The sequence below is a fragment of the Xenopus tropicalis genome, chromosome 8 (genome assembly GCF_000004195.4).
Source record: "Xenopus tropicalis strain Nigerian chromosome 8, UCB_Xtro_10.0, whole genome shotgun sequence".
In the NCBI taxonomy this organism is placed as follows: domain Eukaryota; kingdom Metazoa; phylum Chordata; class Amphibia; order Anura; family Pipidae; genus Xenopus; species Xenopus tropicalis.
In genome coordinates, this window is record NC_030684.2 from 86,903,008 (window position 1) to 87,151,916 (window position 248,909).

General features: G+C 39.1%; 5 protein-coding genes across 11 annotated transcripts; 1 reads left to right on the forward strand and 4 right to left on the reverse strand.

The window, feature by feature from the left end:
• Window positions 1-8,156: 8,156 nt before the first annotated feature.
• On the reverse strand, window positions 8,157-60,143 carry rps6ka5 (ribosomal protein S6 kinase, 90kDa, polypeptide 5). Its single transcript, XM_002933224.5, has 17 exons — window positions 59,731-60,143; window positions 40,334-40,405; window positions 37,947-38,165; window positions 32,165-32,280; window positions 23,234-23,341; window positions 21,712-21,795; window positions 21,410-21,513; window positions 20,879-21,029; window positions 20,418-20,579; window positions 18,711-18,836; window positions 18,233-18,366; window positions 17,167-17,260; window positions 15,903-16,073; window positions 15,262-15,453; window positions 14,200-14,359; window positions 13,889-14,052; window positions 8,157-9,544 (listed from the first exon to the last, which is right to left on the reverse strand). The coding sequence occupies exons 1-17, from the start codon at window positions 59,786-59,788 to the stop codon at window positions 9,305-9,307; spliced, it is 2,355 nt and encodes a 784-aa protein (XP_002933270.1). The 5' UTR covers window positions 59,789-60,143; the 3' UTR covers window positions 8,157-9,304.
• An 18,499-nt stretch (window positions 60,144-78,642) lies between these two features.
• dglucy (D-glutamate cyclase) lies at window positions 78,643-108,194 on the forward strand. Of its 3 annotated transcripts, none has more exons than XM_031890451.1 (14): window positions 78,643-78,741; window positions 79,812-79,881; window positions 89,065-89,176; window positions 91,920-92,073; window positions 92,164-92,362; window positions 93,420-93,570; window positions 95,827-95,949; window positions 98,055-98,252; window positions 100,028-100,288; window positions 101,407-101,506; window positions 104,327-104,475; window positions 105,391-105,510; window positions 105,660-105,811; window positions 107,076-107,429. In XM_031890451.1, exons 3-14 carry the CDS (start codon window positions 89,074-89,076, stop codon window positions 107,214-107,216), a joined length of 1,851 nt encoding a protein of 616 aa, XP_031746311.1. In that variant the 5' UTR covers window positions 78,643-78,741; window positions 79,812-79,881; window positions 89,065-89,073; the 3' UTR covers window positions 107,217-107,429.
• Window positions 108,195-108,244: 50 nt separating this feature from the next.
• On the reverse strand, window positions 108,245-117,921 carry gpr68 (G protein-coupled receptor 68). The gene is made up of 2 exons (XM_002933225.5): window positions 116,573-117,921; window positions 108,245-109,572 (listed from the first exon to the last, which is right to left on the reverse strand). The coding sequence occupies exon 2, from the start codon at window positions 109,473-109,475 to the stop codon at window positions 108,405-108,407; it is 1,071 nt and encodes a 356-aa protein (XP_002933271.2). The 5' UTR covers window positions 109,476-109,572; window positions 116,573-117,921; the 3' UTR covers window positions 108,245-108,404.
• A 4,291-nt stretch (window positions 117,922-122,212) lies between these two features.
• ccdc88c (coiled-coil domain containing 88C) lies at window positions 122,213-190,626 on the reverse strand. Of its 4 annotated transcripts, none has more exons than XM_004917066.4 (31): window positions 190,608-190,626; window positions 186,604-186,704; window positions 180,528-180,636; window positions 152,145-152,214; window positions 151,136-151,194; window positions 150,375-150,458; window positions 149,271-149,411; window positions 148,693-148,877; window positions 148,441-148,522; window positions 147,486-147,644; window positions 146,077-146,223; window positions 145,674-145,818; window positions 145,088-145,269; window positions 144,680-144,817; window positions 143,530-144,600; window positions 143,167-143,294; window positions 142,371-142,512; window positions 141,633-141,800; window positions 139,429-139,590; window positions 138,770-139,047; window positions 137,781-137,924; window positions 137,169-137,355; window positions 136,571-136,716; window positions 135,309-135,398; window positions 134,814-135,046; window positions 130,506-130,697; window positions 129,911-129,979; window positions 129,519-129,587; window positions 128,871-129,142; window positions 128,134-128,355; window positions 122,213-125,982 (listed from the first exon to the last, which is right to left on the reverse strand). In XM_004917066.4, the coding sequence occupies exons 2-31, from the start codon at window positions 186,648-186,650 to the stop codon at window positions 125,041-125,043; spliced, it is 6,063 nt and encodes a 2,020-aa protein (XP_004917123.2). In that variant the 5' UTR covers window positions 186,651-186,704; window positions 190,608-190,626; the 3' UTR covers window positions 122,213-125,040. The 4 variants fall into 4 exon arrangements, with proteins under 4 accessions (XP_004917123.2, XP_002933247.3, XP_004917124.2 ...); XM_002933201.4 differs by lacking the exon at window positions 190,608-190,626 and adding an exon at window positions 190,060-190,601; XM_004917067.3 differs by lacking the exons at window positions 128,134-128,355; window positions 190,608-190,626 and adding an exon at window positions 190,060-190,601.
• A 13,875-nt stretch (window positions 190,627-204,501) lies between these two features.
• ppp4r3a (protein phosphatase 4 regulatory subunit 3A) lies at window positions 204,502-229,051 on the reverse strand. 2 transcript variants are annotated; one of them, XM_004917068.4, is made up of 15 exons: window positions 227,864-229,051; window positions 223,221-223,276; window positions 222,831-222,929; window positions 220,349-220,966; window positions 215,709-215,786; window positions 214,809-214,925; window positions 214,229-214,327; window positions 211,775-211,906; window positions 210,643-210,745; window positions 210,008-210,166; window positions 208,422-208,591; window positions 208,175-208,317; window positions 207,527-207,717; window positions 206,064-206,290; window positions 204,502-205,375 (listed from the first exon to the last, which is right to left on the reverse strand). In XM_004917068.4, the coding sequence occupies exons 1-15, from the start codon at window positions 228,003-228,005 to the stop codon at window positions 205,259-205,261; spliced, it is 2,451 nt and encodes an 816-aa protein (XP_004917125.1). In that variant the 5' UTR covers window positions 228,006-229,051; the 3' UTR covers window positions 204,502-205,258. The 2 variants fall into 2 exon arrangements, with proteins under 2 accessions (XP_004917125.1, XP_002933248.1); XM_002933202.5 differs by having other exon boundaries at window positions 214,229-214,345; window positions 227,864-229,050.
• Window positions 229,052-248,909: the final 19,858 nt, after the last annotated feature.

A 248,909-nucleotide genomic window follows, 5' to 3' on the forward strand; every position in this document is an offset into this window, starting at 1 on the left:
TTGAAAAGCTTGATATGAAATACCATGTTGTAAGCAAATGCATGGAAACATTTTTATACAGTTTAAGAAACTATTAAACTGCAGTTTTATGCAACAGCACAGTAAAATACGTGTCTGTTGTACTATGATGAATGATGTATAATATATACAGTATAAAGACACCGTCTCTGAGCACTGGATCAAGCTGACTAAATAGCATTAAAGTAAGAATATTGTGGTAATGTATGGTGAGGATAGGTTTATATACCCCTACAGAGAAATACATTCATACAATTGTTTGGGTCTAAATTGCAATATTAACTGATATTGCTACTTTTTAAAATGATAATACGGCACATTAAATATCCAGAATAATAAAGTATTTCCATGAAAGTGAAGGAAAATTATTATGTAAATATATTAACATGTAGCAGTTATAAATGTGCAGGATTGAAAATACCCAGAGGGAAGTCTGCTACAATTATAACATTTTGGGGTAAACAACAAATGCAGTATTAATTTTTTAAAAAAGCAATAAACTGCCCCTACTCCAAGATGAGGCCTGACTGATGCATTGTGAATGTTCTCGAGAGAGAAAATGTAGGTTAAATAATTGTAAAAACTTAATCAAACTGTGCTAGATTCAGCAAAACATTTTTAAGTGCAATACAAAAACCCCTTTCCATTATTACACTAACTATTCTATAGCAGAAGGCTATAAAGCTTACACACCAGTGGGGCTGTTAACTTTTCTTTCTATCCCTTATTTCCCCAACCGGGCAGTTCATTATGTGTAGTGAGAGGGGAAAGCTTTATTAAAAGGAGTGTACGAAGACATAATAAAGTTCGGTTCTCTTTAAATTTTTTTGCTGGATGAACACAAACTTCCCATTTAATAACTGCTGCATAGTTCCCATATTCATGGCAAGGTCATGTGCCCCTCTTAGTGCTTTTAATAACAATATCAACTCTAGTAATTGTGTTAACAGAAAGTCACCAAAGTTAATATGGTTATTAAAGAAAACTTTGTAAGCACTAAGATGGGCAATATTACCTAAAAGTAGGAATTTTGCAGCAACTATTAAAGTAGAACCTTGTGATCATCCAGCAAAAAAGAGTTAAAAAGAACTGGACTTTATTACGTTATAATAAACTCATTTTTATCATGGATTTTGCCAACTTTTTTTTATGATGTTTCCCCTTTTTCCTACAGATAATTTACCAAATTGGGGATAGAAGAAATAAAAGGTTAACAGCATCACTAGTGTCTTAGTTACCTTTGGTTCTTTATAGCCTTAGGGTTAAAGTGCAAAAACAATGGAAAATAATTTTTATGTTGCATTTAAGGTCAAAGACAAATGGGGTGATCTGTCACCACAATTTTAAAAAAAAATGTAGTCGCAGGGACTAATGGATATAGCGCTATAACAATGCCCATGGAATATTTCAGATGTGGCAACTAGTGCGTTCACATATAGAATTAGCTGTTGCGGTGATTAGGTTCTTAAATTTGGACTCTGAATTAACTTTTAAATGGTTTGTTATGCAAGCCTTACTTTGGGAAAATGCATCAGTCAAGCCTCATACTGAATTAAACACTGATAATGTACTTTTGCTTGTTTTTTCTGACAAAGAAAGGTTTCATAATAGCACAATACATCGAGAAATCTTTCCTGCCTAACTACATTGTGCAGTCTCTCTTTTTTTATATCAGTGATTAAATGGGACGCTGCCATACATCCAGGAACCAAGCACTTTTCTATTTTTCATAGAATAAAGGGAGTGTGACTTTGCTACAGAAAGAAAGCCATGTGTAGCTTGTGATGTTCGATAAGCTATTATAGGTATATGAGAGTCCTTTGCAAAGTTACCAAGGAAAGCAACAAACTGCAATACAATAATAAAGCGAAAAATAGCCAAAAAGCACTCCAATTATTTCTGTCTAGAAAAATGTGGGTGTTCACACTTCACCACATTAAAATAAGGTCTATTTTACTAAAGTTATTGCATTAATTTCTATTAACTCAAATGTTGTGTTGCCATAACATTATTGTATTACATATGCAGGATTCACAGAAATTTGATGGAATTCACGGGGATCAATCACACTGGCACATACATTTGCCATATTGATTGATTCAATAAATAGTTTTATCATTCTCCAAGCCTTCAGGACTCGTTATTCCAGAACAGCCAAATTAAAATGGTTTGGGATATTGAATCCCATAAGTCTATGATCAATTTTAGATAATTATTAATATTGGTCAAAATGTATTGATTTAAGGCTTTATAGGTAGATAAATCACATTGCTAAATGATGATAAATCATCATTTTTTGGACTATAAATTCCCACAATTACTATGAATTGAATCATGTTTTCTTTGATAAATCACCACCTATTTCCAAGCTCTTTCTTACGTCTCAATCAGTACCATGAAGAGCGATCGAATGAAACTGTCTGTATACAAAGCAAGTTAGCCACTTTTCAGTTTACTGCTCAACTTCTGTTTAAACCAGTGGAGGTATAAGAAACTGGGGTGGGATACATTTGCCGATGGGGGGACAACACCCTGTGGTTTCAAAGAGTTTTCATGACAAAGTTTAGTTATGTGCACTTTGCAAACAGTCGTGTAAATTTCCATGTTATAAGAGTGTGAGAAAAAGCCATACCAGACTTCATTCAACATATCAGCTATTGTTACATCTACTGTTGATAAAGAACAAATGAGCAGAACATTCACATGGCTCAGGTTTAGACACTGACCATTTAGGAAGTAAATATTCTCCATTCATGCCAAAAAAAATAGATTAGGGGCTTTTTGCCTGCCACAGTTCTCCCCTGTAAACATACTTGTGCTTGTGTCAGATGAAAATCACATGACAAGGCCATTCCTGGCATCTGCAACATTCCCCCAGAACACAATTAAAAGAGAAGGCAATTTTGTGCAGAAAAACTGTGATGGACAAAACTCCAGAGGTTCAACAGTTGATGGTAACTGAGCTGGTTATAAATTAACAATGTAAAACTTTTCTATTGGGTTTATTTAATTCATTGTAATCCAAAGGACGGGAAAAACCCTGAAAATCCCCAGGTTTCAAGCATTTTATATAGCAAATCCCACACTTGTATATAAATTGTAAAAAACATCATGCTGGTATTTTACATATAGATTTTTTTTTGTTTCAATGAAAACTGTTGGATCGACAAGACATCAGTTTCTCTGGCTGTGTAGCATGCAAATAGGCTTTAAGCTCAGAAAGGCAAAACAAAATCCCTTTTTGGTTTCATGTAGTCTACAATATTTGCATTAAAAATACAAGTAATGGGCTTTGCATATATGTAGTAAAATGCAAAGCACTCAAGTTTTATCAAATATGAAAAAAATATTTGGTTTTAACATTTTTAGGATAATACACTTAATACATTTAACATTTACGAAGTATTGTCAAAATGGCCACAGAAACAATATTTATCTTGGGCATTCAACAACACCAATTCTAGTAATGCTTGGGGAAGAGGAGTTAATAAAATAGCCCCACAAATGATACCTTCTGATCCCCTTAAGACTCATAACACACACACATATAAACAAATATTTATAAAACAATTTTTTTTTTTTACCCCCAATTTTTGCAAACTCAGGTTTTATGTGGGAATGACCTTATTACACTGCAATTTTAGCTGTAACTATATCACTGTGTCTGAAGAGACACCTTTCTTGTGATGATAAAATTATATCCTGAAATTTATAGCAACATTTAGTCATATATGATAATGTATTTTGCAGTGCTTATTTGCAGTGGTGTGATGAGATACTTGTATATTTTATTAAATGGGCGAGTGTGCAAGAATGTCAGAGACTGTGTAAAAGCCCAGGTGTGTGCAAATATAAAGCATATATTAGACATAACATATATTTGCAATGCAAACATATAGGAATGAACTGAAATTGACTGTGGCAAGGATAAGCTAAAGATCAGACAGTAATTAAGCTGAACGTTTAATGCTTCCACTAGTATTTTTTTTTTAATACCTTCTTAGTATTTTTAAGAACTTTCTTATAATACAAAAGTAAATTATATAATGTACTACTGCCACTTGTCAGATACTTAAAGAAATGGACAATTAATGCAGATGGGGGCAAGATGATTTTGAAGATGCTTTTCTGTGCGTTAAAGAATTGAGAACCATATTTCATGGGCCAAAGGATAGGCTGGTAAATGACCACCAGGCCATGTCAGGGAGCATTATGACAGGCTAAAGAGGTGAAGCTGCTTCTTACTTTCTGCCTAAACAAATGGAAAACCTGTATGGTGGCCTGTATGGCCATTTGCATTGGAGAGGATTGGCAAGTGTGTAGCAATTGTAAGACAGTCTGACTGGCCCTGATTTTAAACTATTTTTGATTCAATATGTAAAACAAATCTGTCCAGATCCAAAACAGGCTTTAAATGTATCCATGCTTCATTATCTGCAGGATGAAACAGAGTGCCAATTTCGAGTTATGACTGGCTGTGGAATTTTAGATCCCCTGATGCACTAGTGGTTGAATGAAAGCAAATCCCACCAACATCTTGCAGAAAGCCTTTCCAGTGTAGCCAGGCTGCTATTGCAGAAAAGAAAGGACCAATTTCATCATAACGGCCATGATTCCAGAATTAGATAAATGAAATGTTGGTCAGGCAAGTGAACATACACTTTTGGCCATATACAAAAGCTTTCTTGAGTATATCAAGATGCAAGAAATATAGACAGCAGAAGTTATAAACAAATGCATGTTATGAAAACTTTGGCTGTAAAATGAAGACAACCTTAAATGCATATGCAACTGCTGCTTACACGAATATCTATTTTAAATCTTACTATCCCAAAACTTGAGATAAATATTTATCCTGTGGATTAGAAAGGAACATATTGCTAGATTACCCAAGAGGGTTAGTTTGCAATAAACTGGCTGCTAATGATTACAAATATTTGCAGGCTTTTAAACAATTTGGATAATCATAGTGATCAGGAAGAATCCAGATTTAAAAACTCTGAGATCCTGAGACCACTGCATTGTGGGACAAACCTATGGCTAAATGCATGTGCACTCAATAGGACAAACATTCTTTCCTGTCTGAGGTCACATTATACTATATATTATAAAGCAGGGATCTCCAACCTTTTGTACCCGTGAGCCACATTCAAACTGAAAAGGTGTTAGGGAGCAACACAAGCATGAAAAAAGTTCCTGGGTGTACAAATAAGAGCTATCATTGGCTATTTGGTAGCCTTCATGTGGACTGGCAGCCTACAGAAGGCTCTGTTTGGCATTACACTTGGTTTATATGCAACCAAGACTTGCCTCCAAGCCAGAAATACAAAAATAAGCACCTGCTTTGAAGCCACTGGGAGCAACATCCAAGAGGTTGGTGAGAAACATGTTGCTCACAAGCCACTGGTTGGGGACCACTGCTTTAAAGGGACAATATATGACTACATAAGCCACTGCTAAACATGGGCATAATTCATACAACTTGTGGTGAAAATTTACTCTGCCTGTTCTTTTTTTTATTTTATTTTGCCACTGTCAAGTTATTAGGTGGTTCATAAGCTTTGTATAAACAAATCCTTTGAGAAAAGTTGCACCTCACTGTACAGGACTTTCCTGTGCACTGGTAATTTACTACGCAAACAGCACCTTGGAAGAACCAGAAAGTGCTAAAGTGAACTTGTTTTTTTTACTTCTTAGTAAAAGAAATAAGCCATATTGATTGATCTTGTATTGACAAAGGATGTATACTCCCACTTTAGATCTGTGGTGTTTTGACTACAGCTTTTCCCCCTCCAAACTAAATGTGGTGTCAGAAAATCCCAGTCTATCTGGCACACTGATGGCAACAGAAATCACATAAAAAAGTTAACATGAGTCTGATTCTACATTATCATGTAATTCTAATAAATTTAAGCAAGAAACAGTGACACACAGGTGTTTTTGACAGTAGAAAAATCTCTGCTTATCAGCTAGAATTAACAAAAAAACATTTTTTGTTTTAAAATTCTAAAACCTCCAGAACACACTGGCACCAGTAATGAAGTTTCTATTTAACTGTATTTAAATCAGTGTATTTAAATAAGCTCCACTTATCTGTTAATTTGAAAATAGAATGATGAATGCTAAACAGGTTTTTTGATATAAAGAGGACAGAAATAAAAGAGCTACAGAAAGTACACTTCAAATGGGACCAACAATACCCTAGGGCCCAGCAAAGCTATATTTAATACAGCTCCATATGCAAAATGGCCCTTGATATGAAATAGGACAATTACATTGATGTGTTACAAAAAACTACTCTACAGCACAGGGAAAGGGACATTTGTAAGCAGTACACTAGTATGTTTTTTGACAAAACTTGAATTTACAGCATATATGGGTGTGACACTATACAAACAGCTCTTTAGCTGACACAGGGACATTTAATCCAGCTGCTTCTGATCTGTGACAGCGAACCCTCAATTTGTTCCATTTATTTCTCACCAAGTTGAAGAAACCAAAGTGCAATGTAGTGTACTGAGGGCAGTTCTGTATGTGGCAGTATTTAGGAAATAGAACACAATAAGCCTTAAGTCAATTATGCCTGCTCTAGAGGAAAATAGATCTCATTACCATGAGTAGCATGCATTTCCTTGGATTAAATTGGTGGGTCACCTTTGAGTTAACGTTTAGTATGTTACAGAATTACCAATTCTGATCAACTTTATCAAATGGGGGTTGCTAACCCCAGCAGCCAAAAACTATTGCTCTGTAAGGTTAAAATGTTATTGTTAGTGTCACTTTTTATAACTTGTTTTTCTTTTTCAGGTCCTCTCCTAATCATATATCAGTCTCTCATTCAAACCACTCCTTGGTTGCTAAGGTAATTTGGACCACCCTAGCAACCAGATAGATGCTGAAACTCCAAACTGTAAAGATGCTGAACAAAGAGTGAAATAACTAAAAAATTACAAATAATGAATAATAAAGACCAATTCCAAATTGTCTCAAAATATTACTCTCTACATCATATTAATAGTTAATTCAAAGTTGAACAACCCATTTAAGGTGTATAAAAACGCCCATTTAACAAAAGTAGTTTTAAACACTAACCAAGTATTTAAGTATGAACTGCACTAGTCAAAACCATTCCCTTCCTTTTCCCTATTTTATGGACATTATGGCAAAACGGTTATTATAGATGAGAGAAGTTACCACACACACTTTACATGACCTTAAACGCAGGTCATGTAAAGTATAAAAGATTCCTGTGCCTATGGATTATGCATCAGAAATGTTTCTTATACAGTGCTAGCTGCTCAAAGCTTCAATTATGTCCCAGAAGCTACTTACACTTAACAAGTAACTGTCACTTGCCTAGGCTATTAAATACCCGAAATACTCAAGCCTTAACAATTTACAAAATAAATCAAGACTAAAAAGCACATTCACAGCTGCCAGTCCAAATACAAAACTCCCAACAAAGTACTTCATCTGACTCTCGGGTTATAAAAGAATGAATAGAAAATAACCCTTTAAAGAAGGGTATGTGTTCCCTCTAAAAGTGCCATGTCTTTGAAGCGATCCACACAAAGACAATGTTACTTATTTGTATATATTTCTTCCAAATATAGATACAACATTAAAAAACCACAAATTGTGGCTTTGTAGAAAAGTGAGTCAAATCTCAAAATAGAGATTACTAAAAGATTCAATAACTTTGCATAGACAATATTAATTTCCTCTGCAGCAAAGCTATTCACAAGGTACACTGGAACCCATAAGGTACTTTTTTGTTGCACCAAAGAAGAATAACAGTGTTTGTTATACTAAAGCAATAATGTAATCAGACAATACAAATAAATAAATGTGGACGAATGTTTTCCTACAGACCTGCAGATCTGTTGTGCATGACATATGCATCATGTTATGTGGCTATGGTACAGCAGCTTCCTCCAACATTTATGTGGTGTACCTTTTTGAGGGCCTGTGACATCATAATATGAAAATAATTGAAATTGACATACTATACATCTGTCCACTGGGAGCAAAAAAATATTTCTCTGGAGCAGAAGTCCTGCTTTTATTGCAGTATCCTATTGGTTATGCAATTGCATATATTTTGTATCTGTTTCAATTAAACATGACCTCGGCTCAAGAACCCTAAAGTGAAAGTATTTCCCATTACAAATGTATTTTTGTTCCAATAAATTACACATTGATCACATATAATAGGGGATTTCCATATTTTGTTATTGACCCTCTAACAAATCTGCAATAAAGATTGCTAAGTTATCTATGAAGCTAAATGTTTTACGTTCCCGCTATTATTCCCATTACAATACAAAAACTACTGGACTTTAATATGTACAAAAGAAACATGATCTAAACCTCCCTTAGTAAAAAGTGCCTTTTTTGAAGGAAAAAAATAAATAAATCGTTATTGAAACTCACAGTGCAAGGTTATAAAAAGAAAAATACAACTGTAATATTTGTAAAATAAAAAAAAAAAGCATAAAATGCATATATGTTCAGAAAAGGGTTTCAGCTGATATGCCCATTGTTTTATATCATAGAATCACTGCAACCTCTTCTGTAAGAACAGGGCATTAAAAAGAAAATTAATATAAAACAGTATATTTTAAATTGCTTTCAGGCAGTAGAATATGTGATCTTTTATAAATATGACTTTTGTATCTAGAGCTGTTATAGCGGACCCACCAAAGAATAAAAGAACATAGTAGACACCACTCAACTTTGAGCAGTTTTCTCTTTGTGAAATCAAGGACTTTTCAATGTACTATTAAAAGGGGCAAAATAAATAAATAGGATATTGCCACCTGTTACAGTATATTATATTTTCTCAAAGATATAATAAATGACAGTTAAAATATGGCATCTAAACAGAAGCCACAAGTGAGCTTGACAATCGCTCTTAATAGGCCATACAAACCTCAGCACTGCAATAAGGGGCTGCACTGGCAGCAAAGTGGTTATATAAGGCAAAAAGTACGATTGTTCACAGCAGCCCTTGGTGGACAAAACTTTAAGGTGTTTCCTTCTTGCCTGGCAGAAAGGTCAGGGAAGGTGTTCAGTACCAAACCCATAACATAAGCTTCTATATCAGCCACAACAATTCTGCCAAAACCCCTGCACTATGAAGGGTTCCTAAGAAACACCAGGAAACTGATACAAATTGGATCACCTATTACTTGGGAACATTCAGAACATGCTGTGTATTGCAGCTTGTTGAACATATTTTTCCCCAAGAATGTGTTTTGTTAAAATCAGAGGATTGCCTCCTTTTCTAGTCTGCAAACTGGAAGATGGCCTCTGGGTTATTGCTCTCAGAAGGATTAGCTGGCTGCAACATTTTTGCAGGTGAAGTTTTGCCATGCGAGTGGGAGGAGGAGGAGTGTGAACTCTCACTAGAGCTGCTTCGTGTTTCTGTACTTGTGCTTGTCTTCTTCATCTTCCTGCGCTTTGCCAGTGGTGCTTTGTCTACATTCTGGAGACGAAATCCTTCTCGCTTGTACTTGTTAAATGCCTAAGGAGACAGAATCTTAGCTGTAAGAAACAGTAAAAGAATTTGGATGCAACACAAAACTCCAGGGCTGCTATAAGCTTGCCCTAACTGGCAAGGCAGATACGCTATTCATTGAGTTTTTAATATAGATAGTTAAGGGTGAAGACACACTGAGGTACTAATAGCAGCTACTTTTTCATGGCTACTAAACTCCAGAAAATACCCTGCCATAGACAATACTGGGAATAGACTCTGTTAAAACACACATAGAGATAGTTATCAGTAAAGCATAGTCTATTTTATTAGCCACGTCAAGTAGCTGCTACTAGTAGCTCCATGTGCCTTCACCCTAGGGGCCTAATCAGAGTTAGATGCAAAGGATAGGACCATGTTGGGTGACCTAATTTAGTGAACTTTACTAAACTGGTCAGAAACCTTTTGACTGTAGTTTAGGGGCAAAGACACACAGAGCTACTAGTAGCAGCTACTGGCTACTAAAATAGACAATGCTGATCATTTACGGATTACTGAGAATTGCCTCTGCTAAAACACACAAAGAGACAGTTTTGTCTATGGAAGGGTATTTTCTGGAGTTTAGTAGCCATGAAAAAGTAGCTGCTACTAGTAGCTCAGTGTGTCTTCACCCTTAGACCTCCTGCTTATGGTGGGTGCAAACCCCCACAACATTTTCCTATAAAAATATGAAAATGACACTTTAAAGGAGAAGGAGCGGTAAAAACTAAGTAAGCTTCATCAGAAAGGTCTATGTAAATACAGCCATAAGCACTTACAGTAATGCTGCACTGAGTCCTCTATCAAAAGAAACACAGGATTTCTTGTCTCTCTTTTTGTAAACATGATGTTCCACTGTCTGACTTTCTCTCTCAGAAACAGCCTTAATTCCCATGGCCAGAGTCTGCGTAGCTCTCTCCTGCTCCCCCTCCTACTAGAATGCATCTCAGCTATAACGGCTAGAGCTTCAGGCAGGAAGCTACCTAAAATGGCAGCTGCTATCTTAAGCAAACGGAGAAAGCTTATAAAGCTATTTACTCATGTATGTTAATGGTTTCTGCAGAATAAATATATTGTTCTAGTTGGCACTACTGTGGCAAAGCTATTGGCAGTAAAATTCTAAAATGACTTTCCTTCTCCTTTTATACAGGTAAAGAATGTATTATCCGAAATGCTTAGGACATGGAGTTTTCCAGGTAGGGATTTTGGATCCCCATGCTTTAAGTCTGCTTAAAATCATTCAAACATTAAATAATAGGATTAAAAGATTATTAGTTAGGATTTATAATCGCTTAGTTAGGATCAAGTACAAGGTACTGATTTATTACTACAGAGAAAAATGAAATCACTTTTAAAAAATTAGGATTCTTTGTTTAAAATTGACTCTATGGGAGATGTCCTTCCCGTAACTTTGAGCCTTCTGGATAAGGGGTATATCTTTATAAGATTTTTTTTACTCAATTTGCTGTTAAGGGTTTGTGCCATGAAAGTAGTTTGTACCAGGGCTGTGGAGTCGGAGGCAATTTTGGGTACCTGGAGTCGGAGTCGGCAAAAAATGAACTTAGCTCTAAGGTTTGCCAGTGGTGGGGACCAAGTTGAAGTCCAAGGGGGACAGGCACTACAGGCATGTGCCTCTACTGCCTACCCCTAGTTCCAACCCTGTTAAATATTGTTCCATCATAATGCTCACGTGGACAGAACAATATTAACACAAATTGCAGTGTGTTAGTAAATGGATCACATTGCAGACAAAAAAAAATATATACTGACGACTGTTCTCCCTGGTCTAACTTCACATCCCGTATATGGTTAATAGTTCTCTTCCAATGATGTTGGTAGAACTAATGTAACAATCAGCTACTTTCCATGTAGTAAATTATAAAATTATAATAAATTCTGGAGCCTCGGTAAGGTCAAATCTATCAGCAGTGTGTATTGTTTATATGAATGTAAATATATGGACCCTAAAGTCCAAAGTAGTTAAAGGAGAAGGAAAGGCTAATAAAAAGTTAATCTCAAGCTGCAGGCATACCTTCAGTTGTCTCAATAGTGCCCTTAAGTCTCCCCATATTTCTCCCGTTTAGATGATCAGAAGCCAAACAGGAAGAAAAACCACTGAGCTGTGTAAAGAAAGTTCCCATAATACCTTACTCCTGCACAGACACCAAGACCAAGTGAACATGCTCAGTTAGTTAGAATATGAGTCAGCTTCCTGCTGATTGGTTCAGATCCACATTTCTAAGGGGGGGGAGTGAGTTCTTAGCACTGTTGAGGGAGGGGGGAGCAGCAGAGAGCAGGAAGCAGAAAGCTTTGTGTCTCTGGCAGAGGAAAAAACAGACACAAGTAATCTTTTTACAGAGAAGTCAGTGCAGCGTTTCTGTGAGTGCTTATGGCTGTATTTACATAGACCTTTCTGATAAAACTTACTTAGTTTTTACCTTTCTTTCTCCTTTAAACAACTGCATCAAAAGAAGCACTCTAATTACAAACTGTTTTAAAAGCTTGCAGGAAGTGACCTAATAAAACCTGGGGGAAGAGACTTAAGTACAAACTGTTTAAGAAGCCTGCAGGTAGTTTTATTGATTTGGAAGTCTGAGGAAGTGCAGTGAACTACAAGAAACACTTTAGGCTTTGATATGTTTTATGTATTTGTAACTGACTGTGATTATTATTAGAAATAAGTAAATATATTTGAAGGTGTGGGCTTAGGTCAAGTATGCAGAAAACTCCTTAACGGCACCTTTGGTAACCAGTGAATCAGCCGCAGAGAGAGAGGCACACTGGTGGGACTACAGGCAGTCAGAGGAGGATATAGCCTGGAGTGGGAACATGAAAGAAGGAGCAAGAGGCTAAACACTAATTATATTCACAAAAGTTGAACAGGAGAACTGTTTTTCTTTGTGCAAGAATGAGATAATCACACTGTAAGTAGAATTTAACTTGTGTGGGGATAAGCTTATAACGGTACTTCACAACTTGACCCATTTTACCATTAGGCTGACTCAGGAGACAGTGCCTCCTCAAACTGCTTATATTCACGGTTGAAACAGAATGATGGAGAAAATCAATATCTGAAATGCTTATCATCTGAAAATCTAAGCAGCTCTTAATTTAAGTGGGTCCTGGTGCACCACAGAACTTCACTATCTGGGCTATTATATTCTTTTTTTATATGCTGGTGGTAAAGTAAATAGCCTTTTTTAACCAGTCAATATGTAGAAAGAGGCTGATTGTTACATCAACTCTACCAACATTACTGTGAAAGAACTATTAACCATATACAGGATCTAAAGTTAGACCATGGAGCACAGTCTCAAGTACAGGTATGGGACCTGTTATCCAGAATGGGGTTTTCCGGATAAGGGATCTTTCCGTAATTTGGATCCATAACTTAAGTCTACTATAAATCAATTAAATATTGAATAAACCCAATAGGATTTTTTTATTGAATAAATATTGAATAAACCCAAAGGATTAATTATGTTTTAGTTGGGATCAAGTTCAAGGCACTGTTTTATTATTACAGAGAAAATGGAAACCTTTTTTAAAAATTAGAATTATTTGCTTGTAAGGGAGTCTATGGGAGATGGCCTTTCTGTAATTCTGAACTTTCTGGATAATGGGTTTCCGGATAAGGGATCCCATACCTGTATAAGATTTTCTCTGAATAGCTACAGGCTTTTGCAAACTGGCCTAAATAACAAGTTATAATCTGGATAGTAGTGGCACTCTGGGTCAATCACCAACCCTCTGAAAAAGTTTCACCTCCGATTACAGTCAATTAGATATTCCTAACATGTGCACAATTACTGCTTCACAATGCAGATAGGTGAGTTTTTGTAAGTGATATTTGCAACTGTGTTTCTTTATTACCAGGGATTACAAACAAATTAAAAAAAAAATGTTGGTACAGGTATAGGACCTGTTATCCAGAATGCTCAGGACTGAGGCATTACAGATAAGGGATCTTTATGTAATTTGGATCTCCATACTTTTAGTAAGTATGCTAAAAAATCATTTAATCATCATTTTAACTCAATAGGATTGTTTTGCCACCAATAAGGTTTGTAATATCTTGGTTTGGATAAGGTACAAGCTGCTGTTTTATTATTACAGAGAAAAAGGAAATCATTTTTAAAAATTAGAATTATTTTCTTATAATGGAGTCTATGGGAGATGGCCTTTACATAATTTGGAACTTTCTGGATAATGGGTTTCCGGATAACAGATCCCATATCTGTATTGAAATACAAATATATTGCCTAGTACACCATAGGCCTTAGAACAGAACTACAGCTAATTATTTCTCTTGATTTATGTATCATGTTCTTACTAACCATTTGAGCGACTTACATGAAATGTAGCTTTCACATGTGTGTGTACAGAAGCCCCTGCTGAACCCAGAATATCTGGTGTCATAAGTGGGTTGGAAGAAAGCTGGCTGCCATCTTGGAGCCACTCATTGTATCTTAACGTTGACATCTTAATTCGTTTATTAGGATCCACAGTGAGAAGCCCTAAAGGTAAAATACAATGAAATCGGCAACATATATATTACAATGCGTAATCTTAATCCAATGTAAGTAGCCATGAAACATTCAGCAGCTCATCCACCAAAACCATGTTTCAATCCAAAAGTTCATTTTGGAAGGCTATTATTTTACCTTGTATCAAGTCTTTGGCCTCCTGGGACACATTTGTCCAAGCTTCACCCTCACATGAGAAATCACCTTGTTTTATTTTCTTCATTATATCTTCAGCACTTGTACATTGCAGGGTCTTTCCGTGACACTGGAAGGGCACTTGACCTGACAGCATGGTATACTACCAGAAGAAGTAACAATTTACACAAATATTACAACCCTTATTTCAATGGATGATCGACTAGATGAAATGGGCCTATCGACAAACTACGTTGCCTTTAGAGAGACAGAAACTGTGTGTGCGCAAGGAAAGGGGACGAAACAATTTTTTGCAGGGGGGCCACGGCCCCTGGTTTAATGCCATTAACAGGACATCCGTGTTGGTGGCCTAGGAAGAGGAGAACTGTTTTAAATTGCATCTGTAAGGCATAGGGCAATAGATCAATAGATCAGGCTGAAAAAAAAGAGATATGTCCATCAAGTTCAACCTTTTTGCCTAAGTGAAACCTGCATAACTGCAAGTTGATCCCCATCTGCAGCCTCTCAAATTTGCCTCAGTTGGGGGAAAGAACTTCTTCCCGACTCATTAGGGCAATCAGATCAGTGTTTGAATCAACTTTGTACTTAAGAGTTTATTTTTAGTTGGTATTTTCTCACTTTCTAAAAAACACCATCCAATACTTTTGCCAAACTATTTAATGAATCTGCTAATACAACAGCCTTGGGATGAAATATCCACAACTTTACAAGAAATCTTTACAGAGGCACTTTATAAATACATGTTTATAGTATAATAATACTACATATGTATATAAGAAACACAGTTCTTTGAAACAGACAGCTGTTCATTCTTGTTTAAGTACATAAGTAAAACCTGAATTATAGAGAGCTATGAGAAATGTCATTTTGCAACATACAGTATAGTTTTCAATTGCTAGATACACCACAAGAGGCTAAAATGGATGGTGAAATCATATGTTGCCCTTTTCCAAGGTGTGCAATTTGTGTGTGAGTGCCTTCATGCATCCCCTGAATCCCTTAACTCAAGAGTAAAGGACAAAAGTTAAAGCATAACAATCTCACCAGAATGACTCCCAGGCTCCACAAATCACATGATTCATCATAGCCGTTTTCATTTAAAAGTTCAGGTGCAGCATAATGAAGAGTAAAACATGGCGTTTTCAGTGGCTGATTGTCAGGTGGCTTTAATCGGGCAAACCCAAAATCTATAATTTTTATCTCAGAGTTATCACTTTCATCGGTGAATAGAAAATTCTGAAAAAGATAAAAGAAACTCTCTTACCAGCTGATCATACTTAAGGTGGCCATACATGGGCAGATTTGAGCTGCAGTCCTTCAGACTGATTCGGCAGCTTATCTGCCAGGGTATGGGCATCCCTGACAGGTCTACCTGATTGGTATCTGGCCTAAAATTGCCCAGATCTCGATCGGGGAGGTTTGATTCTCCATCGGATCGGGGGCCGAAGCGGCTTGTTGATTTAGTCCCCGATCCAACGGTGCCTTTGCCCACCATTGTAATTCAATAGTTTGGCCTTTTTGGCCAAGGATATAGGCAATCATTTTTAAGGCCAGCTTATTCTCACCAAAATCTACTTCAAGTGCTTGTTTAATTTTTTTCATTAGTAGCATATAATGGTTTTCCAAAAAAATATTTTTCTCTTTAACTTTAGTAGATCAATGGTCAACAGTTAGTGATAACATACCTCAGGTTTCAGATCTCTATGGACTACTCCAACATCGTGCATATGACTGACAGCTGAGACAAGTCTGCGCATGATATGGCTTGCTTCTGTCTCACTAAATAATTTCTTTTTCTTGATGCGTTCAAACAATTCGCCTCCTTTCAGTAACTCCATTACTAAGAATGTGTGAAGCTGCAAACAAAGCAATATTTCTGTTAGTAAATCAAAAACAAAAATATTAAATAATTCACAACATACTGAAATGTACCATTTTGCTTTATGGCAACTGGTGGGTGTCTGGAATCACATGAATTTCCTTTAATTGCAATGGAAATCACCTGGACCTGTGCATTGCACTCATTGGTCAGGGGATTGTTGATTGAAACAATGTTTAATGCATTTTCAATCAAATGACCCATGAATACTGCCTGGGTCTATGCAACTCCATTGACATGAATGGAAAGCAATTAGAGGTGTTGCCACCTACCCAGAATCAATGCATGTGCCATTGCCCTATGTCAAAAGGATAATTATGTGGCATAATCTGAATTATGGCAACAACTAAAAATAAATATTACAAATTTTAGACTGTTATTTACTTTTTTTAGACAATTAACGCTATTTTTTTAAAATATTGACAAAGTTGTGATTGTTTTTCCTTACTACATTTATAATTACAGGTATGGGATCCCTTATCTGGAAACCCATTATCCAGAAAGTTCCGAATTAAGGAAAGGCCATCTCCCATTCTAAATTTTAAAAATGATTCTTTTTTCCCTTTAATAATAAAACAGTACCTTGTACTTGATCCTAAGATATAATTAATCCTTCTTGGAGGCAAAACAAGCCTATTGGGTTTATTCAATATTTAAATGATTTTAAGCAGACTTAAGTTATGGAGATCCAAATTATGGAAAGATCCCTTATCCGAAAAACCCAGGTCCCGAGCTTTCTGGATAACAGGTCCCATACCTGTACAATAATTTAGAAGCATATACACTATCTATTTCTATTAACCTCTCAACTAGGAATGCTATTCTTGTTGGTCTATAAAGTATGTCTCGACCAAAGCAAGCATTGTGGCTGCCTCACACATCAGTGCAAATATGCAGATATTATTCCTACATAATGTGCTATGTTCTCATACTTTCGGTTTGTAAGATAATGCCTACTATTAAACAGAGTATATTTACCCTTTTTTGTGCTGTCATTTAATATCAACATAGGAGAGCAGAGTTTTTTAATTTGTAAAAATATTTATGTATAAATAAATGTTATCAGGTACCTGATCGTGGAAAACATCACACAATTTGACTATATTTGGGTGACTCTGACATAGCTTCATGGCTGCAATTTCTCTCTGAGTGTTGCTTTCCATACTAGGGACAAAGAAAAGAGTAAAAAGGTTATGTGCTGGAAAATGATAAGTTGCCAAAGAAAAGCAGATATTTCCCCGATATGCCCACCTAAGGTAAGCAATATCGAGTTAAATGAATAGTTTGGCCCTGGGGCAAAACGATGGAGATAGGAGCAAGGACCACATAAATGAGCAGATGTGGTCCCCGATCAAACCTGCCCCATCTACGACCGATATCTGGCCAAATATCGTCCGGTCAGGTAGGGCTGTGGGGGGTCCCTTTATACGGGCAGATAAGATGCCGAATCAGTCTAAAGGACTTGAATCAGCAGCATAACTCTGCCCATGTATGGTCACCCTTACACAGGAATCTAAATCCACTGTATTCTATAGAGCATATCTGCTATGTAACCTGTACTTCTTCTCCTTTTTCAGATTGGATGGCTACCCCATGGCTACACAGCTGCTTATTTATATAAATTATAATAGCATTTCTAAAGCAACCACACCAGTGGTACAAGTGCAGGGCAACAGTACATCAAAATTGAATTACTGGAGCTCACACAATATCCAATTAAATGAATTCAGAAAAGAACAAACAACAAGATCATGTGCAATGATAAAGTGAGCAGCAAAGGTGCACAACTGCATTGCATATACCCCAAATTAAAAGAAACCATAACCGCTGATTGGGATTCAGTGTAATGGGGAGCAATCCGGAGCTTTTTGTTGAATTTCCTCTGTTTGTACATGACCTGCTTGAGAGTGGACAAGTGGAGACCAAACTCTTTAGAAATTGTTTTGTTATGTTTTCCAGCCTGGAGAGCATCAAAAACTTGTTTTTCCAGAGGTTTTAAAGTGTTCAGGCATTTATATCTGTTATGTAAACAAAGCCCCAATGTATGAATTTCCTGCCAAACCCAATTTTTGACTAAATGATATTTTAAATGTACAGACTAAATGAAGATTACAACAGCAATATATTATTACCCACCGTTTGCTGACGATTTTCACTGCATACTCTTGGTTTGTTTTTTTATGCAAGCATTTGCGGCATATGGAAAAACTTCCCTCACCCAGTGGTTTGTCTTTGAGATCCAGTTCATAATGCTGATAAAAAGGAGAGTCCTGCCACAAAATTCATGGCATGCGTATCAGAAGTAAGCACTCAGAACAACCCCACCGCCCACCACCACCACAATGCAGAATATATCTGCACATACCACTTTGGGAAATAAAAACAAAATAATAATTTATTCTGCTGTTTAATTTTATTTGGAATTCTATAAGAGGAAGACATATTACAACATTCCTTGTTTTGTTAAAGATGCAATATTATGGCACTTGTATTTTCACCAGGTTATAGTTAGCTATCTTGCCTTTATACCCCTTAAAATAGAAGCAAGAATAGCTAGCAACTTCAGATCCTTCAAGTAATAAAATGCTTTTAGTGCAAAAAACAAACAATATACCTTCATCATTGCACTTCTTGCTATAGATGTAGTGCCAGGACGTTCAATCCCCAAATGGTACTGCAAGGGATCTGCTATAGCAGCATTGGGCCTAAACAGGATAGAAGGTGCTACAAAAGAATAGCCCTGTAAAGAAAAAAAGAGACATATTTGATTATATATATATATATTATATATATATATTTACAGGACCAAGATGTTAAGCAGACAGAACGTATTTATTTTGCAGTATATTTGGATATATGTGTGTGTGTATATATATATATATATATATATATATATATATATATATATATATATATATATAGATATATATATATATATATATATATGCCAATTTTATTTATTTAAGTTTTACCAACTTAAAAATGTTTTTTACACCTGCTGTTGTGTTTTAATTTGTATCAGCTTTAAATTCCTTATAAACTAAATCTGCAAAAGTTTTCCGCTTCATAATTATGGTAGCACAAATTACAGACCCACGGAGCAGCCATGTTTGTTCCCCTCTTCCAGGTTTTAATTTAAATGCTTCCCAAGTGAATAAATATGCCCAATCAAAAACCTGCAACGTCCCTTCTGCTTTCTGCTGGTGTGTGACAAGAAGCAGGCAGACAGGCACGGATAAGCTTAAGCTGCCCTGCTATTTAAATTCTTCATGTGAAGAGCAGAGAGGGGGGGAAGCCCTTTGAAGCAGGCAGGCAATGGAAAGGTCAAGCCTGCCTGCTAACTAGTTCACAATGCAATGCGATGCAAGGGAGGGAGGGGGAACTCTTTGAAGCAAATCCTCCCAGTTTATGATGTAGTCCTTTTGACAGATTGAGAAGCTACTGTCTGGTTTCCAGACAGTCGGGTTCAGGATCTTCAGTAGTATTTATGTAGAGAAACAGGACTTTTAGGAAAAAACAGTCAGCATGACCTATTTGGAAGTAGGTTCATATTTTTATAAGACATTTTTTGGTGTCAGTATTACTATAAATGAGAAGGAAAGGCTAAGTCACTGGGGGGTGCCAAAATGTTGAGCAACCTCTCCCCCCAGCAATTTTAAACGCTTACCTCTTACCTCAGGCTGGTGCTCCTGTGAGAAAAAAACTGCACCAGCCTGGGGTACCTGCAAGCAAGTGTCTCCTCTTCTTTCTTCTGTCTTCGCGTGCGCAGTGGAGTAAAAAGCCGATCTTTAACAAAAAAAAGTCAGCTTTTTCATGCTACTGCGCCGGTCCTAGGATTCAGAAGAAAGAAGGAAGAGGAAACACTTGCTGCAGCTACCCCAGGCTGGTGCGGTTTTCTCCTAACAGAAGCATCCCCCAGAGTAAATGGTACAAGAGACTAAAGTCACTGTGGGTGCCTAATATTTTGGAACCCTCCAATAATTTTTATCTTTCCTTCTCCTTTAACAACTAGCAGTATAACATCAATAGGGGCATATTTATTAAAATTTGAGATCACTTCTAATTAAGTAATTAGTAAGTAAGTAAGTGTGATCAAACAAGAAAAGTTCAAGTTTAATGATTATTTTTTTCCTGTGATCAAATTCTGAAAAAACAAAAATTCTCTTAATAAATCTGTGTTAATAAACCTGAAAGTATAAATTTCAAATCAGAAGAGCACAGGTAGTTTCTGATGTTATGCACAGATTTTAATTTTTTAAATTTGGGGGAAAAAAACTGGTTGCAATCACCTGCATTCTGATTTGTACATCCAGTCACTTACCTGAAATATCCTGTCTGCGTTCATAGGCAAAGCAGCAGGGGAGTATGTGGGATCCATCTCTGTAAATTCCTCTGCAAAATTTCCAACATCCAATTCATCTTTAATTATGGGTTTAAATGGTGCAGGTATTTTTTTAGCAGCCAAGTCATCCCAATTAAAACTCTGCAAAGAGATAAAGAAGAACTCCAAATAGCCAAAGGCTCAGCATGACTGGAGAATTTTTTTTAAAAATATTCTACTTCTTTCCTGTTTTACTGTACACTGTGGCGTAAGGTATTACACAGCAGGCACTGCAAAATCTACAAATAATGGTTTTACAATAGCAAAGCGTTGCTCCACAATTAAGCCACATGGGAATGAAAAGCAGCCTCAACTTTACACGGATCAAGCTTTGGTGCTACAAAGGAAGGTATTACAGTTTTATTTAGATTGCTTTTTTTTTTTTTTTAATTGGTCCTCACCTTAAAGAAGGGATGCTTTTTTATTTCATCGCATCCATCTGGTCCACATCCCAATCGCTTCTTGGGATCCTTTAATAAAAGGCACCGAATTATATCTTTCACAGCTTCACTCATTTCTTGAGGATAAGGGGGTTCACTTTTTAATATCCTCCTGTATCAAAACAAAATAGCTCAAATAACATCTGCTTCAGGAATAAAGAGCTGATCCAAATACTCAAGTAATAGCAAGCATGCTACAAGAGTAATGGCAAGCAAGCTATTTGTTTTTATTCTGTAATTAATCACTGTAGCAATACATCAACAGTTGCCACTAATTGTCCTATTGTCTAATAGGAATCATCATATGGCCATAGGCAATGGGATTTCAAGTGACTTAATTAGAAACCATTCAAGTTTTTATTAAGGTTCTCGTACACCAATTTCCAGTCATAAAAAGCAGCGTCTGTGTGCCATAATTTGAAAACACACATATTTCCTAAGTTCTTCCTTTTATGAACATAACAGGTCTTTGCAACAGTTTTTTCATCTTACCTAGAAATTTCAGCCTGAGAATTTTTCTCTCCATCAACAGTAAAAGGGGATGCTCCAGTCAATAACTCATACATTAGGACACCTAAACTCCACCAGTCTACCGCCTGCAATATATCAAAGTATTCATCAGCTATTTGCATCAGCTACTGCTTGTACAGAAGTAGAAAGATACAAAGAAATTTGTACTTACAGGTATTAGGAACAAAATGGGACATTGTTTCTGTTGATAAATGCAAGCATCACAATAAAAGGAAACAGGTCCAAAATTAAATATATATGCATTAATCTGGATGGTAAAATACCTTGTCATGTCCTGAATCACCTCCTTTGACAATCTCTGGTGCCATATACTCTATAGTCCCGCAAAAAGAATATGCCCTTTCATTCTAAAAGTAAATAAAAAATTTGCTTTTAAAAATACATACATTTTAAGAATCAGTAAGATATACTGAATCATAGTTCCTGCTTCTTACATGGGGACATGTACTCCATGTATACAATTTTTAAAGTAGAACTAGGTTGTTTTACTATACAGTGTTGAATGCACAAGTAATGCTATATAAATAAAAACAAATATATACTTGACATGTAGCCAGGTATTGTTGCATAAAAGCAAAGCTTATCATTACATCTCAATGTAAAAAGCAGCATCTACTGCTTAAACACTTTTAACATCATTTTTTATATATACTCATGCTGGAATTTGTTTTTGAAATCTCAATTTTTTCATCCACTGGTTTGAAAGGGTGACACAAGGTCAAAAGTGTTGATAATAATAGAATAAATTATAGATTTATTAATAACGCATGTAGTTCTTTATAACAGATGATTTAACGGATCATGATGCATTCAGACAGATTTACAAATATGCCATTTTTATTTTAAACCATTTTGCACCATTTTTGAGGTGAACATTATTTATACAATTGTATATACAAGCACCCATAGTTTCCAAATGGTTAGAAGTATGAGCATCAAACATGTCTTCACAGACAAGGCACTTATGCAATTTATGACAGGGTGCAGCCAGACTATCTAGAAAGCAAAGGCAGAGTGGAGTGCATTGCCTACAACTACCACAAAGGAAAAGGTAAATACACAGAGTGCAGCAAAAGAAACCTCAGATATGGAAAATTATTGACCTACCTATATACAAGGCCCTTCATATTCTTAACTATGTTTTCCCCTAAATGATGAGCTAAGAAGACTCTAACCTTAACAGAGCGCTCCCAGACACAAACCAAGGACATAGACAAGTGGGACCATCACAGGCCTTTCTAAAATACTAAAAGTTGATTACCAAAAGTATCCAGACCTTTTCCAGTCCAAAACCAAGTGTATTAGTATAATGTTGGTCCTCCTTTTGCTGTTATAACAGCCTCTAATCTTCTGGAAAGTCTTTCCATTAGATGTTAGTATATGATGTTGGATTAGACCTGGCTCACAGCTGATATTTCAATTCATCCCACAGGTGTTTACAACATAAAAACATGTCGTTTTTATGGTGAACTACAGTTTAGAACTTGGCAGCAAGTGTTTAAACTGAGGACACAAAATTTTAGGCGGAGAGTCCAGATACTTTTAGCCATATAATGTGATCCAACTCCTATCATTAATATGTAATATATCAAGGGGTACCAAAACTAACAAGGCCCAAAAGATATTATGGCTGCAATAAATATTGGCTACAATAGACAATGAAAAACAAAATTATAAGCATAAACAATAAATACAATACATTATGTAATAGTGATTGATTATGTGTAAATGTGGTACATTAAAAGACTGTACTGCCTAATCAAAACAGAGATAAAATAAACTTACTTCATCAGACAGAAACTCTTTACTAAGTCCAAAATCTGTTAACACCACGTGTCCACTGGAGTCTAGAAGTATGTTCTCAAGTTTTATATCCCGGTAGATTATTCCAAGCTGTAAAAACAATTTATTAAGTATTTTACGTGGTTTCAGACAGATATCAAGCTGCTGCAAAAATCATGCAAACAAAATATATTATATAGGGGGGTGCCCTAGGCAACCCGGTCGGCCACTTCACCCCCTTGCGTAAAGACAAGCGGCGGGAGCAATGACAAGGGACTAGGGGTGCCCTTGGAAGGTGCCTCTTCTGCCTACCCCTAGTTCTGGCCCTGTTAAAGATAACTTTTATGTCATGCCAGGCACCATATGGCCCGGACCTGGCAAAGGGTTAACCCCTATCACCATCTAGTCTCCTGCAGAGACCCTTAATTAAAGAGGCATTTAGAGGCTGCGGGAAGGGGGCAACTCCAACAGAGGGAGCAGACTATCTGTATCCAGCCATTTGGTGGGCGGGAAACCTGGGGCTATTGCTTTCTTTGATCTATGATCAAACAGGCCAACCGGGGACCCAGAGCAGCAGGGGGGGTGCAGCTATCAGAAAATATGGATTATAGAAAAGGATCCATATCTCCGCTGCTTTAGGGTCCACATCCTCCTAAATCACATAGGATTTATGAGGAGGCCCCAGGCTTCCCTATGATACCAAACAGGGACAGCATATACCCCTCTCTGAGCAGGGATGGGTTCTGGGGGACTGGGACATGAGTCACCCCCCCATGTTTGGTATCATTTTGATCGCCCCCATATGGGTTACGACAAGCCCCTATTGTCATAATAATATTGGGTACTGGCAAGTACCAATATTATATGACCAGAAACTGGCAGAAGTATAGCTCTCTACAGGGGGAGGTCCTGTGACACACCCCTGGGCACTCCCTCCTCATGAATACAGTAATGAGGGAGGGTCCCAGCAGTAGGATAAAAAAGGGCACAGACCCAGGTGCCAGCTAACTCATATTTTGGGGCATCCATGTTCTTTTGGATTGTGAGTTCACTATTCCTAAACTATGGCCTCAAGAGGGCACAAGATCCCGGTAATGTTTCTCTGTGTTTTTATCCCCTTTTATTTTATTTACTGTTTGTACATGTCTCTTTTGTAATATCCTTTTAATGCACTGTTTACTTTTGTAATATTAAATATAAAATTTGATAAGTTCTGTCCTTCGGCTCTATATCAATTCCCATGTACCTTGTACATGCTCAGGCCTAAAGGGGTACTAATTGTTTGGCTGTGTAGATGCTAATTAGTTAGTGGACTGTCAGTAGGGCAGTGTGTATGTAAATTAACCGTAGTTGCTGGTGTGTGTGTGTGTGTGTGTGTGTGGAAGTAGTAGAACTATCCCTCCCTGCAGTAGGAAAGTTGTGTGTGATATATTTGAGTAACTACAGTAGGTTTCTATCGCCTGTTAATGATAGATGGTGGCAGCGAATAGTTGTATTTGGGTCGGTGGTGTGTTTGGGGGTGCTTGATGTTAGTCTAACTTGTGTGAAAGTTGACTGAGTGTAACCCCCTTGTTCCCCGTCCCGGTGTCAGGCGCGTCTGTGAGTGGCGTCTTCCTGACAATTGGTGGCAGCAGTGGGATAGTTCTACTACTTCCACACACACCAGCAACTACGGTTAATTTACATACACACTGCCCTACTGACAGTCCACTAGCTAATTAGCATCTACACAGCCAAACAATTAGTACCCCTTTAGGCCTGAGCAGTCATACAAGGTACATGGGAATTGATATAGAGCCGAAGGACAGAACTTATCAAATTTTATATTTAATATTACAAAAGTAAACAGTGCATTAAAAGGATATTACAAAAGAGACATGTACAAACAGTAAATAAAATAAAAGGGGATAAAAACACAGAGAAACGTTACCGGGATCTTGTGCCCTCTTGAGGCCATAGTTTAGGAATAGTGAACTCACAATCCAAAAGAACATGGATGCCCCAAAATATGAGTTAGCTGGCACCTGGGTCTGTGCCCTTTTTTATCCTACTGCTGGGACCCTCCCTCATTACTGTATTCATGAGGAGGGAGTGCCCAGGGGTGTGTCACAGGACCTCCCCCTGTAGAGAGCTATACTTCTCCTGCCAGTTTCTGGTCATATAATATTGGTACTTGCCAGTACCCAATATTATTATGACAATAGGGGCTTGTCGTAACCCATATGGGGGCGATCAAAATGATACCAAACATGGGGGGGTGACTCATGTCCCAGTCCCCCAGAACCCATCCCTGCTCAGAGAGGGGTATGGGCTGCCCCTGTTTGGTATCATAGGGAAGCCTGGAGCCTCCTCATAAATCCTATGTGATTTAGGAGGATGTGGACCCTAAAGCAGTGGAGATATGGATCCATTTCTATAATCCATATTTTCTGATAGCTGCACCTCCCCTGCTGCTCTGGGTCCCCGGTTGGCCTGTTTGATCATAGATCAAAGAAAGCAATAGCCCCAGGTTTCCCGCCCACCAAATGGCTGGATACAGATAGTCTGCTCCCTCTGTTGGAGTTGCCCCCTTCCCGCAGCCTCTAAATGCCTCTTTAATTAAGGGTCTCTGCAGGAGACTAGATGGTGATAGGGGTTAACCCTTTGCCAGGTCTGGGCCATATGGTGCCTGGCATGACATTTTAGTATGTTATATTATGCCCTATTCTTAGCATTGTTTTAAATGGTCTTCATTTTTATAGTTCTTTATATATTTGCCTTCTGTTTTTTTCAGCTCTACAACAGGGGTAACCAGCAACCAAAAAAATATTGCTCTGTTAGACAATTTTGTTATATTTTATTGCTTCAGTCACTTTATTCAGTCACTTTCTCTTCATGTTCCTGTCTGTTATCCAATCCATTATCTAGTTGCTAAGGTAAAATAGACCCTAGCAACCCTACACCTGCTGAAATTTCAAACTGGAGTGCTGCATGACAAAAAAGTTATGTGCAGGTATGGGATCCCTCATCCGGAAACCTGTTATCCAGAAAGCTAATAGACTCCATTTCAATCAAATAATTCAGAATTTTAAAACTGATTTCCGTTTTCTCTGTAGTATTAAAACAGAACCTTGTAATTGATCCCAACTAAGAACTGGATGCAAAACAATCCTATTGGGTTTAATTAATGTTTTATTAATTTTTTAGTAGACTTAAGGTATAGAGATCCAAATTACGGAAAGACCCCTTATCCGGAATACCCTTGGTCTCAAGCATTCTGGATAACAGATCCTATACCTGTAATTAAAAACACACAAACAATATACCATGAAGACAAGCTGCAAAATATTTCATTGTCTGCAATATACAAAGTTAATTCAAAGGTACAATACCCTTATCGACTGTTTGATTTTTTATCTTGCTGCAAAGGTAGCAGAGCGTACTTGTTATTAGGAAAGCCACAGAAAGTGTTTTATAGCATCATGAAACCACCAAGGGTGCTATAGTGTTGGGAAACATTTTGCAGAAGACTGTATGCACTATAGAATGTCACCTGGTCACCTGATAAGAGTTTGGAATACTGTGGCAACCCCAATTCTCTCAAAACATGGGTGGCTCTACAGTACATCAACAACCATGTTTAACACCATGGAATGAAATTTGCATTTGCTTTCTGTGAATAAACTCCCTGAGACTGGCACAAAAATGTAATTTTGTCCCCTGCTCAAAAGTAATGGCTTATGTTCACTATACAACACTGTGGGGCAGATTTATCAAAACTCATCCATGTTCTGTTAGTTCCTATGGGAGTTTTAGAAGCGTTTATCAATGGGTGAAAGTTAAAGTTAATAAATTGATAAGTTGATAAATGCACTTCAAAAATCCCACAGAAATTAACAGAACATGGGTGAATTCTTATGTATTAAGCTCTTAACTCCCATTTGGTTAATCTGCCTCTATGTATTTGTTCTGGGTACTGGCAAATTTATTTCAGGCCCTGTAAAGATAGTTCTAATACTGCATGTTATGCTATCTTAACACTGGTTTTAGGTCATCATTCTGTGGTTTTTAATATATGATGTTAAGTGTTTCTCATAGTTGCTAAACTTAAACTTGCAGCTAAGGTTCCTCTTTCTTTATAAAGTATCTTCCTTTGGCATACACATGATTAAATACCATTAAAGGACATGTAAACCCCACAAACAAAAAATTAATCAGTGGACAGCCTCTTTGAAATCTTTCAATACCTGCCACACTGGTTGTCCAGAGGTTAATAGTAATGCTGCAGTGTCCCCTTTATCACTCAGGGGGGAATTCACAAAAGTGGTGATATTGAGACAAAATAAAAGTGGAGATAGATTTGTCGGATTTTCCACCTAATTCACAAACCTCTATCTCCACTTTTGTGAATTTGTCTTTTAAACAGACAGTTTTCATATTTTGTCATTTTCCCGACATTTGTTTTATGAACTTGCCTTTAGCTGTTAGTAAATGTGTTGGTGCCCCCAAACCCAGTCCCACAGCTACAGGAGCGTTGGGGGAAGGATTTTACAAGCAGGATTTTGCATTTCCTATGCCATTTGTCATTTCACTTTGGGGGCATTTCCTGAGGGGTAATTTTAGTTTGTCCAGGGAAACTATACATCATTTTTTTCAGGACAAGCTGGGCTTTCATATGGTTTCTATATTTCTGTGTAATTCCACTTCTGTAATGAGATTTAAGGGTCTAAATACAGTCTTCTTTAGCCCCTACTCATTACTGGTCAGCAGCAATCCGGCCCACACACCAACATGCCCGGTGACAAAGGGCCCAACAGGACTAGGACCCATCGAGTTTTTATCCGGTGCCCTGTTGGGCCAGTCCAACCCTGTACCCCAATATCCCAGTTTGGGTGCCAGTGTGTATGTGCTGTTTGCTGATCACCAAGATGGCTGCTGGGAACAGGTGGGGCCAATGCTGTCAGGCAGCTCTGTAGTTCTGGACATGCTATGGGGGCACAGATAAGTTGGGGCAAAAGTCAGTGAAGTGATTAAAGAGGGGGCACTGCTGCTGAAACTAAAAATTTGCCTGGGAGGATTTACTTTTCCTTTTAATAAAAATGTTTACAATATATTCACATAAAATGTTATTATTGCCTCATTGATTAAGCTAAAACTATAAAACTAGCATAATCATGCAAATGTAAGGTAAAAACTTTTTTTTTTTGCACCTATTGTTCTAGGGTTAGACAGAAACGTGTCCCCTAACAATAGGCTGCTTATCCCCATTAATATGTTAATGATCCCCCCATGGGGCCCCTACCTTAGGTGTGAAATGGAGACTGGGAGAAACCAAACAAAACAGAAGAGCTTACAATTGGTCTGACAGAGTCACACTGAGCTTTACTCCATTTTGAAAATGTCGGGTGTGTATGCTGCTTGCAGATTTAAAGTAACTGATTATGTATCAGAGGAAAAATGGCTACAGGGTGAATTCTGCTATTTGCTTAATGAAAATGTGATAGTGCTGGCAAGTGGAGGGGATATATGCAGTACAAATGGTGCCATTTGGGTGGGGGAGACGTGCCCAACTGATATACACTGTAGGCAAATGTAGGCTTTACATGTCCTTTAACTCAAACTCTTAGGGGCTGATTCATCAGAGTACGAGTTTGAATCCCGAAATGGGTAAAATTCGGATTAGATACGATAATTTCTGAGGATCACACATATCACGAAATTGCTTATGAAAAAATCGTATTAGTCACAATAATATCGTATTGTTGATCCAAAAGTCACAACATTTTCGTATCCGATTGTACGGCGGGAAAACCTTTCTGACTTTGATCCTTCTGTGCATGTTTTGGAAGCCTCCCATAGGACTCAATGGCACTCTGCAGCTCCAACCTGGCCCAAGGAAAGTCACGATACCGAAGCTTGAATGAATCAGAAACTTTCGTACTCGGCGCGACAAATACGATTTTGTCGCACAAATTGTTGTGCTTTTTGTTGCAAAGTACGAAAGAGTTGCGCAAATTAACGGAAATAGTCGCAAAAAATACACACAGTACGAAAGCTTAAAAAAATAAGTTTTTTTTGTATTTGGAAGCGATCGTACTTTGATAAATGAGCCCCTTAGATTACCCTATGTTTCTTTAAATGACACAAATACAAACTGTACTATTTACAGTCTTTTAGAATGTGTTTAGTTTCTTAAGTTGTTTTAGAAGTTCAGAAACTAATGTTTTCATTTTCACACAATGTATACAGAGTCTTGATCAATTTTGTAATTTTAATTGGGATCATTGTACTGCATAAAGATGTTATAACTGCACACGGTGACTTAAAGGAGAACTATACCCCCAGAATGAATACTTAACCAAAGGTTAATTGATATTATGTTAAGTGACCTATTAAAGAATCCTGCCAAACTCAAATATCCTGTATTTATCAGTAAAAATTGCCCTTTTAAATCCTTTCCCTTGATCCACCATTTAGTGATGGGCTGTGTGCTCCCTCAGAGATTACATGACCAGAAATAATGCAGCTTTAACTGTAACAGGAAGAAGTGTGGAAGCAAAAGGCAGAATTCTGTCCAATAACTGGCTGATATGGCCTAGCATGTATATGTGCTTTGACTTGTTTTTGTGCATTGTGAATCCTATGATTTTAATTCTTAAAATGGAAATTTTCTATTTAGGGGTACCCAAGACTCCTTGCAGTAGCTCTAAGCCCTGAGCCACCATGCCAATTAACCACAACAAAACCTTAAATGGGTGATTAAATGTATATGGGCTATTGCCTAATTACAGGATTTGGTCAAACTTTGAAGCCTTCACAAGATTCTACACCAGACTAAATATTAATATATTTCATATTTCCATATATTTTATATTAACTATGGGTGAACCTAGATTTGCCTTAAAAAGTCATGACAACTTCTCTGCAATTTTGCATTCCTATATAGTTGTAAAAGTAGTTAAAAAGAAGAACTAAAAAAAGCCCCGCTCACCTCTCTCTTCCCGCACAGTCTATTACATAGAAAAGTGTCCCTATTTAAAACCTTGAGCTAAAAATGCAGAGCAGTGCAGGGAAGCTCCAGGTGGCATCTTCCGACCATTCAGGTCTCTTCAGTGGCATGTAGCCTGTCGGAGTATGCACAGTTGAGGTGGATTCCTGACGAGCCCCAACTGTGCATGCTCCTGAAGGCTCTGTGTAAGCGAAGAGACCCAAAGAATATCAGAATGGACAGAAGATGATGCCTCAGAATTCAGCTGCAGTGTTTTTTTATCTCAGGTTTCTCAGGTTTTCAAATAGGGGCACCTTTCTATGTAATAGATTGTGTGTGGAGGGAGAGGTGAGCCGATGGAGGGCAGTTGAGGGGGGCTTTTTTATGTAGGGGTTTAGTTCTACTTTGATATTACTTTGGTTAATGGTGCATTTTAATCCCCCTTAATTGCAGAACAAATAAAAACCTTGCTGTCTGCCACAGATGTCTTCCCATTGACATAAATGTTAAAGAAGAAAACCTTTATTTAATCTTTAAAATTACTCTGAACCAGTGCTGTCCAACTTCTGTGGTACCAAGGGCCAGAATTTTTCTGGCCTACATGGCAGAGGGCCGATAATGGAAGCCAGTTTTGACCACTTCCCTTTTTTAAGCTGTACCTACTTCAAACCACATCCATGTTATCACAAGAGCTTTTAAGACCATGCCCACACTAATGGCGGTAGCATAGCGAAAACCCAAATGGTTGGTGCTCACTGTAGCAATATCAATTTTAATTCATATGTGAAATAATTATATTATGTCATATTAAGACACACCCGTAAATCCATATGCCCCCTCCTGCCCTGTGGATAGTACAGCAACCCCCAGCATATAATTACACACCTTACAAACCATATAATGACTATCTCCAAATGCTTACAAACTTCCAAAACAAACCCCTGCCAGGTTCACCTCCCACAGGCAGCATAGGGCAGGCAGAATATGGCACACACAAGCAGCATGCAGTGACACAATGCTGGCACTGCTCCTACAGTCTGCCTAAAGTGTGAACAGGAGAACAATGTGGGTGCTTACAGTCTGAGCCTTGGGTGTGAACAATTCAGGGATTAAAAGGAATTAACAGTACAGGGGATTACATGGTTAAACAATACAGGGGTTTACCGCCTGAATCTGAGGTGAGAACCATGCAGGGGGCCAGTTAATCTCAGTACTGATACCATTTAAAGCTTACAAAGAGGTAAGCAGTCTCAGCAGCCAGACAGGAAGGGGGGCGGGCCGCCAGTTGGAAGCACTGCTCTAAACAATCCCCAGAATAAAATACCTTAGTCCCTCCATTCATTCTGATCTGGTTTCTAATTTATAAGATGAAATCTTCAGATCCTTTACACTTCTTCCTGGTACAGTTTGAAGCCCCAACCCTTTTCAGCTCTCCTCAGCTCTTCGACTACTCAAAGAGTAGAGCCTTCTATGCATGCCTGACAGAGAAGCAGCTTTCTGGGAATGCACAGAGAAGCAGAAGCCAATGTGCAACAGCAGCAGCTATTTTTCTGTGCCTGTACATAACTGCCTGACTCACTGTGCATTTCCAAAAGCTTCTTCTCTGTCAGGCATGCACAGAAAGCATTCCTCTTCAACTACCCTGTAGTGGAAGAGATCCGAACAGGAAGAGGGGGCAGAGCTTCACACTGTACCAGTAAGTACAAGAAAGGATCTGGAGATTTCAACTTTTAAATCAGAAACCAGATCAAGCTAAATGCAGGGACAAAGGTATGTTATTCTGAAGGGTTGTTTAGAGTAATAGTAAAAAAATAGATAGAAAAAAGGGTTACTTTTTCTTTAAGTACTGGAGCATCACATGTCACAGCTCTAATAGGGTTATGTAATAAAAAGCACTCATTTTGCAATGAAAGCAGTAACCCATGACAACCAATCAGCAGTGTACATAAATGTGCAAAAAATATTACCTTATGTAAATGTTCAAGTGCCAGAACAATTTCACCAATATATACCAGCACCTCATTTTCAGTGAACTTCTCTCTCTGGGATAAATGAGTGAAGAGCTCTCCACCATTAATATAATCTGTAAGGCAATAATTAAGACACATGTAATACTTCCAAACCCTGATCCACAAAAATGATTATATATTACAATAATAATTTAAAGAAAAACTAAGCTGAATATGGTTAATTTGTTTTCATTTATTTTCACTTACATTACCATATAAGTCCCAGATATTGCAAATTATAGCCTATGGCAGACAGTTTTGGCTATCAGTTAAACTAACTGGAAAAGACTGCAGTCAAAATACTCCCATCCTTCTGGTTTCTACTTTAGTAAAAATAAATGCAAAACAAAGGGAAAGATGTGGAGGTGACAGGCACCCCTTCAATGGGAAACTCTTGCTTCTGTCTTTCTCAGTGGAGGTCTCACTGCCACAAATCATGACTATTTAAAGAGGTAGTTCACCTTAAGATTAACTAAAAAGTAACAATAAAACTGTAGCCTTACAGGGCAACAGTTTTTTGGCTGCTGGGGTCGGAGATCCCCATATGAAAATTGGAATGAGGTAGAAGAGGAGGGTAAATAATGCAAAAACATTAAAAATAAAATAAAAACGATGATGACCATTTGCGAAATTTGCTAGGAATAGGACATTCTTTAACATACTAAAAGTTAACTTAAAGGTGACCCACTCCTTTAATAATGCTGTAACCTGTAGTTCAGAGCAGCTGCATTAATGAGTTTAAATAACTGAGTGCACCAGAAATGTTTGCCAGAGTTACACTACAACACATAAATCCTCATAAATGGTGTGTTTTCTCCACGCCGTGACATAAGCTACAGATATGTCTCATGAACTACTGGTAAGGATTAAAATATCAACGTTATTACCTCAAGCCAGTAGGACTTAAAGATGTTGTTCACCTTCAGGTTAACTTTTAGTATGTTATAGAATGACCTATTCCTAGCAACTTTTCCATTGGTTTTCACGTTTTATTTCCTATAGTTTTTTTTTTTTTTTAATTATTTGGCTTCCTCTTCTGACTCTTTCCAGCTTTCAAATGGGGGAGACTGACCCTAGCAGCCAAAAATCTATTTCTCTGTGAGGCTAAAATGATAGTCAGTTTTTATATATACTTATCTTTTTATTTAGACCCTCTCCTATTTGTAATCCACTCTCTTTCAAACAACTGCCTGGTTGCTAGGTTAAATTGGACCTTAGCAACCAGATAACTGCTGAAATTCCAAACCAGACAGCTGCTGCACAAAAAGCTAGATATTCAAAACCACAACTTATAAAAAATGAAGACTACAAATTGTCTCAGAATATCATTCTCTGCATCATAATAAAAGTTAACTCAAAGGTGAATAACCCCTTTATCTACCCATGTTTTTTGGCTTGATGTTTTTACTGAAAAGGAAGTAAAATGTAAACTGTAACAGCTTAACAGTGCTCAAAAATATTCCCACACACAATTAAGCCATGGACACGACCACTGGTTGTAGGAAAGATCATTCTACTACTGTCAAGAGCCGAATCGTCAGATATGCAGGCAAAATTCATTACTATCTATCTGACTATTAAAAATTAATGTTAGAATGTTTGGGTGCCTTCAAAGGGGCCTGATCAAAATTTTCAGTCCTGCCTGATTGACGAGAAATAATGGACTCACACAACTTAGTTACTAAACAACCAGATCTTATAGAAGTATGGCCACAACAAAGCAAGGCAAGTTGGCCTTTAAGTGCTTCCATCCAGTCTTTAAAATAAAGTGCATAACAGATGACTGCACCAGAATAATGTTAGGTAAGTCAGAACTGTTCCAGAATGAATTAGGTCACTTGCTGACATTTTTGTTTTTGGGAACAGGCCTGACCAACAGGGGTACTTGCAATTCTTTTATTATTAGTAGTTAATTTTATTACAATCCAGAATTTGGTAGTTAGTTACATTAGTTCCACCTTCTCCTTTACTTTTTCTATTTCCTTTGCTATATCACAGGGCTCTCTAACTTTTTATTAAACACCACGGTTTCGATGTGCCAAAAGGCTTCCTATTTAGCAAACAAAATGGCGTGGAGACTGTAAAAGTTAAAGAGATAGGTCTCTAAGCCAAAGTCCATATTTATCTAAATATATGTAAACACTAAACCTTTACAGAGCAGTTCCTGCATATTTCCTCCAAAAGCATTTAGCCAAAATATTTAAAGAATTCTCTGGAAGTGATAAAATCCCCCAACCCCCTACCCTTCCCCAGTAACAATTATTGCAATGAAAAATATCTCTTGCCGAAACACATTTCTTTTGTGCAGCCTTTTACAATCCTAGTGAGGTAGACATAAACTAAACCTGCGCATCAGGTTACAGAATGTCAATTTACTATCAGGGAATGTGGGACATTTTCAGTTAACATGTAATTAAAACAAGCCAGTTGGAAGCAGATTTGGTTGAGTGTACTTTTAACACTGAAACCTATCAATATATGAATTCATCCATTGGCAGATGAAATGTTTAAATCGTCTTGATCAAAGAACAGACCATATGCATAGTAAATGGGTATAGGTCATGTAGTTACAGGATTAGTATGTATATGGCCATCTTTACCAAAAGCTTTATACTGTGTGTATAATGTTTAGTCAGCGGACACACTGAGCATGCGCCATCACATGCCCTAAAATGACAGTATGCATAACAAATTATTCTTAAAGTAAGGGGCACACCAGTCTTTACTTGTTCACTGTCTGAGTTATGCCTTAACTTAAGTCTTTTATTTGTTTTTTGGTTTTTTTTTAATTGTATGACCTCATAAATTAAATGAAAATAAACTGAATAAAATTCAGAGCAAACAAGTATGCTTTATTGTAAATATGATACTAATATTGAGCTTTTCCTATGAGTAGGGAGCTGCTACCCAGCTGAATCAATGCAAAATATGCAGGGAACATTCTTTCTGTAACTAGTGTTCAAAATGCCTTTTTTTAAATGCGCTGTAAAAAAAGATTAGTTGCAAGATGCATATACCTGTATGTAGAATATACAATGGTATCTTATTAATAATATCTTTTTTTTACACTAAAAATGTTGGTGGGTAAAGATCATATGCACGCACTTCTAGCACAAGCAGGGTCCATGAGATGAATCACACAGTTCCTTTGTGCACAAATAAATTTAAATAAAATGTTTTTGTTCAAATTAATATACATTAATGACATTTGAAGACTACGTATGAACAGAGTAACCAAATATTTTCTGTTTAGCAGCTGATAAATAAAGCGAGAATAATTGGTAAAACGTATGTTACAGGCAATCTCCCTTAAGTATCTATTCTATGTAATACAATCTCCACTCTCCAGTCAATTCAGTCTAAGGTGACAATTTTCCAAAAGATAAAGCTAAATATATATTCTGACTATGCCTAGAGCCAACACCTTCTTTCAACAGAAAAATAAACAGGCATTGTGATAACACAGTCACTGTCAGCTTCACTGCTATCTGGGTCACTTCCCATCTGAGAAGAGGAACCTAGCTCCTTTCTTTTACATTTTGCCATTGTATAACTACTTTGATCTTTATCCATAACAATGTTAACAAGAGAACTACCGTACCTTACTCTTAGAACACTGCTCATGTATAAAAACAATTATATATAAAAAGGCCAATCAATCACATCACAACAACTAGGGATGCACCGAATCCAGGATTCGGTTCGCTATTCGGCCTTTTTCGGCAGAATTTGGATTCGGCCAAATCCATGGTCCTGGCCAAACCGAATCTTAAAAATCACATGACTTTTTGTCACATAAACACGAATGTAGAAATTTTTTTGCTGCGCACTGACATTTAACCCTTTCAAATCCTAATTATCATATGCTAATTAGGATTTGGTTCGGTGTTTTAAGATTGGTTCGGGGGTTTGGCTGAATCTGAAAATCTGGATTCGGTGCATCCCTAACAACAACATGAATAGAGGCTGTCAAAACAAAGACCACATCAACAATGCTTTCATCGCTAAATCAATCAGGTAGGCCCATTGGAGTGCCCCATACATGGGCAGATAAGCTGCTGATCTGGACTAAAGGTGGCCATACACGAGCAGATCCGCTCGCTTGGCGATGTCGCCAAGCGAGCGGATCTTCCCCCGATATCCCCACCTACGGGTGGGCGATATCGGGGAGCATTTAGGTAAAAAAAATAATAATACGATCATTTGGCCCTGGGGCCAAACGATCGGATTATGTGGGCGGCAATGGAGCAGTCGGATCGGGGACCGCATCAACGAGCCGATGCGGTCCCCGATCCGACCAGATTTTCTAACCTGGCCGATCGAGATCTGGCCAATTTCAGGCCAGATATCGGTCGGCCAGGCCGCTCTGCTCTCCCCATACACGGGCCGATTAGCTGCCGAATCGGTCCAAGGGACCGATATCGGCAGCTATAGTCGGCCCGTGTATGGCCACCTTAAAGGAGCTGAATTGGCAGATGAAATCTGCCTGTGTATGGCCACATTAAGCTAACTTCCCAAAATTACTTCATAAACTTAATAACAGACAGCTAGTATTTATAACTCAGTCATCCCCCCCCCTCAGTCATCATAAGCAACATGTTGCTCACCAACTCCTTGGATGTTGCTCCCAGTGATCTTAATGCACATGATTATTTTTGAATTACTGGCTTGTAGACTAGTTTTAGTTGCAACAAAACCAGGTGTACTGCCAAACAGACCGTCATGTAGACTGCCAGTCCACACAGGGGCTACCAGATAGCCAATTACAGCCTTTATTTGGCACCCCAGGGAAATTTTTTATTGCTTGTGTTGCTCCCCAAATCTTTTTACGTTTAATAGTGGCTTGCCAGTAAAAAAAGGTTGGGGACCCCTGTTTTAACCTATGTAAAAATAAAAAAAATGATACTATAAAGGAAAAAGCAGTACAAGATTATCTAGCCAGATGTGTCCATTTAAACGTGTCCATTTAAATAACTGCAGTCATTGCAGTGATTACAGAATGTTACTATATTGCAGTCAAGGCCAATACAGTTACATTCTGGAATCACTTACCCTGACAACTGTCCTGTAAATGGAATGTCCTTATATACATAAGCATGCACTAATATATTAGAATTCTAGGAAAAAACTGCAGAAAGCAGCTTGCAAAAGACAGTGCTAGAGTTCTGTGGAAACACATGTGCTGTAATGGGAGGGAAGCTCATTCTTTCACTTCTTCCCAAACTTGCTTAAGAACAAAATGTTCTTAGTGGAAGGCCTTCTGCCACACCCATTCCTAATCCTCATTCTACTCGCAAAGTAGCAGAAACTGGCTTCTTCTTATATACATTTAGAGCATAACATAATGGTTCAATTTTGGGCCTGAACTCATCCCCTACTGGCCCCTATGAGTATCACCTGAAAGCCCATACACAATCACTTGTCTCGATTCTTGCCTGCCTACACAGCAGTACACATTCAGAAAACCTGAAGAGTGCCGAGACTGGCAATAATTGGGCATTTATAAAAGGCTACAAATGAGGGTGATATCAGCTCCATGATCATAGATTACTAATAATGGGCAGGTAAAATACCTAATTTTATTTACATAACCATTAGATCATCCCAAAACCTAAAATGCAGTCTACTCTTGACAAGCAGGCATCTGAAGTGCACACATACTGCAGTATACTGTTTATATAACATTTATAAATACACACATTCACATATATTAAATTATGCTTTTCAAGCTGAGTCTTACCCAAAATGAGATGAAGTTTTGTGTCTGTCTGAAAAGCATAATGAAGTGTAACAAGGAAAGGCGATTGCCTTATATGTTCCAACACTTGTCGTTCTGTTCTTGTGTGTTCTGCCGTCTTTGCTTTTTGGATGATAGTTGCCTTTTTTAATACTTTCATTGCATAAAGCTTCCCAGAGTCATGGCCGCTGATTTTTCGCACCAGAAATACTTTGCCATATGCTGTATGCATTAACAGAGGGAAAAAACACACAACTTTAGTCCCATGGTATTTAAAAAAAAGTAATAGGCAATCTATATCACCCACTGCCCAGATACCTGAAATGTTACTTTTTTTCCTACTTAAATGGGACCTGTCGCCCTAAGAAATAATTCCAAATTTATTACTATTGTGTTTGTCAAGCAAAATAAATTTCACTTAAACTATATAAATAAAAAACTTGTTTGCTTCAATCTTGGAATTACACAATCATAACATGCAGGATGGTGCCATTTTGTGGACATAAATATTTGTATCATGCCCAAATCTTGTTTTTGTGATAGAATGGAGGACCAGATGCCCATGCACCGGCTACACAATTAGTGAGAAGTGAAGTGACTCCTATACAAGGTGCTGAATGGAAAGTGAAATGGTCTGCCCCTCATTTATGCCTAAGGTATAGGCAGGGTAGGACATGTATGATTTTTAAATAATAATAATGGGAATGGATGTGTTAATGAAAAAAAGGAATTTGGGTTTCATGTTCAATTTAAAAATATTTTTTTTATGTCTGGGTGACAGGTTCCCTTTAAACCTTTGCTCCAGTACAGAAGGTGCACAATTTCTGAATGATATCACTGCAAACCAAAGGCTGAACCAGTGGTTCAAGTGGTGGGGGACAGCAGGAATTACAATATTTCAGATATTACAAAACTATTGCAATAAACTGCTATGATCAGGTTTGTTATCTTGTTTTCAGCTAATGGGTTCTGACTAACTGTTTAAAGAAACTGCATGTCCTGTTCTGTTAAATTGCTGTATTACTGTATACACATACAGCAATTACTCATTATAATGCAATGATACAGTATCCTCCAAAAATATTTAGACCCTTGATATTTGACCTAATACATTCTTTGTTTAAATTTTGTTCTTGATAATTTTATTGCAACAGAAACTCAAAAATGTTTTTTTTTTTTTTTGGTCTGGCACAGTTTTGTAATACAGTAGTTTGTTTACATAATTATAAAATCCATATACATTAATACCCAGATAGATTTGAAGCTTTTATTGCTACACAGGTTGCTTTACAAAATATTAGCATAGTCACATTAAAACTAATTTTTAATTTCAGTGTTTTCAAATAATAAAAAAAACCCACAAATACAAGTATATTGTAGAAATGATACCTAAAAATACATTGCAAGCTTTTGGAGCTCTAAGGCTTGCAATGTATTTTCATTGTTAGCCAATATAGGTATAATTTCTATCTATTTTTTTTTTTATTATTTTTGAAACTGGCTAACACGGTACTGCAGGTTTTGTATAGTGTTTTTAAATAAAATATATCAGAGGCCAACATTTGAGTGTGAAATTTGTTATTCTGTAAAATAGAAAAAAAAAATTCCCATCAAAGTGGTAGCAATAAACACATTTGGAGTTATATAATAACCTGTGCAAAGTTTACAGGTCTAGTGTAAAACCAATCAGGAGATAGCAATTACAGGTCAGGTGTTTCAAATAAAACATCTTATCGTTTGCTTTGGGTTACTGCATCTATGCAAGCTCTGTGCCTTTTCATATGGAGGCTGGACTCTAATGATAAACTCTAGTAGTGAACAATTGGAAGTTATGGGAAGTTCATTTAATTTTGGTTTGTTTGGGTATATCAGCTGCTACACATTATTTTTAATAATAATAGACCCTTATTAAAGGGTCTGCTGACTTGATTACTAGTTATTATAAATCATGCAGGTTTGATTTCTAAAACTGTCTGCTTAAATTTGAAACAGGAAGAACACCCAGAGTATTGTGCAACGCAACCCTACAAGGAAAAAAACTTAGTGATCTATTTTACTGGGGATGCCTAATATTTTGGCATCCCCCTAGTGAAATAGATTTTACGTATTCATTTTAAGTGTTGTGGTTTCCCTTTTCAAAGGAATAAACAAGCTGATACGTGCAAAACTATAAAAAAATAAAAAATCAAAAAATAAAAGTCTGCAACATACAGCCTTAGTGACAGAATAGTTAAACCACAAATAGAAGCTAGTAGCTGCTGTTTATAAAAGAGTAGTAGACAACTGACCGGGTGCAGGTAAAAAATACATGTATAGGAAAAAGGTACTCTGCAAATTACTCCACAAAAAATGTTTTTAAATAATATCTGTTGGATGTTTTGGGCTCTTACCTCCGGTTCCAAGGACTTTCAATAGTTCAAAGTTTTCAAGGCCAACTTTTTCTGTGTGTCCTGTTAAGTTTGCTATAAAACATTTAAAACATATTTGTCAAACTCTATTATCATTATAAGTAACAAGTATTGATGAATCAGAATCATCAAATGGAAACATTTTTCTAAAAAGTAGAGTGCTCCCAGGACCTAATGTTGATTTGAAATCTGAATCAGGATACACATCAGGCCTACAGTAGCCTGTTCCTGCTAAGCACATGGTCGTTTCTAAAATGTAAGTTCTTCAACTTGCGACCTATGTACATTGCTCCAAAGGTATTTTTTTTCCTCCCATGATCACCAGCAATGGTGAGTTTCACATATTGTTTTTTAGATAAATATTTCCATAGTATCTGGCACACAACGAAGAGTGTAAAACATTCTACAATAAAATTGTAAGGGTTCATAACCAATATAGTTTGTGAGGGAAGCAATACAGAAAATTATGGAAAAAAAAAAGTTTTCTTTTTATGAACAATTAGAGGGACCTTGAAAAAAGAAAGTGAAAGCCCTGGATTGTACATTAGTTTTTATTAAACAAATGCAAGGGCAGGGCAATAAATAAAAGTTAGTGTGCCTTTAAGACTTATCCATCAGTATGTAAAAAAATTACATTAATGGAAAAATGCTGTGCAATGTAAACAATTATTCCTCTGTGCGAATATTTTTTCCTGGGTGCGTAATAGTTATATAGGGTTTAAGTTCAACCCTTTCCAAGTAAACCCCAGCACGCACACATAGACCCATCCCGACCTATCTATGCACTCACATAAACTATATATACCAACATAAATACTTAACAGAATCTGCCATTACGACTTCACTCGGCATTCCACAACCTCACTGTAAAAACCACCTACGCTGCTTCAAATGAAAGTCCAGTTTCTCTAATTTAAAGGGGTGGCCTCTGGTGCGCTGGTTGTTTTTATGGGAAAAAAAAACCATCCCCTATCTGCCTATAATGCCTCCTAATGTACTTATACAGAGTAATCATGTCCCTTCGCAAGCGCCTTTTTTCCAGAGCAAACAACCCAAACTTGACAGTCTAACCTCATAGTTTAAATCTCCCATCCCCTTTCCCAGTTTAGGTGCACATCTCTGCATTCTCTCCAGCTCATTAATATCCTTCTTAAGGACTAGAGCCCAAAACTGCACTGCAACCTTATAGACCTATAAAGAGACAGTCAGCTTGGTCCTGTGTTAATGAAAAGATCATTTAAAAATCTTAACGTGTATGGCCAGCTTCATTCTCTCATTAAGTTTGCACTTTTCCAAAATTTGCACACCAAAATTGCTAAAGCAGAAATAGCTGATTAGTTTGCACTTTTCCCTACATCATCACAGGCCATGGTGGGAAAAAAGGAACTCATCCCACTTTTTAATGTTGTTTCAAACAAATATCTATGCTTTTAGGGCTGTGGCAGACGGGGAGATAAGCCGTCCACAACAAATCTCCCCGAAAATGGCATACGCAGAGAAGTTGCCTTGAGAGGTAACTTTACATTTTTGCCAGTGGAATGGCATTTCGGGGAGATTAGTCGCGGGCAACTAATCTTGCTTCATGGGAGGGAATCTAAAGATACACTACAGGGTCAGCAAACCTGTCTCGTGAATTAAAAAAAAAAAAAAACAACAATTACATATAATCTGATAGAACCAGCTGGTATCCCTACTGCAAGCTAAATTGCCAGTACTTGAGTGCTGAATCTATGAATTCATCCAAATGATACATTTGCAGTATTGGGGAGGCTGGGTATTCTGTCAGATATCTAATATATGCAACAGCAAAAAAATCCAGTAGAACACTGAAGATGCAAGCCGTGAAAAAATTGTATTTTATTTGCCCAAGTACATATAAACAAGCAAAGAGCAACGTTTCGGGACCCTCCGGACCCTTTCTCAAGCTCGAGAAAGGGTCCGGAGGGTCCCGAAACGTTGCAAGCAAAGAGCAACGTTTCGGGACCCTCCGGACCCGTTGGATATTGACCCCCATGCAAGGTGAGGTTCTTCCAGTATTTGCACCTGATACCCGTTTGGGTAAGTTAACAGAGGGTTGAGCTCCCTAATACTGCTATAGATATCTAATATATGGACAGGGAATAAAGACAATTACTAGGCCTGTCTACAGTTGTTAGTGCTGGGCGGTATACCGGCAAAAACCGATCACCGTTTTTTTTTTTGAAACCGATATGAATTTTCTACATACCCCCATACCGGTGTGCGTGAATACTTCCGGGTGCGCACGTGACGTCAGCGCGCACACTCTACAAAAGCGCCATCGCTAGGACGCATTCAGAGTCGGATACCAATGTGAGCTGTCGGGGGGGTGCCTGGCAAGTAATTTATATTTTATGTGGAGGGGATGGGGGGTGTTATTTATGTGGAGGGGATGGGGGGGTGTTATTTATGTGAAGGGGATGGGGGGGTGTTTGGGGTGGGGTAGGGGGGGGTGTGTGCGGATGGGGGGGTGTTTGGGGTGGGGTGGGGGGGTGTGTGCGGATGGGGGGGTGTTTGGGGTGGGGTGGGGGGGGGTGTGTGCGGATGGGGGGGTGCGTGCGGATGGGGGGGTGTTTGGGGTGGGGTGGGGGGGTGCGTGCGGATGGGGGGGTGTTTGGGGTGGGGGGGGTGCGTGCGGATGGGGGGGTGTTTGGGGTGGGGGGGTGCGTGCGGATGGGGGGGTGGGGGGGTGGTGTGCGGATGGGGGGTGTTTGGGGTGGGGTGGGGGGGTTGTGTGCGGATGGGGGGGTGTTTGGGGTGGGGTGGGGGGTGTGTGTGCGGATGGGGGGGTGTTTGGGGTGGGGTGGGGTGGGGGGTGCGTGCAGGTGGGCTGCGTGCGGGTGTTTGGGGTGGTCACCTAATCATGCATGGGGAAAAAAAAAATACCGTCAAATACCGTGATACCGATATAATTTTGAAAAATACCGTGATATAAATTTTTGGTCATACCGCCCAGCACTAACAGTTGTATCACCAATACTAAAGATAAGGAGCCCTCCTGTTCCTCAAGTGATTACTATTACTGAGCAAAGCCCCACACAGAGGACACACCAACTAAAACTCCACAAGATGTGTATTTTGCTCTTGTATTAAAGGGAAGTAATCAAAGAAGTATCAAAAGTATCAAAGAAAGAGGCAGCTGGCGCACTTCAGAATATACACTTACAGTGTCCTGACTAGGCAGTTTTAGCCAGGCGCATTGCCTGGCTAATTGCCCCCGCTGCCTGGCTTCTCTCTATCCCCGCTCTGCCCTCAGGTTGCACACATAGCTGTATTTTGTGTGTTGAAGACAATAGGACTGTGCAATGTTTGCTAGAGCACACAGTCCTATTGGTGTGTATAAAAAAAACAGTAATTTTAGCACAGGAGGGGTTTTTAGAGGCACTTATATTTATTTTTTTCCCCCTCATCCAATGCAATTTTTTCTAAGCCAGATCTTTTTTCTTTTTTTTTGGGGGGGGGGGGGGGGGGAGAACACTAACTTAAGGGAGACACTCATAAGAGATGTATGTATGTATGTATGTATGTACGTACATCAGTGATGTAGAGGATAAAACCACTGCCCACAAAAAAGTTCAGTACTAGCCAATCAGCAAGACTTACATCATTAGTTGCTAAGGCCTCTGAATTGAGTACTTTCTGGATCTAACCATATATGTTGCCTAATAGAAGTAAAAATAACAGTGTCAAAGTGTGTGTAAGGAGAATATTAAGAGCATTTTATAAATATGCTTATTCATTTAACTCATGTGGTATGAAAGAGTTAAGCAAAAATATCCACTTTCTTTTTTTCAGAACAGAGGTATTGATTTCACCTCCCTAAAATGTAAGAATGTTCTGGAGAATCCAGATATTTTTAAACCAGCACAAGCCCCACCAGGACATTCATGCAAATGCCTAATGACTGAGGTTTGCTCTTTTACCCTTGTGGTATCACATGGAAACTTCTTACAGTGTATTACATGTACATGTTAAATAATATATAATCACCTCAGTTTTGTGGAAGTATGAATCCTATGGCTTTTACCAAATCTATTCCATGTGTGTTCGGTTCATGTGTCTGCAAGTCACAATTGCTACATTGCAGGGACTTGGAAATACTGGTATTGGAGAAATTACTGTCTTGGGTGCCCTGCTAAAACATGTCTTTGTGTCTCAGCAGAATGGGATTTGGAGTTAAAATATGCCAGTGTTTCCATGGAACAACTGACAGCTGGCCACTGATTGCTATAGGTTCTCTGCTCTCCAGCAGAGAAATCATTATTATTAAAACATAGATTATTTTGTTGGCTATGTACGGTCCTATAATATGCTTTTCTAATCAATGTTTTATTATAGCCCAAGCCTGTCAGCTTTTAGATAATTCCTATGCATGTATTTTAAAAGTTTCCAACTCAGAAACATTTTAAGCTTACTAAATTCATCCACTGGTATTGCTTTATCAAGTGGGTAATGGCTGTCATAATATAAAACTATAAGTTGGGAGATGTTGGTTAAAAAAAATAAAATAACGTCACCCACACTATAGAGGTCAGAAGAATATTATATTGATTAATATTTAATGAAATGAGGAATTCATGTGAAAACTAAGATCATCCTATTTTCAGGAAAATTCGATCATCTATGAATCTGTAACAAAAGGTCAGGTAGTAAAGACAGTTACCGGACAGTTACCATTAGAGTCCACACAGTACCATTACAGCCTGTGTTTTAATGATATGCAAGTTACTAGACGGGTTTGGGGAGGAAGGTTGAAGCGATGCAGAAAAATGTGAGTTTGGAAACACAAGAGGTAAAGTGTGCCAATTGCAGCCTTTTTGAACTTTGCGTGTATGTTAACATTTAACTGTAATCCACTGTATTAATACCTACTACTTTTTTCTTAAAGAGGTGACTCACCTTTAATATATTATAGAATTTCCTATTACTAGCAACTTTGTGATTGGTCTTCATTATTTATTTTTTTATAGTTTCTGAATTATTAGCCTTCTTCTTCTACATCTATCTAAATTTAAAATGGGGGTCACTGAACCCCGCAGCTAATAAACTATTGTCTTTTGCGCTTAAAATTTTATTATTGTTACTTTTTATTTAGGCCCCCTCCTACTCATATCAGCCTAGTTGCTAAGGTAAAGAACACCCTAAAAACCAGATACGTCTCAGAATAATATCATCATACTAAAAGTTAATTTAAATGTTTACAAACCCTTATAAAAGGTAAATTACACCTTTAGAACGAATAGCTACTCACCTAATAGTATATATCATATTAAATGGCCTATTAAAATATCTTACCAAACTGGAATATAAATATCAGTAAATATTGCCCTTTTACGTCTTTTCCCTTGAGCCACCGTTTTGAGAGGGTCTGTGTGCTCCCTCAGAGACCCAGAAATTAAGCAGCTCTAAATGTAACAGGAAGAAGTTGTGGGCAGGGTCAGACTGGGCTGGCAGGGCACCGGGAAAAAAAACAAAACAGTGGGCCCTGGCCCTCATGACCCCCACAGCCCCCGGCCTTTCTCCGCTGGTAACTGCCGGCGCATCTCCCCTTCAGCATGGCTACGAGGAGGAAGTGCAGTACGCGGTGGGGGTTTGACATTGTGTAGGAGCTGCATAGGAGTTCACGACTGAGGTTTGGGGCCCCCAGGCAGCAACCCTGGTGCTCCCCGGGTACCCCAGTCTGACCCCAAGAGTGGGGGTAAGAAACAACTCTGTCAATTAACTGGCTGATGTGACCTAAGATGTAAATGTGCCCTTGGTTTGTTTGTGGGCTCCGTGAATCCCAAAGGGCCCTGGTTACTTAAAATGGCAATTTTATATTAAGAATTACCCAATGGCACATGCTACTAAAAGAGTATATTTTAATAAAAATGGTTTATTTAGATGTGCTTTACATATATTTTTTTTATAGAGTCCTACATTGTTCAGGTGTAATTCTTTAAGCCACATTCTAAAATATAAAAATGCTACAAAATAAAATTTTACAGAAAAATTAAAAAAAAAAAACAAATATAGTAACTTACTTCTTAAGCAGTTTTACACTGAACATCACTGGACACACAACGAAGAGGTGTTGGGGCAAAATTTGTTCATCTATTGTATTTATTTAGAAAGCAGTTTGTATTGCCTCTCGCTAAATGAATCTCTGGCACTTCATAAACAAGCATTGGTCAGGAAAACAAACTTCTAGGGGCATCCCTCTTTTTGGCAATGGTAAATGGTTCATTATTCTTAACTACTCAAACATCTTGATAATTTAATCATGTGCCTACTCGGAAATTTAAGTAAGTGGGATGAATGTTCTTATAGCCAGTAAAATATCTATGAGTTTTAGATGGTGTTAAGCTGGTTATAACTCTGCTTTCGTTGTTTGTGTTATTACATAACAGAATATTTCTAGAACAACTTCCTTTCCAGCTGTTACACACAGCATCATGTCCCTAAAAAAGCAACTGTGCAAGATGAACACACAAGCACTTTGACAGAGTGACAAAAAAATACCAATAAGGAAGCAGAAATAAATTAACTTCCTAAACATATGTTGATTATAAAAATGACTAACAATTATAGGGCCTAATTTACTAATAACCCAGATGCAAATGCTAACAAATGAAGGGATATAACCCACCCCCTTAGTGCTCAATAAAAAAACACTTATATCTGTAGCATACCTGCACTCTGTAAAGGATAATCGAGAGGATGAGGTAAGGTGTAGCACAGAAAGGCATCCTTACTGCTGCCTATTGCCTACCATACAGCAGCAGGGAATCAGAGTACTTTCTCCCACTGCAGGGACAATTCCCATACTGGAAGTGTGTTAAAATCTGTAGATTCTTCTTGATATGTGGAGAAGAAAGTATAATATTGATGTTTTACAAAGCTATTTAATGTTTCAATAAAAGCTTAATATTTATGCTGTAACACAACACTGGATGCTCACCAAAGCAGATGAGCAGAAAATCTCCTTTCTTTGACAGACTAGTTTGTGAACTTACAGGCTGCTGGGTGCATTGTACTTACCAGACCTTACATGCAACACAAAGGACTGTGAGAAGAAGGTATAGTCAACTGCATTCACATGACCATGAAGCAGCTTATATAGCCGAGTCTAGACAACGGGTAGCCAGACAACAGCCTTGGGTGCAGCAGGAGGAAACATTTACAGAAGTGCAGTTAAGCCAGCCAGCCGGACCTGTGAATGCACAGTAAGTGGTTCTCTATAGGGCTGCACTGTCCTTTTATTTAAAGCATTTGCTACTTTGTACAGGGCAAGTTTAAAGTTATTCCAAAGCACAGATGCTTTTAATCCAACGGAACTGCCCAACACACAGGAAGCATGTTTGGCTGGCATGTGATTGATGTTACTAAGCATACTGGGACTCTTAAAAGGTTGAGAAGCCCTCTGTTCGGTGCCAGCAATGAGAGGCTGCACAGAATGGAGGTGTTTGTACCAGAACAGAAGAAGTGTGGGACAGCAGAAAAAGTGAGTTGAGGGAATGGGAAGGGTACTGAATACAAGAGAAATTAGGAACTGGTAGAAAAAATAGGAATTACTTTTAGGTATACCCGCTTGGCAGGGGATTTCCCAAGGCAATTTCTGGGGCTGCTGCTGCCTGAGTAGAATTGTCTCGTGTCACTACCACTAAAGGAAAACCCTCCTTTTACTGTTGACATTTACCATCCACCATGCAGAGCCTCTAATAAGTGAATTAATACTTTTGGTTCAGGTCAACTAGCATATATCCATGCTGACAGTAATTAGATTTGTTTGTTTTTAAATTTTCTTTTTTAGTAGCCATAGACGTGGCCATACAGTGGCCAATCCAGTACAATATCTGAACTGTCAACCAGTGGACCAGACAGGCAAATGCAGTACAATTGGCCATACATGCACGTGGCAACCTTTTACCCCAAGAAATACTTCATAGGAAGTAAAGAGCCACTGCAGTATTGCTTATTACAAGGGACCTCACCAAATGGACAAAAAAATCAGGTTATATGAAATATACCTTATAAAAGACAAATGAGAGGTGAAATGATAATAAATCATGATAATAAAGATTGGGAGACATTTATTTAAAAAATCGGTCCAACAATATCCCTCTGTTATTTATTAGGAATTCACTGGAAATATTCAAAGGAATGGGACAGACAGATATCTAAGGAGACATTTATTAAAAAAAGCTATTAATAAAAGGATGATAAAAAGGATGATATTAATTCATTTAATTTTGTTGTGTACCTTCTGAGTGAAAATGTGAGCCACAGTATACTAGGAAGCAGGGTCAGGAAAGGTAGCAGGGAAACTTCTGTTGGGCCGTGCCCACCTATATCAGAATACTCATTAACTCTTATTTTAAACAAAGAACTTTAAAATAGAGTCCCTCATGGAGCCCATTTTTGAAACCCCAGACTGGCAAACCGCATTTTTACTCGAATTGACCCACTAACTGACCCACAACTGCCTTATCCGCAACCCATTGATCACCATTAAACAGGAAATGCTGTTTATGCAAGCCGGAAGGGACATCATCAGAAGTGGGCAGTTATACGAGTAAAATAGATAATATACAGTGGATATAAAAAGTCTACACAGCCCTGGTAAAATGTCAGGTTCCTGTGCTGTTAAAAAATGAGACAAAGATAAATCATTTCAGAACTTTTTCCACCTTTAATGTGACCTATAAACTGTACCACTGAATTGAAAAACAAACTGAAATCTTTTAGGTGGAGGGAAGAAAACCAAAAAAACTAAAATAATGTGGTTGCATAAGTGTGCACACCCTCTTCTAACTGGGGAAGTAGCTGTGTTCAGAATTGAACAATCACATTCAAAATCATGTTAGGCTGATGCCACATGCGGCATAGGGTTGATTTTTTCGGCAAGCGGAAAAACGCTTGCCGAAAATTCAGCCATACGCCTGCTAGTTGTGCCTGCACCCGAATGAATGGGATACGCTCGGGTGCAGGCACATGTAGCCGATATACGCACGAAAACGTGAGAGAATGCAAAGTCTCGCATTTTCATGCGTATATCGGCTACATGTGCCAGCACCCGAGCGTATCCCATTCATTCGGGTGCAGGCACAAGTAGCAGGCGTAGGGCTGAATTTTCGGCAAGCGTTTTTCCGCTTGCCGAAAAAATCAGCCCTACGCCGCATGTGGCATCAGCCTTAAATAGGAGTCAGCATACACCGGCCATCATTTAAAGTGACTCTAATTAACCCCAAATACAGTTCAGCTGCTCTAGTTGGTCTTTCCTGACATTTTTTAGTCGCATCCCACAGCAAAACCCATAGTCCACAGAGAGCTTTTAAAGCATCAGAGGGATCTCATTGTTAAAAAATATCAGGCAGGTGAAGGGTACAAAAGAATTTCCAAGGCATTAGATATACTATGGAACACAGTGAAGACAGTCATCATCAAGTGGAGAAAATATGGCACAACAGTGACATTACCAAGAGCTGGACGTCCCTCCAAAATTGATGAAAAGATGAGAAGAAGGTTACCAAGAGGCCTACAGCAACATTAAAGGAGCTGCAGGAATATCTGGCAAGTACTGGCTGTGTGGTACATGTGACAACAATCTCCCCGTATTCTTCATATGTCTGGGCTATGGGGGAGAGTGGCAAGACAAAAGCCTTTTCTTATGAAGAAAAACATCCAAGCCAGGCTACATTTTGCAAAAACACATCTGAAGTCTCCCAAAAGCATGTGGGAAAAGGTGTTATGGTCTGATGAAACCAAGGTTGAACTTTTTGGCCGTAATTCCAAAAAATATGTTTGCCGCAAAAACAATCCTGCACATCACCAAAAGAACACCATATCCACAGTAAGCATGGTGGTGGCATACCCAAAAAGACTGAGTGCTGTCATAAAATCAAAAGGTGCTTCAACAAAGTATTAGTTTAAGGGTGTGCACACTTATGCAACCACATTATTTCAGTTTTTTTGGTTTTCTTCCCTCCACCTAAAAGATTTCAGTTTGTTTTTCAATTGAGTGGTACGGTTTATAGGTCACATTAAAGGTGGAAAAAGTTCTGAAATGATTTATCTTTGTCTCATTTTTGTACAGCACAGGAACCTGACATTTTATCAGGGGTGTGTAGACTTTTTATATCCACTGTAGGTAATATAACAAATATGGATAAGACCTGCAACCTGACCTGCCAACCCACATCTATGGCTGCATCTGAAAACCCTACCCGCTGCAGGACTCTACTCTAAAAAACCTATTCCATTTTGCATTTTACATTAAAGGGTTGTAGCAGTGGGCCCCAGCTAGGCTCTAGGAGCTCCAGTACAACACTACTGGAAAAGCTCTCTGCCCTAATTAGGTATTTTTAGTCAGCACTCACCACTCCAAAAGTTTGTATCTAGGTGTCCACACATCAGCCCCATCAGGTGATACATAGTATTCACAGCACCTTCTCAGAAAAATGATTTAAAAAGCCTTTATTGCTCACATTTGGTTTCAATCTCTAATAAACAGCACATTTCAGGCTTTCACACAGCCTTTTTTAAAGCTCTCTGCCCTATCAAAATTAGGATAACATAAGTGTCAAATTAAAAAGGGTGGAGCTGTAAAAAACAAAAACTGTTACTGTTTTATGTTTACTAATAACAGAAAAATGGTCCTGTTGCATTAAGATCAGAAAATCTAAAAAAGCGACTAACATACATTAATTCATAAAGGGTACGAATAAAAAAACTACATTTCTTGCACAGCCATTCCCTTGTACTTAAAATGATGCAGTGACAGCCATTTATCAAATGTGTGACTCCAGTGTGCTTTAAAAAAGAAGGTTTCAACAAGTACTACTGTAAAGCACAGTATCCCAAAACCCAGAACAAATGCCAAAGTCCCAGTCTAAACTCACTTTTCTGCCTATAGCAGCCGCCTTTCACTTCAGAAGGAGCCCTTCGCTACTTCACTTCAGAAGGAGCCCTTCCACCAGGACTTAATGTAGGCAATCATTCGGGGCAGGCAAGGGAACCTAAGAGTTTATCAGAGTACAGGGAGAGGAGAAAAAGTCACAAACAGGCCGAGGTCTAAACCGTACTAGCAGCGAGGTACAAAATCAGGATCCAAAAAGCATAGTCAAAGAACAGGCAAAAGGGTCAGTACAGGCAGCAATCATCAAGTTTAGGCAGAAGTCAAAAGACAGAAATCAAGCAGGAAAACCCACCCAGGAACTACAAAACTGAGTCTACGTTTGGGCAGTGAAAAAATTGGCAAGGCGTCTGTAAATATTTGAACGCCAAAATAAAGCAAACCAGGCTGGCATCCCCACCGCCCCATTCGACCACCAGGTATTGTTACAACTACTTTCTGTATATGTGTGTGTTTATTCTTTAAAAGGCAACATTAACACATATCATCAGCCTTTTTTAGGAAATAATGGTGAAATGAGTGAATTTCACACAGAAATGAAAATGTAGTATAAGCTTCATCATGCTGAATTACAAATTTTTTCAAATTTGAATTAGAAATTAGAATAGCCACTCTTAGCATCTGTCTTTTTTCATTCTCACTTCATGTAGGAGTTGAAGTCAGATTTTGATTGACAGATCTAATACAGCCCTTTGGAGGGGTGCTCCCTCTGCCTAAAAAATGTATTACTCACGTTTTCACAATAACCGACTTAGACTCACATATCCTGTCATTCTACATGCAGGATGTGTCACGGAATCAGTTATTTTAGATTTTGTTTGTGCTTGAATCAGTTGAGTCAGCTCTAATGAATCTGCTAGGAAAGGGTGTCCCCCCTAAAACATATATACATATATTAGATATGTCAATGAAAATCTGACTCCTGCACGAAGAGAGAATGAAGAAAGACAAACTATGGGGGGAGAGTGAATAACTTGAATAGTTCAGAACCAGTACAGAATTTCTTATTGAATAGTACCAATTTTATTTAGAAAGTTCCTATTTCAGTATATGAAGCTTATATTAAATTTCATTTTCAAAGTAATTTGCATTTATTACATTTTTCTGGATTGTTACATTCCTGTGACTATTGATAAACTATTTTATATTTATGCTTAGATTATAAACTCTACAGGGCAGGGACCTCCTTCCTACTGTGTCTCATACCACATGGCACTTATTCCCTGTGTATTTATACAGTGGCTTGTAATTGTTATTTATTTGTAAAAAATGTTTGGAATCATGTATGATTTTCGTTCCACTTCTCACGTGTACACCACTTTGTATTGGTCTTTCACGAGGAATTCCAATAAAATTGATTCATGTTTGTGGCTGTAATGTGACAAAATGTGGAAAAGTTCAAGGGGGCCGAATACTTTTGCAAGCCACTGTATTTATTTATTATAACACTTTTCCTCCCTGTGTGTAATTTTTTATTTTGTAAGATTGCACAGCACTGCGTACCCTTGTGGCGCTTTATAAATAAAGTTATACATACATACATATTTCTATGAGTGCAAAAGTAAAAGACTCTCAAGACCAGAACACATGTGGGACTTAAATCAATATAAGAAGATTATTATTATGACTTGAATAATCTTTTGTTATATGTATAGGACTGTTTCTTGGCAATTATCTAACTCTAACAACAACATGAACTCTGTGGTAGTTGGAGAATGCATGAGAGTAATGGCAGGCACAGAGAAACACCTCTGAGTACACAGTTTACTCCATGGTTTGCCTAGAAATCTAAAGAGACACAACACACATCAGGATTGATGTGAAATAAAGCTTCTTTTTAACCACAGTCATTGGTGTTCGGAGTGCGTGTTCATAGGTTACCGTGCCTCTGACTAAGTCTTCCCTTGCTACGAGTGTGGGGTTCTGCACCTGGACCAATGGATCAGTATGGTAAGTGGCCATGAAAATTTTATGTTTTGACTAATTGGTGAAGAAAGGGCTCCCCCTAAGTAAAGGGTCCAGGGCAAGCAACCCAGGACAACCATATAGAGTAGTGAGTGAAGCTTTCAAAGAATTGCCATTTTAAGTTTAGAATGTTATATTGTGTTGCATCTTTTAATGTGAAACAAATTATGAAAGGAGATGAAAATCAAAAAGAAGAAAAGGCTAAATCACTGGGGGTTGCCAAATTTTAGGCACCCCCCTGTGATTGTAATAGCTTACCCTGGCCGATGCTCCGCTTAGGAGAAAACTACACTGGCCCAGGATATATGCGAGCATTCCTCTTCCTCCTGTCCTCTTTCTTTAGAATGATGGGGCTGAAGCATGTGCAGTTGACGGTAAAAGCCCGCTTTTTTTTTTTTACTCTACTGCGCATGTGCAAAGAAAGAAAGCATGAAGAAGGATCGTTAGCTTGCATATGGGTTTGAGGTAAGTGATTACAATCACTGGAGAGTGTGCCTAACATTTTGGCACCCCCCCCCCCTCCCCAGAGATTTAGCCTTTACTTCTTCTTTAAAGCTTACTTGTGACAGATTTGACTGTACTTTAGCAAAAATATTATATACATATGTCTACTACAAGCAAAAGAGTTACTTCTGGAGACCAAGTTTTTGTGATGAATCAACTGTTTTTAAAATGAATTTATGTGAAAATGATTAAATCACTCCGAAGCTGCTAAAAGTACAGAATGTTGTGCTGGATGCCAAAAAACAGGTCAGATTAATATAGGAAACCATAACATATACAAAGATGAAGTGATAAAAAGGAGGGGGCAAAATTTTTATCAGATGAGTCAGAAAACAACTCAAACCATCTTGAAAAGTAAATGTGTTTGTATACAAATCCACTAAAAAACAAGCATATTAGTAGTAGTGTTACTGTAGCAAACACACAAGTTTTACCAGTGCAGGGCCACTGTACATTATATTTTAATTATTTTAAAAAAACTTTAATTCTTTGGTGTTACGGTTTCTTTAAGGTGCAAGACAAAAAATTCAATGGATTCATTACATTAAAAAGTATATAACAGACTGTATTAAAGGAGAAGGAAATGCATTTTGGCATTTTATTATCACAATAGTGCAAGCTAAAACGCTATACTTAATCTGCAGAAAGCATTACCATACCCAGCCTTAGAAGCTCCCTCTGTTTAAGATAGCAGCTGCCATTTTAGCTTGGTCTCGGTAGCTTCCATGCTGCAGCAATAGAGGCTTGTAGCTCAGATTACACAGCACAGTTGAGAGGGGGGAGCAAGAGATGATTGGAGGGGGAAGAGGAAAAAGGAGGGGGGGAGGTAGAGAGGATAAAAACTGAGCAGACTTGTTCCTTTTCCTGAAGGATTTTTTTAAGAGCAGGAGGTCTGACACAGAAGAACATGTATACACTAAATACAACAAGAAATCCTTTTCTTTTGATAGAGGACTTGGTGCAGCTTTTCTGTAAGTGTTTATGGCTTTTTTTTTTTTTTTTTACATAGACCTTTCTGACTAAGCTTATTTAGTTTTTACGTTTCTTTCTCCTTTAAGGATACTGCACTGTCAACAGTTAACAGAGGGGCTGGAAAAAAGGGAGACATTTAAAAACAAAACAAAATATTAAAAATAAGAATATTCTAGCCCAAGATTTGAAAACACTACTGAAAATACTATAAAATACAGAAACATTTCATTATTACTTAAATAAAAATTTAAGTAATTTTCAGCTTCAGCTGTTACAGTTCACAAAATATGATGCTTATTGATTTGCACCTAGACGTTGATCAATTGATTTTATTGGAAATTAAAAGAAATGATTCTTAATGTAATTTAAAAATGATTTTACCTAAGGGGTCTTTCCATAATTTGGATCTTTATACCTTAAGTCTACTAAGAAATCAATAAAATATTAATTAAACCCAATAGGATTATTTTACATCCGGTAGGGATTAATTATATCTTAGTTGGGATCAAATACAAAGCACTGTTTTATTTTTACAGAAAAAAAGGAAATCAGTTTTCAAAATCTGAATTATTTCATTAAAATGGGGTCTATGGGAGACAGGCTTCCCGTAATTCGGGCTTTCTGGATATCAGGTATATCAAAGGATTCCATACCTTTATTACCATTTTTTTAAAATTTGAGCATCTTAAACCATTTCATCCACTGCACCCACTTTCCTGAGCAGGAAGGATTTTCTTAATCTGTTTATAGAGTGGTCCAAGTCCTCTCTTGGCTTCAATCATAATCCCTCACTTGCCTTCTTGGCACACAGCTAGCAGTTACACTTTCACTGCTTAAAAAAAAAGTCAGAACACTGCTACTCTGCCACAAAAACAAATTCTGTATCTGGAGATATAAGGTCACATGGGCACAATGTACTCTGAAATTTCTGTATCCAAATGTACAAAAGTTGGGTAATGCAGAAAGTGACAGAAATTAACGCTCTGGAACCTTTTAATATACCTTTAATATACAGGGGCTGATTCACCAAAGGTTGTTAACACTTAACACATAGTTTTATGCGTTAAAAAGTGTTTGTTAATTAAGTAACGATTCATCAAAGTAATTTTGCATGCGTTACTACTCATATCGCATGAGCAAAATCTCAATTATCGCAAAGCATTATGTCCATCACATTGTGATAATTATCTAATAGAAATAATACTAATGCATAATTCACAGACAAATTTTAAGCGTTAAAAGAATGGAAAATCGCGATAATCAGTGCTAATATTAACACCTCCTAGGTGTGGGCGTTACTCAAAAAACCTTGCGGTTTGGGAGCGTTTGTGAAGACATCATGAAGTTTGCAGTCCGATTTTTGTTGGATTGTGAAGAAGAGAATGAAGTATGTAAATGTCTTAGAGTGATGCATCCTCAAGTTTTCAGGGAACCTGTCATTTTCAGAATGGCAGTTTTCAGAAAGTAACGTAATATTTTTAACGCATTTTTTCAGCCTTTAGTGTGAAATTCAATATAATTTGGTCAATATGGTCATTTAGCTTCAATTTGCAAAACGTTTCTGTTTGGACCATTTCATCCTAATATAAATATACGTTTTGGGGAAAACCCCAAAAAGTTTATTTTGCCGAAAATCTACCAAAATCTTTAAATTAGTATAAAAATAAAATGATTTCAATAACATATCCACTCTATTACTGAAAGCTATTTCAGTTCCCAATAATTGCAACATAATATTTTCTGATACCTTGTAAATAGCCTATTCTATTTCTTTAAAAAAATGCCAAAAGAGAAACAAAATATCTACATAGGTCTCCTTCTGTGTTCTTCCAGTTGAGCACAATGTGTGGTTGTTTCTCTCTGTACTACTATACATCAAATTTACAACTTTGCATCCTCTAATTATAAGAAAAGTTCCATCACTATTATGATGGCAAAGATTAAGGCTCAGATTATGAGGAATGTAAAATGCAGCATACACACTTTCACAACTTCCCTAGTTCACAACTACACTGTGATGGTAACATAGGTCCTAACCCGTATGTTGGCATGAAAATCTGCCAACAGGCCAAGAATTTAAGGAGCCACACATAAAAAGGATTTGTTGACCTTGATCAACTGTCCATGATTATCTGCATCTGAGGGCAGTGACTTGTGATTGAAATTCCAACAATTATAGATTGAGAATTGGTTTGCAGGAAGCAAATTAATAATATCTCTATGTCTAACAGCATATGCACTTGTTGAAGTACAGAAGAAGACTACACACAAATATAGGTTAGGGGAAGGATGCCAATGAATCAGACACAGGATAAGGAAGTATTCCAATAACACACAAACAGGCTAAGGGGAGGTGCCAGTATACACAGTGTGAGATATGTATGCCACTAAAACACAAGGGAAAGATGACAATAACACACAGAGGGGGGATGCCCATGACATATATGCACTAGCTTAAATTGAGATGACAATAGCATATATGCACTGGCTAAGGAAGGAAAGCCAGTATTATATACAAACAGAATAAGTAAGACTGGCTATAAGACACACATGATGAAAAAAAAGATATCAATATAAAAATAAAACACTTGCAGGCTGAGGAAGAAATAGCAAAACACGCATATGGGCTGAGCAAGAGGCAGCAACACATGTATACAGGCTGAGGGAAAGGTAGCAATACACGTATACAGGCTGAGCAAGAGGCAGCAACACATATACAGGCTAAAAGAAAGGCAGCAACACAAACATACAGGCTAAGAGGAAACAGACTGACCAAAAGACAGCAACACACATATACAGGCTGAAGGAAAGGAAGCAACACACACATACAGGCTCAGGGAAAGACAGCAACACACACATACAGGCTCAGGGAAAGACAGCAACACACACATACAGGCTCAGGGAAAGACAGCAACACACACATACAGGCTCAGGGAAAGACAGCAACACACACATACAGGTTTAGGGAAAGACAGCAACACACACATACAGGCTCAGAGAAAGGCAGCAACACACGTATACAGACTGAGGGATAGGCAGTAACACACACTTATAGGCTAAGGGGAAAGGCAGCAACACACACATACAGGCTAAGGGGAAAGGCAGCAACACACACATACAGGCTCAGGGAAAGACAGCAACACACACATACAGGCTCAGGGAAAGACAGCAACACATGTATACAGACTGAGGGATAGGCAGCAACACACACTTATAGGCTAAAGGAAATGCAGCAACACAAACATGTAGGCTAAGGGGAAAGACAGCAACACACACATACAGGCTCAGGGAAAGACAGCAACACACACATACAGGTTTAGGGAAAGACAGCAACACACACATACAGGCTCAGAGAAAGGCAGCAACACACGTATACAGACTGAGGGATAGGCAGTAACACACACTTATAGGCTAAGGGGAAAGGCAGCAACACACACATACAGGCTCAGGGAAAGACAGCAACACACACATACAGGCTCAGGGAAAGACAGCAACACACACATACAGGCTCAGGGAAAGACAGCAACACACACATACAGGCTCAGGGAAAGACAGCAACACACACATACAGGCTCAGGGAAAGACAGCAACACACACATACAGGCTCAGGGAAAGACAGCAACACACACATACAGGCTCAGGGAAAGGCAGCAACACACACATACAGGCTCAGGGAAAGGCAGCAACACACACATACAGGCTCAGGGAAAGGCAGCAACACATGTATACAGACTGAGGGATAGGCAGCAACACACACTTACAGGCTAAAGGAAAGGCAGCAACACAAACATGCAGGCTAAGGGGAAAGGCAGCAACACACACATACAGGCTGACCGAAAGACAGGAACACACATACAGGCTGAGGGGAAAGGCAGCAACACATATACAGGCTGAGTGACACAAATATAAACGTAAAGAGGCCGCAATATACACACACACACATACATGTAGAGAGAGAGAGTGCAAGCAACATAAACAAGTTTGATGGAGAGACATCAACAGACATACATAAGGGCTGAGAAAGAGGCAGAAACACATACAGTCAGGAGAGATAGCAATGTGCCCACAGAGGGGGAAACAAAAAACCACACAATCACACAGAATGAATAAGTAACAGCAACACACACACAGCCTGAAGGAAAGACATACATACACACACATAAGAGCTTAGGGAGAGACCAAAATTTACACATAGGCTAAATGAAAGAAAGCAATACATTCATGCACATCGGCTGAGGGATGGGAATCAATACACACACGCACAAACACGATAAAGAGAAAGCAATCTATACACACAGGCTTCGTAAGAAAAAGTTATTCAAACACAAACAGGCGGTGTGAAATACAGCAATACAGACAGTGTGAGAGAGATACACAACACACTTATATGCAGGTTAAGGGAGGGGCAGCAATACACACAGGCTGAGAAGAAGACAGCAACAAACACACATGCATACAGGATAAGAGGCAGCAATACACACAAACACACACACAGGCTAAAGTACAGAGCAATATATGCACAAAGACTGAAGGACAGACAAAAACACAAACATAAAACTAAAAAGAAAAAGAGCCATTTGACAGGCCCAGGTAGACACAAAAATAACACAAATCCAGCCTGAATGAGAGGCAGCACTACACCCAGACAACACACAGAGCTGTGAGGTTACAGCCATAACACAGAGGGGTGAGGGAACGGCAGCAATATTCACATACAGGGGAGGGACAGCAATAATACACACGGTGCTGCGGTGTTACCAACACACACACACAGAAGGCGGAATGCCAAACACACATACAGGCAGGGGAAGGATGCTAATAAGACATTCACAGATGCAGTACTGCATATAACACACTCGAACTTTCTATAAGAGGTCAAGGGACGGATACAACACTCTTACATAACACATCTCTTCTAAACAGAGGTTGTCAGTAACATTCTACGACTGACGACTGCCTCAGGAAGTCACAAAACATAATTTAGATGACTAATATATAACTTCCCAGGTCCCCTTTGGACGCTTACCTGTCCGCAGTTCGTGCTTCACAGTGAGCAGGTCACCTTCCTGTGAGGGCCCTTCCATGTCCTGTCAAGGCGTGAACCCCAAGATAAGCACCTTGCGTATGTACAGTTTATCTATTGCTATGGTTGACGCTTGCCTGCTTATACACTTCCTACAGTGTGCCGCTCATCACCTTGCACTCCCCTGCCCTTCCAAACCCTGAGCCAACCCGATACAGCCCTCCACTCCGTTCCACTACGGCACGGAGCAACCCAGCGCCCTTCCAGGGGGCTCTACCTAACTTGCCCTGGCATCAACGACCTTATTGGTTAATGCGAAGACAGAAGGTGGAGCTAGGCGCACCCGTACCCCGGAGATTCCCTTCCCAGCAAACTCCAAGGTTGTAACAGAGTAGGGGCGGATCCCCGGCCTAACAACACTTCCAAGCCAGAGCTTCACTGACTGGAGCTATGTAGAAGCACCGCCTATTCACTCTATTCTGATTGGATTTCCCATATAGTCTATGTATACAAGAGTTCCCGCCTTTTCTTTTAACCCAAGGTGTTGGTGAGGATTCTGTATGCGTTGTAAGTGTTTTCTGTAACTGTAGTGTTTAACCCTTTAAGTGCCAGCCGAATTCGTCATTTCAGTTCCCCCCAGTGCCAGACATTTTGTAAACATTCTGTGCTCTCTCAATGTAGGGGCTTTTACTGGGGGCAGGGTTAAGTTTAGGTAGGCAAACTATATATTGTTTTTTTCAGGAGAACCTGAGCTTTCCAAATCTACCTGAGTTTTTGTGTATTTCCACTTCTGGAACAAGATTTAGAGCTTGAAATACAAAAAAAAAAAAGAAAAATGCTATTTTTCATGATATAAGGATTTCTACCAGAAACATATTTTATTTTATGGACAAAAATTCAACTGATTTGGAAAGCCTCATGTCTCCCGAACGTGCCAATACCTGATATGTATAGTTTTATTGAGATTTCTGACTTCTATAGATCAAAAACTCCCAGCAGTAAATTACTAAATTTTCAAAGCATTACAGCAGAATACGGCATACTTTACATTCCAAAGCCAAAAATCCTGGAACATTAGGTTTACCCAAGGAAACCATACATTTTTGAAAACTACACATTCTGACGAATCCGTAATGGGTAACTATGTCTTCCAACTCCTAAGTACCAAACAGCAATGCTTTACTGAATTTAGCATTTTCTATAAAAAATTATGAAAATTCTAAAAAATCACCTCAAATCTTCCACTTTCAAGCACCTTATCTCCCACATAACATTAGGTACCAAGAAAACACACCCTAAATATGAAAGCCAGGGGTCCACTGAACGGTTTGATGCCCATTGTGCATAGGATCACCGATGTATCTGGCATTTAGAAACCCCAAAAGGAAGTTAGTACATACAAATTGCCCAGGAGATCTCTTTTGCTACTGAAAATTCAATACATTTACTGCATTTTCTGTGGGGTAAAAACACAAAAAATACATTGACCCCCCAAAACCATATATTTTTGGAAAGTACACATTCGGACGAATTCAAAATTGGTACCCATGTCTTTCTACTCCAAACTACAGAGTCGCAATGCTTTCCCAAAATTGCCAGTTTTGATGAAATACCTAAAAATCACATCAAATCTTCCACTTTCAAGCACCTTATCTCCCAGATAACATTAGGTACCAAAAGAACAAACGCTAAATATGAAAGCCAAGGGTCCGCTGAACAGTTTGATGCCCATTGTGCATAGGATCACCAATGTATCTGGCATTTAGAGACCCCATAAGGAAGTTAGTGCATACAAATTGCCCAGGAGATCTCTTTAGCTACTGAAAATTCAACACACGTACTGCATTTTCTGTGGGGTAAAAACACAAAAAAATACATTGACCCCCCAAAACCATATATTTTTGGAAAGTACACATTCAGGCGAATTCAAAATTGGTACCCATGTCTTTCTACTCCAAACTACAGAGTCGCAGTGCTTTCCCAAAATTGCTAGTTTTGGTGAAATACCTGAAAATCACATCAAATCTTCCACTTTCAAGCACCTTATCTCCCACATAACATTAGGTACCAAGAAAACACACCCTAAATATGAAAGCCAAGGGTCCGCTGAACAGTTTGATGCCCATTGTGCATAGGATCAGCACTGTATCTGGCATTTAGAGACCCCATAAGGACGTCAGTGCATAGAGATTGCCCCAGAGGTCTCTTTAGCTACTGAAAATTCAACACGTTTACTGCATTTTCTGTGGGGTAAAAACACAAAAAAATACATTGACCCCCCAAAACCATATATTTTTGGAAAGTACACATTCGGGCGAATTCAAAATTGGTACCCATGTCTTTCTACTCCAAACTACAGAGTCGCAGTGCTTTCCCAAAATTGCTAGTTTTGGTGAAATACCTGAAAATCACATCAAATCTTCCACTTTCAAGCACCTTATCTCCCACATAACATTAGGTACCAAGAAAACACACCCTAAATATGAAAGCTAAGGGTCCACTGAACAGTTTGATGCCCATTGTGCATAGGATCACTGATGTATCTGGCATTTAGAGACCCCAAAAGTAAGTTAGTGCATAGAGATTGCCCCAGAGGTCTCTTTAGCTACTGAAAATTCAACACATTTACTGCATTTTCTGTGGGGTAAAAACACAAAAAAATACATTGACCCCCCAAAACCATATATTTTTGGAAAGTACACATTCGGGCGAATTCAAAATTGGTACCCATGTCTTTCTACTCCAAACTACAGAGTCGCAGTGCTTTCCCAAAATTGCTAGTTTTGGTGAAATACCTGAAAATCACATCAAATCTTCCACTTTCAAGCACCTTATCTCCCACATAACATTAGGTACCAAGAAAACACACCCTAAATATGAAAGCCAAGGGTCCACTGAACAGTTTGATGCCCATTGTGCATAGGATCACTGATGTATCTGGCATTTAGAGACCCCAAAAGGAAGTTAGTGCATAGAGATTGCCCCAGAGGTCTCTTTAGCTACTGAAAATTCAACACATTTACTGCATTTTCTGTGGGGTAAAAACACAAAAAAATACATTGACCCCCCAAAACCATATATTTTTGGAAAGTACACATTCGGGCGAATTCAAAATTGGTACCCATGTCTTTCTACTCCAAACTACAGAGTCGCAGTGCTTTCCCAAAATTGCTAGTTTTGGTGAAATACCTGAAAATCACATCAAATCTTCCACTTTCAAGCACCTTATCTCCCACATAACATTAGGTACCAAGAAAACACACCCTAAATATGAAAGCTAAGGGTCCACTGAACAGTTTGATGCCCATTGTGCATAGGATCACTGATGTATCTGGCATTTAGAGACCCCAAAAGGAAGTTAGTGCATAGAGATTGCCCCAGAGGTCTCTTTAGCTACTGAAAATTCAACACATTTACTGCATTTTCTGTGGGGTAAAAACACAAAAAAATACATTGACCCCCCAAAACCATATATTTTTGGAAAGTACACATTCGGGCGAATTCAAAATTGGTACCCATGTCTTTCTACTCCAAACTACAGAGTCGCAGTGCTTTCCCAAAATTGCTAGTTTTGGTGAAATACCTGAAAATCACATCAAATCTTCCACTTTCAAGCACCTTATCTCCCACATAACATTAGGTACCAAGAAAACACACCCTAAATATGAAAGCCAAGGGTCCGCTGAACAGTTTGATGCCCATTGTGCATAGGATCACCACTGTATCTGGCATTTAGAGACCCCATAAGGAAGTTAGTGCATAGAGATTGCCCCAGAGGTCTCTTTAGCTACTGAAAATTCAACACGTTTACTGCATTTTCTGTGGGGTAAAAACACAAAAAAATACATTGACCCCCCAAAACCATATATTTTTGGAAAGTACACATTCGGGCGAATTCAAAATTGGTACCCATGTCTTTCTACTCCAAACTACAGAGTCGCAGTGCTTTCCCAAAATTGCTAGTTTTGGTGAAATACCTGAAAATCACATCAAATCTTCCACTTTCAAGCACCTTATCTCCCACATAACATTAGGTACCAAGAAAACACACCCTAAATATGAAAGCCAAGGGTCCGCTGAACAGTTTGATGCCCATTGTGCATAGGATCACCACTGTATCTGGCATTTAGAGACCCCATAAGGAAGTTAGTGCATAGAGATTGCCCCAGAGGTCTCTTTAGCTACTGAAAATTCAACACATTTACTGCATTTTCTGTGGGGTAAAAACACAAAAAAATACATTGACCCCCCAAAACCATATATTTTTGGAAAGTACACATTCGGGCGAATTCAAAATTGGTACCCATGTCTTTCTACTCCAAACTACAGAGTCGCAGTGCTTTCCCAAAATTGCTAGTTTTGGTGAAATACCTGAAAATCACATCAAATCTTCCACTTTCAAGCACCTTATCTCCCACATAACATTAGGTACCAAGAAAACACACCCTAAATATGAAAGCCAAGGGTCCACTGAACAGTTTGATGCCCATTGTGCATAGGATCACTGATGTATCTGGCATTTAGAGACCCCAAAAGGAAGTTAGTGCATACAAAGTGTATATACTGCAATATAAGCTACCGGCATGTGCATTATGCGGCATAAGACCCCCTAACAGTTAGGAGACTCTAGAAAACCATATATTTTCCGAAAGTACACATTCTGACAAAACAAAAATGGGTAAATACATCTTTCTACTGCAAACTACCACACTACAAAGCTATGCTAAACAGAACGGTTTTTATGACATTTCTGAAAATTGTCACAAAGCTTGCATTTTACCCCATTATGTATCCCCACATTTTGTACCGTATCAACATAAAACATTCTAAATATGAACGCCATGGGTCTACTGAACAGTTTGATGCCCTATATGCATAGATTTACCAAACTATGTGGGGTACAGGGGCACCCAAGCAAAAATAGTGCATATGAATTTTCACATAAGACGCTCTGGCTCATGCAGTTTTTGCACCCGGTATGTGTATTATGCGGCATAAGATCCCCTAACAGTACAGAGACCCTAGAAAACCATATATTTTCCGAAAGTACACATTCTGACAAAACAAAAATGGGTAAATACATCTTTCTACTGCAAACTACCAAACTACAAAGCTATGCTAAACAGAACGGTTTTTATGACATTTCTGAAAATTGTCACAAAGCTTGCATTTTACCCCATTATGTATCCCCACATTTTGTACCGTATCAACATAAAACATTCTAAATATGAACGCCATGGGTCTACTGAACAGTTTGATGCCCTATATGCATAGATTTACCAAACTATGTGGGGTACAGGGGCACCCAAGTAAAAATAGTGCATATGAATTTTCACATAAGACGCTCCGGCTCATGCAGTTTTTGCACCAGGTATGTGTATTATGCGGCATAAGATCCCCTAACAGTACAGAGACCCTAGAAAACCATATATTTTCCGAAAGTACACATTCTGACAAAACAAAAATGAGTAAATACATCTTTCTACTGCAAACTACCAAACTTCAAAGCTATGCTAAACAGAACGGTTTTTATGACATTTCTGAAAATTGTCACAAAGCTTGCATTTTACCCCATTATGTACCCCCACATTTTGTACCGTATCAACATAAAACATTCTAAATATGAACGCCAGGGGCCTACTGAACAGTTTGATGCCCTATATGCATAGATTTACCAAACTATGTGGGGTACAGGGGCACCCAAGTAAAAATAGTGCATATGAATTTTCACATAAGACGCTCCGGCTCATGCAGTTTTTGCACCAGGTATGTGTATTATGCGGCATAAGATCCCCTAACAGTACAGAGACCCTAGAAAACCATATATTTTCCGAAAGTACACATTCTGACAAAACAAAAATGGGTAAATACATCTTTCTACTGCAAACTACCAAACTACAAAGCTATGCTAAACAGAACGGTTTTTATGACATTTCTGAAAATTGTCACAAAGCTTGCATTTTACCCCATTATGTACCCCCACATTTTGTACCGTATCAACATAAAACATTCTAAATATGAACGCCAGGGGCCTACTGAACAGTTTGATGCCCTATATGCATAGATTTACCAAACTATGTGGGGTACAGGGGCACCCAAGTAAAAATAGTGCATATGAATTTTCACATAAGACGCTCCGGCTCATGCAGTTTTTGCACCCGGTATGTGTATTATGCGGCATAAGATCCCCTAACAGTACAGAGACCCTAGAAAACCATATATTTTCCGAAAGTACACATTCTGACAAAACACAAATGGGTAAATACATCTTTCTACTGCAAACTACCAAACTACAAAGCTATGCTAAACAGAACGGTTTTTATGACATTTCTGAAAATTGTCACAAAGCTTGCATTTTACCCCATTATGTACCCCCACATTTAGTAACGTATCAACATAAAACATTCTAACTATGAACGCCAGGGGTCTACTGAACAGTTTGATGCCCAATATGAATAGATTTACCAAACTATGTGGGGTACAGAGGATGCCAAATTGAAATACAGCAGACAAAATGTCCATGTGCAAAGACAAGTAACAAAGAACAATGTAAAAAGCCCTAAAATTGATAAAAATAAAAAAGAAATCACTAAAATCATTTTTTTTTTTTTGCCTAATAATATCTGCAGGCAGAATAACAGTTTGAGTATTTTGGCTTGGGCAAATAAGTTTTACAGACAAAGTCAAGCGAACAACAACTATGCATAACTGAAAATGCTATAAAATGGCTAAACATGCAGTAAAAAACCCAAAAATGCACCAAAATCACAGAACATGTAGTAGAAACACCAAAATAATACACAAAAGGTATTGCGCAGTGCGGTTAGCGAATACGCTATCCGCAAAGGCAATAAAACATTTTTTTCAGGCAAGAATAAAAACGATGCGATAGAAAAAAAAAAAAAAATACAAAATTACATAAGTGTGTAAGTGAGTGTGTACACATGGTAAAATGTGTTTTTTGTGCATGTGTGTGAGTGTGGAAGTGAGTGTGCAAGTAAGTATGTGTAAGTGTAACTGTTCTGAATGTGTGAAACCCAACAACTACCCAAAATGTATGTGTTTGTGTGTAAGTGTGAGTATAAGTGTGTATTAGTGTATTATGTGTGTGTATGTGTGTTTTTTTACACTTACCTGGGACAAGCAGGCACAGACATCGTGTGAAGGTGGGAGGAAGGACCCAGGAGACGCTGCAGCTTCTTTCTGCGACGCCGATCCGGTGAGTATGAGAAGGGGGGCCAGGGGGGAGGGAAGGGAGAGCAGGAAATGTCAGGCACGCATAGACAGCGTGTCCTGACATTTCCTATGGGGCCCCTGGGCGATCGCGCCCCAGGGGCCACTCGTTCCCCACCTCTGACTTGTGTCTGGAGGCTGGGGAACGAGCGGGGAGCGAAGAAGCGGCTTGAAAAGCCGCTTCTCCGCTCCCAAACCCGGAAGTGCCCCAGGACGTAGAATCTACGTTCTGTGGCACTTTGGTCCTTTAGTACCCAGGACGTAGATTCTACGTCCTGTGGCACTAAAAAGGTTAATTATTTTGTTCAATGTTTTTTCAAGGAAGAGTGCTAAATAAAACTGGTAAACAAGCCTTTCTTTCTAAACAATACACCCTGCAGCAAAGACAACATAGTATTCAAACATAATTGTATGGGATTTAATAATATTTCTCAATGCTTTGATTATATATGTGCAACCATTGATCTCTTGATGGTAAAACATACTCTTGGAAAACTCAGGCTTTCTAAACCTATTTGGTATATTTAAATATAGATTACCCAAGCACAGTTTCTGTCTTGTGGGCTATGCCACAGCAGCACATGATTTTTTGGCAACCAGGTCTCCACTTTATATTATTTCCATATAATTATTCAATTTCCATACCTCCCAACATTTGAAAAATGAAAAGAGGGACAAAAAGAATTGGCGCGCGCAGCAATTTTTTTGATCACGCCCCCTTTTGTGGCCACGCCCCAATTACCACACCCCATTTTAAAAAAAATACCCCTTTTATATAGATCAAATGGCGGCGCAGACGAAAATGTGCTATACCCTCATACTGAACGACCTAAGGAAAACAATATAGCAACTCCTACATTAAAATACAAGTATAAAGAGAAGGCAGTCAGTTATAAGTGAGTTATAAATAAGTACCAGTTTTGCCCCCCCCATACACAGTAGCCCCCCCATACACAGTAGTCCCCCCATGCACAGTAGCCCCCTATACACAGTAGCCCCCTATACACAGTAGCCCCCCTATACACAGTGCCCCCATACACAGTAGCCCCCATACACAGTAGCCCCCGCGAAAAGCGGGACAGTTGGGGGGTATGAATTTCATACCTCCCAACATTTGAAGAAATGGTGCAACTAACATGGTGGAAAAAATCTGACCACACCCATTCTTGTGACCACACCCCCTAAGTACCACTCTTATTTTACAAAATTTGGTAGGTTATGTAGTTTGAACACATTTTGGGGTCTTGTTTTATGTATTTTTACAGTTTTGCTAATGAAAGTGAAATTGCCCTTTAAGAGGCAAGTCTCAGTTCCCCCAGGAGACATGTTTAGCTTATTAGTTACAATTGCATCTAAGTGCAGGTATTAAGTATTCTGGGCTCTCTGCCAAAGCCTACTTATCTAATTAAGTTTGAGAAACCTTGTATATTTTTTGGTGTTTAGTGCAGGAGATCAAAGGGAAATGAGGGACTTTTTAATAAGAATCCAAGACCACGTGCTGAGCTGTTAAAATTGTGACTGTCTAGCGAAAATTGTGACTGTCTAGCGAAAATTGTGACAGTTGGGGGGTATTCTCTAAGTATCTTAAAAACCCAAACTATATTTGGCATATGGCAGAAGTCTTGGCCTAATCAATAATAGGCAATGATTACAAAGCGCTTTTCCACTTGCCGAAAATATATGCACTACGTCTCGTCTGGCATTAGCCTAAAAAGTAAAGCCCACAAAATAGTTTTATTGAGTAATAATAGCAGATGCTAGGAGCTCATTAATGGCTATGACGTATGCAGCAGTTTGATAGCTGCTACTTGTGGAGAAGTTTCAACCCCCTGTAACATGCTCCAAAACATAAACTATTATTACTGAAACCTTATCTTGTGGCGCCTATCCACTAGCCAAGAAGTAAACAAAGCCAACTTTGGGATATAATAAAGGTGGATCAACTAGTTTTTATTTGTTATAAATGGTTCCATTCTAAGCAATGTTTTCAATGGGCCTTAATGTTTCGATACCTAAAATATCACAAAAATAAATGCATACAAAATGAAGACAAATTACAGATTATATTAGAATACTATTATCTACACCAGTGCTGTCCAACTGGCAACATGTCAGATTCAGGTTGTAATCCCCCTGCATTGTTTAAACATGTAGTCCACTGTACTGTGCACACCTTTTAATCTCTGCATACACCTCTGGCTCAGTCTGTGTGTATGGCACACACAGGCAGCATAGGGCAGACAGAATATGGCGCACACACAGGCAGCATAGGACAGGCAGAGTATGTGCACACACAGGCAGCATAGGGCAGGCAGAGTATGGCGCACACACAGGCAACTAAGGGCAGGCTGAGTATGGCACACTCAGGCAGCATAGGGCAAGCAGAGTATGGCACAAATATGCTATGTGCTATCCACAGAGGGGAAGGAGGCATATGGATTTAAGGGTGTGTCTTAATATGACATAATAGAATTCTTTCTCATATGAATGATGGTTGATATCCCTGCAGTGAGGACCACGCATTTGGGTTTTTGCTGCGCTACCACCATTGTGATAACATGGGTGTGGTTTGAAGTGGGTGCAGTTTAAAAAAGGGGAGTGGTCAAAACTTCCTTCCATTAGCGGCCCTCCACCATGTATGTTAGAGAAATTCTGGCCCTCGGCACCACAGAATTTGGACAGCACTGATCTACACCATCCTAAAAGTTAAAGGGGTGGTTCATTTTAAATAACTTTAATATGTTATAGAATGCCCTGTTCTTAGAAACTTTGCAATTAGTCTTCATTATTTATTATAGTTTTTGAAATATTTGCCTTCCTCCTCTACATCTTTCCATGTTATTGTTACTGTTTATTGCTTATCTTTACAGTCAGTCCCTCTCCTATTCATATTGCAGTCTCTCATTCTAACCACTGCCCAGAGATTCTGAAGAAAAAGTGAAAAGCGTAAAAAATTAAAACAACTGTGCATTGTCACAGAATATGAATGTCTATGTCATACTGAGAGTTAATTTAAAGGTGAATAAACCCTTTAATTGTAAGAAACTACAGCCTTAGATCAACTTTTAGCATCTCAGACAGTTCTACCTGTTTGGCCATACACCCACAGCTTGATCAATTTTAGTTCAATCTGAATCAGGCTTTCAGTGGATATGCTGAAAAAAAAATGTGCTGGACTGCTAATTTTTTACACACACTGAGGACTATTTACTTGAATTATAGACTATATTTTTTCAAAATTCTTCAGTAGAATTTATTGTTTTTCTCATACAGTGGAGGAAATAATTATTTGACCCCTCACTGATTTTGTAAGTTTGTCCAATGACAAAGAAATGAAAAGTCTCAGAACAGTATCATTTCAATGGTAGGTTTATTTTAACAGTGGCAGATAGCACATCAAAAGGAAAATCGAAAAAATAACTTTAAATAAAAGATAGCAACTGATTTGCATTTCATTGAGTGAAATAAGTTTTTGAACCCACTTAGTGGAAAAACCCTTGTTTGCAAGCACAGAGGTCAAACGTTTCTTGTAATTGATGACCAAGTTTGCGCACATTTTAGGAGGAATGTTGGTCCACTCCTCTTTGCAGATCATCTCTAAATCCCTAAGGTTTCGAGGCTGTCTCTGTGCAACTCTGAGCTTGAGCTCCCTCCATAGGTTTTCTATTGGATTAAGGTCCGGAGACTGACTAGGCCACTCCATGACCTTAATGTGCTTCTTCTTGAGCCACTCCTTTGTTGCCTTTGCTGTATGTTTTGGGTCATTGTCGTGCTGGAACACCCATCCACGACCCATTTTCAGTTTCCTGGCAGAGGGAAGGAGGTTGTCGTTCAGGATTTCACGATACATGGCTCCGTCCATTTTCCCGTTAATGCGAATAAGTTGTCCTGTGCCCTTAGCAGAAAAACACCCCCAAAGCAAAATGTTTCCACCCCCATGCTTGACAGTGGGGACGGTGTTTTGGGGGTCATAGGCAGCATTTTTCTTCCTCCAAACACAGCGAGTTGAGTTAATGCCAAAGAGCTCTATTTTGGTCTCATCAGACCACAGCACCTTCTCCCAGTCACTCACAGAATCATTCAGGTGTTCATTGGCAAACTTCAGACGGGCCTGCACATGTGCCTTCTTGAGCAGGGGGACCTTGCGAGCCCTGCAGGATTTTAATCCATTGCGGTATAATGTGTTTCCAATGGTTTTCTTGGTGACTGTGGTCCCTGCTAATTTGAGGTCATTAACTAACTCCTCCCGTGTAGTTCTAGGATGCTTTTTCACCTTTCTCAGAATCATTGACACCCCACGAGGTGAGATCTTGCGTGGAGCCCCAGAGCGAGGTCGATTGATGGTCATTTTGTGCTCCTTCCATTTTCGAACAATCGCACCAACAGTTGTCACCTTCTCTCCCAGCTTCTTGCTAATGGTTTTGTAGCCCATTCCAGCCTTGTGCAGGTCTACAATTTTGTCTCTGACATCCTTGGACAGCTCTTTGGTCTTTCCCATGTTGGAGAGTTTGGAGTCTGCTTGATTGATTGATTGATTCTGTGGACAGGTGTCTTTTATACAGGTGACTAGTTAAGACAGGTGTCCTTAATGAGGTTGACTAATTGAGTAGAAGTGTCTAACCACTCTGTGGGAGCCAGAACTCTTAATGGTTGGTAGGGGTTCAAAAACTTATTTCACTCAATGAAATGCAAATCAGTTGCTATCTTTTATTTAAAGTTATTTTTTCGATTTTCCTTTTGATGTGCTATCTGCCACTGTTAAAATAAACCTACCATTGAAATGATACTGTTCTGAGACTTTTCATTTCTTTGTCATTGGACAAACTTACAAAATCAGTGAGGGGTCAAATAATTATTTCCTCCACTGTATATGTGTTATTAACAATTATTATGTGTACATGGAACTAGTCAACATTTTAACTGGGCCTATTGGCAGAGACAATACTTTAAAAAAAAGAGATAGGGCTGCAAATAAGCAGCCAAGAAGAAGAAGAAGCAGCTATGAATTTGTATGAATAGGTTACCAATTAAGGCCAAGGATATCTGGTGCATTTGGGCTGTAAACACAAAAAAAGGTATGCTTCTGTTGAAGAAAACCTAATAACTCTAAAAGCTGGATGGATAAATGGACCAACCTGTCTGTGAGGAGTACACCATCAGTGGCCAGAACATTTAATGGAGTTGGAGAACCAATTCTTTTTTCTTTTCCCTACGTAATATGTTGTTTCTGTGCAGTTTAATATTTAATTACCCTTACCTAGTTTTCAGCTGGTGGCTCAAATAATTACTGACACATTATTGTTTCTTTTATGCACTGATAACAAGCAGCATTAAACACAGCACTGCTGGTCTGCACCACATTCATAATACAACAATGCCCTTTTTAATAGCCTAATTTTCCATATTTTCTTAGTACCATTGAGGGAATGATCCGTCAATAACGCATTTGTTAGAAAATGTTTATAACTGATTATAACACACTTTTTAGGTCAAATGTATAATACATAATCCAAGAAACATCCATTATAAGAGTAGTATGGCATTACCAGCACTTAATGAAGGCATTTATCAAATGGACCACCAAACACGTAGGGACAGATCACTAATTTGCCAACTATAAAGCTGCTATAAAATACTTTTTTTTATGTATTTGTTGTTTTTATTGTTTACATTTAAATAGAGTAAAAGGTATGAAGAGATATTCTTGTCAATTTCTCTGTCTACAGTTAGGTCTATAAATATTTGGACAGAAACAACTCAGATGCAGTTGAAGTGCAGACTTTTAGCTTTAATTCAGTGGGGTGAACCAAACGATTGCAGAAAAATGTGAGGCCACTAAAGCATTTTTTTAACACAATCCTTTCAATTCAGGGGCTCAAAAGTAAATTAACAAATTAAATAACTGGAAATAAAATGTTCATTTCTAATACTTGGTTGAAAACCCTTTGCTGGCAATGACAGCCTAAAATCTTGAACTCATGGACATCACCAGATGCTGGGTTTCCTTCTTTTTAATGCTCTGCCAGGCCTTTACTGCAGTGAATTGAACAGAACCAAAATTAGAAAAAAAAGTCCAAATATTTATTGACCTAACTGTACATAGAGAGTTATATTTGATATGTCAGATTTGGTTTGCTAATCAGCTCAGGAAGTCTGTATAAAAATATATATCTGTACTTTTGGTGCTAAGGATGATTTCCTCCATTCTAATAATTTGTCCTGTTTAACATCAATTGAGAGAAAGTACAATTTTATATTTCTATTTCCTAGGCACTTATTACATAGGTGCAGTGAGCTAGTGGGGCTTATTCATTAAAAATTACCAAAACATGTGCAATTTGCAATTTGCTAACTTGGGAGACTCACATAGTGGCCACAGGAGATTGTGTAAATAGTTGTCTGGTGATATACAACTGTATAGATACCTTTACTGAGCAAGGCTTATTAAGTGGATGAGAAATCCCTGGGAATGTGCTGAGGAAAAAAGAGTGCTAATAAAGTTAGAGAAGCATCCCAAATAAGCATAACAAACTGACATAATAAAGGCAAAAATATAACATGATACATCCATTGTCCAAAAAGCCTAAAATACCACTTTATAATAACACTTATGCCAGAGAGGATGGAGGTTGCTTTTTTAATAATCATTATGTTGGTTATACTGGCTTTCAGCTGAGAGACTGAAAGGAAAGGAATAAACCAATATTTTGCAATAAGTTGTTTGGCTGCTGTGAACAGATGATTAATTTGCTAGAGTTTTTGTTTATATTAGGTATCTGTGCATTTAATATGGCCTTCCAGGGATCATTTCTCAAATGCATATGTATAATGGATCCAAGAGGCCAGAAATGTTAGGTAAGGGGGCACTGCCATCATACATGGCCTATCATACCCTACATTTCGCAATTCCTAAAAAAAAAAAAAACAGGATTATTTTGGAAACATTTTTTGTAAACTTTAGGCTAATGCCACACCATGCGTATGGTGTATATTTTCAGCAAGCCGAAAAACACTTGCCAAAAATATGCGCCATACACTCCTACCTGTGCCTGCAACCGAATGAATGGAATATGCTCGGGTGCAGGCACAACTAGTCGCATTTTCACACATTTTTATGCAGATATCGTCTGCACCCGAGTATATTCCATTCATTGGGTGCAGGCACAGGTAGAAGCAAATAGGGTGTATGGTGCGTATTTTCGGCAAACATTTTTCGGCTAGCTGAAAATATACGCCATACGCATGGTGTGGCATTAGACTTATGGAAACAAAGTAATATCAGGTTAAAATTTTTAAGAGATTGCTACCTGACTCGGATTAATTAAACATTTATTAATTCCATCCCAAATGATTCATTGTTTGGCCCAGTTCCTGTTCCTAGCACCTGATATAAGATGGGGAGTATTGGCACCCTTTAACTGCCAAACACATACCCTATATAATATTTTTGTAAGACCAAGAAAATAATTTTGTCCAATTTGTCCAATTTTCGCACATCAGATATTATTGTGGTTACTCCAAATTTGTGTTTTAATTAATGGGCCTCTTAGGGCAGATTTATCAAAATGTAAGTTTAAAGCTTAATGCTATGACTGTTACAGAAATGAAATTGTACAAAAAGCATATTTGTAAAGCTCAATTTGTCTTGAAAAAAGATACATTGTCTTCCCAGGTAAACTAAAAGTACCCCCCAGAAAAAGACCAAAATGTGTCAAAAACTGCTTGGCAATAAAAGTATGCAACTGACCAAATCAGCTAGCATTGGAAGGGTTAAGGACGATATAGCAAAGAAATTAAGCCTTTTGAGTAAGGGGAAGGGACACATGTATGTATGTATGTATAACTTTATTTATAAAGTGCCACAAGGGTACGCAGCGCTGTACAGTCTTACAGAATACAAAATTACACACAGGGAGGACAAGTGTTATAATAAATAAATATAATAAATATATATAAATGCACAGAGAATAAGTGCCATGTGGTATGAGACATAGTAGGAAGGAGGTCCCTGCCCTGTAGAGCTTACAATCTAAGTGGTTGGGTAACATACAGGCACAAACTGGAAGGTAAGGGTGCACCAGGTATGGGCATTTGCCCTTAAGCGCAGGACTGGGCAAAATAATGTTTTAGTGCTCCAGAAGGTAACAGCTGAGCTTTTTCTTAAAGAGAGTGGGTGAGTTTTCCCTACGGAGGGATTCAGGGATAGAGTTCCATATGAATTCAAAACCAGAACAGGTAGGTAAAGAGACTTCTAGATTTTAGTAGGGATACAGCCGAATACCACCCGGACCCTAATTTGTATATGCATGTGATTTTAAGGATTCGGTTCAGCAAGGAACTTGGATTTGTCTGGATCCAAATCCTGCTGGAAAAGGCTGAATCCTCTTTAAAAGGGGTTATATTTTTGCTTGACAGCCTCCCAGGTAATTCTTCCAATGATATTATATAAATCAGTAACATACCATTATTACATTCCTTGTTTGGACACAGAGTTATATCCCCCTGTGACTTTATTACATAAATTAGTTCCCTTATCCTGCTCTTAATTAAGAGTCTTCAAAGTACAAACATACACAGAAGGGGGTTGTAGGAGCACTCCAAGGCTAAATAGAGTATACAAATACAATGGAAGAGCGCCTGATCTGGCCAAATTAACTACAAGCATACAAAAAAGAGAGTTTTCATCAAATTTTCATCAAGTGTTTCATAAGTAAATTGTCTATGCTAGTGCACGTATTTACAACAAGTTACAAAATGATGTTCATAAGATTGGTAAGATTGGTAAGCCACCATACCCCGTATGGTTGTCCTATCTATTTGCCTCTGGTCATATTTTTCAAAGGCTGGCACTCCCGTGCACAGTAGCCATTTTTGACCTGGGGGCCGGTTTGAGTCAGTGGGCTTAGTCCACCCCCATGCCTTCAGCTTTTATAGAGAGAGATTGCCAAGACCACAGCTTGGTTCTACAGGCTTAATCCTCCCCCACTTGTGGCTTGTAAAGGAAAAGACTGCCCATTAACCAACACCCATTTTTTTAAAGGCATAAGACCACCATTTAAGGGACGGGTGTGGGGGTGCTGCACCCACATGGAAGTTTGTCCATTCTTCCTGCAGAATAACTCTGCTAAAATACATAGATACACAGAAGGGGATTGTGGGAGCACTCCAAGGCTAAATAGAGTATACAAATACAAGGGAAGTGCGACTGATCTGGCCAAATTAACTACAAGCATACAAAATAGAGAGGGGGATTGATCAATGCACATTCCCTGGTCCCCTGTTTCATTAGTAAATTGTCTAGTGCATGTATTTACAAAAAACAGGGGTTTTTAGTTATCTTCTTAAAGGAGAAGGAAAAGCTAATCAAGAGTTAATCTCAAGCTGCAAGCATACCTTCAGTTGTCTCAATAGTGCCCTTAAGTCTCCCCATATTTCTCCAGTTCAGATGATCAGAAGCCAAACAGGAAGAAAAAACGCTGAGCTGTGTAAAGAAAGTTCCCATAATGCCTCACTCCTGCACAGACACCCAGACCAAGTGAACATGCTCAGTTAGTAAGACTATGGGGCAGATTTATCAAAACACGAGTTTGAATCCAGAATGGGAAAAATTCGGATTGGAAACTAAAATTTCTGAAGATCGCAAATATCAAGAAAATGCTTACGAAAAAATCGTATTAGTCACGATAATATGGTATTGGCGATCCGAAAGTCACAAAATTTTCGTACCGAACGATTGTAAACAACGGCAAAACCGATCCGATTTTTTCACACTAAAAATACAGAAAAGTCGCAGATGCATTGAAAAAGTCGCGGAAAATACTATTGGACCGATCGAGCGAACGCTCGGAGCGTTCGTGGATAAGTAAATGTGCCCCTATGAGTCAGCTTCCTGCTGATTGGCTCAGATCCACATTCCTAGGGGGGGGGGGGAGTGAGTTCTTAGCATTCTTGAGGGAGGGGGGGGAGCAGGAAAGAGCAGAAAGCAAAGAGCTGCGTGTCTCTGGCAGAGGAAGACAGACACAAGTAATCATTTGACAGGGAACTCAGTACAGCGTTTCTGTGAGTGCTTATGGCTGTATTTACATAGACCTGTCTGATAAAGCTTACTTAGTTTTTACCTTTCCTTCTCCTTTAAAGGAGAAGGAAAAGTACAGTCACTTAGGGGTGCCCAAATTTTAGGCAGCCCCCAGTGATTGTAATCACTTACCTTATACTCTGGACTGGTGCTCCTGTTAGGAGCACCAGGAAAACCCCACCAACCCAGGGTAGCTTCTTCTGTCTTTGTGCCACTTATGCATGCGCAGTAGAGCGAAGAGCCGGACGTTAACCAAAAAGTCGGCTTTTTCATTCTAGTGTTCATGTGCTGACCCCGGTATTCAGAAGAGGGATGAGAGAAGGAAGAGGACCGCTCTTTCGCAGCTACCCTGGGCTGGTGCAGTTTTCTCCTAACAGGAGTACCAACCCGGGTATAAGGTAAGCGATTCAATCACTGGTGTGTGCCTAACATTTTCAGGATCATCAGGATGTGCAGTGTGCATCTGGGCCCTGACAGAGCTAAGCTTTGCATGCTGGTGTTGTTCCCTGAACCGAGTTCTGGATATTTTTATTTGATTAAACGGTCTATTTTACCTCATAATACTTAACGGCTGAATCCTGCAAATGATTAACACTCCGTAATCTATCCATCATCTTTTGGGATACAAACAGTTTCCCTCTATCCCTATATATAGCAAATTAGCCCCTGATGTGCCAGTGTGATTACTACAGCAAATGCATAAGCTGCATATTAACCAGAGACATGCCAGTACAATCTCTAAAAAATGGCCAATGGCACTCCACAAACTCCAGGTTAACCATTAAGATAACTAAAATGGCCAATAAACAAATGCCAATAAGATGAATGTAGAAATGGATAAATTGAAAGAAAATTTAATTATAAGCATCTTTCAAATATACATAAATTGTTTGCACTGATTTTAAAGTTATTTGTAAATTTAATTGCTACTGATAATAGTATATGTCTGTCCCTTTCTGTTGTTCGGTTTGCCGATTCTTAAAACAATGTAGTTAAAGACAGTTGATTAACATACCTATGAAAAAGCATGCAAGGTATTGTGAGAACTAGAGCATTGGCTGAAGGAGAGCTACATTGTTTCAAGAGTCAGAACAAGAAGTGCAAAAGGAACATACACATACTGCTTTAAGATGTAATTATGTTTACATTTAACTTTAGAACCACTTACATTAGTAATTAATATATACCTGGGTTTCATCTTCATGTAGGATTGCCACCTTTCTGGTGGAATATTACAGGCATGCAGAGGTTCGGGTGGCAAATGGGTTTTAATGGCAGGGACAAGTAGCAGAATATATCAGGGGGACAAAAATGAACAGGTACTCCTTTCTCCCTCAGCTTTCTCCAGTCTGTTATCAGATAACTTGTAGCTAAATCAGGTGGCGGGGGTGTAAGATTTTTGTGTTTCATTTTCAAAAAGGTACCAGTGATCCACTCCTTTAAAGCGGCAATAGGTGGCCTTGGGCAGACAGCAACCCTATCTGCATGAATTTTGTAATCCGTGTCTGCTTGGGTTTCATGCCCTATTTCCAAAAAGCAGGCTTCATTTAATTCTGATGAGTCTGACCCTAATACGTGGGAGCGCACAACTATACACTGAACGGACGCGCCAGTTGCAGTTATTCATATAGATAAATACATTCTGTGCCCAATGGCATGCTGGGACGGCAAGGCAGTGATCTCACAAGATGGCCGATTCTTGGCAGGTTTGTGTTAAACTCTACACTGAAGGTTTAAAGCACCACTCATATTCTTGTTAAGTAGGAACCTTTACTTGCCTTATGCAGGTCAAAATATGTCAGCCTGACAACATGGTGTATGTTGCGGGTATTTCAGAGTAAGGTCAGAGGACGAGTAATGTGTTCTTTAAGCTACAGCCCAAAGGGGCGGGGAATGGTGATCCTGCTGCGCTGCTCATAGACTTTGCAAGGGTGAACTTCAATGTGATCGTGAAGTGCCCCACACGCTGATCTGGTATGCTACCTTTTTCTTCTATGTTGTGTAGCAGCCAAACTTTAATTTGTAAGGAATACGGAAACAAGCCTCAGTATTAAACCTTATAGAACCTGGTTGCACAAAGCAGATTTTGTACTGCAGGCTTTCTGAAATAGGTGAATAATGAATGAGATTAAACAGTGTTATAGACTGTTCGCTGTTTTTGAGGCTTATGTTGTTTTTATCTTGTTTTGATTGTTGTGATTATTGTGCAGCTGTCCCAGAATTAAAGAGAAGCAAGCTGCAACTTAAAATTTTACCTAATTCAAAAAAATTCTAAGCAACTTTCCAGTATACTAATTATTACATTAAACATTTTCTGTGCTTTTAAACTTTTTTGTAAATTAAACTCCATTTGCAGTTGAAAGCAGTATTTGGCTTTCTGCATTTCTGGGTCTGACTGAAATAACAGATGTTAGCTCTTCTTTAGCCAAGAGTCAATTTCCCACAATGCTTTCCATGTTTGTTAACAGGTCTGTTAAATGGAATATTTATACCCACACATAATGTAAAATTTCCCTCACATTGAACTTGAATTGTTACTTTTAGTTCATTGAGTTAAGGGAAGGCAATCAACATAAACTATACCTGTTTGGAAGCAGTTAATGTCATGTGTGCTCTGCATACACTAAACAATTCTTGTGTATGCCCAATTGCACACAAATAAGTGGGAACACTACACTCCCTATATGATCTTCAAGAGCAAGAACTGACTGCGTAAGAGGAAGATTGACCAGTGCTGTAAAAGGTCTCTAAATGCTATTTTTATTTTTTTTTATAGGGATAAGACTCAACAGAAACATCCAGGTGTTGGGAGAAAAATATCATTATAACACTTTTTCATCATCCAGGTATTTTCTTTATTCTTTGAACCTTGTATGATATAATCTAGTCTTAGAACAACCTCAAGGATGATCCTTCCATGGAGTAAAAAGTCCATTTAACAGGAGGCATAACTTGGAACTTTGGTACACGATGTGTTGGTTTTCATTCCTTGAAAGTATGTAGGTGGTGGTCTGGAATTGCTCTTTCAGCACCTTGATTAACAAACTGTCAGATTCTTTACTCTATGCACTTTATGAATATATCTCTGCAAAATGCAGAGAGAACTGTTTTTATGGAGCACACGCAGAGACTTGCAGCAATTCAGCATAATGTAGGGCAAGGTGTCTGAGTGCAAAAAACATGATGGTTTGTGCCCATTTTTGCACTTTGTCCCCTGTCCAGCATTTTTTTAATTGACCCCTATAGTTTTTTAAAACTGCACGAAAAAGACAATTTGTGCAGACACAGCTATAAAGAAATTGGAGGGAACACTGGTGACAAGTGCTCCTTGTACGGTGCAGACAAACCAAATCCAAATCCTTATTTGTCATGTCAGAATTATTCCGTTTTGTTGCTTGTGATCAATATGCACAAGCAAATGGGGGGTTGGCTTTTGGGTAGTTGGCCAAATCATTGTGGAAAATTAAATCTACCCAAAAAATGATGAACAGTGAAACCTTAATTTTACATACTGCTATTTTAAGTTTTCCTGCATTTTACATTGTTTTTTTGTGGTCCCACCAATTTATGATGCATTTCGATGGGTGCTTTTCCCAGTTTTTACATGTTTTCTCGGATTTTACATAATAATTTTGTCCTAATGTTAAAAAATGTCTGTTTGTCCTTTATGAATTTTAATATTAGTTAAATAAAGAGGTTTAAAATACTAACCAGCTGCATACTTTGCCATGTTTTTGTCTGTAAATAGTCAATTCCAGTTAAGGTGGATATGTAAAATCGGAGCTGTGGTCCTTGATCCAACAGAAAAATCAAGCCTACCCGAAATCTGGACAAGTTTTGGCCAGATATCGGTCAGGGAGGCCTGCCCGTGTATGGCCACCTTTAGTCTGCACCCCATACAGTCATGCACAAATCATTTTTTGCTTTAGGTTGTGCATGTAACTGTCACAGAGGTCTTGCAAATGCTGTTCCCATGTGTAACATTAATGCTGCACTGCTTAACCCCTTGTCACTAACACATTAAGGGGCTCATTTATCAAAGTACGATCGCTTCTGAATACAAAAAGATTGTATTTTTCGTACTTTGCGACAAAATCTTATTTGTCGTGCCGAGTACTAAAGTTTAGGATTCATTCAAGCTTCGGTATCGTGACTTTCCTTGGGCCAGGTTGGAGGTGCAGAGTGCCATTAAGTACTATGGGAGGCTTCCAAAAACAAAATGTTTCAGCCAGCACAACAAGTAAAGTGCAAGCAGGGCTTAGCCCCTGCGTGTTTATTCAAAAAGCAACGTTGCGGGGGCGTACCCCTTCGTCAGGCATGGGGTATGCCCCCGAAACGTTGCTTTTTGAATAAACACGCAGGGGCTAAGCCCTGCTTGCACTTTACTTGTTGTGCTGGCTGAAATATTTTGACCGGACTGTGTGGAGAGTGCCGACTCTCTAGGCTGTGCACCAAGTAGTAATTCTCTGGAGGAGGTAAGGGTGTGCTGGTGTAAATATTTTTCCAATTGTAAGGCTTCCAAAAACATGCACAGAAGGATCAAAGTCAGAAAGTTTTTCCCAGCGTTTACGATTATTTTGATGTGTTAATTTGTGTGACAATATCAAAAAGTCACAGTTTTCATGTTTTTTTGTGTGTCTTTTTTCATTCATGCTTTTTTAAAATCAGATTTTTTAATAAATTATTAGACATTTGTGGTTTTAGTGGAAATGAGTTTAGTCGTGGTTTAAAAAAATCTCTAAAACCATGAAAATACGACTGTGGATAAATCTGCCCCTTAGAGGGCCAGATTCATTAAAGTACGAAGTACTACTTTTCCCAGTAGTCAAGGTTAGTGCCAGACTGAAAAGTGTTGTTAAAGATGAAACCTGGCTGATGTATTGCCTTTTAGACTAAAAAGTGGGATTTCATGTTAGTTTTAGTTAAAGCCATCTCTGTAGGGCACATTTGGTTTGATGTTTGATGATATGACATTTTAGAACAACATCTGCACGTTTAGGTATATACTGAACATGTTTTGAGCATTTGCACATTACTCTGGAGGAGTCCTTAGTTGCTGTTGTACTGTACTAAGAATGTCATGAAAACATTCAGGCACACACAAAAATCATCAGGCCTGATGCTTCAAACTTAATTTGTTAATACAGGCAACCATACAAAAGGAAGTCAAGCAGGGCTTTGTTTTATTTGTTCTACAGCAGAAACTTTCATGCCATATGTGCCATGTAAATGATTTAATTCTAATTTCATAGGACATGTGCCTCTGTTACAGACTGTAATATAAGGAAGCCCATAGACTGCTAGTAAAAACATTTTAGGTGAAATAGAGAAGCCCTGGCAACCCTGGTTTTCACTGACGCCCTTTTGGGACCCCGGGCTTTGTGCTGCGGGGGAAGACATGGATTCACTGCCAAGGTTGATACATAAACGCGGTACAAAGGGGATCAAAGCAACGTCAGAGTGACGCAAAGGGTAAAGGGCTGGCAGTTAGCTAAGCCTTGTTAGGGTTAGCTAAGGTCTTAGCTAAGGTCTGGATACTCAGCCAGCTTGGGGAATGAAAACAAACAAGAGCACACTGTTTATGTTTGAATTTACGTGGTGTCAGCGTGTCCATTGATGTCATGACGCATCACCAAAACTACTGCACATGCGCCAACGAGCGGCTCACAAGAGGAGGCCGGGGACCGGTGCACTGGCAGGTAAGAGTGCGTAACGGTCTCCCAGCACTCGTGACAGCCTCTAACTTAACAAGGCACACAAAAAGCTGAGAAGAAATTCTATGATTCCTGAAAATTTAAAAAAAAATCCTGCTGCAGTAGTATTAACATAGCAGGAATCTAGCTTTATTTCACAAGTTAAGATATACAGCTGTGATCACAATAATGTGAATCACTGGTAGAAAAGCATATGCATTTTTATTAGGTACCAGTCACTTATTGTGACTTGGGAAGCCTGCATTTTTGGTAGTTGATATGACTTACACATATATACTCCTTTTAGTCATATACATCAATATTACCCTACTAAAAGCCTTATGAGTGCATCATATAGTGCTATTAGCCATGTTGGCATAAGGTTGTTAGCAAAATAAATATTTAAATCTCATACCAGAGCTAGATAGAAAAGAACTACATACAACCTTGTCATTGCAGAACCAGAAAAGCCAACAGACTTTTTTCATCTGGTCTGAGACATATTTGATTGTTTGTAAAGCAGCATATTTATCATAGAATGAGATTTGTGTTGGACCAATGAGAAATTGGTCCTCTCTTTTATAGGGGATGAGACTCTCTACAAATCCCACCAACCCTCAATGTTGAATGATATTGAGAAGATATCTGCTGCCTACTCCTGTCAGACCACTTCTTCCCAGTCTCTATATAGTGAATAATCTACTCCCTATTGTAAAATATAAGGCCTTTAGCCTTGTGCTTTTTATAATGGTCCTGGAATTCTGAGGTGACTTCTAATATCCTCATATTTTACAATGGGGGTACATAATTTATTATAATGCACAAGTTTCAGTAAGTCGTGACAGAAATGACATCAATATATATATATATATATATATATATATATATATATATATATATATATATATAGTGATGTCCGCTTGCAGAAATATCTGCCCTACGCCTCTTCTGGCATTAGCCTAACTACAAGCTGTCTTTGACCTAAGAGTAAGCTGGGTGCGAAGAGCTGATAAAAAAAAAAAAAATAAGGCTTTGTCCCACGGAGTGAGTTAGTCATCCGCAATAGATCTCTGCTACCGTGGGCGACTAACTGCTCCAAAATGCCTTTCCACAGGTCGCGTGAAGTTGCCTGCAAAAGGAAACTTCTAGCGAATTCAGAAAACTGAAGCCATGCATAGGCATTTCCACCACCGAATCCTATTGTTGCATGTGGAAAGGCATATTACATAGTTACATAGTTACATAGGGTTGAAAAAAGACCAGTGTCCATCAAGTTCAACCCATCCAAGTAAACCCAGCACACACAACCCACACCTACCAATCTATACACTCACATACATAAACTATAAATACAACCACTATTACTAACTGTAGATATTAGTATCACAATAGCCTTGGATATTCTGATTGTTCAAGAACTCATCCAGGCCCCTCTTAAAGGCATTAACAGAATCTGCCATTACCACATCACTAGGAAGGGCATTCCACAACCTCACTGCCCTCACCGTGAAAAACCACCTACGCTGCTTCAAATGGAAGCTCCGTTCCTCTAAAGGGGTGACCTCTGGTGCGTTGATTGTTTTTATGGGAAAAAAGAACATCCCCCATCTGCCTATAATCCCCTCTAATGTACTTGTACAGAGTAATCATGTCCCCTCGCAAGCGCCTCTTTTCCAGAGAAAACAACCCCAACCTCGACAGTCTCACCTCAGAGTTTAAATCTTCCATCCCCTTAACCAGTTTAGTTGCACGTCTCTGCACTCTCTCCAGCTCACTAATATCCTTCTTAAGGACTGGAGCCCAAAACTGCACCGCATACTCAAGGTGAGGCCTTACCAGGGACCTATAAAGGGGCAAAATTATGTTCTCATCCCTTGAGTCAATGCCCTTTTTTTATACAAGACAGCACTTTATTTGCTTTAGTAGCCACAGAATGACACTGCCTGGAATTAGACAACTTGTTATCAACAAAAACCCCTAGATCCTTCTCCATTAAGGATACCCCCAACACACTACCATTCAGTAGATAGTTCGCGTATATTATTCCTACCAAAATGCATAACTTTGCACTTATCAACATTGAACCTCATTTTCCAGTTTGCTGCCCAGTTTTCCAATTTTGTCAAATCGCTCTGCAAAGCGGCAGCATCCTGCATGGAACTTATAGTTTTGCACAATTTTGTGTCATCAGCAAAAATAGAAACAGTACTGTCTATGCCCACCTCCAGGTCATTAATAAACAAGTTAAAAAGCAAAGGACCGAGGACTGACCCCTGCGGTACTCCACTAACCACACTGGTCCAATTAGAAAATGTTCCATTTACCACCACTCTTTGTACTCTATCCTTCAGCCAGTTCTCTATCCAATTACAAATATTATGTTCTAGGCCAATATTCCTTAATTTGATCATTAACCTTCTGTGAGGTACTGTATCAAACGCTTTAGCAAAGTCCAAGTAGATGACATCAACTGCCATTCCAGCATCGAGGTTCCCACTCACCTCCTCATAAAAGGCGACTAAATTAGTCTGGCAAGATCTGTTACGCATAAAACCGTACTGGCACAAACTAATAGTATTGTGAACTGCAATGTATTCAAGTACCCTATCCCTTATTACCCCTTCCAAAATTTTTCCTACTACTGATGTCAGACTAACAGGCCTATAGTTTTCAGGCTGAGAACGGGATCCCTTTTTAAATAACGGCACCACATTAGCAATCCGCCAGTCTCTCGGCACCATGGCAGACCTCAATGAATCCTGAAAAATTAAGTGAAGAGGTTTGGCAATCACAGCGCTCAGCTCATTTAATACCCTGGGATGAATCCCATCCGGTCCTGGACCTTTGTTTACCTTTACATGTTCAAGTCTCTTTTGAATTTCCTCCTGAGTGACCCATGCGTCAGTAGCTAAATTACTAGAACTGGGCATATTAAAAGGGAAGCCTTCATTATCTGGCTCCTCAGATGTATAGACAGATGAAAAATAAGAGTTCAAAATTTCAGCTTTTTCCCCGTTCTCATCAACCAACTTACCCCACCGTGATAATAAGGTTCCCACCCCTTCTTGCTTCATTTTTTTACTATTCACATAATTAAAAAATAATTTTGGATTATTTTTACTCCTAACTGCAATATCCCTTTCCATTTCTATTTTAGCTTGCTTGATAGCTTTTTTGCATGCTTTATTTGCTTCCTTATACGTGATGAAAGTTTCTGCTGTCCCAGCTAACTTGAATGCCCTAAAAGCGGTAGCCCATGGTAGCAAAGATCTATAGAGGCAGACTAACTCACTCTGAGGGACATTAGCCTAAAATACTGTGTGTGTAGAATAAGCTGGGTGTGGCTGAGTGAAGAACTGATAAAAACCCTAAACGTGAGCATATTGTGGCAACTTAGCTTGCTCCACTGAGTAATCAGATGTCTGAACTCTATTTAATAAAACACAAGCATATATTTGTCTGGAAACTCGTGTACCTGTATCTTGTCTATGGAAAACATGATGGCGCTACTGCCATTAGTGAATCAGTGATTCCCACCACAGTATGAAATGTATAACATTTTGAACAAAGCATCTCCCAGGGTTTGCAGACCATCATATAATTACTTGGTAAAGCTCTACAACAAAATCTAATAGTTGGTTTTGTAGTAAAGGGTATATTACTGAGGCATAATATATAAAACATATTATTACACTTTATCTGCACATTGCCCTTGTGTTACTTCTGAGTAATATTGTTAATAATCAGTAACTTTAACTACCCTAACTGTGTAAGATCTTTGCTGAGATCTTTGGTATATCTATTTAATAAGCTTGTTAAAAATTGACAGTTATAAGTAACCTTCTCTGAAGTGAAGAAATAGCAGATCATCTGTCACTTCCAACGTTCTTGCAATGGAGTACTCTACGGAGAAGTTTCAGGTAGGAAATAGACTAAATGGTCCACTAAACCAAATGGTTCACTAAAATTGAACCATTTGATTAAACTCCCAAGAGCAGGCACAAACATTACACATTGTTTTCAGCCACAATTACAATTTTAACTTTTAAACTTCGTTTTAGCTAAGATACAAACTTTACAGCATGAAAGCCTCTTAAAGGAGAAGGAAAGGCTAAGTCACACCCCCAAGTGACTTTAATGGCTTACCTTGTACCCCGGGCTGGTGCCCCTGTTAGGAGAAAACCGCACCAGCCCGGGGCACCTGCAGCTAGCTCTTCCTTCTGCCGTATGCAAAATCCCTGGGTCTGCGCATGCGCATTAGAGTGAAAAGCTGACTTTGTTGTTAAAGTTCAGCTTTTCACTCTACTGCGCATGCACAAGCGCGCCAACAAGGAAGGGGAAACGCTCGCAGCTAACCTGGGCTGGTGCTGTTCTGTCTTAACAGGGGCACCAGCCCGGGGTACAAGATAAGCGATTAAAGTCACTTGGGGGTGCCTAACATTTTGGCACCCCCAAGTGACTTAGCCTTTCCTTCTCCTTTAAAAGTTCTTAAATGGAGCTCAGAGACTTGCAGCGATATGCAATATTTTAAACCAAGAAGGCACTGTGCAAAGTACTAAAAATGTGAGATTAAGCCTTATTTTTTTTTTTTTATTTTGCACTTTGCACACCACCTTCCTGCTTGTAAATTGCCCCATTTATATACAGATTTATAAACATTCTGATTTTTGTGGTTTTATAGTTTTTTTGTTTTGTTTTTTAAACTTATTTCCACTTAAACCACATCATGTATAGTCATTTGTGAAAAGATCCAAACTGAAAAACCACGAAAAAACACAAGAAAAAAGCGTATTCGTATTGTCGTATAAATGGAACTGTCAAAATCTGAAATCCTCTAAAAACCCCAAAGCAAAGAAAGATCTTCCAGGAGTACAAGGGATACATGCTATTGACTTCTACATGATCTGGACAGATGGCATATTTTTTTCTTTCGGATTTTAAATTGCGGATAAATTACAATTGTATTTTGGCGAAAAAAAAACTATGAATCATGAAAAAAAAAAAATGATCGTTCGTAAATGCCCCGTAGGTGTTAGTACAACATCCAGTATGTTGTGAGTTGCCTGACCCTACCAGTTGACCATGCATTTCAGATACACTACTGTGGCAGTTTGTGCCATGTAGCAATCCTGTTGCTGCTGTGTTTTACACTATCCCATCAAAACCATTTTGTACAGAGCCCATTCACAGGTCACTGACTTGAGTATAATGGCAAAAGCCAAAAAAAAAAAGTAGATTGAAAATGTTGTCAATATTTTTTCAATCTTAAATATACAATTACCATCAACCTTTAATCTTTGCAGGATTTTTAAACTTGCCAAATTATTTTGTGTATTTATATGCTTTTACAGCAGGATTAATTGGGACCTATAAGGTAAAATATGCCATACATAAAATGAGGAAGCATGAAACTGGTATATTGCTCGTGATCACTTTATAGAAAACTCCATAGTGTAAACAGGAATTGTAAACTAGAATTTGCATCTGCCATTGTTATAACCAAAACTAATAATGTTATACAAGATCACCTTAAATAGGAAAGTAAGGTGACTTTGAAAATGGGATATGTGCCCAGTAAAGCCAAATTGCCATGTTTTGTATATTGTAGTGTCTTTCATGAGCGTGATTTAAACTGTATGTTATTAAAATTATTTGTGAATTTAAAATTGTGTGTGATACACTGTATAGACAGTGGCTATCTGTAACAGGGGTGAAGATGTATAACTATTATTATTAGTTGGTTTTTCATGCATTTGCAGGCTGTGCATCTACAATTAAGTCAGTATCTGCTATTAAAGACCTAAGAGTGGCAAGATTCAATACCATATTTATAACTATGTGATATTTATTACCATGGAATTTGCAGTGTCATCAAAATAGACCACAAGGATTCTGGGAATAAATTCCTTAAGGCTGCTAAAAAAATCCCATTTACATGGGTTTATCCTATAGGGTAAAGCTCACCCACTGGGTTTTTGAAGCAAAAGCCAGAATAAACCTGATCAGATTCCCAACTAAAGACCGGTTTCACCCTTCTTGGGGCTCATCAGTGTAGTGCAGGGTTTTCTGAACAGCTTAGGTAAAGCCAGGAGTGGGGATTCACAAACTAGTGAAAAGGGTTGAGGAGACCACCTCATGCGTATGCAAATAGACTTTAAGGCTCCTAAAAAAATCCCATTTACATGGGTTTATCCTATAGGCTACGGCTCGTCATCTAAAAAATTGTTGTTTTTTACTGAAAAGAATGTTCGGGTTGATAGAAAAGCATCTTTATATTGTCATATATCTGTATAATATACGACTAATTTAGCTCTTTCTGCTTTTGCTTGCTTGAAGGTTCCTGATATGTATTGTCTGCAAAGACTTTCCACCTTAGCCCCATCAATAGCACGTGGGTTAATACGGTACAACAAAATTTCCCTCAGAAATACTTCTGGAATGTCCTCAGGTAAGACTTTTCATTGTTCTTAATTCTTGCATAGTATAATTCTACAAAGGGCTCTGCATAGAAGTGTACGTGCAGTCTGTCCTTGTCCTGAAGAACTTCAATAAAAATCTGTGCCTGAAATTCCCAAAGATTCTTACAGAGTTGCTTCTACAGAAATTGTAGAATGAACCATTTGTTCTCTCTTTGCTAGTTCTGATTGTGGTAGAGAAACCCACAACTTTCTCTGATGGCAGCATTTAAACATGTATTATCTGGCTATCAAGAAAAGGTGATGTTTGTCCCATGCACTTTTGCTATGGATGCATTAAAGTATAATTCCCCACAAATCATTACAGTTAGACTTGCACTCTGATTTCGACTACCCAAGATGTACAACAGACCAATAAGTGCTTACTGAACATGCAGTAACCATCGCCAGAAAACACTGAGCATATATAATACTGCCAACGCCCTAGAGCAGTGCTGTCCAACTTCTTTGGTACTGAGGGACTAAATTTTTGTGGCCTAAATAGTGGAGGGCCGATAATGGAGGGCAGTTTTGACCACGCCTTTTTTTAAAACTGCACCCACTTCAAACCACACCCATGTTATCTCAAAAGACCATATCCACATTAATGGTGGTAGCGCAGCAAAAACCCAAATGGTTGGTGCTCTCTGCAGGGATATCAACCTTTATTCATATGTGAAAGAAGTGTATTATGTCATATAAAGACACACCCTTAAATCCATATAGCTCTCCTGTGGATAGCACAGCAACCCCCAGCACAAATTACACACCTTAGGGACCATATAATGACTATTTACAAATGCTAACAAACTCCCAGAACAAACCCCTGCCAGATTCACCTTCCACATGTAGCATAGGGCAGGCAGAGTGTGGCACACACAGGTAGCATAGGGCAGGCAGAGTATGGCACATACAGGCAGCATATGGCAGGCAGAGTATGGCACATACAGGCAGCATATGGCAGGCAGAGTATGGCACATACAGGCAGCATATGGCAGGCAGAGTATGGCACACACAGGCAGCATAGGGTAGGCAGAGTATGGCACACACAGGCAGCATAGGTCAGGCAGAGTATGGCACACACAGGCAGCATAGGGCAGGCAGAGTATGGCCCACACAGAGGGCATAGGGCAGGCAGAGTATGGCCCACACAGAGGGCATAGGGCAGGCAGAGTATGGCCCACACAGAGGGCATAGGGCAGGCAGAGTATGGCTCACACAGAGGGCATCGGGCAGGCAGAGTATGGCCCACACAGAGGGCATAGGGCAGGCAGAGTATGGCACACACATAGCAGCATAGGTGTGAATAGACACACATTGGGCACTTACAGTCTGAGCCTGAGTTGTGAACAATGCAGAGATTAAAAAGTGAACAATACAGTGGTTTACAGCCTGAATTTGAGGTGTGAAACATGCAGGGGGGCAGTTAATCTCAGTACTGATACCATTTAAAGCTCACACAAAGGTAAGCAGTCACAGCAGCGGCCCATGGGCTGCCAGTTGGACAGCACTGCCCTAGAGAAAGCTGATTGAAAATATATGTATATGTGGGACAAATTGATATGTCTCCTGTGTCTTGTCTGCTGTTGTAAATCTTATTCATCGTTTAGATTTATTTAATGGCCTAAGACAGTGATTGTTATACTTAAGATGATCTCTGGTTTTATTAATTCTTATTTCTGAGTGGGGTTTGCCTTTTTAATGGTGTTGGTAAAGCTTAAAAAGAAAAGAATATTTTATACAGATGCCAATTCTGTAATACACTGGAGCTATTTCATATGCCAGTATGAAAATTGTTATTTATCCTTCTAATGATAATTAGAGGTACACTCTTAGGAGTACATGTTTTCTATTTTCTTGAACTGTGTTATCAGTTATAAGAGAATAGGAACCATTTTGTGTTTTTGTGCAGCATTGAGAGGATTAGCATAAATTAACAGAACATAAATTTAGCAGGTACAGAAATGTGTGAGTTTCAGTAGTGTGAACATATATTATGTTGAACCCTTAACATTTTTTAAAAACAGAAAATAGATCTGACAGGAACATTGTCTTTTCTGCACCATAAAGGGAAAAAATACCCACTTTTTTTACACAAACTAATTCAGGTAGGTTTATGTAAAAACATGTGCATAAACACTATATGAATTAGGGATGTGCTGAATCCACTTTTTGGCATTTATTTTACACAGACATACCTGATTCCACAGACCGAAAGAAAACCATAATAATCTGCCTGTGTAGAAGTGGCAAACTCCCCCCCCACTTTAGTGTCAAGAGTGATCACCCCCTCTCTCACCTTGTTCCATTTAGAAGTGATGGATTTTGGTACTTAAAGACCCTCAGCTTTCCATAGAATCTTTGTTCCACCCATTATGGAAAAAGAGTGAGTTAAGTCTCAGAATTCTTCACTTCACAATGGAACAATGAAAGGGAGTGATTACTCTGTCAGTCTAATGGATGATGGAACATTTTTTTTCAATCTGTAGATTCTGGTATGTAAGTATTAAAAACATACATTGAGTTCAGATTATGTTTATGTGCCTTTTCTTTTAAACAGAACTGAATGAGCCAATGTGAAAAAGTGGGGTATATTTTACCTTTTTAATGAGGTTTAGATATGTTGTCGTTAGCAAGTCTTCAAAATTGCCTGAAAATCTATTGTGTGAGCAGCATTCAGTATTGAATAGTTTCAACAATGCAAATCTAGTCACAACATCAATGATTTTCCTTTAGGGTATAACCAGGCCAACATTGTGATTTTGCACAAATCCTTAGCAGATGATTTTGAGAAATTCTGTAATGCTAATAGTGGTCCTCTCCCTCTGCTGTATCGGAGTGCACCAGGGGAATGGAAGTGCCCTCTTCTGAGCAAAGACTCAGATATAAGGTAAGTGCCCTTTCAGATCTGTAAATATGGTTGTGCTATTTCAGGTTATTTGGCATGAAATCTTACTACATATTTGATTTTGTTATTTAGAACAGACTGTCTACAGTATAGAAAATATGAAAATGGTGTTTTCTCTGGAAATCTCAACAGTTTGGAGAGTTACACTGAACAATTGAGAGACATGGTGACATTTTATTTAGGCTGTAGTTTCTCATTTGAGAATGAAGTGCAGAAGCATGGAATTCCTATAAGAAATGTGGAACAGCAATGCAACGTGAGCATGTACAGGGTAAGAATTAAGCCATCAGGAAAGCACTTAATTTTTTGCTTATATAACCAATATGAACTGTCATCGCTACAAATTTGCTTTCTATTTTTTTTTTTTTTAAATGTAAGTTTTAAAAATGAATTAACCTTTTCTATCAAGTTTCAAGCAGCAGCTTGATACACTGCCTGTTCTCTAAACTGTTACAGTTAGAGACATTAGATCACATTACGATGCATCAGATAACCAGGCTCGCCATCCTTACTTATACACCACCTCTCTTTGATATCACTGGAAGGGGTGGGGAAGACGTGAGTATATAAATAAGGGTTTGCCTCCAGAAAGACTCTTAGGGAGCTGAGGCTGGTTGGGACCTAGAAGAAAGTTCAGCCCCGTAACCCACCGAAAGAGCAGTACAAGCCCAAACCCAGTACTCCCACAGGTCTCACAGACATATTCAACAGTAGTTCACATATTTGGCAGCAGCTTTAGTCCATAGTGAGCTTTACTAATGTCTGTCACTGAGCTGTTGTTACAAGTAATACATTATTTGATGACATTTTTCTCATTTTGCCAATAAATGTATCAACCGATAAATAAAATGTTAACTATTTAAAGGGTTGTCAACAACGCTTACTAAGCTTATATTAAAAGGAAGGCATTAAAACTAAGGGGCTGAAAGGTCATGGGAATGTGCACTTGGAGGTTCACGTGTTGTTGGATGAGTTTACTGGACCTTTGAATCCGTAAATAAATCCGCCCCAATTAATTTTTAAAACCTAAAATGACTACAAATAGAAAAAAGAATTTAACTGTATAAATGTATGTATAAAATATATTTATATTTATTTTATATTTTTTTTTGTAATTTCCTATGTAAATAAAAAGAAAAAAAAAACACCAACATTAATGATTGGTTGCAAATGGCCTGAGAATACCACGTTGTACAGCTATAAATCAATTTTAACTGAACTTAACTTTTATTCTTTACTTCAGCACTCTGCAGTTTCTGTTCTGTTACATATTTCCTGACTATAAGTCCCTACCTCTATCTGAAAAAACTAATTTGGTCTTTGCACAGACTGCTGTACCGTGCATTGGAATGGGCAGATTCTCATGTAATCTGGTGGTCACTATGAGGCCAGTTCCTCAGGATAAACTGAATGCAGTAGTTAAAATAACTCATCCCATGAAAGAGTGCCATGGAGCTCCAGTTCACATTGGCAGTCCAGGTTAGTGGTCTCACTGTTGTTGTTTTTTTTTTTTTTTTTTTAATGATTTTATTTTTGCATTTTATAAACAAGTTCAAACACAAACCAATCATACACCTCCAGTTTAATTCCAGTAGTGGAGAATTGACTGTGCGTGGAATGTTTAGGTTGACAATACCGAAAAGTAAATCTTTTGTAATTCGCAATTGGACATTTGGATACCAGTCTTGTAGGTATTTGACCCCTGTTCGTGCCCACCATTGACAAGTGTTGGAGACCCAGCTTATGGTGTGTGTGGGAAATATATCACTACTCCTTTAGATAGCAAAGGATTTTGAGCCATAGTCCAGGCCTTTAAAGGAACAGTAACACCAAAAAAATGAAAGTGTATAAAAGTAATTACAATATAATGTACTGTTGCCCTGCACTGGTACAACTGGTGTGTTTGCATCAGAAAGACTACTATAGTTTATATAAGTAAGCTGCTGTGTAGCCATGGGGGCAGCCATTCAAAGGAGAAAAGGCACAGGTTACTTAGCAGATAACAGATAAACCCCCATTATATGGGGCTTATCTACTAGTTATCTGCTATGTAGCCTGTGCCTTTTCTCCTTTTTTCCAGCTTGAATGGCTGCCCCCATGGCTACACAGCAGCTTATTTATATAGTAGCTTTTCTGTAGCAAAAACATCAGTTTTTGCAGAGCAACAGCACATTATATTTTAATTACTTTAAAACACTTTAATTTTTTAAAGTTACTGTTCCTTTAAGGTAGTTATCATAGAAGTAGTAATAGACTGGTGAGCCTCACTACCCCTATATGGTAAAAGCATTTTCAGGTAGCCTAGAACTGATTGGTATATGGTGATTCAAATCACCAGTGGACAGTGCTATCAGTGAAACATCTGGTTAAGCAAGATCTTGGTGTATATTGATCTTTGTTAAACTGATTATGGGGGATTTATTTTTCTATATAAATGAGATGATCGGTGAATTACACTGTTTAAAGAAGGATTAAGGCAGCCAGCGGGACGTATTTCTTAGGGGCGAAGACAAGTGGGGCAGTTTTAAAAAGTCATGGTGACTAATTGGCAGGCCACAAACCATGCACGATTAGTTGCGGCAACTTGTATATTACTCTATGGCAGTTAGTTTGTCACCATTAGTCACCGGTACCAAATTTTAAAAAAATTGTTGCCTCACTAATCGCTCCATGAGTCTTCGCCCTAAGACATATAAGAGTGAAGACACACAGAGCTACTTAGTAGCAGCTACTTGTCACAGCTACTAAGCACAAGAAAATCTAATGCTAACTAGATGCAGTAATAGAAAAAGTTTCATTGTGTGCTCCTCTGTCAACTTTATTTACCTTTGCAGTGTTGGTTAAGACAGTGGTGAATCCAGCTCTAGAATAGCGCAATGTCAGTTACGGTTATCCAGCCAAGTCTCAGCTTTTAGGGATGCACCGAATGCAGCCTTTTTCAGGAGGATTTGGATTTGGCTGAATCCATGCCTCTGGCCAAATCGAGTTCCTAAAATTGTGTGATTTTTTTTTTTTGCTACATTAACACGAAACTTGAAAAAGGTGCGTGATTGTCTTTAACCCTTCCTTATCCTAATTTGCATATCCAAAATTCGGATTCGGTTTGGTATTCGTTGGCATCTTTCACAAAGGATTCGGGGTTTGGCCAGCGCTGGATTTCTTTTTTGAGAGCCAACAGGCCATCCCCATTCTCCGCCCCCCTCAGTATCAGGGCATTCGGTAGCTTTTTAATTAATTCAGTATGTTGGTCTCCTTCATTGCCCTTGGATAGGCCCAGAATATGGACATTGTTGTGACTTGCCTCTGTAGTGCGTGTATCTTCCACTTTGCCAAGATGATGCTCTTCTTCATTCATGCAGTCCCAGAATTTATCCATATCACCCCCCCCCCAAGGAGAGAAATACCTGCTTGTAGTTCCACTTTAATGTAATCCATCTTTAGGCAAAGCACAGTTTTCAGCTAACGGATGGCTTCCAGCACTTCTGCCAAGTCCAGGGACACCTCCGGAGCTTGTTGCAGTCTGGGGGTAGCGTTTTCCCCCATTTTCAGAGGCACGGTGGTGCAGGTAGTATCTTGGGCAAGAAAAATGCATACTAATCTCCAAGCTTGTATGTATTGAAATAAATGTCATTTAATTATTTAAATAAATTGAAATGTTTGCGTTAAAAAATATACATAATAAGCATTTTAGATCACATTTAATGCACACTTTTAATGAATACCCCATTTGCATAGGCTTTCTGGGAATAAAAGACCTTCAGAAAACAGACTATGGAGACCCTGTGCAACTTCATCCTGGAGATATCCCTGTATTTTGGGCATGTGGAGTAACCGGAGCTGAGGCAGTGAGTAGTTGCAGTATGTATCGTCATCTTTATTTCTTAAATAACTTTTACAGCAGAATAGTGTTTACTACAAGGGAAATAACTTCACCAGTAAAAACCTATGTTATTTCTCTTTATATATGATAAGAAATTCCAGGGAGATTTCCTTGTTATAAAGAGTGCCATATACTATCCCATTGAAATGGCCATAACCCAGTGATATAATAGCACCCCCCTTAACCATTAAGGAACACCCCATTCTGCTTCTTGTGATTAAGATTATGAACACAATGGTTATGCTTTAGCAGATGACAAGATGCTGGTAGCCAAGCTTCAGATTGCTGTAAATCCATTATTTCCAAAACAAAATAGCTTCAGTATAAAAGGAGTTCAGTAATGCCTCTACAGACAGTAAGCCCTTTTACTTTGGTGAATATTGTAAACTCTACAATAAAATGCCTTAATGTCTGTCTGCAGTCTTTTGTACACTCAAGGCCAGGGGTAAACAATACTTGGTACTTTTACCCTGTACCTCAGTATCCTGCTTATGGCCACATGTAGTGATTTCTTACTGGGGGGGTTCCAGTTCCAAAAAAGTGGCCTCAAAGTAGGTGCTTATATTTAAATTCCTGACTTGGAGGCAAGTTTTAGTTACATAAAAAATAGTTGTACTGATAAAAACAGAGCATCCTGTAGGCTGCCAGTCCACATAGGAGCTACCAAATAGCCAATCACAACCCTTAATTGGCACCCTCATGAACATTTGTCATGCTTGTGTTGCTCCCCAACTCTTTTCACATTTGAGTGTGGCTCATGGGTAAAAAAAAGTTTGGGGATCCCTGCTCTGAAGTGCTATGCTTCCATTTGACTTATTTCTGTTTGACTCACGTTGCAGTCATTAGAGGCCTTGGGCACAGACTTTGCTGATCTCAACAGAACTGTTGCTTCTGCTGTCACATGTGTCTGTGAGAACAAAGGCTTTTATCATCTGAACTATAAGTATAAAATATAGTATCAGTACTGCAAAGTTAAAAAGTTGTAATCTCTACATTTAGAAGCAAGAGTTTACATTAAACTTTTAATCTGCTGGTGTAGATATGTACTAGTGGCGGCTACTATATATATCCACTGGTGTACTTTCCTGCTACATGTTGGTCTGGCCTGTGTGTGATACCAGCAAATGGATGGTACACAAACAATTTAAAGATGACATTCCTGGGTAATTTACTTTGTATCTTAAAATTACAGTATTGTCATTACTACTGGCCTGATTGAAGGTAGTTAAACAAATCAAAAAAGGAAAATCCAGAACAGCACAAAACTCCACCGTGCTTTTTCACAGCTGGTGCACGTTTTCTTAGTGGCAACATATCACAATGTCAACTATGCATATAGTAAACAGCATTTCCTTTTTATAGACTAAATAACAGTGCCATCTTTTGGTAACAATGTATAATTACATAAAACCTTGTAACTTATAGATACAAAAGTATATTTTTCAAACATATTGTTTCTCTTACTAGCATCCAAAAACCCAATGGCAAGTATCTGTTAAAAAAAAAAAAAAAAAAAAAACCCAATTAAAATCCAGTATGCCTGTATATCTTATGCCCTATTTCTTATAAGGCAATTTTTCAGTAAATGTAATACTGCCTTATATGTAGCATTGGTGGGAGGGAAGTAGGGTCCACAGGTGTGGTTGGTTGGGGGTTCCCATGGGTGTGGGTGGTGATGGAGTCACAGGCCTCAAGGTACTCAACTGACTATACATTAAAATTTGTTACTCTAAATATGTAGGCATCTTTATGTATATAAATATATTTTTAGGAACATGCAAATCCCATCTGGTTATTGTGCAGAGTCTGTCTACTAATAACAAAGAACAAAATGTGTGGATTGACCACAATAACCTTTTGCAAAATGCACTTTTCTGCAATTGCAGAAAAGAGCTAAATGTAACAAGCAATAGCATTTATATTCTGTTCTCAGGTCTTTTGCATTGTCATGACCAATGACAGCCCCTACCCAGTTATTCTTACAGGAATTATTAACAGTTTTCACCAATATAATATCAGTTTGGAGTTTAATCTGAAGAAGGCAATGACAAAAGTGACAGCAGTATTTTCTTTTTGTTAACAGAATCCTCCTTGGCTTTTACTCACTCTCCTGGCTGTATGTTTATTACGGATATCAAAAATGAGAAGGCAGATTCCAGTCAAGCTTCTGATATCCCAAAAGTTCTTCAGATCTCATCCAGTCCTGCACATTATAGCCTTGTCTCACTACACACAGCAGAAAAAATTGATGAACTAGAGAATGCAGTTGCAGTTGATCCTGGTAAGATTTAAACACACTTTTAAAGGAGTCTAATTGAATCTATTGAATGCTCAAATAATGCAAGCAAAAAGTACATGTAGACAGACCAGCACCCTTGCTTCCACAACTACATAACAAACAAAACAAAATGTAATGACATGAACTTAAACTTGTATGTACCCAATGTATTTGAAGCAGGAGAAGATACAAGAGCTCAGGGTAGAACTACTACAACTGCTGTAACATTTTAGTCTGGCTATCTTGCAGCTGTAAGGCAAATTCTACTACTACTATCCTTCTACTGGTGAGCCCTATTTAAGAGGCCCATAGTATTCACCAAATTATAGTTTATTTAGTCTCTAAACCTATAAAGGGCCTTTAAACTGCCCCTGCTGCTGCACGTGACGTGCGCGCCGATGGCTGGAGAGGTAATATGGGCTGTCTTTGCAGGAGCAAAGGGGGGGGGGTGCGCGCGCGCGACGTGACGTGCGTGCGCGACGGATAATAAAACCGGTACCACTAAATGAACTAATAATCATTTTAAATAAAGCCAGCATAATGCAATCATAATACTTATAATCTAAGTCATTGGCAAAATATAGCACAGCCACTGATCCTATTATGAGATACAGGACATCATATAAATTTGATAACAACTCCTTAGAATCTCCAGATACCTTGTAGCAAATCTGACCTGTTTCACTTCACCAAAAAATTACCAAAAAAAATGTACAAAACACATTGAAGTCAAAGGGTGTTTTTCAAGTTACTTAAAATTACATTTTCTTTTCATTATGCAAAAACGGTTTTTTTATTCTTTGGGTAGACATTCCCTTTAGGGTAACATACTATTTTATTCATCTTAAAGGAGAAGGAAAGGTAAAAACTAAGTAAGCTTTATCAGAAAGGTCTATGTAAATACAGCCATAAGCACTTACAGAAACGCTGCACTTCTATCAAAAGAAACACAGGATGTCTTTATTTTCTTTTTTGTAAACATGTTTTTTGGTATCTGACTTCCTCTCTCAGAAAAATCCTTCATTCCCATGGGCCAGAGTCTGGTAGTTCTTTCTTCTCTCCCTTCTCCTGCTCCCCCCCCCTCCCTCAAGAATGCTAAGAACTCCCTCCTCCCCTTTAGGAATGTGTGATCTGAGCTATAAGGGCTAGAGCTATACAGCAGGAAGCCATGAACACCAAGCTAAAATGGCAGCTGAAATCTTAAGAAAACAGAGAAAGCTTCTAGGGGTCTTTACTCAGGTATAATAAAGTTTTCTGTAGAATAAATAGTGTTCTAGGTGGCACTAATCTATTGGCAGTAAAATGCCAAAATGACTTTCCTTCTCCTTTAAATAGATTGTAAAGTATATAATATATTTACATAAACAATGCAGAAAAACAGCACTGACGGGATTTGCTGAATCAATCTTCCAAAGGTTTATTTTGCTCAGCGTTTCGGTCCCTCACTGGGGCCTTCGTTAAGTCAAACAGTGTCTGTGGGGGACCGAAACGTTGACCAAAATAAACCTTTGGAAGATTGATTCAAAACATCCTGAGTGCCATTCTTTTGCATTGCTTATGTTGTTTTTCAGGTCAGGCACCCAGGTAAAAACTGTTGGTGTGCACCTTACTTTTCTTTAAATATATACACCTATATAGCATACTGTAGCATATATTTACATAATAAATGTAAAACATAGCTTGTACAAATGAGTGGGGGTTGCCATTTTGCTTGCCTCAACATGCAATATACACACAAATGCACATTTTTCCTAAATATGCTTTACACTCTTTTGCAGGCAACAGGGGAATAAAGCACCTGCTTATTAAGGATGAGCTGCTGAAGTCCAGTCTTTCTTTGTCTCATGCCAAATCCATCCTTATAACCACAGGGTTTCCTACCCACTTGCAGCACCAGCCCCCGGAAGAGACAGATGGCCATCCAGGAGCCATTGCCATGGTGGCTATGTTGCAAGCCCTGGGCAAACAAGTTGCCATAGTAACCGACGAACGAGCTTTAGATCTAAACAAAGCTATCCTTAATGGTGCTATTCATCAAGGTACAGTCAGAAGGTGCTTAAACAGATAGTAGACCTGAAAATTATGAACTGTTTATTACAGGTTAATATTAATTTATACAAGGTCAACTTGTGTAAATCTGACCATAGTTCAGTACAAGCAGATCTAGGCATGATGGCTAAAATGAACATTTTGTAGAAATACCAAGTGCTTTGTAGAGTGGAGAAAAAACATTGCACGTCAGAAAAAAATATGGTAAAAGATACAAATGAGCACCCTCTAATGGATCAACTTAAGAATGGCACTTCATGTATATATTGAAATATAGGGTTCATTCTTTGTTTTTCACAGTGGTACAGAAACAATGGTATATCCTGCCTGGAGAATGAATCCACAAATACAAAGCTGCTTTGTTAGTTGATCAGAAAATCTTGTACATTTTTAGATTCTATAACTTAGTAATGCGCTAGGGCGAAAAATCTCCTGAAAATGCCTTGTGCTTGCCTAACCTACAGATGATCTGCAAGTCAAATACATTACTTGTAGCAATACTTACCGTATGGATTTACAGCTTTAAGACAGATTTTTCCCGTTATTAAACCAAATCGGTGCAAGTAATGAGCTTTACCTGCAGTGATATGAAATTTAGGCAAGGGGAAGGCATTTTCGGGAAATTGGTTGCCCACAGTAGCGCGCATTTACTGCGAGTGAAAAATGAATCTGCCGGGACTTAATCATTCTCAGTGCCTTCTTGCAAATTTTCTGTTTAGGCCAGATTACTGCATGTAATATGTTTTACATGTACTGATCTGACTGTTAGTAAAGGGAAAGGCATTTTCAGGAGATTTAGCCGCAGTAAAGCAGATTTCCAGTGGGCAATAAATCTTTTCATGTGCCATTACCTTAAGAGCCCAGTAATTCTGGCCCTGGAAATTTCAAGCCAGTCATAATCCTTGAGGCATTTATTGTAGTTACAGCTCCTTTTTAATTCTGAAAAAAAAAATGATTTCACATTTTACATTCTGAAATTGTGAGACAAGCTGTACTTGCATTCCTAGCTCAGACTCTAGGTTGATACATTCCAAATGTAGAGCTAAATTTTGTGGGATGAAAAGTGTTCCTACTTCTAATACGTGCTTTATGTTTTGTTTTGTATAAGGAATACTCAAGCATAATGTGCCTTTGCTACATTACAAAGAGGACAGTGCAGACTCGGCACTGAACTTTCTGTGTGAAAATGGAAATCCAGAAAAACCCAGGTCAGAAACCACAACCTATCTATGTTTCTGTGCATGTATGCATAGATACCAGCAGTGCAGGTCTTGCGGGGCCCCCTACACAAGGTGTTACCAGCTGGTACAGGGTCCCAGGGCTGGATGGGCAAATAGTCCCTACCTCTTTTTCTGCGACTGATATTTTAACCCTGCCTTTTCACCTCTTTTTCTTGTTCCATTGGCCCTCAACGTTGATGGCATACTGTGAATTTTGGCCCCTCAAGCACACTTTACACAGTGAAAGACAATGCGTACCCGGGAATAGCAGTATGAATGCAGTGTCCACTTTGTGTTTAATGTCCCAGAACACATAGCAGCATTATCAGGCAATCATTGTTGGGGCTGGGCTTGACCGCTTTAGGTGCTTATTCCCCCTGGTACAGGGCCCAGTAGGTCCAGTTGGCCTAAGGCCGGCCTTGGATAGTAGTTCCAGAAATCAAACTCGTATTCCTATACTATGCAAAAGCCAGACAATCCGTCCTGTAGGGGGGAGGTTAATGGTTACAACTCAAGGGGCTCATTTATTGCTGGGGTTTTGAAAGCCAATATATTGTTAATATGAAATATTGGGCCCCATATGTTCATTTGTATGAGGCTTCTAATAGGCTTAGAAGGCTTTCTAATAGGCTTTCTAATAGACCCCCTTTTTGAGTACATAAAAACATTGTTTCTATAACTGGGAGAGATGGGACTGCAGCATTCAGGGACAAGTCTACAATATACTTACTGGTTATTCCATTTCAAATTGCGGAACAGATGCAGACTGGAGAAAGTACTGAAACAGGGTTAGGTTGAAAAAATGCCTGCAGGGAAGCTGTCTCTGGAGCTGAAGGCGCCTGCAGGGAAGCTGTCTCTGGAGCTGAAGGCGCCTGCAGGGAAGCTGTCTCTGGAGCTGAAGGCGCCTGGCGGGAAGCTGTCTCTGGAGCTGAAGGCGCCTGGCGGGAAGCTGTCTCTGGAGCTGAAGGCGCCTGGCGGGAAGCTGTCTCTGGAGCTGAAGGCGCCTGGCGGGAAGCTGTCTCTGGAGCTGAAGGCGCCTGGAGGGAAGCTGTCTCTGGAGCTGAAGGCGCCTGGAGGGAAGCTGTCTCTGGAGCTGAAGGCGCCTGGAGGGAAGCTGTCTCTGGAGCTGAAGGCGCCTGGAGGGAAGCTGTCTCTGGAGCTGAAGGCGCCTGGAGGGAAGCTGTCTCTGGAGCTGAAGGCGCCTGGAGGGAAGCTGTCTCTGGAGCTGACAGCTCCTGGAGGGAAGCTGTCTCTGGAGGTGAAGGTGCCTGGAGGGAAGCCATCTCTGGAGGTGAAGGCGCCTGGAGGGAAGCTGTCTCTGGATCTGAAGGGGCCTGGTGGGAATCTTTGGAGCTGAAGCAGGCACAGGTTTGGGAGCCGGCACAGGAACTGGAGGCAGCGGCTGCAACTAGGGAGCCAGCACAGGAACTGCAGACAGAGGCTGCTGCTAGGGAGCTGGCACAGGAACTGGAGACAGCGGCTGCTGCTGGGGAGCTGGCACAGGGACTGGAAGCAGGGGCTGCAACTGGGGAGTCGGCACAGGAACTGTAGACAGTGGCTGCTGCTGGGGAGCCGGCACATTTAGCAATAAATCAACACTGTATACATTGGATACATTCTCACTCTATTTTGTACCCTTACACGCAAACCAAGTATCAGCCCCAAGTGGCATCAGCCTAATTCTGTCTTTATATTTCAATTATATTTATTAACATTTTTAAAGAATTAAATACATAAAGAGAAATATAAAATCCCACCATTGTAACAGAAATGTTTGCAAATCAGCATGTTACATTTAAAACATTATTCAGTGTTTTTATATTGTACATTCTCCAATGCCAGTGGGATCAGTAGCATATATCAACTAACACAGAAAGGAAACAAGAAAAAAAGAAGAGAAAAGGAACCACAGGAACGGAAAGGAGGGGAGAAAGGAAAGAAGGAAGAAGCAAAAGTGTGCCATCAAAGTGTCGCACTTACACTACACATGGGGGCAGATTTACTAATCCACGAATGGATCAAAAGCGTCCGAATGCGTTTTTTTTCGTAATGATCAGTATTTTGCGATTTTTTTTTTTCGTCGCCATCGTGACTTTTTCATAAATTCACGCAAGTCGTAACGGCTACGAAAAAGTTTCAACAATTTGCGCAAGTCGTAACGGCTACGAAAAAGTCGCGACGGTGACGAAAAAAACGCAAAGATTACGAAAAAGTCGCAAAATGTTCGTTTCCAATCCGATTTTTTCCCATTCGGGATTCGGATTCGTATAATTATAGAGCGAACTCAATCAGAAGTCCTCTAATAAGCTAAAGCGGAACTATCAAATCAGTGCGGATGGCGATAGTAAATCCATGGATCCCAAACCTTTGTAAATTGTTGTGGCATTGGCTTTTTAATGTCTGAGAGATCACAGAGATCAGTTTTTTCAAGTTTTGAATCATTTTGCAAGGTTTTTTACCTAGCTCTGAACTAGATGGAGAGCAGACAGTGGAGTGGGGTATTTAAGTCTTTTGGGCAAGGTTTTTCCTCTGTCACTACCTACGGGGGTTGCTACCAGTAGTTATACTGCCGGGGGAATAGCCAGCCAAGGATAATTACAGTATGTGTGGGCAAGAATTTTCCTTTAACCATTCATTTGTTTCCTCTTACGCTATCAATTTCTGTACTGGCTTTGGCTTTAATTGCAATGCAACTCCAAGTACCGAAGCTAGTCTTGTTCTTAGGAGGTACTTAAATGTTATGAGAAATCGGTCTGAAATATGTTTATTTATTTAAAAAGCCATTTCTGCTTCTCTTCATTTTTAAAGGTTTGATCACCTGGTGGCAATTGAACGCTCTGGGAGGGCAAGTGACGGAAACTATTATAATGCCAGGAAAATAAATATCAAACACTTGGTGGATCCCATTGATAATCTCTTCCTGGCAGCTCAGAGTATTGAAGGAATTACTACAACAGGTAGGAACTAAGCAAATGTGTATGCCTTTCTTTTTCTCTAGGTAGAAGGAATTATGTTTTTAATTTTTAAATCTTATTGATAGTAGATGTGACAAAATACAAAGAACTCCATGTAATTATTTTATTAAATTATTGCTAAGGATACTTCTTTTAAACACAGCTAGAGGCAAAGGGAACAAGGGGGTTCTGTGGTTAATGCCTGAGCAGGTACAAAATAGCGACCTCCATAAATCCTCAGGTTTTACTTGTGATATTGAAATATTATTGTGCCCATAAACTTGAAAACGTTATACTAGCTTCACTCTTTAAATGCCAAATTTTATATACAAATCTTTCTCTCTCTCTCTCTCTCTCTCTATCTATATATATATATATATATATATATATATATAACAAAAATCCATATGTTTGTAATACATAGTTAGTTACAAAATGTACAGACTAGAAAAGAGATAAAAAAAAGCAAGAACATTCATGTTCTTGGCACATTGATAAATTGTGGATGAGGAACATATATCTCTTGTTCTCTCTGTTACTCATAAAGAAATCTGTATGAAACATTATTGTTATGGTACAGTATATGATGCTTAAGTTAAGGTCACAGTGATCATTAACCTTAAGTTATAGTGCAATTTCCAATTTTTCTTCAGTTTTGGGATTATTAACCAAAATCTTTTTCTGTGACAAGTTAAAATTTGTGCTTATTTTTAGTGAATTTATGAACCCCTTGATTCAGTATTTATTTGTGAAAACTTGAAAGATTCAGCAATTTACTTCTAATACAATATTTATATAAAACTGAGATTAGAAAGCGCACAAAAAAAAAGTAAATTACAACCTTAAAGTACAGAAATACACAGGGATGTTGAGAATTACTGTACTGCTAAGAGTTAACTTAGATGTGTCTCTTTTAAGGAATTGGCGATGGTGGAAATGAGCTTGGAATGGGAAAAGTCAAAGAGGCTGTTAAAAAGCACATAACAAATGGTGATACCATTGCATGTGACATAGCAGCAGACTTTGCTATTATAGCTGGTAAGTATTGTACATTTCCAATAAGCTTTTGTATACAAAGAGGCACAAAGAAATGTTGATTTGTTCCATATAGCAGAATTACAGATAAAAACTAAACAGTGAATACAAATCTTGTCCAACTCTTGAATCCAAAATGTCTTATTTTGTAGGAGTGTCTAACTGGGGGGGCTATGCAGTAGCATGCGCCTTGTACCTATTAAACAACTGTGAAATTCATGAGCGATACCTGCGAAAAGCAGTTGGATTTCCCAGGAATACAGAGGGAAACTATTTGGCATCTTCACTGCCTGCTGTTAAAAAGGTAACACTTATGTAAAATCATGCTTAGAAACCATATATATATATATATATAATATGTATATATGTGTGTATGTATGTCATAAAACAAGGCACTCACAACTTAATATTCAAATTTATTTAATACACCACCAGCATTTCAGAAGTAAAGGTAAAATCTAAGTAATAGAAAGGTCTATGTAAATACAACCATAAGCACTCACAGAAGTGAGTCACAGAGTCCTCTATCAAAAGAAACACAGGATTTCTTGTCTTCTTTTATGTAAACGTGTTCTTTGGTATCAGACTTCCTCTTGTTTAGTGCTCCTTCAGGTTTGGAGTCTGCACAGCTGTCTCCCTCCCTTTTTTTGCTCCCCGTCCCATAAGAGTTCTTAAAATTTACTACTCCCCCTTTACTTCTCCTTTAAGACCTTCCTTTTTACCTTTATTGTCTTTGGACTTTTTTAGCCTATACTGTTTATTCTCTAATTAAACTATAGCACTATGATCATATTTTCTTGCTAAGCTATCACTAGTAAATGTATTATTCACTTATAAATGATCTCCTAGCCAGTATTTCTACACTTTCGCTGCCACTTTCAGGGGAAGGAGTATAAGGTTTGAGTTTTCTAACATGGTTTCTAGCTTGACAAAGGTCTCAATGAAGACAGAAACGTTGGTATATTAAATAAACTTTTTTTTTTTTTTACAGTGATATTAAAAGGATTCTGTCATGATTTGTATGGTATACTTTTTATTTCTAAATTACACTGTTTACACAGCAAATAATTCACTCTACCATTTAAAATGTTAATCTTGAACCAACAAATGTATTTTTTTAGTTGTAATATTGGTGTGTAGGCAGCCATCTTAGTGCATTGTGCCTGGGAGTTGGGAGCTGCTATCTCTGTTTTCCCATAACAGTATTCCTTTAAGTCCGGTGAGTGCTTTGCTTTATGTGATAATACATATGCCCTGTTTTTTGCTACGTGCATCCTTGCAGCACCCCAAGCTTGTGAATAGGATCTATAATCCAAAATACAGATAAGGGATCCTTCTTTAACTTGGATCACCATACAATAAGTCAGCTAAAAGTCATGTAAAAATTAAATAAACCTAGTAAGATTGTTTTGCCACCAATATGGATTTACTCAGCTTAGTTAGGCTCTAGCATAAGTACTATTTTATTATTAGAGAAAAAAATAAGTCCTTTTCAAATTTAAATTGTATATATGTGGCTTTACATATGCTCGTATCTTGAACAAACCTTCTGACTTTCTTTTGTACAGGAAGAAAATCTTCTAAGTTTACTGGTTGCACAGGGAGTCCGTAGTGGGAAGACTGGCAATCTTGCTATGGAAGTTGATGGTCTCCCCTTTTATAACACTCATTCAGACATGATTCAGAGACTCTTGGCTCTTACCATGTGATCTAAATTCAGGCATCGCAGGTTTCAAAACAAAGGTTTTGCAGCATTTGACACAACACAAACTCCATAATTTAATGTTGGTAACTCTAAAATATTTTACACACATGACAGCATTGGCAAGCCTTATATTTTATTTCCATAATTGTTGAGATCCCTGATAAGGTTGAAAGCTTTGTAATTAAGCCACTATTAAAGAATGTGTTTATATACTGTATATTATATGTGTGTGTTTGTATATGTAGGAACCACACTCCAAAAGAAGTGCAGTAGCAAATGTATGCATGTAATACAAAATGGCACTGCAGTTTAGAGTAACATTAGAAAGGAACTCCTTGGGCAGGAAATTAAAGATAAGTAAAAATATGTATAAAAATTCCAGTCCTTCTTTTAAGGGTACATTTATTAAAATGTGAAAATAGAGCTTGCAACAGTGAAATTCCACTATTCCACAATTCTCTTTTCACTTGTGTGGGATTCCTGAGGACATATTTATCAAAGTGTAAAAAAAAGAGTCATTCCTAAAAATTCCATAGTGAGTGTATAGAAAAGGTGGAATTTCACTGTGGCGGAAAGTGATAGGCTCTATTTTAACTTTGATAAATTGCCAGTGGAAATGCATACATGTTGCTTTGTTTTTCCAAAGTCCGCTTGCAGGCAACTTTGCACGACTTCAGAAAAACTAAGCGACGCACATACCTTTCTACAGGTGATTTACTTCATTGCTGGTGGAAAGGCATTTCAGAGAGAGTCGCCTGTATCGAGGGCAACTAATCTTTTCGTGGGGCATATACTAAAGCTATCAAACCTGTTTTGAACACCACCAAAGAATCCGTTATCAGCCATATGTATGAAATTCTATGTATTTACTATCCTTACAGTACCCACTGTTTTGGTATTAAAGTGAATGATTATGACTATAGTCATAAACCGGTATCTGCTTATTTAACTACCTTACTAAATAAATCCATTCAGAACTGTATTTGAAAAACATTAATAAAATAATTTTATTTTAATAATAAACACAGCTGAATTTGAAAGAGACATAAAAACTAACGCTATGTGCCCTGCACACATTAAATATGTACTTCGGGTAATTGTCTCTTGTACTTTTCTGTGACCCTGGGAAAAACATGTTGAAGTTTGCCCTGTGGTGTAGATATACCCTTCCAGCTAGAACTTCTTCAGTATCCTAAACTGAGTGCTTGGTGCTTGGAAACTTCTTCTCACGTAGCTCCACAGGCTCAATCTCAAATGGTACTTGTGTTGCAGTGTAGGTCTCTGCACTGTTTAATTGCTGTGGTTCCTTCTGTTTATCTTTGAGGCAACCTAAACTTGTCATGCAGGAACTTTTTAATTTAATAAAGTCTTTGTAAGTGTTTTCGCTGGCAAAACAGTATAACACTGGATCTGCAACACAGTTGAGGCTGGTAAGTAGCAGTGAAAAGTGGTAAACATTAAATATTTTAACGGCAAAGAAACAATTTCTTTCAAAAAAACTTCGGATGACCACAAGTATATGGTATGGTCCAAAGCATACTAAGAAGATGATAACAGTGCTTAGAACCAGCTGCTTGACTTGAAGTTTTTTCTTTATCTGGGCACCTTTGCTGTTTCCAACCTCTCTAAAGATGCAGCAGTAGGAAAACAGCAGGAGAATTATTGGAAAAAGGAACCCAGCAAAGAAGCGATAGTAATTTATATTGTGCTCCCAAGGTTTAATCGGATAATGTTCAAAACATACTATATGGCTTTCTGGATCTTCGCTGACTTCTCCATGTATGAAGAAAATGTAGCTCGTCATTATTTCCTTGAGCCAAATAATCATGCTAACGACAAGAGCTGCCTTCATTGTCCTCAGTTTGTGGAACCTGAAAGGATGAACCAAGGCAAGGTAACGGTCTACTGAGATACAGCAGAGAAATCCAATGCTAATGTATATATTCTCATACAACAGAATGCCACAGATCCTGCACATTGTCTCATTATATGTCCAGTTATCTTGCTGCAAAACATACTGAAGCCAGAAGGGCAGAGAGAAAATATAAAGAAGGTCAGCCACTGTTAAGTTGCACAGGTATATACCAAGTTCATTCTTGGCTTTTATTTGTAAATATCCATAATACAATGACAAGCAGTTTGCAGGCAGACCGACACCAAGTACAGCAACATACACCACAGGGAACAGAGTTTGTCGTAGAGTGTGGTCAACTATACAGAAAGTCAGATTGCTCTCAGGATCATCATCTGTGCTGTTTTCCATGTCACAGTTTAGAAAGTCTGATCTTTTTGTAGCCTTTAGCTGCCATGTTCTTTCTCTTTATTCCTGTGTCTCTGAAATGTCATCAGTTACAGTATACCTGCCAATGTAACCAAGTAGATGTAAGTTTTTCTTAGAATAGATAAGGAGCATGTTTATTAATGCTGGAGACTAACATCACAGGTGATATTGCCCACAACAACCAATCTGATCTTTGCTTTTGTTTTCTAACAATTTTTGTATTATTCTCTTACCCAAGCCCTCTGATTGTCCTTGAATGCCAGTTATGATGTTATGGAGAGCCAAGGCATTACCTAGTTGGATATAGAGCCACTGGACTGTTTAAGAGATGCTAGTAGTCACAAAGGACCCTGGGGCAGCTCAGGCTTTGTGTCCATAGCAGGACTGCAATTTTTCATCTGATAGGGAACAGACAAAATTCAGAGGCTCTAAGAAGCAAAATAAAATGACTGCTTTTGGGTATAGCTCCAGATACAAAGAGACTTGGCGCATTGACTTGTGCATTATTCTACCTGGCGTTGCTTGAAAAAAAATGTTATATTATTACAGACTTAATTGGTCAATTTGTACCATGCCAGACTGCCAGTAGTTTATGAGGACTCTTTAAGTCCCCATAGTAGGAGTGTTTGTTGTATTAGAATCCCTTTATTCTTTGCCTTATAAATGTTCATGGTTCCACATTGTGTGTAATTTTCACATGTTAATGTTTTATTTTCAAATGAGGCCCATCCAGGATAAACCATTTGGACTATAAAATGTGCCAGGCTTCCCAGTTTCTAAGGAGGATTTCCAGGTTTGTCTGAATCATACTGACTACAATTTATTAAATGTTCTGACTACACCATCACAGCTTTCATTTTCAGCTTTATTACTAAAGTGTTGCTTTTCCTGCATAGAAATGTACTTTCATGTCATGTTTCCATCCAACTTGGAATTTTCCATAGCAAATAGGAAACAGTACATAATCCTATTGTCTCTAATAAGTAACCTGGGTGAACCAGCAGCCAGGCAAAACACAGGCCTTGTAACTATAATATTTCAAACAGCAGAAACAGCAAACATGAAAAGATAGCGTGAAACAGCAAGTCAGGAAACCAAGGGGATTACTGAGAAAATGATGTTGTTAACTGCAGATTGCATGCCCTGGGGGATTTAGGAAATCCTGCAAAGGGCCAGTTTTAGGTAGTGAGGTATTCAGGTCAGCATGGAAAGAGCTGCTACAGCTCCATTTGAGGTCTGGCCACCTTCTGCATATGCCCCTTCCGAAGTCAGTACCTCTGGTGGGAAACAAATTAAACAATGCAACGTTGTTACTGTGATCTGTATCTAGAGTTTCCTTCTGGCTGGTAAAGATGATGCTTGTTGCCAATGTTATTAATATGGGAAAAAAAGCTAAAAGTGTAGGAAGGCCAGTTTTTTTTTTTTTTTTTAGGAAAGGTGGCAACACTATCTATATCAGTTGCTTTGGCTGGATTCTGGCTGTCTCTATTTAGGACTAGAGCTGGGTATAGATGCTCATGCCAGTGGTGAAACACTGTTTGGCCACACACACTGCTATCACAATTATTCAACTGAGGTCCTGAGACAATCGTCAGTCTCACAAGTATCTGGATCAAGCAAAGGGCCACATTATCCATTTGGCTAATGATCTTGTGTGCATGCTGATACAAAGCAAATTCTGATTGAAATCAGATGTATTAGACAAAGGGTGTATTTACTTTTTTTGTCTACTTCACTGCATGAAATGGTACAGATATGGGACCTATTATCCAGAATGCTCGGGACTTTTTTTCTGGATAAGGGATCTTTCTGTAATTTGGTTCTCCATAACTTAGGTCTGCTAAAAATCATTTAAATATTGAATAAACCCGATAGGATTGTTTTGCCTCCAATACGGATTAATTCTATCTTAGTTGGGATCAAGTACAAGGTACTGTTTTATTATTACAGGGAAAAAGGAATCATTTTTAAAAATAAGAATTATTTGCTTATAATGGAGTCTGTGGGAAATGGCCTTCTGTTTCCGGATAAGGGATCCCATACCTGTATATCTTTTATTTTTGTTGAATAAGTGATTGTAGAGTTTATTGATCTATAACCTTTATCTTTATATACTGTTTGAATAAGGTTCAGATATTAATACATCCACTTATGTTAAAAAAAGAAACTTTATATAGGTTGTACCTTTTTACATGACTGTAAAAATATCTGATTTTACCTGGTGTTAGAGTTACACACTGAATTAGCTGAGCCTTTGTGCGGAGTAACTTCCAGCAAACATCCCCATAACTTAACAAAGCTGGAGACAACTGTATATGCAATTTAAAGCAAGATTTAATGCTGAAAATAACAAACAAAATTGCAAATATTTAGTACAAAGAGGAGGCAGAGGCAAGACGGCAGGCAAAGTCCAAGTAACAGGCATAGGGTCAAATCAGAGCATTGGGAAACAAGGATAGAATAGACTTATAGGGACTCAGGATTCAAGTGCAGGGAAAGATCACAATCAGCCATTGCATGGGACATTGTGCAAATAGCTGCAGGCCTTTTGACCTGTGGGCTACACATAGGGGCTGATTTACTAATCCACGAATGGTCCGAAGGCATCCGAATGCGTTTTTTTCGTAATGATCAGTATTTTGCGATTTTTTCGTAGCCGTTACGACTGTTCCGCAAATTGTCGCGACTTTTTCGTAGCGTTACGACTTGCGCAAATTGTCGTGACTTTTTCGTAGCCTTCGCGCCGAGTACGAAAGTTTCGGATTCATTCAAGCTTCAGTATCGTGACTTTTCTTGGGCCAGGTTGGAGCTGCAGAGTGCCATTGAGTCCTATGGGAGGCTTCCAAAATCATGCAAAGTTTGAAAGTTTTGCCCGCCGTTTACGAGCGCTCAATACGAAAAAGTTGAGACAATATACGAGCAAATTGTAACGGCTACGAAAAAGTCGCGACAATTTACGAAAAAGTCGTAACGGCTACGAAAAAATCTCAAATACGAAAAAGTTGCAAAATGTTCGTTTCCGATCCGAATTTTTCCCATTCGGATTCGAATTTGTGGATTAATAAATCAGCCCCTTAGAATGGAGTGCAGCTTGTGTTAGGCCGTGCTCCGTTTCTAAAGGGGCAGGGAGTAGGAGCTAGTAGCCATCCACCACTAACTTGTCATTGGTTAACACCTATAACAGGATCTATTAGGGATGTACTAAATTCTGGATTCGGCTGAATCTAAGTGTCTAGGTGAACCTAATCTGAACTCTTTAAAATCACGTAGCTTTTGGTCACACGGTTAAGAAATTTGCCAAAATCATCCCAAATCATTGCCTCTTTCATTGGTCGCCGCCAGGATCAATTTACTCTAGCCTAGAATAGTATGTTTAAAATGGGTAAACGCAGGAGATCTCTTCTCTTTGTATGAATTCTGTGGTTCTGTGTTAAAATTTTTTAATGGTGAGCACAACTGTCCCTTTTTTTTGCTAAAGCTTATTGAGGAGCAGGGGCCAGCTCCATGTTGTAGCTTCCACCCTTCCCAGCTACTGTCAGGTGATCCCAATAAAAGGGCAGCCATTTAGGAGTGTTAACCTTGGAAAACAAGTTGCAGGTAAAACTTAGTCCCTGTGAAAAATGTATAATGACCTAACCGAATTCTAAATGAATTGAAAGTTTGTGTAGGACTGGCCAGACCAGGGATAACGTTGTCTTAGTTGGCCAGCTTGAATATATTACAATATATGGACAAACTTATTTTCATCAGCTGATGAAGGGGCATGCCCCCAAAACATTGTTGTATTTTGTTTGACTCATTAAACACGAGGAGTTAGTCAAAAAACACTTGCCGAAAATATGCCCCATATGCTCCTACCTGTGCCTGCCCCCGAATGAATGGAATACGCTCGGGTACAGGCACATGTAACTGAAATCCGCATAAAAACAGGAGACTTTGCATTCTCTCACATTTTTATGCGGATATCAGCTACATGTGCCTGCACCCGAGCGTATTCCATTCATTCGGGGGCAGGCACAGGTAGGAGCATATGGGGCATATTTTCGGCAAGTGTTTTTTGGCTTGCTGAAAATATACGCCATACACATGAGGGCTGATTCACTAAGGTGGGTTAAAACGAGCGCTATTTATAGCATGTGGTAAAAATTTTATCGCGTCTTATTTTTTGCGTCTTAATGCTCGATTCACCAAAAGGATATTTGCGTTAATTTAGACGCGATGCTGTTTGCGTTATTTAAGTCGCAAAGACTATTTTCATGCGATATTTGACGCAGCGTGCAACTTGTTGCGTGCACGCCATATTAGCCATACACACCATTACGTTCGTAAAACTATTTTCTTTTCAGAAAATGACCATTTCCCTGCAAACTGGAGGCTGCATCACTCTAGGGCCAACACATACTTGAATAAATCCCACTGCAAAGTCCATTTTGTGTTGCCAAAAGCTCATTAACTGTACTTTTCTATAATTACCGCCTGCCCCAAGTAGGTGTTAATTTTCACACAGACAAATGCGATATTTAGCACTCTCAGTGTTTGTGAATCATGCATTAGTATTATTTCTGTGCGAGAAATAACGCAATGCAAAAAAGCATGCAAAAACGCTTATTGCACTTTAGCTTTATGCTAACCTTTCCTTTGAAACGTGTGTATAAGACAAACACAATTGTTAGTCTGACCAGTGCTTGCAGATGTGTCCCCATTTAGTCAGGGTTTAGTCTTCGCCCAGGTCTGAATGTGTTAGCTAATTCTTGATCTCTGCTTGAAGGTCTGATAATGAAGAATTTCACTTGCACATTAATGAATGGCGAGTCAATAGCAGCAGCCACTTAGCAGCCTGGCCACATACACAGCAGCTTGCTCAAGGAGTATTAGTTTGCAAGCAGCAATTTAACCCCTTTAACTGCTGGCAGGTCGTTGCTAGACCGTGAGGCAAAGTTTATAGCTTCCCTAATTGGCATTTTTTCCTTCTTATTAACATTATACAGACAGGACCATATTAATTAAAGTGAAGGAAACAGTATAGGCTCTTCCCATTGTGCACAAACGATATGTGTGCATGAGAATGTTTGTGTTTTTTATATTAAAACAAAGCAGGTCTGATTTAAAGAAGTTTGTTCACCTTTATATTAACAATTTGCATTTGGTATTTATTTTTTATTTGTGGCTTTTGGAATTATTTAGCTTTATGTTCAACAACTCTCCATTTTGGAATTTTAGTAGCTATTTGGTTTCTAGGGTACAAATTACCCTAGCAACCAGGCAGTGGTACAAATGAGAAACTGAAATACAAATAGGAGAGGGTCTGATTAGAAAGATAAATAAAAAAACAACAATGAAATTGTAGCTTCAAAGAGCAATAGTCTTTTGGCTGCTGGGGTCAGTAACCCCCATCTGAAAGCTGGAAAGTGGCAAATGAAGAAGGCAAATAATTAAAAAACTGGCCATTCTGTAACATATTAGTTACATGCTAAAAGGTAAATCACCTTTTCATTATGAAGAGATTTTGGTGGCGCACATTTTAGAAGATAAAAAAAACCCAACACTGAGATAAATAGATATGAAATGATACACAGCAATGTGTCTCTACAAATAAGTACCAAAAGCACACAAGACTCCTGTCTCATTGGTTTCTACTGAAATTGGGGCTGTAATGTACAGATTTTCATGACAGGTAATGGAAAAGCCAAAAAAAAAAAAAATGAAATGACCACAACTGAACCCCAGACAATGTCACACACAACCAAAGGTTTGTTCTTTTAATCTCCAACGTAACTGTGTCATTTTCTGTGCCTGTGTGCCCTGCTATTGAACAAAATGAAAACTAGACCCATTGATGGTCCATTCCAGTGCATGTATTAAGTTATTAACAATATTTTCTCTATTTAAATAACTAAACGTTCTATGTAAATAGTGCTCATACTGTGGGCTAGATTCACTTCCATGAAAAAAATCCATCTTATGGTTTATTTCATTAAAACTTAGTAAAAGTCTGTGGGGAACTTACAATTAAATTAGCAAATGCATATATCATGGAAGTGAATGTGACCCTATGCCAGTGCTATATAAATAATAAACAGCAAAACACCAATATCTGAAATAGAATAACTTTGAACTTTAGCTTCTCCCAGAACCGCAGAGTAAATATGTAGCTATGGAATCTTTTAGGTTCGGATTTGGTTTGTCTGAGCTCTAGGACTGGAACTCTGGATTCAGAGTGTGCCTCTTCCTTACACATCCTGGATCAGTGTAAAGAACATCATCTTAAAAAACTGTCATTTACTCAGGTTTTGCAAACAAGAAGTTGGTTACATTTCTTTTATGGTTAAACCATATATACCAATGTCCCTTTTTGACTTTGTTAGGAATAGCCGGCATGCAGAGCTGTTTGAGTTTGATAGAAAGTCTCTACTACAGCAAGTGGATTGCACGTTGGGACAAATATCTACCAAGAATCTAAGATGGGCTCTGCTGCCCATACACTCCAAATTTTTTCAAGTGTAACAGTATTAAGAATAAAATACAATAATGACAACTATTAAAAATCTCTAATAGATTTATAAATGAATGTGACCTAATATGTTATATGTATAAGACATGTGCTTTTAATGCCGGCTAAGGGAGGCAAGGCTTGCTACATTCCTTACTTCCAGCAGTGCCTTAGCACCATGGCTCAGAGATTAAAATGCCAGGAAAACATAACAAAATTGTTGCCTTAGTGTTCTGCAAAGCTGCTCAAGCAAAATCATAGATCTGCATTCCACTGAATGATTAATACATTATATACTGGTAGAAAACTATTTTCAAATACAATAACCTTCATCTTATTCTAATTTTCAATAAACTGCTCTGATTACATGTGCCTGTGTCTCTCATGTATAAATAAATGCTGGCAGACAAGTTGTGCCTCACAGTTGTACCAATTTACCCAGCACCTTTGCATCATCTTTTGCCAATAGAGGTTTATGAGAATTCTGCAGCTTTCGCTTCTCTAGTTCCCATTCCAAAATCCCTCTTTATGAATGGTTCACCCAGTGGCTCTATTGTAATAAATAATGGGAGATCAGGGGGCCACTAACCTCAGCTGGGAGCAGCAGATAACCTTCGTATTCTCAAAAGCCTTGAAATTGTGCAAATACAATCCACAAACGTCCTTGTATCGTCTGTTCCAGCCCACAACTTTCTATCCATCCCCTTACACAGGTACCAAGTGTTTCCACTGCAGTCTTCTAGCTTCCTGCTCAGTTCCTTTCTGCTCCTCCCCTGGATAATGCATATGCCATGGATACATTCTATAAATCCCTGTGTAGGTAAACAGACAGGGAATGTCTACATTTTAATGTTAATATATCTCTAGAAAGATGGATTATTACATCTGCCTGGGTTCACCAAAGCAAATCCCTCAAGCTAATAGGATTTAATGTGGTGGGAGTTAATCACAGAGACATTTTGTTGCTACATAATGTTTATTGATTCCAATACTATGGGTTTTGTTGACAAAGATAAAAATAAAGGTTAGGTTTAATAGAAAAGCAGATGCATTTTTCCCAGTTAAAACCTAATACATTGACTAAAATCATGCATCTCACTGCAGCTTTGTTTTAAAAAAGGATTGTAACCCATGCCAATTCATCCTCTTTACTGTGTCACTCAGTGTAAAAGCAAACTCTTACTCCCAGTAATATAGTCTGGAAACTTATTTATCATGCTGTTTAAAAAGTGGAGTGAAGCATTACAGGTGATGTTGCCCAGGGCAACCAATCAGCAATTAGATTTTTTTTCCCCCCTCCCTTTTAGCCTTACCCCATGTTAACTCTTCTGTCCGCTTGTAAAAAAGATGGCTGTGCATTCTACTGTGGAGCAGAGAGTGAGAGAGCCAAGCAGTGTGGCAGCACAAGGAAAAAAATATATCTTTTTTTTATTGGTATTCTGTTTGTGCAAGTGCAGTTAATGCTTTACATTTATCCATTGGGCATTTTTCAGAGATTTCACTGGTATGTTTGGGATTAATGAAGTGCTCACTGGCCATTTCTACAAGGATTATATTGCCACATCTGGAGTTAATATGCCGATTAGCCATTTTCTGTAGTAATTATACTGGCATGTCTGGGTTATGTATTTGGTAAAATGGGTGTGGTATTTAGGGTGTGGCTAGAAAGTGGCATGGTCAAAATAAGCACACAGCATATCTTACTGTTGCTCTTTCTAGTTTTCACATGTTGGAAGGCATGCCCGAGTAGTCTCTCTCCCACAGCAGCCACTCCTAAATCCAATGCTCATAAAGGTGAGGTGTTGATTGTATTAGCATGATTGGAGCTTTGAGGTGTTAGTAAACCGTCCAGGGAGAGGGGCCAAAACAGCATGTTACGTGGCAGACAATAGTGGGCTTATTTATCAGTTTTTATTTGTGAATTCCAAATTTTTTTTTTTCAAATAAACTCACATTTTGAATGCTTGCTTACTTGATAATATGGAAAACTCGTTTAAATAAGGAATCTTTAATATCTTGAATTTGTAAGTTTACAAACCCAAAAAATTGCGAAAATAAATAAAATCTTGGAAATATGGCTTGACTTTGCCTCGGACAACTCCCATTGACTTCTACATGAACTCGCAAGTTTTTAGATGCCGAAGTTTTACATTCCAGTTTTCAGGTTTTTTCCTTAATAAATACCAAACATTCAAGTTTTTGAACTATAATTCAAATTGTGTGAGTTTTACTGCAAAACGCATATATTCAAGCTTTGTTTTTCCATTTTCAAATATATGGTTTCTGTAACTCCTCTTTCGGACCAGTCATTCTCCCTGTTCAGAATGTGAAACTGGCAGTCTTCAAACATTTTCCTTTAGATCAGGGATCCCCAACCTTTTTACCCGTGAGCCACATTCAAATGTGAAAAGAGTTGGGGAGCAACACAAGCATGAAAAAGTTTCTGAGGGTGCCAAATATGGGCTGTAAATGGCTATTTGGTAGCCCCTAAGTGGACTGGCAGCCTGTAGGAGGTTATGTTTGTCAGTGCACCTGGTTTTTATCCAGTTAAAACTTGCCTTCAAGCCTAGAATTCAAAAATAAGCATGTGTTTTAAGGCCACCGGAAGCAGCATCCAAGGGGCTGGGGAGCAACATGTTGCTCACAAAACACTGGTTGGGGATCACTGCTTTAGATGTAGGTACACAGCTAAGTCCTGACCAGAGGAGCTGGCTCTCCTGTGCTGCGCCATATGCTGGTGTAACTGTTGGTTTCTCCCACATACAATTCAGAGCACCCCTCACTGTACTGTACTGTATACACCAGGGGTGGGCAAACTATGGCCCGCGGGCCACATCCGGCCCCTTGGCCTTTTTAATCCGGCCCGCCGCCGACGCCAAGTCTCATCACGCGAGACTTGGTGTCATTGGCGGGCCGGAATTAAACAGACTAAGGGGGCGTAACGCTGGCCTGGCCCTGCCCCGGGGGTAAGTAAATGTGGCCCGCGAGCCAAAAAGTTTGCCCACCCCTGGTATACACAGTGTTACTCATATGCTTTGAGATTGGGTCTTTTGGGTGAACCAGTTGCTACCTCAGGGGCCCACAAAGGGATTATTATTGCTAGAGGGGGGACCTACCAATAATTCCAGCCCTGAGTATGCTTAGCTTGCATTCCTATCATTTATGCTAGCAACTTCTAAAAGAACAAGCCAAGTGCAGTTAGAAAATGTTAAGAACAGGACTCTCCAGTGTCTCGCTCTCTGTGCAAAGATTTCATTTCAGCCTGGGGAGTTGCTGCTGACATGGGAAGGCCAACTCCCTAGCGTAGGACAAGAGGGCTGGGTCAACTCATAAAATATTTGTCCCCATTTTGCTTATCTTCAGGGGAAGGAATACTTATATAGCCTACTTACCTTACAATGTCAGACATAGTTGATATTATTGTATAAAGTCATTTATTAGGGGATCTTGTACATTATAAATTCCAAAAGATGTTTAGTTTACTCCAAGCAAGACATAGGAGAGGCACGCATTATTTTTATGGTTCCTAGCAGCTTACTCTGAGACTGTATAGGCAGACACCACATCAGGCATTCAGGTAACAGGGGCATCAATTTATGATTCAAAGAAAAAGTTGTATGGACACAGGTTTAATATGAAATCATACAGTGTTGCTTAAAAGTTAGTAAATCCTTTAGAACTTTCAATATTTCTGCATAAATATGGCCTAAAATAATCTGTTTTTTATGCAAATCCTAAACTACAAAGAAAGGACCCAGTTAAACAATCAGTCCAAAATGTCATACTGATTGGTTTATTTATTGAGGAAAATGATCTACAGTTACATATTTGTGTGCGGCCAAATGTATGAGAACCACTAGGATTCCCAGTTCAGTGGTATAATAATCAGTGAGGCCCTGTCTTATTTAAGGAACACAAATCTGGGTCTTTACTATCCAAGTCCGATCTTAGCACAGGTTTGTACAAAGTGTGTTGTAACTCGAACAAAGGAGACTTCTGAGAACATCCAAAATCCTATCATGAGTCCATCATCAGGAGCACAAACAACAACAATAGTGTGTAAGGCAGGGTTGCAAGGAGAAAGCCAGTCATATTGTTATTATTTCCTGGTATTTATAACATTAGACAGCATTCACTTTAGTCCCTGCCTCAGTGGAGCTTACAATCTAAGGTTCCTATCACATTCATAAACAGCAGGGCCAATTTAGTCAACAGCCAGTTTACCTGCCTGAATGGTTATTGGAGTGTAGGAGGAAACTGGAGTACCGAGCGGGAACCCATGCAGACACAGGGAGAACATACAAACGATACCAAAAAAGGGGAAAGTTGTGCTCAACCACTAAATTTTAAACCATTAGGCGGGGGTGCAATGAGTTTGTGACCACAAAATACATATAGACAACAACAAGAGATCCTCTGCACTCACCCATTATCAATATATATAGGACATGCCCTCCACTTTAAACAAAACAGGGATTGTTTGTCCATACATTGCAATATACTTCAAGCTGGCCAACTACCTCAAAGTCATCCCTTCTGGCCAGTCCTACACTGACCTATGCGATTCACCAAGAATTCTACTGCTTCAATATACATTTAGCCAAGGGACTAAGTTTTACCTGCAACTTACTTGCTTTCAAGGTTAAAACCCCCATGTGGTTGCCCTTTTATTGGCTCCACTGGGATCACCTGACAGTAGCTAGGAAGGGTGGGTGCTACAACATGGAGCTGGCCCCTGCTCCTGTATAAACTATAGCAAACAAGGGGAAAGTTGTGCTCAACCACTAAATTTTAAACCATTAGGCGGGGGTGCAATGAAGTTGTGAGCACAAAATACATATAGACAACAACAAGAGATCCTCTGCACTCACCCATTATCAATATATATAGGACATTAAGACATTCTGTGCATTAAGCTACTAAGAAATGCCTTCCCCTTTAAACAAAACACCCTTCCCAGCTACAGTCAGGTGATCCCAGTGGAGCCAATTAAAGGGCAACCATATGGGGGTTTTAACCTTGAAAGCAAGTAAGTTGCAGGTAAAATTTAGTCCCTTTAGTCAGTGTAGGACTGGCCATAAGGGATGATTTTGACATAGTTGGCCAGCTTGAAGTATATTGCAATGTATGGACAAACAATCCCTGTTTTGTTTAAAGGGGAGGGCATTTCTTAGTAGCTTAATGCACAGAATGTCTTAATGTCCTATATACTGTATATTGATAATGGGTGAGTGCAGAGGATCTCTTGTTGTTGTCTACAGAACATACAAACGCCTTGCAAGGTAGAAGTGCTACAAACTGAGCCACCGTGCTGCCTAATATGAAAAAGAGCATCGCTGCTCTTGTCCTCAATTTGCTAAAGACCACTTGGATAAGTCAGATGGTTACATAGTTACATAGTTACATAGGGTTGAAAAAAGACCTGTGTCCATCAAGTTCAACCCATCCAAGTAAACCCAGCACACCTAACCCACACCTACCAATCTATACACTCACATACATAAACTATAAATACAACCACTAGTACTAACTGTAGATATTAGTATCACAATAGCCTTGGATATTCTGATTGATCAAGAACTCATCCAGGCCCCTCTTAAAGGCATTAACAGAATCTGCCATTACCACATCACTAGGAAGGGCATTCCACAACCTCACTGCCCTCACCGTGAAAAACCACCTACGCTGCTTCAAATGGAAGCTCTGTTCCTCTAATCTATAGGGGTGACCTCTGGTGCGTTGATTGTTTTTATGGGAAAAAAGAACATCCCCCAACTGAGGAATGTTTTGTAGACAGGTAAAACCAAAATATAACTTTGGCTAGAATGGAAAGAATTATATCTGGCAAAAGGCAAACCCACCTTATCCCATCTGTGAGACATTGTGATGGCAGTATCATGCTTTGGGCCTGCTTTGCTGCCTCTGGACCACAACATTTTTTCCTTAATAATTTAATTAACAATATGTTTTTGACACATTTATTGGGTTCCTTTGTGGAATTTTAGGACTTACATGGTCTGTAGGTCATAATTATGCAGAAATAGAAAATTCTAAAGGGCTTGCAAAATGTCACGTATCAATGCACATATCAGACCCAAATATGTCCCTTGCTAGTAATCTGCATTAACATGATACATTTAGTTCAATATATATCAAACTAGTGAGGTGATATACATGTTCCCACCTAGGGATAAAAAAAAGAGGAAAAACCAATGAGTTCCAGCCAACATTAAGAAAAAGATCACACATGATTTATTGTAAAAATCTGAGTATTTTTCACACAATTTGCTATACATAGATACCGTGCAGAACTACAGACAGGAAGAGCAAAGGTTTGACAGTAAATGAATTCAATATCCTCCACCTCAAATATGTTATGTTGGCAAAACAGTTTTGCATGAATGAAATAAATGCTACTCTTAACCACATATATATATTTATATACGCACAAATTATTTAACTGTAACATGAGAATATGAAAAAAAAGCAAGAGAAATGTAGGCAAGACACACAACGTTTAGTTCAAGATGAACCTTCAAACACACTGAAAGCCCTATTTACAACTGAAGCACAGTGTGACAAAGCAGTTTTTCCCCCCCAAAAAAATCCAGTGTCAGTGTGGCAACCAGCCAAGTTGCATCCAGTGCTATTTTGTGAGCCTGTCTTCATGACTTCAGTGCAAGTTGCAGCTAGCCTTTTCAGAATGGGGATGATGATGGACACCAATGTGTGTTAGTGATGTGCGAGTGAACCCACACCTGACCCTAATCCGCCCACCTCCAACCCGCACACGACCCAACCTGGCAAAGCAGCTATATTTATAGACCTGTGCTGTCCCACCCCCATCTCTGATGTCACAAAAGGGGGAGGTCACACAGCTGTGCACTTATAACTATAGCCTGTTAAAGGCAGAAGCTGGGCAGTGGAGGGTTACGGTTGGTGAGGGTGGAAGTGAGCCCTCAGCCAGAACCTACCCTCGACTCGACCCCCAAGCAGTGTGCTAAGGTCTGCCAAACCCGCAGGTAAACCCACAGGTCCGGCAGGTTTCAGGCTGGGCCGCACATCACTAATGAACGTGGTGGCATTAACAGCATTAGAGTGCAATTCACTAGTGTCTATTGATTGAAGCCCTGAAATAATAACTAAATCCAGGGTGGTGGTGTTAATTCCAGGGTTCCCCAAAGTCAATTGACGCACTTGTGCAACTTTCATTAGAGGGGGTTTGGTGGGTGCATCTCTGCTCAAGGAACTACAGGAAAGTGCAAGGACAGTGTTTGGGCAAAACCATCTTCTATAGATGGTGTTAATTTACAGAAATTTGCATTCATTTTTGTGTGTTGCACTTGCGGTCATAATTGAGGTTTTTAAGTGTATGAAATGTATCTCTTTCAGGAAGGTGCTCCAATGTTGCAGTGAGCAGCCCTCTAAATGCTATGTCCCCAAAGTCTGTATTGGTACTTTTTTTTGTGTATACCCAGACACTGGGGGACAGCTGAGCAGCCAATAAATGAATCATGTGCTCCTAGAATGGGTTCCTTACAGTCACGGGGCCCCTACAATTATCATGATTTCCTACAATGGGCTGCAACGGCCCCTTACAGTCAGAAAATTAATGGCACCCATATTTACAAAATCTATGATATACATTAAATATACATAATATTTACATGTTCCATTACACATTATCTTCCAGTGTTCAACTAATCAATGAAGACATTGCAAAGTATGTTTTAGAGGCAACTTCTCTATGGCTCTCCTGACAGAATACAATGGGAGACCATTGCCTGAGACATGGATGGCTAGTTAGAGAAAGACAGTGGCTATAAATGGCAGCCTGTCCCCTCTAAGACCTGCAAATTGTCGGCATCTCTGAAACTTCCACATAACGCATTTGCCTAGTGTCTACAAACTGGCTACCTAACCACTGTAAATTCATAGCCACAGATTCAGTTGCCAGCCCTTGTTAACAATGGCATTTGTATTTGGCTTCTTCAACATAAAGAGCACCATTTGATACATTGATTCATGATGAAAGGGACATCCATTTTGCTTAACTGCCAAGTTAAATTCACATCACTGATGATGTATAATGCACAAACCATCACTAAACTGAGCCATGTCCAATCACTGTATATACTTACTGTAATTAACCTACACAATTTATATAAAGAGAATCCTATATCAGTAGTATAGCCCATTAGCAGCACATGTTTGGGGGGGGGGGATCACAGACCCTCCATTTTAACATCAGTAGCTTTGCTATTTGTAGGGGCAAACTGACCAATAATCAAGCTCACACCCTTCAGCAGCAAAGGTGTAAACATTAAAATCAGGACTGTTTTTGAGTAGCTTTAGTAGTAGCCTAAACATCCTTCTATCAGTAGGAAGCAATAAATATTTATGCTTGAACTAGCAGCTTTCTACCCTTTAGCAATGCTGAATGAGTAGTCCATGCAATAAATTAATATTAAGACATTCATAGTTCATTAGAGACCTACCATAAAGCAACATTTCTAATTCATATTCTTTATACCACAAAATGGTTCATCCGACTAACTGTTACTAGACGAGCAAAACAATATTTACCAAGTCCCAGCCCCAAAGAATAACACTAAAGACTTCAGTTATTATGCATTTTAGCAGTTTACAGACTTGAGCATGCTCAGTATTCCCAACTGCATGATCAGAAATGAGCGTGCTCACTGTGTGTGAACTGAAAAGAGGCTTTCACCTTTGTGTCTGAGTAATGTATGAAATTAATTTGGGAATGCTAAGTGCGTGTTTGGTGCTGGTAAATGTTCCTGGTACATTATGAGCACAACCAGAGTGAGAAAATACATTTACCTGCCAATGATCCCATTGTGCATTCTCATGCTTAAATGGTATGGGCTAAGTACCACCTAAACACATACAATTCTGAAAACCCCAATTGCTTTCTTTGCATAGAGTTCCTATCTGTCATTTAAGAAGGAAAATGTAAAGGAATACTTGAAATTGTTATCCTTCAAGTAAAATCCCAAGGAAGCAACACATGAGCTACTATGTGCCAGAACAGCTTCATACACAGCCATACTCATACCAAACAGTCTGAGGATCAACACTGGGGTCAGGTGATACAGGGGTACTTTTTAGAGTTCCAGATTTGGTGGGCTCTTCTTCATTTACTGGTGTAGGGGAGCAGTTGGGCAATGTGCTTTGAGATTTCCCAGGTCCAGCAGAAACCAATCCCGGAGTAGCTTCCAGCTCTGGAATACTGGATATGGGTCGGACCGGTGATACTAACGCTACCTCTCCAGATCGAGACAGATGTTTGGGTTTTCCTTTGATGGCACCATAGCCAAGTGTATATTGCTGCTGTAGGCCACTAGCAGATGGGGCAGGCTGTGGCGTAGTTTCTTCCTTTGGAAGTGCCAAAGACAGGCGCCGTGAATCCAAAGAACGACATCGGGGGTCATCTCCACGGAGAATGTGTTGCATTCTTCCAGGCTGTTGCTTCTCTCTTAAGGAGGACTGAGACCCTAAAGGAGTAGAGGATCGTATCATGTGGCTACTAAAATCCTTTCCCAGTGGGCTTTCAACATCAGACTTTTCTTGCCTGCCCATTTCAGGACCATTTTCTTTAAGGAGGTCTGCTGAAGCCAGACTGAATGCTCTGCTCAGTGAGTTACCCCTACTGTCCATTGCTCCATGATTTGGCAGCCCCTGTGGCTCTGGTGTCTGGCTGGAAGAAGAATAAACATTTGATTGATGTCGGAGAGAACCTGTTGCATTTAGTGGAGTATCCAACTGCCTGGGATTTGGTTTCACATACTGGCCTGGCTTGGATAACCTTCCTTCAGTGGTATCACCAGTTATCTTCACTGTGGGACTCACAAAACTTGTAGGCATCTGTGCAGAATTCTTATAACCGAGCTGAGATAGGGGGCTTTGGATATCAGGAGGGTCTACAGCCTTCTTAAAAAAGTCACCAAGCATATCATCCCTGTTGGTAACAGTGTCCTAGAAATCAAAAGATGTTTAATAAAACAAATGTAGTTCCACATTGCTGAGGAAAACAATTTTCTACACATTTATTCATATTAACACGATTATAAACATGTTTAAATTTACAATAATGTCTTTTGCTAATGAGGCTAAGCTACAAAATTAGCGAGAATATATTGTAGCCCTGTAACCAAACCAAATCTGATTACACATATCTCCTGCGGGTGTTCTGCCTGCTTGCTGAGCACAGCAATGTTTACTTATCTGCTCTGTGATTTCCCTCAAATGGTTTAGATCTGATGCCTCAGTTTGAAGCAGAACAAAAATGGAGTAAACTCCAGTGAAGAAGATGGGACACTCTCCAGGCACAAAAGTTCATTGTTTATCCTTGTAACTCAACAAGCTTTCATAATCCATATTAAAACCACAAATGGACAATGTGTAGATAAAGCAGTAGGGAAAGTTGCTGGGCCTCCAACCAAGGGGATCAAATATGTATTGTCCAGGTCAGACTGGCCTACCTAATTACCACAGAATCTTTCAGTGTGCTCCAGTATGGAAAAACTTCTATTAGGACTGTGTATCCTTCCGTGTGTGGCTGTAAGTATATTAATCCACATTTTAGAGCACACAAAGGCTCTGCTAAAAGCCTGACACAATAACTTGACAGCAACACTCATTACTCTCATCTTCTAATGCTACAAACATAGTTACGGTAAGTCACTGTTGAGAAGTCAGACAGTGTAACATGACCTGAAGTCCATGCTTGAGCTCTTTATATTAAATTATTGGAAACTGTGGAGCATATTAATTAAAAAGCCCAGTGTAACTCTCTTGTACTTTTTATGCATTCTGTTTTTGGGGCGTGCTGCTAACTACAAGAAGGAGGCAAGTATCTTTTTCTTGTTTAATAGGATTTCAGCAGCTGCCCTTTCACTTTTGGCTAGTGACAAGACTCCGCCAACATGGCCACATTGTCTTCACAATACAAATATGATATTGTCACATATCATATTAAAGTTGACTTCTTAGACAGCAAGGGAACCACCTGAATTGAGAGGAAATAACCATGCACTCCCCCCTCTGCTACAGGCTTTAATGACTAAGTTTAGAATGAGTCAGCTAAGAGATGAATGTGAAAGATCTAGGGCAGTGCTGTCCAACTTATGTGGTACCGAGGGCCGGAATTTTTCTAGCCTACATGGTGGAGGCCAATCCACGTGTCTGACGAAGGGGCGTGCCCCCGAAACGTTACATGGTTTGCTACTATTAAAATCAGCAGGGTTTATCCCGCTAAAACAAATCCTGTTGTGCCGGTATTTTGTGCTATTTTGCTACATGGTGGAGGGCCGATAATGGAAGACACTTTTGACCACTCCCCCCTTTTAAACCACACCCGTGTTATCATATGACCAAACCCATATTAATGGTGGTAGTACAGCAAAAACCTGCCATAGGGCAGACAGAGTATGCCACACACAGGCAGGGTAGGGAAGGCAGAGTATGGCACACACAGGCAGCATAGGGCAGGCAGAGTATGGCACACACAGGCAACATAGGGCAGGCAGAGTATGGCGCACACACAGGCAGGATAGGGCAGGCAGAGTATGGCACACACAGGCAAGGTAGGTCAGGCAGAGTATGGCAAACACAGGCAGGTTAGGGCAGGCAGAGGTGAACAATGGGGGTGATTACAGTCTGAGCCTGAGGTGTGAACACTGCAGGGGGTGAACAATGTAGGGATTAAAAGGTGTGAACAACACAGGGAATTACATTTTGAAACAATACAGGGGGGTTCCAGCCTGAATGTGAGGTGTCAACCATGCAGGGGGGCCAGTTAATCTCAGTACTGATACCATTTAAAGCTTACACAAAGGTAAGCCATCAAAGCAGCCAGACAGGTGGGGGGCCACACAGAGGGGGGCCGCCAGTTGGACAGCACTGATCTAGGGTATCATGCACAAAGAAACAGGGTATAGAACAGCATGAAGCCTTCTCACAAACCAGGAGAGAGAGAGGAGTAGATATGGCCATGTCTTCCCTTTACAGTGGGTGCCTGGGACTTTACAGGGCTGAAACTATCTGAAACTATAAAGCCCATACTAATGCTGGCTAAATGGGTAAGACTGTGCTAAAGGCAGCAGAAAGAAAGATATGCTTGAATACCCTGGGGATATACAGCGAAGCTGCTCTCCTACTGGCCCTGTCTGCTCTCTTCCTCCATTCGCAGTTCTCAAGCGACGGCAAGCTCTTTGGCACAGCTGTTTGGGAAGGTTCCTGGAAATGCAGAGTGGGAGAGGGGGACTGGGAGGAAGGGTTCAGGGTCTCAGCCTCTAACAGAAACTGATGCAGAGTGATGAGCTCGGAATCATTTAAGCTGTGACGGCGCTGGAAAGAAAGCAGCAGGGAAAGCAAGAGAAAAATAAGCACAGAAGGGAAGCATGTAAAGCTCAGATATAGATACTAAAGCAGGACTGAAAAAAGCACTGATAGTTCAGATACATGGAATATACAAATTGCTTTTTTCATTTTATTAATAACCATTTTATGTAGCCAGCAATAGTCTTGGAAATACTTCTCAGGAAAGCTTGCTATCTAAATGAGCATTTGTGACTGAATAAAGCAATCAAATGCATTTGGACAAACGGTCACTGACCTTATTTGATAAATAAGTCTGTTTGTTAACCAAATGTTAAAACTTTTGCTAAATCCTATAAAAATTATTTTTTAAACTGCTGGATTCTTCATTATTCTGCACCTTTCCTTATAAATTGTGTAAAAGATAACATGAAACTAATTCAGCCTATGTTATCCCCTGCACTAAACAGAAATCAGCAAGAAATGGGGGTATCCTGGCTGTTTAATGCTGTCCTGCACAGATTTCTTCTTTTGTTTGCACTTACACTGGGTGGTGAATGTCTGCTGCTCTCTTCAAGAAACTCTTCCAAAGTCACCATTTCGCTGCCTGGGGACCCAGCACGTGGCCTGGTTTGGATACGGGCAGGAATCTTTTTTTCTGGGTAATCATACAAATTAAGGCTGTTTCTGTTGACTGGAGACTCTCTGCTTTTGGTAGCTCCCGGCATAACAGCATTTGGACGGTACAAGTTACTAGGTAAAGTTGCAATTTCTTTGGTGGGAATCATATCTTCGCTGCTCAAACTCTCTGGCCTGCCTGGAGGACATGTGAAAAGCAAAAATCAATACCGCTGTAACCACATATTGTTTTTGTACCTTACAAGCAATGTTTAGTTGTTGAAAAATATATATAGTTATTATGCAATTAGATAGCATTTGTTTTAACCAATATTTCTTGTAAACAAAACAAGGCAGAACCTTTACTCTACGTAAACACAAGATCTAACTATACTTTAGAAGAGCTTCATGCCAAATAATTCAGCATCTTAAAAAAGAGTTTTTCATAAACCTCTCTTAATCAAAACAGGAGTAATCTGACATTTTAAACATCCTCATTACTTTACCATGCCAAGAACTAAGAATTATGGTCAGTGTTCAGGAGATAAAGACAAAATTAATATAATTTTCTCTACCTTTGAGAGTTAGGGGCGAGCTGCTTTGTGATGCACTTCTGCTGCCTTCTAAACTGCTGGTCCAGGGCACTAAAATGACAGAGAAAGCTTAAGTGTTATTTTATATCAACTAGATGCTTGTGAAGAAGTTCTTGTTAAAAAAGATTTTGTAACTTTACACTTTGTAAACTGGACATTGTATTCACTATTGTAAATAATATAGTGATATCAGAACCAAAACAGGAATTTTGTGAGCTTATAAAGCAGTTTTACACAGCAGGGAACCCCTGCGTAACTATAAGCAAAGTAACAGCTCCAATTATTAATTATAACCGAGGACATCCCTAAGCAATGTTTCTAAGAAAATTTTACAGGTTATTACTGGATCCTATGGACTATATAGAAATAATTACCACGGGAACTTCCAGTGTGGGATTCAGCCTCTTGCAGCTGGTCAGATAGGTTATCATCAGAGTTGCAGCCTGTATTACAAAGAAAGAAGGGTGATGACTGTTAGAAGTTTAATAAATGAATTTGTTGTTTCAAAAAAACTGCAATAATTGAGAAACCTAAATTGCAGATATGATGAAGATTTTAGTCAAGTGCACTAAGCTCCAGTGTGATATAGGGTTCAGGCTTTATTAGTTCCTGTCTTTTTACTTGAAAAAACAAATAGGATGGCATGTAATGGTAAAAAGTGTCTCAACTGAAACTGCTACTGCAAAACTACCCAAAGGCTACTAGCTTAATTATTCAGTCTGGATCAAAAAAACAAGTCATGCATTAAAGAGGCCCAATACACAGAGCTATCAATGGAGTTTATGGTTTATATATGGTTTGAAAGAGGTCATATGTACCGAAAATATATATCTTTTTAAAAAGCCTGATAAAAAGGCAAAGGTAAATGGGTAGAGAACATTTTTGCCTCCTTGACAAATGGGTAACTGAAAAGCTGAGAGACAGGAAATGTATTATAGTGTCTATATATAAGTATTGCATTAGGGTTACCTTTAGTTCTCGGTAAATGCAGGGCTTTAGCATTATGTGCAGGGGCAGTAAGGTGGATTGCAGTTGTAGAGGAAGCCCTGGATCCTGACTCCATTCTTCTTGAGCGAGAGAGGTGTTCCAAGCCATCTGTCTGCTCAATGCTGCCTCCACGGTAGGACATCCTGTTCTGCCTCTGAGCAACCTCTACAAGTACTGAAAAGGTTAAAAAAAAAAAAAAAAAAAAAAAAGCAGACAATGAGCAGAATAAAGGTGTTGTTGCTAAATAAAATCTAACAAGCTTTAGTGAATGTTTAATTCATTCTTTATTATCTTGTTTTATAGTGGTTAAAATATATATTTATTTGTAGGCAAATATTTTACCACATGGTAATTATCTAATGAAATGTATTTTGATGAAAATAAATTCTCAATTTAGCATTGGTGTGTTTTTATTTTTAGAATTCTGATTACATATGCAGGCCTCCGTTACAAATATTTTACAGCATAAAGACCAGAGGTCAATATATATATAATAAGTTCAAGAATGGACAGCACACACTTTAAAGTGCAAAAGGTATATTAAAAGATCAAATTCATACTGTACACAAAATGCGACATTTCGAGCCCGGCCGAGCTCGAAATGTCGCATTTTGTGTACAGTATGAATTTGATCTTTTAATATACCTTTTGCACTTTAAAGTGTGTGCTGTCCATTCTTGAACTTATTGTATATGCAAGGATATCGGAACCTGTTGGGGACGTGCACCACGTTTTGTTCTATTGCAGGGTGCTGTACTATTGCATTAAATAAGTGTATATATATATATATATATATATATATATATATATATATATATATATATATACACACACACACACACACACACACACACAACAAAACAAAAGATAAGGAGGTTACAGCTGCCACTTTGTAAATAAAATGTTATAAACTTGTCCTATGCAGCCTGTCTATGCATAAACTCACAAGTTCCATTAAAGTGAGAATTAATTTGCATTGAAATACATTTAAATTAGATTTATGTGGCAAAAAAATATGTTAGGTCCCCCTTAGTGTTTTATTAGTATGTTGTTATTGCCAACAATAGACTTATGCTGTTTGGAAATTACAATTCCACACTGCTGACCATGGCTAGCAGTTTGTAGGACCAAATCTATATCTATACTCCCTTAACCCAAGTTGTATGTGATATAACCAAACACTCTTTCTATATGTCTGGAAATCTGTCAGAAGTACATTGCTGGCAGCAACAAAAAAAGTTAGGCAGCTATCTTTAAGCAACTTCAGCAAAGCTAAGCAGCACAGTGCAGTGCAGGCTGCAGCCACATAGAGGAATAAAATATGGATAACCTTAGGCTGGGGCACACTAGGCATTTTCTCTATCAGTGTAAAATGTAGTCAGTGAAAAGGCCAATCTACATTCTTGCGCTCTGAGTTCTGTAAGAACAGATGGGCACACATAGGGTGGATTTTGGCACATAAATGTGAAAGTATATCTTTTTGCACTGAAATCTACCCCATGCGTGTGGCATGCCTTTTTGTGCTTACAGAACACAGGGTAGAAGACAGTGGCTTGGCCTTTTCTTCAGACTGAGAGAATGCTTAGAGCAGTAAACTCTAAAAATTAAGATAACCTCCCTGGGTGTGAAGCATTGGCTTGGGGCAATTAAAGAGAATGTCTCTTTGCATCTGAAACCAAGCTTGACTGTCAGCTATGGTCAGACCTGCAGAGAACAAACTAGTAACTGGACAAAATACAATCTAAAAACTATTTTTTCTCTTGTACATCAGTAAAACTGACATAAAATAGTACAGCCTAATATAAGAAGGGGAATGTACAGAACATTGCCCATATACTTGGCCATGTATTTTGCATCAGTAATGCCAGTGTAGCCTCTATTAATAATAAATACAGATATATAATAAGAAAGAAATGTAATTTTTCCTAATGGCAAACCCTTCTTGTATTTTTCAATTAAATGTAAAAAAAAAAAACAAAACAAAACATGAAATACATTTCTATGGGGTTGCCTTCTACAGCACTGTATATAGAGGGAGTGCTACATTATGTTTACTGAGCCAATGGTTTCCAGTTGACACATCTGTACTGATTATCACATATCCTACTCAGGTAGCAAAGCGTCAATGATCAATGCAGTTTAAACGCCACTTACAATAAGCCACACAAAACAGGGCAGTGATAGTGAGTTTAGCAACACAAGATGGAAACAAGGGGTGTACAGGTAAAACAAGCTAATTATCCCATATGGATACTAACACAATGGAACCAATTTTTAGCAAGTTCACCATTAGAATTGTCTACAAAGTAGAGCTTGTCACTTGTACTTGTCACAGCTACTAAATGCCAGAAAATACCCTGCCATAGACAATACAGAGAATTGCCTCTGCTAAAGCACACGGACAGCAATGGCAATGATCAGCATTGTCTATTCTGTAGTTGTGACAAGTAGCTGCTACTAGCTGCTCTGTGTGTCTTCGCCCTTAGAGCAGGCAGATTACTAGGGGTGGAACAGTACCCAGCAAACACAGCAGAAACCAGGATAGCATTGCTGCCATCCCTTCCATAAGGTAACTGGTGATCCTTGGCTTTTACTTTGCTGTGTTCATAGTGACAGTGGCCTGAAACCTGCCACACTGCATTATTCTTATTTTCTATTACATTACTATTATTCTTGTATGTTCAAACTCTGAATACAAGTCTTGGCTTCATCTGACTCCCACAGAAGCTGTAATAAAGTACCCAGTGGGTGTATGCAAGTCATGTGAAGCTGTAACAAGACACATTCCTTCTGAAGCCCAGTTTCACACATATCACATAGTAGAGAGCCTTTCAAATATGGATATTTGAATGCCGCTGCCTCTGTGCAGTCAGTTGAACTTCTACAAATGTAAGAGAACATAGGAACAGCAAAATTATAACCAAATCCGTTATGAGCCAAAAAACACAGTAGCTAATGATAATGATCTGTATTGCATCCTGTGTTTTAGCTGGGTTAGTTTCTAAAAATTTTCACCAGCTAGGACTGTTTTTGTTTTTCTTAGTCTAGGACCCATGGCAGTGCCCCAGTTATGTTGAAACTACAACTCCCTGAAACTCCACTGGCCAACACTTCAACCTCCAATTAAAAAACTGCAGAGTCACAGGTTAGAGCTTTGTCACATCAAATAGTGGATGCATATATAAGACAGAGACATACACACTTAGTAATAATGCAAACATTCTTGTCATCATGCTTGGCCTGATAGGGAGAAGCACTGCAAAGGGAATGGGTTAGAGCAAGCGCTGGTAAGTGTAAGAGAAATAAAGAAGAAGGAAGACAAGCAAAACAACTTCTGGAAGCTTATGGAGCAAGGACAAAAATGGGTGGTTTGTACACAAAACATACAGGGAAGCAATACAGCTTTTATGGGGCAATTTCTATTAGCTCCAAACTCAACATAGAGCACAAGGGGGCTAGCAAATGCAGGTTATCAGGGCAACAAACTGCAGCTACACTTACTCAGTCCAGATGGCAGCTTGTTTGATAACACAAGGGTAAAGGGGGATTTTTTTTGTTGTTTTGTTTATTTCTTTTGGGGAGGGGGGGTGAGGGTCAGGGGATCTTTTTTCACACTCGGGTAATATTCTTCTTTCAGTTGAATGGTATGATTGCTGCATGGAAGTGACTTTATGGATTAAGAGAATCTGCACAGTATTTGGGGTTATTAAAATTGATATTGTTTATATTTCCATAGCTCCAGAAAATCTGCTGATGCAGGAGTGCAAAAACAGAGTGTTAGAAGTCCCTGATTTCCGGGAGAGAGACAGAGTCTTTGTGAGAGGATGGAATGTCGAAAGATGACCAGAACCGCAGGCGCTTAGAGAGGCGGCGCTGACTCTGCACTGATTTCTCCTTGTCTTGGCTTCTGCTTTTCAAAAATGGAAACTTTATGCGAGTAGCTGGTAAGTGGCAAATGTGTAGGTCACCCAGGGAAGTAAAATAAGAAACAGAACAGTTAAGAAGGAAATAATTAAAAAAAAACAAGTGAAAAGCTGAAGTCGCAAAATAAAATAATCATTTGAAAAGAATACAAATGTCATTATATGTAATTTAAATGAGCTGTGTTCCAGTTTATCTGCAAAGACACCTCTGAACACCTACAGGTATCCAGCAGATGTAATTAGACATAAATAATTTTACTGCATATACCACTATAGTGAAAATGTAGTTCTTGGGAAATGTGTTGTACTAAAATACTGGCACGAGATTTTAAAGGAGAATAAAGGCAGCAGAGGGCATGGATCATACCTTTACTAGACAAAACCTTGGGGCTGCCTTTTTCATCAGAGCCAAGTGAGGAACTATCTAGATTTTCCTGCTGGAACCGGAGCGGTCTCATGGATGATGGTGATGCCACCATTTCTGCGTTATCCATCGGCTGACTATGAACATCTGTGGGAGATTTTACACTTTCCCTGGAGGGCTCCTTCTTTGGTTTAATCAGCTTTGCAAATGCTTTGGCTCCTGACCAGTGGCTTTTCCTGTGAAAATAACATTCCAGAATTATAGACTAGGTATCTGCCAAACCTAGCATCTGCATTTAAAATGCCAGTTAATGATTATCTGGAGATGTTGGAAAGGTCTTTTACCAATAGCAAGAGAGGCAAGGGTTGGAGGAGATTTCTCTGCTTATTGGCCTACCCTTTTAAAAGAAATACCTCTTTAATTCCATTATATTATTGTTGAGGGGTAGAAATTATAGAAGTACCAAGATATAGCATTAGCAATAAGTAATAAACCTACTTTTTTGGAGTTGGATCATAAAATTTATATTGATCCATTATCTTTTCTTCCAGCTTCTCCTTTTGCCTTCTTAAGTCATGTAATTTATCTCTGTTGGGAGAAAACAAGCATTATTAAGGTTATAAAAAGAGACACCGAATCCAGGATTCAGTTTTAGGATTCGCCCAAGATTCAGCCTTTTTCGGCAGGTTTCAGATTACGCCAAATCCATGCCTCTGGCGAACTAAATCTAAATCCTTAAAATTGAGCGCATTTTTGTCACAAACTTTTGTCAAAATTTTTCACCGTGTCTTTAGCCATTAATTATTCTTATTTGCATATGCAAATTAGGATTCTATTTGGTATTCGCCCAAAACTTCCGCAAAGTATTTGGGGTTCGGCCGGATCCTAAGATAGTGGGGTTCGGTGCTTTCTTAAAAGAGATCAAGACTTTAAATTGAAAGCAATTGTTAAACCTTTCATAAAACAAATTCTATAATTAGAAGAATTGAAATCCATTATGCTTATTTTGTAGGGTAAAAAAAATTAGAGATATGTCTCATGTATCACTTTGTTCACCTCCTCTTAACAAAAAGCCGTCCCCAAAGTTAATAAATAACCATAATAGCACAGTGCTCCTTATAAAATAATCTCTCCCAGTCAGAATCCTTTAAACAATTAATTGTTAAAACAATTCTTTAAACAATTAATTTCCTGAGTATTTACATTTTGTATAACCAAGTTTAAAGACATTTCAGGACTGGCATGCTTCGTGTATAGGATTTATCTTCACTCTTATATGCGCTTATAAAACTTGTAATAAGGGCTCTGGCACACGGGGAGATTAGTCTCCCTTTTCGCAGGCGACTATTCTCCCCGAATGTAAAAATGCGAAAATGTAAATCGGCAGTGGGATGGCATACGCGGCGCTGCGATTTCCCTCTCAAGGCAACCTCCGCGATTTCAATGCCGCATATGCCATCCCACCGGCGATTTACATTTTCGCCAGTGGGATGGCAATTTGGGGAGATTAGTCACCCGCGAAAAGGGTGCCAGAGCCCTAAAAGTGCTACTTTTGTAGTGAATTCTTGACCACAGCAGTTAACGTTGGGACAATAATAACAACAGGAAATAAGCAGTAATGATTTGTTGGACAAATTCTAGTTTAGTGGTATGAGGATGAATTTGGCTAATGTTAGCTAATGAATTTAGTTAACACACAGTATTCTGTTGCTATAGACCAACTCCTGATTTTATGCCAAAATTTTTAGCCAAATACGTACATGTATTGCTTTTGTTCCTCATGGTATTGCTCCTTGGTCTCCATGCTCTGCTCCAGGAGCATCTGGTTCTGCTGGCTGAGCATTTGAATTTGGCTCAGAAGATGATGGTTTTCCTCCTCCAGATTGCTTTTCAGACGGGTGAGAAGCTGCACAGAGCAGAATGATAGATTCTTTATTCATTTAGTAAGTGCCAACATGCATGCTTACCTCCAACTAGTGATACATGCTAAAAAATGCATTATTTGGAGAAAAAACAGACAGAAGTGTTAATAAATAAAAGTTTTGTATGTTATATTAAAAAAAAACTGGAGTCTGTCCAGCTATTCTTGTTCATGGGCAGCACAGTGGTTACTATTAAGTCTTGGTTTATATCCAGCCAGGGTTTAAGTATTTTAATGAAAATTAGATAGTACTATATAGTATAAGTACCATTTATATAATGTTGTGAACTGTGTAATCGTTTATGTGATGGTGTAATATGTGGTATTGCACATATAAGCACATTTCTATCTGTCAGATAAATATTGCTTGTAGGACAAGTTTGGCAGGTGTATGACCAGATCCATATGGCCACCTCCTTCTCATCCCTCAGCCTTACCTCACAGTGGTTATCAAGTTTGGTGAGGGAAATATCCATGGTCTGATGCTGCTCTTTTAGTTCATCAAAGCGTGCCTGCCAGCGATTTAACTCCATCTGAGCATTGTTCAGGGAGGTTTTTACCTCCTTAGTGTGCTTGTGAAGGCTGCTGTATTCTGTCTGCAGTTCTCCGTGCAGGAAATTCAACCTACGGCAAACAGAAGGACATCATGCATACAATGTCACAAAAATAAATGTTAAATGTGAACTTTTATGGAAATTTGATTTGAATAGCTTCTACATCCAATGTCAATGTTTGGTATTTGAAAACCAAAACAAATATGTTCCCTTCAGTAAGTATAAAATTAGCTTGTCAACAATAAGATTTGATAATTACAGTAAACCAGAGACAAACTAATATTATCCTCATCTGATTAAGGTTTTAACCTGATGCCCCCCATGTCACTGAAGGTAAAGGGGTTAATGGTGCATTGTTACAACTCTCCTAATAAACATTGTTCTATCATCTTTGGATGGCACTGGAATAACCTACATACTGTCACTGCACATTTTGTGTTTTTGAGTGGAGGTGTGTTTTTTGGTAGAACTTGGCCACTGCGCAAATATACTCACCTTTCCAGATCTGTCTTAAGTTTCTGATTTTCTTCCATAGCAGCAAAGTTCTTCCGCCTTTCCTGTTGCAGAACTTCCTGCTCTTTCTTTAAAATGGCATCTAAGTTCTCCAGCTCTTCTTTGTGCTTCATTAGTGTAGTGTAGCTTAAAAAAAAAAATGTGAAACAACTATAATGGTGACACATACTTTCAATAACTATTTTCCCTCATATTATACAGCTAAAACACTTAAAAGGAACAATCCTTTACTTTTGTATAGCATTAATATTTTTCCAAAATCCTAACTAGCACCACCTGATATTTAATTTTCAGAGGCTGTACAGAAGAGGAGTGGCTCTCAGTCATACATACTATTGTGCTTCCAGGGGAGGGGCAGACATGCCCACCACTAATTTTTAACACAAACACCAACCAGAGGTTCTAAGCCAGTTCTTCTATAGGGACTTCCAACAAAGGTCTAATTTTGAAAGTTACACTGTTTGAACTATGGTGTTCAACCAATAAGTCAAAATTAATTCTTGAAGTGAAATACATGCCCAGAAAGTTAAAAGCATGGTCAAACCAACCAACTGCTCAACAAAATCTAGATAAGTACAGACATGTTAGAATGCACGTGATCCGTGTCTTTGATGTACAAAAAATATTTTATGCAAACTGGATCTTTTAGGTAACATTTATTTACTGTAAGTAAATATTTACTTTAAGTTCAGTTTTTTTATTTATTTAATTAGCCACTGTTTTCTGATACTTGGGTATACATTACAACTAAGCAATATCTAAGGTTAAGATATTTTTTGCAAAGCTTTTAACCAGTCAATATTACGGTCACAGAGAGATAGACAAGATTTATTGCTCTTTGTGATCATGAGTAAATTACTCTATGAATTAGCTAAGTGTTTCACCCTTCTGATAAAGCTCAAGCATACAGACACTACCAAAAACATGAGGTATTTTCTTTCTCTTGGTGCAACTGGAATATGACTCCTCACCTTTCTTCCAGGCTGTGATGTGCCTGCTCCAGGCTCTTGTACTGGCTTTTCAAGGAACTGTGCTGGCTGATCAGCCCTTCATACTCTGATGACTGGTGTTCATGAAGGGAGCCCAGTTGCTCATGGTCCTGAAGCAGTGATTCATGTGTAACCCTTAAGTGCTCTTTCTTCTGCTGGAGAATTTCATTCTCACTTTCCCGAGCAGAAAGCTGGTTTTGAAGCTGAGAGATCTGGGACTTCAAAGAGGCAACCTGAGATGTGGCAGTGGCATTCTCAACCTACAATGCAATGGACAAAAAATATTCACTACTGCAGGAACAAATAATGATGAAAGGCAATATAAGTCTAAGCAACTTTACACTATACATTATTAAATTTCAGTGATTTTAAAGTTATTTGTAAACATTATTGCTACTGCTATATTTTTCTAGAGAACAAAGAGATAAACAAACAATAGCTATTATTACATACATAATAGCAATTACATATACAAATGGCATTTAAACTACTGAACATTTGTAATGAATGCACATTATAAAGTTGCTTAGAATTCCCATTTCCCATAATGCAAAAACATTTTTGGGTGGTGATCTACTTTATAAGAAGTTTCATATGAAGAAATGAGAGGCCCCATGCAACATACAGAGCATACCCCTTACCTGTAGATTGGCTGTCTGGGTCTGCAGAGCAGTGTTGTGTTCCTGAAGAAAGGTGACCTGTTTCTGTAAAGTCCCCATCTGATTGCTGAGGTTAAGATTCTGAGATTCCAGATGATGAAGCTGCTCTCTGAACAGCTGCTTCTCTGCTTGAAGGGCTGCATTCTACAGAAGAAAGGCCAGAGAGTAAGCTTTACAGATAGAAAGGATTTGGAGGTCTAATTACATCAAGAGTGAATGTTAAGGAAGTTTAGGTGTTGGTGACTGATTTTTTTAAAAGAATTCAGCTGGGGAATGCCACTTCTCGCCTATACATCATTAGCTGCATGGCATATGAAAGGGGCAAAAAACACACATTCAAATCCTGTAAAGCCAGGTTGGATTTTAAAACAAGGTTGCATCCAAAGATCAGCCTATGTCACAGTTAACAATGAAAAATACAGCAGTTTCAAAAAATTTGGATGCCCTGGCTACTACATGAAAATGACTCCCAGCTGCTCTCGGCCATCAGAGCCTAACCACAGGACCATGCTACTAACCAAAACAACTAAGGAAGAGATACCCCCCATACCACTAAAATAACAGGTCCCAGCCGCTACAAAACAGTTCCCAACTGTAAATAGTTATGATTTTCTGTTTTTATACTTACTCCTCTTTTTTACTTTCTTCCCTCCCCATTACTATGTCCTTCTTTTGTGTTTTTTTTCTTCTTTTTGCCACTCAAGATACCAATCAATAAGGATTGTAGTAATGCAAACTACTGCAGTGAACAATTTGCTAATAATGTAATGTAACATGGCTGATAAAACTAATAAAAACTGTCCGTTTTAAAAAAAATACAGCAGTTTCTCCATTCTTAATTTAAAAACAAAGTGAGGTATAATCGTACATGGTTTGCTGGATATTATTTTCAGACGTCTAGGAGATAAGTAATGTGTTACCAAAGAACACTGACATTTTACAGAGGTAAAACAAACAATGTTGAAATTTAATGTGTTGGAGATAAAAGCAGGATTGGGTAATGACACCAGGCAGTTGCCCTCCAACCTGAACAGCTTGTAACCTAAGCAGGCATACATTGACATGTTTCATATTAATGCTTCTCCATAACAGTATACCAAAAAGGGCTGTTTTAATAAGGCAAAAGGGGCATTTGCCCAGGGACCACTAGCACATATTTTCTGTGGGATCACTTTTGGCCGAAGCATCCTGCGGAGATGACAGACCCCTCATTTTAATGAACTGAAAGAGTTCTACAGCATGTTTATTTCAATGTCTTTTCCTTTCGCCTTTCTTGTGGCATTGCCATTGTGTTATTTTTCTGCCCCAGGGCTGTTGGGTCCAGGGCAGAATACCTTGGCATCATGTCTACTTCAGTAAGCACTGATCATTTCTTCACTGCCTGCCTTACTATATTGAACTTCACTTGCATGAGTGTTATTCTATCGCAACTGTCTTGGGACAGTGGGGGCCCACCAATAAAATTTTGACCAGGGCCCACTGGTGCCTTAAAGCGCCCCGGATAACAAAGACTGAAGAAAGATGGAAGGCCATCTAATTGAGCCCATACTTATGCAAAGGAAGACAGACCAAAGGCAGTTAGAAGGTTGGACCCTTTAGGGGTTAAGCTGTTTTCATTAAATCTAGCACATTAAGCACAGCCCAAAATTATATTTTTCCCAACTGATATACATTTGTATGACAACACATATCAGTAAGGCCGAGTCATCTTTGGGCCAAAATGTGGGTAACCAAATTGGGCAAAAAGTTTGCATTCCATAGGAAAGGTCACATTATGTGACCAAAACACTGTAAAAAATGTTTTGCCATTTTACTGAAGACCAACAATAGCTTATTTACTCTGTTCCTTTTGTTGCTTAAAAACAACCATGCTTTAATTACTTTATAAAGTGTTTATAGTCAGTGACCAAAACATCTGGCTAAGCTGGCCATACACACTCCAATATCATATGATTTTTTGGCCAGTGTGTGGGCTCCAAATTATCGCCCCAATAATTTTGACATGTATGAAATTTCATAGATATTTAGTAATACCTGTTTGGTACCAGGAAATATGCATACATAAATGAATATCAAAGCATATAATTTATACCAGATGTTATATGAGCAACCTGTGTTTTCAGAATTAGTTTTATTAAGCAAGTAGGTTCCACAAAACATCTAACATCATCAACTGCAATGCTTACATTTCTTTCCAGCTCAATAGTTCGGTCCTTAAACTTAAGCAGTTCCACAATGGTCTCTCGTTGCCCATTTATCTGGCTGTTGCATTCTGGTTTATTGTTGAGCTGTGTATAGGAATTCTGAGCAGCTCCCTTGAGGTTTTGCTTGGATGCTATATTATCTTTCTTAATCTGAAACATACAAGAGTCAATTGTTTTAATTACGGATGCACCAAGTCCAGGATTCGGTTCGGCGAAGATTCAGCTATTTTTCAGATTCGGCCAAATCCAAGTGTCTGGCACTTCTATTTAACCCTTCCATAGTCTAATTTCCATATGCAAATTAGGATTTGGATTCAGTTCAGTATTTGGCCGAATCTTTCACGAAGGTTCTGCGAAACCCAAAAATAAATGATTCAGTGCATCCCTACTTTTGTGCATTCAAGTGTGTGCCTTTCATATGTATATTAGGCAAGCCTTCTACACTTATTAAAAGTTCAGCAGCTAGACAGAGAAATAAAACTAGAAGCAAAACATAGCAAGGTAAGATGCCAAAAGTGCACCCTTTGAAGGTAGTCCTTAGGTTATTTATTAAGATAATTTAATAAACCAGCATAACAGCATGGCTTGTTCAATGTCATTTTCCTCTCCTTTGCTTGTCCAATATAATTTTTCTCTCCTAATAGTTGTAGGACACCTACATTGGGTAGAAAACTCAACAGTATTCGATAGCGGTCATACGAACAATACTAGAGATCATACCGAATTTAGTTCATTCTGCAGCTGCTGATTCAGACTGCTTGTCTCTTCTATCTTCATTTCCAAGTCCAATATCTTGTTTTCTTTCACTGCTAGTGTTGACTTTAGTGTTGATTCAATCTTGCTCTCCAATAGTTTGTATTTTCTTTATAGTAAAGAGAAAACACATTCCAGTTATTCTGATTTGTTCAATATAGTGTGAGAGAATAGGACCATATTCCAATCTATTTTAGTACAGGTATAGGACCTATTATCCAGAATGCTCGGGACCAAGGGTATTCCGGATAAGGGGTCTTCGTGTAATCTGGATCTCTATACCTTAAGTCTACTAAAAAATCAATACAATATTAATTAAACCCAACAGGATTGTTTTGCATTCAATAAGCATTAATTATATCTTAATAGGGGTCAATTACAAGGTACTGTTTTCTTACTACAGAGAAAAAGGAAATCAGTTTTAAAATTCTGAATTATTTGATTAAAATGGAGTCTATGGGAGATGGTCTTTCCGTAATTCGGAACAGGTTTCCGGATAAGGGGTCCGATACCTGTAATATCTAATACAGGGCCCTTATAATCAGCTGAACTAGAAGTGTTTGGCTAACTTCTGCATTGGCTCATTTTTATGTTATATAGTGTTCCAGAGGCAATTATTTTGTCCCTCAACCTTTAAGCTGTACAAAAATGTTTTTCAGATCTGCAACTTTTATACAGCTTAATTTATATGCATTCAGCTATTTTTCTTTGTTTTTCAATAACAGAAAGCTTTTTAACAATATTTATCTAATAATATTCTTACTTTTCAGCATTGCTGTTCTCATCTTGCAACATCAATTCCTTATTTAGGCCAATTTTTTCCAATTCAAGGCTCAGCTTTTCCAACTCACTAGACATTTGCTGGGTTTTTAATTTTTCCAGGACCAGATCCTGCAAAAACATGTTTATTTATAAAGAGAGACCACCAAAAATACACATCAAAATTGCACAACAATTGATTAAAAAAAGCTATTTACAATGAGCTGGAGGGCTGAGAGCACCTATATATTTTTTATGGGCACACTGTACATACAGGGGATGGTAAATTTTGAAACAAAGAAATATCTGCACTATAATAAAGATAAATAGGATATAAGAACTAAAAAACTAACCTATGATTCATTACCTCTCTTAATGTAGCTAGTGTTCTTTTGTCAACAGTCATTTGTTGTAGAAGATCCTTGTTCTCCCTCTCTAGATCTCGTGTTTTAGTCGATAAGTCTCTCAGCTTGGATACCTCCTTTTCTAGTGTGCGCTTTTCTTTCTCTAAATCTGCTAGCTTCACAGTGTTGTCATCCAGGATAGCATCCTTCAGCTCCACCTGCTGCCACAGCCTCTTTGACTCTTTCTGTAATGTTTTATTATCTTTCTCCACCTGGGCCATTTCTTGGTCTTTTGCTTTGTTTTCTTCCTCCATTCTCTCCAGCCTCTTGTTACAAATCTTCAGTTCCTCCAAGGTTTTTTGAAGATCTTTATTCTCCTTCTCAGTGTCCTGCAACTCTTTCTGTAGATCATCAATCTTTTTATTTCCATTGTCCAGCATTTGCTGCAGCCTCCAGTTTTCATCACTTAGGCCCTGATAGCTGACTTCCAGGCGCTCTGACTTCTTCCCAAGGGCCTTCAAAAGCTCAACGTTCTTTTGCAGCTCCTCTTTTTCCTTTAGAAGCTCATTATTTTCTCTCTCAATTTGTGTAATTTTTGTACAGGAGAACCTCATGGCTTCAACTGCTCTCCTCAGTTCAAAGTTTTCTTCATCCAGTTGCTTGTTCTCATTTTCCAGTACTTCCAACCTTATTGTAACATTCTGCAATGTGTCCAAAGACTTCTTCAACACTATGTTCTCCTCTTCTAAAACCCCATTTTCTTTTTCTAGGGCTTGCATCTTTTCTTCTACAATCGTTATGGAGGTCACTTTCTTAGTTAATATTTCATTCTGTTTTTCTAGTCTATGTACCTCATTCTCCATTTTGTCCACTTTCTCCACTTGTTCCTTGGCTTGATCAAAGGCTTTCTGTAGCTGTTTCTTTTCATATTCCAACTCATTCAATTTGCTACTTGTGTCTTTAATAGTCTCATGAAGGATTTTGTTTTCCATCTCAATATCTTTAACTCTTGCTTCAGTGCTAACCTGAGACCTTTGCCGAACCGCTTCCAGTGTCTGACTGAGGTGCTTATTTTCCTGCTCCAACTCTTTAATCTAGAATGACAGGATAATATGATCAAAATGTTGTAATAATATCGTGATCAGGTAAATGAACATACGTCCAGTACTTTACCTGTCTTTCCTTTTCAGATTTTATATTCTCTACTGCTTGAGAAAGCAGGTCTTTTTCTTTGAGAAGATCTTCACTTAGACTCTCCAGATCCGAGCTGCTCTGGTTTTCCCTCTCAATTTGCTTATTCAAGTTTTCAATCTTGTTGGAGGAACACAATGTAAAAAAAAGTTAGCAATATTTTTTTTTTACAATTATATACCCTATGGAAGCTGTCAAACTTATTTGACCATTATACATGCAGGATTGATTGGGAACCTTTTTTTAAAGAAAAAATGTTTTATCAAAATGAGAAACTGAAAACTGGGCTAAAGTTATGGTAAATATGAAAGTCAAGAAAGATGGCTAAATATTGCAGAAATCTAGCCATAATCTTAGCAGAGGAGAAAAGCCTACACATCTAGTACCTACCACTTTGTTGAGCTGCTGATTTTCCTTCTCCAACTCCTGCCCCTTAAGGTTGCCCTCCTCCAGAATGAGTGAGGCCTCTCTTAGTTCCTGAATAATGTTCTGAAGGCTCTGATTTTCCTTTTCTAGCTTCAATATCTTGCTGGATGCCGTTTCATTTAACTCAAACACAAATGACTTTCTCACTAGTTACAGAGGACAACAACAACAACAACATTTTGTTAAATGGAGTTAAAAAAAAATTAAGTAAAAAAAAAAAAAGTATGGAAAACATTAATATAGCAATAGTAGTTGCTCTGGGTACAAGATAGGGTCAGGAATGCTTAATTGACAGAAGTGTTATGAAGGCTATAAGCTATAAATCAGATTTCCTAGGGGCCCACAGTAATGGGGACATAAACAATAACCAGGGTAAGATTTGAAACAAATTATAATGTGCTGATAATGTGCTTAATACAAAAAAAATGGTGACTGTATCTTTACACATTTTAAAAAGTGGGGGTCTAAACAACTCAAAAAGTTTGTATAGTCTCTAGTTTAACGTAGGCCTACATAAATATGACTGTGGGTGGTATGATAAGGTATTTACCATCAGACAGGTCAGTGCTCCTGGACAGCTGCTCCAGTTCCCAGCCCAACTGAGCTGACTCATTCATGCTCTGCTTCTGAGCTATCTCCAGTACCATATTCTCTTCCAGCAACTCCTCAATCCTGTTCTTGTCTGAGTAACGATCCTACCAAAGGGAGTGAATTAATTTGTTTGTCCAAGTGCTCTGATTTAACACACAACAACTGGTTACGCTGCAGACAATTTGATCAATGGATTAAGGAACCTATATTTTATAGGAGACTGAACAACCCTGTCAAAACTGACCACTCAGAGCCATTAATAAGTACACAGTCATGTTTCTAAGAACTATTTATTAAATCTGACTTTAATCATTTAAAAAAAAAAAAAAAAAAAAAAAAAAAGGAAATTTGATGATTCTTACCAGTTCAAGGTCATGAATTTTTGACTTAAGCTGTAAATTTTCTTTTTCAAGCTCGTGGAGTTTGTCTGTCCGTGTTCGTGCAGCAGCCAGCTGTTCCTCTAACATGGATTTTGTCTCAATGAGAATCATATTGTCTTCCCTCAGTTCCTGTAATTAATGAAATCTGCCATAAGCCTCTATAAATTGACATATAATATGGTAGCTTTTAACACTCACTGATGAAGAGCAGTGCTATTTTGATAGGTGCAACTTATTTAGCCATGAAAGGGAATTTTAACTTTTCAAAATTTAAAGATTTTTTTTGACGAACCACCAACACCAGAGGCATTGCAGAATTTATAGTTAGCCTCAGATTTTAGCTCAGTCTTGTAGAAACCAATAGATTCTTCCTTATGTACTATTAAAAATTGTTTGTAGGTTGTAAGATGCTTTAGTAAAAAAATCTGTATAATATTATATCATTTCACTATTCTAAAATATTGTACATTAATGTGAAAAAAAAAAAATATGTATACTGATGGGGCCTTTTAGTGTAAACTGGTGGTGCAACATTATAGCAGTTGTTGGCATGCAACTTTAATGAGATCATATTTCCTATTGCCTTCTCCCTCTAAGGTAACTTAATCTACCATTGAAAGGAATGTTTGAGTAAATTCTCTCTGAAGCAAGATAACCCTAGCCTTCCACACAATAAATTATAACAGCACCATACTGTGGATGCTTTGAACACATTTTGATGAGACACTTTATATATCTGTATCTTTTTTACTGCTATTGTTGTTATAAATCGGATTCAGAGTTCTCTTAGTACTGTCCTTTACTCATGTACAGAGCTATGTAAAAAAAGCTACAAGAAACACACTACTGTTGTCACTTGATAGAAAACAAGGGCCACAATACATAATTTTTTAAAACTTTACCTGTGGGTTTGTTCAAAAAAAAATATCACTTTCCACATAGAGTGGGCCTGGGTTGGCGGGGCCCATGAATCAATAGGTAGGTGCAATGATTCATTAGAGCAGACGGGGTGGGCCCATTAATGATTAGCACAAGTACATAGAAGTGCAAGGATCATGTTTGAACGCAAGTACCTTTAATGAATGACTTCAATACACGCAACAAAATAGCACAACCACACTTGTGGCTGTTTGTAAATAAGGCTTACAGGCTTGTTAGCTGGCTACTTGCATATTACCTCACACATAGCAATACCATAATCCCAATAAAAGAAGCCAGAAGGGGAATATGACATAAAATTAAGCGAAAGGCTAACCAGGGTCAACTCTAGGCTTTCTCATAGCCTTTACAGAGACATACCATACATCTATCTATGCAGGAAATATGATCATATAGTGACTCAACACCGCCAGAATAAGTGTAATACTGTCACAGAACAGGAAACCACATACATCCATTCGAGCCTTGTAGAAATCTACATCATGCAGCTTTTCTTTGCACCGAGCTAAGTCATTCTCCAAACGGTCCACTCTGCTGGCTTTTTCCTTCAAGGAATCTATTTCATCTCTGTAGGTGCGGGCTGTCCGTGCTTCAGCAGCAAGTTGGAAGTTCTTAAAACAAACACATGGACAAATGCTAAGAAACCAACAGATTATTCGTCACCATTATGTCCAGGCTATATTATCCATTTACATTAAGCATAAAATCGCAGTATGAGTGGGAGTAAAAAAAAAAAAAAAAAGATGGAATGATTGGATAAGCAGTACAATGGCACATGCCATGCCACTGTTTAGTCAGGGAACACTGTGGCATCAAAACAAGCTTCCATGTGTAAACATTTTTGCACATTTATGTTAACTACACAAGTATTGTCTGTGCTGTTGTTTACACCTCATTTCAACTATTGTTGACAATTTTGAACTGAGAAAATTAGCAGTGAGCAAGGACTGCTTAAGATGGCCATACATGGTAAGATCCACTCGCTTAGCAAGGTCTCCAAATGAGCGGATCTTCTCTTGCTACACCAACCTAAGGTGGGCAAATATTGGGCTAATTCGATCCTTTGGCCCTAAGGCCAAACAAATGTATTGCAATGACAGGCATAACTGCCTTGGGGCCGAGGACCGTATTAATGAGCTGATGCTGTCCCTGATCCGATGGAAAATCAAACCTGCTCAATCATGATCTGGCCAATTTTATGCCAGAGATGGGCTCTCTGCACTAGAAGAGATTAATAGAAAAAAAATAGAAATTTCTGCTCTTGAAGTTATCAGAACAGGCTGGTTGCTGCCTCTGCTAATTTCAGGGGAGCCGCTGGATGAGGAGAGTTTCTCAACTTGCCTCATGTCAGCAGCACCCCTGGCATGTGACACAAATTGTTGAAAATCCCAACCAAATCACACATACCTCCTGCTTAATCTTCTGTAGCTCTAGGTTGAGTCTGTCAACTTCATGCTTTGTATCCAACAACAACTCAGATTTTTCTTCCCTGAAAATAATTCATTTTGCTATATTATCATAGCCCAGCAATACTCATATAGAACTTATGGTTTAACTGCAAAATAAAGCCATAGAAATATGATGCCCTGCAAAAGGGAAAAGCTGCCAACTTTATAGATTATATGAGATGCTGCGCAGAAACTGCTCTAACAAACTTACAGCTCTTGACGTATCCTACGGAGCTTTGCTTTGCTCTCAGCAAGTTCCACCGCCAGGTGTTTCTTGTTCTCAGTGGCCAGATGACTGACCATATTGGTCGAAGTATCAGGACTTGAAGACTTCAAAGGACTTGGAGGATTTTGGAACTGCAAATAATCCCTTTCCTGCGTCAGATCCACAATTACCTGCAAAACATACATCACTTAATCTCACCAGCACAAAAGCATATTAGATATGGCCTTAGCTACTAGATAACAGAAGTGGCAGTACTTATGGTTACTCTGAATCCTGATAAGTATCTAACATTATCCCCCACCATGCCCTTAAACCTAAAAATGTTCTTTAAAATGGCACTATACTTAAATTTTCATTGACACCTAGGCAAGACTCGATAACACTGGCAGAAGAGATTTTTGGAGAGATTAGTCACCCATGGTAGCTAAGATATAACCACGGAGGACCAATCTTTCTGAGGGCCATGGTCCTAAGGTCAGTGTTTCCACGGATGAGATTTGGAAAATGTTTTTAAGATTGCAAGTTGGAGAAGCTGCCCACTGATAATCCTATAACATAAGTACCTCTTTGCATTCATCTCTCTCATCAATAAGTCTCTTAAGGTGCAAGGCCATGTTCCTGGAGAGTGAATCCAGTTCTTCTGGTGCCATGTCAGGAAGTTCTAACCACTGAAGGTCAAAAACATTCTCCTGATTATGGGTTACCTGCAAAGATGTAGGACAAATAAAATGTTGGCAATAGTCCAAAAATGGAGAACAGGCAGAGGGGAAGGGAGATTGGTATGAGAGAAAACAGGACAAATGTGTTTAACATTATAACTGTTTTGAATGCATATGCTTGAGTTTTATATAAGCACAGCTGGTGCAACACATCAACTGAGGATACGATCAGCCCGACAGAAGAAATGATCCTTCCACATGCTATTTTAACTATTCTGGTCCCTGTACACTTGCCCCTTCCCTTTCCCAAAAAACACCACTCTCAAGAACAGCCCTGCTCCCCTATACCAGATCTCCAAAAGCAGGGCTATGCAGTAGGGTTTGTGGCCACCATGCTTGGCAGGGTCACTTTCAATTTCTGGCTCCCTGGCTCTAACTACACTCTATTCACAATATCTAATGACCAGTAGTATGCACAATGAAAGCCAGAAAATGCATATGCTCCATTAAGCCAGAAACCATATGTGACACAACCAAACAAGGAGGGAATCAACGACACTGTACATCTCTGCTTTTGGATATCTGTTGTAAAGGAGAAGGGCTGCCTCTGAGTGTTCCTCTGGTGTGATTTGAAGGGTCAGAATTGTGTTTCAGAAAAATGGGGACACAAGGCCCCAATCAGAAATACAATTTGGGACTGCAGGGTCCTATAAAAGGACATTTATGGGTCCCTGTACTTACTATTCTAATGATGTGAACAAAAATTGTTTTAAACCCTGTTCCTCAATACATTCGCTACTTTCCATACAATGATGATCTGAATGGACAATGCCATCTACAAATTCTGGCAACTGCCCTGCATCCAGCTCCACATTAAACCTCCGCAGTCCCATTGTTTTGAACTAATAAACAGAAACTCGTTGATGTGGCCTTCATTCATTATCTCTATAACAAAATAATGCACTACCTCTGCGGTATGAATTATTAAACAGCCTTTAGGATTATTACCTCCTGAATGTGAGATACTATTCCTGCTTGAGTCTCAATATCCAGCTGCTTGATCCTTTCAATGTATTCCTCTTTTCTATCACACTGACAGAAAGAAAAACAAATTATTCCTGCCCTGTAATAAAAAGTACCACTGCACTATATAAAGCTAAGATAAAATATATGGGAACTGTGTGTCTAAAGTAACATTAAAGAAACTAACAACTTGCAGAGTATTTACAGATTGTGATAACTATTAATTAAAGAAGACATAATTATGACATGTTTTATAGGTTTTTGTGTAATTGGCAAGAATTGCTGCATATGACCTGAAAAACCTTTGGCCTGTTTGGTATATTATTTAATGTGCAAAAAATGTTGTGGGAGAAACGGTTATCTTAGCCCTTCTGCATCTTCTACCTTATAGACAGTCAGACAGTTATATTCTGAGATATGCATTTTAAATTATTTAGCTTTTTGTTCAGCAGCTCTGCAGTTTTACATTTTCAGTTGCTATCTGATGCTGTGGTCCAATTTACATTAGCAACCAGGCAGCAATCTGAAAAAGACACTGGAAGTGAAAAGGGGAAGGCCTGCATAAAAAGATAATTAATTAAACGTAACACTACCAATAAAATTGTGGGTTCACAGACCAAGGGTCACTTTTGAAATCTGGAAAGAACATACTAAACATTTACGTAAATGTAAACTACCTTTGATCGCAAGAATGGAATCTGTTGTTTTTTCTATATGATCTTACCACTAACAGATTACAAACCTACCTGCACAGCACAACCCAACATCAGGAGCAAAAGTTTTTTCAGTTCCTCCATGCTTTTACCTGGATAAAGAAAAGAGAAGTACATCTATTAAATGGGACAGCTGACCTTGCCAATAAAGTGTATGTGCAGATGGAGACTTTATAGGGACCTGTCATCCAGACATAAAAAGCATTTTTCAAATTAAACATGAAATACAAATCATTTTTTTAAATAAAATATCCATACCTGTTATAAAAGTATTTACAAATATCAGCTGTCAATCATATATCAATCACTTTCCATTTATCACTTTCTAGATGTCACTGCATTCCTCTCATTCCCCCCTCTCTTCACAGTCTATAATTGTGTAGCATGTGCATGGCCATCAGGTCCCAAAATACACAAGATTTTGGGATGATGCAAAGCTGGCTTTAATAACGGTGTAAAAAATTGCACCTGCCTGCTTGCTTTGATCAATTCCAAGACTAAAGGAAACAAGATTTATAAAATGTATATAGTGCAAGTAAAATTTATTTTGCCTGACTAACACAATCGAAAAGCATTTGGACTTATTTCTTGGGGTGACAGCCCCTTGTAAGTCTTCCGTAAATGGGGTATATTTAAAAAAAAAAAAAAAAAGTGATTAAAGGGCTAAAATGTACATTTATTTAAAAAACCATCTAACGGTAAATTCTATTCAGAATTTTTACAGTACCCAATGCCTGATTTTTTTTTTTCTATTTCAGAAAGTTGAAGTAACGCTGTTTTGACTAAGTTAATTGTCTTAAATTGTTTATGACCAATTTGTATGGATTGTAAATTTTATTCCAAATGTATGAAAGTGCTGCATCTGCATCGTTCTATTTTAGCCTATTTAGTCAGGTTATTTCTGTATTCTTAAAACTAGAGTAAGACTTTTTAATTTCACATTTTATTTCAATGTAATTTTATTGACCACCTTTGTGATTTCCCCGAAACATGAAGACTTACTGTGGAAATTTCACCCTGTATGTTTTCACATTTAACTCACCAGTGAGGGGATCCTTGCTGATTAAGAAAACATTTGGTAAATTCATCACAATAAGTTGCTGGAGAACCTCCTAAAAAATGAAACAACGTAAATGTGTTTTAAAAACTAAAGCAGTAGAAGACAAACTCAGTAACAAATATGTAAAGAAATTATCCTGCTCCAAGGCGAAATCTACATATTTTTGATGGATATATATGCTCAGATGCAATCATCAGCATAGGTGGCTTTTTAATGTAAGAGAAATCTGAACTGTTCTCATACCCACTGACTAATCCACCTGTTCTGCTGAATGGCCCACCCCTAATGCTCATCACCTGATTTAAGGGCAGACCCCAATCTTCTGGTCTGCCATGGCTCTAAACCGAATATTTCTTCACTCTTAATGGTAACAACAAAATAAGGATTCAAAAATGCCTGGAGTAGATCATTATCACCCTAATAAATCGGGTTGCTTGACATCTCTGAGGCCCCTCTGTCTGGAAGCTCAAGCTTCCTATTGCTTGCAAAAGGAATTTATAAAACTAGATAGTGTGGCAGAGACAAGAAAAACAGAAGTTCTACTAACTCCACTATACTAGCTATTCAACTTTATGAAACAGTATCTCCTTTCAGAGAACTATTCATGTGAATTATAAGGATACAATGGCACTATAAAATGATAGTATCGGTAAGTGCGGCAATAGCTATATTATTGTAGGGCAATTTTTGAAAGACGCTAAGGGGTGCTATCAGCAGAGTAAGCGCTTACAACTATAACTGCCATTCATTCCAAATAAACCAACCAGTGTTGGTACCACTTCATGCATAACCCCGATATCACCATAATGCACTACTTTCTGAAAACAATAGCAGAGACCAAAGAATAAAGCAGGGTCACTTTATACCTGGTGGGAAGGAATAGGTTTAACTCAACTTAAACACCTCAGGCTCATTTTTCTTACAATAATCCTTTAATGTAATGGCATCTGAGCTCATTTCCCTGCTTTAAACCTTTCATTTTAAAAAGGCTTTCAGTAATGTTATTGCCACAAGGTTTCTTAAACTGATCCTATATGCATAGATATTTAATTTACCAAATACATTCTCATAACACCCAACCTACAGTATAAAGAAAAATAAATCAATGAACATTGATATGCTGCATATATGATCATTCATATAAGGATTTGCATAGATCAAACTAATGAGTATAAATATACTTTATAAGTAAAGGCAGGTTGCCACATTTTTGAAAGTGAGATCTAGGTAAAACCATTGTTATGTGGCCAAGCTTCTTTTTAGTCACAAATGCACATTTCCGCTCTTTAGAAAGGTCAAACAAACAGTGCTATGGATAACGAACATATTAACCCAGAGGCCAATGCAATCCAAAAATGTAAAATACAGCTGATACAGTAATACAGCAAAAAAAGCTTTATGTGCAGTGCCACAGTGGGGATGCTGATGCAGTGAAAGACTACAGGGGAAGATACAGTGGAGGAAATAATTATTTGACCCCTCACTGATTTTGTAAGTTTGTCCAATGACAAAGAAATGAAAAGTCTCAGAACAGTATCATTTCAATGGTAGGTTTATTTTAACAGTGGCAGATAGCACATCAAAAGGAAAATCGAAAAAATAACTTTAAATAAAAGATAGCAACTGATTTGCATTTCATTGAGTGAAATAAGTTTTTGAACCCTACCAACCATTAAGAGTTCTGTCTCCCACAGAGTGGTTAGACACTTCTACTCAATTAGTCAACCTCATTAAGGACACCTGTCTTAACTAGTCACCTGTATAAAAGACACCTGTCCACAGAATCAATCAATCAAGCAGACTCCAAACTCTCCAACATGGGAAAGACCAAAGAGTTGTCCAAGGATGTCAGAGACAAAATTGTAGACCTGCACAAGGCTGGAATGGGCTACAAAACCATTAGCAGGAAGCTGGGAGAGAAGGTGACAACTGTTGGTGCGATTGTTCGAAAATGGAAGGAGCCCAAAATGACCATCAATCGACCTCGCTCTGGGGCTCCACGCAAGATCTCACCTCGTGGGGTGTCAATGATTCTGAGAAAGGTGAAAAAGCATCCTAGAACTACACGGGAGGAGTTAGTTAATGACCTCAAATTAGCAGGGACCACAGTCACCAAGAAAACCATTGGAAACACATTACACCGCAATGGATTAAAATCCTGCAGGGCTCGCAAGGTCCCCCTGCTCAAGAAGGCACATGTGCAGGCCCGTCTGAAGTTTGCCAATGAACACCTGAATGATTCTGTGAGTGACTGGGAGAAGGTGCTGTGGTCTGATGAGACCAAAATAGAGCTCTTTGGCATTAACTCAACTTGCTGTGTTTGGAGGAAGAAAAATGCTGCCTATGACCCCCAAAACACCGTCCCCACCATCAAGCATGGGGGTGGAAACATTTTGCTTTGGGGGTGTTTTTCTGCTAAGGGCACAGGACAACTTATTCGCATTAACGGGAAAATGGACGGAGCCATGTATCGTGAAATCCTGAACGACAACCTCCTTCCCTCTGCCAGGAAACTGAAAATGGGTCGTGGATGGGTGTTCCAGCACGACAATGACCCAAAACAGACAGCAAAGGCAACAAAGGAGTGGCTCAAGAAGAAGCACATTAAGGTCATGGAGTGGCCTAGTCAGTCTCCGGACCTTAATCCAATAGAAAACCTATGGAAGGAGCTCAAGCTCAGAGTTGCACAGAGACAGCCTCGAAACCTTAGGGATTTAGAGATGATCTGCAAAGAGGAGTGGGACCAACATTCCTCCTAAAATGTGCGCAAACTTGGTCATCAATTACAAGAAACGTTTGACCTCTGTGCTTGCAAACAAGGGTTTTTATACTAAGTATTAAGTCTTTTTTTGTTAGAGGGTTCAAAAACTTATTTCACTCAATGAAATGCAAATCAGTTGCTATCTTTTATTTAAAGTTATTTTTTCGATTTTCCTTTTGATGTGCTATCTGCCACTGTTAAAATAAACCTACCATTGAAATGATACTGTTCTGAGACTTTTCATTTCTTTGTCATTGGACAAACTTACAAAATCAGTGAGGGGTCAAATAATTATTTCCTCCACTGTATAGTCATGACCAAAATTTTTTGGCAGTTTTTGCTGTGAGATCAATAAACTCCATTGTATTGTGTACCATGGTCTGGAAAAAGTCACAACAAAAAAATGCCCATCAATGCATTTCATGAATTTTTTGGTGAAGTGTAATAAGACAGATGCTCATGGGCCCTCTTGCAAATGATAGGCCTTCGTTCAGTCTCTATTCTGTTTATGCTTTAAGGCTAGTGCCTCACAGGGCAGATTCTTGTAATGTGCATAACTGCAAGCTGAGAATCTGCCAATATGCTTTAAAAATCTGCAAGTTATGCCTGCACCCAGAAGTACTGATTTGGTTTTGAAAACATTTCTTGCACACTTTTACATATTACTATTTGCAGTAACACCAGCACTAATCAAAAGTGATGACCAAAAGTGCAGGGACTGCAATCAACTCTCCACAGTGTGGGAAACCCTGTCCTACAGTAACATTTACTGGATCCATTGTGGCTGCATTGCACATCCCCCGTAAAAAATTGAATACTGGTGGTTGCAAGAACAGATAAAAGCATCATGTCACAGAGTATCACTAATTCGCTGGCAGTCAATTAGAAGTAAATGTACGTACTTTTGCGCACGGATATCTGTGGGGCTCCTACATTTGCTTTAATTGCAAGCAACAAGCCCATTATACTATGATCTCTAGCACAACTGCTGCACAAAATGGCAGCTCTGCCCCAACGGTATATTGCAAGGTGTACTGCCCACATGGTTTCCAGACACAATAAAGTGGTCAGTTTGGCAAAAAAATAGTAGTATCTAGTTAATCATCTATCCGGAAAGTGATACAGGGAAAGAGTACAGCTCTTTGTTAGAACCCTATCTAAACCTGTTTTACAACAATAAAATCAGTTTCCTTTTGAAATATCTCCAGCAAGTTACTACATAGCAGCTCCAGCCGATCCCTTATGTATCAACAGACTATCCTGTCCCAAAGTCCACATCTATGTAAAAGGGCAAAATCAAACAGACCAAAACCAAACAAAATGAGAAGTTAACTAGAAAATATAGTACATGCCCAGCAATAAAGGTTTGTACAGTAGACTCTAAGATATCATTTATGATAGAAAAAAAAAAAAAAAAGATTATAAAATATTATATGTTTCAGATCTGAATGATCAGAATGGTTTTAGTTGTACAGCTGATTTGCGACACCCTTGCCTACAACGTGATAAATGTAGCAAACGTTACAGATCCAAATCTCTAAGGAAAAAATAAAAGGAGATCATTGTTATGTCACAATTTCTCCAAAGAATCCTTAAATAATAATGTACAGGTTTTAGTGGAATTATCGTCCCCATTTAACGGAGCAATATACGCTACTACCACATAAACTAAAGGTCCCCATTTACAGGCACCCCAGGGCCAAACGATCGAATTAGCCTGGATTCTCCCGATATCCCGATCGAATAGGGTATAGGGACCGCATCGGCTCTTGATCCGACTAGATTTTTTAACCTGCCAGATATCGGTCGAGCAGGCCCATCGGTAGTGCCCATACACGGGCTGATTAGCTGCCGAATTGGTCTAAGGGATCAATATCAGCAGCTAGAATCGGCCCGTGTAGGTGGGGGATATCGGGAGAAGATCTGCTCGCTTGGCGCCATCGCCAAGTGAGCAGATCTGAAGGTGTATGGGCACCTTAAGTCAGCTGTACTATCAGCCTCTGAGCAGCTCTGTATTTCTCTTCTGCAATTTGCAAGCTTATCATGTACTAAAGATCTCATGGGAACAGGGCCTAAAGGTGGCCACACACGTGGCGATTTTGGATCGTTCAATCAGCCACTAACCTTCAGGGCTGAAACGGCAGATAAGGAGGTAGAAACAATAGGATTTCTACCTCCTTCTGCCCATTCAGCGCTGAAGGCAGATTTTGGTCAGGCGCCTTCTATGGCGCCCGATCAAAATCTTTTAACTGGCCCGATCGGCGAGTCGACCGATATCAGCAGCCTCCTGCAATATCGGTCGACTTGCCATACACGCACTGAATATCGTACAAAACAAGGTTTCGTACGATATTATCGATGCGTGTATGGCCAGCTTTAGAGCCCTAACAATCAATAAATGGCCAACCTGTCCAGGTTGAAGATATCTTAGCCCCTTCCTCCCCTCCTCTGGTGAAAATGACACAGGTGAAAAAGGTGCCAACTGAAATGCATAGCAGTAAAAGTACAAAACCCAAATGGACATTCTGTTTTGTGAGAACAGAAAAGACAGATGTGTTCCTTAACATGACGCCTGAAACACCTACAAGCAGGGCTGAATTATTTAGCATACGTTGCTCTGCTCAGAGTTACATTCCTTTGTAATTACCCTCAGTTTGAGGGGGTGGGGTTTGATTAGTTGACCTTAACAGACTGTTGAAATAGAACCACTGGCACTCCAGTGGAGCTTGCTCTGGTGGTAGGTGCTCTGTAAGTGATTGCTCTTTAAGTGGGGGCTCTATAAGTGGAGTTATAATCACAGGAGTAGGTGGGGGCTCTATAAGTGGAGTTATAATCACAGGAGTAGGTGGGGGCTCTATAAGTGGAGTTATAATCACAGGAGTTACAAACTAAGGGAGTTAAAACAAGGTAAAAAAAAAAAATTTTTTTGTTTATTTAATAGCCTTTTTTCACCAATTTTTGTTTAACTGTTTCTGTAACTGGGAGAATGAGTGGCAGCAACATTGAAGGTATGACACAGTGCACAGCCTGCCGCATGTATGCAGTTGTGGAACAACAGTTCCAAAGTGCATACCTCTGTTGTGGATGTGAGCGAGTTGCCACTTTAGAGGCTCGCGTTAGAGCACTAGAGGAACAAGTTGCAACACTGCGTTCTATTGACAATCTTGAAAGAAGTCTCTTGCTAACTGAACAAGAACTAGCGGGGTCAGATAGTATGGGGGGAGGGGAGCAAGGAAAGGATGATAGGGCAGTAAGCTGGGTGACAGTTAGAAAATCGAGTGTGGGGAAAAGAAAAAGGGAGGCTGCTCCAGGGTTTGCGCATCCCAACAGATTTGCCAGATTGTGTGAAGAAGATGGGAGTGTGAACTCTGGACTGGCGGTTCTAGATGAGGCTGATCTCTCTAACACCCGGGAGACCAGTTTCTCTAGTAGTGGTGGGGAGGAGAGCAGAGCTAGGCCTAAACAGATGGTGGTTATAGGGGATTCAATCATTAGGAAAGTGGACAGGGTAATCTGTCGAGCGGATCGCTTCAACCGGACAGTTTGCTGTCTTCCTGGTGCCAGGGTTCGGCATGTGGTTGATCGGGTCGACACATTATTGGGAGGGGCTGGGCATGACCCGGCTGTCTTGGTACATATCGGTACTAACGACAAAATGAACGGTAGGTGGGGGACCTTAAAGAGTGAGTTCAGGGATCTAGGCTCTAAAATTAAGCAAAGGTCCTCCAATGTAATTTTTTCGGAAATTTTGCCGGTGCCGCGTGCTAGTTTAGGGAGACAGCGGGAGCTTAGGGAGCTAAATGCGTGGCTAAAGTCTTGGTGTAGGAAGGAAGGGTTTGGGTTCCTAGAGCACTGGGCTGACTTTTCTTTGGGGTACAATCTATACAGCCCTGACGGATTGCACCTCAATGGAAGGGGGTCTACTGTGCTAGGGGAGAGAATGGTTAAGAGGCTGGAGGAGTGTTTAAACTAGACAAGGGGGGGGTTGGTAAGCTAGATTCTTATGGGAGAGCTAGTGTAGATGGGGCAGTGGGACCAGTAAAGGGTTGTGGGGGAGGAGTGAGGGGGGCATATAGTTTATCAGATAAGGAGCTTCCATTGTTACAAGGGAAACAGACTAATTTTCACCTTAGCTCTAACTGTCCTTTAGCTAATGTAAGCTGTAGAGGAAGAAGTAGTAATCTCCGCTGCATGCTGGCTAATGCGCGTAGCTTGTCGGGAAAAATAGGGGAGCTGCAGGCTATTGCATGTATTGAAAATTATGACTTAATTGGTATCACTGAGACCTGGTGGGATGAAAAATGCGACTGGGCAGTGAATTTAAATGGGTATACGCTTTTTAGGAGGGACAGAGGGATTAAAAAGGGTGGAGGGGTTTGTCTTTATGTAAAGTCAGATTTAAAGCCATGTAATAAAGACATTACCAATGAAAACGTTGAATCTCTTTGGGTAGAAATTTCAGTAGGGCTGAAGGTCACAAAGAAAATGATCATTGGTGTATGCTATAAACCACCCCGTATAGATGAGGGGGATGAGGCCCAGCTACTTTTGCAAATGGAGGAGGCTTCAAAATTGGGTCAAGTTGTTATTATGGGGGACTTTAATTATCCGGACATTGACTGGAGTAATGGGGTGGCTAAGTCAGAAAAAGCTAGTAGGTTTGTAAATATGCTAAATGACAACTTTTTATTTCAGGTGGTTCAAGAACCTACTCGGAATGAGTCTATTTTGGACCTGGTAATATCTAATAATACTGAACTTATCTCTAACATTTGTGTGGGTGAGCATTTGGGGAAAAGTGATCACAACATGGTCTCCTTTGAGATAATGCTACAGAGACAGCTCTATAAGGGAGTAACTAAAACGCTCAATTTTAGACGTGCAGACTTTGCCAGTTTAAGGGCATCTCTGCAATGTGTCAACTGGGAAAGGCTTTTCATGGGGTTAGACACAGAAGGAAAATGGAACATCTTTAAAACATTGCTTTGCAGGTATACACAACAGTATATTCCCCTTGTAAGCAAGGAGAGGCATCGCAAAGCAAAACCCTTATGGCTGAATAAAAGAGTTAAGGTCGAGGTTGGTAATAAAAAACGTGCTTTTAAAGCATTCAAGTTAGCTGGGACAGCGGAAACTTTCATCAGGTACAAGGAAGCAAATAAAGCATGCAAAAAAGCTATCAGGCAAGCTAAAATAGAGATGGAAAGGGATATTGCAGCTAGGAGTAAAAAGAATCCAAAATTATTTTTTAATTATGTGAATAGTAAAAAAATGAAGCAAGAAGGGGTGGGAACTTTATTATCACGGGGGGGGGGTACGTTGGTTGATGAGAACGGGGAAAAAGCTGAAATTTTGAACTCTTATTTTTCATCTGTCTATACATCTGAGGAGCCAGATAATGAAGGCTTCCCTTTTAATATACCCAGTGCTAGTAATTTAGCTACTGGCGCATGGGTCACTCAGGAGGAAATTCAAAAGAGACTTGAACATGTAAAGGTAAACAAAGGTCCAGGACCGGATGGGATTCATCCCAGGGTATTAAATGAGCTGAGCGCTGTGATTGCCAAGCCTCTTCACATAATTTTTCAGGATTCGTTGAGGTTTGGCATGGTGCCGAGAGACTGGCGGATTGCTAATGTGGTGCCGTTATTTAAAAAGGGATCTCGTTCTCAGCCTGAAAACTATAGGCCTGTTAGTCTGACATCAGTAGTAGGAAAGCTTCTGGAAGGGGTAATAAGGGATAGGATAGTTGAATACATTGCAGTTCACAATACTATTAGTTTGTGCCAGCATGGTTTTATGCGTAACAGATCTTGCCAGACTAATTTAGTTGCCTTTTATGAGGAGGTGAGCAGGAACCTTGATGCTGGAATGGCAGTTGATGTCATCTACTTAGATTTTGCTAAAGCGTTTGATACAGTACCGCACAGAAGGTTAATGATCAAATTGAGGAATATTGGCCTAGAACATAATATTTGTAATTGGATAGAAAACTGGCTGAAGGATAGAGTACAAAGAGTGGTGGTAAATGGAACATTTTCTAATTGGGCCAGTGTGGTTAGTGGAGTACCGCAGGGGTCAGTCCTTGGTCCTTTGCTTTTTAACTTGTTTATTAATGACCTGGAGGTGGGCATAGAGAGTACTGTTTCTATTTTTGCTGATGACACTAAATTGTGCAAAACTATAAGTTCCATGCAGGATGCTGCCGCTTTGCAGAGCGATTTGACAAAATTGGAAAACTGGGCAGCAAACTGGAAAATGAGGTTCAATGTTGACAAGTGCAAAGTTATGCACTTTGGTAGGAATAATATAAACGCAAACTATCTACTGAATGGTAGTGTGTTGGGGGCATCCTTAATGGAGAAGGATCTAGGGGTTTTTGTAGATCACAAGTTGTCTAATTCCAGGCAGTGTCATTCTGTGGCTACTACAGCAAATAAAGTGCTGTCTTGTATAAAAAAGGGCATTGACTCAAGGGATGAGAACATATTTTTGCCGCTTTATAGGTCCCTGGTAAGGCCTCACCTTGAGTATGCAGTGCAGTTTTGGGCTCCAGTCCTTAAGAAGGATATTAATGAGCTGGAGAGAGTGCAGAGACGTGCAACTAAACTGGTAAAGGGGATGGAAGATTTAAGCTATGAGGTTAGACTGTCGAGGTTGGGGTTGTTTTCTCTGGAAAAGAGGCGCTTGCGAGGGGACATGATTACTCTGTACAAGTACATTAGAGGGGATTATAGGCAGTTGGGGGATGTTCTTTTTTCCCATAAAAACAATCAGCGCACCAGAGGTCACCCCTATAGATTAGAGGAACAGAGCTTCCATTTGAAGCAGCGTAGGTGGTTTTTCACGGTGAGGGCAGTGAGGCTGTGGAATGCCCTTCCTAGTGATGTGGTAATGGCAGACTCTGTTAATGCCTTTAAGAGGGGCCTGGATGAGTTTTTGAACAAGCAGAATATCCAAGGCTATTGTGATACTAATATCTACAGTTAGTATTACTGGTTGTATATATATAGTTTATGTATGTGAGTGTATAGATTGGTTAGTATAGGTTGTGTGCTGGGTTTACTCGGATGGGTTGAACTTGATGGACAATGGTCTTTTTTCAACCCTATGTAACTATGTAACTATGTAACTATGCTTTGGTACTTTCATGGTTGCAAAGTATATAACTAGAAACTACATACTGTATATAATTATATATGCATCAGTCTCAAAGGTGTAATAATTGTTGCCTGGTTACCAGGTTGGGTGCCAAAACACAGCTGGGGCTGGTGGGGCTCTATTTGCTTGTACACTCCTGAGGAGGACCCTTGGTGAGGATCGAAAAGTCAAGCTTAATAAATAATTGTTGTTTTTCTGCAAATCCTGTGAGTGCCCTAATTACGTCTTTTTAAATATGTTTTTTATATGTTTTTTTTGTTTGCTTTGTTTTTTTAAACACTGCAGTTGTGTAGTTTCTGCTGACTAAATAGATTAGAATAAATTAGGATAAATAGATAATAGAATATCCCACTCTACAACATGCTTCTGCTTTGCAATTACTGCTACAAAACATGAGACAGGGCATGATGAGGCCCACATGACAGCCACCAACCCGCTGTGCAGCACTGCTTTTGGTGTATAGGTATAGGAGCCTTCTGGTAAGGTTGAGAACGGGGCTTGTTAAAATGGCATTAGGGTGTGAAAATGTGCTTTGTTTACTACTGCAACCTACTGGAGTTCCATTTCATTATGTGCAATGCACAGTTTATGCAATTAAGAAAACCCAGACTAGCATAATTAGGGTTTATAGAAAATGTTAAAGGAGCTGTTTACCAGAAATAGAGATTTTTGTCAGTTGCTTTCTATTTCTTTAATTGTGACCATTTCTCGAACGTTGAACTTTAAAGTTTAATTTTTGACATTCTCATATCTTCCTGGAGCAACTCTGGGAGTGAGGACTCTGTACACTGTTCTCATTTTATACATTAGTAGATACATTTGTTATTTTTGGCCCTGCTGAGGATAACCACTGTGTTTCATTGAAAGCAGCTGTCAGAATTGATACAATAGTTGTTAACACTCTACAGGTGAAGCTGGGAAATGTATCAACTAATGTAGCAGAGTGTAAAAGTTTAAAAACTGCACCTGGATTACTGACCAGACAGAGGAACATTAGGCCAATGACAGGCAAGGAGATTAGTCGATCTACGATTAATCTCCTCTAGTGGTGGCGACTAATCTCCTTGAATGCTTTCCCACTGGCCAGAATGTAAATCACAGGTAGGAAAATATACGTGTTGCTTCGGCTTTTCGAAGCTGAAAACTTTGGGTGACTTCGGAAAGACAAACTGACATGTTTTCATTCTAGCGATTTAAATCTCTACAGTAGGAAAGCATTTGAGGCGATTCAACGCCACCACTAGAGATTTAACCTGTCTTGCTGGAGGAGACTAACCTTTGCACAGGGTTGGACTGCGCCACTGGGACACCGGGAAAATACCCATTGGGCCCCTGGCCATCGATGTTCTCCCCTGATGGGTTTCACATACGTCGGGTGGGGGGGCCTGCAGGGGATGTGTCTGGCAGATATACCTTGGGGGGTGCAGGGCCCCTGGGGCAGTAGCCACAGTGGGCCCTGCACCCCCCCCCCCCCAGTCCGACTCTGCCTTTGCAACATTTGCCTTTGCAAATGCTGCTTTTAATAGCAATTACATTTACAAATAACTTTTAAAGCACTTAAAATGTTCAATAAATTCTAATTGGAAAGTTGCTTGGAATTATGTTTTCTTTTATTAGGGAAAAAAATATTTTTCGGGTTGACATGTCCTTTAAAGTGTCAACTTCAATTTAAAATAAAATATGTGGGCACGTAAAAAACATCTCTAAGGGCAAGGAGTAAAACATAAAAAGCATCTGAAAAATGCCTCAAATTGGAAAAGTGTTTGAAAAGTGAACAATCTCTTGAAATAATAATAAACATTTCCAAAAAATACCAACAATGGTTAAATAGAGAGAATTTATCCTCTCTAAAATTCGTAAACACCTTCAAGCACACACTGCAGAATTAAAAGAACATCAGGACAAAAAGTGACCAGAAAACAATTTTCAGGCCCAATTATGCCGGTAAAAGATTATCCATTCAGGAAGCTGTAGAGCAGTGGCGGTATTCTCATCTTTAGCAAATGTAACAAATGGTATTACATAGCAGAATTTAGCTGGAATTCTGTTATTGCACCTGTGGAAGCACTGACAAGCATTAGGAGTTGGTTCTTGGAGATGAGGCATAATAATATGGGGATGGATGTGATGCTAAAAACTGTCTATTTCTTTACAAAACTGCATTTATCAGTAGAAATTATGAAAACTAAAAAGGAAATTAGGGAATAAAAATTAATTTAATCTCACTGAATAAAAAAACAGCAGTAGAAACAATTATGCAGAGTAATATTAAGTTCAACAAGAAATTAAAATAGAAAAAAAAATAGTACATTTCCAGCAGTATACCTCAAGCACCTTCACAATCTACAAGTAGAATTAAATACCAACAAATGTTTTACAATGCATTTCAACATGACCTGTTGTGTTTAAGCACATAACTAATTCCTCAAGGCACCAGGAGAAATGACCATTTTATAAGGTTGTGCAAGGCCTCTATTGATTACTTTGACATTTAAAGTTTAACTAAAACAGCTTTGAAACATGTTTGGAGATCAAGGGTTAAATCCTCCACCCTTACGTAATGTGGTGGAAATATGGATTAAATGCCAAAGGGAACACAGCCAGGATACTGCTGTTTATATAGGACATGCCCAAGCCTAGCTAACAGGAATAGACCATGATGGTTAACCAATTTAATTTTAAAGCAATAAGTTACAAGCCCCTTAATGCTAATCATCTGGCTCTGTTTGCAGTATATCTGGTAAATTGTTATGTGCAGCAGAGAAAAGGGATGTGAGGCTCAGTGATCTGGAGCTGAATTGTGTTTAATATATTGCATTAAGGGCTCTGGCACACGAGGAGATTTGTCGCGGGCGATTTTTAAAAGAGCGATTTGGCGCCAAGACGAGCGACAAGACGCCAATGCTAAATCAATGGAAATCGCCAGCGTCAAAACATACAAGGCTACTTCAAATCGCCTGCTGTTTCAAATCGCACACAGACCCTTTTCTGAGCGACTTGAGTAAACATGAGGGGGGGTTAACTGTTGAGTGTACCATGGGTAGCAGATCGCCTGGAGCTCAACTCGCATGAAATCTCTTTGTGGGTATTGTCGTGGCGACTTGTCGCCAAAGCGCCAGGGGGAAAAAGCGCAGGCGACAAATCTCCTCGTGTGCCAGAGCCCTAAATGAGCAAGAAGTTTTATGGTATCTCTTTGTATAGCCTTTGGTATATTAAGAGGGTTGTTGCTGCAGCTGTTATTCTAAGTCATTCTTTACTGGACCCTCATCTGTGAATTAAACAGGAAAAAATAGGTATAGGTGATGCTACAGCTAGCACTTGCAGCTGCTGCATGGGGGCCAACTGTAAAGAAAGACCACATAACATCAAGGCTGCATATTTAATTGCAAGCAGTGAACTGCCTGTGTTACAGATCTCATAATCTGTAATGAAGGCAAAGTCTGTTGTTGCTTCTCAATAGCAAGCAAATGCTGAAGAGACAGCAAGCTAACTGAGCATTACACTGAGGGTGAAGATACACAGAGCTACTTGTAGCAGCTACTGGTCATGGCTATTAAAATAGACAATGCTGATCATTTACTGATAATTGTCTCTATGTGTGTTTTAGCAGAGGCAATTCTCAGTATTGTCTATGGCAGGGTATTTTCTGGAGTTTAGTAGCCATAAAAAAGTAGCTGCTATTTCACCCTAAGGGCTGTGGCATACGGTGAAATTAGTCGCCGCGCAACAAATCTCCCTTGTCACGGGCTACTAATCTCCTGAAATGCTATCCCACCGGCTAAAATGTAAATCACCGGTGGGATGGCATTTCGGGAGATTTGTCGCACGGCAAATATACAAAGCATCAAATAACATCCTACACCACACCTACTTGATGTGAGCCATCTATAAAAAATATATTTGGTGTTAGCCATCTCTAAAAATAAGGGGGACGTTAGCCCCATACATATGTCAGTTAACTGAAGTAAATATTTATGGGGGGGGGGGGGGGGGAGCTTTCAGCCACAGGATCAGACAAACCAATTATACAATATAGGCAGGCAATCTGAGATAAACTTCCCCAGACATTAGGCATGTAACATTAAGGGCTCTGGCACACGGGGAGATTAGTCGCCCGCAACAAATCTCCCTGATCGCGGGTGACTAATCTCCCCGAGTTGCCTTCACCTGGCACACGCGGCGGCGCGATTTCGGGAAATCGCCGAAAAAGACTTTTATTTATTTATACCATAAGCTCAGTCTAATATTATAAAAACTCTAAAACCACATGCCACATACATCTAGGTAATACAAAACTGCATTAAAAGTCAAAAATACATGAGTAATTCCAAAACATCAGGTTTACTGCCTTTGCTCTACTCTGCCCATTCCCCACCCAACAGACCCAATGCAGTATCAAACAAGGCAGCAGCTGTGATGGGTCCTTTATTGTTGCCATCTGTTGAGCTGATAGCTGTGAACCATGCCATTAACCAGCATTCATGAAAGATTAACCAGCTTTCACTGCTATTGAAATCAACAGCCTAACTACAGGGGTGACAGAGGACATGACAAAACCACACTGACAACGATCAGACAAGTCAACATAAGACAAAGAAAAATGGCTCAAAAGGGGTTAAGAAATATACTGTGCACAATAAGCTTGTGTCAACTGTCGTTGGAAGCCAGCCTTACTCATTATAGAACTCATAAGCTACCCTGCATGAATAGTTCATTAGAAACCAGACTCTCTGGGACACAGTGGGGATCATTAAGAGCCATATAAAAATTTAAATATAGGATGCTTAGAATAAATAAAATGCTGGTCTGAATGCAACATGAGGAACAATGATTACTAGCTACTCTTTAAAACTCTGGCCAGGATGGAAGTTGATGGGAGCAACAGATCTACAACAGGGGGCTGAAAGTTGTTGGTGAGAAATGACCATGCTTACCAAGTTAGATACGTGCAACATTTGTATATTTAGAAGAAAGGAAAAGAACCAAATTAGCCATGCATCTGATTGAGTTTGGAAAGAATTAAAGGCATTTGCAGTAAACTGGGTTAATTTATGGTTTGTGCATGTTGGCAGTACATATATACAAAAATATTAGGTATTGTAATTAAGTAGTATAATGAAATGTCCCCAGTTATGCTCCAGGGTTAAATAGCAGCCTCATAGTGTGAAAATAAAGCTTATCAATGGCAGCAGAAATTTCACAGGTCTCTATTAACTGTATAATATTGTTAGGAGCATATCTATCAAAGGTTAAAAACAGAGCAAAATATTACTAAAAATCATATGAAAATTAACAGAAAGCTGGGGCGTCACTCTCTGATAAACTGTATTAGTGAATGCTTTCAGTGGACAGCGGACTGTAGCAAACTCTTTCACTTTTTGATAAATATGGCCCTAGGTTTTAAGTCAAGAAGACACAGACACTAGCATTCCAACTCTTGAGGAACTTACTCAAATAAAGCTGGCCATACACGGGCAGATCCGCTCGCTTGGCGATGTCGCCAAGCGAGCGGATCTTCACCTGATATCCCCACCTACGGGTGGCGATATCGGGGAGGCATGTAGGCGAATTCGATCGTTTGGCCCTGGGGCCAAACGATCGAATTCTGCACGCGGCAATGGGGCAGTCGGTTCGGGGACCGCATCAACGAGCCGATGCGGTCCCCGATCTGACTGGATTTTCTAACCTGGCCGATCGATATCTGGCCAATTTCAGGCCAGATATCGGTCGGCCAGGCCCCTCGGTTCTGCCCCTACACGGGCTGATAAGCTGCTGAATCGGTCCAAGGTACCAATATCGGCAGCTATAATCGGCCCGTGTATGGAGACCTTAAGACTTCTGTAACCTGCAACAAAGAGAGGACTAAAGGTGGCCATACACGCACCGATAATATCGTACGAAACCTCGTTTCGTACGATATTTGGTGCGTGTATGGTATGTCGGCGAGTTGACCGATATCGCAGGAAGCTGCTGATATCGGCCGACTCGCCGATCGGACCAGTTTGAAAATTTTGATCGGGCGCCATAGAAGGCGCCTGACCAAAATCTCCCTTCAGCGCTGAATCGGCAGAAGGAGGTAGAAATCCTATTGTTTCTACCTCCTTACCTGCCGATTCAGCCCTGAATGGTGTGTGGCGGATCTGACGATGTTTCGTGCGACCGATGGTCGCACGAAACATGGTCAGATCGCCACGTGTATGGCCAGCTTAACTGTCACCTAATCTTGTTCTGTGAATGCTTGTGTGTAAAAAAAAAAAAAAAACACCTACGGGGATATTAACAAATCTGTTTGTTGTTAGGGACACCAGACTTAGACAGTTGAGGAAAAATTTATACACCTATATCATGTTTAGTGATTTTTAAGTAAAAGCACAATAGAAAGAATATGATCTAGTGGGAAGGTGGAAGCTAACCCCACAATAGTCTTACTGAACACACCAAACAACATGAAAATGGAATGAATTCTCTAGCTGGCATGAAATTAAATGTTATGTAGTGATAAAGTGAGAAACTTTAGCTCCTTTTGTAATAGTGTCAAAGTATGACAATTATATTTTTATTAGTTAAAAAATCCAGCACATTTATACGAAGGGTGAAGACACACGTGGTGATTAGTCACCGCAACTAATCTCCCTTTGTGTCACGGCCCTTATGAGGACAAGAAAAAGCCTTTTGGCAGGACTGCCATCAGATAACATAGGACTGCATATTACTAAAGGTGGCCATACACGGGCCGACTATAGCTGCCGATATCGGTCCCTTGGACCGATTCGGCAGCTAATCGGCCCGTGTATGGGGAGAGCAGATCGGCCTGGCCGACCGATATCTGGCCTGAAATTGGCCAGATCTCGATCGGCCAGGTTAGAAAATCTGGTCGGATCGGGGACCGCATCGGCTCGTTGATGCGGTCCCCGATCCGACTGCCCCATTGCCGCCCACATAATCCGATCGTCTGGCCCCAGGGCCAAACGATCGGATTATTATTTTTTTTACCTAAATGGTCCCCGATATTGCCCACCCGTAGGTGGGGATATCGGGGGAAGATCCGCTCGCTTGGCGACATCGCCAAGCGAGCGGATCTGCTCGTGTATGGCCACCTTTAGACTGAAGAGCCTAACATCCCAGGATGCCAACTTTAGGGGGCGGCCACAGAAGATGAAGGCAGATAATACCGATGAAACTGGTATTTCTACAATTGTGTTATATGGTTAACCCTTTTTGTGCCATTACACACAGCAGTCTGAACACACAACAGTACTGAAAAGTTAAGAATACAAAAACATTTCATGAGGATAAAGAAGAGATTCCCAAAGAACAAAAAACTGCAAACACATTTGCAAGAGCACAAATATTGTGCAATTTCTTTCACCAAATGTGTACAGTACACACAGGTTTCTATAGGTACCTGGCCTACAGCAGTAGCTGATCTGGCTCTAGCTTTACTCTTAATCTTACTTACAGAAAATGTGAGGCAGATGGGCAGACTCTCTATGCAGACCTATTGTTTAAATACTAAGTAAAGACCTGCAATTACATCAATGAAACAGAAGTATGTAGAAAAACATTGTATCAGCATCATAAAACCTAGCAACAGTTCAACTCTCTCATTTACACAACCTGTCTTCAACCACAGCCCCTGCTCTGTAGTGTACCACATTCTCTATGCCTCACAGACCATGTGCATAAATCATGGGCATATTTACCATAACTATGGGTTCCTTAACATGTTTTCTTGCCTGAAAACATAAGTGGGTCGCATGAACATCTGACTATTTTTCCCTGAACATTCAATATTAATAAAACAAATCCCCAGGGCTGTTAAGTGTCTCTAATCGAATATAATACAGCTGGTCTTAATGATTTTAGAATTACTTCCAGTGAATGCCAGTTTACTAATTTACATTATAAACAGATTCTTATGTGAAAATGGAGTAAAGCAATGTATATTATTGTTCTGTTTATTATCAGTGTATAGTTATTGCCAAAAATATGTATACACAATTCCATGATTCCATGCTCATTAATCTTTTAGTAGGTTATGCTTTGCATGTTTAGATACTGTTAGAAGTATCATTGGACCTTTAGTGGTAAGGAGCAATTTAAATTCATTTTAAAACATGACATTATTCCCAGATGCATCCTAACTGTGCATGTACTAAAGTTCTAAATCCTAGACAGAATCCCTTTATATAAATATACTCTGAAAGTAACCCAAGTCGCTGGGTCTAATATTTTCAGTCAATCCACTTCACGCACATGTCTTCCCTGTCTTTCCATCACACTTACAATTAATCACTGCAAATGAAAAAAACAGGTTTCTTTTAAGGGGCAGTATACCTCCTAGTATGAAATGAATAATAGGGTTCGTGCTGAACATACTTTTTACCTGGTAATCTAATTGTCTACCTCAAAGGGACCAAACATGGAGTAGCTACAGTTTCCTTGTTTGCTCTGTTTAGCTCAAACAAACAAGATACAATATGCTTTTAATGCATATTGCAAGTTTCAACATTTGATCAGGGACCCCCTTACAAGCTTTTAAAGATATGAAAACAATGCTCTCACTTATTCAGTCATAGTTTTACTAATACCAAGGCTAGCCCCACAGTTTAGGAACAAGTGGTTCAATGTATTGTGCATTCAAATCTGCAACTATGGATTTCCTGTCCAGCAATACTGTATCAGCATCACAGCAGGGAACATTATGTCAAGAGAGACCACTTGGGTCATGGACTGGTTTCCCCATGATGCTGCACAAGCCTTGTAGGATTGCAGACCCTCTGGGCATATATCAGAATAATTAGCTTGCTGCGTAAATCTCTGAACTGGGAAACATGAGATCTAGGCCATGCACTGTCCTTATGGATAACTGTAAAACCTTCTGGGGCTGATTTACTTACGAAAATGATCAATCAACCAGTTAATTGACAGTGGATATTGTATCTACAGTGGATATAATATCTATATTGCACATAAGGATAACCACATGACCTTTAATGAAGATTTTTGCCCTTACAAAATTAATTTATCTCACACATAATTAATCTCTTTCAGAATAACTAAATATTAAGCAAACTGTCATTCTGCCCACTTTCAGTCACATTTAGGTCAACAATTACTTGAAAACTATTTTATTCATGCACACAACAAACAGGAGTTTTTACACAATCTTTATGAAATTAACTAATGGGTATCTCCAGTGGTGTAAACAGCTGGATCACATGCAACACTTAAAAAATCACGGGTCACCCAAGATTTCATGTGCATCACAGGTCACTCGTGAATTGAGGGCACCCTTATAAAGGAAGCAGGCTGGGTTCCCCCATGGCTACAAGGTCTGCTTCTCTTTAGGACAGTGGCACAAAGGGAGATTAGTTGCCCGAAGTTGCCTCGCAAGGAAACGTTGGGTGACTTGAGAAAACCAAAGCGATGCGTATACCATCCCCAGGTGATTTACATTCTTGCCGGTAGGATGGCATGTCTGGACTAATCTCCCCATGTGCAAAACATGACAAAATACTCAGAAACCACTCCACCTATTCCCTATTAAGAAACATTCCATAGCAGAAAAACAGGTAAGAATTATTATTAAATGGCTACCAACACAATAACAATCAAAATTAATTAAGGTACAAGGAAGCACACTAGAAATACGAAATGCAAACATAAAATCCTAGCATTTTTTGCAGGATTCGGATGCAGCCGAATCATAAGCCTTCAGCAAAATGAATCGAAGACCAGCAGAGACATGTGCCTAAGGAGCAATTAGGAGGAGAACCACATCTCTGATGTCCTCCAATGGCATAGCTCCAACACTAAGGGGCTGATTTACTAACCCACGAATCCGAATGGGAAAAATTCCAATTGGAAAATGAACATTTTGCGACGTTTTCGTATTTTTTGCGATTTTTTTCATCGCCGTTACGACTTTTCATAAATTGTTGCGACTTTTTCGTAACCATTACGACTTGCGCGAATTGTTGTGACTTTTCCGTAGCCGTTACGATTTGCTCGTATCTTGTCGCGACTTTTTCGTATTGAGCGCTCGTAAACTGCGGGCAAAACTTTCAGACTTAAGGTGGCCATACACGCACCGATATTATCGTACGAAACCTCGTTTCGTACGATAATCGGTGCGTGTATGGCATGTCAGCGAGCCGACCAATATCGCAGGAAGCTGCTGATATCGGTCGACTCGCCGATCGGCCAGGTTAGAAAATTTTGATCGGGCGCTTAAAGGTGGCCATACACGTGGCGATCCGACGATGTTTCGTACGACCATCGGTCGCACGAAACATCGTAAGATCCGCCACACACCATTCAGGGCTGAATCGGCAGGTAAGGAGGTAGAAACAATAGGATTTCTACCTCCTTCTGCCGATTCAGCTCTGAAGGGAGAATTTTGGTCAGGCGCCTTCTATGGCGCCCGATCAAAATTTTCTAACTTGTCCGATCGGCGAGTCGACCGATATCAGCAGCTTCCTGCGATATTGGTCGGCTCGCTGACATGCCATACACGCACCGATTATCGTACGAAACGAGGTTTCGTACGATAATATCGGTGCGTGTATGGCCACCTTTAGCATGATTTTGGAAGCCTCCCATAGGACTCAATGGCACTCTGCAGCTCCAACCTGGCCCAAGAAAAGTCCCGATACTGAAGCTTGAATGAATTCCGAAGTCGTAACGCTACGAAAAAGTCGCGACATTTTGCGAACCAGTCGTAATGGCTATGAAAAAGTCGCAACAATTTACGAAAAAAATACCAATACGCAAAATACCAATCATTACGAAAAAAACGCATTTGGACGCCTTCGGACCGTTCGTGGATTAGTAAATCAGCCCCAAGTTGTAAGCATGGAGCAGGAGAGAGGGGATGGTATCAGGGCTGCTGCCTCAGACAGTATCACCCCCCAGCAGCCCCACTGTATATCTATATAAATACACACACACAACTTCAAACCTACCACTGAAAATTTCTGAATGAATATATATATATTGGACAAATTCTTTTAATTACATTTTATTATGCAAAATATTGTTATTGGGTAAAGGGCAAATCAGAGCAAGGCTTCTCCAGTTAGCTTGGATTCAAGCATTTACATCACATTAGTCAGTAACTTTAGACGAAGTTCAGTGCAAGAAAAGGCTACAATTGGCCATTTTTTGCACTTTGCATAGTGTCTTCTCCCTTGCAAGATTATAAAAAATGTCCAACAACTCACCACAGGGAAAAAGAGGCTTAAGTGCAGGGTAGGGGAGCGGATGTACATTTTTTTTGAAGAGCAGGCACTCACTGAACAAATCTTCAGGCAGAATTCTTGATTAAAAAGTATCTTTACTTACGTGTTTCGTGTTTACAGACACTTAATGGGCCTATGATTGTGTCTGTGAACAAGAACCGCGTATGGTGGTACTCCAATGATGTTACTTTTTAATCATGAATTCTACCTGAAGATTTGCTCAGTGCATGCCTGCTCTTAAAACAAACAAAAAAAAAAAACACATGTGTTCTCCCTTATCTGAATACTAGCAGGACTGTGCGTTTCATTTTGGAAAACAAAGACCTGCCTACTAGCTCTATGGCAAGAGTGCAGCCCACAATAAGCAGCACTCTATCCAAGAGAGGCTGTATGTAGGCATCTTCCCTCTCACCATCTACCAGTCCCCTAACCTGTGCGTCATTCAGACACACAAGTTACAGAGGGTTATGTTGGTGCTATAGCAGGCAGTATGGACAAGGTTCGGTTGCAGGTCCTGATGCAGCGCTCTACCCGTCATGCTGGATCTGGTGTGATCTTTATACCCATATTTATGAGGTTTCCCATGCAAAAAAGAACAAAAAACCAGAATGATTTTTGGTCTTATTACAAACTGCATCAAATTGCTCCATTAGGACAGTAACAAGCTTCACCGCATTTGAGAAATAATGGATAATGTACTGTTCGCTACACAATAATAAATTTGTGTATTGGACATATAAAGCTGTTCTGGATGTTTACGAATCATATAAATACGCATTACACCATGACTAGACATTTATTAAGGGCTTATTTCTTCACATTTTGTGTTTAACTACTTATAGGAAAAGTATAACTAAAAATTTTTAACTAAAAAATCTATTCTACCTTCCCCCAATAATTGCTCTATCCTGAAAACCATTTGTTATTTTGAATACTTCAGTAGAAAATACCTGTAAAAAACTTGGCTTCCTGTCATTTGAACAAAGGCGATATGGCGATGCTGGGGAAAGTATCAGGAGATGGATCAACTATGCAGCAATCGATTGATCGAGCCTAGCCTGAATTCTGTACTAGGAAGGAGTCAGGCTAGGCTCAATCGATCGATCGCCGCATAGTTGATGCATCTCCCGATACTTTCCCCGGCATCGCCGTATCGCCTTTGTTCAAATGACAGGAAGCCGAGTTTAACAGGTATTTTCTTCTAAAGCATTCAAAATAACAAATGGTTTTCAGGATAGGGCAATTATTGGGGGAGGGTAGAATAGATTTTTTAGTTAAAAATTTTTAGTGTTACTTTTCCTTTAAGGAAGAAAGTACCTTTGTGAAGATTGTTAGTGGAGTGAATTAATAACCTGTAGGATATACATAACCTGTCTCAGAGAAAGAGGTTCTAAATAAGAGTTTGTGGAACTTTAATATTTGATGTTGAAAATTCAGAGTGAGGGGCCCCTCCTATGTCCCTGCTGAAGTTTTTATTGGTTAGGGTGTGCTTTTAACCAATTTTGCCTCTTTATTTTGATTTGCGTTAATAAAAATGTTATTTTCTTTAATGTTATTTTCTTTTTAAATGCTGTAACTGATAGTTACATGCTAAACAAGGATTTAGTTCATATGAATCAAGTTTTGTACACCCTGTGAAGTTAATATAACAAATAATGCTTAGTCTCAACCTTTCCTAAGTTTGGGCTGTATTAGAACAAATCTATTTTAGTTACTTTGGAGCATAGTGATCAAAAAATAATGGTATTTAATAAAAATATTTAAGTATTTTAATAAAAGTAGATTGAATATAATGCAACTTAACATTTAAGTATTAAATAAAATATTAATAGATTGCCAAAGAGGAAATCCAGTAGGAAATAGATAAATTAAAAAAAATGATGATTGTGCACATACTACAATTCTTTGGCAGGGATTCAGCAAAAGGAAAAGCAACAGCATAGGTATGTACCATTTATTGGCAAGCCAGTCCTTACACTTCCTTAAAGCTTCATAACAAAATGACAATGTTACATTCTTTTGTTGCATGTGGTCTATCTGAGATGGGAATAGACAAATAATATTTTTAGATGCTTTCTTCAGAGGTTGGATATATTGGGGATTTCCAGCACCTTGCAACCATCAACCCTCGTTTACAGTAAGTACATTGTAAGAATAAGCTACAATGTAAGAATAAAAAAGCTATTTATTGGACTGAGTATATGAAACTATAACCTTTAGTGGCAGATGGAAATGGAACAAGGCAGTAGCCTTTGGCCAATCAAGCTGATACATTGACAGGTCAGATGAAATCCACATTATTTGCTGAATTTGATTCCTCAAGGTTTTGGAGCCCTTAAAGGAACAGTTCAATGTAAACATGAAACTGGGGTAAAATGGATAGACTGCACAAAATAAAAATATTTCTACCATAGTTAGTTAGGAAAAAATGTAATCTATAAATGCTGGAGTGAGCACATATCTAACATGACCATGCCAAAACTCTACTTGCTGCTTTCAGCTCTCTAACCTCTAAGTTAGTCAGTGACTTCGGGGGGGGGGGGGGGGCACATGGGACATAACTGTTCAGTTAGTTTGTGAGCATGCAGGTCAGATTCAAATGCAAACTAACTGAACAGTTATGTCCCATATGGCACCCCCTCAAGTCACTGATTGGTTACAGACTGCTAACAGCTTAGAGAGCTGTAAAGAAGGAAGTAGTGTTATGGCTATTATGTTATACATCTGCCAACTCCAGCCTTTATAGATTACATTTTTGCCTAACTATATTGAAAATATTTTTTATTTTGCGCAGTCTGATTTGCCCATTTTCATTTCTACACTGAACTGCTCCTTTAAAGTATGCAAATCAGCAAAAACAAAAAGGCCCCTAAACATATATAGTCATATATAAATTCAGTCTGCAACCTCGTAACACTGGATCCTACAGGCAGCTGTCTAGGGATGTTGAAAGCCACAATATGACAGCTGACGTACGGCAAGCTGACTTCTTCAGATAACTGTAGCCTACCAAGCCAGGTGCAATTGCACAGCTGCTGATCAATGAAAGGGGGCTGGGAGAGACCAAAGATAAACAAAACAACTGACAAACTGTAAGCACGACTCTTCATAAATGGGGTCTTTAAAAGACTTTTGCCAAACTGCATCACACAGAAAACTTAAGCAATTTGAGGGGCAAAAATAGCTCAACAGATGACAACATACAGTGGGCTAAGTATATCTGCTACTGAGTAAACATATTCCCAAGGATAAAAAGGTCACATCTAAGAATGACTCCTGAGACTGTTGGCAACTCTTTGCTTACTACAGAAAGCAGATCAGAAAGGTTTATGTCACACACTGAATTTTTTTTTTTTTTTTTTTTTTTTTTAATAAAGGTCAAGTAAGGTTTTTTAAAATGCTGTCATATCAACTGATGCGCCTGCTATGGGAAATCCTGTGTCTAAGGATCTTGTATTCTAATGTTATGGAACCTATTAATTTAACGGAATATTTAATAAATTTGTTTTTAACTACTAGAAAACTTTAGTATTATGGAAGTCAAATGATAACAATATAATAAATTTGTTACTATGTATTTACTATGAAAGCTTCATTTTAAGACTGTGGACTATTATTGGTGGGTAAACAACAGAAGATTGCTCCCAATTCAATACATTTATAAGACTAAAACTGTTTTGTTGTACAGGCATAATTAAGGGATGGTTGGATGTCTGAAGCATTGTGAGTGAATAAATACACCTTTTGCATCAAATCAGTGTGTGACTGGTGCAGGTGGCATAGCGCTCACATTTTCTGGCAAAAATAGTATTGTTTTCCCCAAGCAGAGTGCAGGCTCAATTTATCCACACCTCCAGTGGAGAATCAAGTACTTGTATATGGCAGCAGCTCATAGGTTATTTAAATATGCATGGATATTCTCACACTATGGGGCAGATTTATTATATGGTGTAAAAAAAAAAAAACAGACAAAATTCGCCAGACATCAGAAGGCTTTGCTGTTTAAAACCAGGCTAATTTTCTATGTGTTTTTCTTAGAGAAACTTCCTCTAGAAATAATGGCATCATATCTAGTGTTTGTACAGCATAATATAAAACACACCTTAATAAAGTCCCCATTTATTTCATACAACTTTTTACAAAATGTTTACATTGTTTTACAAAGTATAATAAATAGGCCCTAAGACTGATTGTCCACAGAGCTGTGAAATGCCTTGTCACCGGCAGCAATTGGTGTTGTCGTTGGAAAGGCCTACACATAGTTTTGGCTTTCTGAAGGCAGCGTTGCATGACTTTGGAAAGTGAAGAAAGCGATGCTTAGGCCTTTCCAACTGCAACTCCTATTGTTGCCAGTGGAAAGACATTTCAGGGTGGTACAGACCTATCACAGAGACTAACTCGCTCACTGGGCTATCAATCTAGGGCAGTGCTGTCCAACTGGCGGCCCGCGGGCCGCATGCGGCCCGCGACCCCCCTCTGTGTGGCCCCCCACCTGTCTGGCTGCTTTGATGGCTTACCTTTGAGTAAGCTTTAAATGGTATCAGTACTGAGATTAACTGGCCCCCTGCATGGTTCTCACCTCAGATTCAGGCTGTAATCCCTCTGTATTGTTTAAAAATGTTCACCCCCTGCAGTGTTCACACCTCAGGCTCAGGCTGTAATCACTCCCATTGTTCACTTCTTCACACCTCAGACATAGGTACTGTAGGCAGAGTATGGCACATACAGCCAGCATAGGGCAGGTAGAGTATGGCACACACAGGCAGCATAGGTCAGGGAGGGTATGGCACACACAGGAAGGGTAGGGCAGGCAGAGTATGGCACACAGAGGCAGCATAGGGAAGGCAGAGTATGGCACACACAGGAAGGGTAGGGCAGGCAGAGTATGGCACACACAGGCAGGGTAGGGCAGGCAGAGTATGGCACACAGAGGCAGCATAGGGAAGGCAGAGTATGGCACACACAGGCAGGGTAGGACAGGCAGAGTATGGCACACAGAGACAGCATAGGACAGGCAGAGTGCTACCTGTGTGTGCCATACTCTGCTTGCCCTATGCTGCTTGTGGGAGGTGAACCTGGCAGGGGTTTGTTGTGGGAGTTTGTTAGCAGTTCGAAATAGCCATTAAATGGTCCCTAAGGTGTATTTAGGTGTACTGGGGGTTGCTCTGCTATCCACAGGGGAGGACGAGGCATATGGAATTTAAGGGTGTCTTAATATGACATAATTCTTTCACAAATGAATGATGGTTGATATCCCCACAGTAAGGACAAATCATTTGGGATTTTGCTGTGCTACCACCATTGTGATAAAATAGGTGTGGTTTGAAGTGGGTGTGGTTTCAAAAAGGGGAGTGGTCAAAACTGGCTTCCATTAGCGGCCCTCCACCATGTATGCTAGAGAAATTCCGGCCCTCAGCACCGTAGAAGTTGGACAGCACTGATCTAGGGTATTCGTGTGTGGCTGCTCCAGAACAACTCCCATCTTAAGCTGGCCATACACGTGGCGATCTCACGATGTTTCGTACGACCGTCGGTCGCACGAAACATCGTCAGATCCGCCACACACCATTCAGGGCTGAATCGGCAGGTAAGGAGGTAGAAACAATAGGATTTCTACCTCCTTCTGCCGATTCAGCTCTGAAGGGAGAATTTTGGTCAGGCTCCTTCTATGGCGCCCGATCAAAATTTTCTAACTTGGCCGATCGGCGAGCCGACCGATTTCAGCAGCTTCCTGCGATATCGGTCGGCTCGCTGACATGCCATACACGCACCGATTATCGTACGAAACGAGGTTTCGTACGATAATATCGGTGCGTGTATGGCCACCTTTACTCTACCATTGCTTAAGTGTTCTTGTGTGGTAAGTTGGTAAGTGCAATGTAAAATACCAATTACAGACACAAGGTTAGTCATATACAAACAGAAGGCAGTATTTCAATCTCTTTATCAATGCTTTATCCTGTTATCAGTCAAAGTAGGCGCATTCTGCAGCCCCACAGCTAACATAAATAGTAGAGGTTGGATTATGATGTTTATTTTGTACTTACAGAATACAGACATGTGGCGGCAGGTTTATCAAATTAAAAAATACACTACTCCCAGGTTTCTTAACACACAACAAAACAGTTTCTTGGATGGCTGCACAATGATAAAAGTTAAAAATCTCATTTGTGTTGGAATGAGGGAGGGGGAAAAAAAAGTGGAGGAACCATTGTTAACCCATTCAACCTAACAACTGCACAAAAGATCCCATAGGAATCAAGTTTCTGTCAAGCAGCATTGCTTATAAATCAACTTATAACCAGATCAGGTTTCTTAGGGGAACATTATATTGACCACTTGAGCTTTGTCAAATAATAAAACATTTTTTTTTTTTTTGCTCCGATGACATATCTCATTTAATAGATATTTAGTATATAGAGTGCATTTTATAGAGACTGCATATAATTTCCATCAAGCCTTGTCCCACAGGAGCTTATTATACAACACTATTACCATGGTCATATATTTTACCACTTTAGCCCACCACTGGATACTGGACATCATGGTGCTAAAGCAAGATTGGGCCTTATCCAAACTGAGCCACAAAGAAGAAATAAAAACTAGAGTGAAATTGTACACTGTAGGGTTAATATTTGTTTTTACTGAACCAGAGACCATATCCCTATCCACAAAAAACAGCACCAGATGATTACATCTACTGCACACGATACAAGCTCTGTACTATGACCAATACAGTCCCTATAAAAAGAACACAATCACTGGGTTATTGGCAAGAGTACAGGAAATGGGAACCTTCTGATATTTCCTGTTATCGCTTTCTTAAATAATAAAATATGACAATGTGGAAATATTTTTGTGAATAAATAAGCAAAATCAAAGAAAACACTATCCAACACAAGCAGAAAAATGTCAATTCATTGAGTACGGTAAGTTAGCAGTCATTTATTTGACATGCCGCACTAAAAAACCCTATTACATATAATGGTTATTTTCAGAAAAACAGTTAATGGTGGCAAGTAACAAAGCAATGCCAAGTTATTTTAAATAACTTGCAGCTCTCTAAGTACTGTGTCTCAAACACTCAGAATCCCTAGGGAGTGCAGTTCTCAATTGCTTGGAAATTCTCTACTAATAGTATTGTCAGTTGCATTCATTTTTGCTTTTCCCCAACATTCTCTCAGGAATCAAGATGCATACCTGGTAATAGGCCTTAATGTGGCGCACCAGTATAGTAAGGTTCTGAACACGCAGGTTGACTTCATTGTTCACATGCTTGTTGACACGTTGATTGGAGGGCCGAGGATCTCTATTGGACAAATACAGTATACATAAAAATGTATTATTCATATCAGCATATGGGGTATTCATTTATTAAAATCATATCTCTTCTATTAACCTTGAATGACTTTAATATGCTACAAATTCTGGGGAAAAAGGACCATCTACACATCTGTCATTAGGTTCTAGGCAAATTGTTTCCAAACTGTGGGTCTGGCCCTCCTAAAGTGGCTTGGAGCAGTGGCAGGCCACTTATTTCTCAGATTTGACAAATACTTAAGTAGAAGCAGTAGTTAAGAGCATGCCTGGACTGAGAAATGTACCTGCTTAAAGTGTGAATGGCTTAAAGTCAGGTCAAACTACATATGCCCTGGGAATTGTGGACTTCAGTACATTTGGATATGGCTTACAGATGTGACTGTGTTTTGTATGGCTTTCCTTTCCCTTGAAAAAAAAAAGTAATTTAAGAATGGAGGATCCAGTTTCGCAGTAACCCTTAGGCTTAGAGTTTCATGCACGCATAGTCTAGCTCTGTAATGCCAACTGATGATGAACCATGACTACATCACCCCTCATAACATTAGCAGTTTGTTTCAGAAAAGTCTGAAAAGGGAAGTTAAGAATGAAAAATGAATAGGAGGAAATATTTGTCTAAAATCGTTTTTTTGAATTCACTTTTCAGAACTGCATGTTACAGCTTCCTAATGATCCAATACAGCATGATGGCTCAGTAGGCATCCCTACTGCCTTTCAGCACTAGGCTCCTGGCTTTCATTCCAGTGTGTGAATGTGATAAGGACCTTAGATTGTAAGCTCCACTGTGGCAGGGACTAAAGTAAATGATGTATTAACTCTGTAAAAGTGCTACAATTTGTCTCAGTGCTATATTAATACCAGTTAATAAAAATAAATAGAACAAATTATCTTTGCTGATTTCGCAGCAATCTTATTTAAGGGTAACTGTTACCCTAAGAAATAATTCCAAATCAGTTTAATGTTAGTTAAACAAAATAAACTTTACTTATACCATATAAATTAATTTCAATTTTGTTTTTTCAGCCGTGACATTCACAATCACAGCAAGCGGGCAGATGCCTTTTATGGACACTGTTACTAAAGTTGGCCATACATGGGTAGATTTATGCTGCAGATTCAGCAACTTTTTTGCCCATGTATTGGGACCCCCAACGACCCGACCAATATCTGGCCCAAAATTGACCGGTGTCCATTGGACTGGGTCTTTTTTTTGGTTGGATGGGGGACCGCATTGGCACATCTATACGGTCCTCGCTCTGACTGTTCTGATCTCCATCGTTGTAATTCGATCGTGTTTCATGTTAAATTTGCAAGGACTTTTACTATACAGTTTTTTTTTATCTGTAGGAGACAGGCCCCCTTTAATTGTGACCTCCATTTAAGCAGAAAGGACGGGTTCCAAAGAACAGACAAGGAACAGACATCCAGTTCTGAATACTTCTACATAAATAATAGCACTGGCAGTGAAGAGAAAGTGACAAAGCAGCTGATTATGGCAGGAAAAGTCATAATTCTCATGTTTCAGCATGTATATAGAGGATAAAAGGGCTTGCACAGTGACCTTACAGAAAAGGGGGAATCCCAGTGCCTATCAGCTGTTTATTATTACTAGGTCTACTGCTGTCCACCCCTAGAATTTAACTATTATTCACATTCAAAGTGCTTACCTACCCAAGGAGGTCCTTACCACCAATATGAGCTGTGCATGTGTCCAGATAAATGTATTAACTTGAGATGCAGCCTGAGCTCTGCATTCAAATATATATTTAAACAGACCAGTAACTCCCAAAAAAATGTGAAGGGATTTGTTGGATTTTAAAGTAATACTTCTCTGCACAGATCACCAGTGTGAATTTGCTTTAGAGGTGCTTATCCAGTTTAGGGTCATGGCCCATGGCCATTTTATTGCCGGTGGAAAGACATTTCTGGGAGATTAGTCGCCCGCAAAAACCAAGATTTACTGCAGGTGACTAATCTCCCTGTGGGCCACGGCCCTTTAAATGTATGGGTCAGCAACTGAAACTAAAATTGGGCTGAAGGGCTCATATTTTAATTGCAGATAACAGATGAGCTGTTTATAATACAATGGGTTAAGAAAAATAAACACAGGTCAAAAGCCATTTGTGGCTCTCTACAGAACTACAGAGTTAAAACCTCTCTCCTATTACATAGTTTATTTGTAAGTGCTGTATTAACCAATGTAAACTATTTGGATTACTGGAGATATCAAATCAGTTCATTTACACTGATCATAGGAGGATGATTAAATGATGCAGGCTCTCCAGTCACAGAAGAGTCTCTGTTTCACAGACAAAGCCACAGGTGATGTGGAGAGAAAGACTTTTGGCTAGGAAAAGCAGCAACGACAGCACCTGAGCTTGTTCCAGTTCCCAGTGGAGGTGTGATCCCTTGTCACCATGGCAGTAATCTACGAAAGGTTTCATAAACTGGGACAGGAGACTGGTCTCAGCTTTACATTTATTCTACCAATGTAACAGAATATGTGGTTCCCATTTGTACAGGAAAAGCAGAGATGGAGTTAAGTTGGTTGGCATATAAAGAATGGGTGTTTGTGAAGAACTCTTCTCACACCTCATAACAATTTATCTCCAACTGCCACATTGATGAGATGGTGCAGGATGATTTATGTAAGGCTTACTCACATATCAGTATACTATATGAAGCCCTAGTCTGCAAGGAACAGAAGCAGAAATGCAAATAGGCTTTTCTAAAATACAGGGCTCTCAACTTTTTTTTCTCTCAAATCCCTCATGATTATCATCCTCATCATCAAAAGGTTCTACCCAGGTAAAACTAATATCATAATATAGGTTAAAATGGCCATAAACAAGCTGATAAAAGCTGCCGACTCAAGCTTATTGGCTTGTGTATGGAGCCCTTAGGTGGGCCTGCCAGACCACTGTATGGTCTAAAGGTGCCAATAAATGTGAAGATTCTCGTGACCTCGCCAAGCGAGCCTATTTTCACCCGATATCCCCACCTACGTGTGGGCGATATCGGGGAACATGTAGGCTTATTCGATCATTTGGCCCTGGGGCCAAACGATTGAATTATAATGGTGACAATGGGGCAGTCGGTTCGGGGACCGCATCAACGAGCCGATGCGGAACCAGTTTCCACTGAATCTTTTAACCTGCCCGATCGATATCTGCCCAATTTTGGGCCAGATATCTGTTGGGTATGGCCGTCGTTTCTGCCCCTACAGGAGACGATAAGCTGCCGAAACTGTCCAAGGGACTGTTACCAGCAGCTACAATCGGCCCATGTATGGCATTTGAAAAGTATTCAACAGACCTTACCTTTTGGTAAACACAGACCTAAACATTGCAGCAAAAGGCAATTAAACTTTGGTTTCCTAACTCTTTTTTACCTACAATATTTTTGTTGGAAACTGAAAGTCAGTATTATATATATATATATATATATATATATATATATATATATATATATATATATATATATATATATATATAGAGATAGATAAAGAAAAACCCACCAGCACACCCGGTGTTGCACTAAATAAACGTGCAGGTTTTACCTGCTTATAATTGCCTTGCTGTGCCAGTATCTATGCTGTTCGAGTATTTATTTATACAAATAAAGTAAGATTTCCTCAAATGGGTTACAGGACATTTATTGACTATACATAGTCATAGATGTTATAGATTATTCATACCTCAGATTCAGGCTGTAAACCTCATTGTTGTTTATACCTGTAAGCCCCTGTATTGTTCACACCGATAAGCCCCTGCACTGTTCACTCCCCAGACTCAGACTGTAAGCACCCACATTGTTCACACCTCAGACAGACTGCAGCAGACTGGCATTGTGTGAACTTCGCAGGGGTCGGTTCTGGCAGTGTGTCAGCATTTGGAAATAGTTGTTTACACATGGCAATCATTGAGATCTTTCCTTTCATTCTCTAATTTAGGGATCCTCATTATTTTTACTCATGAGCCACAATAAATAATTATATGTAAAAAGTGTTGGTGAGCACGGTGAGCATGAAAAAAAAGTTCCTTGAGGATCTGGTAGCCACATGTTTCTATGCCAAGTTCTAAGCCAAAGATTTATGGGCACCTTCCCCATACTTTGAAGCCACAGAGAACACCACCAAAAGTTAGTATTATTACTTTTCAAACATAATTTTTGACTAGTGGTTATTTGCAACTGAAGGATGATGATAGCTGAAATATAAATAAATCTTTTTTAAAGGGAAAGTTTGTTTTCATATTCATTTTTGATGTAAATGTTGATATGTAAACTGATCCGTATTCATTATTGTATGTACTAAAGGTGAATGGCAAGGATTTACAGAGTTTAATTTTTTATAGGAACATTACAAAATGTTTGAGAATGCATAAGAAATACCATTTTTTTTTTCCAGATAATCACCTCTACGAGTACACAGAAAAGTGTTTCAGTAAACAAAACTGCTAAATTAATGAAAATATCATTTTTTATACCTATATGAACCATAGCAAGCTATTCTAAATGTGTGTAAATCATCCAACACCTAAGGCCTAGGAGATCTTTTTTTTTTTCTTTTTTTACAACATAGCAATCAGAAAAGGCAGGAAATAAGGGTATGAAACAAACAACTCATTTCCTACCCCAATTCTATGCACAGTCAGTATTTGCATAGCCTTATCAAACTTTTCTTACATGTGGGGATAGTCTGATTTAGCTAGGAATTAATGCATTTGACTATCCAAAGAAAATTTTAAATGGGCAACTCTGTAGATGGCTATATCCATGCAAATTAAGACATAGTGCTTCCAGTTTAACTGAATGTAACTGTGTAACCAAGTTACACGAATGAAAGTCATTGATGCTGCCTTGTGTGCTCTGTTATAAAAGCAAGGTAGCAGTTTCAAATGGCCTTCTCAATACAGGAAGTGCTTAAAATCATTAGCACCAAGATAAATAGAAAGCTAAATAGAAATGTAAGCACAAAGCACAAACCCCAAGAAAAGAGATTTTAAATATATGAGGCTCTCTCTAACCGTACACAACTAGCTAGCCTCAAAAAGCACCACTTGTAAATAATCCAATAAAGAAAAGGGTTAAAAAGGGGATAGCAAGAGACATTTACAGTTATAATGTTCTATTTATTAAGACATGAAAGTGAATCAATGGAGATGTCAAATTATATATATATATATATATATATATATATATATATATATATATATATATATATATATATATTTATATTAAAAGAGAGATATAAGATATAAAGGTCTTGCAAGCTACAATTTTGAATGTTTTTTGATAACTGTATATCATTTCTGAAAGCCTCTCAACAGAAAGACATGCTAAAAACACATCTGTTCTACTACTCAAAGGCCAATTTCATCTATACAGGAAAGGATGTGGTTAAGCAGCTGTTTAAGATAAAAATACTTTTAAAACCTTTGCAATCTAAATTATACACTAGGGTTAAGGGATTTTTTTCATTGGTCTCCAATTCAGCTCTAAAAACTTTGGTTCTCACTGGAATTTTATCTGAATGGTAACTTTTCTAACTGGAAATATTACAATTTATTGGTCAGGAAAATTGTTCTATCTGTTCAGTTACATCACCTTTGGCAAGTTTACCCCAGATTATATTCTGAATTCAGGATTAAAACAAAATGTGTAAATAAAGAATCATGGTATGGAATTTTTTAGCAATATTCGTTATTTATATTGTATCATCATAGTCAACAGCAGATAGTGCCTGGCAAACTAAAGGTGACCATACACGGTAAGATGCTTTCATTTGCACTGTACCACACTGGGGTAAGGATCAGACACAGAAAACATTATAGACAGTATAATAAGTATAGACTGATACCTAAATGACCGCAACACAACTAAAGGAAAAACAGAGACAGGAACCAATTTACCACATCGCTTTCCACCTCCCCCCAACAAAGACCTATTTGTTACTTACATTTGAACCATGATCTTGTTTAGGAAGACCCCATCCACAAGTTCCATATAAATATCCAATTTACTTTCATTCTCATTCCCACATGGGCCAAAGGTTTTCACCTGTTGAAATAAAATAGAAATGGTGGTTTTTAAACTTGGTTACTATAGTCTGTCTCCAAAACAATGAAACACTGAACAGGTACCAAACACTCTGTGTGAATCTTACTCAAAAGCAGTTTGAAATAAATTTGTGCTCTTTCAGGATCTGATTTTGGCTGAACACATAGACATGTGTGGACATGGTATATTTTTGGCCAGTGATAAGGAAGGAGGCTATTCTGTCTGTAAAATGTTCTAATCTACCTGAACTCCAGGCATTGGGATAAGTATATACAAAATTTCTAAAATGTGTCATTATATGAACAGTCAAAAAGTAACAGTTCACAGTGCAAGGCATCTGCAAGGGGAACTGTCTCTACAAACATATAATCAGTTCATGTAAATGTACTTGCTTTTAAGGTTCAGCAAAGCTTAAAACAAATAAAAGAAATGTTGTGGCAACACTCACATTCAAAACTCATTTACTTAGTACAAAACACACTGTGCACACACCCTTTGGACAAGGACGCCTACTTTGAGCGGAAATGTTATTTCACCCCCCCCAACTACTACTACCACTTAAAACAGCAGCTACATGTGAATGGCTTTTAAATGTTGCAGTACGTGCTAGTATAAAATGGTCAAACAAGGCACTAGAGGAAATCTAGGACTGTCCGCAAGCCAACATTAGCACTTGTATAGTCTGCACTTAGACTAAAAAAAAGCAGAAGTTTAAGCAAAACATGTGATGTGTTCGATTGCAGGCCCCTGCATTCAGCTCAATACCCTCTTATAAATGGTATGCTTTCTGCAATTAATTTTACTACTTTATAAATACTGTAATCCAGGGATCCCCAACCTTTTATACCAGTACCAGCAACACAAGCATGAAAAAGGTTCCTGGGGGTGCCAATAAGAGCTATTTGCCAACTTAATAGCCCCTATGTGGACTGGCAGCCAACAGAAGGCTCTGTTTGGCATTATACTTTTTTTGTTTAACCAAAACTTGCCTCCTAACCAGAAATTCCACAAATTACCAGAAATTCAAATATAAGCACCTGCTTTGAGGCCACTGGGAGCAATATCCAAGGGGTTGGTGAGGAACATGTTGCTCACAATACACTGGTTGGGGGAACACTGCAGTAATCTAAAAACTACATATTTCAATCATGAAAAAGAACACATTGTATAATGTATAATGTAGATTAAAGGCAATAACAGAACATCACATTGTTTTACATACAAAGGGAACACAAGACTAAGGGGCACATTTACTAATCCACGAATCCGAATCACGAATGGGAAAAAAACGGATTGGAAACGAAAATTTCTGAAGATCGCAAATATCACGAAAATGCTTACGAAAAAATCGTATTAGTCACGATAATATCGTATTGGCGATCCAATAGTCACGAAATTTTCGTACCAAACAATTGTAAACAGCAGTAAAACCTTTCCGATTTTTTCGCGCAAACGTCCGAAAAAGTCGTGCAACGTACGAAAAAGTCGTGTGGACGCCCGAAAAAAACGGCGAAAATACGCTAGGAGCGTTCGTGCTTTTGTAAATGTGCCCCTTAGTATTATGAAAGGGATCCTATGCCTTTGAAATAAGGTATATTTACCACTAACTACCAGCAACAGGAAATGAAGATCTGAAAATGACTAAATATGAAACAGCATGAGTGCTGAGTACAGTACTCATGTTCAGATTGTAAATCTAGGCCCCAATCTTGTAACCCATAGTTACACAAAACTACTCAACAATGTGCAAGATAAAAGAGGCTAAAATGTATTCTTAGCAGCTATTTTGCCCCCCCCCTCAAAAAAACACCATATCCCTTATTTTCATTATATTTAAAACCTATGATGCAGCGCATACCAAAACACCAGGGATTACAACCCTTTGACAGAAATGAGAAGCAGCAGTAACAGCCCCCAGCACACTTGTCACCAAAAAGTATGCTTTGTGAAAATGTTACATCATATTACTTCAAATACAATGACATTATTCCACTTTCTATTACCATTGTTTTGAAAAGGAATATATGTCCAGTTCTAGTTGCAGAGTGTTGGTATCTGAAAATGAACATCCTATAACTTTACTGTTTTGCCGTAATGCCTGCATTTCTATATACTTTGTTAAAGAACAATAGTGTATGCAGAACTTTAGGCCTAGAGGAAATGTGATCTACTTCTGACACTGGATCTTACACCAGAGACTGTTTCCATTACCCCTGTCAACTCCCTGTAACCCTTGACAAGTCACTTAATCTGCTTGTGTACCAGCATACACTGTGTTCCTCAAAACAACCGATTTCATTGGTGTAGTGTAATGAATCAAACATTACCGACAACCAGTTAGAAAAATATTAACTATTTTTGTTTAACCATAATAACAAGTTTGCGTTTTTTTCTTTTAATTTTTTGGACAGGGCAATTTATGAGACCTGCTCTTTCACAGCCCACATGGTCTGGGTTTAAACCCTGCAACAGCTACCTAACTCCAGTGTGACTTACACAACATCATGGAACTGCTATGTAAGGATGCTGAGGGAAAACTGCTTAAATTTGAGAAAGAGATATGTGATCCTGTTGGTATGCAGTGCTATCACCACACACAGCTAAGTGGGAGTATGACTGAAGGGAGACAGAAAGGCTCTGGGGTTAAATAAACATCAAATAAACTGGTGGACTTAGTGGCCTAATTTTTACCTATGGTTTATTGCTCAGTGCACACAAACCAATGAAATCCAAGAAGCTAATGGATCTTTGCTGAGGGATGATCTCTGAAATATTTCCCCCAATCAAAACATCCATAAACCAGTGGTTAAGTACTGTGGAGCAGGTCAGGCATAATAGTACAGTGATGTATAAAAATAACATACTAGCTAAGGGAGCAAAGCTGGTTGGTTAGGACTCAATTAAGTTTAGGAATATGCAGTTATAAACATACTGTGTGGGAGGATTGGGTTTATGTGGGCTCAGAACAGTCTTCTGAGGATTAGCTCCTTCCACTTTTATACATCATAAAACGTTTCACACAGTAATACTAGGACAAAATACAAATGTATTTCTTGAGTGGAATTTCTGAGCCCGTATAGATAGACTGGCTGAAACCTGTGGCCCTCCAGCTTTTTTTGGAACTACAACTCCAAGTAGTTTGCTGTAAGGGTTTATTTGAGAGATGCAGTTGTACAATAGTTTGGGGCCAAGGGCTGGATAGTTCTGCTGTACCGAGCCCCTTCGTACAAGAAACCAAACAAAAAAGTAGCGAACCCCCCATGCTGCCAGGCAACAGTAATGCTGTGTATAACAGCCTCTGGCACCCACCCAGCGCAATGCACCGGCCCTTCCCTGGCACGCAGGGCGCACTCACCCAGGTCACCAGCGGACTATCCAGAAACTGGTCCATCAGTTGAGAAATTGTAATATCCATGTTGTGCCGTGCTCAGTGGGCATACAATAGCAAGGGGCCCATGCCGTGTGAGTGAGTGCGTGAGTGAGTGAGTGCCCCTGAATGGGCTTTAGAAGCCGAACAATGAGAAGCTCATCTCCGCGGGGGGGAGAGTCCCAGGCTCAGCCTCCTCCACTCACTCTGCAAACACTTCCCACATCAGAGCCCAGCCTGGCTGTGCATACTAACGTCCCGCTGTGCGCTCCCTCTCAGCCGCAACTTGCTAAATTCCCAGATAAGTGGGAGCAGATAAAATCCTGTAGAAGCCAACTGATCCCTAAAGATCCCGTGCGCTCCGGCGCCAAATTTGTACTGGAGAACAGATAAACTTCTACGCGCAGAAAGAATCGCTTTGCCCACAATTCTAAAACCGCTTCTTAGCAGTTTAGAATCTTCAGTAAACTCCAAGGAATGAGAACACCCACACAGAATACTACGCCTCAGCGCTGCATGTGTATGAACTAACGCACCACAGGTAGTATCCAAGCTCAGGGACGGGACAGGCACAATAGACAACCAATAGAATCAGGCAGGAGACAGGGCGTTGCGTTAAATTCACCAATCACAGCGGAGCTTCTAGTTGAGCGGTCTGAGCAAAGCTCAGTCAAGCAGAGATAATAGAGGGGGGAAGGCAGAGGCCACTAGACGCCTTTAGGGAATGGTGCACCTGTCTCCTCCCTAGTCACTCTAACCTTACTGCGCAAGCTTTTCCAATGTTTCTGGAGGTTTGTTTAGAGTCTGACAACGAGGGGCATATTTATTAAAGTGTGGAAGTACAGTTCATCACAATTTGGAAGAAAATACTGCTTCCTCTTTTCAATAGGCTTTTAGGGACATATTTAGCAAAGTGAATGCCTGCTGAAGTGGAGTCTGCACCCCAAAAACATTGGCACACACAACAGCAATTGTATACAGTGTAAAGAGCATGTAAGCGCTTGGATCAGTAGTGGCACTTGTGTCTTTTGACTCCAACATTTAACACATGAAATGTCTTTTTGTAAGCATATTTAATTTAGTGGGAAATGCTCAGCACCAATCTGTTCAGCCTGTCATTGTCATGGTAGCCCAAAAACTACATTTGAGAACAATATTTCTCTTTCCCTTCGTATACACATTATTATTCATATCTTTATAAGTGTGCTCTCAATCAAATGGACACTACTAGCAAAAAATATAGATAGAAAATTTCTAGCCATGTGTGTTTGGGGTTGTATTATTTAAACATAAAGAAAAAGGAAACACATTGTGACTGGCAGTGATTGCTCTGGTTGTTTCATTAATTTAATATGTCCAGAATAGTGACCTAAAGAATACTTATTTGCAGCAGAGCCTCATACTCTGCATGTGTGAGCGTTTGCTATTTATATATAAACAAAGGCAGTAGCCTTTAACAGAAACACATTCAATTCTACCTTGCTACGTATATTAGTTGTATCCTATTATAAATACATAAAGCTAAATTAATAGAAGAAAAAGAAACCTGTGTTTACTTCATTTACTTAATCAAAGGCAGTGTGCACCCCCTACTCATCTTTTACCTTGTGTGCAAAGGACTCTGGATGCTAGGTAGTTGGTATGGACAGGGCTGGCCTGCATCCGCTGATGCTGAGGTCTTCTCCCTTTTGTTATTTGCCACAGATAGCTATAGATCACAGCAAGTGGGAGATAAAGTGGTTTCTGAATACGAACTATGTCTAATGCCACACGTGGCTTTTTAAAAAACTGCCGTGGTGTTATTACACTAAAACTACACTACCATAGAAAAGAACTGTAACTGCCTGATGTCAACCACACTCATTTATGTTAAAATGCTTTACTTTCTATGACCATTCATTACAATGTCTACAAAAAAAAAACTACCACACACTGGCAAGTCTCACGAGTCTCTGTGGTTGTGTCATTGCATGTGTCGTCATTATGTATACATAATGATGCACACCATCACCAAAACAACCCAGGCACAATTGTTTAGCATGTTTGGAGTGCACTCTTGTGCTCCTTTAGGTTAATGCCACACAGGGCTAATTCTCAGACTGTGAAAATAGTCAGGCCAAGAATCAGCCTTTATGCTGGCATCAGCCTTCTTCCTTGCCTGCACCCGGAACCTTTGGCATCAATTTAAGTGTAGGCAGACACAGTGGATATCAGCGCTGAAACCTTAGCATTTCGGAGCAGATACATGCTAGATTTGCCTGCACCTGGTAAACACAATGCTTCCGGTTGCAGGCAAGTAAGAAGGCTAATGCCAGGGTAGGGGCTGATTCTCAAGCTCTGTTTTTCTACAGGCAGAGACTCGTGAGCCTTGTGTGGCACCAGCCTTAGTTACTCTGCACCTCTTCTCCTGTCTATTGTAAATGACCCATTATTTTATCCCCTTGCTCAGCAAACACACTCTTTTCCTGTTCACCTCAGGCAAAATAGAGGCACCATTGTGCTTATTTAGATGTGGTAAGGCAAGTGCATATTTGTATAATAATATGGTATTTCAAAATCTGTTGAGTTGCACATTGAGTTGTTAGCAAACAAGGCAAGAGGTGAAAGTTAAAGAGGCAGTTCTCATTCACAATTAGGGGGCAGATTCAGTGTCAGATTAATGACATGTGAGGCCCCTAGGCTACACTTTCCACAGGCCTCCCTTCTAGCCTACTACCACTGCCAACAATTATAAAAATATACAACAATTAACTTTCAAAATGTTATGCGCGTGCCCCCTGAGCCCCCCAGGTGTCACTAGCGCATGCCGAGAGCTTGGGTACACATGCGTTGCATGCTTGGATGGTCTGTACTCCTTCCTTGCTTAAGTAAGTTGCCTGCCTACCGCCTTCCCTTCTCCCATGCAGGTGCATTAATGAGTGTACATTAAAATTCGAAGAGGGATCACACTGGGCCCCTAGGCTATAGCCTAAGGATGCCTAAGCATTAATCTTTTCCCCCAAAAATAATTTTTTTCTGGCCTAGGAACTCACATAAACTGGACATTTATTCTTGAATTTATTAAATATACTATACATTCTTGCATTTAATAAATATACTATAATGTTGGCAGGGTCGAATGCAAATATTGAGTTTATTGTTTGAAAATCCTAATTGTTTTGAGCTGAAAATTTTTAAAACTTAGTGAAATTTAAATGCCCATTCATTTCCATGAATCCTCTTTATTTTTCCCAAACAGGAAGTGCTCAAGCGGCCATATTAGGAGCAATGGAAAAACAATAATGTGTTTACGTTTCACGTGAAACTGGGTGAAATAGAAAACAATGATGTGATTAACTTCCCCTTGAAAATGTCTGAAAAAGAAGACAATAATGGGGTGGATTTCACCTTGAAATTGTGTGAAATAGAAAACAATGATGAGATTAACTTCCTCTTAAAAATGTATCAAGGACTATTCTATTCCTCTACTATTCTAAGCCTCCATGGGCAGCTTAAACCTGGCATACTTTTTGTCAGTCTAAAAAAGTCACATCAGGTTTTCTAAACCTTGAATGTTTGTTTGTTTCTCAAAAATACTCAGAATTATCTAACATTTTTGGAGAAAAAACTAAACAATCGTATATTGCCTAACAACACAAATCTAAATCTCAAAACAAAGAAACATAAAAAAAAAAATTCTCAAAAAAGGTTAGAAAATGGGCCCTTAATGTCGGCCTTTTGGAAGTGCCCCTACAAGGGCTGATAAGCTGCCGAATCAGTCTGAAGGACCTGAATCAGCAGCTGAAAGCTGTCTGTGTATGGTCACCTTTAATTTCCAACATTTGTGAAATGCATTCCTGGAATCTGACAATAGCTATAACCTGCTGGAATGAAGCTGGGAGTTAGTTTACTTTACAGCACATATTTTCTCACATGTCAGTGTTTCCCAACACAATTTCTTTGTATGATCGACCTCTGCTGACTGTTTAAATGGCACACTGATCCAGGAAACTCATAAACCTAGGTATTGACACCCCCTCCTAAATGACAAATAACAAAATATTATAAAGGAGTAGGAAAATGAGGCACGAATACAGACATGCTTGATTGTAGGTATATAGATATTTGGTTATAATCTCTCTTAATGGACTGGTAATTAGAGGAAAAGGAGACAGAAGTTTGTAAGCAGGTGGGTTAGAAGGCAGCCAGGCAGAGCATGCAGAACGGAAGAGCTGAGACAGCAGCCAAGTGTGGCGGCTTTGTATAGACAGGAAGGAAGATACACAGATACTTCTGCAACCAGCAACGGCTTTGGGACACAAACCATCATATCATTCTTAATTATTATTATGGTTTATTTAGAAAACAATAAGTATAACCAACAACTTTCTATGATAACAGGAAGGCAGTGAGGTACAAATACAGATGACAGAGTGAGCCCTGTGTTTGAATGCTCATTTCAGTCTTTAGTGCTTACTTTTGTGCCAGGCTATTATTAATAGCTCATTTTGGAGAACCCCAGATATACTCATCAACTGTAAACATGGATGAGGGTTCTTTGTCCACTTTACCTTGAAATTATTTTTGTAATTAAAGTGGAATGCAAAAACTGGTCAACTGATTGATTGGCAGCTGAGTCTAAAGACTCCCCATCGTTGAGGGTACTATAGGTTATCAATTCTTTTCAGTTTGCAACAATGCCACACAGAGGTGAGAAGACAGAGGCTTTGACATGGTATTGATCAAGGAAATTCTATTTTGAAAGAATGTTAAGGGTGGCCATGGTCAATCATGTTCTTATGTCCAGAGCTGGAGTCCTTCCATCTGTCATCCTTTCCCTATTCACAAACAACAATACCTGCAGTCGCATACATTTATCACCAGACAGCATGTGGGCACTGTTTGGGCAGAATTCCACTGTATAATATTAAATTAGATTATTGCATTATGCTACAGAATGATCAGTCTTTGTTGCTAACCTCTATAGCTGTACTTTTGTTAATCCCCCCCAGAATACCTAATTTTGAATTTAACACTGTGCACAGATAGATAGCTAGAACATACCTGGAAGGGTGGCAGGGTAGCCACTTCAGTTCTATACTCAGAAAACGCTGGACTAAATAAACCTGAATTCCTCACATTTTATTTTATCTCCTTGTGAAAATTCCAGGGGCACTGCTACCATGAGGCAAGCTGAAAAAACTCCCAGCCTAAAGCAGCAGCGCCCCCAAGGTTACCAGGAGTGGCAAAAAGGGGGGCATGGCATTGCAGGAACCGCCGCCCTCAGGGCAGCGCCAGGGTGAGAATCACCCCTGGGTGTATCAAAGAACATGTTTACAATATGCTGTGAATATATGACCGCAGGAGGGGGTTTAGATTAAAGTAATTAAAGGCCAATGTAAATCACAAAAAGCTGACTTTAAGGGTTTTTCTTATGAAACAGTCATCAATTAGAACGTAAAATTATTTTTTCTTAGCAATGTGCTTTATAGAATATCAAAGTTGAGGAAACAAATCTTAAATGTTTCTCCGCTACTTATAGGAAAAGCCACAGTAATGTCTGCAGTTTATAAAGATTATAGGAAAACCACAGAATAACACAGTCCTTATTTATAATCTGCAGTGGCTTGAGCCACAGAATTCATAAGACTCTCTTCTGGGGTTTGAATTACTTCTTTAAATTATAGCTGTTTAATGCAAGCTAACAGCAGTATTTAGTTTATTTTACTTAAAGGAGAAGGAAAGGTAAAATCAGTGGGGGGTACCAAATGTTAGGCACCCCCCCCAGTGATTATAATCACTTACCTGATACCCTGGTGCGGTCATGTTTTTTCCTTCTTCTCTGGGGAGCGCATGGCTGAACTTTGAGCAAAACGTTGGCTTTTCAGACTACTGCACATTGCTGCAGTTCCTCTTTCCTCTTTCTTTCTCCTTTAAATGGATACCGCTAATTTTCCCCTTCTGTTTTAGTCACTATTCATTTATACATTATAAGGGCAGTGACACACGGGGAGATTAGTCGCCGCACGACAAATTTTCGTTGTCGCTGGCGACTAATCTCCCTGCAATGCCATACCACCGGCTAGAATGTAAATCGCTGGTGGGATGGCATACGCAGGGCCGTGATTTGTCAAAGTCCCCCGAAGTTTCCTCTCAATGCAACTTCGGCGACTTTGACAAATCACAACATTACGTCTGTTGGCAGGATGCACTACACCAGCCCTGAGCATTTTAGATTAAAAATGTAAAATCATCAAGTGGCCAAAAACAATAATATTACACTAGCCATAACAGGAATTGCCTCCTGTCACTGACATTTTCCTCATTATTATGTGCACAGGGATGTTTGTATAGTTTGCTTTAGGAACTTCTGCCCCATACACTGATTAGAGAATGGAAAGAGCAGACCTCTAGGACCTCTCTTTGAGATTTTGCGCCTGGTATCTGAAACCTGGTTAGTTCACCCAGCCCTCAATTTCCCCTTGAGCACACTGGGAGTCTGGAGCCATGAAGATCAATTATTATTAATTTCATTTAAACTTTGCTCTAGACAGTATTTAGTCATATTACTGACTGTGACACATATTAGGAAGTATTATCATAGTTCTGATAACTTTGTTACAAAAAATCCTTCTGCATTAATATGTCTTATACAGTTTAATAAACAACATTGTAATTTTTTTAGATGAAACCCTACTTAACTAAATTGTGCAGCTATCTTAAAAAATCACCACAGATACACTGATAACAAAATACGCGCTAATCATAAAGGCATCCTAAAGCAATAAGGCAGCTCCTAAGCAGATGTAGAATGTTCTGAATGTGAGATCTGAGACATCAGCTAGATGGGCATACCTGTATATACCACTGTACTCATGGCAGCACACCCTAATGTTGAGTAGGTATGTAATTCATGCTTCAGCTCCTCAAATTACCCCATTTGGAATTATTCTTTGTATTTATCTTCTTTTGTCTAGATCATGGGTCCCCAAACTTTCATACCTGTAAGCAACATTCAAATAGAAAAAGTGTTGCATCACAGCATGAAAAAAGTTCCAGGGCATGCCGAATAATAATGATTGCCTATTTGGTAGCCCCCATGTAGACTGGCAGCATACAGGAGGTTCTGTTTATCAGTGCACCTGATTTTTCTGAAGCCAAAACTTTCCTCAAAACTAGGTATTTAAAAATAAGCACCTGCTTTGAGGCCACTGCTCGCAAGCCACAGGTTGGGGATTACTGGTCTAGATATCCACATGCAATTCATGTGGATATCTAGACCAGTGCAAAAATGAGAATTAGGAGTTTAATTCCTCATGCTTAGATCTAGTGTTGCCACCTAGTGGCAGATGGAACTAAATGACAGAATAGTGGCTGGCCCTCGGTGTTACAAATTCAGTTTACATATTCATTTGAATGTTTGAGCTAATTACTGATAAAAGGTATTGCCATCATTATCATTTATTTATATAGCACCAGTAAATTATTCAGACCTTTAGGACAAGCACCCATGGAGCAACTTTCTCGCCTGCAATAGATCGCTGCTATTGAGGGCGAGTACCCGCTTCAAAAAGGGTTTCCACCGCCAATAATAAAATTCACCAGTGGAAAGCCCTTCGCATTGCTTAGGCCTCCGAAGGTGCACCAAGTTGCCTGCAGGAGGAAACCAAAGCGATGCAAAGGGCTTTCCACCAGCGACTTCTATTGTTGCCGGTGGGAACCCTTTTCTGAGTGGGTACACGCCCATGATCAGGTCCGGATTTGTGGCGACGCCACAAAGGCCCAGGTCTAGGGTGGCAGAAGTTTAGGGCCAGCATGCCACCCAGCCGCATTGTAATTTTGTTCATACGAAGCAATGGGGACCAGACGCGCAGAAACTTTAGCACGTCCTATTCTCCACTGCTCTGTATATAGCCGAAGCGGCGCGCATGCATGGGGGGTGCGCCATGGTGAGGTGGGAGGGCGGCGAAAGGGGGCAGCCTTGGGGCACCCTATTCTCTAATCCTGCCCTGCCCACAATAGCAAAGATCTATCATAGGCGAGTAAGTTACTCCATGCGTGCTTACCCTTACAATAACAGAATTTCATAAAACTGAAGAAGAATCAACAAGTTCTGCATTATAAAAAAAATACAGGTAAATGTTATGCAACTAATATGCAGCTTTATGTGTGTTCATGCAAGAGGGATATAAGATTGTAACCATTCACTGAGGCACAGGCTAATAAGCACACGTATAAGTGTACTTACAAACTAGTGACAGTTTATTGGAACTTCCATTAAAGGGGTCTTCATTTTTTATTATTTGTTTTTTTAATTATTACAGTGTTTGTTCAGCAGCTTTCCAGTTTGGAGTTCAGCAGCTATATTGTTGCTAGGTTCCAAATTATCTTAGCAACCAGGGAGCAGTTTGAATGAGAGAAAGAAATATGAATAGGAGAGGACCTGAATAGAAAAAGAAATTATAAAAAGTAACAATAAAACTACAGCCTCACAGAGCAATAGTTTTCTGACTGCTGTGGTCAGTGACCCCCATTTGAAAGTTGGGAAGAAGACAGCAAATAATTCAAATACTACAAAAAATAAATAATGAAGACCAATTGATATGTTGAAATGTGAATTCCCCTTTTAAATGAGCTGGAGAGAGTGCAGAGACGTGCAAGTAAACTGGTAAAGGGGATGGAAGATTTAAACTATGAGGTTAGACTGTTGAGGTTGAGGTTGTTTTCTCTGGAAAAGAGGCGCTTGCGAGGGGACATGATTACTCTGTACAAGTACATTAGAGGGGATTATAGGCAGATGGGGGATGTTCTTTTTTCCCATAAAAACAACGCATCAACGCACCAGAGGTCACCCCTTTAGATTAGAGGAACGGAGCTTCCATTTGAAGCAGCGTAGGTGGTTTTTCACGGTGAGGGCAGTGAGGTTGTGGAATGCCCTTCCTAGAGATGTGGTAATGGCAGATTCTGTTAATGCCTTTAAGAGGGGCCTAGATGAGTTTTTGAACAATCAGAATATCCAAGGCTATTGTGATACTAATATCTACAGTTAGTACTAGTGGTTGTATTTATAGTTTATGTATGTGAGTGTATAGATTGGTAGGTGTGGGTTAGGTGTGCTGGGTTTACTTGGATGGGTCGAACTTGATGGACACTGGTCTTTTTTCAACCCTATGTAACTAAATGTTCATGCTTATTTCAATTTGTAGTCCCCCTATTCCCCTACCTATCTTTTATCTGTGAATACAAAATGAGGTTTGCTGAGGCTCTAAAGGGGTGGATGCCCATAGTCTGAAAGGGCAAAGCACTGAACACCTCTTCTTATCAAGATTCTGACTGAACAATCTGCGTAAAGGATCACATACTATGTTAAAGCTATATAAATAATTTCCAGAGCTTCATTCAATTTCATCTGCACCCCATCAGATGTTTTTTTCAGGTAAACTGTTGACAGATGCCTGCCCTTTTCATGAAGTTTCAATTAAGTTTGCAATTAAGTTTCCGTTTTATTGCTGGGGTCAGTGACCCATCAGATATGGATATAGGAATATTGGGCATACTAATAAGTCAAATAATGGACCCAAGTGAATACATTTATTAACACAATCTGCCGCACAGCTGATCACTTTGTTCCCTCTGTAAAGCATGACATCTCGAATGAATTCAATTGATTTGTATAGTTTTATGTCATCAACAAACATGATATTGAATGTCCCTTTCCCAGTCATTAAAGGACAAGAAAAGGGTAATTCACTGGGAGGTGCCAAAATGTTAAGCACCTCGCCTTTTTCCCTAAAACATTTGCAGGCTGGTGCATGTTTTGTGTTACCATACAGGTGTATGTGCAAGCCCAGGCTATGCAAGGGACCCCTGGGAATAGAAGTAAGATGGCAGGACAGCACTTCCTAAGAAACAACCCTGGGTCCGTGCATTTTTACAAAACAAATTAAACCCTTGTCAGATTGTACCATTGACAACTACCCTGTGTGGATGATTCTTTAGCGACGATTCTTTACCAGGTGGTAGGAAACAAAGAAGGAAGGAGGTGCCTGCCCCATAGAGCTTACAATCTAAGTAAATCACCAACATTTTACCCCAGGACAGGCTCCTATTAGGAAAATTTTGCATCAGTCTGAAGATCTAACTAAGCACCAAGATGCTATCTTCCACATACTTCCCAGGGATCCCTTCCAGCTTCTTCAGATTTGTGTGCATGTGAACAATAGTAGTGTTTCCCAGTTGTACTGTACTGTTCATGTGCAAGCCTAGGTAGCCACAAGGGAGCCTTTGTAATACTAAAATAATGATGTCTCAGTGCAGTTGCAAAGAGCCCCAGACAGCTGCAATGTTTTACAAACAAGCATGCTGATCTCGGGGGAAAAAAGTTAGAAATGTAATATACTAACATATTGACACCCCCAGTGAATTCCCTTTTCTTTGCTCTTAAAACCTAAGCCTAACCTGAAAAACCCAGATCCTGATTGAGAGATTTTTCATTTCTTGTAAACGATTTTTTTTACACTATTTACTAAAATTTAGAAAAAAGTTTTGGACCATTATAAAGTAACACTGTGTTTTGCTAAAAAGAGTGAGTGGGGAAAGCTTAACATTAGAGTGTGAATAGTGAACAATGGGGTTTGAACAGAAGAGTAAATGAATGTTTTGTAAGGCTGGAATGTGAATGGTTCACCTTTCTCAGGCTGCCTCCTAGCAACTCACACAAGCAATGCAGAATCATGGCATTCATATGTCTTCTACAGGGTGAGCTCAAAGAGCAGGAAAGGGAGTGGGAACCAGACAAGTCAACTGTTTATAGTTTCTGTATCCAGAGAGCACTAGTGCCAACAACAACCACTAACAAAGTAACTGCAATCCAACTTTGGATTATTTACAGGAATGCGGGTACTATGTACATATTAGTATTTTCTATTTACTTGCAATAGCATTTCATTGTGTGCAAGACTCCATTAAGACACTGCATACTCCAACTGAACTAAGCCACTTTTTTTTTTATAGACATTGCTATAATGCCTTATCTGCTGTTTCAGCCCTGAACGGTGTGTGGCGGATCTGACGATGTTTGTGCGACCATCGTCAGATCGCCACGTGTGGCCACCTTTAGTCTGTTTTTTAAATTACTGATTATCCATTGGCCCGTTATTTCAGATTTAAGGTGGCCATACACCTTACAATTACCATCTTTCCTGCAACTATTGGTCACAGGAAAGATTGTTCCCACCATCCACTAACATTCAGGGCTGGAGGTAGAAACAATAGGGATTTTACCCCTATCTAACGATTCAGCCCTAAGTGCAGATTTTGCTTGGGCACCTTCAACAGCACCCAATCAAAATCTTTTGTCCCATCCGATCAACAAGATGACCGATATCTGAAGCTTTTGCAATATCAGTTGTCTTGTCGATCCACCATACATGCACTGAATATCCTACCAAACCTTGTTTCGTATAATTTTGGTGCGTGTATGGCCAAGCTTAAGCTTTTTGTGAGTCCCAGTGGCAGGCTTCAGCAGAAGAGAAGTGGCTGTATGCATTTAAGGACATACTGAGAGCCGGCTGGTGCCTTTGACAAAGCTTTGTTTTATGAGCGAAATGTGCATCAGGTGTTTCCCTCCGTGGGGGGTACTTTTTTTTTTAACTTTATGTGACTGCCCAAGTAGTGATTGAATGGTACTTAGTGGCAGCAGATGTGACTGAGATGTGGGCAACTGCATAATACTAGCAATACACTTGAGGGCTAGGAGGACACCAGGGGAGAATAGTATTTTTCTGGTGTCCTGATTTACTTTTCCTTAGTGAGGCAGGGATAGAGGTGAAGCTGAGCCCACCTGACTCTACATTGCCCTAGAGAAGTTCAGTTGCTCACCATCATTGCTAAAATTCTGCAATAATAGGTCCACATAAGATTAATGCCTCAAAGCAGTGTTTTTAACCTTATGGGATTTCTGTTGGGTGTCTGGTCGATTGGACTGAATAGCTATTTTTAATGTAGATTAAATGTTACATTTTATATCATTAAGCTCTATCTCAATAAATATTTAGTAATCGGTAAGTGGGGAGGTGCCAGTATGTGTTTCTCTTTTGATTATGTTTGTATATCTTAAACAGAAGGATCCATTTAAATTTTTGTACAGTTCATGACAATAATTGCTCAAAATTTAGAAAACAGCATGTAATCCTCCACTTTAGCAAACTTCCGGTGCAAGACTTCTCTCTGCAGCCGCCGGCACTTTTATACTCACTACCTAGACCGCATCCACTGAACAAGCATGGAGCAGGCAGATGTGGGAGGTGTGATAAATGGGCATTTCTATATATTATGAATGCCATTGTGACATTTCTTTGCTCCCTATTAATATATTGTGACCAAATAAAAAATATTATTTTAGGGGGTTCCAATGTAACACCTTACATCTATTATTGTTTATAAAAAATATTCAATCTCTTTAGATTAATATGTATTGTTATCCAATTACACAATAGGTGTAGTTTGGCTGATCAATAACTCTATGCATCTAAGGCATACTGTTTTTGCACAGTTATTTATTGTCATACTGTTTGAGGAAAAAAAAACTGAATAAACTGAGCAAAATCAGTATGTCATTAGATACAGGAAGTTACCCATCAAACAAAACTGCACCTATTGTTGCGTAACTGGATAACCATACCTACTTTTCTGCAGAAAGATGATGCTACTGAAGGGTTCGGCCTGTCAGTCATTGCTATGAACATTTCCTGTGGAAGAATGAAGACACTCCCAGCCCTCCCTTTAGGCTGGACTCACAAGAGAGAGGATCTCTCTGCTACTATTATATAATGACAGCAACATTGCATACTGTGAGGAAGGAAGAATATAACCAAAGATGTTTTTAGAACTCAACCTTACAGACCTTCAGAATGGGTTCCCATGAGCATAAAGAAATAGAACCATTCCCCATAACTACCTACATAACGAAAAAGAGCCATTTCCATAACTACCTACAAATTTAGGCCTCAGGCTGCCACCCAGCCAGTGCTTATGACCCACCTACAAGTACCAGGCTCACAGTATAGAGACCAATAAATACATATATATTTTAAAAACCCACCCATAATCCTCCCAAACTTGCCCATCCCCACAAGCTGCCCCACCTCAGATCCTCTTGTGGCCCCTGGTGTCCCATCCCCTGATGGCATCCCTGTTAGAGAGATAGGAACTTGGCAGAATGTTTCCCTTGGTGCAGTAACCAGGAGAAATTGAAATGTTTGTTTTTGTTATAGTAAGGGACTTAGATGAAAAGCAGCGGCTCATCAAATTGTGCTAAACTTGTAGTGTACTACAGGTCAGGCTCAGAAGTTCCATATTTCTTAACACCCTAATTATGCATCCATTTATGAATAGACTCTATGCGTGTTAAAACGTTACACCCTTGTTCAGTGTTTGACTGTGTCCCCATTTGCAGCAACTGTACCATCAGGTAAAAAGCTCTCCATATAGTCTAGTTTTATGTAAAAGTAAATGTTTAAAATGTATGAAACGGCAACAATTTTGGCATTCACATAAGGATACAAGAAGGCCTTCGGTAAGAAAAAAAACAAAAGCCAAGAACCATTTCCCCATATCATAGGTTGTCAATTCTGCTCTCATTTCTGAATTTCCAAGTGAGAGCACAGACACATCAGTAAGTCCATGGATCAATGGAGAAACCCAGCTGTGCTGCTATGTGGATTTCATGCAACATTCTTAGTGGGACTCATAGGATGACAGAAAACATCAGTCTATCTATCTATAGTCAATGTTTGGCTTTGCACACTGAACCAATGTTTAGAATGCATGGCCCTAGTATATAATTTATTTATTTCAGATGCCCCTGCGCAATTCACCTTAAACAGGTTTTCTCATTTTGAAGTCTTCATCATGTAACTTAATGTGCCTAAAGCCTAATGTGCAGCAAACCTGTCTACAGCCATCACGGAGGGCGGCTTTCCTTTAGCAAAATGACCAAAATACTAAACCATCTTGTTCAGCATTTTTATTTATGCCCCTTCAGCAGAAAAGTGCAAGAACACTGATGCAGCTGTCACACCTCACGATCATCTGTGCTTTTTGTGATTGCATGAAGTTTGATTTCTCATTTATAAAATATTACATGCAAATGCTCAGTGGGACACTATGCACTTGCCTCCCCAGACTTGCATGGATATTTTACAGAGTACTTTAACACTGAGAGCGGGTGAGTTGCAGTAAGTTGTTGGTTGGGAGTGCTTGGTGCCCTCTTCAACACTAAAGCACACACACAGCTGTACACACATAATATGGGTCTCAGAAATTACATCTAAGTTTTCCATGGCATGAAATCTGACTCTCACATACAATACACAAATCTGTAACACTGTGAAAGAACAACTACATGGCTGAGGAGGAGCTGTGAAAAACAGTTAACAATCAGGAGACCAGTTATTTTACATGAAAAAGATTTAATGGTCCCAAATATCTATTCAACAACTCAGCATACACTCAGGGTGGACAATGATAAAAAAATCATAAAAATCATGACACAAAATGACCACATCTAGAATTCCACTCAATCTTTAATTAAGGAGGGGCGGGGAATTTCCCCTCACAATCCTCCAAAAGAAATCTGCAGTTTAAAGGGCATGGGGAAAGACATTAAAAAAAGGCAATTTTTTTTTCAACTTTTACAACGGGCCCTTGTTTTTGTGGACTTGTGTTGTGGCAATGACATGTTTGTGACGTGTAAATAGTAAAGGCAGAGAATATCCACCAAAGTGAAGTGCTGGCATCCTTTGAAGCTGCAGAAAATTCTTGTTGTTTTAATCATTACAATATTTTCCACCCTCTTTTAAACATGTTTCTGATTGGAGCAACTGACCAGCCAATCCAGAGTTCAATTACAAACTCCTGCCCTGTTGGCTTTTTTTTTTTTTTTTTTTTTTTTTTTAAACTTTTCCTTCCCTGAGAAAAGGGCAACATGTGGTCTCGGTGGGAGAGTACTAGGCATAAGTCTCTTCTTGCAACAATATACTTCCCTCTCCTCCTGCTCCTATGAATTGGCACTTGATGAGCAGAAATCTATATGTTGGTGTTGGTTTGTGTCAGACGTGCTCACAGGACTGTGTGCCTGTTACGGATTTGCTACTCCTGTGGGAAAGCAGTTTCATTTTGAAGGGAGCTGTCATAACCAATGCTGGTATTAAGATCCAAGTCTTGCTTTCTTTGTGAGTGGCAGAGTCTCCTCTTTTTCCTCGTCATCATCTTCATCCTCTTCCTCATCATCATCTGGATAATCCACAAGTCCTACAAGACCTCCCTGAAAACACAAATCAGGCAAATGACTATCTTTATGCACTGTATTTTGTGTAGTTCACAAAAAACACACACACACACACACACACACACACACAATCCAGCACCTAACCCACTTAGTGTGGCTGAAACCTGTACCAGTTAAAAACCCAAACATAATATATAACAAACACTATTTGAGAAGTTACATAGGTCAAACTACAATATGGTAAATGTTAATCCTCTTTAGACTAGTTTTGTAGGTATGCACTAGGAGTTTAAATCTGATTCAATAATGTTTAGGTAGCCAGTGCAGGGATCTGCAGAGAGATGCATAGAAGGTGGTTTTACAGGTGAGGCCAATAAGGTCAATGTGTAAAATAATTAAGTACACTAAAACATAAATAATTCATTACAATAGAACATAGTGTTGGCATGTTTTGGATGTCATATGCGATGCAAGGATTCATTTCCTGTTGTGCGAGTCTGCATTGTAAAAGATTTTGGCTCTAATTTGTCCTTGTCAAACATATAAGGTAAAAACAGGTGCAAGTAAAAAAAATTGCACATCTTGGATCCAGTTTCTCTCAGTAACTGCCACTTATGGCACCTTGTGTGGGGCAATACTGAACTGCAAGGACTTATTTTCACTCATACATATTGTGAAACAGCCCACTAAATGCAAATTATAATTTGGGACTTCACTACAGTACCTTGGTAGTTATAGCTGCCGCTTGAGGTGTGCTTTTAGAAACAGAGCCTGGAGATCCTGGTGAGCCCGGTGAGCCTGGAGAACCAGGAGAACCGGGAAGGCCGCTCGCTGAGGATTGGCTGGTGAGGTTGGTCTTTGTTGCTCCAGAAAAGGAGAGCTTAAAACTTGGACTCTGGCGTCCAGTCAAGTTGGTCTTAAGAAGCACCTCTTTCTCTTCACTTTCTTTCACTAAGATAAAAATATAACAGTTATACACTTAAAGGAGAAGGAAAGGTAAAAACTAAGTAAGCTTTATCAGAAAGGTCTATGTAAATACAGCCATAAGCACTCACAGAAACGCTGCACTGAGTTCTCTGTCAAAAGATTTCTTGTGTCTGTATTCCTGTGCCAGAGACACACAGCTTTCTCCCCTCTCCTGCTCCCCCCTCAAGAATGCTAAGAACTCACTCCCCCCACTTAGGAATGTGGATCTGAGCCAATCACCAGGAAGCTGACTCATAGGGGAAAATTTACTAATCCACGAACGGACCGAAAGCGTTCGAACGTGTTTTTCCGTAATGATCGCGACTTTTTCGTATGTCCCACGGTTTTTTCGTCGACGTTACGAAAAAATCGGATTGGTTTTTCCGTTGTTTACAATTGCTCAATACAAAAAAATCGCGACAGCGACGAAAAAGTCTTGCAAAATACGATAAAGTTGTGACGGTGATGAAAAAAATTCGCAAAATTCGAAAAAAAAACCCGCGACAGCGACGAAAAAGTTGCAAAATTTTAATTTCCAATACGATTTTTTCCAATTCGGGATTCGGATTCGTGGATTAGTAAATGTGCCCCATAGTCTAACTGAGCATGTACATGGGTCTTGCTCTTGGTGCAGGAGTGAGGCATTATGGGAACTTTCTTTACACAGCTCAGCTTTTTTTCTTCCTGTTTGGCTTCTGATCATCTGAACTGGAGAAATATGGGGAGACTTAAGGGCACTATTGAAACAACTGAAGGTATGTCTGCAGCTTGAGATTAACTCTTTATTAGCCTTTCCTTCTCCTTTAAATATACACTCCCAAACAACAGTCAATTAGTATTAAAATTCTGTGCTCAGAGGAATGATTGTAGGGAAAGCAGAGAAAAATATTAACTTCAAAAGTACTGTCAACACAATTCTTGCAGATGGGGTTGGTTACATTTCTGCCTACTATACAAACTATACGCTAGGCGCAGGATCAAATGCATGTTTAAAACTTAGAAACAAATAATCCAAGCTTAATTACTAATAAAACAATATGCAGATATTCACATATCCATGACACAATCAGTCAAATCACTGCAATATGGCTAACCCTATTGTGGCCAAACTGAACAAATATCCAACTGTTCAGATATGCAAAGAATGAGTCTCCTAACAAATATATTCTCTATGTGAATTCTCTATGGCTTAACTATTTTTAACTTGATCCAGATACCTACATTTCTTTCTTTCCATGAATTTGCTAATGGGGTCTATTAGATCTTCACTGTTCTTGATTTTTTCAGAGGAAAGCACCACTGGTTCCCCATCTTCAAGATCATCTTCATCAGTATTAAACCACATTTCCTCCTCATCTTCTATAGATCGCGCATCTCTACGATATCTGTGGTTTCTGAGGATGGATCGCATACTGCAGAGAAAGCACAATAATTTACTGCCAACAAAAATCTGCAAAAGAAACTGGTTTACAAGCACATTTATGGTGTTCAGAGATGGGTAGCTGGTGTGTTACAGTAACATCAGTGCATGACACTCTGTAACAACAAATAATACATTTTGAAAAAGAATTTTCACCAAATAGTTAGAATAGGATTTCAACGAGGACTGGTGGAAAAATGCAGGCTTTTAGGACATTCTGCAAGAATAGCAAGTATAGCAGAGCAGTGCAAATAGGCATCAAGTAAGGTACAGAGTAATCTAATAGGGTTCAATGGGCTCCTATATCTGTATTTGATACATTTTAGAAGGGTGTATTTGCCAAAATAACAAAGCAGTTTCTCACTGCAAAAGAACTATTGGCGGTGGTGAAAGGGACAGGTTTTCTTTGAGCTAACAGGCCGCAATGTATAAAAGGGCATAAAACATACCTATCAAGTTTGGGGTTGTCTTGCCTCTCTCGCTGCTGGTCATAGCGTAATTTAAGTCCTTTGAAAGTCTGCACATATTCAACATCCTCTAATGCTTTCCAGTAGTTCTCAATGACATGAGCTGTCAGTGATTTAATATCTTCCTGATGGAGATGAAGCACAGAAAATTATACAAATTACCTTTTTAGTTTACTAACTTAGTAAAAGAAATTAAAATAGATTTTACTCAGAAGTCTGCGACACTCACCACTCTAATATATTCAAAGATCTCTAAAATGGCAGAGTTCATAAGGTTGTACCGAGAACCATTATTAAGAAATGCTTTGACGACAGGTTCAAACAAAAAACTCTTCACTATGTATCGATTATAGAATTCATCTTTCAGACCTACTATCTTCCTCATAAATCTCAATGCACCTGTGAAGACACAATTAGCTTAGATAATAGGGTTTTCATAGTTGCAGGTTATATCTTTTTGTTTTTTTTTTTAATTAAACTTTGAGCTGATCTACTTAGTAAAATCAATGTTTTCTCTTCCTTGGAGTCATGCTTGAACCTACACTCACATCAGTTGTATTTATCAAATAACATTGCTGTCAGTCAGAGTTGAGAATTTTGTAAGAATTCACCCCTCCAGTTATCCAAAACACTGTTGCAAGACTCCCCACTATCCCGTTTATTGATCTCTCTCTTCCCAACCACTGTGCAAATGCTGGTTTCCAATACAGTCTGTTAAATTTAAAACCCAGACTCCCTAACCTATGAAGCCAAATCAGTATTTTTTATTGTATAAAGAAGAGAGGGAAGAAAACCCATGTTATATGTGACCCCTAAGAATATGTATGTACCAGGAATACAAAATAACTTCTAGTACTCAGAGATCTGTGCTGCTGGCAGAGTTGGCAGGTGGAGGCGTTAACTTGATTTCCTTTAGTAGCTTAGCTTTGAAGTATCTGACATAAATGACACTAACATGTTTCTATGAAAATCCATAGGAATAAAACAGTATTCCCAAGACAAAGCGGCTATGAACTGTCCCCAAATTGCAGTAATGGAAAGAAAGATGCAGAAGCTTATCTGCTTCCTTCACCATGCTGGCACTGACAGGAACCTAAAGCTATGTCAGAGTGTCAGCTGTGTTAAAGGAACTGTAACAGTGTATAAAGTAAAGTGTATAAATGTTGTCCTGCACTGGTACAACTTGTGTGTTTGCCTCAGAAACACTACTATAGTTTATATATAGAATACTGCTGTATAGCCATGGGGGCAGCCATTCAAAAACTCTGTAGAATACAATAGTGTTTTATCTGTTATCTGCTATGTAACCAGTGCCTTTTCTCCTTTTTTCCAGCTTGAATAACTACCCCCATGGCTACAAAACAGCCATTTATTTATATAAACTATAGTAGTGTTTCTGTAGCAAACATACAACTTTAATCAATGCAGGGCAACGGTACATTATATTTCATTTACCTTAAAAGAAAAAAACAACTTTCTTTTTTTGGTGTTACTGTTACAACAGGGTTGGGGACAGTTTGGGGGGTACTTTTCTACAGAAAGAATATTGTGCCCATTTGTTAAGTGACAAGTCCCTATGGATTTTTATGGAAACTTGTCAGTATAATTTTAAAGAAAATAATTCTTTTAAGCTAACAACCTAAACTTGTAATCCATTATATATTAACAGAATTAAAAAGATACACATAACCTACATTGTCCTGATGTTGTAAGTCTGTGTTAAGGTTATATATTAATTTTTACACAGAACCTGCAGAATTCTAGCTACAAACAAAACATATTTATAAAAAAAAAATCTTGATTGAGAAAGCTTACATAGACCAAGGAAGGAATGCACAGATGACATAAGAACAAGCACCCGTCGCAGAATGTCCTTGTTTATGATGTAATTCTTTATGTGGTAGGTGTGGTGTTCAACACAAAAGGTGAGCAGTTCTAAGATGAGCGCCAACAGCTGGGCAGTCTGGAAATCATCTAGATGAAAGATATGTTACACTTTTACATTACAGATCATCATAGCAAAAATACATTTAGTATACAAGGTCATCCTACACACACTTATTTAGCCTGTAATTCTTCAGCCAAGGGATAAAATGGCACCATGTGAAGAAACATATCAGCCATTTTACCACACAGTTCAATAAATTTGATATTCTAAAATCAGTTCTGTAGTAGACTTTCCGCACAACCCAAGTTTCTATTAATCCCATTATCTTAAAGTAAAAACAGCTAAAATATCTGCTGCTTCTTTATGTTTTCCAACAATAGAATATTTCCTTAAAGTGCCGCATTTGTGTTAATCTGGGATCCTTACCTCCTGTGCATTCCCGCCCATATGTCATAGACTAAAAACATTAATCATGTGATTCTAAGTGGAAGCATTAATTTAAAAAGGAGGTTATCCTTTCATAAACAAGTAATATATTACAGGCTATTGCCAGAAATCTAACCTTTGCTGGGCTTTTCCTCCGTGGTGTTAGCCAGTAATGGAGCAGTAAGGACATGCATGCAGTGCTTGTAGAAGAAACCCAAAAATTCAGTCTTCTCTGTTTTCTAGGAAGTATGTGTGGTGTTTCAGAATGAATACAACATAATTGTAAAGCAAAATAAATAAAATGTCTGTCAAAGCAAGAATGGACAAAAACATACAGGTATGGGATCCCATATCAGGAAACCAGTTATCCAGAAAGTTCCGAATTACAGAAAGATTGTCACCCATAGACTCCATTATAAGCAAATAATTCTAATTTTTAAAAATGATATCCTTTTTCTCTGAAATAATAAAAGTATCTTCTACTTGATCCAAACTAAGATATAATTAATCCTTATTGGAGGAAAAACAAGTCTATTGGGTTTATTTAATTTTTAAATGGTTTTTAGTAGACGCAAGTTATGGAAATTCAAATTACAGAAAACCCCTGGTCCTGAGAATTCTGAAAAACAGGTCTGATACCTGTATATTATACATAGGGGTTTTGTTTATTTTAACTACTTTGACCTTTCTGCAGGGCAAGGTTCACTTAGTTTGGCCTATACATATCTAAACCATATTTAATGTAGTAAAGGAGGCTTTAATAAGCAATACATGTCTGAAAGACAGACAAGCACAGAAAACAGTGACATATAGTTAAAGATCAAACAGTGTGCACAATAGTGTGAAGGCTATGGGGCACAACAAAGAACTGGAGACATGCAAGTTAAAGTGAGAGGTTTAATATAGACTGACCAAGATATTTAAACTGTATTTGTACAACTTATAATAAATGGCAAAGCTCAGTGGGGCTCATATGTCTAAACTAGCCACATTTGCACCTGGTCAGTAGCCTATGGCATTGAATCAGATGTTTGCTTTAATTACTTTGCCTAAAGCTAATGTCCAGAGATGATAAATAAGCCCAACAAGGATGTTGCTTAAGGAAGCCACCTTTTAAGCTGTACAGCTCATATGCTTGTTGGCTCTTCCAAAGAAAAAGATTTGCTGAAGAACAGTCATAAACAAAACAACAAAATGGTGCACTATGCAAAGAGGTTTATCATAAAACGAGGTTGCAACAGTAACCACATCTAGATGGTTTTTCTTACATTGGTTGTTGCCAGCATATTTTCAGGATCAACCAAAGTGCGGAGAAGTCCTGTGAGCTGCACGGCGCCACCTAGCTCTGGGTCTGTATCACAAATCATGTGTTCAATGATAAGATTTATCAGCAATATGTCCTAAGAAATAAAAGTAAAATATTAATATTATTGAAAAGTTGCCACGGATAAAACATTCTGTAACATAAGTGCCAGTTTTTGTTTCACCTAAATGTCTTTTGTTGTATGTGGTTGATACTGTTGCTGCCATACCTGTGCATAACATATCCTAACCACCCTGCCTCACAAGTATTGCCTGTGATCTGAGATTCAAGGCATTACAGTGGCACAACACTGGTAATCAGGATCAGGCTTTTTTTTTTTTCTAACTTTTACTCAGAGAATTTCAGTTTTCTATTATCCAGAGCAGCATGTTATCTGCAACCCAAGAAGTTTTACTACCAATGTTCCTTTTTCGGGTGTGAGATTACGGGTTAGGTGCTTATTTACTTTCTTTAATATATGTGGGGGCCCACTTTGAAAGGCCACTTGACATTTATATGAAAATAATAAATTGTTGGTGAACTTTGTATAAAATACTTGCGAAAAAAAAAGCTTTAGCTCCAAGTTGTTGCTCTGTGCTGCAACCAAATACAATTTTTTTATTAACATATATATCATACAGAAATTGCAACACTGCAAGTGGCTTTTAATATAATAACATTCATGTTACAATATACAATTCATGTATAGGGCAAAGTAAATGTGATGTGGCTATTGCTTGACTTCCGATTTGAACCAGAAGTTAGTTTAATGCATTCCTTAGAGTGTTCAAAGTTAGCTTGTGAGTATTTTTGTGCCAGTTCAGGGAAGGGGATGGGGACAGAGGGCTTCTCTTCAAAAATTGCCCATACACGGTAAGATCTGCTCGCCTGGCGATATTGGGCCAATTCATCATTTGGCCCTAGGGCCAGACAATTCAATTAAAATGATGGATATAGGTGCTGTTGGCAACAGAAAAATAAAACCTGTCTGTTGAAACCTGGCCAGATGTTGGTAGGGGAGGCCCATTGTGCCCATACACAGCCAGATATGGTGCTGAATTGGGCTAAAGGTAGATAGTGGCAGCTAAAATCAGCCCACGTATGGCCACCTTAAGTCTGCGAACCTGCATTTACTGGCTGAGCTTGTACAAAAAGAGGGAGTTGGAGCTGCAAGAATATTTTTAATGTAAAATATTTGTGTTTCTATTCCTTCAAGCTGGCGATATACTGAAATATATGCTTTTTTTTTTTTTTAGCAAGGTCACCTTGAGGTGGGCAATATCAGGCTGATTTGATCGTTTAGCCCAAAAAAATATTTTGTACCATTTAATTTGTAAATGTATGGCCACCTTAACTATGAATCATACATTTAGTGAATGTATCAAGCTAAGTAAAGCTTGAAAACGCAGATACTTCTTGGGTTACTAAAGCACAGCTGCAGTGCAGCTAGACCAGGGATCCAACCTTTCATACCTGTGAGCCACATTTAAATGGAAAAAGTGTTGGGGAGCAACACAAGCATGAAAAAGTTCCTGGGGGTGCCAATAAGAGCTATAGCAGCCTACAGAAGGCTCTGTTTGGCATTATACTTGGTTTTTATGCAACCAAAACTTGTCTCCTTACCAGAAATTCAAAAATGCACACCTGCTTTGAGGACACAGGGTACAACATCCAAGGGGTTGGTGAGCAACATGTTGCTCACGAACCACTGGTTGGGGAACACTAAGCTATACAAACTTAAGTACAAACAACTCAAAAGAATGGTAGGCAACCCTACATAATGCTTTAAAATGCAACAAAATAACAGAACTACTAAGAACTGGTTTGGTGGAATAGGAAAAAATACAAAGAAAAAAATTAGAGAAAGAGTGCATTGAGTATGATCTTGTTACAAATAAATGTTTTTGTAATAAACACCTAATTAAAACATAAAACTGAGATCATGGCTTGGAAAAAGACACTATTTAAAGGGACAGATTTACTAAGCTTCGACCATTCTGGTAATCGATTGCAACTTCCTGAACTCACTGGAGTTTTCAGCAATTGATTTGTTTCACTTGTTTTTTTTACTTTTGCAAGTAGGCTTTTGACAAACTAAAAGCTCAACAGGTTTTTAGCCACCACTGTGTTAAACCGGTGTGTACATTTGGGGCGTTGCCTTCATCACACGAGGTTTTGAGGTCGTTACAGCTTTGACATTTTATGAGAAAAACAATGGAGAAATCTTCCTTGTCCACTGCCAAAAGACTTTAATAATACCCTAATACCAACCTAATAATAATACAATATCAAATAATATAATTTAAAAAAAAACTTAACAGCTTTCTTCTTGATTAGCTAAAAACATTTATATTAGGCTTGCAGCTATATTACCACATTTCTGCAAGTAATTACTTTACTGATGAAGTTGGATACTTACATCATCGTTCTGCTGTGCCTCTTGCATTACAAACTCTCGCACCATAGATGGATTATATTCTACCAAGTAGGAGAAAATGTCGGTGGCAGCACTTCGAACCTGTGGATCATCCATGCCCTATTTGGTTAAACAACAGGACCCATCTTACATTGCTGTATTAATCAGACTAGCAGAAACTGCCTAGCATTTCCATATTGAAACTTTATATGCTGAATATCTTTACAAAAGATATGTGGACTAAAACAGGTTAGCCAATAAATCACTCAAAATAATAGAAAAAATCTACCTAAATTAAAGTTTGATAACTATGCATTAACATTCATATAATTTAAAAGTTTAGAATGAGGAAGGTAAAACACCAGTGCTACAGCTCAAATGATTACCTTTCAAGTGTTACAGAAGCTAGAGAGTTTTACAGAGTAAATATAAGGTAAAAAAAGTATAAATGCAGCATGCAACCGTGTACAACATAAGTTACACATTATTTTCACAAAATCTATGAAGTTGTCAAACTTGTGACAGAGGTTTCACTGAACAGATAAGAAAGTTTGTAATCTGAACAAAAAGGATTGCTACTTACTAAAATTACTTCTAAGGCCGGAAGGATACCCATGTTTGACAAAGTCTTAAAGAAAGCATCTCTATTTTGGGGTTGTAGCGTCTGAGAGAATGCACAGAATTCCTTTAGAAAGTTAACCTGAAATTAAGGTAAAAAACATTTCAAAATAAATTCTGGTTCATTTTCTTACATAGTTACATATGGTTGAAAAAAGACCAGAGTCCTTCATGTTCAACCCTTATAAGTTAACCCAGCACACACAACCTATACTTACCAATCTATACACTCACATACATAAACTATATATATATATATATATATATATATATATATATATATATATATATATATATACACATACATACACACAACTACTAATACTAACTGTAGATATTAATATCACCATAGCCTTGAATACTATGCTTGTTTAAGAACTCATCTCTACACAAGCATAAGCAAACTATTAAAGCTATAAACAATTTTTTTCTGATTGAAATGAATAGCAACCACCTTTCACCAGTCATGCCCAGAACACTCAAGGAGCGGAGAAAAATTAGAAATAATATGTTACTGAGATAATATACATAAATATAATTAAGACAGCACAGCAAATAAATGATCCAGCATTAAAACGCCTAAGTGGAAACAGGTACTTCTCTACCAACAGAAATATGCTGCTAGGCAAATGACAGTGCTTCACGGGCCTTAGTAATACATTTAATATTTCTCAGTGCCTTCTGAACAGTTGAATTGTACAAGATGTGTTTCTTGATTTGCTGGGCTGTCCTAACTATACTGTATGTTAGCTCTTTTAACAAGTAAAGAATGTTGGTTGCCATTCACTTCAATGGCAGTGAGTGGTAACAGGACATTATCTGCCATTATAAAACATTTCTGGTGTGGAATGGCTAATATACTTACCAGCTCTTGTCTTTTTTCATCATCTGTGGCTTCATCTGTGAGGTGTGCAAACAATTCTGTTAGAAATTTCTCATCTTCCTAGAATAAGAGAGAGTAAAAACAGTAATTTTACTTTACAGACTGGTGCAATTACAAGATTCCCATTTGGTGAATACTTTGTTTATATTACTGCAGAGCAAAGATTACTAGATAGTTTTGAACTTGGCTGAACTGCTTGTACCTAGTAACCCAGCAACAGAATAGTCATACACATAGAAGAATCCTCACAAAAAAGTAAGACTGAAGAAGGTGGCAAGGTGGTAAGACTACCAAATCTAATAGAACAATTAATGCAATTAACAGGATGGCAACTCTACTTACCTAAAATTCCTTGTTACAGCCACTTCACAAACTTAGTGGTGCACAGACCTTATAAGTGCTGGGTGACAGCACGAAACATGTTAGGTATCTTCTGTTAATTAGCTTTAAAGGGCATCTAAAATGAGTTGACTCATTTGCAGTTTACACTAATTTTCTGTTTTTTGGGTTTTTTTTTGTGATTTGAGATATTTGCATTTTTTGGTTATGATCCCCTCTAACATGGGTCAGTAACATGGGTCATGGGTCAAAATTCTTGAATAGTTTCTTATTCAATCCCAAGTAGCTAAGCACCCCTGTTATTTAGATTTATAATTCAGGCAAAGAGGGAATGATAGGAAGTTGTAGTGTCAGTTTTTGAGTTCGCAAGAAACAATGATGGGGAGGGAAAATGGATATAGTATGCAAAGCATTTCTAATATCCATGGCCACCTTGACTATTTTGAAACGTGTCTGTCAAATAGAAGCATCTGCCAAAATTTGTGTTCAGGATTTAAGGATGCTTCAATCTCACCAAGATTCTGATGCCTCAGGAAGAGGAAAATAGCTCTAGACTACAGATGGCTTTACTCTTCAGTGAAAGAAGGAAGCAGACAGGTTAAGGTGGCTTATGGGCAAACTCACTGCCAGCAGAAAAGCGCCCAGTTTAATGACTGTTGATTTCCACTCATTAAAGCGAGAGAAACACAAGAAATTATTACTAATGCTGTTTGGTCCAAAAAACAAGTCTGTGGTTTCTGTCTGAAAAGCACCTGTTTCATTGCTTTCCTTCCCATTCCAGTGGAAAGAAGAATTAAGGTATTAGTGTTTTTCAGTCTGAAAATGCCCAGACTTTATGTGGTTTTACACCCTACACTTAGGGGCTGATTTACTAACCCACGAATCCGACCCGAATTGGAAAAGTTCCGACTTGAAAACGAACATTTTGCGACTTTTTCGTATGTTTTGCGATTTTTTCGGCGTCTTTACGAATTTTTCGTTACCAATACGATTTTTGCGTAAAAACGCGAGTTTTTCGTAGCCTTTACGAAAGTTGCGTAAAATCTTGCGATTTTTCCGTAGCGTTAAAACTTACGCGAAAAGTTGCGCCTTTTTCGTAGCGTTAAAACTTAAAAGGTGCGAAGTTTCGCGTAAGTTTTAACGCTACGAAAAAAGCGCAACTTTTTGCGCAAGTTTTAACGCTACGAAAAATCGCAAGATTTTACGCAACTTTCGTAATGGCTACGAAAAACTTGCGTTTTTACGCAAAAATCGTATTGGTAACGAAAAATTCGTAAAGACGCCGAAAAAATCACAAAAAATACGAAAAAATCGCAAAATACCGATCTTTACGAAAAAAACGCAATCGGACTCATTTCGACCCGTTCGTGGGTTAGTAAATCAGCCCCTTAGCAGTTTATGTAGTTCTTTCACAGATACCATCACAGTAGGTAGATTTTTAAATTGCACAAGACATATTAATTATGATTGGAGTACTGCTTAACACATTTAGCAACTCCTGCAAGAAGCAAGACTTGCCCTTTGGGCTCATTAACAATCCTATCACTCCCAACCATCCCATCATGCATTTCCAGTAACTGCAAAAAAGTGTTAATCACAAGATTAATCAGCGTAAAAGTTCTTCCCTTTTAAACAGAACATGAAAAAAGTCACATTCACTTCACTGGATTTCTGCATATTATACAGATTAAAACTTAAGTACCAAAATGACATTATCTAGTATTTAACACCACTGAAATGTATATTTTTGTGCAGATTGCAAACAAAGAGAATGACTTGATCCTCATGTCTTACAAAACACACTCTAAATACAATATCACATTTCGCTTGGCTGAAGTACCATGAAAAGGGTTGGCTTCAATTTCAAGTAAAATTAGTCATACTGTACTCTTATTACTCAAATATATTCAGTACAGAGTATATGGGACCATTTACGCTTACAACGCAAGGCTTGTCACAAAAGGTAGTGCCTTGTAATAATGTAACTTTATCTCTGTGCTAGCATTGCAATGTAAAATCTTTAGGGTGTTAAGCCCTTTTATTCCCGTCTCATTTTAATCAGTCCTTAGAGCTTGTCACCAACCACTTTTTAAAACTTTTTCACCTTAGAAGCATTACTTGGTGCAACTTTTTGTTTGCCAGGGAACACTACTGCAAATCACTGCTAATTTTAAAAAAATGTACAAAATTTCCAAAAATTAAAAGTTACCACATCTTATTTCCAACATAGGATACCAAGCAAAAACATATTCTGAATATTTTGACATCATAAATACATATGGCAGATATGAATTTTCATCATAGCACATGCACCAAATCCACTATTTTAGGATCCGGCTGAACCCCAAAATCCTTTGCAAAAGATTTTGGCAAATACTGAACCCAAATTGGTATATGCAAATTAGGATAAGAAAGGGTTCCTAGGCTATGAAAACAATTTTGAAGTGACAACATGTGGAAAAGTTTACAGTTACAGTTTTATGCATCAAAAACAAGAAAAACGCAAAAACCAATAAAATCAGAATTAATTCTTTTTCCTTGTGCTTCAATATATTTTATAGCACTCATGATACTACCCTGCATGGTCTGATCATCTTTTGCCTCCTGACCAATACCCTTATGGCAGGGGTGTCAAACTCAATCACATAAGGGGGCCAAAATCTAAAACACAGGCTAAGTCGTGGGCCAAATTTTTTATTAACATACTTAGTAAGCTACTAAGGGGTATATTTATCACAATGTGTAAAAAGTGGAGTAAGACATTACCAGTGATGTTGCTCATAGCAGCCAATAGATGCTTTGCTACTGTTGAAATCTGATTACTGATTGGATGCTTTGGCCAACATTACTGGTAATGCTTCACTCCACTTTTTACACAACATGATAAATATACCCCTTAGTCAAAAGGTCCCCATACACTATAAGATCCGCTCGCTTGGCGATGTCACCAAGCGAGCGGATCTTCACCAGATATCCCCACCTACGGGTGGGCGATATCGGGTAGCAAGTAGCTTAAAAAAATAAATAATCCGATCATTTGGCCCTGGGGCCAAACAATCGGATTACATTTGCGGCCATGGGGCAGTCGGTTCGGTGACCGCATCAACGAGCCGATGCGGTCCCCGATCCGACTGGATTTTCTAACCTGGCCGATCGAGATCTGGCCAATTTCAGGCCAGATATCGGTCGGCCAGGCCGCTCGGTTCTGCCCATACACAGGCCGATTAGCTACAGAATCGGTCCAAGGGACCGATATCGGCAGCTATAATCGGCCCGTGTATGGGGACCTTTAGTTACTATGTAAGGAAAATGGAAATTGATCAGGCTGGATGGTCAGACACACTCACCAAGGGCCACATAAAACAGCCAGGGGGGCCGGATTTGGCCCCCGGGCCTTGTGTTTGACATATATGCTTTATGGTGAAGACACACAGAGCTACTAGTAGCAGCTATTTGTCACGGCTTGAAAAAAAGACAATGCGGATCATTTACTGATAACTGTTTAACGTGTGTTTAAGCAGAGGCAATTCTTAGTATTGCCTATGACGGTATTTTCTGGCATTTGGTAGCCATGACAAGTAGCTGCAACTAAGTAGCTCCGTGTGTCTTCACTGAGATTCCTTGCAAGGCAACAGAGGCGGGTGAGACTAAGGGCTCTTGCACACAGGGAGATTAGTCGCCCGTGACAAATCTCCCTTTTCGAGGGCGACTAATCTCCCCAAATTGCCATTCCACCGGCGAAAATGAATCGCCAGTGGGCTGGCATACGCGGCACCACGATTTCAACGAAATCACGGAAGTTGCCTTGAGAGGAATAGGTTTAAAACTGTTCTACTCAAGTCAGAAGCTGTATTTTTAAAAAAAAAATAAAATAAAAATTAAGCAATCAGGTACACACAAAGGACTTATATCATATAGTAATAAATTGATTAGCAGCCTTTCCTAGTCCTTTAACCTTGGGTCTGTATATTTTCCTGAACTACAGCTTCCAGTATTCAACACATAATTAAGATGTAGTACAACAACTTTTGTGGATGCAATGCTAAGAAAAAGGGCCCTATCTGAACCAGGTAATCTGAAGTGCACACAGTGTGCTTCATTCTACTTTAAAGACACTGATCAGTTCTGCAATGGTAAATCATGTAAGAACATTTAGGTACTTGTAAATGCACAACATGTGGTTTACATAGGCTGGCAGTTAAAAGGATTAAAAAAAAAACCAAATACCTAAGTACAAACTAATTAACACCGATTAAGAAAAGAATTCCTGTGGAATAACCTACCTGTAACATACCAACAATCTCCACTTTGTTAAAAAATATGAAGGAGTGAAGAGTTGACAGCATGTTTTCTTCAAACACAGAGGGGGTAGGCAAAACCACATCTTGAATATACTGAACTCTGTATGTCTGATGAATTTTTTGTTTTAGGTCTGGGTCTGATATAGGAATCACTTCTTTAAACTTTGCTGTTTTTGTCAGAAATTCACGATGCTTCCGTTGTGTTGGTAAAGATGGGTCATACTCCAGACACCCAATTATGTCCATTATACAGTCCTCTGAAAACATGACCTCAAAGAGTGCAGTTCGATTTAACAGAAATATACCCTTGATAATTTCATACAAGTGGTGTAGTCCTTCAATATTTTCCAGATCTTCACACACATGGAAAAGCTCCAGGAGTTTTTTAATGTAACCTTCATTTTCAAGGGCTACGGCAAGTTTTTCTCGACGAAGTGGAGATGGTAAAGAAGAAGCCACAACTTCAGCAATTTCTTCTAGTCGACTTAATTCACATGATGGTAATTCCAAACCTGGAGAGGACATGTCATCAAAGCGTTCTTCCTCAGATTCATCCACTAGGTCCTGAGTGATATCAACAGAGGGGTCTTTCCCTTGAACCTTAATCCAAAAAGAGAAAACACTAAAAGAACTCTGACAAAGTACATTAGAGGGAATAAAAGGCAGAAAGGGGATGTTCTTTTTTCCATAAAAACAGCTTTAGACTGGAGGAACAGAACTTTCATTTGAAGCAGCTTAAGTGGTTTTTCACAGTGAGGGCAGTGAGGTTGGGGAATGCCCTTCTAAGTGATGTTGTGATGGAACATTCTGTTAATGCCTTTAACAGGGGCTTGGATGAGTTCTTGAACAAGCATAGTATCCAAGGCTATTGTGATACTAAAATCTACAGTTAGTATTGATGTTGGTATATATGGTTTATGTATGTGAGTGTATAGATAGGCCAGTATAGGTTTGTGTGTCCTGGGTTTACTTGGAAGGGTTGGTCTTTTTTCAACCCAATGTAACTATGTAACAGTTACTGGTCAGCTGTACTAGAATTCCTTTGCAAAAGAAAGGATGGAGGTACCTAGCAATATCCAAAAAATATGGGACACATTGCTAAACGTTAGACAAAATAACTTAAAGGAGAAAGAAAGACTAATAAAGAGTTAATCTCAAGATGCAGGCATACCTTCAGTTGTCTCAATAGTGCCCTTAAGTCTCCCCATATTTAACCTGTTCAGATGATCAGAAGCCAAACAGAAAGAAAAAACTAAAAACTAAGCTGTGTAAAGAAAGTTCCCATGCCTCACTCCTGCACAGAGACCAAGACCAAGTGTACATGCTCAGTTAGACAGACTATGGGGCACATTTACAAAAGCACGAACGATCCGAGTGTATTTTTGCCGAATTTTTCGGGCGTCCGCACGACTTTTTCGTACGGCGCACGACTTTTTCGGACGTTTGCACGAAAAAATCGGAAAGGTTTTACCGCTGTTTACAATTGTTTGGTACGAAAATTTCGGGACTTTCGGATCGCCAATACGATATTATCGTGACTAATACGATTTTTTCGTAAGCATTTTCGTGATATATGCGATCTTCCGAAATTTTCGTTTCCAATACGATTTTTTCCCATTCGTGATTTGGATTCGTGGATTAGTAAATGTGCCCCTATGAGTCAGCTTTCTGCTGATTGGCTCAGATCCACATTCGTAAGGGGAGGGGAGCAGGAGAGAGCTGAGAGCTGCATGTTTGTGGCACATAAATAACACACAAGAAATCTTTTGACAGAGAAGTCTGTGCAGCATTTCTATGAGTGCTTATGGCTGTATTTACATAGACCTTTCTGATAAAGCTTACTTAGTTTTTACCTTTCTTTCTCCTTTAAACTGAAAGGTAAATGCCTTGGTCGCTCCCACCAATATGTATTTCTGATGTACATACGCAGTGCTGTAAAATGTTCTCTAAAATCATCTACCCCTAATGCACGTTATTCTACTTATATGTAAGGCCAAAGTAGAGAAGAGTTGTTTTGTATAATGTAACTTATACAATAATTTTTAAATTATTTAAAATCAGGAAATATACACAATTTGCTTAACCAATACTGGCATATCTGCACAAAAATGTATTTGAGTCCCAAATTACCATATATTATGCTGTTATGTTTTATATTAAACATAAATGGCATCTTACTGATCTATAGATCAAAGAGCTAAATATGTTGTGTACATGGTTCTCCTTTGAAAATGTCGCACTCACAGTTCAGAGTTTACAGGCACACAGAACTGTGTACAAGGTATATTCAGCTTAATGTTGACCTTAAAATTAAGATTTATTATGCTGTAAATATTGTTAGCTTGAGACAGTCTGTCACCGGTTCAGTCAAGAACAAGGCATGGTCTGACATGAAGGCAATAAATGAACCCTTACCAGGCACGGCAAATATTTTATACAGAGGTATAACAAAAAGAAAACTCACCTGGCATATTTTCTCCCAAATTTCATCACACCCAGCCTTTTCCTGAAAACTAAGAGCCAGGTCATAATTTTCTGCTTCTGACCATACTATTAAAGTGTCCTGAAAGTAAACAGATAATTCTAGTTAACGTGGAAAATAACAGCACTCGTAGGATTTTATCATTTTTAAGGGGTATTTACCAAATTACAGAAAAAGTCAAGAGTAATAAATATATAAAAAAAAAAAGAAAACTTAATATTTATGGACAATATTCTATATTGCTCATTTCAAATAAATGTTAGAACACTACAATTTTTATTAATTATTTCAAAAAAGTATAGCACAGGTATTAAACAGAGACCTATACATTACATAACTTCTTAGGAAATACTTTGTTACAGAAAGACTTACCTGCTGTTTCTGGTAAGCTGTGTTAGTATTAATTTTTGATTCCAAAAGAAGTGAGCCTGGTAAAAAAAGAAAGACATGAGTTATACTAGACCGACTAATATAACTGGTATTCTCAGAATTCAGAATGAGCTTTTAATTATAATTTGTTTTATGCATGATAAATACTAAATCTTACAGTACACAGCTTAAACATATACTGTAGTACAGGTATGGGATCCATTGTCCGGAAACCTGTTTTCCAGATAGTTCCAAATTACGGGAAGACCATCTCCCATAGACTCCTAAGCAAATAATTCAATTATCAGTTGATCCCAATAATGCAATTATCACCTCAAAATGAGGGCTTAAAGTTTTTAGTAGATAATAGTCTGCATCAAATGCAGTGCAATTACTGACTTTTCAAACAGACAATTCAGCAAAAATAAAAATAGCAGATTTGTTTAAAGGAACAGTAACACCAAAAAATTAAAGAGCTTTAAAGTAATAAAAATATAATGCACTGTTGCCCTGCACTGGTAAAACTGGTGTGTTTGCTACAGTAACACTACTATAATTTATATAATAAGCTGCTGTGTAGCCATGGGGGCAGCCATTCAAGCTGGAAAAAAGGAGAAAAGGCACAAGTTACATAGCAGATAACAGATAAGTTCTGTAGAATACAATAGTGTTTTATCTGTTATCTGCAATGTGCCTGTGCCTTTTCTCCTTTGAATGGCTGCCCCCATGGCTACATAGCAGCTTATTTATATAAATTATAGTAGACTTTCTGAAGTAAACACACAACTTTTACCAGTGCAGGGCAGCAGCACATTATATTTTAGTTACTTTTATACACTTTCATTTTTTGGTGTTACTGTTCCTTTAAGGCCAATGAAGCCCTGATTTACTGGGGGTGCAAAAATGTCAGACTAAATTTTGTTTCCCCAGGCTGGTGCTCCTATTAATAAAAATGCATTTGTTCTTGCCTTACCTTCCTTTCTTATTAAAGAAGCACCCAGAAAATAAATAATATTCTGGTTGCTGTAACTAAGCCAATTTATTATATATGCTAATATCACACGGTTTCTGAGTTCTGTATCTTTCTGTATTGTTAAAACTCAAAATATACAAATGTAAAATATTTTTTCCAATGCTGCAATCCTCTTTTTAGTACAGGTATGGGACACCTGTTATCCATGCTTGGGACCTGGGGTTTTCTGGATAAGGGATCTTTCCGTAATTTGGATCTCCATACCTTAAGTCTACTAAAAAATACTAAAAAATAATTTAAATAGAGAATAAACCCAATAGGATTGTTTTGCCCCCAAAAAAGATTTATTACATCTTAGTTGGGATCAAGTACAAGGTACTGTTTTATTATTACAGAGAAAAAAGAAATCATTTTCAAAAATGTGAATTATTTGCTTATAATGGAGTCTATGGGAGTTGGCCTCTCTGTAATTCGGAACTTTCTGGATAATGGGTTTCCAGATAAGGGATCCCATACCTGTATTGACATAATCTTTATTCTATATTTGCCTTAATAAGCAACAATAAAAATATGCACAAACAAACAACAAAAATGCATTTGTGAGTCTAAAGCTGCCCATACATGCTCAGATTTTAGTCTTCATTAATGAACGTCAGGATATCGATCATATGTAAAAATGCAACAATCTAAATATAACAAAGCGGAGGATGTTCTGAACATAAAATAATAGGCAGACAGCAATCATCTGATGCATTTTAGGTTCCCCAAGGATATCATCAGATACACAATACATGCACAGATTTTATCTTTATCCTGCCAAAATTTTCTAACCTGTTCAATCGATAAAACTACCGAACACCATGGTATTAAAATTATGAAGACAATAATTCAGAGCCCACACATGGTCTAAAAATTGTACAAAACTATATTTGTGTGTGTATGGCCAGCTTAAGACCTTGCTAGAAAAGCCTGGGAAAGTAGAACTGTGGCACAGTATGTCCCTCTATTTTCCCCACAATCAGATTGATTGGGGGTGCCCAACATATATTGTATAAACACAACCCTCAATATTCTGTCAAAAGCCAACAGTTAGTGCTACTGATATTTGTAGGTCATGGGGTAAGACATGTCTGCAATTTGTAACAGACAAGGCAGTATAAAGTCTATTGCCAGATTGAGGGGTAGCTCACAGAACAATTTACTTGGTGTTATGTATACATCTGCATTCTAAGACAATTCCCAATAGTTTTTCTTTTTTGTTTTTTTAAATTAACTTCTGCAACTCTCAGAATTTGAATGCCGAACATTCTGGCACCCCCCAGTGACTTAGCTTTTCTTTCTCCTTTAAATAACAGGTACACAAATGGAACAGGTTAAATACCATTACAGGTATGGGATCTATTATCCAGAATGCGTGGGACCTGGGGCTCCCCAGATAAGGGTTTTTTTTTCCATAATTTGAATCTCAATACCTTAAGTCTATTAAAAAAATAATTTAAACATTAAATAAACCCAGTAGTATTGTTTTGCCTCCAATAGGGATTCATTATATCTTAGCTGCCATCAAGTACAAGGTACTGTTTAAATATTACAGAGAAAAAGGAAATCATTTTTAAAAATTTGATTAAAATGGGGTCTCTGCCTTTCCATAATTTGGAGCTTTATGGATAAAGGGTTTTATCCCATACCTGTATGAAGAAACACAAACATGTTTAAGGCTACATTAGAAGCATGTACAACCTCTTGTATTTAGACACAATAAACAACATGCCATACAGCGAAACCTCAATTTTACATACCCTGATTTACGTTTTCCCTAATTTTACAGAATTTTTGTGGCACCATCTATATTTAATGCATTTCCCTGATTTTTTTTAGCTAACATTCCTTTTTTATTCTTCCTGGTTGAACCCTTGAGCGTTTTATCTGCATTTTAGTACACCTGCTTCCATTACGTATTCTTAAAGGAACAGTAACACCAAAAAATGAAAGAGCTTTAAAGTAATAAAAATATAATGCACTGTTGCCCTGCACTGGTAAAACTGGTGTGTTTGCTACAGTAACACTACTATAATTTATATAATAAGCTGCTGTGTAGCCACGGGGGCAGCCATTCAAGCTGCAAAAAAGGAGAAAAGGCACAGGTTACATAGCAGATAACAGACAAGTTCTGTAGAATACAATAGTGTTTTATCTGTTATCTGCTATGTGCCTGTGCCTTTTCTCCTTTGAATGGCTGCCTCCATGGCTACATAGCTACATATTTATATAAATTATAGTAGACTTTGTGAAGTAAACACACAACTTTTACCAGTGCAGGGCAGCAGCACATTATATTTTAGTTACTTTTATACACTTTCATTTTTTGGTGTTACTGTTCCTTTAAATGCAACATGTTATATTTAATTTGGTAATCTGAAGTTGCCTGCAGGAGGAAACTTTGCGCAACTTCGGATTACCGAATCGATGCAAAGGGCTTTCCACTGCCGACTCCTATTATTGCCGGTGGAAATCCTTTTTGGAGCGGTTTGTCACCCTCAATAGCAGAGATCTATTGCGGGCGACCCAACCGCTCATGGGAATCTTACCCTAAAAGAGAACAAAAGGTTGCTACACTAGGGGGTTTCAAAATGTTAGGCACCCTCCAGTGATTCCATTCACTTACCTGATAACCCAGGCCAGTATTCCTGTTGGCAGAAAAATGCACCAGTCTGGGGTACTTTGCGCCAGCTGCTCATGAACTTATACAAAACTGGCAGCTTTATCACTGCATTTCCATGGGGAAAGAGACAAACAAGAGGATTGCTTGCCTACATGTACCCTAGCCAGTGCAGTTTTCTGCTAATAGAAGCACCAGCCCGGGGTATCAGGTAAGTGAATACAATTACTTGACATTTGGCAAACCCCAGTGATTTTAACTTTCCTTCTCCTTTAAGCCCTCTGCACCAAATACCTAACTTGCCTTAATGCCTAATGATCTCTTGTAAAAACAAGCATGCATTTGTCATTATTTTTCAAAAATGTTGCAAGTGATTTCCCTCAGCACATCTGCCTTGCACACCTGTGGGCTTTCCTTTAAACCTTTGTTCCTTACACTTGCAAAGTGCTCATACTTAAGCAGCTAGTGTAAAACACATGTAGGTGTTGGACATGTGGATGCCATATGCATTCTATATGCAGTGTAGATGGAAGATGTGCTTGAAAACATACAATTCACTTTCATGGGCAATTCATTCATTCTATTCAGCACACTTATCTTTGTATCAGGGATTTTGGTTATTTCATTGACAGATTTTCAAGCCCATCAACCAATGAACCTTATCAGCTCCAACTCCACTTTCTACAATAACACAAAAAGTTGCTCATTATGTGTATGGTGGCCTCTTGTACAGTATCTGTCTGCATGGCCAGTGGGCCAATACCCTGGATACCAGCAAGTAGTGTGTGAGCACCTTTCATTTTCCAGTACTAGGAGTGTGAGGACAGACAAGATGCATGTAATGTAGGTACCACTGAGCTCCAACCTGCAGCCCCAGCACCTGTCCAATTGCTACAACTTACTGCGGCTACACAATTTGGTGTGGGGCAGTAGCTGGACAGCTGCAGGAAGGCGACAGGCTGGAAAGTCGTTTTGTCACCTTATGAATATGAGAGAGATAAACATGCCATTTACCGTCACTCTCGGCCCTCACTAGGAGGGACATGCCCTTGAGCCTCTCCACGTAACCCGAGGACACATGCCCTGTGCCCCGGTCATCCCACTGCCGGTCTTCATTCAGGGTATAGACCTTCACCCTCCGCCGAGTGTCTGTCATCCTGTCGCCTCTATCTTCGCGGAGGCCGGATCCCCGGGCTTTCCTGACACCCGTGCCCCGCTGAATAGGGCCCGATCCCCGGGCTTTCCTCTCACCGCTTCCTCGATTAACAGAAGTCAAGCCTCGCCCTTTCCTGGCACCCGAAATCCAAGCAGGGCCCAAACTTCGGGCTCTCCTGACACCTGTAACCCGCAGAGGAGGTGCTGGCCTTTTGCGTTTTCTTACTCTCTTACCCAGGCGGAAAAAGCCCGACCGTCGGGCTTTCCTAGTACTGGTACGCCGGTCCGTAGGACCCAACCCCCGGCCTCTCCCCAGCCCCGTCGCTGCTCCGTGCGTCCCAGCGAGGTCCGTACCCACAGGGCCTACTGCCTGTACGGCCCGGTCCCCTCGCACTCCCGCCTCCAGGCCGAGAATCCCCGGGCTTTCCCGCGATCTGACCTACGAACCTTCCACACCGGGCCCAGGCCACGGGCTTTCCAAATCCAGTCGCCGCTCTAAGGGGAGTTTACAGATCTGCCCCTTCGCTTATATTCCATACGTGTTACCGAGCGGAATCTCCGCTCCAAGGTCGCAGTCTATAGGCGCCGAGCCGCCCTCATGCCTATCCAGCGGGCGACAAGGCGAACAATAGCCCCAGGGCCTCCTCACGGCTGGCGCGAATGGAGAGGAGGAGTCCGGGCCTCGGGGTTCCGCACGTTTCCGTGTCCCGCGTCCCTCCCGCTTGCTCTCCGCTGCCTGCCGGTGTCCCCGCCCTCTGTAGCCGTGCCTGGCCCAGTATGTCAGTCACAGCGGCGCCGCCAGATCCTCCGCCATGTTTTCTCCTCCCTCTCAGTCAGTCACCCCGGGGGTCATACACCCCCTCACAATAGGGGTACGCACGCAATGAGAAGCCGGACGTGTTTGTGAGCACAAACTTCGCTCCCACCGAAGTAATGTCCCCCGCTGTTAGTATCACGGCAGCGGCACGTCTCGGAACGAGCAATGGGATAAATTGGGGTGTCATGTTTTCCGTCTTTTCTGAGCGGCACCTCTCATTTTGTAGCTTCCAAACAAACCATTAAAACGTACAAATCGCTCGTTTCATCGGTTTGCCTTTATGGTATGTAAATATTCAGGGAACTGCCTTCATGGGTTATGCATTTATACTTTGAAAGTTTATTTTGGGCCTTGAAATTTGTTTATAAGTAAATATGTTATTGTTTAATATAGTATTTCCTAAAACTGTCCATTGTGTTTTTATTTTTGAACTCTGATTCTGTAACCCAGCAAAAGGTTTACAATATGCATGTTTGTGTATATTTATTCATACTGCGCATAGAAACGTGTAGAGGGGGTGGGCTACAAGATATAACAGAAAAAAAGGTTGATAAACTGATCTGTATTGGTTTATTAGTCAACTAAAATATCTATTCAATGAAGGAGAAATAAAGGCTCCAGATACACAGTAAGTGGAAAAACTCACTGATGTGAAATAGTGGTCCAGGTGCTCCAGCCCCTTAGACAAAACCATAATGTAGGAGTGGGGCACTAAAAAGATCCACAGATAGGCCAGCAAAATATATTAAAAAAATGAAATCTTTCTCAGCCTTACATGTTTGGTGTCCAAGAGAAACATAACTATAGCTATAAATAAAGATTCTAACTTTTTAATATATTTTTGTTGGCTTATCTGTGGATCTATTAAATGTCCAACTATATTTTTCTTATTCAACCCTAAATGTCCCACCAATCTTTCATTTCAGTGCAATTTGGCCATTCAAAAAGTGTGGTAAAAGTGCCCTAACATGTAGTCACTCATCTATGGTAGAACTGACAGATATCCTGCTATTTAGCCCATGTGTTCTGCTGCAGTGTTATCACCCAATAACCAATTGGTTAGGGCAGTGCTGTCCAACTTCTGCAGTGCAGAGGGCCGGAATTTCTCTAGCATACATGGTGGAGGGCCGCTAATGGAAGCCAATTATGACCAATCCCCTTGTTAAAACAACACCGACTTCAAACCACACCTATTTTATCACAATGGTGGTAGCACAACTAAATCCCAAATGCTTGGTCCTTACTGCGGGGATATCAACCGTCATTTATATGTGAAAGAATTATATTATGTCATATTAAGATATACCCTTAAAATCCATATGCCTCCTCCTCCCCTATGGATAGCACAGCAACCCCCAGCACATAATTACTCACCTTAGGGACCATTTAATGGCTATTTCCAACTGCTAACAAACTCCCACAACAAACCCCTGCCAGGTTCACCTCCCACAAACAGCATAGGGCAAGCAAAGTATGGCACACACAGGCAGCACATTGCCTGCCCTACCCTGCCTGTGTGCCATACTCTACCTGTCCTATGCTGCCTGTGTGTGCCATACTCTGCCTGTCCTATGCTGCCTGTGTGTGCCATACTCTACCTGCCCTATGCTGCCTGTGTGTGCCATACTCTGCCTGCCCTATGCTGCCTGTGTGTGCCATACTCTGCCTGTCCTATGCTGCCTGTGTGTGCCATACTCTGCTTGGCCTATGCTGCCTGTGTGTGCTATACCCTACCTGCCCTATGCTGCCTCTGGGAGGTGAACCTGGCAGGGATGGCACACACAGGCAGCACACTGCCTGCCCTACCCTGCTTGTGTGTGCCATACCGTCCTTGTCCTATTCTGCCTGTGTGTGCCATACTCTACCTGCCCTATTCTGGCTGTGTGCCATACTCTGCCTGCCCTATGCTGCCTGTATGTGCCATACTCTGCCTGCCCTATGCTGCCTGTATGTGCCATACTCTACCTGCCCTATTCTGGCTGTGTGTGCCATACTCTACCTGCCCTATGCTACCTGTGTGTGCCATAGACTACCTGCCCTATGCTGGCTGTGTGTGCCATACTCTGCCTGCTCTTAGCTGCCTGTGTGTGCCATACGGTGCCTGCCCTTAGCTGCCTGTGTGTGCACCATGCTCTGCCTGCCCTACCCTGCCTGTGTGTACTATACCCTCCCTGCCCTATGTTGCCTGTGTGTGCCATACTCAGCCTACCCTATGCTCCCTGTGTGTGCGCCATACACACAGGCAGCATAGTCCAGGCAGTACCTACAATGTCTGAGGTGTGAACAGGTGAACAATGGGGGTGATTACAGCCTGATCTTGAGGTGTGAACAATGTAGGAATTAAAAGGTGTGAGTACTGATACCATTACATAAGTTCTGATAGGGTGTATTTCATACAGATCTCACAGTGTTCAAGCAGGTTGTAAAAGTGATTTCAGTCATCAGTTTTATTTTGCTAGAGTTTGTTCTTCAAATTGTGGTGGCCCCTCTTTGGAGATCTAAAGCAGTGAGAAGGTTGGGGGAAGCCTAAAGATCCATCTAAGTGAAATGCTTACTTACTGTATTAGATATCCTTTGGCCTGCAATAACCATGTATTCATTTATCTATATATTTTGTTATGGATTAAGTTGGGCCTGGCCAAATACTAAACTATGATGGGAAAGCAGAAGTCTGATGACCTCGTCATTAAAGGAGAAGAAAAGTCATTTTGGCATTTTACTGCCGATAGATTTGCCACATTAGTGCCACCTAGAATGCTATATTTATTTTGCAGAAAGCATTACCATACCTGATTAAAGAACCCTAGAAGCTTTCTCTGATTATTTAAGATTGCAGCTGCCATTTTAGATTGGTCTACATAGCTTTCTTCTTGTAGCTCTAGCCATTATAGCTCAGATCACACATTCCTAAGGGTGGGGGGAGTCAGTTTTATGAATTCTTATGGGAGGGGGGAGCAAGAGAGAAGAGAGAACTGCACATACTCTGACCCCAGGAGTGAAGGATTTTTCTAAGAGAGAAAGTCAGATACTCAAACAACATGTTTACAAAAAACGAGATAGGAAACCCTGTGTTTCTTTTGATAGAGGACTCAGTGAAGCGTTTCTGTGAGTGCTTATGGCTGTATATACATAGACCTTTCTGATAAAGCTTACTTAGTTTTTACCTTTCATTCTCCTTTAAAACACTATGCATAAACATAATCACTCATGTATAAGGCTCTGGGGTCTTCTAGAGGAAGATGAATACAAGAAAGGGTCTACAGTGAATGATACATGTATTCTATCGAAACATAAAGGAACAAGAATTTTCTTCAGTGAAAAAAAAATGGTAGCAGTTACAATGCCCTCTATAAGTACTGGGACAATAACATTTAGATTTGCTTTGTGCTTTTTCACCTAGAGTAATCTCTCTTCCTTCTGTGTTGAGTCCTCTAGTACAGGTACTCTGTGTTATGACCAGAAAGTAGGAATTTAGGAAAAACATGTACTGGGGCACAGCCAAATCACTGAAAAGTCTTATGGAATGGTGTGAAGAGATTTAAACAGAAACATAGTGAAACTTTAGGCACAAGTCAGGGCAGGCAGCAATAAGGTGAGTGTAAAATGGTCCAGGAGTCATAAAATATATAATCAGACAATATAGAGCACACTCATGAACTCTTAAAGTAAGACCTACTGTACAAATGGGCATTGAACTTGGATTAAGATGTTAATTATATTTTGAGTCTGGTGCAAATACTGGCACTGGTTAAACGGCCTGACAAACAGTTGTAATGCCAAAGGATCACACAGATTGCGGCATGATTTTACCCTCTGTGATTGTCAGGACCTAAGGGCACAAGACAGGCACATATCCTGTGAGTAGGTATAGTTGCAAGGCCACATACAGTAGGAGGACAAAGAAGAAACAAGAGAGATAATAGGACATGTAAAAGGATGGAAGTGACCAAATTAATCTACAAAAAGGGCAAGGGTAGGTGGTAGTCAAATATACAGCAGCTGGTAAACAGATAAGCTTGGGGACTAGAACTGTTTTTTGACTGTTTATTGTATATACAATAATATCCCTGTGCAGGCCTGGACTGGGATTCAAGATATTAAAAAGCCCTGGCTTTTAAAGTAAACAGAGGCCCAGACAACCCCACACAGGCCCAATAAATAGTGACTGTGGCTGTCTTATTTACCCTAGCAACCAGGTAGTGGTTTAAACAAGAGATGGGAATATGAATAGTTAAGGGGCCTACTTGGAAAAATAAGTAATACAAAATTATAATAATAATAAAATTGTAGCCTCACAGAGCAATATTTTTTGGCCCCCATTTGAAATCTGGAAAGAGGCAGAAGAGAAAGGCAAATTATTCAAAAAAATTAATTAGGAAGACCAATTGCAAAGTTGCTAGGAATAGGCCATTTTATAACATACTAAAGGTTAACTTAAAAGTGAACCACCCCTTTAGATGTGTTTATGTTAGTTTTATAGCAAGAAAGGCAGTGGGTACTGACTCCCCAGGCACATTATATACAGTGAGACGCAGTCCTTATTTACAAAACCAGCACATTATATGCCATGAGGAGCAGTGGGTACTGATGGCAGATATTCAGGCCCTGGCACTATAACACTGGCACTGATACACAACATTGGCCCCACTGTAACTTACTATAAATGAACAAAACAATGACAAAAAAAAAAAAAAAAAATAGTAAGTGCAAAAAGCAACAACAAATATATAAACACACAATGAGCTTTTTCAGAGGGAAAGAGTTAACTTACCCTCCATCTGTTAGGGTAGGGGATAGATTATAAATTATTATAGATGTCAGGTCAGGCAAAAAACAATTTACTGTCAGCTAGTGATTCTTTAGAACTGTATAGTACCTGTGTATAGTGCCTGGGTATAGTACCTGTGTATAGTGCCTGTGTATCGTACCTGGGTATAGTGCCTGGGTATAGTGCCTGTGTATAGTACCTGGGTATAGTGCCTGGGTATAGTACCTGTGTATAGTACCTGGGTATAGTACCTGGGTATAGTGCCTGTGTATAGTGCCTGTGTATAGCACCTGTGTATAGCACCTGTGTATAGCACCTGGGTATAGTACCTGGGTATAGTACCTGGGTATAGTACCTGGGTATAGTGCCTGGGTATAGTACCTGTGTATAGTACCTGGGTATAGTACCTGTGTATAGTGCCTGTGTATAGTGCCTGTGTATAGTACCTGTGTATAGTACCTGGGTATAGTACCTGTGTATAGTGCCTGTGTATAGTACCTGTGTATAGTACCTGGGTATAGTGCCTGTGGGATGAAAACTGCAGCAAAAGTTGAGAGTTGGTTCTTAGGTAAAGTTACAGCTGCAGATTCTTCTTTTCAGTCTTCATTTCTGTTTCCAGTTTGCAAAATCTCCCGATCCCTGTGTGCATCTGTGCTCTGATTGGTCAATTTTACTGTCTGTCAAGGAAGCTGTGCTCTGATTGGAGAATCCACAAGAAGAAAGATCCAATCGGAGCACAGCAAAACGGGCTTGAGGAACTTATTTCCAGGACAGTGCAGAAACGGAGTAAGGTTTTTTTTTTTTCCCTACTTTTCCAGGGGGGGGCAAGTGCCCCCTCTTGCCCCCTTCTGTGGACGCCCATGCCTGCGCAGCGTGTGCCATCCCACCGGCGACTTACATTTTCGCCGGTGGGATGGCAATTCATGGAGATCAGTCACCCGCAAACAGGGAGATTTGTTGCAGGCGACTAATCTCCCCCTGTGCCAGAGCCCTTAAAGGAACAGTAACACCAAAAAATGAAAGAGCTTTAAAGTAATAAAAATATAACGCACTGTTGCCCTGCACTGGTAAAACTGGTGTGTTTGCTACAGTAACACTACTATAATTTATATAATAAGCTGCTGTGTAGCCCCAGGGGCAGCCATTCCAGCTGGAAAAAAGGAGAAAAGGCACAGGTTACATAGATGATAACAGATAAGTTCTGTAGAATACAATAGTGTTTTATCTGTTATCTGCTATGTGCCTGTGCCTTTTCTCCTTTGAATGGCTGCCTCCATGGCTACATAGCAGCTTATTTATATAAATTATAGTAGACTTTCTGAACAACTTTTACCAGTGCAGGGCAGCAGCACATTATATTTTAGTTACTTTTATACACTTTCATTTTTTGGTGTTACTGTTCCTTTAAGAACCTTTGATGGGCAACTAGAGGCAGCATTTTGAGTGCTCAGGTTGCTCTTCATTTCCCAATTTCAATAACAAACTGATAAGGGAATCCTGTGTTGGGACCTTTTATATAGAAGGCCATAAATCCTCATTGACAGATTTGTAAATAGGGCTATTATCAGGCAGCCATGGAAACTGATCAGATGAACATTTCAGTGGGCTGTTATGAATTAGGTTATCTGTACTGACGCAAAATAGTATTGACTGTTTTTTGCTTTATGAAAAAAAATTATCAAACCAGGAGAAAAACTGATTTTTGCTGCATTGTTTTAAGAGCAATTTTTGCTATTGTTAAAAAAGTTATTCATAAGGAATTTTACATGCCTGTTTGGTAAAACACTGGCTAAGGCAATGGCCAGTATTACAGTTTTAAGCCCCTTAGTTAGGCTCTGATCCAAATCACTATTTCATTCACAACCCCTTCATGTGCCAGGCCAAACCTCCTGTCTACCCATGATCACTGCCCCCTTTACATCAAATCCCCAGTCACTTATGTCACCACATGAATTCTGAAATGTAATTTTAAGCAACCTCCCAGTATACAATACTCTTCCTTCTCAGACCTTATATACAGAGCTAGAAAGAGGTATTGTTTGTTGCTGGTTATGCACTTTGGCAGGTTGGATAAGAGGAAGTTTGTGAACACGAGACAGTTCCATTCAGGTGCCTCTACAGACAGGCTTTATATACAACAATAGGCCGGAGAATGAACTGCTTGTTTTCCTAAACACACAAAAGCAGTTTGCACTTTACCCTGGCTTTGCAGCTATTTCTGCTCTTTGTTTCTGAACAGAATCCTGCTCTGTCAGGCCCAGGCGGGAAATCACAATATTCTGGCATATTGCTACCATAGACTAGAAATTTATATTTGTCCGGTGGTGGGCTGATTGGGCCTGGGTGTACTTGCAATGCCAGAGCATATTTTGAATGTCAGCCCAGCGCTGCTGCCTGTACATATACAGTATTCTCAGACCATGCTGTGCCACTTCCACTCTGTGGCAGAAACTAGTCAGGAAAGCTTCAGCCATTTTAAGATCATGTGAGGAACCTCACCTACCACAATTTCAAAGTTGCCCAGTGAGCATCTAATGTGTTAAAAAAGAAATAATTAAATAGTATTTGTATGACTAGATATGACCAACCCACTTCATTTTGCACTTTTACTTCTTTGGCACCAAAATCCCATTAAATGTTGACTAAGCTGGAATTTGTGCCATTCTGGTCCCTAATCTTCAAGTTGCCTGGGATAACCCCTGCTTGTCTTCAGACAGGGTTACCTACTCTCTCTCCTTCTCTATGTAGATATTGTGATTAAATTACAATCATAAATTAATTTGCCGTTGATTTATAGCTATGCTGGATTGCAGTCTCTTCCTGTCTGACTACCTAATACCCAAACTTAGCCCTTATTTGGCACCTCCATGAACTTTTATGGTGCTTGTGTTGCCCTCCAAGTCTTTTAACATTTGACTGTGGCTCACGAGTAAGAAATGTTGGGGACCCCTGTTATTGGGGATGTCCACCCAAAAAAAAATGTGGGGGGGGGAAGTAATGAAGGAATATATAAATATAAGTTACTTTCAAATTGTATTAATTAATAAAACTTTCCTGGTTTTACATTTATTTATAAATGCGATTGTTACTAAAAGCATTATCTGTCTGGTTATTCATATTTTTTGACTCCTGAAACAATGTTGCAAAAGCCAGCTAATTAAATGGCCAAGAGGAGAATTAGCTTCTGCAACAATATTTCAAATGTCAACTAGAGAACAGAAATGGATAAAAAAAAACTTTGTACTTATATTTACAAATAATTTTATATGTATGTTGCATATGTAAGACAATAGTTATATGGTGGTACTTACTGTTCCAGGCACTGTTTGCTTTACCAGTAATTTATGCATCTGACTCAATCATCAGGTGCGGGCCCTTGCATGTGTTGGAGGCATAGTATTGTAAAACTATAATCCTCAAATGGGTGCCACAAAACAGTAAAGGCTCAAGAGACAGGATAAAAGGCACAAGGGATAGAATAAAATTGCTCCATACATACTGACAAATACAGATTCAAGTATCCAGTACTTAGCCCTTTAGGGGTTAGTCATTGAACAGTGGGTTATTTCAACTCAAAAGTGTCACACCCAGCTTTCAGGCTTTCTCTCAAGTGGAGCCTAGGCAAGGTAACCCCAGGTCTGTATACTTAGTCCCTTAGTATACCCACTAATTCTTGCTAAATCCGTTGGTGGAGCTCAGGCTGCTCACTAGCTAACCTACTACCATCTATCACTCCTAGTGTGATCTATGACAATATTTTATTTTTGTCTCTCCTATCAGGCTTAGTATATTATCTTGTCCCTTCTGTCTGTCCAAATGGATTCATGAATGGAAAAGCCCTTAGCACGTGTCTCAACTTACCCAGCTTATATTTTAGAACACTGCCATCTAACCAACTATGGAACTACAGACGCATGTCATCTACAGCAGTGATCCTCAACCAGTGACTCGTGAGCAACATGTTGCTCACCAACCCATTGGTTGTTGCTCCCAGTGGCCTTAAAGCAGGTGTTTATTTTTGAATTCCTGGCTTGGTGGCAAGCTTTGTTTGCATATAAACATGATGTACCACCAAACACCCTCATGTAAACTGAGATTATGCATAGAGGCTACCAAATATCTAATCACAGCCCTTATTTGGCACCTCCATGTTCTTATATGATGCTTGTGTTGCTCCTCAAGTCTTTTTACATTTAACTGGGGCTCACGAGTAAGAAGGGTTGGGGACTCCTTCTCTACAGGAACAGGAACCAGTTTCCCTTCTATTGCTAAGGATGACCTTGTCTATCTAAGATCTAGAGGATTGCCTGAGGAAAGGGGTAACTATTTTATCAGTGCCCTATGAAAAAAAACTGTTGTTTGGGTGGAGATCCTTTTTAATTAATTTATTTTAATATTTGTGATCATTTTTTGCCCGTCCTTGCTTCCACTCAAATTCTTTTTAAATGTTTTTAAACTGGTAGAATGTGATCAAATATTTCCATTTTGCAGATGGCACTGGATTCTGTCACTGTAGCTTCTGCATGGGTATGGGCATCAGGTCCTGGCGCATACACAAGATTTTAGGATGATGCAAAGCTTGCTTGGATTGCAAAGTCTGTCTAGTGTAGTTACAGATTATTTTGCTCAAGTAACATGATAGAAAATCATCTGAAATTAATTCAGAGGGTGACAGGTCCACTATAAGTTTCACATGTCATCATTCCATGGTCTGTGAAATATTTTTCATTACTTTCCAAGTTGGATTTGCACTTTTTCAAATGTCCACCAGATGTCATGTGTGTCAAAGATATACTCTTCAAAACTGGGTGTCCAGTATCTAGGATCTGTTTAAAATAAATGCTATGATCTGATTTAAATGTTGTTTTTACATCTTGAAATTGTGTGTTGACTTATTATTTATAAAAAAAAAAGATATTGGGGCAGTTTATAAAGATTTTGTAATTTTTAACAAGTGGTAAAAGTAATTACTGAATGTTTTAGATTTGTTCCAATGTGTTAAAGAGATATCTAGATATCTAAAGGAGAAGGAAAGGCTAAATCACTGGGAGGGGGGGGGGTGGTGCAAAATGTTAGGAACCCCCCAGTGATTGTAATCACTTACCTAATGCCCCTGGCCAATGCTCCTGTTAGGACAAAACTGCACAGACCCGGGGTATATGCGATTGAGCGTTCCTTTTTTTCCATATTTCTTTGCACCAGCTGTGATGCGCAGTAAAGTGAACAAAATAAATTTGCTTTTTTGCTCCGCTGTGAATGCGCAGGCCCTGGGATTGCAGGAAAAGACAGGAAGAACATTGCTTGCCTGCATGTACCCCTGCCTGATGCAATTTTCTGCTAATAGGAGCACTAGCCTGGGGTATCAGGTAAGCAATCTTAATCACTGAGGGTCCACCTTTCCTTCTCCTTTAAAACCATATCAGTGTATATAAGTATGCTTCCGTGTCCTTTTTAAGAAGATCAGGTTAGTGCTGAGCAGAAAAATGTTTAATCTTTAAACTGTTGGTTTGTGTTGGTTCCCAAGCTGATATGGAGTGAGTATATCCTATTTTGTTTGCACAGTTAACAAATTAAGACAGCCATACACACAGAGACATTGTTGTATGAGTGGTCATATTAGCCATTGTTCAATTTATAGAACTATGAAGCATTATCATAAGGATTCATTACACCCACTGGCATGTACAGCAGAGACAAAGGATTTCCACTGCTTGTCTTTGCCAATTTCATGACCGTGCCCCATGTTTTTTGCAGGTATTTAAAGGAGTGGTTCCCCCTTAGGTTAACTTTTATTATGTCATAGAATGGCCTATTCCTAGCAATTCTGCAGTTGCTCTTCATTGTTTATTCTTTATAGTTATTTATTTGCCTTCCCTTTCTCCCTCTTTCCAGCTTTCATATGGGGGTCGCTGACCTCAGCAGGCAAAAACTATTGCTCTGTAAGGCTACAATTTTATTGTTATTGATACTTTTTATTACTTATCTACCTATTCAGTCCCTCTACTATACTTATTCCAGTATCTTGTTCAAACTACTGCCTGGCTGCTAGGGAAAAAAAGACCCTAGCAACCAGATAGTCTCTGAAATACCATACTATAGAACTGCTGAGTAAAAAAAAGCTATAGGAAATAACTGAAGATTTATGCAAAATGAAGACCAGTAGCAAACTGTCTCAGAATATCACTGTCTGCATCATTTTCAATTTATTTCACAAAATTTATCACAAGAGCTTTTAAGGCCATACCCACATTAAAGGATATGTAAAGCCTACATTTGTCTTCAATGTATATCAGTTGGGCACGTCTCCCCCACCCAAATGGCATCATGTGTACTGCATATATCTAGAAGAGCTGAGTTTCTTCGGGAACCAGCAATGCCATTTCTGTACTAGCTGCTAGACTGGAGGGTGTGTTTAGTAATCTGAGCTTAGAACAACTGAGCATGCCCACAAGCCAGAAGTAAATTCCTGAGGGTGGGGGCCAAATGGGTTACAGGAGGAGAAGGAAATCTAAGTGATTAAGGGGATGCTGCAGACTAAAGGTGGCCACACATGTGGCGATCTGACGATCTTTCGTGCAGATCCGCCACACACCGTTCAGGGCTGAAACGGCAGATAGGGAGGTAGAAACAATAGGATTGTCCCTCCTTCTGCCGATTCAGCCCTGATGGCAGATTTTGCTCAGGCTCCTTCTATGGCGCCCGATCAAAATCTTTTAACCGGTCCGATCGGCAAGTCGACCGATATCAGCAGCTTCCTGCGATATTGGTCGACTCGCCGACATGCCATACACGCACCGAATATCGTACGAAACGAGGTTTGGTACGATATTATCGGTGCGTGTATGGCCATCTTTACTTCTAACCTCTAAACAACCAGTATGGCAGGTATTAAAAGATTTGAAAGAGCCTGTTTTCTGATTACATTTGTGTGTGAGGTTTACATGTCACATTTTTTATACCACACCACCTCAAACCACAACCATATTATCACAAGAGCTTTTAAGGCCATACCCACATTAAAGGACATGTAAAGCCTACATTTGTCTACAATGTATATCAGTTGGGCACGTCTCCCCCACCCAAATGGCATCATTTGTACTGCATATATCCCCTCCTCTTGCCAGCACCATCATATTTTCCTAAAGCAAATAGCAGCTTTCACCTGGTGGCCATTTTTCCTCTAATACATAATCAGATACATTAAAATCTGCAAACAGCATACACACACCCACACCCTTATTCAGCATACATTTTATCAAGAATACAGGCTCACACAGGCAGAACTGCCTTTGATAAAAGTTCTGCTTTGTTTGAGCTGAGCTCAGGGGAGGAGGTTAGGAGAAAACCATTGAAGCAGCCAGCTAGAGCTGAGTTTCTATGGGAACCAGCAATGCCATCTCTTTACTGGCTGCTAGACTGGGGGGTGTGTTTAGTATTCTGAGCTTAGAACAACTGAGCATGCCCACAAGCCAGAAGTAAATTCCTGAGGGTGGGGGCAAAATGGGTTACAGGAGGAGAAGGAAATCTAAGTGATTAAGGGGATGCTGCAGCCTTACTATTAACCTCTGAACAACCAGTGTGGCAGGTATTAAAAGATTTCAAAGAGCCTGTTTTCTGATTACATTTTTGTGTGTGGGGTTTACATGTCCTTTAATAATGGTAGCACAGCAAAATACCCAAATGGTTGGTGCTCAATGTAGGGATATCATCATTCAAATGTGAAAGAATGATATTATGTCATATTGACATACCCTTAAAGGAACAGTTCAGTGTAAAAATGAAACTGGGTAAAATTGATAGACTGTGCAAAATAAAAAACATTTGCAATATAGTTAGTTTGGCAAAAATGTAATCATAAAGGCTGAAGTGGGAAGATACCTAACATAATAGCCAGAACTCTATTTCCTGCTTTCAGCTCTCTCACATCTTAACTGTTCAGTTAGTTTGTGAGCACACAGGTCAGATTCAAATGCAAACTAACTGAACAGTTATGTCCCATTTGCCCCCCCCCCTCAAGTCACTGATTGGTTACTGATTAGTTACTGATTGCTAACAGTAGTGTTTTGGCTATTATGTTAGACATCTGCTAACTCCAGCCTTTATAGATTACATTTTTGCCTAATTAACTTTATTGAAAACATTTTGTGCAGTCTATCTATTTTGCCTGCCCTGTGCTACCTGTGTGTGCCATACTCTGCCTGTCCTATGCTGTCTGTACGTGCCATACTCTGCTTGCCCTATGCTGCCTGTATGTGCCATACTTTACCTGCCCTACCCTGCCTGTGTGTACCATACTCTGCCTGCCCTATGCTGCCTGTGAGCAGGGCCGGATTTCTACTTGGGGCGCCCCAAGGCCGCCCCCATTCGGCGCCGCCGCCGCCACGAATGCGCCTAACTTGCGCATGCGCGAACAAGCCCCCCCCCCGCCGTGACCGCTAATGCGCAAGCGCCAAACGTAGACCTCCCATACGGAGCAGTGGGGAGATGTCCCCATTGCTCCGTATGGGAGCAAAATGTTAAAATTTGCTTGCGGCGGGACTGCATGCCGCCCCTGTGCATGTGCCGCCCTAGGCCCGGGCCTTTGTGGCCTCGCCACAAATCCGGGCCTGCCTGTGAGTGCTGTACTCTGTGGTTACCAGCCGCTAGGCTACTGGCTATTCAAACCCATCAAGCAAACAAAATACTGCATTTGAATAACAACAGTTAGACATACGGCTCTGAGATACAATAAAAAGTCACAGTTTCCCTTTAAATTAATTTCCAACTCTTTTGAAAGCAGCACTGCATAAACTGATTTACACCACAGGATGGTGCAAGAGGAACACAATTTAGGTTTTGTGCTGTAGTGCCCTGGTTCAAAACAGATAATAACGTCCTCATCTCGGGACCATTCATAGATGATTTGCAAATTGTATTACCTCTGTAGTGGTTGAGAAAGCCGCTAGTTATTGCAGGGATACTGCTCTCAAAAGGGCCTTTGTTTGTAGCGAAATTGTAACATTGTGTCTGTTTGTATGTGTCTTTTTATGAATGTAGATCTACTTATATACACAGCACTGTACTGTGTAATACATTAGTAAATCAAATAGGGGAAATGTGTCTCCTGGCAAAAGCATTGATTTCTAGAGGCTGCCCTCCTCTGCTGATATTTTTGTACATTGCAATCCAGATGTGGTACATAGTGATAGTATCACTTCCAGTGCTTCACTAAATGGACCCTGATATTACTTTCAGGTCTAATCTTTTTGTAGTTCCAGGGTTTCCTAGAGATCACGTGCAAAACTGCATGCAATTTATTGGCACAGGTTAAACAGGCACATTTTTCACGCTACAAATTGTCAGAAGCATTTATACAGTGGCATAACTACAATACAGCTTTTCAGATTTGCTGTTTAGTAGTCCCCCTGCTTTTGACGCACACAGTGCACGAGGACACATTGTGGAACGTTTGCTGAAGATTGATTAATACAGGATTTGTCCTCCTCTCGGTAATTCCAGCTGAGAATCAGGTTACCTAAGCCCCATGACTTGCTTCCAAACATATAATAAAGGTTCAGCTGTTCATATTACTGTGTATCCGGGATTCGTGATGTCACAGAAATTTGGCAGGAAAGTCTCTCCTAATCACCTCTGTCTACATATAGTTTTATTGAGATTTTTTATTAACAAAAGCTTGGCAGTAAAATCACTTTTGATTGCATAATTTGTAAATACTGCACACCCAGGTTATAACTATGCCCAGCGAGTAGGAGAAGGAACAACAGGAAAAGGTTTTCTTCGTCACTGCAGAGAAACAGAAAACAGGTGATGGTGCAAACAGGTGCTCAAAGGGAAGCTGGCAAGAACACTGGACTTTATAGCCAGTCTGCAGTTGGAAGTAATAGATACTCTCCAGCAGGTCCTATCACCTCTAGAGCAGATTGAAAAAGGAGATGGAGAAAACTTCACTGCCTCTCTTCCATTCTAAAGGCTAAACCTTGGCAGGCTTCCATTGTGACAGTTTTATTTTAATATATCCCCAAACCACATACTTATACTAATGCGATATTTGCTGTTTCCTATCAGACAGAATAAGAAAACTGTTGAAAATTGCTGCACTATTGAGGCTGCTTGGTTGTATACAACAGTGGGCTCACTATGTGATTCTTTTGCCTCCTATGGTACATGTGGGTGATGTCACACAGATGCTACACAGAGAAGAACCTCATTGCCCACATCAATATTAATTTTACAGTGTCTTCAGGGTTGTTCTCCCTCCCCTTCTTATCAGTTCACTACTGTTGCATCAATGTTTGCTTGCTTAATGCGATGATTAAACTTCTGCGTCTTATACAAAAAAAACTTAGTGTCTTAAATACACAACTCTAACACCCTTTAGGCTCCATGGCCATGATTTTCTGGTCCCCTAGCCTCTACTGTAGTTGGCCATTCAGTCGTGAAAATGTTTATTGGGAAACAACCTTTAGGTGATGAAATATGTGCCAACCAAAAACATTGGCTGCTTTGTGGGCACTGGGTAGATTGACAGCTTGGAAGGTGGACTGTTTGGAATGGGCCATGCTCCATAAACTATAATGGCCTAGTTCTCATAAAATTTCTGTCTTTGCAGAATTCAAAAGTATAACAGTTTTAACTCATATTTATAAATATAAATGTTCAGTTTGGTAGCCCCATGAGGACTGCAGAAGGCTCTTCTTGGAGTAAAACTATGTCTCTGTGCTTTCTAAATTTGCCTCTAAACCAGAAGTGTAAAAATAAGCACCTACTTTGAGGCCACTGGGAGCAACATTAAAGGTGGCGGTGAGCAACATGTTGCCCATGAGCCACTGGTTGAGGATCACTGCTATAAGCTTATGCATGAAAACAGCATCATGGTATTAGGGATTGTGTGACTGGCAGATTTGCAGGGGGTGGATACAGTAGTAAATGAGGTGCAGAAATAAAAACATATAATCCATTGTGGTCAGGTTTTGGGGCACTGTACCGGCACTGTAAATTAAAAAAATGTCTTAAAAATGTGACCGGTTACCTGTGTTTCCTACAGAAGATAAATTTCACCTGAAGGTGACATTGTGCTACACATATTTCTTCCCACGGTAGATCATATTGTTCCTTGCTCATTACACCATCCTACAAATATTTGTTCAGAGACAATCATTCTAGTGAAGATTTATTTGTAGGCAGTGCTGAGTCTCTCCCTATCAGCTCTGTGGAATACTGTATATATTTGTATCTGTTCGTTAATTAACTGTTTGCTTTATGAAAGAAAAAGAATGGCAACACACCTTAAAGGGCTATCACCCCTATATTGTTTCTCCCACCAGAGGCGCAGCCTAATAGAGCCCACATTTCAGACAGGGGAAACAATATTTTTTTTTTTTTAAAAAACTCCCCCCGCCAGCGCTGGGCTACCTGCACCAGCAGGGAGCCCCCGGTACAGGCAGACATGTTGGAGCACATGCATGTGCATAATGAGCGAGTGCTGCAACTTGTTTATTATGTGCATGTGTGTGACGTAGGAGGCTGATTTACATTCACCACTCCTACATCAAGCGCATTTGCATAGTAAGTGAGTAGGAGATCACTTATTATGTGCATGCCTGCCTACTAACTTTGTCGCCCGCAATGGGAGCTCCCTCCCAGTGCAGGTAGCCCAGTGCCAGTGGGGGGAGTTTTTTTTTAAAAAAAAACCTCTATTAGGCCACACCTCTGTTGGGGGATACAACATAGGGGTGATAGGTGCCCTTTATGCTATGAGAATGAGGCTTCTTGACCCTTTGCATTGCAGGTTAGTCTGGGAGACTTTGCAGCTTTTTATGATTCATGGTTGGTTCTAGGGTAGCGTAAAGGGGGTATTCACCCTTAAGGCCCTTGGATGAGGGCCATATATTTAAATGTAATGCCTGTGTGCCTGTTGTCCTTCAGCCTAACAGCTGTAGCAGGGGCCTGGATAGTGCGACTCACTATTTGCACATGCAGATGGTACTAGCGGTACTAGTCTGCAAGCATACTTGTGGAAGCTGATATCCACCACTGGTGAGGCAAGCCAAGATTCTTCACTGCTTACCGTTATATCTCCTATTATATTGATGCTCCTGTGCTTTTAATATCTATATATGCCTGAAAGAGTGCTTGATACCCAGAATTTCAGTTATAAAATTTTAGCTAATCCCAAAGGTAGGTTCAGGCTCAACACTATAATTCAATCAAATCAACACAAAAACACCAGTCAGTTTTTCTAAATTAAAGTATCTGATCACCATTGCTGATTACCATATTTGCTATATTATAACTTTTTTTTTTAGATTTTAACATTATGGGCCTGATTCACTAAAGGGTGATAAAACGTGCGCTATTTTTATTGTGCGCTAAAATTTTTACCGCGGCTTAATTTTGATGATTTTTCGCACGATTCACTATAAGCATACTCGCGCTTTTTTACGCGCGATATTGCATGCGTTATTTAACTCGCGAAGACTATTTCAATGCGGTATTTGCTGGTACATGTCGTAAATTACATATAAATGGTAGCTTAGAAATAGTGTATAAAAATTGTCGCCACATATAAATGGTGTATATAAATATTAGCCACATATGAATGGTAGCATATAAATGGTATCATATAAATAGTAGATGCTTATAAATAGTAGCCACTAGTGATGAGCAAATGTGTTCTGGTTATCTTTAGTGAAAAATTAGCAAATCTTTCGAAAGATCCACGAAATGGCAAAAATGTTGTGTGGGCAAAAAAATTGTTGCTGTGACTATTATTTTTTGACGCTTGTATAAATTTTTGTATGTGCGGTGAATTTTTGCGTGGCGAATTTTTTCATGCGTTTTGCCATTGGCGGATTGTTTTGCGAAACGCATGAAAAAATCTGCCGCAAAAAAATTCAACACACGTCCAAAAATTTGCTGCGAATCCATGCCTGAGAAGCATTTCATCACTTGTAGCCAAATATAAATAGTCGCGCAAATGAACGCACGCCATGTTAGCCATACACGCCAATACTTGCAGAAAATTACTGTATTAAAAATGAACATTTCGCTGCAAACTGGCGGCTGCGTCACTCTAGGGGAAACACAGACTTGAATAAATAACACTGTAAGTCCATATTTTATTGCAAAAAATCATTTACTGTACTTTTGTATAATTTTTCGCCTGCCTGTAGTAGGTGTTAATTTTCGCATAGCCGAATGCGATATTTAGCGCGCAAAAGTTATAGTGAATCATGCGATCGTATTCTTTTCAGTGCGGAAATTAACGCATGCGGTAAAACTAGTGCGAGAAATAACCCATGCGAAAATGGCGATTTTTTCGCAAAAAAGCGTGCGATAATTTTTATCGCACTTTAGTGAATCAGGCCCTATATAGCTTATATATCTCTCTTGTGAAATGGCCCCACACCCTTTAATGATGACAGCTAAGAGACAGACAATAGGCAATGACTGAATTACCTGTTGCCCTGGCACTGTAGACAGTCAGGAATGACAATATATATTCTGGGCTTACTGCCACTATTCTCACAATATATGTGCTGGGCTTACTGCCACTATTGTAGCAACGTGTGCCAAGACCCATTACATTTGTTAAAGCGGGCACTACCACTCTTTTGGCAAAAATGTGTGGGGCTGATGGACACAAGTTGCTAATTTGTCTTTAGGGGCTTTTTGGTTTGCCCATCGCAACTGCTTTGCCAGGTGAATTAATACTACTATTCTATTTGGCATGGGGGAAAGGCTGTCAAAAACTATGCTGGGGAGTCTGTGTCAATACTGTGACATGGTATTACATTAATATTTGTTTTTTTATTATTATTTTGTGCAAATACATTTAACACTACATTTTGATAATAAAGCAACTTCTTTTGGGAGGCACCTAACAGCAATAAGGTTAACTCTTATTATTGGGGCATAACGCACAGATTCTGCTTCCATGGCAGCAGCCATTTCTAGCAAATGCTAAAAACACTACATTTGTACTGAATGATTTAATTCAGCTGCAATATGTTTTCTAACCATCTAGTTTAAACTGGAGGCTATCAAGTTTGTTGAAAGAGTTAATAATTTCTGTTTAAATGTGGGTAAGGAAATGTCAGTTAAGCATGTATAGATTAGGGCTCATTTTTGAACCCAGATGCAGCGTGCAAGTGCAAAAGAAGGCCAAAATCAGCATGCTAAGGCAGTGGGTAAGGACAGGGCTAATCTGTGACTCTTGATGCTCTTGCACGGCACTTAGTGCTCATTGTTGGACCAGACTAAGGGGCACATTTACTAACCCACGAACGGGCCGAATGCGTCCGATTGCGTTTTTTTCGTAATGATCGGTAATTTTGCGATTTTTTTCGGCGTCTTTACGATTTTTGCGTAAAAACGCGATTTTTCGGCGTCTTTACGATTTTTGCGTAAAAACGCGATTTTTCCGGCGTCTTTACGATTTTTGCGTAAAAACGCGAGTTTTTCGTAGCCATTACGAAAGTTGCGCAAAGTCGCGATTTTTTCGTAGCGTTAAAACTTGCGCGAAACGTCGCGCGCAAGTGTTAACGCTACGAAAAAATCGCGACTTTGCGCAACTTTCGTAATGGCTACGAAAAACTCGCGTTTCTACGCAAAAATCGTAAAGACGCCGGAAAAAACGCGTTTTTACGCAAAAATCGTAAAGACGCCGAAAAAAACGCAAAAAATACGAAAAAGTCGCAAAATGTTCGTTTCCAATCGGAATTTTTCCAATTCGGATTCGAAATCATGTTTTAGTAAATCAGCCCCTAGTGGTTTTCTGTTCTAACATTGAAACATTATATTTACTTTAGTTTTGTAATGGCCCCTAAAGGGATGCATCATTTGCAATAGCCCAACCAGGGCTACTACATCAAAAGGGAGGAAGGGTACTGTGTATTAATATACTCAGTATATTGCAATCACTCACGTCAAAAGTCCTTTATAGATGACTGGGTGCAGCACACATTAGCATTATACAAGAAAGCAATCGGAAGGAACCACAAAATAAAATCACAGTGAAACAACGAGATCCCACAGAACCCACACCCACAACACGAACCTTTTTATCGTAAATTCCATTTTTTCTAGTCCAGAATACTCAGGACCTGGGGTTTTCCGGATAAGGGATCTTTCTCTAATTCAGATCTCCATACCTTAAGTCTACTTAAAATCATTTAAATATTGAATAAACCCAATAGGATTGTTTTGCCTCCAATAAGGATTATCAAGTACAAGATATTGTATTATAATTACAGAGAAAAAGGAAATCATTTTCAAAAATTAAAATTATTTGCTTATAATGGAGTCTGTGAGACATGGCC

Coding starts and splice junctions, on each gene's coding strand:
- rps6ka5 (XM_002933224.5), bottom strand. CDS start 59,788: ATGGAAGGGCCCTCACAGGAAGGTGACCTGCTCACTGTGAAGCACGAA. Junction 20,580..20,878: donor AAAAGCATCCCTTCTTTAAG/GTGAGGACCAAT, acceptor ATCTCTTTGCAG/AGTTTTAATTGGGATGACTT. Junction 14,360..15,261: donor GGAGCCTGGGAGTCATTCTG/GTGAGATTGTTA, acceptor TTCTTCTGGTAG/TATACCATGCTGTCAGGTCA.
- dglucy (XM_031890451.1), top strand. CDS start 89,074: ATGTATTGTCTGCAAAGACTTTCCACCTTAGCCCCATCAATAGCACGT. Junction 100,289..101,406: donor TAATGGTGCTATTCATCAAG/GTACAGTCAGAA, acceptor GTTTTGTATAAG/GAATACTCAAGCATAATGTG. Junction 105,812..107,075: donor CACTGCCTGCTGTTAAAAAG/GTAACACTTATG, acceptor TCTTTTGTACAG/GAAGAAAATCTTCTAAGTTT.
- gpr68 (XM_002933225.5), bottom strand. CDS start 109,475: ATGGAAAACAGCACAGATGATGATCCTGAGAGCAATCTGACTTTCTGT.
- ccdc88c (XM_002933201.4), bottom strand. CDS start 190,119: ATGGATATTACAATTTCTCAACTGATGGACCAGTTTCTGGATAGTCCG. Junction 143,295..143,529: donor CACTAGCTACATTAAGAGAG/GTAATGAATCAT, acceptor ATGTTTTTGCAG/GATCTGGTCCTGGAAAAATT. Junction 137,356..137,780: donor CTTAAGACAGATCTGGAAAG/GTGAGTATATTT, acceptor TGTTTGCCGTAG/GTTGAATTTCCTGCACGGAG.
- ppp4r3a (XM_002933202.5), bottom strand. CDS start 228,005: ATGACAGACACTCGGCGGAGGGTGAAGGTCTATACCCTGAATGAAGAC. Junction 214,926..215,708: donor ATGAAAAAAGACAAGAGCTG/GTAAGTATATTA, acceptor CCTTAATTTCAG/GTTAACTTTCTAAAGGAATT. Junction 208,592..210,007: donor GCATTCCTTCCTTGGTCTAT/GTAAGCTTTCTC, acceptor GTGTCTTCACAG/GTGCATTGAGATTTATGAGG.